The following is a 288,358-nucleotide window of genomic DNA, read 5'->3' on the forward strand; positions in this document are numbered from 1 at the left end:
GAAAGATTTGTGAACCAAATATAAGGTAATAAAAGAGTTTTCACTTACCGCAGTCCTGCATGGCACGTCTGTAATGCCAACTCTGCACGGCATGCAAAATCTGCAACACAAATACAACAACATCCATGAAACGCTTCAATACAGCGAGCCTCTTTTCACTTGACTTTGTCTAAGTCCGCATACGTCGTGAACAATGTAGCACGACACATTCCACAATAACGTGTATTGCTCTACCTGAGTCCAGAACGGCAGTTTGGGTAGATTTACCATTTCTATTGAATTGTGAATTTTTGAGCAGGTAACCATCAAAACCATACCTGAGTGATGTTGCTGCAGATTACACACACTGCAGTGAAGATGATGCAGGTCTCGACGGTGTTGATATTTACAACATTTCCATTGCTGCAACTTTGGCTGATAATTGGCCTCGTTATTGCTGTAAACAAAAGAACAGAGCACGGTGAAGGCCTGGATTTGAATTTGCTTCACCTTTTGGGAAAACACTGAATGTTCCTACAAGAGGTTTCCTGAAAATCTGATACAATTGGCTGACGTCACATAAACCAGAAATGTATGAAAGATAACACCTGTGATCGATAAATTATTTCATCTTTGTTCCCTCACCTGTGAGTACAGCACTCCAGAGATGATGTTTGCAATTGCTCGCATATTATAATAAGCAACAAAAGGTGTGTAGGTGTGTCGGTGTGTAGGTGTAATTTCATCGATTTCTTGCACGAGACAAAATCAAGAGTCTCTGTTCATCTTCACTCTTTCATTCCTCTTTTCTCCCGCCTCTGGAACAAACTCCCTCACTCTCTTCAATCCCTCTCATCCCTCAAGGTCGATAAAACAGCTGTTCGCCACCATCTCTTATCTTCCCCCATCCAAAACCTTGATCTTTTCTACTCCCGTTAATTCACCTCAGATCCACTTTTTTGAAATACCGAGTTCTTTCCTGGAAGTCCTCGCAGTGTCCTTGTGTTTTATACTTCTCCCAACCTCCCCCCCCCCCCCCCCCCCCTTTCCCACGCCTCCTCCCCCCAAGCCCTCTCCATCCCACAGATCTCCTGATGTCCCTGCTTTCAAATGTTGTGCTTGTGTGCTTCCCCGTCTCTCCCCATCTTGTCTACCGCTCCCCTTATTATATGTTTTACGTGTCCGTTTGTATTTTTGTGTGATTACTGTTGGCTCTTTCACGAGCCTCGATCTTGTATACAAAAAATAATAATAATAATTCACACCTCCCAATGCTTCTGCAATGTGTAAATATACCCTGAACAAAATTACATTGTACTGCCTTTCCAATCAGTTGTTTCCTTGTGCAAACTTCCCACACCGACATGCCCTGAGTACCTACTGACAGTAAGACGTCACTAGTTGGCCTCCGCCGGTTAGAAGGCGGTAAAAATGAGGACCACAAGGTTAAAATCTATCTGGAGTGGAAGTATTGCGTTCACTACGTGTCCCCTCCGATCGAAATGAACGCGTTCCAAAAAAGCAAACACCGTCCCAGTGCAACTCCACATCATCGGTGGTCACTCCAGTGGTTCCACCACCATTCGTTTGGGACCCCAAATATTTATGGACTTTCACCGAACTCTTCCCTTTCAAATTGCTATTCAATCGAACAGCATTGTTTTGGAATCAAATATCATGAAAACAATGGTGAAATTATTCAGAACATCACAGCACGTTTCACACATGGCAAAGACGATGATAAACATGTGTTCGGAAGGTTGGTTCAAGATAACCGATAAATTAATAAGGTATTTTATTCCTGATACGTGAAGTATCCTGCAGTCCAAGTCGACAGAAAATTTGGAACATGGATGCATTTTCCATCCAATCATCATGTAACTTTGTATGAACCGAGCTTTTACCATTGCATGCATTTCTTATTGGGATGGCTTATAGGGCCATAAAGTAGGAGTATAAGAGATTCCCCTTAGTGTTGGGAAAGGAGATGCACAGAGCACACTTGCACGAGTGCAAACACAAGTACACTTGCCACTAGAGATGGAAAAAGGCAAATTTTCCGAGCCCAAAGCCGAAAAAAATGGGGAAAATGCAGGAAGCCCGAAACAATTCCACAATTTTGTCGGAATTCCCAGGAAACTATTTACTGGGAAGAATCACTAGCTTGGGCTCTATTCATTTGAAAGCATGTAATCCTCATGCAACATAACACACGTGTCATTCAAAATCTCGTGTTTCACATGCAACACATAACAAGTGTTATTTAAAATCACGTGTTCCACATACAGCAAAATAGCAAGCGTCATTTAAAAGCACGTGTTCCACATGCAACATATAACTAGAAAGAGCAATCAAAGATTGCAGACCCTCGCCAGGACGAGTTTTCAGTGGTTTTTAAGGTTTTTGTGTTAAAAAAACAAATATGGCGCCTGAAGTGTCACCACACATATTAGTGGTGACCGATAACGTCATCATTATTTTTTCTACACCAATTTATCCCGAGATGATGCTCAATAAATTTCATCTTGATCGGATGAAGTTTTGTACCTGTCGAATTAAGAAGTCAGAATGGAGGCATCCATGACACATGTTATTCCACATGGACAGTTCTTTACAATGAGCCATGTCTCAATTTTTTCTATGCAACGCTTTCGGAGATATGGAGATGCAACGTTTTTCGGTTTTTCCAAGATGGCGCCTGTACCACGTGACCTAAAACGTCATAATTATCATTAAAAATATTCTACAGGTGGAGTAGCACATATGGTGAAAATTTGCTTTCAATCGGACCAATGGTTGCTGATAAAATCATATTTATTCTGTGCGGACCAACAAACAAACACAGACAAACAAACAGATAGACAGACAGACAGACAAACAGATGAAAAATTACTCATAGAGCGACACTTGGCAAAACAGAACAAAGTAGAATGGCACTCAGTAGAGCATCCTTTTGACCTCAAAAATAATTAGTGGTTGAATTCAGTTCGCTGATATGCAAATCGTCTTAAAAGTTTAAGTTAATTGAATGAAAATTGACAATTTTAGAAACTCGACCTTTTGGCTATTTTGGCTAATTTGGCCCATGTTGACCTCGAAAATAGTTGGTGGTTGAATCCAATTAGCTGATATGAAAATCCTATTCAAATTTCAAGTAAATCTGATGAAAATTGAGGATTTTAGACATTTGAAAAAAAGTAGTTGACCTATGGCCTATGTTGACCTTTTGGCCTTTGCTGATCTCAAAAATAGTTGGTGGTTGAATTCATTTCGGTTATATGAAAATCCCACTCAAATTTCAAGTCAATCGGATGAAAATTGAGGATTTTAGACATTTGAAAAAAAGTAGTTGACCTATGGCCTATGTTGACCTTTTGGCCTTTGCTGATCTCAAAAATAGTTGGTGGTTGAATTCATTTCGGTTATATGAAAATCCAATTCAAATTTCAAGTCAATCCGATGAAAATTGAGGATTTTAGAAATATGAAATGGTTGTTGACCTTTGGCCGATGTTGACCTTTTGGCCTATGCTGATCTTCCTTCCACATGCAACTTATAACAAGTGTCATTTAAAATCACGTGTTCCACATGCAACATATAACAAGTGTCATTAAAATCACGTGTTCCAAATGCAAAATATAAAAAGTGTCATTTAAAATCACGTGTTCCACATGCAACATATAAAAAGTGTCATTTAAAATCACGTGTTCCACATGCAACATATAAAAAGTGTCATTTAAAATCACGTGTTCCACATGCAACATATAAAAAGTGTCATTTAAAATCACGTGCTCCACATGCAACACATAAAAAGTGTCATTTAAAATCACGTGTTCCAAATGCAACATATAAAAAGTGTCATTTAAAATCACGTGTTCCACATGCAACATATAAAAAGTGTCATTTAAAATCACGTGCTCCACATGCAACACATAAAAAGTGTCATTTAAAATCACGTGTTCCACATGCAACATATAACAAGTGTCATTTAAAATCACGTGTTCCACATGCAACATATAAAAAGTGTCATTTAAAATCACGTGTTCCACATGCAACATATAAAAAGTGTCATTAAAATCACGTGTTCCAAATGCAAAATATAAAAAGTGTCATTTAAAATCACGTGTTCCACATGCAACATATAACAAGTGTCATTTAAAATCACGTGTTCCACATGCAACATATAACAAGTGTCATTTAAAATCACGTGTTCCACATGCAACATATAACAAGTGTCATTTAAAATCACGTGTTCCACATGCAACATATAAAAAGTGTCATTTAAAATCACGTGTTCCACATGCAACACATAAAAAGTGTCATTTAAAATCACGTGTTCCACATGCAACATATAACAAGTGTCATTTTAAATCTCATGTTCATTACGTGTTCTTGTTTCCGGACAGCGTCCTATCTCTAATCTGATTGGTTGCCTGGCATCGCAGCAGGTCCGAAGGATTTCCTTAACTTTAGGATTTCCGAAAAGATGTTTATGCAACAGAACTTAAGGAAATGCTTCGCTAAGGGAAACCTGAAGGTAAATGTTTCCTTAACCCATTTTCTTAACCTAAGGGAGTTTCCTCCTCCCAGGTGGACTGCCTACGAAGGCGAAAGAGCTCCACGTACCCTGGGATTGGATTGGTGAATGTCACAGCAAGACCTCACAATGGAGGGCCATACACACGGCACCTCTATGGTACCAACGACAACCCAAAGAAGGATCATGATGTCCTCTCCTACAATATTTAATACCCAGGTGACTTCTGAAAGCTTGCTTGTAATTGGTGGAGAAGAGCCGATGACAGGGACAGGGGGGGAGGAGGTGTTTTTTTTAAGGAAGAACACAAGGATATTCATATATGCAACCATCAACTTAAGGATTTCCTGAAGGGAAAAGTTAGGGTAAAAGTTAAGGAAACCCTCAAATTTGTCCTCAAGGTTGCTTTATGCAACCAGGCCATTATCCTCAACTTTGTGTTGTCCTGGACTTTCGGTGGAGTCCGTTTGCATCTCACTCGCACAAGGACCTCGACCGCTTTTCCACCACATGGTAGAGGATGGTTGTGGAGGCCCATTACGAGATGAATGACGAACGAACATGCGATGAGCAGGCTGATGTATCTCTGTTTCAATCTTTGAGAAAGATTGATTTACCCAAGGAATCCCAATGGAGAATGATTCCCATTTCTGGGATGTTGTCACTCGATAAAATAGCTGCATACTAATAATATGCAGAAAGAACAACATAGGTGAACAAGAACAATACAAGGTACTTACCTTCGTGGAAGCTGGAGAACCAGTAACCATGACGGACCTGAAACAAAACACAAAAAAACACGTCACGTGGTGGAAAGTTTTCAATCATGGATCCGAAGGTGGAAGTTTTAATGACAAGTTCGAGTTTAAAATAATTAATCCGATTTAAATAACCTGAGTTAGTTCTTCTTAACATCTGATTAATATTTAGGGAATCCACTCAAAGAACAGGATCAAGCCAAGTAAATGTAATCACGTTTCCATGGAGACAATTCCACGCAATTTCAAAACTAATCGATTTATCTTCAGATTCATCGCAACTCCGTTGATGGGGAATGTCATCATACCTGAGCAGGACGAAAGGTGTTTGGGAGGAGGTTAAATACGCTTTCCCAAAAGTAATCGGCATATCCTTGTTTCTGTGTGATAGACACCAAGACAGTAAATACACAGTGTTAGACAAAGTGGAGGATTCGCAGACATTTCTGGACATTTCAAACGTCTCAGTCTTTTCATATCCCGAGTTGCCCTGAGGGCATTAGCATGGAAATAGTGACGTCACTGCAATCACGGAGCGAATTGCAGACCCAAGGTACCGGCACACAATGACGAACCCTTCTCGAAAGATACAGAACAGGATGTTGAACACGAACAAGTTACACACGTGCTCTTCCAATAGCGGGATTGATCCGACATGGGAAGCACCAGGTCGGGAATTCTCATTTCCTCAAACACACGGAGTGGGCAGGTCCTTGTGTGCCGGTACCTGTCCAAATTACAAACGTATTCCCCGACTCGAAGTTTCCGACGACACAGTAATTATTAAACAATCAATTCCATGTTGTTGGAATTCAAAGTAAATCAGTTGGAAGTATCTTGGAAGTAAAATAAAGTGGGAAGTAAATCAAACAAAAACTCACGTGTTGAGGAGAGATCCAATTGATGTAAAAAATAATGACATTGATTATGAGTACGGAAGTCACGAAAAAACGTCCGTTCTCCATCGTGGATTCAAACAAATGACAGTTTGACGGGAGGAACCCTCGTACAATAAGGCGTTGTCCGTCTGTGACATCACAATGCCACTGTGTATGATTATTTTTTAATCGCGCCTTTTCCCTGTGGATACAAGAGTATAATCAAATTACACACAGGTAGGTATTCATCTCATCATATTACACGCAGGTTTAATAAAAAGAATAATCAAAATACCTTCCAATCTCCCGGATGACGTGAAAGGGTTTATCTCAATCCCAGGAGAAAGATTGGTCACCATGGAACCCGCGCCCATAAGGAAGCGCAGTTGAAACAAGATGGCGGGTTTCGGCGTTTCCTCAGAATATCGAACCTCTCCCGCGTATGGCTGATTGGCCCGAGGACATTTCGCCGATCGATGGGCGACTCGGATTACTTTTACAGATCGATTTCTCAGTTTGTAGATTTAAAAACGGGAACCATACACCATGATGTGTTCCGTTAGCAAGCATCTTGCTATTGCTCACGAAACCGCTTGCTTCATCCAAGCGCTAAAGCAAGCACTCCAACGGAACGGAGCGCCGGCACCGCTTAACAATAAGGCGGTCTCCATATAAACAACGCTGTCGTGGGACTCGAACAAATGCTGTCCAGGCCGTCGTTTTCAGTTTAACTCAATTCTCTAATTTAACAATTTCCCCAAGCTAATTTATTGTTACTTTGGGGAAATTCGTTCCTTATGGCCACGAATTACGAGGAAGAGGGAAAGGAAAGATTTTTCAACAGGGAATCAGAGGGAGGAATGCCCTGCCAAGCTTATTTATATACCTACCTACGTCTGTGCTTTTCGGGGAGGTGGTTTCCTTGTTTTGAGATCTTGAAGAATTTTGATGGAAAGTAGATTAAAGATAAAAGTATGAAATGCACGTTTCAATAATATTATGAGTCTTTTCCCGCTGTTCAACGGAAGACCTTTCCCTCTAATCCACGTGCGTGTTTTTCTAATCCACGTGGGGTTTTTTTCTCATCCACATGGGACTTTATTTTCTCATCCACATGGGATTTATTTTACTAATCCATGTAGGACTTTTTCTAATCCATGTGGGTTATTTTAAATCCACGTGGGATATTTTTTCTAATCCATGTGGGATTTTTTTCCTAATCCACGTGGAACTTTTTTTCTAATCCACGTGGGTTTTTTTCTAATCCACATAGGACTTTTTTTCTAATCCACATGGGATTTATTTTACTAATCCATGTCGGACTTTTTCTAATCCATGTGGGTTTTTTTTAATCCACGTGGGATATTTTTTCTAATCCATGTGGGATTTTTTCCCTAATCCACGTGGGATGTTTTTTGTAATCCACATGGGATTATTTTCTAATCCACGTGGAAAAAAATTCGAATCCACATAGAACATTTTTTGTAATCCACGTGGGTTTTTTTTCTAATTCACGTGGGTTTTTTATAATTAACGTGGGATATTTTTTGTAATCCACGTGGGATTTTTTTCTAATCCATGTGGGATTCTTTTCTAATTCACGTGGGATGTTTTTTTCTAATCTACAGGGGATTTCTTCTAATACACGTGGGATTAATTTTTCTAATCCATGTGGGGTTTTTTGAAATTCACGTGGGATGTTATTCTCATCCGTGTGGAATTTCTTTCTAATCTACGTGGGATTTATTTTTCTAATCCATGTGTTGCTTTTTTCCGAAACCACGGGATTAATTTTACTAATCCATGTGGGAATTTTTTCTAATCCACATGGGATTTTTTTTTCTGATTCCATGTGTTACTTTTTTCCTAAACCACATGGGATTTATTTTACTAATCCATGTGAGATTTTTTTTCTAATTCACGTGGGATTTATTTTTCGAATCCACATGGGATTTATTTTTCTAATCCACATGGGATTTCTTTCTAATCCATGTGCGACTTTTTTCTAATTCACGTGGAATTTATTTTTCTTATCCACGTGGGATTTCTTTTCCAAACCATGTGGGACCTTTTCCTAATCCACGTCGGGATTTATTTTTCTAATCCATGTGGGTTTTTTTGTAATTCACGTAGGATGTTTTTTTTCTCATCCATGTGGGATTTTTTTCTAATCCAGGTGGGATTTATTTTTCCATTCTATGTGTTACTTTTTTCCTAAACCACATGGGATTTATTTTACTAATCCATGTGGGATTTTTTTCTAATTCACGTGGGATTTATTTTTCTAATCCACATGGTATTTATTTTTCCAATCCATATGGGATTTCTTTTATTAATCCATGTAGGACTTTTTCTAATCCATGTGGGGTTTCCTTTTCTAATCCACGTGAAAAATAATTTCTAATCCACGTGAAAAAAAATTCTAATTCATGTGGGATTTTCTTTTTTCTAATCCACTGACCAAGATGAAGATATCTGAAAAAGGGAGGATTTAAACAATTTTAAAAAGGAAGATTTTGCACCCTCTTACTTTGGTACTGAGGTGGTTTACGAATGGGAAGCCTTTTGATTATGACTGGTAAATCTCGAGTGTTATTGCAGAAGGCCGTCAGACATGAGGTGTAACGAGTTCTGGGATATTATGGGGGGCAATAAGGTCTAAAGGGTCCTTAGGGGCTTTTGCGTTATTAAGGGTCTTATTGTTATTAAAATTCTAAAAGGTGTAAAGGGTCATCAGTGTCTATCTATAGCACAAATATTTAACCGCTGGTCCTGGGACTGCTGCCGGTCCATGGAAGGAAAGCTACCGGTCCATGGAGTAATCCCAACAACAACAACAACATGCATTTTAAAGGCCATTTTCCCTGCTCAGGCGGGGGTTAGCCTTGCGGTCCCCATGACAATCTTCTCCATTTTGCCCTATTTCCTGCATCTCTCCTTGTTAACCCCCTTGCCCGCATTTCTTCTTCCACCATCTTTAGCCAGGTCTTTCTCGGTCTTCCCCGTCTTCTACTTCCTTCTACATTCATTTCCATCACTCTTCTCAACCAGTCACTTTCATCCTTCCTCAACACATGACCAAACCATCTCAACCTGTTCCTCTTCACAGCATCAATCACAGGCTCTATTCCCATCATCTTTCGCAATTCATCATTTGTCTTCCTCTCTCTCAACGATACTCCGCACATCTGTCGAACCATTCGCATTTCCACCCTATCCAACCTTCGTTGCTGCTCTACATTCATTACCCATGTCTCGCTCCCATAAATCATAACACTTCTCACACATGCAGCATACACCTTTCCCTTCAGCTTCAACGACACTCCCCTCATCATCAGCATGCCACTCAATTCCCGAAACTTCTTCCATGCACATCTCACTCGAGCAACCGTTGCCGAGTCTGATCCACCTTCTCCATTCAGCATGTCCCCGAGGTAGCAAAATGTTTTCACACCTTCCAGCTTCACGCCGTCTCCAAGATACAACTCAACATATTCCTCAATCTGCAGCTCCCTCTGTGCACACCTTACATTTGAATGTAGCTGCCACACTGGTTAATGACCCTCTCAGACCACTACATTTTTGATGAACCCACTCAGCGCACATTGGACACTGAATGGAGTTCACTCCGACACCCTTCCTACACACAGCACAGGGCCACTTCCCAGTTCTTTCCACCTCACCACATGCTTTACCACTTGCCATCACTTTCGTCTTTCCGATATTCACCTTCAGACCTTTTGTCTCCATACATTCCTTCCACGTGTTCATCTTTTTCTTCAGTCCATCCATACTTTCCGCAATCAACACCAGATCATCTGCGTACAACAACTCCCATGGTAAACCCTCCTTTACGTTCTGAGCCAGCACCTCCATCACAGCTACAAATAGTAGTGGACTTAGTACCGACCCCTGATGCACTCCCACCTTCACCTCAAACTCACCACTGTTCCCGCCCTTCGTCCTTACAGCTGTGCGCGCTCTTTTGTACATTGCCATCACTACTCTGATCAACCATTCCTCCACTCCTAACTTCCTCAATGCCCATGTCAATACTTTGCGTGGAACCCGATCAAATGCTTTCTCCAGATCAACAAACCCAAGAAACAACTTCTTCCTCTTCTCCATGTACTTCTCCTGCAACTGCCTCACAATGAAAAGCGTGTCTGTCGTTCCTCTTCCTGGCATGAATCCAAACTGCATTTCGTCGATCTTCACTTTCTTCCTTATCCTCCTCTCCAACACCCTTTCCAATACCTTCATTCCATGCTCCAATAACTTTATCGCTCCAGAGGGTCACCTTTCCCCTTGTATAGAGGGACGAGGGTACTCAGTTCCCAATCCACTGGAATGCGGCCTTCTTTCACCACCAGATTACAGATCTCTGTCATTCTCTTCACACCCCAACTTCCTGCTGCCTTCAACATATCTCCCACAACTCCCGTCCGCCCTCCCGCTTTTCTACCCTTAATAATAATAATAATAATTCATTTATTTTGTATAGCGCTTTTCCAGAAGCCCAAAGGCACTTTGACAGAGTGGCAAACATAATGCATAACAATACATGAAAACAACAATTGCAAAAAAGACAAGAATCAATAGGGAAATATTTAAAGCAAAAGGAGGGAGAAGGAGAAGAGATAGTCAGGGGTTAAATGCTGTGGGTTGAATGTTGAATGCAGTGTTGAACAGGTGGGTCTTTAGTGATGTTTTGAATGTGGTGAGTGAGGAGGAGTCTCTGATGGTGTGAGGTAGTGAGTTCCAGAGGGTGGGCGCAGCGATGGAGAAGGCCCTGTCCCCCCAGGATCTGAATTTGGTCTGGATGGAGGGGGTCAGGAGGTTTGTACCAGCAGAGCGGAGGTTGCGGGTGGGAGTGTGTCTGGAGAGGAGGTCAGCCAGGTAGGATGGGGCCAGGTTATGGAGGGCTTTGTATGTCAAGAGGAGGATTTTGTACTGGATTCTCTGGGGGATGGGGAGCCAGTGAAGCTTGTAAAGGACGGGGGTGATGTGGTCACGGGTCCGGGAATGGGTGAGTAGACGGGCAGCGGAGTTCTGAATGTATTGGAGTTTATTGGTGATTTTTGAGGGTGAACCATAGAGGAGGCTATTGCAGTAGTCCAGACGGGAGGTGATGAAGGCGTGGATGAGGGTTTCTGCAGCCGTGGAGGAGAGGGATGAGCGGAGACGGGCAATGTTTTTCAGGTGAAAGAAGGCTGACTTTGTGATCTGTTTAGTGTATTTGTCGAAGGAAAGGGTTTGGTCAAAGATGACGCCAAGATTCCGGATGTGAGGGGAGGTGGATACTGGGATACCGTCGATGTTGAGGGCAAAGTTATGGGTGGATTTTGTGAGCGTTTTTGGGCCAATGATGATTATTTCAGATTTATCACAGTTAAGCTTGAGGAAGTTGATTTGAAGCCAGGATTTTATTTCAGTGATGCAGTTTGTCAGGATAGAGTGGGTGTCGGTGGAGACGAACTTGGTGGAGATGAAAAGCTGAATGTCATCGGCGAAGCAGTGGAATTGGAGACCATGACGGCGGATTAAGTGACCGAGCGGGGACAGGTAAAGGATGAAGAGGAGGGGGCCAAGAACTGAACCTTGGGGGACACCTTGGGGGAGGGGAGCAGTGGGGGATTTGCAGTTATTGATGGAGATGAACTGGCATCTGTCATAGAGGTATGATTTAATCCAAGAGAGGGCAGTGCCGGTAACGTTAAAGGTGGATTCAAGTCGGGTGAGGAGGATAGTGTGATCGATGGTGTCAAAGGCAGCGCTGAGGTCGAGGAGGACGAGAATGTTGAGGTTGCCAGCGTCAGAGGAGAGGAGAAGGTCGTTGGTGATTTTGAGGAGAGCAGTTTCAGTACTGTGGTTGGACCGGAATCCGGATTGGAATGTTTCATACAGGTTATTGGCAGAGAGATGATGTTTGAGTTGAGTGGCTACAGCGCGTTCCAAAACTTTTGACAGAAAGGGTAGGTTGGAGATGGGTCTGAAGTTGTTTAGGGTGTCAGGGTTTAGACCAGGTTTTTTTAGAATGGGGGTAACAGCAGCAATTTTGAGGGAAGGTGGGACGATGCCTGTAGACAGGGAGGAGTTTATTGTTGCAATGATAAGTGGAGAGAGAGCAGGGAGGGAGGCTTTGACAAAGCTGGAGGGGATGGGGTCAAGAGTGCAGGTGGCAGTTTTCATTCCTATGAGGAGTTCAGAGAGGTCAGTAGGGGAGATTGGGGAGAACCGAGACAGGGGATGGCAGGACAAGGGGGGGCAGGTGGTTGGAGGGGGAGCGGGTGCGGCGGTGGTCAAGCTGTTGTAGATGTTGTCAATTTTGCGTTGGAAGAAAGAGAGGAAGGAGATGCAGTTGTCTACTGTGAATGACTGGGTGGTGGTGTTCAGGGGGCGGAGGAGTTTGTTTATTGTCGAGAAGAGTGCTTTTGGGTTTCCGGAGCCAGAGTGGATAATTTGAGAGTAGTAGGCAGAGCGGGCGCGGGAGAGGGCATCTTTGTAGTGTTGTAGGTGGTCCTTGTAGGCTTGGGAGTGAACTGTGAGACCCGTTTTATTGCGGAGTCTTTCAAGTTGGCGAGCACGAGTTTTCATCAGGTGGAGTTCAGGGGTAAACCAGGGAGCAGAATGGGTGAAAGAAACTGTTTTGGTTTTTACAGGCGCAAGCTGGCCAAGGCAGGAGGAGAGAGTGTGGTTGTAGTAGTCAGTGAGGTCAGAAGGGGTGTGGAGGTCAATGAAGGGAGAAGTGGACATTTTTTCAGAGAGGGTGGATGAGAATGAGGTAGGTGAAAGAGCGTTTAGCTTACGGAAGTTGATTGTGCGATAATGCCTTGGTGTTGGGGCGGGGATGTTGATGGTCAGAGTGATGGCTAAGTGGTCAGAGAGGGTGAGGTCAGAGCCATAGAGATGGTGCAAATTTAATCCAGTGGAGCAGACAAGGTCCAAAATGTGACCACGGATATGGGTAGGAAAGTCGACATGTTGAGTGAGGTTAAAGCAGGTGAGTAAATCAGTGAAGTCAGTGGTTATTGTAGAGTCAGTGGAGTCCATGTGGATATTGAAATCACCAAGGAGGAGGATTGAGGGGGAGAGGGAACATAGCTGGGTCAGAAAGTAGGAGAAGTCAGACAGGAATGATGGGTGTGGTTTGGGAGGGCGGTAGACGACAGCCATGACTGACTGCGTGCGACCAGAGAGTTTTAAAGCCAGGTGTTCAAATGATGGAGCAGATGAGATGGAGATGAGGTTGGTCTTGATGTCTTGACGGTGGATAACGGCAATTCCACCACCTCGGCCCTCCGAGCGTGGTTTATTGACGTAGGAATATCCATTGGGTGTGGTGAGGTTAAGTGTGTAGTAGTCCAGAGGTTGTTTCCAGGTTTCGGTGAGACAGAGAAAGTCCAGTTTGTTATCCAGGATGTATTCGTTCAGGATGAGGCATTTGTTGTTGAGGGACCGGGTGTTGAACAGGGTGAGCTTGATGTTGTTTTGAACAGCAGGGATGAATTCAGGTGATTTAGCCAGGGTTCGTAGGCAGGAGGTGCGATCGTGTGCGTTGCTGTGACCAGGTGCGCTGGGACGAAGAGTGAGAGTGCGCTGAGCCGACCAGAGGACGGGGATGGAGTGACCTGATTGCAAATAAACAAACTTACGACCGGAGCCACGGTGAATGTACCTGGGTCGTCGGAGGAGTCCATTTGATTTGATGGCAGAGATGCATGATGGGGTGGAGCGGGTATTGAGCAGAAGAAGCCTTGCGGCGGAGTACCTCAGAGCCATGCCAGGCAGGAGCGAAGGGACGAGTACGAGGCCAAGGTCGAGGAGGCAAAGCGGCAAACGCAGCGGCAAACGACTGCAGCCGCTAATCAAGACCACAGCGGCAAACAGCCACCGCCGCAAACAACGGGAGCGGGCCTGAGGAAACAGTGGAGGAGCCGGGCAGGCGAAGCCAGGAGCAGAGCCGGGACCGAGCAGAGGGCAGACCCAACGGTCAAAAATCCGCCACGACCACCAGAAAAGCAAACTATGTACAATGGCCCAGTCGGAGAAGCGGCGAACAAGTAACGCCAGCGTCCTCTCCAGACTGGACCGGAAGCGGAAGTCCTTCATTACCCTTCATTGCTTTTATCGCTTCCTCAACTTCCTTCTCAGTTATCTTCTATGCCGGTCCTAAAACTGGGTTACTCTCTATGTTGCCATCCCATTCATTCTCTGTATTCAACAGCATTTTCATATATCTTTTCCATCTTCCTTTAATTCCATCTGGGTCCACAACGATTTGTCCCACTTCATCCTTCAAGCAACTCACCCCCATCACATCACACCTCTCTTTCGCTATGTGCTTTGCAATCCTGAATACTGCTTTCTGACCCTCTTCCGAATCCAAGCGTTCTCCGAACATTTTCCTACATGCCTCCTGCGCCTTTGCTACCTCTTTCTTTGCAGCCTTCATGGCTGCTTTATAACTTTCATGCTCTGCTGTTTCTGCTCCCGTACCCTTCGCCTTCTGCCACTCCTTGAACTTCTTCCTCTTCTCGTCAACCTCTTTCCAACTTCATCATCCCACCACCATGTTTCCGAGTGCCTCGGTGGTCCTTTTGTCTATCCACATACCTCACCAACGGCTCCCAACAGACTAGCTTTCATTGACATCCAACCACTTTCAAGCTCAACCACATCATCCTCGACCCGACTCAGCCTCTCTTTTAATGCCTCCCTTACTGTCACCTCTTTCAACCTCCACACCTTCATTCTCGGTTGGTACTTCACCCGCCGAGCTCTCCTCGCACCTTTCACCCATGGAGTAATCCCAGAAAAACAAGAATTACTGCCACTCACCCGCGAGCGATGCCCGACAAATTCATATTAACCAGGCTGAACAGTTTATGTCAATGGTGAAGAATCACTTAAAAAGTAAATAATACTCGTATCCGAATCCATATTCAGATCTTCACCAAAATCGAATTGATTCGTCCTTGTCACACACACAACCTGTCCACAAAGCTTCGTCCAAATCCATCCACAACTTTTTGAGATATCCTGCTATATATCGTTTTTGGCCCTATCTCCCAATTGTGAAGAATCACTTAAAAAACTAATACTATCCGGATCCAAATCCGGATCTTCACCAAAATCGAATCATTTCGTCCTTTTTAGAATACCTTTCTGTCAAATTTCGTCCAAATCCATCCACAACTTTTTTAGATAAAACTTGTTCACAGACAGACAGACAGACAAACAAACGGACAGACAAGAGCGAAAACATAACTTCCATCCACCTTTGGTGGCGTAGGTAATGAAGCAAGTGTGTATATATTGTTGTGGATATGAGAATGTTGTTTTTTTTATTGTTGTGTAGTGAATAGTTGTAAAATGTCACCCTCCTTCCTGCAATTGTTGTTGTATAAAGATCAAAGGGCGTTCCCGTAGTTAATTCCATAAAGCATACACGAAGGACACCATATATCCCTGTTCAGTTGTTATATCCTTATTATGTGTATTAGTGTAAGGCTGTGTCTTCCATTAATTGAAATACTCCATTGCACCAAGTGAAATAAGAGTAGATCCCCTTTCATTCACATTCCCCTTCCAACAATTGCCAACTGTTCCCTCCGCGACTCCATTCGCCACGAGGACGGCTTGGAGAAGAAGGGGGAGGAGCTGCCGACTCCTGGGCGTGCCCGCCCATCGTCATCAAGGGTGGAGCCAGAGGGCCGTGCCAACCAATCAGGGCCGAGGCAAGCTCACCGATGGGCGTGTCCTGGACACCAGCGGCTTGATCGCCTGAGGCGCTATATAGAGCGCGCGCGAAAGCAAGAGAGAAAGTTGTTGTTGGACTAAGCAAGAGTTGGACTGAGTTGGACTAAGCAAGAGAGGAAGTTGTTGGACTGGGTTGGACTAAGAAAGAGAGAGGAGAGAAGGGGCAAAGCGAAGCAAAGAGAGAAAGAGTCCTGGAGTTTGTGAGAGAGGGACAGAGAACCCGTCACACCAACCCCCCACCAGCAGCGTTGGCTCCACCAAACAGCTCCGACCCGTTACCCCGCGCACACGACAGGATCGGTGGCATCGGCGGCCGTCGAGGTCCAGCCCGACGTCCCGTGCGGGATCAAGCTCCAGCCAGCTCCGTGCCTTCCTCCCCCTCCAGCCACCCACCTCCTTCCAGCCAATCCACTCTGCAATTCCCCGTGTGAGTCCGTCTTTGTTTGTTCTGTCCAGGGAATAAGTTAAGCCTGTTTAGATAAGCTAGTATTTTCACTGTGTCTCTGATTTCTTCTGTAAATTGTTTTATTATCCTTCCTTCTCCTTGGTTTCTTTGATTGTGTAAATAGTAGGAATAAATTTAGTAGCATTTCAAACCTTTTTGTCTTCTTCTTCTTCTTCACATCCGTGTCGCCTTTGTCTTTTCCCTATTGAATATCTGTGGCGCGATTTTGGCCAACGTCCAGGAATCGGGTTAGTCGGGGTAACTGTTAGGGCCGCGGCGCCATCCGCTCTGCAAAACAACATCCTATCCGCGGTCCGTAACAATATATATATATATATATATATATATATACAGACTTGGCATTTAATATGGAATATTTTTTTGTGGGGGTGAACGTACTTTTCAAGATGTCTTAGAACCAAAAGTTCATTGGAATTATGTTGAAATTATTCTAGATTTTGTTAATGTGACCTTTAAAAGAAACAAAAACCACATTTAACATTTTGAAACAAATAAATTGATCCTTGAAAGTGATGTAAACTGATATCGAACTCAATTCATGGACAGTACTGTGTTAAACTTCTGTACGTTTTCCAGAAGTATCTCTTTATTTTGCACATTAGCCAAAAAAAATTTAAACAAAAACAAAAGTTAAATTACGACTGGGATTACGGACAGTAAAATTACAGTTCAGTACTTCGTGTAACCCCCACGAGCATTCAGGAGAGCATGTACACGTTGAGGCATGCTGTTCACGAGATTTGCCAAGGTTGGGACAGGAATCGCTTGCCATGCAGTGACAATAGCCTGCTGCAATTCATGCACAGAGTTCGGCTGCTGGTCCAAGTGGTCGATTTGACGCGTTAATTCTGCCCACAAGTTCTCTATCGGATTCATATCCGGGGACATGGCCGGCCACTCCATATGCTCTACACCACGGTCAGCAAGAAAGTTTTGGATCATGCGAGCACGATGAGGCCATGCATTGTCATCTTGGAAGACAAAGTTTCCTCGAAAGGCTGCACGAGCAAATGGAAGCAATGTTTCTTCCAGAATGGCCCTGTACTTGAACTAGTTCAGGTTTCCATTCAGAACAACCAGGTCAGTTTTTCCCCCTGCATGAAAAGCAGCCCAAACGGTCACCCCACCACCTCCAGCTTGGACTCTTGGCACTATACAATCTTTGTTGTAGGCTTCATGCACTTGTCTGCGCACTCAGACGCAGCCATCTTGACGATAGACCAGAAATCTAGACTTGTCACTGAAGATCAAGTGATTCCAGTGTCCTGGCTGCCATTGACGGTGTTCGGGAATAGTTATATGACTCAGGAGGATACAAAATAACTAAACAGGGCTTTTACAAAAGCTCTGTCTCTGTCCACATATGTTAAAAAGATTTTAAAAAACATTTCATGGGGTGTACTTACTATTTCCACATGCGAAATTTGCATTTATGTTTATTTAAATTATACAATTTTTATTTTTTATTTTTTTTGTATACTGAATCGAGGCTCGTGAAAGAGCTAACATTTACTTCACAAACAAATCAACCAGACAAACAAAATAGATAAAAAGAGGGAGCAGAAGACAAGATGGGGAGAGAAGGGGAAGCACAAAAACACAACATTTGAGAGCAGAGAGATGTGTGGAAAGGAGAGGGCTTGGGGGGAGCAGGCGTGGGAAGGGGGGGGGGGGGGGGAGGGAGAAGTATAAAACACAAGGACACCAAGGACTTCCAGGACAGAAGTTGGTATTTCAAAAAAGTGGAATTGGGGTGAAATTAGCGGGGGTAGGAAAGATCAAGGTTTTGGATGGGGGAAGATAAGAGATGGTGGTGAACAGCTGTTTTAAAGACCTGGAGGGTGGAGTGGGATTGAAGAGAGTGAGGGGTTTGTTCCAGATTTGGGATAAAAGAGGAATGAAGGAGTGAAGGTGAGCAGAGAGTCTTGATTTTGGCAGTTTAACCATAAGAGGGTTGCAGGCAGATCTTGTGCTACCTGTAGGAATATTTGCGGGACAGAGCCCAGAGAGAGCTGGGGGGGGGGGGGCAAGGCCAAAGAGGAGTCGGTAGAAGACGGAAAGACCACCAACCTGCCTGCGGTGAGTGAGTGAGAGGCCCTTGGATTTAGCTTCATCGCGGGAGATTCCAATGATTCTGAATGCTTTGATTTCAACAGCGTGAAGACGAGCTAGGTGTGACGCAGGAGCACCAGCCCAGAGGGGAGAGCAGTATTCCATTGAGCTGCGGATGAAAGCCTTGTATGTGGTGAGGAGCTCAGGTGTGCCAAGGAAGGACTTCGCACGACGGAGGATGCCCAGTCGGCGACTGGCTTTGGAGGCCAGATTTGAAATGTGGTTTTCCCAGGAAAGATCATGGCAGATAGTGAGACCCAAAAGCTTGAGTGACAGAACTTCTTGGAGAGGATTTTTCAGAAAGTGGATGGGAGGGTTGTCCAGTCGGTCTTTTCGGAGAGACATCGTAAGAGTGTGAGATTTGTCAGGATTGAAAGACATGTTCCACTTGTTTGCCCAGTCTGTGATTTTGTCCAGGTCTGCAGAGAGTGAGGAGGCTGCAGACTGCCGATCTGAGGGATGAAGAATGGAGCGACAGAGAGTAGAGTCATCAGCAAAGAGATAGAGCGGATTTTCCAGAGAGTCAGAGAGATCATTGATGAAGACCAGAAAAAGCACAGGGCCCAGAACTCTGCCTTGGGGAACTCCAGCCTGAACAGGAAGAGGAGATGAGAGAAACCCATTCAGGGCCACACGTTGACTACGACTAGAGAGGAAGTCCGCCAGCCATGCGTGGAGATTTCCATGGATACCAAAAGAGGAGAGTTTGGTGAGCAGAGCAGGGTGCCAGACCGTATCGAAGGCACGTCATATGTCAAGGGAGACTGCTCTAATTTCCTGTTTGGCATTGAGGACCTCCATTCATTGTTGAGAAAGCAGAAGCAGCATGTCCAGAGTAGAGTGACCAGGTCTGAAACCAAATTGATGATCAAAGATCAAGCCATTGGAGAAGAGGAAAGATTTCATATCTGAAGCAATGATGGATTCCATGACTTTGCTGATAATTGGGAGAAGGCTGATTGGTCTGTAGTTGCTGGGATCTATTTTTGCACCTTTTTGTGCAAAGCGGTGATGTTGGCAGATTTCCAAGCAGATGGAAGATGAACTTGAGCAAAAGAGAGGGTGAAGAGAACAGAGAGAGGGAGTGAAAGAGCGGAAGAACAGGATTTTAGGACCCGTGGGCTGATGCCATCAGGTCCAGTTGCAGAATCATAGTCGAGGGTTGACAGAAACTTTTCCACCTTGTCAGGAGGAAAGGACACAGAGTCCAGGAGCAGCTGGGTACGACTGGGTATGGTGGGTACAGAGAGGGATGGGTTTGGGACACAAGATTTAGAGGCAAACACAGAGTTGAGGCATTCAGCTTTTTCACGTGCGGAGTCAGCCATGTGGCCATTTGAGGTGAGGGAGGGGATGGAGGGGGAACAAACACCAGAAACAGATTTGACCAGACGCCACCAGGATTTGGAAGAGGGAGACAGATAAGAGAGTTCGGTCCTGAGAACGGAGAGATATTGTTTCCTGGCTCTCCTGAGGGTGGACACACTCTTGTTTTGGGCTTTGTGAAAGGAAATGAGATTTCCTTCCGTTGGATTTGCTTTCCAGGAGACGAAAGCAAGTTGTTTCTGGGCAATAGCCTCACCACAAGATTCCGTGTACCATGGACGGGAGGAAGGGTATGACAACTGAAGACGAGATGGGATAAATCTGTGCATGAGAGAGAGCAATTTACTTTGGAAGAATTCCCAGGATGATTTGATGTCAGAGGCGGTAGAGATGGGAGACCAGTCCAGATGATTGATGGCTGCTTGAAGACCGTGCCAGTTGGCCTGAGTGAAATGCCAGACTCGTCGACGCTGAGGAGGCTCTCTGAGAATGGTCAGAGAGATGTCCACTTTAACAAGCACATGATCAGATGAGCCGATTGGAGCAGAAGAAGAGCAGCAGACATTTTCAGGGAATTTAGTCATAACCAAGTCCAGAAGAGAAGATGCTCCGTTGACTGAGATCCGGGTCGGGAAATTGACAGATTGTGTCAGTCCCAGTGAGTCACAGAAGTCCTTTGCTGAAGAGCCATGGCTGGTGAGAGCGGTACCCACACCCAGCCAACTGGCATGGTGACAGTTTAAATCACCACATATGAGGAAGAGAGAGTTGGGATGGGTAGATAGAAGTTGGTCCATATTATCAGACAGCGAGATGTAGATGGAGTCATCACTGTTTGGTGGTTGGTACAACACACATATGAACAACAGGTGGGAGCGAAGCGGAAGCCATAGCCAAAGGTATTCCTGGGGGTGAAGTGGAGAGAGGGCAGTGCAGGGCGAGTGAGGAAGAGAGTTTTTTAATGAAGATAGCAACCCCACCTCTGGGACGAGGCTCAGGTCTATCATACCGGAAGAGGGAGTAACCTGGGAGAGATACCAAGGAATCAGAGACATCATGAAGGAGGAAAGTTTCTGTTAAGCAGATCACGTCTGGTTTGTCAGAAGCAACCTGTATGGAGAGATCAGTCAAGTTTGAACGAAGGCCCCGGATGTTTGAGGTCCATACTGTTAAGGAAGAGGAAGGGGGAGCATCGGATACAGAACAGGGGGGGGGAGCGGTAGGGTAAGATGTGGAAGAGGAGGAAGAGGTAGGGAGAGCTGTTGAAGGTGTGTCAGAGATTTCAGAATAGTTTGGAGAAAGGGAAGGATGGGGCGGACAAAAGGTTTGATGGTGATTGGGTGAGGTGCAGTGAGGTGTTATTTGAGGAGGGGGAAGAGTGAGGCAGAAGGTTGAGGGAGATGAAGGTGAAAGTTGGAAGGGGGAAGAAGCGGGGAGGACGCTTTGAGGAGGAGGGGTGAGAGGGGAGTCTAGGAGGGGAGGAGCGAGGAAGGGTCTCGGAGGGGAGGGGTGTGGGGGGAGTTTAGGAGGGAAGGGGGCAAGGGGGGAGATTTGAAAGGGATGGGTGATGGGGAAGATTTGGAGGGGAGGGGCAAGGGGGTAGATTTGGAGGGGAGGGGTGATGGGGAAGTTTTGAAGTTGATGGGAGATGGGGAAGATTTGGAGGGAAGGGGTGATGGGGAAGATTTGGAGGGGAGGGGTGATGGGGAAGATTTGGAGGGGAGGGGTGATGGGGAAGATTTGGAGGGGAGGGGTGAGATTGGATTTTGAAAAGTGTACGATATCTAATAGATAGTTTTATGGAATTGTCAACGTTCTCAGTAAAATCTTTCAAAAGAACGACAATTAAACTTATAGCTTATTAGTGTTTGATAAAGGTTAGTCTGAAGTATAAAATCCTATAAAAATCCATGTAGGCTAGCTCTCTCTGGCCCTCTGATCCAATATCTTCTCAGTAAAGATCTTTTTGTGGGATTGCTGTATATAGGTTCATACCTCTTATATATGATTTTGACTTATGAAGGAAAAGATGAGTTTGCAGATTGAAAAAGGATGTGGTTGTCATAGCTACTGAGTGACCTTTTGATTAAATAAGGACTTTCTTATTGCATGCCTGTTTTTATTGATTCTGAATATTAAACCATAAAGTTATGAAACAAAAAACGTCATGTAAATGTCCCTGCAATGGCGTTATAAAACGTTGCTGCAAAGTTATAAGAACGTTAACGCAACGTTGTGATTGATTGAACCTTGACGCCGAAGAGTCTCGAATAACACATCTATCTCATTAAAGAATATGAAAATCCAGACCTGCTCTCAGCGGGGAGTACTCTCATCTCAATATTTCACTCGACCAATCACATTGTATCCCCCGATCCTTGCTCCCTCCCACCAAAACTTTGCCCAACCAATCCGACTGCTCTCCTCCCCTCTCTTCGCTCCTCCCCCCCTCCACTTGCTCCTCCCACTTCAAATTGTATAAAAATCAGGACTGACGTCAAAATATTAGGATTATCACTGGATTTGTAAGATGTTGGTTTGTTGTACTTCAGGATTTTCACTAGGTTTGTAATGCTGTAAATGTTGTACTTAGGATGTTTCACTTGGCTGGTCGATTCTGTATGGTTACACTGTATGTTGACTGTATACTGTGCATGCTACTGTATCTCTATGATATTTCCTTTGATGTACATCTCTACTGTACCAGGATTTCACTTGGGACCTTCTGTGAACCTTGCAATGTAATTTGTGAATTGTAATATGCTCTTTTATGGTTTGATAAAGGTTATTGTTTCTTGCTGTATATTTCCTTATAGACAGAAAGTGTTGTCCTCCTCGGGAATTAAAATTTGTGATTCTCTTCTGACAAGTTTATGGACATTGAATTTTTTGGTTCATCTATTACATACTACTATCTAAAATATATCCCTATCAGCACAACAGTAACTCAGCCTGGTACAGCCGGCCAAAGTAACCGGTCTAGCGAGCCTTCATCTCAAACTCCTCTGTCAAGAGCCAACCACCATCTGCTCTAACTGCAGTACACATAGAGGCAGGCATGGAGGAACGGAATGCACAGATTCCTCTAAGCAGGTCGAGAATCACTTTACCACAGGTGATGCTCTGCCCTTACAGATTCCTCACACATAGGCCTCTTTGTCCGCCCTCAGCGAATGTACAGTTTTTAGCCTCAGCTCAGTTCTGCCATTAAGCTTGGCCCTGCAACTCTCGGCAATAGTATCCTATGCCCCTTTGGAGACAAAGTTCCTCTTCGCTTGACAGTGGGTTCCAAGACACCCACCAGCAACATCAAAGATGATAGTCTTGAAATCACTCTACATCTCTTCAGGATCACCTGAAACACCCAGATGCCCAAAACCCCCACTCAACCAGTCGCAAACTCCGAAGCTACCCTTTAATCCTTGAGCTTTCCAACATCCAGCCGAGGCTTGGATGGCACCATTCTCCTGGATTTGAGCCACAGCTTCAGAGTTGCTCCAACAAGCCTGTGGTCATTGTTGAGGAACTGAGCAATCTGGTCGGCCCTGCAGTTCGGGAGCAACCTCCAGCGACCATCGACAAGGACATGGACAATCTTTGCCACATCAACAGCGATGGAATACTAAAGTCCAGTGATGTGGCTGTGGTCACTGAAACCACGAAACAGCCACCAGAAGACCACGACATCTTGCAAAGTCATGGAACTTCGTGCTATTCTGGGTCACCAATCAACCACAGACTCGAGTGCGACATAGAATGTCTCCTTCTCAGGGAGATCACTCACCTCAGTCAGAGCATATACAGAGACCACGGAAATGACACCCAGAGACTAATGATTCCTCCGTCTCATAATACAATCGTTGACTAGTGTTACCTTGATTATCATAGGCGTCAGCTTGTTTGACACAGCTACAGCAACTCTCTAGGTATGGTAACCATCAGACTAGACCAGTAGTAGAAATGACCACCCAACATGACCTCACCAAGATGGGTGATCAATCTCTTTTGGAGTGAGGACATTCCAGACACCCATCTGAAGAGACCGCCTCAGGTTAACCTGAGGAAGCTGCCATCTGGTGGAGGACACTTCAGCAACATCACCAACCGACCCAGGGTTGCCCCGTGGTTTTTCCTCAAATCAAAGAATTGGGTTCCCCTGGAGAGATATGTATCCTTTAAAGGTAATAGGTTGACGCTTCACACTTTGTTATATATCGCTGTGAGCACTCAAAAGTGAAGCTCAGGACAATACATATACCTGGAGGTATATATTGAGGTACTGGTTATTATAACCCCATCCCTGACCTTTACACTCAAACCAAACCTAAACACTCACATTCAAGTTAATATCCCAAACACCATAAATCATTTTTACAGTTGCTTTTTTTTAAAACAGTTCAATATGTTTATTTTTAGCTCACCTGGAACGTAGTTCCGGGGTGGATATGCGGTGTCTTCCGTCAGTCCATAAACATTTGCAATTTCGTCTCTGAAACCGCTGACGGGATTGTGACCAAACTTGGTATGTTGCAACTCAAGTTGTTCACGACATTTAAAAAAAATCGGACCCTAGGTCTACTCTGGGTAAGGGAGGAGTGGGGGGTGGGGGGGTGGAGTAGGGGCTGCCCCTCCCCCAAAATTAGGTATTTGTTTTCTTCTCAGAAACGACACATACAATTCCAATGAAACCTGACCACAACATTCCATTCATCGCCCTTGATGTACCAACGTTTGTTCCCGGCATTAAAAAAATTGTGGTCTAAGGCGGGCTTTTTCCCACTCCCCCCCCCCCCCCCCCCCCCAAAATAGGTATTTTTGTTTGTTTGTTTAAAATCTTATGATTACGTTAGTATGGTTCAACATGCTGCCGTCTTCTAACAACCATTGAAATTGGTTTAAAATATCGTGATACTGTTTAAAATACTGATACTGCTGAGTATCTGATACTGATACTGAGATACGTGATACTGCTGGCTCAGAACGTAATGGAGGGTTTACCGTGGGAGTTGTTGTATGCAGATGATCTAGTGTTGATTGCGGAAAGTATGGATGGACTGAAGGAGAAGATGAACAAGTGGAAGGAATGTATGGAGACAAAAGGTCTGAAGGTGAATATCGGAAAGACGAAGGTGATGGCAAGTGGTAAAGCATGTGGTGAGGTGGAAAGAACTGGGAAGTGGCCCTGTGCTGTGTGCAGGAAGGGTGTCGGAGTGAACTCCATTCAATGTACAATGTGCGCTGCGTGGGTTCATCAAAAATGCAGTGGTCTGAGAGGGTCATTAACCAGTGTGGCAGCTACGTTCAAGTGTAAGGTGTGCACAGAGGGAGCTGCAGATGGAGGAAATGTTGTGTTGGATCTTGGAGACGGCGTGAAGCTGGAAGGTGTGAAAACATTTTGCTACCTCGGAGACGTGCTGAATGGAGAAGGTGGATCAGATTCGGCAATCGTTGCTAGAGTGAGATGTGCATGGAAGAAGTTTCGGGAACTGAGTGGCGTGCTGATGAGGAGGGGAGTGTCTTTGAAGCTGAAGGGAAAGGTGTATGCTGCATGTGTGAGAAGTGTTATGATTTATTGGAGCGAGACATGGGTAATGAACGTAGAGCAGCAACGAAGGCTGGAAAGGGTGGAAATGCGAATGGTTCGACGGATGTGCGGAGTATCGTTGAGAGAGAGGAAGACAAATGATGAATTGCGAAAGATGATGGGAATAGAGCCTGTGATTGATGCTGTGAAGAGGAACAGGTTGAGATGGTTTGGCAAATGGCAAAATGGAATAGGGCAAAATGGAGAAGATTGTCATGAGGACCGCAAGGCTAACCCCCGCTCTAGCAGGGAAAATGGCCTTAAAATGCATGTTGTTGTTGTTGATACTGTTTAAAACCTTTAGTCATGTAGTATACAATTTTTTTCTACCAGTTGAACTCCCAGGTGTATTGCCCCATATTTTTTATTTTGTGGGTCTCCAAGGTAGGTTTCCTATTTAGAACCATTAAGGCAGAACCCTTTTACCGAGTCTCCAGGGTCGGTCTCACATTGTGAGCCATCAAGGCAGAACTCTTTTCCTGAACATTGTGAGTCTCCAAGGTAAAACTCGTATGTTGGGTCATCAAGGTAGAACTCGTTTTGTGGGCATAGGTCGTTCAAAAGGTGTTCAAACAAATCGATGATTTCACCTCGTTTTGGTACAAAGGATGTTTCAGCTTGTATTTCTCATACAATTTCCCTTTTAAAGAAAATAATAAAGTTTTAATTAATTTCATACAATATTATTATATGTGTTACAGATCCGTCACTTCCGCCTTTGTTGTTATTATGTACTTGAAGGATTTTAGTTTCAGGTAATATTGTTGTTAAGATTTTTGTGTGAAATGGAGATGACTTTCGTAAAAGCTAAAAATAAATGTTTGTGAAGGAAAAAGGAAAACGCGGCAAAGAGACCGGAAGATGAGAGGTCGATATGGGCAGAGAGAGGAGAGAGCTGAGTCACGTCGAGGCTGCGAGCGGACTTGTTTTTATATATTGGTCGCGAATGAGTTGAGGCTTCCCGTGAAAGGTATTGTGCGACATCGTCATATATTGCGAGTGCAATTAAACCTGCGTCTCAGGTTTTATCACCAAGTGTGAGTCGTCGTTGGAGAAATCAAGCGCCGCCATTACGGGCCTATACGCCATTTTGTCCTCGAAAAAGAAGAGGCTGTCCGCTTGTTGCATCTTGTTTTGCCGTTGGGATTTCCATATCAACCTCATCGTGTTGATTGCCGTTGGATTACCTATCGGCTCAATTCCCATATAGACCTCTCACCTTATAACTCCTCATCCACAGCCGCGCCAATACCTGCCTGTTGTTTTGCCGTTCTGCACAACCTCGACCTTCACCCCATGTGGAGATTCGTGCATGGACTTTGGGAAATGTTACATTCTACTCACGTTTGGCGCATCATGAGTTTATTGCTTTGAGAGCATTGGGGAATGATGGTACCATCATAGGTATTGTTCATTTGATGCAAGTGATATTTTCATTGTACTTTCTTTAATAGCGTTATTATTGTGTATGTGAGAGTTCTGAATACAATTACTTGTATTGTTCTACAATTGCATTGGTGTGGGTTTACCATGGTTCATTAGAACACTCAAAATAACAAATCTTTCTGCCATGTTCTCGCTCCAGACTCTGAGGTGCAACATAACCGGGGTTTGGGGAGGTAATACATAACATATGCACAAATCAGGATCTGTAAATGTACATATTTTAATCTTACCTCCATAGATTTGATGTTCGATTCCAAAACATACATTTGAATGTGGAGATCAGCACAGGTAGTCGGGAGAAACACTTTATCCAAGGGAATTTAAAGTCATTCCAAGTCAGTTCAGCAAACTCCATTCTCAAAGACAGAGATAAAGAGGAGGATTTAAAATCAGTCTGTTTTCTGTTGCTTTTATTCAGAGAATAAGGGAAAGGGTGCAGTTTATTAGTACAGAGATTGCTCAAATAAAGTGAAATAGAAAGAGGAGATAGAAGAGAAATAAGGAAAAATAAATCAACAGCCAATTGCAAATTGTTACTATAAAGCTTTTGGACGTCACCAAATCGGGTCTTCAGTGATCTGGTGAGCAGGTGGTTTGAAGCTTTCCATCAAATCCGCTTCACACTTTGTGAAATATTGGTGTGAGAAATCGAGAGTGAAGTTCGGGATCTATATTATAATAGGCGTTGGTGATTCTGTCGGTCTGTCCGGGGGTGTGGCTTACTCTGTTTAGAGAGTATCCAAATATCCACCATTTTATTAACTCGCATAGCTTTGAGGCCTGTTTAGTTTGGCCCGTGCTGTCTTGCTCTCTCTGACAGTTTTATTGCAACTCTAATTCGATATATCATTTCATTTTTAACAGCCACTAACATAGTGTTGCGGTTTTGCCATGAAGGCAAACCCCCTATAGTTAATTGCACGACAACATGTAGCCTGCAGTAGTTCGTTATTTCTTATTGAATGTAAAGATTAGCCCTTTCCCATTGTGTAGTAATAAAGACCAAATATGAGTTGAGTAGTCAGGATGTCAAACCTTTGTGATGTTAAAGGAAGCCATTTAGAAGTGCAGGAAGGCGTGGCCAAAGACGGAGCCCTGAATGAAAGGGGGAAGGAGGAATAAAACCTTCCAAGGAGGAGGAAGGATTGAACGCCAGCACGTGACCAACCTCAGTGAATGGGAGGCTGTGGAACATTCAGGGAGTTTTTGGGGTCAGGTAAATACCCCCACCCATCGACCATGAGGGCCTCTTGGATGTTGCCTCATGGACGACACTTCTTGCTTTTTGGCTGCGCCCATGACACGACCTCTCTTGGATTTTGCCTCGTGGACAAAACCCCTCTTGATTTTCGCTACGTCAACAACCTGACTTGCCTTTCGCCTCACCGACAAGATTATTGTGCCTTTGTCCTGCGCCAACACTCCTCTCTTGCTTTATGCTTCGCCGATCTCTTGCGCCATCCGGCTGACCTGCAAGCATTGGCTTCTTCCACGACTCACCTGAGCCGAAGCTCGTCTGCCTGCGTTGAAGTTCGTCGGATATTACCTTATCCAGGCTTCACATCGAGGATCGAGCTGCGCATACCAGACACGTGGGCACCTTCGGAGGCAATCCCAGCATGTACATCGGTACGAGAATAACCCGTGTGTCCCTGTGTGTGTGTCAGAGTGTGAAGGCGCCAGTGGGGTTTATTATTAGGTAAGAGTTGATAAGCTGCATCTTTGTCTGTTTCTCTGTGCCTTCAAAATAAAAGGCTGTACATTTGGTTACTTTCCAACCTGTCCGGATACGTCTTTTCTCCATTGGCCGAGCATCATCCGAGACCGAATTTGGATTGATTCAGGTCCATAAATCACGTAAGGTAATGCCGCTTTCCACACCATGCAAATCTGCTCGGCACGCAATTGAATAAGGTGTGTGAAAGCGAGGGTTCGATCCCCGGTTTCTCCGGTCACGTGTCTTGAAGGTATTTGGGAATATTTGACCAGTAAACTCTTCGGCACGTGGCTGGGAGATTGGCGATCGGAATTGCTTAGCAATCCGTCAATCACGAGTTTAGTAGTCATGGAAGACGGCCTCAGTGGACCCGGAGTTTGAGGGGGAGTGGGGCATAAACCCCCATCAGTACATCGACGAACCCGGGATCCAAAACAATAGTTTTAGACTCAGTTGAAAAAACACGGGAATAAAATCCCATGAAAGTTTCCGTTTATAGAACGAAATGAATTCTCAAAGGCATGTAATTTCAAGGCCATTGAGTCTCTCTCACGCCTTTATCTTCAATTTAATTCACCATCTGATTTCATTTTTGTTGATGGTTTTAGACTCGGTGTCAGCAATAATTGAGAACATTCACGCACACGCGGGAAAATGCAGATATACATATATTTATATAAAATCACGCCACGATGTATCATACACCGACATGACAACATGTCTGTGTATGATATCATGCAACATGACACAGATGGCAACATGTCGACATATATGAAAAATTCGCTTTTTCTTTTCCGTTAAGATATATTACTTTTAGATTAGATATATTATATATTGTCATATGAATATGTGAGAGGGGCATGGCCTAGGCGAAGGAGCGCGGGGGCTGGCAGGCCGGATGTGAGATACGAGGCCGAGGGACGTGGCTTGCTGTGCTGTTCATTAAACTGGTCATCTCCTAAGTTGAGACTTGGATTCATCTTATTACATGGTGGCAGCGAAAGGCGAACCTACAAACCCGATTGCAACCCCATCTAGGGATTCATAGCCAAGCTCACAATGGCGGACGCACCCATGATGCCGTGCATGGATTGGATCAGCGCCAACCTCGGTGAAGCCTTTGAGCTGTTCAGAAAGCATACACAGCTGTACTTTTCTGTGAAGGATGTAGCAGGTGATAAACAAGTCGACCACATTCTCCTGCTATCAGGTGAGGAAGGCCTGCGACGCTATAGTTCATGGGGCCTTGAGAACGCCGACGGCACAAGGCCTAACACTGTGACGCCAGCGATTGTTTGGCAGCGTTTTGAAGCAGAACTGAAACCCCAGGCAAATTACCGTGTGGCTCGTTTCTGCTTACAGAGATTTAAGCAGGGCGACGATGAAACTATGGACAATTTCATCTCCAGATGTCACCAGAAAGCGAGCAAATGCAACTTCAAGACCCCCGAGGCAGACGAGCGCATAATAGAACAGCTCATTGCAGGGACACGGTATCAGGAGCTACAGAAAGAGCTCCTCGCGAAGGATGACTCTCCCACGCTGGACCAAGCCCTGGAAATAAGTCGGGCACATGAGGCCTCTGTCACTCACATGCAGCAGTTTACCCAGACCCAACAGGCAACCAATTTTGTCCACACCATTGGGTACCACCCAAAAGAGTGCCGTTTCTGTGGAAGACAGCATCCACCCCAGCCCCGACACCGATGCCAAGCATGGGGCTCAACCTGTGAGGCATGCGGAAAGCAAAACCACTGGAAGGCCGTCTGTCTCTCAAGAGCGAGGCAAGAACAAGGCCGGCAGACAACCCACCCAGACACCAGAGGGCACAAATCCTTCGCCCGAAAGCCCATCCACACCCTGGGGAGAGATGAAGACCCTGACCGGGAATGCGACACGTTGAGTTTCACCACCATCAAAACCCACAGCCAGACCATGGATTCCCGGCGAGAGATTTTCACGGACTTGGCCATTACACTACCTGACTGAGCTGGTGTTCACTCCCTGAGAGTCAAGGTCGATACTGGGGCAAAGGGCAATACCTTGCCCCTTCGGGTATACAGACAAATGTATCCCCAAAATGTCGACTCCTCTGGGCTGCCGCTACCTGGTCGTATTCAGGAGAAACCCCAGACAATACTAACGGCCTACAATGGCTCGCAAATTCGGCAATTTGGCACCATTGTCATCCCCTGCAAGAAAAGGAATACCCAGTGGGTCGTTGCAGAGTTATTCGTAGTCAAGGCCGCTGGCCCCGCAATCCTCGGCCTGCCCACCTGTAGGGACCTTGAACTCCTCACCCTGCACTGCTCGGTGAAGGAGAACTGCACGGGTGACAAGCCAGTTAACACGTTGGACGACCTGCTGAGCATGTATCCAGACCAATTTGACAACATTGGAAACTTCCCAGGCCAGTATCGCATCGTGGTAGACCCCAATGTGCCCCCTGTAATACACGCACCACGTCTATGCCCCATCCAGATGCTAGACGAAGTAAGGTCAGAACTGGACATAATGCTAAGTCAGGGCATCATACGGAAGGTCGACAAGCCTACAGACTGGGTCAGTAGCCTCACCTACGTGCGGAAAGCAAACGGCAAACTTAGGCTCTGCCTGGACCCAAAGGACTTGAACCGTGCCATCAAGAGGTGCCACCACCATACTCCCATGCTTGAAGAGCTGACGCACAAGTTTGCAGGCTCAATGGTTTTCTCCAAGCTGGATGCCAAAAATGGGTACTGGTCAATCAAGCTCGATCCTCCCTCCCAGTTGCTCACGACCTTGAACTCGCCATATGGCCGTTACTGCTTCTGGCGAATGCCGTTTGGACTGGTGATGTCCCAGGACATGTTCCAAGCCAAGATGGACCAACTTCTTGAGCAATGCCCAGGTGTCATCGGCATTGCTGATGATGTTGCCGTTTACGGAAAAACGGAGCAAGAACATGACCGAAACCTTCACCACCTCTTGAAAACAGCTGCCAGATTCGGCCTGCAGTTCAAAAGCGACAAGTGCAGCATCAAAAAGCCACAGATTCATTTTTTTGGTCTCATCTTTGACCAACAAGGTGCCCACCCAGACCCAGGAAAAGTGGACGCAATCCAGAGCTTACCGGACCCGAAAAACCTCTGTGAACTTCGCAAGGCACTTGGTATCATTACGTACATGGGCCCCTTTATACCAAGGCTGTCTGACCTAACAGCCCCCCTTCGGGAACTGGTAAAATCAGAGCAACTAGAATGGACAGCCAGCCACAGCCAGGCTTTCCAAAAGGTCAAGGACGCCATCTGCCAGGAGACCTGCCTAACCTACTTTGACCCACACAAGTCCACAATACTACAGGTCGATGCCTCCACAAAAGGCCTTGGGGCTTGCCTAATGCAAGATAACAAGCCCATCGCCTTCAGGTCAATGAGCCTTTCCGAGGTGGAGCAATGGTATGCCAACATTGAGCGTGAGATGCAAGCCGTCGTGTTCGGGTGCGAACGCTTCCACACTTACCTATACAGTCGGCCCTTCGTTGTCGAGAGTGACCACAAGCCCCTGGAAATGATCAGCTTGAAAAACCTCACCGCTGCCCCCACCCCGACTGCAACGAATGCTACTGCGGCTTCAGGGGTATGACACACGCAACAAGTACAAAGCTGGCAAAGACATGCTCCTAGCCGATGGACTGTCTCGTTTGCTGGCACCAACGCAAGCACCAACTATCCAACTTGACGTGAAAGTGGAGCACCTCCAATTCAGCCACCAGAAGATGCAACAAGTGCAGCAAGCCACAGATGCGGATGCCCTCCTAACCATGCTCAGGAGAGTCATCATGACTGGATGGCCGGAAAGGCGCCAGGATCTGCCCAGGGAACTGAGGCCATACTGGAATTATCGCGATGAGCTGAGTGTTGAAGATGGTGTCATGTGGAAGGGGGGCCGGCTCCTTATCCCTGCCAGTTTACAACATGAAACCCTCAGGAAGCTACATGAGGGCCACCTCGGTATCCTCAAAACCCAGCTCAGGGCACGCAATTGCGTGTTCTGGCCCAAGGTGAACGAGGACATTGAAAACTGGATTGTCTCCTGCCACATCTGCCAGACCCATCAGCGTCGGCAGTCCCAGGAACCAATGATCCCACATGAGATCCCGACCAGGCCATGGCAATCACTGGCTACAGACTTATTCCACCTGGATGGACAAGACTACCTCCTGCTCGCAGATGTGTACTCCAGGTTTCCCATTGTTCGAAAACTTCCAACAGGGGCAACGAGTAACAACGTAATTGGTATTCTGCGGCTGGTATTTTCAGAGCAGGGCATTCCGGAGATTCTCATGAGCGACAATGGAGGCCATTTTAGCAGCCGTGTTTTTAAAAAAATTGCTGAGGACTGGAGCTTCAACTTACGTACTTCAAGCCCACACTACTCGCAATCAAACGGCTTCATAGAACGCCAAGTGCAAACCATAAAGAACACACTACACAAAACAAAGCTCTCTGGTGCTGACCCACACATGGCCCTCCTCATTTTGAGGACCACGCCCATCGACAGCCACCTCGCATTACCTGCTGAGCTACTGAATGAGAGGAAAATGAAATCCAACCTGCCTACCAAGGTGCCAAACGTAGCACCGAATCGGGACGCATCCCTAGAGGCACTTGAACGTCGGCAAGCAACCCAAAAAGAATACTTTGACTGCCGGGCTGGCCCCGATCTTGGGCCACTTCAACCGGGCCAACGAGTTCGGGTTCTCGAGGAGGCTGGGCGGTCCCACACTTGGGAACCAGCAATTGTGTCCACCACCCGCTCGGAGCCAAGGTCATACGAAGTCGTCACGGAAACAGGAAACATCCTGAGGCAGAATCGCCGCCACATCCGACACGCTCAACAGACCCAGCCAAGGCGGCCAGAACCTGAGATATTCCAGAATTCCCTCGACGATACCGATGTTGACCATGCCATTACCAAGGGACACCTAGGTGCTGACGAGGAGCCACCATCATCTCCACATACCCAAGCGCCTACCACACCACCAGCATCCCAAATTCGATCTGGTCGTATGGTCAGACGGCCTGTCAGGCTGGATATTTAATTACAAGTGGTCTAGCTAATGTAAATATGTGGGTGGATAGCCATCCTGAACTGCATTGCAATTCACCCGGTAATACTGTGATTTTCTTTTTTGTTTTGTTTCTCTCTCTCCTTATGTTTCCAGCCCATTTGATGCTCTGTATGAACTTGTCTATTTTTTATTTTTTTTTGGAGAAAGGGAGATGTCATATGAATATGTGAACGGGGGGCGTGGCCTAGGCGAAGGAGCGCAGGGGCTGGCAGGCCGGATGTGAGATACAAGGCCGAGTGACGTGGCTTGCTGTGCTGTTCATTAAACTGGTCATCTCCTAAGTTGAGACTTGGATCCATCTTATTACACCGTTTGATGACAGTCGTCACAAAAACGTCAACAATGATGCCATTGTGGCGGACACGAAAGCACTGACGCGGTGACATCACCCCGCACACCAAGTGGGGATGGGCGACGCCAGGGAGAGAGGCGTGGCCTCACGATATACGCGGAGCGCGGAGCCCTGAGCGGTTGAGTGCTGCAGTTTGAGTACTTTTAATAAAGACTCTTTTATGAACCGCGTTGTCCGCTTGCTCTTTGCGTAAGCATTAGCGTGCGCAGCATCGCGCTTTACCATCATATATTTCATCGTTCTTGTTTCATTCAACATTATTATCCGGAAGTAAAGGTTCACGTGTGCAAAAACAAACTCCATTTCATGTGTGCATGGACGTGTCATTCACATATGTAAAATAAATAAATTAGCAGACGTGAAATTGCTGAGAGATATTTGGATCGGTGCGATTATACACCGCCCAAAGGAAAATATTCACCGAGAAAACGAATGAATTCACCGAGTGAATGTCATCGAATTTCACCGAGTTTCAGAAAATTAACAAGAGATATTTCTTTGTTTATATTTTATTAGTGACCAGGAGAAGTACCCAGCGTTGCCGGGCGGGTGGAGGGAGGGGCACGTACACTTTAAACGTGTGTGTGTGTGTGTGTGTGTGTGTGTGTGTGTGTGTGTGTGTGTGTGTGTGTGTGTGTGTGTGTGTGTGTGTGTGTGTGTGTGTGTGTGTGTGTGTGTGTGTGTGTGTGTGTGAATAAAAGAGAGAGATAGAATTGTGAGGAACAGAAATGAAAAAACGAGATGTGTATATGTGTATGCATGTGTGTCGGTGTACATGTGTGTGTCTGTGTGTGTGTGTCTGTGAAGAAGAGAGAGACAGAATTGTGAGGAACAGAAATGAAAAAACAAGATGTGTTTGTGTGTATGTGTATATGTGTGTGGGTGCACATGTGTACGTGCATGTGTGTATGTATGTGTGTGTATATGAGTGTGGGTGTACATGTGTATGTGCGTGTGTGTATGTATGTGTGTGTATATGAGTGTGGGTGCACATGTGTACATGCTTGTGTGTATGTATGTATGTGTGTGTATATGAGTGTGGGTGTACATGTGTGTGCATGTGTGTGTGTGTGTGTATATATGTGTGTATGTGTATATGTGTGTGTGGGTGTGGTTGTGGATGTGCACGCACATGCATTCACATGTTATCAGAAGTAAATACATTGTGTAGATTACATCATTTGTGCAGCTGATAAATTGGCAGGTGTCCATTTTGTGAAACTGAATGTGCAGGTGCAGCATCTCACTCAATATGTCGAAATGTCACACACGTCCTTGCCCGTGGGATTCCCCGGGTGACCCCACTAGTAATATAATAGGAGGCATCTGTTGAGGTTTTGGAAATTATAACCACATCCCTGAACCTCACATTTAAACCCAAGCGAAACACTCACATTGAAACCAAATCCATATCTCCATCCGAACCCTCAAATTAAAACCCCAACCCAACCCGAGCCCGAAACATTCAAACCAATAGTTTGTTAGATTTATCATGGATGTGCCCCTCCAAATATTCCCTGGTTTCGCCACGAATGAAAAGAAGTGGACTGGTCTTGGCGATCACATTTCTTGTAGGTTTCGTTTGGGAACAATTCTGGATAAGTGTTTGCGCAGGAAGCTGAATATCATTGAGAGGACTTTGGACGAGACCTGGGAGACCCCCCTGATGTTCAATTATATTCTCTCGAATATTATTCTCCAGCACCTGCACAGTCTTTCCATCCACAAAAGGGAGAGAGGATGGGCAATGTTTGAGGAACCCTTGTCCTGGTGGGATCAGCTCGAGTGAAGATTTCTCCCGTTTTGCACAGATTCTATTGTACGACTCATGTACTAGCGACAGTAAGCCAAATACAAGTCTGAGGGTCTTCTGGATGATCATTTTGAGGAATGCCACTGTTCCCTGTGACTGACTTGACCCAGAAGGTTGATCTTTCTGAGATTGTGTTGCTGGTCCTTGACGTGATCGTGGTTGGAACTCAGATGTTGGTTTTGTTTGGTTGCCCCGAAGAACCAGGGGGTGTGCATCGTGTTTCATAGTCCGGTAGTCAGGGTAGTTTGCCTGTAGAGAAAAGAAAGGAATTAATTTGATGGCACAAGCCTCTGGAAAACTTGCACAATGAATGAGGATTTGAGAATAAAAGAACAATATTGAGCTGATGAAATTTGCATCAAATAATAAAATAACAAATTGTAATGAATGATTCATTGGGAAAGTAAATTAACACATATTTCAACCTTTCACACGAAGTGGTATTCAATATCCTGGAAGGCGTTGTGAGGATGGAATTTTGAATGATCTTTAGACATTAAAATAAAATAATTAAAGTAAACATTGTTAAGCGAAAAAATACGATCATTTCCTTCTTCATTCTCAGCTTGATGTCATTTACCTGGATCATGTTTGCGGTACAATCCTGTCCCAGGTGATGCAGATCGATATCTGGATCAACCGTCTTTTCTCCCGTCGCTCCATGTTCGTTGTTGTAAACCCCCACATCTCTATCCATAGATCGACGATAGTTCAAATGGGATGTCGTTCTCACCAGGCCAAAGTGTGATGGGTTTGTTCCGGACACATTGCCGCCATCATTGGAGGTTGGCTTCACTCTTGGCTCTTTGATGTGATATTCACTGATGTTTTCCAATTCCCGCACAAAGTCACAGCAGTCTGAGTGATAAAAACAACGTGAGAACAAGCAATGTGATGATTATCTACCATATAAAACACAGTGTGTGTGTGTGTGTGTGTGTGTGTGTGTGTGTGTGTGTGTGTGTGTGTGTGTGTGTGTGTGTGGTGTGGTGTGGTGTGGTGTGGTGTGTGTGTGTGTGTGTGTGTGTGTGTGTGTGTGTGTGTGTGTGTGTGTGTGTGTGTGTGTGTGTGTCCCAACATAAGTCTAGGTTTTAAAGGCTTTCAGTAGTGCATTAGGAGGGATTTGAGTGCGGGGGTTTATGGGGCAATCTTTGAACACATACTGTGTGACAACCTGTTAAAAGAGTTAAAGACTCTGAGGACCCAAAAAACCCCGAGGACCTAGAAGATCCCAAAGACCCAATGCACCCCAAACACCCAAACTACCCTGTAGAGTGTAGACTGTTAAATACACAAACGACCATGAAGACGCAGAAGACCCCAAGGACCCACAAGACCCCAAGGATTCTGAAGACCCAAAATACCCCAAAGACCCCAAAAACTGAAAAGAGCCGATGGACCCCAAAGACCCCGAGGATCCAAAAGATCCAAACTCCCAACCTTGTCTAACGCTCCCCTTATTATATTGTTGCGGTTGTGAGAATAAAGGTACCCCCCCCCCCCCCCCCTCTTAGTTAGTTGCACCACAACATGTAGCCTCGCTTTAGTTTCGTTATTTATTATTAAATGTAAGCATAGTCTCCTTTCCTGTGTTAGTATGCGCTGAGGCAGGCCAGTAAGTGTAGGCTTCAGTGTTCATTGGGCTGGAATGCCATGTGTTCTTTGGGCTGGAATACCATGTGCTAGGGCCTGGAACAAGTTTGGAAGGCCCGAGGGAGGAGCTACAGGGGAGTGGCCGGTAAGCTGCAAGCAGCCAATGGAAGCTCAAGGGGAGTGGCTAACAACAGCAGCCAGGGGAGGGGCTTGGAACATTCTAATGAGACTCTGGGGAGGGCCTATAAAACCCTGCCCCTGGCCCCCCGAACGAGAGTCGAGAGGTGAGAGGTGAGAGTCGAGAGAGAAGAGGTGAGAGGTGTGGTTGGAACTCTCTCTGTGATCGAGGCTCTCTGTGCACGAACTCTCCCTGCCCTGCGCTCTGCTGCCTGTTAGTAGCGCTTGCGAGGACGATCTCTCCCGGGGCCACAGACGCCAATGATCTCCTTGCCTGAGCTCCCTGCACGTGCCGCGAACATCCCAGGGACACGCCGAACGAGCTGACCGGGGCAAACGGCGCCAACGACCGCGCTTGGAGCACGTCGTCCTTCTTCATCCTTTTCCCCACGTGAGTGAAAGGGCCCTTGTCCCGGGATTAATTAAGGACGATAAGTATCTGCTCTGTGTCTCTTAGCCCTGATCATTTGTATAAATTGTATGATAAACCTGCGTTCTTTCGCATCCATTTGGCTGTTCACGTCATTTCCCACCATTGGCTTCGCACTGTATGAATAATACCGCTCAATTGGGTTCAATAAGAATTAACGGCACGAGTCACATGACACGCAAACCGCTCAGGCATATCAGACCAGCGTGACTCGTGCGAGGTCCAGTCCCCGTTCTCGTGGCGGCGTGTGTATAGAAGGTACGTGGGGATTCGGCCCGATACCCTTCCGCACGCTCGCTATGGGGGTGGTGGCTGGAATTGCTCTGCACTCCGCCCCACAAGTGTAAAGGGGTTCGCGGCCTCGTGGACTCGAAGGCCCGAGGGGGAAGAGGGTTTAACCCCCCTCTGTACGTCGATGGGCTTGAGATCCGCAACAAATTCGTGTCCGGCAGTGGGATATTTGGACCTAGAGTGCGCTTCCCGCACTCAAAAATTACGAGCGCACGAAATTTAGCTTTAAAAAAACTAATTTAAATTCGTACAATGGCTGGCCAAGATGACCAAATGCCGGTGGGATTAATAAGTGAGGAAGAATTAATGGCCCAGGACCAGCAGGAAGAGTTGGTAGTGGAGGAAGTTGATGAGGGTGCGGCAGTTGGTGAAGAAAATGGTGGCAACTCGCACGTGGCGGCGAGAGCCGAGGCCGTGGCGCCAATGGATTTGGGCCTATTTATGGTGCAAATGACGGCATACATGAAAGAAGAGGGGGACAAATCAAGAAGGGAAATGAATAAAATGGGTGGTCAAATGGAAAAGATGGGTGGTCGGATGGACACGATGAGGGAGGAATCCAGGTGCGATATGCAAAAGATGAGGGCAGAGTCAAGAAAGGACATTTTAAAAATGGGGGAGGACATTGGGCGCAAGCTGAGCGAGGAAGTCGCGGTGGTATGCGATGAGGTGAAGCGGTACGAGGAGCGCATGGAGAGAGAGTTGAGGCAGAGTACAGTTAAACTACAGGGGGGTATAGAAGAACTGACTCGGGAGGTAGAAAAACTAACAGTAGGACAACAATAATTAAGGGAACAAGTGGGGAAGAATACCGACATAATAGGGGGGCTGAAAGCAGCACAAAAATAAATGAAGAGGGAACTGATAGCGACAAAGAAGGAATGTCAAATGGTGCACGAGGGACTGACGAAGAGGATGGATGACATGGTAGAGACTTTGGGAACGAAGGAACGAGAGATAAGGACCCATGTAGAGATGACCAGGGTAGCCTTAGAAGGGGAGATTTCAGGGGCGCACCGGGAAATAGAGGAGGTAAAACAGAAGCTGGAGGAAGTAGAAGAGGGGATGAGTGAAATTAAGAAGAGACGGAGGGAGACCAAGAATGAAATAAAGGAGGAGGTGATGGAATATGTGCAAGGTCTGTGTTCGCATCGTGATGACGTGCTTGCTGACCAAATAAAAAGTTTGCAGGTGCTGGAGGAGAAGCGTGGAGGAAGAAGCCCCGAGGTGAGTGGCGCTAATGGCGAGAATGTGTTTGGCATGAACGGGTGCTTGGCGCACTTGGGAGAGAGGCGAGACCCGGGCGTTCGTGAAGGGCCCATTGTGCGGTATGCGAGGGAGTGCATACTGGAGCACGTGGAGCGAGAGTGTGTTACGGAGTGTGTGGAGAAAGAGTGTGCACCAGAGTGCGAGGAGCAAGAGTGTGCACCGGAGTGCGTGGAGAGGGAGTGCGCACCGGAGTGTGAGCAGGAGAGCACACCGGAGTGTGTGTGGGAAGAGTGTGCACCGGCATGTGCGATGGCTGAGTGCATAAAAGAAAAGTGTGCACCGGAGTGTGCGATGGCCGAGTGTGTAAAAGAAGAGTGTGCACCGGAGTGTGCGATGGCCGAAGGTGTAAAGGAAGAGTGTGCACCAGCGTGTGTGATGACTGAGTGTGTGGAGAACGAGTGTGCACTGGAGTGTGCTATAATGAAGTGTGTGGGGGGCGCATGTGCGCCTGGGTGTGCGAGTGTGGAGTGGGTCACGCGTGGTGAGGACGCAGCCCAAGCATCGACACAGACCGGGGTAGTCCTTAGTGGGACGGGTAGCATACGCGAGCCCCTGGTGAGTTGTGTGCTGCAGGGACCGGAGGGGATCGGTGCTGCGTCGGTCTCACAAGGACCGGCGTGCACAATTCATTTCTCCGGCCCCCGCACTGTATGGTTGTATGGCGGCAAGGGCGGTCGACCGGGTTCGAGGGGTGGTTCGGAATTTCAGAGCCACGCACCTGGTCGGGTGAGGTGCCCGGATCGTGGCCGGTTGGGTCATCGTGCGTGGGACCGCAAGGCCCCGCACAGGGATGGAGCCCAGCACCTGGGCCCATCAATTCCTCCCCCCTCGGATCGTCAATGCCGGACGGACCACCAATACAGGCGACCAACCACCCACGTGGAACGCTCGGCCGTTCGAGGCCGAGCTGTGACAAAGCACCTCCATGAATGGGGGCTCATAGTGTAGAGGACTGGAGAGTGAGTAGTGTACCCCACGTGGGGGAATGGTAGTGCAACCATTCCTCACACGGGGGGGGGGGGGGGCATGAGCATTAGTTTAGGGGGATGGCAGTATTAGGCCCATGGAGGGGCCAGCAATGGTTGCCTCCATGGGGCACCGAAGCTAGCCGAGGGAGGGCTAGGATAATGATAGGGATTTAGAAGACAGTAGGGACAAGATTTAAGTAGGACACCTGAACTGTAGAGGGGACGTAGAGAGTTTAGCTGGTTGTTAAAGAAAAGGGAGTGCATAGTGTAAAGGGACGACGAGGAAAGCACGAGTTGTAGGGGAAATCAGTTAGGTAGATGATGCTGTGTGTGTAAGAATAAACGGAATTGTGTGTGGAAAAGAAATGGAATTGTGTAGAGGTGTGTGAGAAAAATGGTGTGCCAGATATTTGGTGTGTGAAAGTAGTGGTGTGAGAAATTTGGTGTGCAAAATAAAAGGTGTGGAATGCTTGGTGTGGAATGCATGGTGCAAACGATTGAATGGGGGGAAGTGGAACCCATTCACGAAAGCCCGGGGGGTGTAGTGTAAAGCCAGGTAGAGGGCATAGGTAAATTGCATGGATATTGACACCTGTGGTGCGGGTGGTGGAAAGAAGTGTTTTGTAGGGTGCATTAGACTGTGGAATGGCTGGGTGTGTGGCTTAATTAGTGCGTATGGTTATTGGGGCACTCCGTCACTGGTAGCTTGTCAGCCAGGTAAGGCCGCAGGTAGGCTCTGGGAGCCGGTAGGGTAGTGTGTGTGTGGGGCCCGAGGATCCCAGTGGAGGACCTGGGTTGCCCGATGCCAAGGTGGGCATAAAGGGGGTAAGTGCCAGGGAGGGCGTTCCACGGTTAGTGCAGTGTGAGGAGCAGGCAAGCTCGGGAGGCGGCTTCACTGGTGGAGCCACACGACCCAGCCCCGAAATTGTGCGAGGGCACAGTGCGAACATTCGTTGGGTGAGACCCAAATTCGGAGGGCACCACAGTGTGGGCAATGGGAATTCGGGTTCTTAGAACCACATAGTTCAAAGAGGCCGATTGGCAGGGTACGACCCCAGGTAGTTTAAGTGTGTAAATGTTAGTAGAGTAGTTAGGATGTGAGATATCCCTTCGCACCATCCACCGCCATTCAACGAGGAGGACAAGCTTCACACCAGGGCTCTGTAAGCTGTTTGGGTAGTAAGACGCATCATGACGTGAGTGAGACATTGTTTTTGTTCCATCCCTACCTTCCTAGGAGGGATTTGTGGACGAATTTGGTATAGAGGGGGATATGGGAGACAAGACATAGAGACGAATTGTAAACACAAGGGGGGCTAGGGTAGTGTAGCCAACGGTGGGGGGGGTATGGACCGCTAGGGACGAGCTTGCTCCGCTCGCTCTTCCACGTCCCTCGCACCGCACCAGGTATGGTGGTGCCTGGTCATCTTGTTTTTCGTGTGCTACCGTGTGCCTTTCCCTTTGCTTGTTGCGCCTTGACTTCCCTCCCCGCCCCAGGACCATTTTGGAGGCCGAACTGTGCAGCACCATCGCACCTGTGCAGCATCCATGCTGCCGTGTTACACCAGTGCAGCTGACCTGTGCAGCACTTTGCTTGCCAAACCCATTTTGCTGCACACTTGTTACACCTGTGCAGCCGACCTGTGCAGCACATTGCTGCCAGTCCTTTTGCTGCACCTTTGCTGCACTTATGGACCACAAGGCCTGTGGCTCGCACCTCTGCTGTGCAACATCTTGCTGCAACTTACCTTGCACCTTCGGACCACTTGTTGAGTGGCACTGACGCCATGCAGTTGGACCACGTGAGAGTGGCCCTGCTGGCCAATAAAAAGAAATTGTGTGCCATTGTGTGCTAGTTATGAAGACGGAAGACTGAGATGGCCCTGATGCTTCATATGGCCTGTATGCCGGTCAGGGCCAGCCGGTTTTGTTAGCCGCACACGGAAGATGCAAGATGCACGATGCAAGCAGCAAGTGCCATATTGAGTGCTTGATTTTCCTTCCTCCAATTCTTTTTCAAAGTCCAGGTCCTGGGTCGTAGCATTGTAAATAAAGGTTAAGTTCTGTGATTGTAAATATATGTGCTTGTAAATATAAGAATGTTGCCCACCGGCTATGTGTGTAGTTTACAAAATTCGGGAAATACTCGGATGGTTGTGGGTGTGAGTCTGTTAGAGTAGCTGCTCGACGCATAAGGGGCGACATAACTCGTGTTAAAAAATGGCGCACACATGGGTCAGAAAAAATGTTAGGGGGATTACACCTACAGTCACGTGAAAAAGTAAGTACACCCCATGTAAAGTTTTGACTTTTTCAACATATTTCAACATACGCGAGATCACGGCGAGGTAACGTCTTTTCGAAGCTGCTCCATGCGCTCACGCTTTCGAAGCTAAGTGATATTTCTCAATTGTGTTTTTGTCGAGACTGTATCTATCTTTCGGCGAGGCGTATGTACCGAAAGCGTATCTTTTGGAAAATTTTCGGTGCTAATTTTTCGTACATGTACACACAATCGTCGGTTAATGGTATCGAGTATTCTGCGGCCTCGTACTCGTAGGCTTAGACTACCGTACCGTCTCCGACCTTGTGGTTTGTTTTTCTCTCAGCGATTCGTCGAATGCGCTGAAATTATTTTCGTTCTCTGTTTCGTACCAGTCGTTCACCCCGTACCTCCTTGTTTAATATCTGTACTCACAAACAAAAAAAAAAAATAACCCAAAAAAAAGATTTCCTTCCCAGGTCTTATTCGTTTATTTGTTGTTCTTTTTGTTCGTTCGTTCTTCGTTCGCGATCACGCGGTTTGAAATGTATAATCTCTCCCCTGAACAACTATTTTCTCTCATATATTATAACACCCTTTTCTTCTTTTCCTACAAAAGGATGCTTTCGTCTTGCTCACCAAATCTATTAATTCCAAAAAATATATATAATACCATCTCTTACAGTTCCTCCTTTCTACATTCCCTAAACTATCCAGAACTCCATCCCTCCTCCAGTGTCCTCAAACGTATTTTTGACTCGATGGTCTCAAACTCATTTTGCAAAAAATGTTCGTTTCCCATGAATCGTACACTTTTCAAAATCCAACCTCACCCCTCCCCTCCAAATCCTCCCCATCACCCATCCCTTTCAAATCTCCCCCCTTGCCCCTTCCCTCCCCTCCCTCCTAAACTCCTCCCACACCCCTCCCCTCCGAAACTCTCCCTCGCTCCTCCCCTCCTAAACTCCCCTCTCACCCCTCCTCCTCAAAGCAGCCTCCCTGCTTCTTCCTCCTTCCAACTTTCACCTTCATCTCCCCAAACCTTCTGCCTTGCTCTTCTCCCTCCTCAAATAACACCTCACTGTGCCTCACCCAATCTCCATCAAACCTTTTGTCCGCCCCATTCTTCCCTTTCTCCAAGCTATTCTGAAATCTCTGACACACCTTCAACAGCTCTCCCTACCTCTTCCTCCTCTTCCACATCTTACCCTACCCCCCCCCCCCCCCCCCCCCTGTTCTGGACCCAATGCTCCCCCTTCCTCTTCATTAACAGTATGGACCTCAAACATCCGGGGCCTTCGCTCAAACTTGACTGACCTCTCCATACAGGTTGCTTCTGACAAACCAGATGTGATCTGCTTAACAGAAACTTTCCTCCTGCATGATGTCTCTGATGCCTTGGTATCTCTCCCAGGTTACTCCCTCCTCCGGTATGATAGACCTGAGCCTCGTCCTGGAGGTGGGGTTGCTATCTTTATAAAAAACTCTCTTCCTCACTCGCCCTCCACTGCCCTCTCTCCACCTCACCCCCAGGAATACCTTTGGCTACGGCTTCCCCTTCGCTCCCACCTTTTGTTCATATGTGTGTTGTACCGTCCACCAATCAGCGATGACTCCATCTACATCTCACTGTCTGATAATATGGACCAACTTCTATCTACCCATCCCAACTCTCTCTTCCTCATATGTGGTGATTTCAATTGTCACCATGCCAGTTGGCTGGGTGTGGGTACCTCTCTCACCAGCCATGGCTCTTCAGCAAAGGACTTCTGCGACTCACTGGGACTGACACAATCTGTCAATTTCCCGACCCGGATCTCAGTCAACGGAGCATCTTCTCTTCTGGATTTGGTTATGACAAACTTCCCTGAAAATGTCTGCTGCTCTTCTTCTGCTCCAATCGGCTCATCTGATCATGTGCTTGTCAAAGTGGACATCTCTCTGACCATTCTCAGAGAGCCTCCTCAGCGTCGACGAGTCTGGCATTTCACTCAGGCCAACTGGCACGGTCTTCAAGCAGCCATCAATCATCTGGATTGGTCTCCCATCTCTACCGCCTCTGACATCAACTCATCCTGGGAATTATTTCAAAGCAAATTGCTCTCTCTCATGCACAGATATATACCATCTCGTCTTCAGTTGTCATACCCTTCCTCCCGTCCATGGTACACGGAATCTTGTGGTGAGGCTGTTGCCCTGAAACAACTTGCTTTCGTCTCCTGGAAAGCAAATCCAACGGAAGGAAATCTCATTTACTTTCACAAAGCCCGAAACAAGTGTGTGTCCACCCTCAGGAGAGCCAGGAAACAATATCTCACCATTCTCAAGACCGAACTCTCTTATCTGTCTCCCTCTTCCAAATCCTGGTGGCATCTGGTCAAATCTATTTCTGGTGTTTGTTCCCCCTCCATCCCCTCCCTCACCTCAAACGGCTTAACGGCTGACTCCGCACGTGAAAAAGCTGAATGCCTCAACTCTGTGTTTGCCTCTAAATCTTGTGTCCCAAACCCATCCCTCTCTGTACCCACCGTACCCAGTCGTACCCAGCTGCTCCTGGACTCTGTGTCCTTTCCTCCTGACAAGGTGGAAAAGTTTCTGTCAACCCTCGACTCTGATTCTGCAACTGGTCCTGACGGCATCAGCCCACGGGTCCTAAAATCATGTTCTTCTGCTCTTTCACTCCCTCTTTCTGTTCTCTTCACCCTCTCTTTTGCTCAAGGTCATCTGCCATCTGCTTGGAAATCAGCCAACATCACCGCTTTGCACAAAAAAGGTGCAAAAACAGATCCCAGCAACTACAGACCAATCAGCCTTCTCCCAATTATCAGCAAAGTCATGGAATCCATCATTGCTTCAGATATTAAATCTTTCCTCTTCTCCAATGGCTTGATCTCTGATCATCAATTTGGTTTCAGACCTGGTCACTCTACTCTGGACATGCTGCTTCTGCTTTCTCAACAATGGATGGAGGTCCTCAACGCCAAACAGGAAATTAGAGCTGTCTCCCTTGACATTTCACGTGCCTTCGATACGGTCTGGCACCCTGCTCTGCTCTCCAAACTCTCCTCCTTTGGTATCCATGGAAATCTCCACGCATGGCTGGCGGACTTCCTCTCTGGTCGTAGTCAACGTGTGGCCCTGAATGGGTTTCTCTCATCTCCTCTTCCTGTTCAGGCTGGAGTTCCCCAAGGTAGTGTTCTGGGCCCTGTGCTTTTTCTGGTCTTCATCAATGATCTCTCTGACTCTCTTGAAAATCCTCTCTATCTCTTTGCTGACGACTCTACTCTCTGTCGCTCCATTCCTCATCCCTCAGATCGGCAGTCTGCAGCCTCCTCACTCTCTGCAGACCTGGACAAAATCACAGACTGGTCAAACAAGTGGAACATGTCTTTCAATCCTGACAAATCTCACACTCTTACAATGTCTCTCCGAAAGGACCGACTGGACAACCCTCCCATCTACTTTCTCAACAATCCTCTCCAAGAAGTTCTGTCGTTCAAGCTTTTGGGTCTCACTATCTGCCATGATCTTTCTTGGGAAAACCACATTTCCAAGCTGGCCTCCAAAGCCAGTCGCCGACTGGGCATCCTCCGTCGTGCGAAGTCCTTCCTTGGCACACCTGAGCTCCTCACCACATACAAGGCTTTCATCCGCAGCTCAATGGAATACTGTTCCCCCCTCTGGGCTGGTGCTCCTGCCTCACACCTTGCTCGGTTTCACGCTGTTGAGGCCAAAGCTTTCAGAATCATTGGAATCTCCTGCGATGTAGTCAACGCCGAGGGCCTTTCACTCACTCACCGCAGGCAGGTTGGTGGTCTTTCTGTCTTCTACCGACTCCTCTCCGGCCTTGCTCCCCCAGCTCTCTCTGTGCTCTGTCCCCCCAATATTCCTTCAGGTCGCACAAGATCTGCCTGGAACCCTCTTATGGTTAAACTGCCAAAGTCTAGGCTCTCTGCTCACCTTCACTCTTTCATTCCCCTTTTCTCCCGCCTCTGGAACAAACTCCCCCACTCCCTTCAATCCCACTCCTCCCTCCAGGTCTTTAAAACAGCTGTTCACCACCATCTCTTATCATCCCCTATCAAAAACCTTGATCTTTTCTACCCCCGGTAATTCACCCCAGAGTCCTTGCAGTGTTCATATGTTTTAATCCTCTCCCACCTCCCCCCAAGTCCTCCCGATGTCCCTGCTCTCAAATGTTGTGTTTGTGTCCTTCCCCCTCTTCCCCCTCTCTTTTGTGTCCTTCCCCCTCTCTCCCCATCTTGTCTGCCGCTCCCCTTGTTTTTTGTGTTTTGTGTGTCGGTTTGTCTTTTTGTGTGATTAATGTTAGCTCTTTCACGAGCCTCGATCTTGTTAGTCCATGGGCCAGACCAGATATCGGTACCACCCGAGGTGGCAAAAGTTCCATGGTGCCAATTTATTTGTTACACCCATATAAGTAAAATAATATGTGATAGCAATTCCAAATGGGTAGCTTTTTCATTTTTCTTGCAGGAAAGCTGTTTTTGCATTAATCGCGATACCGCAACTCCGCGCTGTTGTTACTCGTATCATCTTCCAAATCATTTTTTTAGCTGAATAGACAATGTAACATGCTTAAATATCTTAGCAAATGGATGTTTGTAATAAAGACATGTATGTTATACTATATAATACATATTCTTGTATTTATTCATGTGTGGAAACTAACTTTTTCTTCAGTTTTAGTGTCTTAGTTAAGAACAAAATATATGTTGGATGCTGGCAGTGTCCAGTTTTCTTCCGTATTCCGTATACTTGGCCACTGGTGGATACATCCTGGTAGGTGAGGCAAGAACAAGAGGCTCTGCAATAATTATGTCTATTTAGTTAAGCAGAAAATATATGACAGATATGTAAAGTGCTGATTTCCCCTCATCAGTGGTGATATACATTTGCAGCCTGGTTAGAATAAGTCCAGTCATGAATGCTTGATTTGCTTTCAGATATCAGTCCACTGGTTTCACCAGTCTAATTAAGTGTAATTAAATATAATTAAGGACTGGCAGACTACTAATTTGTGCAACATAGTAATGTGGATTGATAATTCTATGTTGCAGGTGAAAACTGACTGAACATGGCCTCTGACGGAGCAAGCAGCCTGCCACTAAAGCGGCCACGAGTGGAGTGCATCATCCACTGTTCCAATGACAATACAGACAAGCTGGTTTCACTACAAGACATTGACTCATGGAGAACATTGCTGAGGGCAGCCCAGATCAGAAAACATGCAGCAATTTTGAAACTAGCTACGAACCTTCCTGATGGACAGATTCCAACAATCCAGTACCACAGAAAATGTCGCAGTCTCTTCACCATGAAAAGACATCTTGATGGCATCCTCAAATGTGCCAGTGCCAGTGAACCTGCTCAAGACACAGGATCACAGAGAGCAGCTAGACAATGTGCAAGCACATCAAGGACTTATGAGGCAGAGTGCATTTTCTGCCAGAAAGACACCAAGTATGCTAAAGGACAGAAGACGAGAGAAATCCTCATACAATGTCGAGAACTGCGAGCTGACGCCACAATCAGGAATGTAGCCATGGAGAAAATGGACAGCAGAATCCTTGCCATAGTCAGCAGAGACCTGGTAGCTGCAGAAGGTCACTATCATAGGTCGGCCTATCGGTTCTATACCAAAAGAGAGGTTCGCAGTGGACAGGATGCAAGCCAAGATGATGATGCTGAAGCTCAGTATGGCGCTGCTGTGGATCAGGCCTACAATGAGCTGTTCCTGTTCATCAGAAGGGAGCTTTTTGGCAATCCTCAAGTGATGACAATGACTGATCTCTCTTCTAGACTGGTGGCTTCAATGAACTCTCTTGGTATTGCCCATGTAAGGGAATCAACCAAGAAACACATACGACGGAAACTGGAAAGCGAGTTTGCAGACTCCCTGCACATCTTCTCTGAGGGAAAAGGGAAACTCCTCCTGTTTCCAGACAACCTGTCCTTATACGAACTTGCCAAACAATACCAATCGCTACAAGCAGAGCTGCATACTCAGAAAGGCCTCCATGCTGAAGATGTGGTCTCCAAAGCAGCCCTGAAAATGAGAGCCGACATCAAGAACCAAGATGCCCCTCAAGCCTGGCCACCGGAAGTCAAACCAGAAGCAGAGGACACTACCATTCCAGAGTCGGTCATGGTCTTCCTGTGCTATCTACTTACAGGTTCCAATGACCCTGATCATGCATCTCAAAGAGTCCAGCGGCTTCTGTGTTCACTCGGCTATGACATGGTATATGCTGTAACACGTGGACTGATAAAGCCCCCGAAGCACATCGTTCTGCCATTCGCTATCAAGTCACTGACCGGGAATGTAGAGTTGATACACATCCTCAACCGACTCGGCCATAGTGTGTCCTATTCTCAGATGGAAGAGATCGACACTGCTCTGTGTCTCCAAAAGCTCTCGCTATCAGGGAGTGATGTTGCCCTCCCAGGTAACATCCATCCTGGCATATTCACAACCTTAGCCTGGGATAATATCAACCGTCTGGAAGAGACCACCAGTGGAGAAGGAACATCTCACAGAGTGAATGGGATTGCCGTACAAGCAAAGCCAATCACCCCAGTGTGAGAGCACTGAGGGACATGATAGGTCAGGGCAGTTCCAAACTGTCTCATCCAGATATACATGCTCCAAGGATCAGGAAAGACGAAACTGCTGTCAAGTCCCTCATAGATCTCATGGAAAACAACTGGCTGAATCCAATGTTCCCTGACAACACTGACCTGATTGGTCTGTCCACTGGCACCATGGCTCCACCCGACGTGGCCAGGGACCTTCTGAAGGCGCTTGAAATAGGAGAAGAAGCGTACCAGACATTCAAGAAGACAAGGTTAGATGAGGATCAACCATCTGTCAAATTCCACGACAAGATGTCCAAGCAAAGCCTGAAGACATTCGCCAATGTCACCACAAAGACATCCCGTGGAAAGAAAGCACAAGATGTTGTTCTGAAGGCAGATCGAAAACTGTTCAGCCATATGATCCTTGTCGCTGAGAGCAGAAAGGTGAACATGAAGGATGTCCTGGCCCACCCACTAGGTCCGTTACCGTGGGCACTGGCAAATGCTGATGGATCCCTACGAAAGACGAACAAGGCCGCAGTTGCCAGGGAGCTTGAGAAGAATGTATCTCCTGCAGACACTATCCCAACACCTTCGACGTGCATCATTGATGGGATGAGTCTGGTGCAAAAGATTAATGGAAACAACAAAACCTTTGCACAGCTAGCAGAGGTGGCCTTGTCTAGGGTCCTGCATGAGTGTGGACAGAGTCAGAGGGTTGACGTGGTATTTGATGTTTACCGCCAGCCTTCGATCAAAGATGCTGAAAGGCTCAACCGTGGTGCAAGCACAGCCCTTCAGTACAAGAGCCTTGCAGGGGGGCACAACATCCAGCAATGGAGAAAGTTCCTGTGTAGCGCCTGCAACAAGACCAGCCTCATCAAGTTCCTGGTGGAGCAGTGGAAACTCCCAAGGTTCCAAGAGATGCTGCATGACAAGGAACTGTATGTGACTTGTGAGGAAACATGCTACAAGATAACAGAAAATGAATGGGTGGAAGTGTCAGAGCTGCAGTCGACACAAGAAGAAGCGGATACCCGTCTGCTCCTGCATGCATTGCATGCTGCAAATGCTGGCTCAAAGGCAGTCGTAGTCACAGCTGAGGACACTGATGTCATGGTGCTCTGTGTAGCCTTCCAGAAGGAGATCCCCTGCCCCCTCTACCAGAAATGTGGCACACAGAACCGCACACGGTTTGTCGACATCAGCAAACTGGCAACCTCAATTGGAGACAGCATGTGTGACAGCCTGGTTGGGCTACACGCCTTTACAGGGTGTGACACTGTGAGCGCATTCGCTGGCCGTGGGAAGCTGATAGCACTGAAGCTGGTGAGGAACGACAGTAACTACCAGGAGACGTTTAGACAGCTTGGTCAGTCATGGGATGTCAACCCAGAACTATTTGAGAAGGTACAGCAGTTCATCTGTCGCATGTATAGTGCAGCTGCTAGGACTGGTGAGGTCAACGAACTGCGCTACCAGCTCTTCTGCGCAAAGAGGGGAGGAGTCGAGTCCAGCCAGTTGCCACCATGTAGAGACTGTCTCTTCATGCACGTCCTACGAGCCAACTACCAGGCAGCAATATGGAAGTGCTGTCTGCAGGCTCGCCCAGCGGTGCCAAACCCTACCGAGCATGGATGGACAGTGGATGAAGATGGCAAGCTCGCCATCCACTGGATGCGTTCACCACCAGCACCAGATGTGGTCTTGGAACTCTTAGCTTGCAAGTGTGTGCGTTCCTGCAAATTGCCAAAATGCACATGCCTGACCAATGGACTGTCATGCACAGACATGTGCAAGCTACAAACCTGCAGTAACCAGAAACAACAGGAAGATGAAGAATCCTTCGAACTCGGAGACTCCGATGAAGACGAGCAGTTCGATGACTGACTATGATATCGCTAGTTTGGTACATTGACATACTCAGTATTATTCTGAAGAGCACAGGACGTGCTTTCCCTGGAAACACCCTCAGAATACATGTAGACATGTAGACATTTTGATAATGTGTTGTGTCATTTCATCTTTATGTGAAGCACTACCTGACCATACCGGGTACATAGCCTACAGTCTGTTAGTTCTGTTAGTATGTGATTTCCAACCATTTTGTATAACATTTGAGTACTAGTACTGTTTATAGCTATTGTGGCATACATGTACTTGAGATGGGCTCAGCAGATGAGCTCAGTACAGCCTCTGGACTTTCTTTCCCTTGATTCAGAAAACCGTTTGATTAATATGTGTTGTGACCTTTTCATGTTGTGACATGTTTATGTGACAATTTCCATAACAATCACGTACGTGTATTATAGTAGCTGTTGTATTCCAAAATTACACTATGTGAAGATTGTATGTTTAAAATAAGACATAAAGCGATAATTTTGGGATCTACGTTGTCTCAGTACTTTCTGATTAATATGCCCAATTAGTCCATGGGCCCGTACCCAAAATTTCACACATGGACTAAATCAATCCGAACCGTCGAACGCCTTTTCACAGGGTGCGGGTATAAAATAGCTGATAACTACCACTAAGCTACCAGTCCAGAATTGCTATCACATCAGCATGTATCCCACATACATGCACCTTTCCAAAAATCATTACTAGAACTTGCCACCTCGGGTGGTACCAATTAGTGAAATTTCGGGTCCGGGCCCATGGACTATGTATACAAAAAAAAAAAAAAAAAAAAAAAAAAAAATACAGCTATTTGATCTTCATTTCAACAATATTGATAGATAAAGGTGATATAATATAACAAATATCATGAAACATTTACACTTTGTAGTCCATTGTATAATTTAAATAAACATAAATGCAAATTTCGCATGTGGAAAAAGTAAGTACACCCTTGGCTCGAATATGTGGTATTGTCCCCTTTGCCAGAAACAACCTCAAGTAGGCGTTTCTTATAACTGTCGACCAGTTTCTGACATCGACTGGGAGAAATTTTTGCCCACTCCTCCATGCAGAATTCTTTCAGCTGTGCGATGTTTGAGGGGTTTCTTGCATGCACAGCTCGTTTCAAATCCCCCCACAACATCTCGATGGGATTTAGATCCGGGCTTTGACTTGGCCATTCCAGAACCCTCCATTTATTTCTCTTCAGCCATTCCTTGGTGGATTTACTGGTATGTTTAGGGTCATTGTCATGTTGCAAGGTCCACCTCCGGTTGAGCTTCAACTTTCCAACAGATGGCCTAAACATTATCCTCAAGCACCCTCTGATACAATGAAGAATTAATAGTGGATTCTATGATGGTGATTTGCCCAGGCCCTGATGCAGCAAAGCTGCCCCAAACCACAATATTTCCACCACCATGCTTTACAGTTAGTATCAGGTTCTTGTGGTCAAATGCTGTCTTTGGTTTTCGCCAAACATGTCTTCTGGTACTGTGGCCAAATAGCTCTACCTTTGACTCATCTGTCCAGAGCACATTGTTCCAGAAATGCTGGTCTTGGCCGAGGTGTTCATTGGCAAACTTTAGTCTTGCCCTGATGTTCTTTCTGGACAGCAAAGGTTTCCTCCTGGCACACCTCCCATGTAGATCAAATTTGTGCAGCCTCTTTCTAATGGTAGACTCGTGCACTTTGACATCAACAGTGGCAAGAGCTACCTGTAGGTCCCATGATGACATTCTGGGGTTCTTCGAGACTTCTTTCAGCATCTTGCGGTCTGCTCTCGGGCTGAACTTGCTAGGGCGGCCTGGCCTGAACAGGTTGGCAGTTGTTTGGAATCTTCTCCACTTGTAGATGATCTTCCAGACAGTCGAATGATTGATTTCAAATTGTTTGGAGCTCTTTTTATATCCCTTCCCAGACTCGTAGGCATCTATAACCTTCTTTCTGAAGGCCTCAGAGAGCTCTTTTGATCTAGGCATGGTGACGCCGCACACTTCAACAACAAAGAGCAAACCAAACTAAATGTCTGAAGTTTAAATAAGATAGGTTCCTCCAAGATCCTCTCTAACGATGTTCTAATCATTTTCACCTGAGGTGGTGCACCTGATTCTAATTTTAGGTATTTGAAGTAGTGATAAATGTAGGGGTGTACTAACTTTTTCCACATGCGAAATTTGCATTTATGTTTATTTAAATTATACAATGGACTACAAAATGTAAATGTTTCATGATATTTGTTATATTATATCACCTTCATCTATCAATATTGTTGAAATGAAGATCAAATAGCTGTATGTTGAAATATGTTGAAAACGTCAAAACTTTACATGGGGTGTCCTTACTTTTTCACGTGACTGTATGTCCCACATTAAATGTAAACGTAAAATTGCATGCCAGACTCTACAAGTCGTTCCGAAGTTGGGGTCGACTCGGGACGAGTCTGGTGAGAGAGGGGGGTAGTGATGCGGTTGTGAGAATAAAGGTAACCCTCCCTCTTAGTTAGTTGCACCACAACATGTAGCCTCACTTTAGTTTAGTTATTTCTTGTTAAATGTAAGTGTAGTCTCCTTTCCTATGTTAGTATGCATTGAGACAGGCCAGTTAGTGTAGGCTTCAGTGCTCATTGGGCTGGAATGCCATGTGTTCTTTGGGCTGGAATACCATCTGCTTGGGCCTGGCACAATTCTGGAAGGCCCGAGGGAGGAGCTACAGTGGAGTGGCCGGTAAGCGGAAAGCAGCCAATGGAAGCTCAAGGGGAGTGGCTAACAACAGCAGCCAGGGGAGGGGCTTGGAATATTCTAATGAGACTCTGGGTAGGGGCTATAAAACCCTGCCCCGGGCTCCCCGAACGAGAGTCGAGAGGTGAGAGTCGAGAGGTGAGAGTCGAGAGAGAAGAGGTGAGAGTCGAGAGAGAATAGGTCAGAGGTTTGGTTGGAACTCTCTCTGTGATCGAGGCTCTCTGTGCACGAACTCTCCCTGCCCTGCGCTCTGCTGCCTGTTAATAGCGTTTGCGAGGACGGTCTCTCCCGGGGACACAGACGCCAACGATCTCCTTGCCTGAGCTCCCTGCACGTGCCGCGAACATCCCAGGGACACGCCGAACGAGCTGACCGGGGCGAACGGCACCAACGGTCGTGCTTGGAGCGCGTCGTCCTTCTTCATCCTTTTCCCCGCGTGAGTGAAAGGGCCCTTGTCCTGGATTTAAGTAAGGACGATAAGTATCTGCTCTGTGTCTCTTTGCCCTGATCATTTGTATAAATTGTACAGTAAACCTGTGTTCTTTCGCATCCATTTGGCCGTTCACGTCATTTCCCACCATTGGCTTTGCACTGTATGAATAAAACCGCTCAATCGGGTTCAATGAGAATTAACGGCACGAGTCACGTGACACGCAAACCGCTCGGGCGTATCAGACCAGCGTGACTCGTGCGAGGTCCAGTCCCCGTTCTCGTGGCGGCGTGTGTATAGAAGGTACATGGGGATTCGACCCGATACCCTTCCGCACACTCGCTACGGGGGTGGCGGCTGGAATTGCTCCGCAATCCGCCCCATGAGTGCAAAGTGGGTGGTGGCCTCGTGGACTCGAAGGCCCTAGGGGGAAAAGGGTTTAACCCCCCTCTGTACGTCGACGGGCTCGAGATCCGCAACAATATGTTTTATGTGTCGATTTGACTTTCTGTGTGATTAATGTCTTTCACGAGCATTAATCTTTCACGAGCCTCGATCTTGTATAAAAAAAATAAAAAATAAAAAATAAAAAAAGACGCAAGACTCTGAAGACCCAATGGGCCCCAAACACCCAAAATACCCTGAAGACCCCGAAGACACTGAAGACTGTTGTGTACCCAAATACCCAAAATACCCAAAATACCCAAAATACTCCAAAGAACCAAAATACCCCAAAAGGCCCCAAGATCCTTAAAGATCCAAAAGACCACAAAGACTCTAAAGACCCTGAAAACCCATAAACACCCCAAAGGCCCAAAATGCCCCAAAGACCCTTAAATACCCTGAAGATGCAAAAAAAACCTGAAGACTGTTAAACACCCAAAATACCTCAAAGACCCAAAATACCCCAACGACCCTTAAATACCCTGAAGAACCAAAATACCCCAAAGACCCTTAAAAACCCTGAAGACCCCAAGGACCCGAAATTACCCAGAGCACTTAAAAGACCGACAAGTCCCTGAAAACCCAAAATACCGCCAAGACACCAAGACCTTTAAAGATCCAAAAAACCGAAAAGACACAAAATTCCCCAAAGACCCATAAAGACCCCGAACACCCAAAAAAGCCCAAGACCCTTAAAGACCCAAAAGACCACAAATACCCTGAAGACCCAAAATTTTGGGTAGTGCAACAGACTGCTGCCTCTATGACTTCCAAAAATAATAATTATAATCCTGGTAATGTGCATGAATTAAAGACATGCCTACTGCTTATGTGCATAAATAATACTGTATATCGTGGTTATGTAGCTCAAATAATTACAATTGCAATGGACCATAGGTTTACACCAGAGGCCTAAAACCTGAGGCGTATACGTACTGTCACCTTCACAAGGCCCATGACGTTTCTCAGCTCCAAGCTTTAGAGTGGCCAGACGGAAGCCTCTCCTCAGTGAAAGACACATGAAAGCCCGCCTGGAGTTTGCAAAAAAGCACCTAAAGGACTCTGAGACTGTGAGAAACAAGATTCTATGGTCTGATGAAACCAAGATTGAACTGTTTGGCTTCCGTCTTGCCACTCTGCCACAAAGCCCAGATCGGTGGAGTGTTGCAGTGATGGTTGTCCTTCTGGAGGTTTCTCCCATCTCCACACAGGATCTCTGGAGCTCAGCCAGAGTGACCATCGGGTTCTTGGTCACCTCCATTACCAAGGCCCGTCTCCCCCGATTGCTCAGTTTGGCCGGGCGGCCAGCTCTAGGAAGAGTCCTGGTTGTTCCAAACTTCTTCCATTTAAGAATTATGGAGGCGGCTGTGCTCTTGGGAACCTTCAATGCTGCAGAGATTTTTTTTGTAGGCTTCCCCAGATCTGTGTCTCGACACAATCCTGTCTCTGAGCTTTGCAGGCAGTTCCTTCGACCTCATGGCTTGGTTTTTACTCTGATATGAATTGTCAGCTGTGAGACCTTATATAGACAGGTGTGTGCCTTTCCAAATCATGTCCAATCAATTGAATTTAGCACAGGTGGACTCCAATCCAGGTGTAGAAACATCTCAAAGATGATCAAGAGAAATGGGAGGCACCTGAGCTAAATTTCAAGTGTCATAGCAAAGGGTATGAATACTTATGTCAATGTGATATTTCAGTTTTTTATTCTTAATAAATTTGCAAAACTTTCTAAAATCCTGTTTTCTCTTTGTCATTATGGGGTATTGAGTGTAGATTGATGAGGGAAAAAATGAATTTAAACGATTTCAGCATAAGGCTGCAACATAACAAAATGTGAAAAAAGTGAAGGGGTCTGAATACTTTCTGAATGCACTGTATAGTGTACATACATATATACATACAAACAAACACTCGCTCCATTATATATAAGATTACTAGAAAGATTTGTGAACCAAATATAAAGTAATAAAAGAGTTTTCACTTACCGCAGTCCTGCATGGCACGTCTGTAATGTCAACTCTGCACGGCATGCAAAATCTGCAACACAAATACAACAACATCCATGAAACGCTTCAATACAGCGAGCCTCTTTTCACTTGACTTTGTCTAAGTCCGCATACGTCGTGAACAATGTAGCACGACACATTCCACAATAACGTGTATTGCTCTACCTGAGTCCAGAACGGCAGTTTGGGTAGATTTACCATTTATATTGAATTGTGAATTTTTGAACAGGTAACCATCAAAACCATACCTGAGTGATGTTGCTGCAGATTACACACACTGCAGTGAAGATGATGCAGGTCTCGAGGGTGTTGATATTTACAACATTTCCATTGCTGCAACTTTGGCTGATAAATTGGCCTCGTTATTGCTATGAACAAAAGAACAGAGCACGGTGAAGGCCTGGATTTGGATTTGCTTCACCTTTTGGGATAACACTGAATGTTCCTACAAGAGGTTTCCTGAAAATCTGATACAATTGGCTGACGTCACATAAACCAGAAATGTATGAAAGATAACACCTGTGATTGATAATTATTTCATCTTTGTTCCCTCACCTGTGAGTACAGCACTCCAGAGATGATGTTTTCAATTGCTCGCATATCATAATAAGCAACAAAAGGTGTGTAGGTGTGTAGGTGTGTGTAGGTTTATCTCTTGCACGAGCCGTGATTTAATTTCATCGATTTTTATGAATTCAAGTGTGTCGGTGTAATGTCATCGATTTCTTGCACAAGACAAAATCAAGACTCTCTATTCACCTTCACTCTTTCATTCCTCTTTTCTCCCGCCTCTGGAACAAACTCCCTCACTCTCTTCAATCCCACTCCTCCCTCAAGGTCGATAAAACAGCTGTCCACCACCATCTCTTATCTTCCCCCATCCAAAACCTTGATCTTTTCTACTCCCGTTAATTCACCCCAGATCCACTTTTTTGAAATACCGAGTTCTTTCCTGGAAGTCATTGGCTTGATCTCTGATCATCAATTTGGTTTCAGACCAGGTCACTCTACTCTGGACATGCTGCTTCTGCTGTCTCAACAATGGATGGAGGTCCTCAATGCCAAACAGGAAATTAGAGCTGTCTCCCTCGACATATCACGTGCCTTCGATACGGTCTGGCACCCAGCTCTGCTCACCAAACTCTCCTCCTTTGGTACCCATGGAAATCTCTACGCATGGCTGGCGGACTTCCTCTCTAGTCGTCGTCAACGTGTGGCCCTGAATGGGTTTCTCTCATCTCCTCTTCCTGTTCAGGCTGGATTTCCCCAAGGCAGTGTTCTGGGCCCTGTGCTTTTTCTGGTCTTCATCAATGATCTCTCTGACTCTCTTAAAAATCCTCTCTATCTCTTTGCTGATGACTCCACTCTCTGCCGCTCCATTCCTCATCCCTCAGATCGGCAGTCTGCAGCCTCCTCACTCTCTACAGACCTGGACAAAATCACAGACTGGGCAAACAAGTGGAACATGTCTTTCAATCCTGACAAATCTCACACTCTTACGATGTCTCTCCGAAAAGACCGACTGGACAACCCTCCCATCTACTTTCTGAATAATCCTCTCCTAGAAGTTCTGTCACTCAAGCTTTTGGGTCTCACTATCTGCCATGATCTTTCCTGGGAAAACCACATTTCCAAGCTGGCCTCCAAAGCCAGTCGCCGACTGGGCATCCTCCGTCGTGCGAAGTCCTTCCTTGGCACACCTGAGCTCCTCACCACATACAAGGCTTTCATCCGCAGCTCAATGGAGTACTGTTCCCCCCTCTGGGCTCGTGCTCCTGCCTCACACCTTGCTCGGCTTCACGTTGTTGAGGCCAAAGCTTTCAGAATCATTGGAATCTCCTGCGATGTAGTCAACTCCGAGGGCCTTTCACTCACTCACCGCAGGCAGGTTGGTGGTCTTTCTGTCTTCTACCGACTCCTCTCCGGCCTTGCTCCCCCAGCTCTCTCTGTGCTCTGTCCCCCCAATATTCCTTCAGGTCGCACAAGATCTGCCTGCAACCCTCTTATGGTTAAACCGCCAAAGTCTAGGCTCTCTGCTCACCTTCACTCTTTCATTCCTCTTTTCTCCCACCTCTGGAACAAACTCCCCCACTCCCTTCAATCCCACTCCTCACTCCAGGTCTTTAAAAAGCTGTTCACCACCATCTCTTATCTTCCCCAATCCAAAACCTTGATCTTTTCTACCCCCGTTAATTCACCCCAGAGTCCTTGCAGTGTTCATATGTTTTATTCCTCTCCCACCTCCCCCCAAGTCCTCCCGATGTCCCTGCTCTCAAATGTTGTGTTTGTGTCCTTCCCCCTCTCTCCCCATCTTGTCTGCCGCTCCCCTTGTTTTTTGTGTTTTGTGTGTCGGTTTGTCTTTTTGTGTGATTAATGTTAGCTCTTTCACGAGCCTCGATCTTGTATTAAAAAAAAAAAAAAAAAAAAAATCCTCAATCGGACACGGAACGTGCGTCCTTGACTAGACTCCTGGCAACGCGAGAGACTTTGGGGCCTCGCCAAACCCCAGCGGTACGTACACGCTACGTATCTCAAGAGCGTACAGCATCCTCTGGCGGCGACACGTGTTTGGTACAAACTACGGAGGCCCATACTCGTCAAACGGCGATTTTGAATGGCAAGACTACGGAGGCCCATACTCGTCAAACGGCGATTTTGAATGGCAAGACAACGGACCACATGGGGGAGCTCTCTGACAGCTCTAACAAATTCTCCGCCACAGACCGCGAAACTGCGGAATGCATGGGAACGCTCCCTGACAACTTATACGAAACTCCACGGGCACCCTCTGACGCCCGGAAAACTACGGCTGGCATAGGACCCACCCGCGAGGCACGACCGACTCACTCGGGAGGTTCGGTCCCACTCCCAGCAGGCTCGTCCGGCCTGGCTCAAGCCGTTATTCCCCTCATGGTCGAGGGCCATTGTGTGCGTGCCTTGGTGGATACAGGGTCTACGGATAGTTTTATCGATCAGCGACTAGTGCACAGGCATGGTTGGCAGGTCTTGGGGACTACGAGACGGATCTTCATGGCTTCCCAGGGACTTCGGCTCAGCACGAAGGGGGAATGTCGATTGAAACTCGTGATAAAGGGACGGGTTTTCCCAGATGTACACCTCATGGTCTTACCTGCTTTATGTGCTGACATTCTGTTAGGACACGATTTCCTTAAGCGACATGGACGACTGGAAATGGAGTTTGGTGGGCCAGACACGCTTGCTGTTGGTGGGACTGACACGCTTGCTGTGTGTGCCCTAGCGAAAATGGAAATCCAGCCACTTTCACTGTTCCCCAATTTAACCTCCGACTGTACACCTGTAGCGGTAAAATCACGGCGCTACTCTCGAGCAGACATGCAATTCATTGCGGGAGAGACGGCTCAGCTCTTGAAAGACGGCATCATAGAACCTAGCCGGTCGCCGTGGCGGGCCCAGGTCTTAGTGGTGCGAAGCGAAGCACACCGCAGACGCATGGTAATCGACTATTCCCAAACGATTAACCATTTTACACAGCTGGATGCCTACCCCCTTCCGGGGATGGACGCGCTGGTGCGACAGGTGACCCAATACTCAGTCTACAGCACTCTCGATCTCCGTAGTGCGTATCATCAGATCCCTATCTCTAGGGCAGATCGTATCTATACCGCTTTTGAGTCAGGGCAACGGTTGTACCAGTTTACTCGATTGCCTTTTGGGGTGACGAACGGGGTCGCCTGTTTCCAGAGAACCATGGATGACCTCATTGCGAGGGAGAACTTGACCGATGTTTTCGTCTATCTAGACAATCTTACGGTTTGTGGGTATGACCAAGGGCACCATGATGCTAACCTGAAGCGCTTCCTCGAGGTCGCGCAGAGGTATCGCTTAACCATGAACGAGGCTAAGTGTCAATACTCCCTACGCAAGATAGATCTTCTGGGGTACACCGTGACCCATGGCTCTGTCGCTCCGGATAAGGAGCGTCTGCGACCTCTGCTCGACATGGCCTCTCCCAGCGATCGGGCGTCCCTGAAGCGTGCTCTCGGGCTATTCACCCATTACTCTAAGTGGGTCCAAAATTTATCCGCAAAACTTCGCCCCCTTGTGGCCTGCGACACATTCCCTCTGCGTCCGGCCGCTTTGGCGGCCTTTGGAGGCCTTAAGGCCGACATTGCCAGTGCCGCTGTGGCGATGATCGACGAGAGCGGATCTTTCGTCCTAGAAAGTGATGCCTCGGATCATGCCATAGCGGCGACCCTCTCCCAAGGAGGGCGCCCGGTGGCTTTCTTTTCACGGACTCCTACCTCCGCTGAGCGGAGACATTCGTCTGTCGAAAAGGAAGTGTACGCGATCGTCGAGTCGATTCGGCGATGGCGCCCGTACTTACTCGGACGATGCTTTCAAATCATCACGGACCAACAAAGTGTTGCATTCATGTACGACACCTTACACGCCCAGCGCATTAAGAATGAGAAAATCACTCGCTGGCGTATAGAGCTTGCCGACTTCTGCTACACTATCAAATACCGCCCGGGGAAGGATAACCAGGTCGCCGACGCCTTATCGAGACCGGTTACGTGCGCGGGCATCGTCACTCTGGAGGGCCTACGCACTTTGCATGAAACTGCAGGGCATCCGGGCGTAACGCGTTTCGTTCATTTTGTGCGACGTGGCAATCTACCGTACTCGGTTGACGATATCTGCCGTATCCGTCGCGACTGCGCTATATGCGCAGAAATCAAACCACGTTTCTATAACCCTCCCATGGGGACGCTGGTTAGGGCTACGAGGCCGTGGGATAGATTGGCGATGGATTTCAAGGGCCCGTTGCCGGTGTCGAGTAACTCTCGCTATCTGCTCACTATCGTTGATGAGTACTCGCGATTTCCTTTTGCTTATACGTGCGTGGATATGACGGCTGCCATGGTAATGTGATGCCTGCAGAATTTGTTCTCTATGTTTGGGTACCCGGCCTACGTGCATACTGATCGGGGTGCGGTCTTTTTGTCTCAGGAAGTGCGAGGCTACTTGCTCCAAAATAACGTCGCTTCTAGTTATACCACACCGTACAGACCCCAAGTGAATGGGCAGATCGAACGCTTCAACGGGATTATATGGAGGGCCGTCATGCTCAACCTCTGGACCCTCGGCCGGGGCCTCGATAAATGGGCTTGGTCGCTACCTGCGGCGCTGAACTCGATTAGAGCTCTCCTATGTATGGCCACCAACCAGACTCCCCATGAGAGACTTTTCCACCACCCGAGGAGCTCGGGGTGTATCTGGTCTTTACCCAGTTGGCTCGCTGAGCCCGGGCCGGCCTATCTCAAACGGGCGGTCTGCACGAGCAAGTACGACCCCTTAGTGGACAAAGTGCAGGTACTCCAGGCTAATCCCGAGCATGCACGTGTGATGACGGCAGATGGGCGTGAGTCCACTGTCTCCATACGCCATCTTGCCCCATGCGGGGTCACCGACCCTTATAAGGAATCGGACGAGCCAATCTATGAGTCTATGGACTCTTCCGACACTTCCGTCACTGAACGTCTGCCGACCCTCCCTTCGCCACATCCACCCTTGCCTGAAGGCTTGGCGGTACCCCCTTCGTCACCAGACTCCGGCAGCTACTCCGACGCCGGGGTCTCTGGGTTACGTGATGCCGTACCCGGGGAATTTCGGACACGTGCTGGCAGGGAAATCCGCCGCCCGGACCGGTACAGTTGGGCCGACTGATACCATAATCCCGCACCCTGTTAATGCTGACGCCTCGCTCGATTCTAGCCGCACGGCAGTGTAATTCTAACGGTGGGAGAATGTAGTGAAATCGTATTAATGCTGAACCCAGGTGATGCTCGCTGCTTGCTGACACTGCTAGGGGGGTGCGGCTATAAGACCCGATGCGGCCGCTGCTCTAGGCGACTTCTCCTGTGACATGTTACATTGACTAGTAGACTCGTTAACGGTACGTACCGCATAGAGTATTCCGCTTGCTTTCATTGAACTATATTGTGGATTGACCAATGTGAAGCCAAACCTTATTTCTATTGCATTCCTGTATTTGCAGAATGATGTCAAAGGTCTTAATGGAATTAAACCAACAGATGGACTAAAGTTGTGGACTTGAATGATTTCCACAACACGCCAGTGTAACCACCATCTTCTGGCTTCAGACGTCGGTATTTGGGGTAGCTATCATTTCCTTGCTCAGTGCTCTGGAGGAATGGCTTTGGGAAATCTTTTGAACACTTCTGGTCCTTCATGCAAGGGCTGTTCTGGTTGAGGTTTCCGCATGGACCATGGATCATATGTGCCATAACCATCATGTGCAGCTCAGGATCTTGTTCCTTGTCGGGAATCTCAGCACTGATGAGTGATGACCATATCAAAAATTTTTCGGGCTTGACTTTGTCCTCTGGAGCGACCCATATGAGGATGTGGGCATGAGGAAGACCACGCTTCTGGTACTCAATGGTGTACAGGAAGGCTGTCATCGTCCCAAAAGCTCTCTTCTTTAGTAGCTCCATGAGCTTCTTGTGCTTTTGTCGAAAGACACGGGCAATGATGTCTGGCCGATCATGAGCTTCTTGTCCTGGCAAGAGGTTTTGCTGGACCTCGACCCATTTGGGATTTGTTGTCATTGTTATAAAGAAGTCCGGCCTCCCCATGCAACGCACATAGGCTGTGGCATCACTCTGCCTCTCGTGCATCCACCTCGGCCCACCTGTGTACGTCGCTGGAAGGACCACCCTTTGCCCAACATTGCGAGGGTCACCATCGCTGGCCATGAGACTGTCACGGAGGTTGCCGTAGTTATCAGCGAGTAAGGTCTTTTGCTCCCGGCGGATAAAGCCCAGTCGCTCTGCCTCGATTTTAGAATATACATCTACCAGAAACTGCTGAAAGAGTCGTCGCATCTGCGGTATGTGATTTCCCTCTCTCACCATTATGTGGTAGCTGTAGTACTGCAGCTGTGTGAGTTTTTGTCCATCTTTTCCAGTAGCAGTCCTGGCCACCAGGTGGATAGTGTAGCCATCCGTTCCATATGGGAACACTATGGGGTACTGTAGTGCATCATAAGATGCATGCAGCTCACTTATCCTTTTGAGTGCCCCATCGCGAAGTTTAAGGACAATATTTCTGGGTTCTGTTGGCTCATTGTCCATTAAGATGGCGACTTCTGGTGCAGACTGGGCATTGTAGCGGCGTGCATGCTCACCACATGGTCGCTTGTTTTCGCGGATGATTATCTGGTGCTCTTCTGAGTTATCTCCTTCTGCAAGCATATCTCTTGCAGTCTTCAGCTCACGGACCAGATGGTTATTCTCGTGGAACCACTTTGTGAGCATTTCAATGATGTGTGGTTTGATGCCACTGTTGTTCCTGGCAGTCAGCTCTTTGGCATGCGAGTCGAGGAAGTAGACCTGTAAGAACTTTGGCTGCCCTTCTTCAGGCGGGAGCAAGCTGCCAATGCGGTGGAACACTTGACCTTGGATACCGAAGCTTGGGTTACAGCCCTGTATTTCAGGTTCCTTATGTCCGAAGCTCGCCATCACAAAACTGCCATTATAAATTCGAATATTGTCAAAGAAGTGCTTGCTGAGGAGACCTCCGCCAGAGAGAAGTTCCTTCAGGAAGGGAGGAAGGGCAGGGAAAGGCTCAAGGACGACTTTCCCATTTTTGCAGCACACACCTTTGGTCTCTCCTTCGAACTTGTAAACAGAGCAGTGAGTGCAGACTTGGTCCATTCGGCCGATGTCTGCATGAGTTGTTGGGTCAGCCGGGTCATACGTGAATGCCTCCCTTTTGTTCTTTGGTGTCCAGGCCCGAGCTCGTGCTTCTGCAGTGCGGTGACGGTTTGCCTCGTGTCTTGCATCACACTCTTCCTCAGTCTCATTTACTCACAGTTGTTGTTGCCGATGTGCCTTTTCATTAAGCCTGGTCGATCGCTCATCTTGTGTCTCATTTACTCGCTGTTGTTGTTTCCGATGAGCCTGTTCATTAAGCCTGGTCGATCGCTCATCTTGTGTCTCATTTACTCACTGTTGTTGCCGATGAGCCTGTTCATTAAGCCTGGTCGATCGCCTATCTTGTGTCTCATTTACTCGCTGTTGTTGTTTCCGATGAGCCTGTTCATTAAGCCTGGTCGATCGCCTATCTTGTGTCTCATTTACTCGCTGTTGTTGTTGCCGATGAGCCTGTTCATTGAGCCTGGTTGATCGCTCCTCTTCGATCTCCTGTTGTCTCTCAGTCTGTTTTCGCTTAGCTGAAGGTGTCTTCGGACCAATGCAGCTCTTCCTTTTTCGGGGCATTTCGGAGATTTTGATCAGAAACTGCGTGGAATTAGGCCTGGGTCATCTAAAAGCAAAAAATCGAAAATCCTCATGAAAAAGAGGAAAATAGAAAATCATGAAGTGAAATTTCATTGAGAAACTGCAGCATGTAAAATCAGAGAATCGAGAATCAGAAAAATCGATCAGAAACTGCGTAGAAGTCGGAAGTCATTGTCGTCAATTGAATGTAGCATTTATTTTTTATTCCCTGTCAAATGGCATTGGTCCAATGTCAATCGGATGAAGTTGAATAACTAACGTTACGCCTTTATGACGTCATAATTCCGAACTCGGAGTCGGAAGTCATTGTCCTCGAATAAATGTAGCATGTATTTTTCACTCTCTGTCACATGCCGTTGATCCCATGTCAATCGGATGAAGTTGAAAAATTAACGTTACGAAATATGCTGATGACGTCATAATTTTAAAAGCTGAAGTTTTTTTTAACATTTAAAATGGTGTGCTGTAGTTTCTCTGAGACATACTGATTCCGAATATGCCTTTGGTTTTGCTCTGCGATGAGTAGTTCTCGAGTTATAAGAGGACAAACAAACATACTTTACTACTTTATATATATAAATATGTATTATGTACTCGAGGGCCAGATCCAGGATTTTTGAAAAGGGATGAGGGGTGTCCAGAAATGAAGGGAACAGATAGGGTGCATCCTCGCGCAGATGCTGCAATTGCGAAGCTATCAAGGAGTGGGGTCCACTCAAGGGGCCTGGAAGCTTTGGGATATTTGGTGTTCTCAGGTACACTGAGCATTAGTATTACGTGCTCCTCCCCAAACCCCAGCCACGGTGTACCTCCGAGCCCCGAAAGGAGTCACGGCAGAAAGATGTGCTATTATGTGTGCCAATGACCAATGGTGAAACCACACCAATCAATTGTTACAAAAACCAAGTATTGTATTAAAACCAAACAATAATAACAAGTAACGCACGTACAAGAAAACCTCAATTGCACAGCAAACCATATAATTTCTATGATGGAACCACCAATTTCCTGAATCAATAACTCATGGTATTCCCACGTGAGCAATCGGTAACATCCCCCAAAGTCACTGTGTCATGATACCAGGCCAAAGTCGATCCCCTTTGCTCTCGCGATCACAAGAAAAGGTCGTACTGAGACCTGAACCCAGAACGGCTAACAGTCGATGCTACAGACGAGCCGCTTGGTGAGGTGTCGGGCCGACGTCTGTCCGGTAAAAGTTCACCCAAAAGGCGACTGGGAATTCATACCTTCGGTTCAACATACAATGACGCTGACATGAACGATCAGCGGCTCCCAAGCGGAGAACCGCGAGTTCCCAAGCGAAATCCACGACACACACGAGAACCAGGCGAATGGCTGGTGCGAGGTGAAATGGCTGGTGCGAGGTGAAATGGCGGTCGGGCCAGTAATGGAGGCGTACCTGCTCTCCAGCGATGATTCACTTTCGGAACGAAAAGCAAAACCCGTCACGCAGGTTTATTTGCCACAGCAATAACGACACTGTCATAGGAATCCCTTTCCCGGGGAAACCAATATTCACTCATGACCAATGTCCACCAGTGTCCGCTCGACACCTCAAAGCAGATAGGCCTTCCTTTCCCGCTCTCACTCGATCCGCTCGTCCGCCTCTTCTTCTTCTTCCGGTTTCGCCCTCACCCATCTCATTTTCCTTCTGAGACATTATTTTAACCTTTGAAGACAGATATCTCCATTTCACACTCAAACTGTAACAATAATAGTACATGAAACTAAAAATGTTTCAAGTGGATGACAACCACAAAGACGGAAGTGACGAATCCGTAACACTCCCCACCCTCAAGAAAGAAAGTTTGAACATAGTGAAAACTTTCTTTTCATGCAAAAACCCTCTTTAACAAACAAAAGTAAACCTCACACCCAAACAATACCAACAACCTATGGCTGACCAATTCATGTGAGCAACAATAACTATTATTCCTCAGAACAAAGCAACAAAACTTCCAAACAACCTACAGGAATTTTTTTAAGTTAGTTCACTCTGGATAAAGCATCGGCAACGACATTGTCCCTGCCCTTTACATGCTCAATTTCCAAGTTGAACTCCTGCAAAGACAAACTCCATCTCATCAACCTCTGATTTTTATTTTTCATTTTTTGAATGAAGGTTAAGGGGTTGTGATCAGTGAAGACTTTTATAGGAAAGGTAGTAGTTCCTAGATACACCTCATAATGCTGAAGCGCAAGCAGGAGAGCAAGGGTCTCTTTTTCCACAGTGGCATAATTTGCCTGATGTTTGTTAAACTTTTTCGAATAGCAGCACACCGGGTGATCCACGCCATCATCATCTTCCTGTAATAGAACTGCCCCAGCCCCCACATCACTTGCATCAATGGCCAACTTGAAAGGTTCTTGAAAATCTGTGGCTGCTAGGACAGGAGAGCTCATTAATATCACTTTGACGTGGGAAAAGGCAGCCTGGCATTTGTCATCCCAAACAAACTTGGTCTCTTTCCTCAGCAAATTCGTTAAAGGGGCTACCACATCAGAAAAATTCCTGCAAAACCGCCGGTACCAACCAGCCATACCCAAGAATCTCAAAAGCGCCTTCTTCCCGTTTGGTAATTGGAAGCGATCAATGGCTTCTATCTTGGCTGTCACTGGTTGCACCTGACCCTGACCTACTACCTGGCCTTGGAACACCACCTGTGCTTTTACAAACTCACTCTTAGATAAGTTGATGGTCAACCCTGCCTCGGTCAGTTTCTTGAAAAATGCATGAATTTGTTTAATATGATCTTCCATGGTCATGGTGTGGTTGATGACATCATCCAGATAAGCCTCCACCCCCTCAAGGTCTGCAATGAGCTTATTAATCAGCCGTTGAAATGTAGCAGGCCCGTTTTTCAATCCAAAGGGAAGAACCTTGAACTGATACAACCCATTTGGTGTGACTAAAGCCGAGATTTCCTTGGCTCTATCAGTAAGAGGAATCTGCCAATACCCTTTCAGCAAGTCAAACTTAGTTACAAATTTAGCTGGGCCTATTCTATCAACACAGTCATCAATCCTCGGGATGGGATATGAGTCGGTCTTGGTCACTGCATTCACCTGTTTTAAATCCGTACAACAGCGAAAACTGCCATCGGGTTTTGGAACCAACACACATGGTGAGCTCCATTCACTGCTGCTTGGTTCGATGATGTCATTCTCCAACATATACTGAACTTCCTTCCGAAGATACTCCATCTTCACAGGGTTCATCCGATAGGGGTGTTGTTTCACAGGAGTGGCTTCCCCCACCTCAATATCATGATATACCAGGTCAGTACGACCAGGTACATCTGTGAACAAATGTGCAAACTCAAAAATTAGTCTGGATAGTTGTCCTTGTTGTTCCCTCGTCAAATGACCTAATTTCTCATCTAAATTACTCAACACTTCCGTGTTCGTCAATCTGGGACAAGCCTGGTCATCAATGTTATCAAACTTCACACCGGCCTCAACCTCTGGATTCTCTTGCAACCCGACTACAGGCACGACAGGTGAGACAGGAACCATTTTTTTCACAGGCTTCCTCTCATAATATTTCTTCAGCCGGTTGACATGACACAGCTGCCGCTTTTTCTGTCGGTCGGGAGTTGTCACCACGTAATCTGTTTCATTAACTCTCCTTTCGATTGCATCGGGACCAAAAGACCTAGCTTGTAGTGGCTGACCTGGAACAGGAAGCAACACTAACACTCGGTCCTCAGGACTGAAATTTCTTATCTGAGATTTCTTGTCATGTCTCTTTCAATTTATCCTGTGTCACTTTCAAGTTTCCTCTCGCAACTTCACAAGCCTTGTCCAATCTGTGCCTAACCGTTGACACATACTCCACCACTGTTGACTGTGACTCCTCCTGTAGCCACTGTTCTTTCACCAATTTCAATGGTCCTCGAACGGTGTGTCCAAACCCAAGTTCAAAAGGACTGAATCCCAATGACTCCTGAACGGATTCCCTCTGAGCAAACAGCAATAAGGGTATTCCCTCATCCCAATCCTTGTCACATTCAAAACAATACGTTCTGATCATATTCTTCAATGTCTGGTGAAACCTTTCCAAGGCCCCTTGTCTCTCGGGATGGTAAGTACTTGATCTTACTTGCTCCACTCCCAACAGGTGTACCACTTGCTGAAAAAGTGTTGACATGAAATTGGAACCCTGATCAGACTGGATGACCTTAGGTCGGCCAACCAAAGTGAAAAAATTAATCAAGGCCTTCGCAATAACTGCCGCAGTAATTTTCCTAAGAGGTGCCGCTTCTGGGAACCTCGTGGAAGCGCACATGATGGTCAGCAAATACTGATGTCCAGCCTAAGTTTTAGGTAAAGGGCCTGCACAGTCAATAATGACTCGGCTGAATGGCTCTTCAAAAGCTGGAATTGGTTTTAAAGGTGCAGAGGGGACTTTCTGATTAGGTTTTCCAACCAGCTGGCAAGAATGGCAAGATTTACAGAACTCCGCCACATCACGTCGCAATCCTGGCCAGAAAAAATGTACCAATGTTCTGTCACATGTCTTGTTCACTCCAAGGTGCCCGGCCAAAGGTGTCTCATGTGCCAATTTCAATATCTCCTTCCGGTACGGCGGTGGCACCACAATTTGGTAATGAACTTTCTACTCGTCATTTGCTGGCACCTCTGGTGGTCTCCATTTTCTCATGAGTATTTCCCCTTTCATGGAGAAACCAACAGGTACCTTCATAGCCTCTTCCTCTGTCATGGCTTTACCAATCAAACTCTGCAGCTCCGAATCTCTTTGTTGTTCTTCAACAAGTCTCTTTCGGACAAGCACCGTCTGTTCAGCCTTGTTCCCAGATGTCTACGACGGACACTCCATTTTCTCTTTTGGTCCAGATGCCACCTTTTCCTTAGGTTTCTTGATGTCACTCCCTTTCCTATTATCTCTTCCCGACTTTTCCTTCAATATCTCTATGGAACCCAAATCCACATCACCTTCCTTCTCCTTCTCTTCAGAGCACTTCCTACCCATAGCACGAGTCACTGCACAGGATGGAAAGATACCCGGAATTCTCCTGCTCTAACTGTGCTGTGTTATTTTCCATACTGGGCTTTTCAACCAACATCGGATTACCAGAAACTCGACCCCAGGCCAAATCATTCCCGATAATAAAAGAAATTCCCTCTACAGGAAGAGTGGCTTGTAACCCCACAGTGACCGGTCCTGACACCAACCCAGACTTTAAATGGATTACATGAAGAGGAGCTTTTACATAGCCACCAACCCCCTGTAAGAGAACACTAACCCCAGTTGCCGTCTTCTCCGACAATGGTAAAATGCCCTCAAGCATCAAAGATTGATGTGCTCCTGTGTCCCTCAATACCCTAACAGGTCTCTGGTTCGTTAAGTCCCCATCCAGTGACACAAACCCCTCGGAAATAAAAGGTTTGTAACCCTCTTGCACAAGGTCGTTCTGTGATGCCGTAACTTTGGCATGGGAACCTTCACAAGGCACTGTCCTCCAAGGACAATTTCTCGCATTGGCCAATGCATTCGGAGATGCACGAGCCTGACTCCGATCCTGATTTTTCCTTTTCAGGGCGTAACATTGGGACATCAAATGCGCAGGTTTCTTGCAAAAAGCGCAAGTAGGCCCGGAGGAAAACCCCGTGGTCTGCCTCGGGCCCCCTGGAAGATAGGTATGCCTTGGAACTGCAGTCTTCTGATCCCTAAAAGTCGCGGTATCAGATTTGTCCCCATAGTCCTCTCTAGGCCGCCTTCATGAAAATTTGTTCTCCGAACCTGATTTACTGTAACTCCCCTGGCTAACTATAGGTGGGAAGTTACGTTTGTGGAACCCCATCCGGTGTGTCAAGGCATAGTCATCTGCCACTGTTGCCGCCTCATACAACTCCAGTACCTTTTTTTCATCCAGATGCACTTTAATGTCCACGTGGACACACTGTTTGAATTCCTCCACCAAGATCAATTGTCGTAAACGGTTGAAGTCTTTCCCAATCTCCTTCGAGTCACACCACCTACCAAACAGAGGTTCCTTCATTCTGGCAAACTCCACATGGGTCTCACTCTCCCTCTTCCTGGCATTCCTAAATTTTTGTCGGTAAGCTTCAGGGACCAATTCATAGGCTTTGAGAATGGCTTTCTTCACTATCTCAGAATCTGCACATTGGTCAATCGGTAAAGCCGAATAGATATCTTGAGCTTTACCCACCAGAACACTTTGTATTAATATAGTCCATGACCCCACAGGCCATTTTAACATTTGAGCCACCTTCTCAAAGTGGAGAAAGAACTTGGCTACCTCCTTTTCATTGAAGGGTGGAACCAGCCTCACATGCCTACCAACATCCCAAGAGTTCTGACTGGTTGTCGAACTAGCTGGCATGGATACTACTTCTCTCCGTTCCCCCAGTAATTCAAGCTCCTTGAGTTTAAGTTCCCTCTGATACTCCATGTCCCGTTCCTTTAACTCCCTTTCGACTCTCCTTTCCTCTGCTCTTTCCTCTGCTCTTTCCTTTTCTGCTTTCCATTCCAACTCTTTTAACCTTTCCTGGCTCTGCAGTTGCATCTCCATTTTCCAGAGCTCCATATTTCCTTTTTCCTCTGGTAACCAATCCAAGGCTACCTCTTCCCATGTTCCTTGTCCCACTAGAGATTCTACCAACAATGTCTGAATCTCTGCTTTCTTCATACTAACTCGGACCTCCAAGTTATAATATTTGGCCAATATCATAAGTTCCGATCTTTTTAACGCCTGGAATTGTGCCTCGTTAGGAGATGTCACAAACTTTTCTACTTCAAACACCATTGTGACTATTAGTGAGCACCTGTTAACCTTCACACAAAAAATTATCAAATTTTTAGAAATACAAATTTGGGAATGTTAGAAAATTCCAAATTTGGGAATTTTGGGAATGTTAGGGAATTCTATCCCGGATGAGCCCCCAATTTCAGTTACGTGCTCCTCCCCAAACCCCGGCCATGGTGTACCACTGAGCCCCGAAAGGAGTCACGGCAGAAAGATGTGCTATTATGTGTGCCAATGACCAATGATGAAACCACACCAATCAATTGTTACAAAAACCAAGTATTGCATTAAAACCACACAATAATAACAAGTAATGCATGTACAAGAAAACCTCACATGCACAGCAAACCATATAATTTCTATGATGGTACCACCATTTCCTGAATCAATAACTCACGGTATTCCCACGTGAGCAATCGGTAACATCCCCCAAAGTCACTGTGTCACGATACCAGGCCAAAGTCGATCCCCTTGGCTCTCGCGATCACAAGAAAAGGTCGTACTGAGACCTGAACCCAGAACGGCTAACAGTCGACGCTGCAGACGAGCCGCTTGTTGAGGTGTCAGGCCGACGTCTGTCCAGTAAAAGTTCACCCAAAAGGCAACTGGGAATTCACACCTTTGGTTCACCATACAATGACGCTGACATGAACGATCAGCGGCTCCCAAGCAGAGAACCGCGAAGAACCGCGAGTTCCCAAGCGAAATCCACGACACACACAAGAACCAGGCAAATGGCTGGTGCGAGGTGAAATGGCTGGTGCGAGGTGAAATGGCTGGTGCGAGGTGAAATGGCGGTCGGGCCGGTAATGGAGGCGTACCTGCTCTCCAGCGATGATTCACTTTCGGAACCAAAAGCAAAACCCGTCACACAGGTTTATTTGCCACAGCAATAACGACACTGTCACAGGAATCCCTTTCCCAGGGAAACCAATATTTGCTCTTGACCAATGTCCACCAGCGTCCGCTCGACACCTCAAAGCAGATAGGCCTTCCTTTCCCGATCTAACTCGATCCGCTCACCCGCCTCTTCTTCTTCTTCCGGTTTCGCCCTCACCCATCTCGTTTTCCTTCTGAGACTTTTTTTTCCCTTTGAAGACAGTTATCTCCATTTCACACTCAAACTGTAACAATAATAGTACATGAAACTAAAAATGCTTCAAGTGGATGACAACCACAAAGATGGAAGTGACGAATCCGTAACAATTAGGGTGACACTTATTTTCGAAATTTTTTACATTTCTATCTCTCACCCCTCAATTCAGTTCGGTTTGGTGTAAAAACAATGTGCGTAAAATAAAAATTAATTTGCTCAATAAATAGATATCAAGTAAATCGATTTATGAGATCTTTACCTTTTTACCTATTGACCTAAAAATAGGCTTTTACCTGCGCCAGGTGGTGAAGCTCGTCTCTACCTCTGCCAGGTGGTGAAGTCACTGTGTCCTCAGGACACCTCATGGTGTGTGTGTCACCCAGCAAATCCTGGCCATACAGTGTCATTTAGGGGTGTGGTGGGTGGTGTGAGAGCCAGCCGGAGGTTTGGCAAGACAACGCAGAGTGAAAAGTAAGAAACGGTTGCACCCGCAGCACATCCTGGGGCGTTCTTGAGTTACCTGCAAGTCTCGTGCAGCTTCTACTTTTGAATAACTGGGCTAGTGAAACAGAAATTATGATGATTCACATCCTGGGGCGTTCTTGAGTTACCTGCAAATCTCGTGCAGCTTCTACTTTTGAATAACTGAGCTAGTGAAACAGAAATTATGATGATTTTAAAGTATTGAGCAATCAGGCCAAAGCTGTAAATACAACATTTGATGGTGTATTGTTAAAACCATAAATGCCAATTTTCTCGAAACTGATAAAACAACAACAACAACACCAACAATAACAGCTAGAGAGTTCATAGAACACAATACCCCCCTCAGTGTTTAGGTATATACAGGAGGGCCTTGTCATTCGCGGGGAATGGGGGGAGAGGGGGCTGGAGAAGAACACATTGATGAGTCACCCTCCCTGTGAGGCACCAGGATGATAGTTAATAGCTGGGCCGGGATTCGAACCCAGGCTGGACAACTTAGACGTGAGTGTGCGCGTATTATCGACTATCCTGCCAGCCTTGTGTATTTTTAGAAAATACAAATTTTGCTTTAACGTTATTATTTCATAAAAAGTATTAAAATTTTGGAGTGTTTTTACTTATTTTTAATTCCATTATTGGAACTCCAGAATTGCACAGACAGGCTGAGGTGGACTCAAACTTCAGGCCTTTTTGAATGCAGGGAAACCACACCCTTTCATTATATTCACCAAAGCCGTGGTCTTACATAACCCTATATGTCTCAAGTGGGTGACATTGTCCCCAAGTGACTCTTAGCAAAACGTGCCTGCCAGAGGTTTGTGGAGGTGGAACTCAGTTGGAGTGAGATGTGGTTACACCAGGTGAGGTGCACCGAGATGACCCGAGTTACCTGGCGTGTCTTCTCAAGTATATCCTCATAAGTGATTTAATCCATGCTGTGTCATCGCTACTCGAGATTAGAATTGACATTATGAAGCAGAACCTGTAATGATTATTCTGAAATACCAGTTGGTGTCAAAGTGTCAAACAAAGATGTAAATGTTATTTTATCCATTAAGTCATGAAGCTGTTAAGTTGACATGCGTCATTTAAATCTTTTATTTAATTCACTTCTTTACCCAGACAAAGCTTGAATTTACATGGTACTATGACAGACCTCAGCCACACATCAGTAAAACGTTACAGTTGTCAATGGAAGAGATCGGATACTGAAAGAGGTTCAGTCTCTTGACCTTCAAGGCCCCAACATCAGTCATGACCGAGCATACTGCATAGCCAAAGTGGCCTCCAAAGCCAGCAGAATGGCCAGTCGCCTTCCTCCCAAGTCAAACCTTAATAAATCTGAACAACTCAGAGCCTATACATGGCCATTGTCAGTAGATCAATGGACTACTGCTCTCCACTATTGGCTGGTGCCCCAGGACCTCAAATTACTTTCCAAGGATTCTGTGAAATCTAAAGCTCTCAACATCTAAAGGCAATGCCAGGTACCATTGCTTACGTTCTCCCACACTCCTTGCTCACACCCCTTTCTAGCTCCCACTCCTTCCTAGCTCCCACCTTTCTTTGCCTCCCCCTCCTCACTCCCCCACCACTACTCACTCCCTGCTCCCCTTTCTTTCCCCCCTCTCTGCCTCCTCACTCTCCCCTCCATTTTCTCTCACCACCTATGACGCCTATCTCTATCTCTGCCTATCTCTGCTCCTATCTCTGCTCCCCCTCCATCCCTTCCCTCCCCTAATTATTCCTGTTAGTGAAGCAACGGGTGGTATTTCCTGGAGAAAGTATGTGTGTCTCCTCCATAACTCCAAAACCATGAAGTGTAGCAGCCCAAAACTTGGCATGAATAATAAGGGAACTCAAAGGGAGTGCATGTATTATAACTGTGTGTTTGGGGAGATTTAAACACCACTTTCAAAGATAATTTAAGGGTGCTCATCACAAAAATAACAAAGTAAGCCTTCCCAAAATTGTGGCGCACCACCTTGCTCAGTCCTCTGTCATACAGTCAGGTTCTTAAGTTGCCATATTGTTCGGCCTGCTCAAAAGTTCCTTGCCTTGGAACCACAAAGACCTCTCATGGAAAATAAATAAAAATTGACTTTCACCCTTTAAAATTGTGTGAATAAATTAATGAAATATCAGCTGCTTTTTTGTTCATAGCCTTTTCTCAGCTGTGTTGCAAGTCGAGTGACCTGTTTTGTGATGCTTTAAAAGGCGGTGTATAATCAGAAATACTGTTTGATAGGGCGATATATTATTGTATATATAAAAAGTATTGAATATAGCAAGCGTTTTCTGAATGTAATCGAGATGAGAAACGGGATTGAATGAGAAGGAAGAGTTTTTGTTTTAATGTAAATGAGTGTGGCAGTGGTAACAGAAGCTCAGAAAGTTGTATTGGTAGGTTCAGGTTTAGATTTGTGGAGATTGGGAATCATCATAGGGAGAGGGATAAGTGGTTTTGTTTACTTCCTGAGAGTGGTTGCATTGAAATCTGTGAATCTGTTCTCAAGTTAACAAAAAAAAGGATTCATGGGAGAGTCTGCCCTCTGTGCAGGGATAACCAGTGTCGCAAGTTGGCGATTGCAGTTTCACCACATGTGCCCATGACTTTCTATAACCGATGATGCCATACATGTAACATGAAATATATGCCCTCTGGGTCCATCATATAGAGGGAATTTTAAAAACAGATGGTTCAAATCTTTGGGTTTCCTACAAGTATCGCAGGGCCCAGTAGAGTGACACCCTACCCTATGGAGGTATGAATTAAGATGACAGTGCAGAAGGAGAGATGACCATCTTGCTTAAATAAATACACTTTGTTAAAAAATCACTAATTTCCCAAAAAAATTCTGATTTCACTCCAGATTTTGACACTTATTTGGGTCCACGAGATCCGATCCTCAAATCCGAAGCCAGATTTTGTTTATATACTGTACTTGAATTATTCCGTGAGAGGTCATTGTGGTTCCAAGGCAAGTCATTTTTTAGGAGGCTGAACAAAATGGCGGCTTAAAAACCCAACGATGTGATTGAGGGATGAGCAAGATGGCACACCGCCATTTTGGTAAGGCTTATTTTGTTTGTTAATTGCAAAATCAAAGATTTTTCAAGTATATTGGTGAGTTGCGTTTGCTATTCTGTCTGTCTGTCTGTTTGTTTGTTTGTCACTGGCCTACAGGTCACAATTCTAAACCGATCATAATGATACTTCACGAAGTTGTGCAGGTCGTCACAATTGAGAAGCCTATTGATTGAGGTCAAAGGTCCAAGGACGTATCTCTAAAATCGCCATTTTTCATCCGATTGACTGAAGAATTGAACAACATTTGTATATTGAGTCATTAAATTGGGAAACCAACTATTTTTGAGGTCAAAGCTCAACTCAAGGTCAAACTTCCAAAATCATAAATTTACATCTGAAAAACCATCAATTTTCATCCGATTGACTTGGAAATTGAACAGCATTTGTACATTGAGTCACTAAATTGGTAAACCACCTATTTTTGAGGACAAAAGGTCAAAAATCAACACAAGGTCAAACTTCCAAAATCATCAATTTTCATCTGGAAAACCGTCAATTTTCATCCGATTGACTTGAAAAGTTAACAGCATTTGCATAGTGCCTCACTGAAGTGGGAAGCCAACTATTTTGAGGTCAAAAGGTCAAAGGTCAACTCAAGGTCAAACTTCCAAAATCATCAATTTTCATCTGAAAAATCATCAATTTTCATTAGATTGACTTGAAAATTTAACAGCATTTGCATATTGCCTCACTAAATTGGAAAACCAACTATTTTTGAAGTAAAAAGGTCAAAGGTCAACTGTAGGTCAAACTTCTAAAATCATAAATTTTCATCTAAAAATCGCCACTTTTCTTCCGATTGACTCGAGCTTTCATCAAGATCATCAATTTTTATCTTGATGAAATGGACAATTTGCTGGATCAATTGCAACCTTTTTCGGGAGGGGAGGGGGGTGTATCTTGCAATATCGTGCTCTGCGTGACGTCTTCTAGTTTTTTTTTGTGATGAGCACCCCCTAAATTATTTATTATAATTATATATACTATTAAATTATATAATTATAATTATATACTATGAAATTATATAATATATATATTTATTAGTCATATGAGCATTTTCAAAAGCCTGTTGTTGGCTTAGCGGTTAGGGTGCCGGCTTGGGATCCGAGGATCCTGGGTTCGAATCCCGGTTGATCGCTGAATTAACGCCAGGGGAGTTGACTCAGCCTGTCATCCTTCCGAGGTCAGCAAATTGAGTACCAGTTCACTGGTAATTCCCTGTGTGTCGCAAGAGGCGACTAACAGAGTTAGTGGCAGGAAGGGCATCTGGCCATAAAACATTGTTTCAAAAAAGGGGACCACGGTGCCCAAAAAAGGCCAACCCCTGCTCTGTGGGGAAAATGGCCTCTAAAGGTGGTTTCATATGAGCATTTTCAACACACTACATTGAGAAGTACAACTTCTCGTTCACTTATTATAAGGCCTCACAGCCTTTGCTGGTGCATAATATGAAAGATGCAATCGGATAACCATCTGCACTGATATGTGTGAGTCGTCCTTGAAGTTTTCAAGGCAGTATGGGCTCTTGGACAGAGGAGGATTGCGGCACCTAGTGCTGCTGTGCTTAGCTTCTCCTGAGTTTATTTATATCGGTTCTCGACAGACCATAGGGAATTTGATGCAAATTTTAACTACGCTGACAAGTGAAGATTTTTACACAATATATCCATTTTCCAGTATACCCATTTCAATATATCGAGTATATCCATTTCCAAACAAACTTTTGTTCAATTCATCGTTATTTCCCCCTTTAAAATGGCATGACGCAGCCTATTCTCGTTCACTATGAGGGTATGTCTCCATTTAGTACCAAATGTTACAATGTACATCAATCATCTGATTGATTGTATATTCTCCAATACTTGTGCTTGAAGTGGACAGACAGAATTCCATAGCTAGACATCCCACTCAATTCATCAACGAAAGCCTTAGACACGTGAGCCACCACTTTGGGGCCTTAACAAAGAGTAAAGTTGTAGAATCTTTAACACTATGTAGAGATGAGCAGTTGCTGAGATCTCACTTGGGCTTCTGACGTGTGGAAGAATGAACTGTTGGCACATTTTTTTCGAATAATAAAATGTGATTTAAAACTTTAATTCCATCCAAGGGGCAGGTGAGGACAGAGTGAGCCCAGCCCAGCTTTCGTTTTGCTAATCCTTCACTCTGTCCTCAATTCACCCCATTTTTCTGTACCTTTGACATTCTGACTTTTTCTGTCAACTTCTTCCGATGTAACACAACGTTTTCTACAAGAAAATAATGATATTTCGACTTCGTCAGGCCAACCTTCATGTGAACCACCGGTCGTTGAGACCCCGGTACACCGCGTGCAGGGTTATCACGCGGCAGACTGCGATGCGCACCAAATCCTTGTGCAAATCAAGAGGATGAGTCAGGAAGAAGGCTTGGCACAGCATTAGAGGTGGAAAGTAGGTACACCAGGCAACGTGTCCTGAGGTGACCTGGGTTACACGAGCGTCCTGAGCTGACCTGGGTTACACAGTACAGCAGCACTTATACAAACTGCCGGGCTCACTGCTGAACGGAAGGGTTTTGAAACTGTCAAAAAGGAGATTTGTGTTTTTCAGAGTTCAAGTATATATTTTAATTGAAAGGAAAAAAAATTTTTAAGGTTGTAGAAAAAAAATTCGTAAGTTTACCACTGTTGATGCAGCGTCTTTTACACCACCTTATTTCCCACTTTACATTAGTTATTCATGTCTGCTGTTTGTGTCCTTTATGACGTCCTTAAAAACAGTAATTTACCTGTTTGGAATGATTTTCAAATTTTTTTTTGACCGCGAGACAAGGTAGACAGCATAAAAACAAGAATGAGCACACTGTGGTCACAACCTGCGACAACATCCGGTAACGGGCCGATTAGGAAACACACATTTAATACTGTCTTGTCCGAGGATAGTTAAGACCAGCTTGGATGAATAGCCGAGACAGTTTTACTCCTGAGGTGGCAGCCAGAAAAATGGCGGTAATTTTGTCACGCACAGAATGAAGGAAGGCGAAGCGTTTACCTGCACAGTATACACGGGTTTATGCAGAAAACACAAACAAGTAAACATGACAATAAAAATTCAATGATAATGATTAAGTAAGAATTAAACAAGAAATAAAATGAATACTGAGAAAGAACTAAAATTCTTACTGAGGTACCTCCACAGACAGACTCCAAAACAGACAAGGGGACAGCTAATAAAAATAAAATCCCTTTTCAGTGCCGGCACTTAGCTCTGGCCTCACGAGTTCCTCTGCGAGAATGGCAGCTGGGGACAAGGTTCAGAGCTCAATGTCCCACCGGCGGCATCCTGTCATAAGATGGCGGCATATTTGCGCTTGACGGCGCCACGAACGTGAGGTGAGTTGTAAAGCCGGCCCGCTCGCTTCTCCACCTCTTTGTCACAATGGCCGAACAGTGCAGCCTTCAGATCCCCCCTGGTAGAGCCCACTGGCCAAAACCTCCTCTCTCTTAGCGAAAGTGCACACCAAAATAAACCAATGCACACAATGGCCAGTGTCTCTTTCAACCAGCACTCAAAGCTCTCGAAGCTTCTTGCTCTGACGTCACCCCCGGCCCTTTCGGCCAATCACGACCTTCAGAGGTGTGGCCTGTCGGCTCTTTCTTTCACGCCCATTGTACCACTCTGGGGGCATGGCCTTTTGCCGTAAGTATTCATGTGGGCAGGGCTTCGTCTGATTGGCTCTGCTCGGGTTCTGTCGGCGGTTGCTGTCATCAAATGGAGGTTTTAATGGCCGGCTGTGGTAAATTGTAAAACGTTAGGGAAAATTATAGAGGGAAAATCACATCCTGGGGAAAACTAACCTTAATCCCTAACTAATTATCACTGATTCACCCCTTGTGTGAAGGCAATAAACAATCTTAAGCAACAGTTTCCCTACTTAAGTACATCGATATTTCTCAGATGCGTCCATGGTCCATGCTATAATTATACAATCCTACCTTTCCTACGGGATATTTTTACCTACCACGACACAAAGGTAACAATACGCTATTCAAATATTACCTTGACACCTCTTATTCATGTCATCCTCCCCACAGTTATATCAGAATGAGCTGATTCGTCACAATCATGGATCGTTTAACCCCAATATAGGGCTGTTAAAAAATGGGTAATGCTATTTTTTTTTAGTAATATGCATAATGTAACACTTCATTACCATGAGTTTTGACATACCGTGTGTTCTAACAGGCTTGATTAAACCTTAATATTGTTGAACATTTGATTCGATTTTTTTGGGGTCCCTCATCTTGAATAACACTTGACACAAACAAAGTCAATAGAAATGATGCAACAAACCCAGGCATAGTGTATTATCAGCAGAGGCCTATAGGCCTAATATGTTAAGCCCATCAGAAAAACCAAGATTTTGGCCATATCATTTTGACTCGGTGCCATGGTGGATGGAGACCATCTGGAAAACCATCCCATCTACTTTCTCAACAATCATCTCGAAGAAGTTCAGTCTCTCAAGCTTTTGGGTCTCACTATCCGCCATAATCTTTCCTGGGAAAACCACATTTCCAAGCTGGCCACCAGAGCCAGTCACTGACTGGGCATCCTCCAATGTGCGAAGTCCTTTCTTGGCACACCTGAGCTCCTCACCACATACAAAGCTTTCATCTGCAGCTTGATATAAATACTGCTCTCCCCTCTGGGTTGGTGCTCCTGCCTCACACCCAGCTCGGCTTCATGCTGTAGAAACCAAGGCTTTTAGTTAGGATCTTTTGTATCACCCACGATGAAGCTGATTCTGAAAGTCTTTCACTCTCTCACTGCAGGCAGGATGGTGGTCTTTCTGTCTTCTACCGACTCCTCTCCGGCCTTTCACCCCCTGCTCTGTCTCTGTCTGTGGTCTGTCCCCCAAGTATTCCTGCGTGATGTACAAGGTCTGTCAGTAACCCTCTTCTGGTGAAACTGGCAAAATCAAGACACGCTGTTCACCTTCACTTTTTCATTCCTCTTTTTCCCCGCCTCTGGAGCAAACTCTCACACTCTTCATTCCCACTCCTTTCTCCAAGTCTTCAAAACAGCTGTTCTCCACCATCTCATATCTTCCTCCATCCAAAACCTTAATCTTTTGTACACCGATTAATCCACCCCAAACCCACCTCCTTCAAATTCCCTGTTTTCTTTCCTGAAATCCCCTGTAGTGTCCATCTTGTTTATACCATGTACCCCGCCCCAGCCCTCTCCCTTCCACAGATCTCCAGATGTCCCTGTTCTCTACTGTTGTGTTTCCCTCTCTCACCCTCTTGTCTCCCACTCCCTCTATTATATGGTCTATGTGTTTGCTCTTATACGAGCCCAGACAAAAAGGTTGTTCTTCAATCATAAACTGGCGTTAGTAGACAGAAGGACAGACAGACAGAAGGGAACCAATTGCTCAACCACAATTTCTGCTTCACGTCATGTGTGCACAGGGTATTAAAACTCTACAGGTATGAGATCCTTGTGGAATTGCCAAGGCAAGCCTCACTGAGGTTACTCCCAATTGAGGAAGGTATTGGTGTTTAACATCTTCTACCAACTCTACTGTTGGCCTGTTTCGCGAAATTGTTTTGTTGTACACCGCACCTTTCCTATGCCATCTCCAGGCATTGCAAATCGTCATTGCTGGGCACCGAAGGGGGCTCGGCAGTGACGCACGCTGAAAGGGAGTACTCAGTTTTCACTCTGGTTGTTTGTTTTCTTGTTTTCTTGTTTGTTTGTCCGGACGATATCTCAGCCATCCTTTCAGCTTTAAAAAAAAAAAAAAAAAAAAAAAACACATTTAGAGGCCATTTTTGACCTAGGAAGCCTGTATATATATATACAGTATATATATATATATATCTATATATATATATATATCTATATATATATATCTATATATATATATATATATATATATATACATACATACATACATACATACATACATACATACATATATACATACATTATATATATATATATCGATATATATAGATATATATATAGTTGCGGATCCCATGTCTGTCGACGTACTAACTAAGGGGAGGGGTTAAGACACCGTTTCCTCACAGACGGGGTCCACGGGCCATCGACTGCGACGAAGCTCGTGCCCGGCAGGTTGTGGAGCAACTCCAATCGCCAATCCCCCAACCACGGGCCGAAGGGTTATCGACTGTGATCCGAATACCTTTGAGACAACGTGACCGGTAAGACTGGGTATTCAACCCCTTGCAATCCCCACACCGAGTTCATTCAGGCGCGCCGAGCGAGGCTCGGAGGAAGATCAGCATGGAGGAAGAACCAGCCGGGGCTACGATCAGTACGGACTTTTATCGGGGGGGGGGGGGGGGAATGCCCTTCTGGAAGGTTCCACGGCCTACCACTGGTCGCTGTTGGTCACATGCAGTCGTTCAGCCCCGCCTCCTTCTGGAAGGTTCCACAGCCTACAATTGGCCGCTGTTGGTCACGTGCGGTCGTTCATTCAGCCCCACCTCCCTCTGGAAGGTTCCATGTGGACCGTTCTCGCCCACCCATGAACCATTCTCGCCCACCCATGAACCAACGTCTTCTTTCAACAACACGAGGGGTTGGAATCCTGCCTAACTCAATGCATATATGCTTTAATTACTACACAATGGAAAGGGAGCTCATCTTTACATTTAATAAGAAATAACTGACTAATGCAGGATACATGTTATCGTGTAATAAACAAGAGGGTGTTTCCTTTTATTGCTCAACCGTAACAATATATATATATATATATATATATATATATATATATATATATATATATATATATATCGGTCACGATGCGACCTTCATATCATCAGTGGGAACCGCCAGCAAGGTTGTCCCATACAGCTGTTGCTGCACCTTGCTGGGAGCGATAAGCACCGCCTGCCACATGGTAACGTTATATCTGGTATCCACTCATCATATGGAGTCGACCTGGATGCGGTTGGGAGTTACTAATAATTGGTATCTGTAATCTGGTTCTCCAACCTAATGAGCTTAGTGAGCATCGTGACCGATATAAAAACCGAAAGGTTCACAGAGTTACAAGTGTATGGAAGGCTCACTGCTTTGCCCTGATGAAGCCCCAACAAGCGCGAAACCAGGTCGGTAACTGTGAGTTTTGCATGCACTTGTGACAGTATCTGTATGTATAATCCGTAATGACGCACTGCTAGATGGTTCCTCTGGAGCGTTGCAGGCAATGCGGACAGGCATGGCGATGACGTCATGACGTTCGCTCATTAGGTTGGAGAACCAGATTACAGATACCAAATATATCTATCTATACACAAAGAATTAAGTTAAGCACCCCCCCCGTTTTTTTACAACCTTGCACATTACAAGTTTGTTGTCGTCAAAACAGTGTAATATACCCATGATATTGCTATATTTTCTGGAGAAGTGATATTATGGTCACATAAAAACATAACAATCATGCCGTTTTCAATATTTTATTCTGAATAATTTAAGGTGAAATTTTTTGGGAATTTTAGGCATATTTTCACCTCAATTTAAGTATGGAGCTATAGGTCCATCACGGACAGTGTGGATGACGTTTATGTTTTCTAACGTACAGTCATTGTTCTGAGAAGACCTCTAGCGATCTTTGCGTCAATAACGTGTGTAGGACCCACGTGATCGGATCACTGACTCAACCCTACGTCTCATAGACCCTGTAAGCCGTCGTATGCGTTGCTGTGGCAGGTTGAACCCCCTCGAGCACGTTTGGGACATGTTGGGACGACAAATTGCGAAGATGGTCCCTCCAATAGCCAATCTGGATGAATTGGAACGTGCATTACATCGGGAATGGAACAACCTGCCACAGCAACGCATACGACGGCTTACAGGGTCTATGAGACGTAGGGTTGAGTCAGTGATCCGATCACGTGGGTCCTACACACGTTATTGACGCAAAGATCGCTAGAGGTCTTCTCAGAACAATGACTGTACGTTAGAAAACATAAACGTCATCCACACTGTCCGTGATGGACCTATAGCTCCATACTTAAATTGAGGTGAAAATATGCCTAAAATTCCCAAAAAATTTCACCTTAAATTATTCAGAATAAAATATTGAAAACGGCATGATTGTTATGTTTTTATGTGACCATAATATCACTTCTCCAGAAAATATAGCAATATCATGGGTATATTACACTGTTTTGACGACAACAAACTTGTAATGTGCGAGGTTGTAAAAAAACGGGGGGGGGTGCTTAACTTAATTCTTTGTGTATATATAAAGCAGTAAAGTATGTTTGTTTGTTTGTCCTCTTATAACTCGAGAACTACTCATCGCAGAGCAAAACCAAAGGCATATTCGGAATCAGTACGTCTCAGAGCAACTACAGCACACCTTAAAATTTAAAAAAACTTCGCGTTTTAAAATTATGACGTCATCAGCGTATTTCGGAACGTTAATTTTTTAACTTCATATTCGGAATCAGTACGTCCCAGAGAAACTTCGTAACGTTAATTTTTCAACTTCACCCAATTGACATGGGACCAACGGCATGTGACAGAGTGAAACATTTATTTGACGACAATGACTTCCGACTTCCGGATTCGGAACGCGGGACCAATGCCATTTGACACGGAGTAAAAAATAAATGCGACATTCAATTGATGACAATGACTTCCGACTTGACTCCCCCCTCCCCTCCCCTCCCCCTCCACCCTACCCCCCCCCCCCCCCCTTCTCCCCTCCCCTCCCCACTCCCCCCCTCCCCCCTCCCTCCTCCCCTCTCCCCCTCCCCCTCCCCCCCTCCCCGCTCCTCCCCTCCCCCTCTTCTCCCCTCTCCCCCTCCCCCCCTCTTCTCCCCTCTCCCCCTCCCCCTTCCTCCTCCCTTCTCCCCCTCCCCCTTCCTCCTCCCTTTCTCCCCTCCCCCCTGCCCTCCCCCTCTTCTCCCCTCTCCCCCTCCCCCTCCCCCTCTTCTCCCCTCTCCCCCTCCTCTCCCCTTCCCCCCTCTTCTCCCCTCCCCTCCGTTCCCCTCCCCTCCCCTCCCCTCTCCTCCCCCGCCCGGCAATGCCGGGTACTTCTGCTAGTGTGTGTGTATATATATATAAGATATCCTGCTATTGGCCCTATCTCCAAATGGTGAAGAAACACCTGAAAATTCTACAAGCCGAATCTGGATATTCACCAAAATTGAATCTATTCTTCCTTGTCAAACACACAACCTGTCCAACAAGTTTCGTCCAAATCCGTCCATAACGTTTTGGGATATCGTGCTACATGTTGGTTTTAGCCCCATCACTCCATGGTGAAGAATCACTAAGAAATTAAATAAATCTCATATACGAATCCATATTCAGATCTTCACCAAAATCGAATCGAATCGTCCTTGTCAGACACCCAACCGGTCCACAAAGTTTCGTTAAAATCCGTTCGCAACTTTTTGAGCCTTCCTGATATTTATCGTTTTTGGCCCTATCTCCCGATGGCGAAGAATCAGTTAAAATTCTCGTAGCCGAATCCGGATCTTCACCAAAATCTAATCATTTCGTCCTTGTCACATATGCTACATCTGTCAAATTTCATCGGAATCCGTCCACAACTTTTCGAGATATCTTGTTCACAAACAAACGGACAGAGAGACAAGGGTGAAAACATAACCTCCATCCACCTTTGGTGGCGAAGGTAATCAGGAACTGGTCCAATGCTTGGAATGTGCGTCTCAACTCTGACAAATCTCACGTACTTACTCCGTCTCACAGAAAAGACTAACTGGAAAACCCTCCCATGTACCTTGTTAACAAACCATTTGTGGAGGTTCAGTCCCTCAAACTCACGGGCCTTAACATCAGCCACAATCTCTTTTCGTCAAAGCACATATCGGAGTCCGTCTGGAAAGCCAGCCTGGGCATTCTTCATCGTACCAAGTCTTTCCTTAGCAAATCCAAATGTCTAAAAGCCCACAAGACCTTCATCCACAGCTCAGTGGAGTACTGCTTTCCCCTCTTGACTAGCGCCCAATCCTCACAACTTCTTGATGTGGACTTCAAGTCATTGGACTCTCCTGTGATAAAACTCAATCTTTGGTCCTGTTACTCCCACGTTGGTGGCCTCTCTATCTTCCACCACCTCATTTTTGTCTTGTCCCCATTCTCTCTTCTCTTCTCTTCTCCGCTCTTCTCCTCTCTTCTCCTCTCTTCTCCTCTCTTCTCCTCTCTTCTCCTCTCCTCTCCTCTCCTCCCCTCTCCTCTCTCTCTCTCTCTCCAGTTTCTCCAGGGTTCACAAGGTCTGCCAGTAAGTAACCCAATTTTGCTGAATCTCCAAAATACAGGCTCACTGCTCACCTTCACTCATTTAATCCTCTTTTCTCTCACCTGTCGGCTGTAGAACAAACCTCCTTGGTGAGTTGAATCCATTCCACGCAGAGTTACAAGATGTCTGTCCACCTCCTTCTCAGGTCATCCTCCATTCATACTTATGACCTTCTCTACCTGCATTAACCCTTCGCAAGCATACCCCTTCCTTTTTACCCTCGCCAGAGGAGAGTTATTGCATTTGAGTCCATTTGTTCCTTGTCGGAAAAGATTCCGACAAGTATGTTGGTTGGTTGGTTTGTCTGTCTGTCTGTCTGTTTGTCTGTCTGTCTGTCTGTCTGTCTGTTTGTGCGCAGTACTACGTCCACACCGTTGCACATAGAATTGCCAAACTTCGCCAAATCGCCAAAATCGCCAAACAAGACATTTGTCTTGCCCTGGAATAAACTGTGCCCAATTTTTCACTCACTCGGCCCAAGGCCTCCATTATGACGTCATAATTCGATAATTCGACAAGTACAAAACTTCATCCAATCAAGATGCAATTTCTTGAGCGCCATGTCGGCATAAACTGGTGGAGAAAAAATAATAATGATGACGTCATCGGTCACGTGGTTCGGTCGTCATCTTGGAAAAACCGAAAAACTTTGCACCTCTATATCTCGGTAAGTGCTGAATAGAAAAAATTGAGAGATGGCTCATTGTAAAGAACTCTCCATGGGGAATAAAATATGTTAATGATGATGTCATAGGTGCCTCCATTATGACGTCATAATTCGACAAGTACAAAACTTCATCCGATCAAGATGAAATTTCTTGGGCATAATCTAGAAATAAATTAGTTTAGAAAACAAATAATGATGACGTCATTGGTCACTTGGTTCGGCCGCCATATTTGTCCAAAATGGCTGATAAAAAAGTACATTCCGGCAAGTCCTCAGTCTCTGACCGATTTTCATCTGTTTGTTACTTGCCAGAAAAGATTCTGGCTAGTATGTTGGTTGGTTGGTTTATCTGTCTGTCTGTCTGTTTGTCTGTCTGTCTATCTGTCTGTCTGTCTGTTTGTGCACAGTACTACATCGACATCGATGCACCTAGAATCGCCAAACTTTACACACATATTTGTCTTGCCCTGGAATAGACTGTGCCCAATTTTTAACTCTCTTGGCCCAAGGCCTCCATTATGACGTCATAATTCGATAATTCGACAAGGACAAAACTTCATCCAATCAAGATGAAATTTATTGAGCATCATCTCAGAATAAATTAGTTTAGAAAACAAATAATGATGACGTCATCAGTCACGTGGTTCTACCGCCATCTTGGAAAAACCGAAAAATCTTGCACCTCTATATCTCCAAAAGTGCTGAATAGAAAAAATTGAGACATTGCTCATTGTAAAGATCTCTTCATGGGGAATAAAATATGTTAATGATGATGTCATAGGTGCTTCTATTATGACGTCATAATACGACAAGTACAAAACTTCATCCGATCAAGATGAAATTTATTGAGCATAATCTTGGAATAAATTAGTTTAGAAAACAAATAATGATGACGTCATCGGTCACGTGGTTCGGCCGCCATATTTGTCCAAAATGGCCGATAAAAGTACATTCCAGCAAGTCCTCGGTCTCTGACCGATTTTTCATCTGTTGGTCTGTCTGTCTGTTTGTGCGCCGTACTACGTCTATACCGTTGCACATAGAATCGCCATACTTTATACACATATTTGTCTTGCCCTGGAATAGACTGTGCGCAATTCTTAACTCTCTTGGCCCAAGGCCTCCATTATGACGTCATAATTCGATAATTCGACGAGTACACAATGAGTACACAATCCAATCAAGATGCAATTTATTGAGCGCCGTGTCGGCATAAACTGGTGGAGAAAAAAACTAATGATGACGTCTTCGGTCACGTGGTTCGGCCGCCATCTTTGAAAAACCGAAAAACTTTGCACATCTATTTCTCCGAAAGTGCTGAATAGAAAAAATTTAGACATGGCTCATTGTAAAGAACTCTCCATGAGGAATAAAATATGTTAATGATGATGTCATAGGTGCCTTCATTATGACGTCATAATTCAACAAGTACAACACTTCATCCGATCAAGATGAAATTTATTGAGCATCATCTAGGAATAAATTATTCTATAATACAAATGATGATGACGTCATCAGTCATGTGGTTCAGCAGCCATCTTGGAAAAACCCAAAAACTTTGCAACTCTATATCTCTGAAAGTGCTGAATAGAAAAAAATTGAGACATTGCTCATTGTAAAGAACTCTCCATGGGGAATAAAATATGTTAATGATGATGTCATAGGTGCCTTCATTATGACGTCATAATTCGACAAGCACAAAACTTCATCCGATCAAGATGAAATTTCTGGAGCATAATCTCGGAATAAATTAGTGGTGAAAAAAATAATGCTGACGTCATCGATCACGTGGTTCGGTCGCCATATTTGTTTTCACACAAAAGCCTTAAAAACCACTGAAAATACATCCTGGCGAGGGTTTGCAATCTCTGATTGCTCTTTTTCTTGTTAGGTTATTGTGTTTTATCTCCTCTCACTCCACCAACCATTCCATTTTTACTCCATTGCTACTTCACCCCATATTTTTCCCTTCTTCCAGGTAATTTTTGCTATATTTGAGCTTATACACAGCTTATTGAACCCTGTCCCCTTTCCCCTCACCCCATTTTCCTCACCCTCTCATTCTCATCCTCGTTCATTCTTCCTTCAAATATCCTTCTTTTGGCTCCATCTAGTTTGCTGTTCTATTTTTCCATTTTCAACTGTTCTGCCTGTTTTGTTCTGTGTTATAGCTCTTCCATGAGCCTCAACTTTGTATACAAAAAGCCCTAAGTTATTAAAAACAGCAACAACAACAACAACATCTGTAGTGAGAAACAGCCCTTGGAAAACAGGTATTTTGAGAATCATCCTTTCTACAGATCAACAACTGAATATTCAGCCCAACTTAGAAGCTCGGTTGACTCCACACAAGCAGCAATTAGTCCACAAGTGGAGGTCGGCGTGTATTTGCATGCACATGTGCACGGGACAGCAATCGTCCTCCAATCACAAGAAGGCTTCAATCCAAATGTGGGACAAGTCTTATCTCACCCAAGCGTCATCACTACCGCAGTCACCTCACGAGCCCACAAGTGCCTGGCAACATGGCAATTTGCTATAATAAACAAGTGGAAAATACTTTTGACTCTTCAAAATTGGGATATGCTCAAATACGGGCAGTTGGCATGTCTGTCTCTGTTGCTCGACCCGGAGGCAGGTTCAGCGTTGCCATAGGAATCACTTGGGGAGGATTATGGCTGGGTGTTTGATTTGGCACGTAATTGGCATTTTGAATCCTTGTGTTCAACTTGCTGTGTGCAGGCATGACAGGTGAAAACTTCGGTTTCTAGTACAGAATCTACCAACTAATAAACACAAACAGTGCCATTTCATAGCTTACAGGCCTTTCGGAGAAGCTTACACATATTGTACAAAAGAAAGACTCATAAACATTTCTGGTGCAGAGATGGTGGATGGGATATCATGGAAGCTTTCACATTTGTTGTTGCAAAGAAATTAGTTGTTGACGTCATTTCTTTGGAACGTTTCAAAAAACTACAACAAGAGCCCAGTACATTTAAACAAACATGTCTTCTATTCCAATATTGCTTACAGATCGCTGTGCCTTTGATAAAGATGGATATGTTCATTCTCCAAGACAACATGTCTGTGCAGTCGGGTGGAGTTAGGGCTGGCAAGATACATATAGCCCGAGACTCTAAGAGTATAGAGGTATGGACCTGTGAGCTAGAGGTGTGGTCTAAGGCCTGTGAGCTAGAGGTGTGGTCTAAGGCCTGTGAGCTAGAGGTGTGGCCTAAGGCCTGTGAGCTAGAGGTGTGATCTAAGGCCTGTGAGCTAGAGGTGTGATTTAAGGCCTGTGGGTTAGAGGTGTGGTCTAAGACCTGTGAGCTAGAGGTGTGGTCTAAGGCCTGGGAGCTAGAGGTGTGGTCTAAGGCCTGGGAGCTAGAGGTGTGGTCTAAGGCCTGTGAGCTAGAGGTGTGATCTAAGGCCTGTGGGTTAGAGGTGTGGTCTAAGGCATGTGAGCTAGAGGTGTGGTTTAAGGCCTGTGATCTAGAGGTGTGGTCTAAGGCCTGTGAGCTAGAGGTGTGGTTTAAGGCCTGTGAGCTAGAGGTGTGGTAAGGCATGTGATCTAGACGTGTGGTCTAAGGCATGTGAGCTATAGAGGTAGGGACTGGTTCAAATCCCGACCCAACTGTAAACTGTCATCCCGGTGTTTCACAGGTAGGGTGAATTCATCAACGTTCCTCAGATGAAACTGGGCTTCCTGTCTACCGGCGGCATTAGTTGGTGGACGTTCAAGATTCCATGGTGTCCTTCTCGAAAAGGAGACGAGTTATCCCCGGCACCTTGGCACAAATTCCAAATTCCTGCGTTGGCTGCGGGTAGAAAGTGGTGTGATCTTCCTGGAGGTTCCTTAAGACCAGTTGCACCACTTGCTATCTGAACAGCAGCTTCTGCACTCTAAACAAATTCCAGCCCAGGTACAGTAGTTTGCAGGTTTCAGGTGGACGGCTCTCTTCGGATGAATTGGCAATGGAGAGGGTCATTCATACGACTACCTTTGTTGTAACTCCCTTTTTGTTTCAGTTACTCTTAACATTCCACAGATGCCTAAACTTGTTGAAGAGTTTCTAAGTAAAAGTTTCAGGACACCAGTATCTCACCACTTGTTGATACCCTTCCCCTCTGCCCCCCCCCCCCCCCCCAAACACACACATGCAAAGCGAAAAGCGGGGTTGAGCAATTGGTTCACTTTGTCTGTCTGTCTGGCATTCAAACAAAATTGAAAATCATTCTAAACAGGAAACATACTGTTTCTGATGACGTTATGAAGGACACAAACAGCATGCAGGAAGAACTAATGTAACGTTTTAAATAAGGTGGCATAAAAGCCACTGCGTCAATGGTGGTAAAGCTCCGAAGTAAATTTTCTAAAATCTTTATTTTTTTTTCAATTTAATTATATACTTCAACACTGTAAAACACAAATCGCCTTTTTGGCGCTTTCAAACCCCTTCTGTTTAGCAGTACTTGGACAAAATATTCTGGCATTTTACATCATAACGACCAATCAAAGTTGCTGTTCACAGACCCCGCCCACATCCTTGGTTCTCAAGACTGCGCGAGATAAGGTGTTCTATGAACTCTCTATTTTCTGACATACCAGAATATACGATCAGTCGCTTCGATGACGGGAATACCAATGTTATGGATAGATTCATGTTTGCACGTGAGAATAATTTTTGAGGTCACGTGCGTCCTGCCTTCGGTGAAGCAACTTGTCGCATCTGTCCGCCAATCCTCACGTATGGAGAAAACAGTGCTGAGGGGAAGAGGGGAATTCTACCACTTTTGTTTACATGATAAATACATCGTGTTATAACCGACAGGTTTTAAGAGAAAATATATAAAAATTAACTTTCACCCTTTAAAAATCGTGCGAATAAATTATTGAAATATCAGCTGCTTTTTGTTGGTATTCTTTTCTCACCTGTATTGCAAGTAGAGCGACCTGCTTTGCGATGCTTTAAAAGGTGGTGTATAATTAGAAATACTGTTTGATAGGGCATTATATTACTGTTATATGAATAAAATGGAAATGTTGAAAAGAAAATATTGAACACTAGAAAGAGTACCCATCTCAAATAATGGGAAAAGCGAGCAAATGTATCCCCCTCCTCTCTCTCTCTCCCTCCCCGTCTCCCCTTCCCCCACTCCCCCCCCCTCTCTCTCCCCCCTCCTCCCACTCCCCTCCCTTCCCCACTATCTCTCTCCCCTGTCTCTCACCCACACCCCTCTCCTTCCCCTCTTCACCGCTCCCCCACTCCCCTGTCTCCCCCACTCATTCCCCCAATCCTCTCCCTCTTCCACTCTCTCCCTCTCCTCACATCCCGCTCCTGCTCCCTTCCCTCTCTTACTCATATTTGATATGTGATGTACCATACTCGTTACAGACCGTCTGTGCCACCAAAACAGCTTTCTGTGCAATGTTATGCTGGGTGGTTTGCCATTGCCTTCCCAGCAGTAATTCGGGTATGAATTTGTAATTTGGACAGGGTGCCAGCAATATTGTTGATGGATGGATGGACGGATGCATGCTCGCAGGCACGCCGAGACCGAGCTCCTTTTATATTATAGAATATTGAGCATTGTAAATGAGATAATAAAATACACATGCAATATCCACTACATGACCAAAAGTATGCGGACACCCCCCTCTAATTAGTGGATACGGCTGTTTCAGCCACACCCATTGTTGACATGTATATATAATCAAGCACACAGCCATGCAATCTCCATAGACAAACATTGGCAGTATAATGGGCCATACTGAAGAGCTCAGTGACTTTCAACGTGGCTACCTCATGGGATGCCACCTTTCCAACAAGTCAGTTCGTCAAATTTCTGCCCTGCTAGAGCTGCCCCGCTCAACTGTAAGTGATGTTATTGTGAAGTGGAAACGTCGAGGAGCAACAACAGCTCAGTCGCGAAGTGGTAGGCCACACAAGTTCACAGAACGGGACCGCCGAGTGCTGAAGCACGTAGCGTGTTAAAATAGTTTGTCCTCGGATGCAACACTCACTATCGAGTTCCAAACTGCCTCTGGAAGCAACGTCAGCACAATAACTGTTCGTCGGGAGCTTCATGAAATGGGTTTCCATGGCCGAGCAGCCACACACAAGCCTGAGATCACCATGCGCAATGCTAAGTGTCAGCTGGAGTGGTGTAAAGCTCGCCGCCATTGGACTCTGGAGCAGTGGAAACGCGTTCTCTGGAGTGATGAATCACACTTCACCATCCGGCAGTCCGATGGGTGAATCTGGGTTTGGCGGATGCCAGGAGAACGCTACCTGCCCGAATGCATAGTGCCAACTGTAAAGTTTGGTGGAGGATGAATAATGGTCTGGGGCTGTTTGTCATGGTTCGGGCTATGCCCCTTAGTTCCAGTGAAGGGAAATCTTAAAGCTACAGCATACAATGACATTCTAGACGATTGTGTGCTTCCAACTTTGTGGCAACAGTTTGGGGAAGGCCCTTTCCTGTTTCAGCATGACAATCCCCAAAGCGAAGCCCATACAGAAATGGTTTGTCGAGATCGGTGTGGAAGAACTTGATTCTTGACTGGCCTGCACAGAGCCTTGACCTCAACCCCATCAAACACCTTTGGGATGAATTGGAACACCGACTGTGAGCCAGGCCTAATCGCCCAACATCAGTGCCCGACCTCACTAATGCTCTTGTGGCTGAATGGAAGCAAATCCCCGCAGCAATGTTCCAACATCTAGTGGAAAGCCTTCCCAGAAGAGTGGAGGCTGTTATAGCACCAAAGCGGAAATGGGGGGGGGGGGGGGGGAGGGTAGGTGGTCAACTCCATATTAATGCCCATGATTTTGGAATGAGATGTTCAACGAGCACATAAGGGTGTGATGTTCGGTGTCCATATACTTTTGGTCACGTAGTGTATGTACTTGTTCTCTTCGTAAAAACATGCAGATATGAAATAACAAGCCACATAAATAAGAATTTGTTGTATCACAATATTAATGACACAATATTCTAAATTGTCCTTTTCTCCAATGACTTTTCCAAAGCACTTTAACTGGATGAAATTGTTTATTGAAAACCTCCACAAATTACGCTTTGACAGCGACTCTTTTGCATTTACCTAGTTGCAAATTATTCATTGCGGGATGATGTACAATGTCAGTAAAAAAAAAAAAATTCGATATGAACCCAAACTCTGTGCAACGAGTAGCATTGTCCCACGTCCATTGTCTATTCTACTTTTACTAAGCAACCGAATGACCCTCATGTTCAGTCGAGATTTAATTTAAGTCTCCAAGGAAACAAAAGCAACAATTTGCCACCTGATTGAACTGAGCTCCATGTGTTTGTCCTGCTAGCATTTCATGTTAAAAATTATAACACGACATATTACAGTCATCAATGCCATTTTCTTTCTGCGCAGATGTCGAGGCTTACAGAACAGCTGAAACGGTATGCCCAGGTGTGCTCTAATTCAATTGCAGGATGATAGGTCGATTGCATCTGAGAGGTCAATGGGTTCGAATCCCGGGGCGAGTCACAACGAAGACTTTAGACGTGCTGCTTCCTTGCTTGACGCTCTGCGCTTAAAAATGGATAGAGCATGGGGAAAAAAACCAACAACCATATGTTGGCAATCATAGCGCATGCTTAATGAGCCTAAGCCTAATGGCAATTCCTCCTATGTTGATGTACCTTGTAAAATAACATATTATTATTAACACCAAAAACTGGGCCAGCATCATGCTTGACCAGACTAGGTGGGGCATGACACTCGGTAGAGCGTTTTTTGTTTGTTTGTTTTTTCAAATAGTGTTTTTGGTCCCATCTCTCAATGATGAAGAATCACTTGAAATAATTTTAAGAATTAGAGCGTTGTTTTTTTTAAATAGCGTTATTGGCTCCATCTTTCAATAATGAAAAACCACTGAGAATTTTTTTTAGAATTGGAGCAATGTTTTTTTTCAAATAGCATTTTTGACCCCATCTCTAAATGATGAAGAAGCACTTGAAGATTTTTCAAAAATTACAGCGGTTTTTATTTTCAAATAGTGTTTTTGGCTCCATCTCTAAATGAGGAAACATCACTTGAAGATTTAAAAAATTTAGAGCATTTTTTCAAATAGCGTTTTTGGCCCCATCTCTCAATGATGAAGAATCACTTGAAATAATTTTAAGAATTGGAGCGTTTTTTTTTTAATAGCGTTTTTCGCTCCAGCTTTCAATAATGAAAAACCACTTGAGAATTTTTTTGGGAATTAGAGCGATTTTTTTCAAATAGCGTTTTCGGCCCCATCTCTAAATGATGAAGAAGCACTTGAAGATTTCAAAAATTTAGAGCATTTTTTCAAATAACGTTTTTTGCGCCATCTCTCAATGATGAAGAATCACTTGAAATAATTTTAAGAATTAGAGCGTTTTTTTTTAATAGCGTTTTTCACTCCATCTTTCAATAATGAAAAACCACTTGAGAATTTTTTTAGAATTAGAGCGATTTTTTTTTCAAATAGCGTTTTTGGCCCCATCTCTAAATGATGAAGCACTTGAAGATTTTAAAAATTTAGAGCATTTTTTCAAATAGCGTTTTTTGCCCCATCTCTCAATGATGAAGAATCACGAAATAATTTTAAGAATTAGAGCGTTTTTTTTAATAGCCTTTTTGGCTCCATCTTTCAATAATGAAAAGCCACTTGAGAATTTTTTTTGGAATTAGAGCGATTTTTTTTTCAAATAGCGTTTTTGGCCCTATCTCTAAATGATGAAGAAGCACTTGAAGATTTTTCAAAAATTACAGCGTTTTTTTTTTCAGTGTTTTTGGCTCAATCTCTAAATTATTAAAAAGCACTTGAAGATTAAAAAAATTTAGAGCATTTTTTCAAATAGCGTTTTTGGCTCCATCTCTAAATGATGAAAAATCACGTGAAGATTAAAAAATTTTAGGGCATTTTTTCAAATAGCGCTTTTGGCCCCATCTCTAAATGATGAAGCACTTGAAGATTTTGTTTTTAATTACAGCGTTTTTTTTTTTCAAATAGAGTTTTTGGCTCCATCTCTAAATTATGAAAAATCACTTGAAGATTAAAAAAATTTAGAGCATTTTTTCAAATAGCGTTTTTCTAAATGCGCTCCATCTCTAAATGATGAAGCACTTGAGGATTTTTCAAAAATTACAGTGGTTTTTTTTTTTCAAATAGCGTTTTTGGCCCCATCTCTAAATGATGAAGCACGTCAAGATTTTTCAAAAATTAGTGTATATTTTTTTCAAATAGCGTTTTTGGCTCCATCTCTAAATGATGAAAAATCACGGGAAGATTTAACAAATTTAGAGCATTTTTTTCAAATAGCGTTTTTGACCCCATCTCTAAATAATGAAGAAGCACTTGAAGATTTTGTTTTTAACAACAGCGTTTTTTTTTTTTAAGTGTTTTTGGCTACAACTCTAAATTATGAAAAATCACTTGAAGATTTAAAAAAATTAGAGCATTTTTTCAAATAGCGTTTTTGGCCCCATCTCTAAATGATGAAGAAGCATTTGAAGATTTTTCAAAAATTACAGCGTTTTTTTTTTTCAAATAGCGTTTTTGGCTCCATCTCTAAATGATGAAGAAGCACTTGAAGGTTGTGCAAAAATTACAGCGTTTTTTTTTTCAAATAGCGTTTTTGGCCCCATCTTTCAATGATGAAGAATAACTTGGTAATTAAAAAAAATTTCTCCTTTCTGGATCCAGATCTTCACCAAAATAAAGTCAATTCTTCCTTATCGCACATCCAACCTGTCCATCAAGTCTCATCCGAATCCATCCACAACTTTTTAAGATATCCTGCTCACAGACAAACAGACAGACAAACAAACAGGGATGAAAACAGAACTTATCCAGCTGGGGTTGTATGACAATGCAATAGTGACGCAACAGTTAGGTTGGAGTTGGGGTTCTTCTTCTGTCGTATGCAGCACTAGGCTGTGGGGTAGTGGGGTGTGGGGTCATCATTCATTTGCTGAGGACTTGGCTGTGCCGCTGATGCAGTGCCCCTGAATAATAAAGGGTCTAAAGTAAGGATCAGCCTAGTTTGTATTCAAGCAGATATCGCACTTCCACATCACTGACTTAAAAGGAATAACAACGTCATACCAGGTCAAATATTCTGCAAACACACACAGCAATAACAAATTCATAAACTAGACAAAATCTGAAAATGCAAGGCCCGTCTGTGTCCGTTTGTATTCAGATGTCTTCTTCTTCTTCCTCTTCCATATACTCAAAATAACGAAAACAGTTTTAAAAAATACAAAATGAAAATTGATGATTTTTATGCAGCCTTGACCTTGGTGTTTTAAATCGAAAAAAAACAATCATATTCTAGGTTTTGATTGGTGAACCAATTCAGTGACCCAATATGCAAATTATTAAAGTTTCAGGTCAAAAGGACTATATTCTTAAAGTTTGAGGTCAATTGACGATTTTATGTGATGCTGACCTTTGACCTTTTGACCAAATTATTCATTTGTCTTCTCCATATTATCATAATAAAGCCTTGTTGAAAATTTGATGACAAAACTCAAATGGTAAATTGAAATTTCAGGTCAATTGGATGAAAATTGATGATTTTAGTGACGCTGATCTTTGACATTTTTACCAAATTGTTAATTTGCTTTCTCCGTATTATCGTAAATAGCAACGGTACAGGCCTATGGGCGGGGCTTCAATTGGGAAGCCCAAATGAAAAGGCAAAATATCAGAAATTGAAGGCTATTTTTTATTTTAAACGATTCATATAAACATCCGTTGAATCATATCACACGCAAATCATCAAAATCTAAACAGTACCCCTTTTGAAAAAAGATTGAATTCTGCAAAACGGAAGCGGCCGCTACACGTCTTTCTCAGTTGCACGTTTATGTGTGAAGAGTGCGCGTCGAATCTGTAACACGGAAGCGGCCGCTACACCTGTTTCTCAGTCGCTTTGCACACGTTGCCATGTTACTTCGGAGCCGCACATTTATATAGGAAGAGTTCATCAGGAGTCGATCTACTCTCTCCTGGTACGTAGAATTTCAACAAAAGCCACATCACTGTTCATATCGGTAAATATTATTCCCTCGTGTTTGGAAAAACTGGAAAATTGGAAAACTTGGAAAAATTGGAAAAACAATATCACCTATTTTACTCCCAGGGGTCTGAAGATTACCCACCCAAAATTTCGTTGCAATCGGTTCAGCCGTTTTTGCGGTACCTTCGAACAGACGGATGGATGGACATTCAGTGAATTGTCGTAAGATAAAGCCTGGGTGAAAATTTGATGACAATAGCTCAAATGGTAAAAAAAAAAAAAAAAAAAAAAAAAAAAGTACAGCCCGGGCGGACACATACACACAGACTGCCAGACAGACAGACAAACAGAAATGATTACAAACTCCCGACGGGCTAATAAATAAATAATGGACAGCACGTGCGTATGTCCAACACAAAATGGAACTCATCGCTTGATCCCATCCAGCATTCAATATATATCTCTCTCTTCTCTCTTCTCTCTTCTCTCTCTCTCCCACCTCTCTCTCTCCCACCTCTCTCTCTCCCACCTCTCTCTCTCCCACCTCTCTCTCTCTCCCACCTCTCTCTCTCTCCCACCTCTCTCTCTCTCTCTCCCACCTCTCTCTCTCCCACCTCTCTCTCTCCCACCTCTCTCTCTCTCTCCCTAATCAACATATCCAATTCAAAATGGACAATTCTGTTTGTCACACGCTATATCTCATTCCAGAGCGGGCTCCAGTTCGATTTCAGAAAAGGGTTCTATAAATTAGAGTTTGGAGCTAAATCATTTACATTCATGTGTCCAGGTCATAAATGAGTAATTCCAAGAAAAAGTCCACCATAACGAGGTAACTGATATATGTGTAAGTTGCTTTGTTTACTTAGTGCTTTCTTATTCATCCCACGAACAATCACAAGCCAGAGACTTCACAAGCCTTTGGTCATTTTGCCAAAAGCTCTAAGTTCGGCTCATTGATGTTCCATGGACATTTATCGTCCTTTTTCATGAAGAATTCTGGCTTGGACGTGGTCAGCCGTAACTCCACAGAAGGTAGCTTTACGCCCAAGCTTGTCAACCAAAGTGCACTTTCCCAGGTTCTGATTCAGGCATTCCTCTCATGCTAACCCGAATTACTGTCAGGACAACAAAGCATCAGTAGATTTAAAGGACACTTTATTGGTGTGGTCTAAACGGCGCTCACATTCCCAATTAGTGGGTGAACAATGCAACGGTCGGAAATTTCTGCTTTCTGCAATTGTATTCAGCTAATATTGAATAATCAACATATTTCTTTTTCATCTAATAAATTATATTTACTCCTGTGTGTTTCAGAAACAACTAGAGCAAAATAGGTAATGAGAAATTATTATTCTGAAACCGAGTGGTTGAGATGTGTCTATGTGTCTCCTCCATAACTCCAAAACCATGAAACCTAGCGGCCCGAAACTTTCCACACATACTAAGTCAACTCAAAAGGAGTGCATGAATGAAAACTGGGTGTTTGGTTAAGTTAAAACATGCCTTTTGAAGATAATTAACCTGATTATTTCATTAAAACAAAGCCAGGCTTTATCCTTGGTCAGTCCACTATCAATAGCAAGGAGCTTTCTTTCGGCCTTCTACAAACGACTTGCCTTGGAACAGGCCACAACGCTTTCTGCACGATTTAGTGCTCAATTTTTTTTCACTTTCTCACTTACTTCATCGAATGTCTGATCTTCATACTTACGAATTGCGGTATAGATCGCTATTGTATGTCTTGTCACATACATTATGTCTTTCAATCCTGACAAATATCACACTCTCACAATGTCTCTCCGAAAAGACCGTCTGGAAAACCCTTCCATGTACTTTCTCCACAATCCTCTCGAATAAGTTCTGTCCCTCAAGCTTTTGGGTCTCACTATCTGCCATGATCTTCCCTGGGAAAACCACATTTCCAATCTGGCCTCCAAAGCCAGTCACCGATTGGGCATCCTCAGTCGTGCGAAGTCCTTTCTGGGCACTTCTGAGCTCCTCACCACATACAAAGCTTTCATCTGCAGCTCAATGGAATACAGCTCTCCCCTCTCGGGCTGGTGCTCTTGTCTCACACCTAGCTCGGCTTCATGCTGTATAAACCAAGGCTTTCAGAATCGATGGAATCTCCCGCAATGAAGCTGATTATGAGGGCCTTTCACTCGCTCACCGCAGGCATGATGGTGGTTTTTCTGTCTTCTACCAACTCCTCTCCAGCCAAATAATCACATACACTACATGACCAAAAGTATGCGGACACCCCTTCTAATTAGTGGATTCGGCTGTTTCAGCCACACCTATTGCTGACAGGTATATATAATCAAGCGCACAGCCATGCAACCTCCATAGACATTGGCAGTAGAATGGGCCGGACTGAAGAGCTCAGTGACTTTCAACATGGCACCGTCATGGGATGCCACCTTTCCAACAAGTCAGTTCATCAAATTTCTGCCCTGCTGTAGCTGCCTCGGTCAACTGTAAGTGCTGTTATTGTGAAGTGGAAACGTCTAGGAGCATCAACAGCTCAGCCGCGAAGTGGAAGGCCACACAAGCTCACAGAGCGGGACCGTCGAGTGCTGAAGCGAGTCGCGCGTAAAAATCGTCTGTCCTCGGTTGCAACACTCACTACCGAATTGCAAACTGCATCTGGAAGCAATGTCAGCACAACAACTGTTTGGCGGTAGATTCATGAAATGGGTTTCCATGGCCGAGCAGCCGCACACAAGCCTAAGATCACCATGCGCAATGCTAACTGTCAGCTGGAGTGGTGTAAAACCCACCGGCATTGAACTTTGGAGCAGTGGAAACGCGTTCTCTGGAGTGATGAATCACGCTTCACCATGTGGCAGTCTGACAGACTAATCTGGGTTTGGCGGATGCCAGAAGAACACTACCTGACCGAATGCATAGTGCCAACTGTAAAGTTTGGTGGAGGAGGAATAATGGTCTGGGGCTGTTTTTCATTGGTCCGGGTTGTGCCCCTTAGTTCCAGTGAAGGGTAATGTTAACGCTGGAGCATACAATGACATTCTAGATGATTGTGTGCTTCCAACTTTGTGGAAACAGTTTGGGGGAGGCCCTTTCCTGTTTCAACATGACAATGCTCCCGTGCACAAAGCGAGGTCCATACAGAAATGGTTTTTCGAGATCGGTGTGGAAGAACTTGACTGGCCTGCACAGAGCCCTGACCTCAACCACATCGAATACCTTTGGGATCAATTGGAATGCTGACTGCGAGCCAGGCCTAATCGCCCAACATCAGTGCCCAATCTCACTAATGCTCTTGTGGCTGAACGGAAGCAAATTCCTGCAGCAATGTTCCAATATCTAGTGGAAAGCCTTCCCAGAAGAGTGGAGGCTGTTGTAGCATCAAAAGGGGGGGGGGGGGGATCTCCATGTTAATGCCCATGATTTTGGAATGAGATGTTTGATGTTCGGGTGTCCACATACTTTTGGTCATGTCGTATATCAACATGTGTGTATATATAGTATTTATAATATGTCACGTATAATAATTGTATGATCACATATCAACATGTGAGTATATAATCCTCATTATAATTCATGGACCGGTGTGTTTATGTGTGTTTGCATGTGTGTTTGTGTGTGTGTTTGTATGTATGTTTGTGTGTTTCTTTGTGTTTGTGTGTTTGCATGTGTGTTTCTATGTGTGCTGGCGTATGTGTTTGTATGTGTGTTGGCGTGTGTTTGTGTCGGTGTTTGTGTGTGTGCTTGCTTGTGTTTGTGTGTGTGTTTGCATATGTTTCTGTGTGTTTGTGTGCATGTAGTCAGGTTCACTATGTTTTTTCGTTCAAAATTTTTGGAGATTAGCAAAACTATACATTTTTGGAATATTCAGAGCATGAGGAATCCAAAAATTAATGTTGGCATTTGCGTGGACACCTTTGCGAAAATGACACTCAGGACAGAGTTGAAGATCTGTAAAAGCATATTTCTGAACGGTATAGACCTAGTAGATCCTGTGTATCGGCCTTATAGTTCAATCTGATACTAACAAGGCTGCTTTCTTGCTTTATAAACCCATACCTATAACTTCAAAGGACTTACAATATCATGTATTGAAGTGTGGTGCTGCGCACACAACTTGCTTGCCAAAGAGGTAGGCCACAACGCGTTTGTTAAAACCAAAAGAGTCTTTATTTCGAAAGCTCGAACTGCAGCACTGAGCGGGCTCGAGCTTAGAGCCCGCATATATGTGCCGAGGCCACGCCTAGTCCCCGGGCGTGGCCGATCGGTCGCAGGGCGGGGCATGTGCCATCGGTCCCCGCCTGGGCGCTCGCGCCACCCACTGGTGCGTGGAATTATTTGCCCCTTGTGCCGCCACACGCGCCCCCCCCAGAATTCCCGTGCACCTGAAGGGTGAGTTTGCGGGGAAGCCGGATGACCCGGCCGAAACGCCCCCTGGCGATGGGTGCAGGGCTGGGGGGTAGCAGGGCTGGGGGGTGCCGGGGGTCCGACCGCCGGGGGGCGGCCTCGACACGGAGGCAGAGCTGCTGGCGGGGGTTCCGAGGGTCCGACCGCCGGTGGGCGGCCTCGACGCGGAGGCAGAGCTGCTGGCGGGGGGTGGTCCGGATCGAGGTGGGCCGGCTTGAGGCGGTCCACGGAAATGCGATCCGGGGCACCGCCGATGTCGACCGTGAAAAATTGTCCCCGGTCTCCAACACGCGGAAGGGCCCGTCGTACGGGGGCCGTAGCAGTGCCGGGTGGGCATCGTGCCGGATGAACACGTACTTTGCCGTGCGTAGCTCCGGGGCGACGTGGGAAGGCGGGCAACCGTGGTGTGCCGTTGGCACCGGGGCGAACCTCCGGGCGGTCTCCTGAATGGCGGAGCGCTGTTGCGCCACGGACCAAGGAGCCGTGGAGTCGGGGATAAATTCACCCGGTACCCGCAGTGGTTGCCCGAAGACCAGCTCCGCCGAGGACGCACGCAGGTCGTCCTTGGGCGCCGTCCTGAGGCCCAGCAGGACCCAGGGGAGTCTGTCGACCCAGCCGCCGTCGCAGAGGCTGGCCCGGAGCGTGGCCTTCATGGAGCGATGAAAGCGCTCGCACAGGCCAATGGCCTGGGGGTGGTAGGCCGTGGTGCGGTGTAGTTTCACCCTGAGCCCTTGCGCCACTGCGGCCCAGAGCTCCGAGGTGAACTGGGGGCCGCGGTCGGACGAGATGTCCGAGGGGGCACCGAACCGGGCAACCCAAGTGGCGATAAAGGCTTGCGCCACCTCAGCCGCAGACGTCGCCGCCAATGGGACGGCCTCCGGCCACCGTGTGGTGCGGTCGACCATGGTGAGGAGGTGGGTGAACCCTCGCGAGGGGGGCAGAGGTCCCACCAAGTCGATGTGCATGTGGTTGAACCGCCACTCGGGCACCGAAAACGGGGCCAACGGTGCCTGGGTGTGGCGGTGGACCTTTGCGCACTGGCACGCGAGGCACATCCTGGCACAGTTGCGGACGTCCTTCCTGAGGCCATGCCAGACGATCTTCACCCCGACGAGTTTCTGGGATGCCCTCGCACCAGGGTGGGACAGGCCGTGGATGGCGTCGAACACTGGGCGCTGCCAGGCAGCGGGCACGATGGGGCGAGCCCGGCCGAGGGAGACGTCGCATAGGAGGGCCGTGCCCACGGCGTCGAACGGCACCTCGGTGACGCGGAGGCCCATGACAGCAGTCCGCAAGGCCTGGACGCCGGGGTCGGCGGTCTGGGCCTCCGCCATCCGGGCATAGTCGACCCCGAGGTGGACCGCATGCACGATGGACCGGGAAAGGCAATCCGCCACCGGGTTGTCCTTACCCGCCACGTGTCGGATGTCCGTCGTGTACTCGGACACGGCAGAGAGTTGGCGCTGCTGCCGTGCCGACCATGGCTCGGCGACCTTGGCCATCGCGAACACAAGGGGCTTGTGGTCAACGAAGGCCATGAACGGGCGGCCCTCCAGCAGATGGCGGAAGTGTCAGACCGCCAGGTGGAGCCCGAGCAACTCGCGGTCGAAGGTGCTGTACCGGCGTTCGTGCGGGCGAAGCTGCCGGCTGAAAAACGTCAGACGTGGAGGACATGGAGGCGGGGTTGCCAAGCACCACGCACCCATTGCTCGTGCACCGCGCCCACTGCGTTGTCCGACGCGTCGGTGGTGAGGGCGATCGGTGCATCGGGCGCCGGGTGCGCCAGCATGGTGGCGTCGGCCAGAGCCAGCTTTGCGCCCATGAACGCCGCGGCCATCGGCTCCGACCATGCAATGTCACCTTTGCCCGGCTTGCCCCAAAGGGCCTCGTGCAAGGGGCGGAGGAGCTGGGCGACGTGGGGCACGAAGCGGTGGTAAAAGTTTACCATGCCCAGGAACTCCTGGAGCCCCTTGATCGTGCGGGGCCGCGGGAAATCCCTGACCGCCTCCACCTTGGCCGGTAAAGGGACGGCCCCGTGCTCGGTGATGCGGTGCCCCAAGAAGTCGATGGTGGCGTCGCCGAAACGGCACTTGGCGGGGTTGATGATTAGGCCATGCTGGCCCAGGCGTTCGAAAAGCGTGCGGAGGTGGAGCAGGTGCTCCTCCCGGGACGCGCTCGCGACTAGGATGTCATCCAGGTAGACAAACAGGAAAGGTAAGTCGCGCAAGTTGCTATCCATAAGCCGCTGGAACGCCTGAGCCGCATTCTTCAACCCGAAGGGCATCCTTAGGAATTCGAAGAGGCCGAAAGGCGTGATGACGGCCGTCTTCGGGACGTCGTCCGGTTGGACGGGGACCTGATGGTAGCCCCGGATGAGGTCCACCTTAGAAAACACGGTCGTGTTGGCCAACCGGGCGGAAAAGTCCTGAATGTGTGGGACCGGGTAGCGGTCGGGGGTGGTGGCATCGTTGAGCCGGCGGTAGTCCCCGCACGGCCACCATCCCCTGCCGGGCTTCGGCACGATGTGCAGCGGAGGAGCCCAAGCGCTGTTGGAGCGCCGCACGATCCCCAGCCACTCCAGCGTGGCGAACTCCGCTTTCGCCACCGCGAGCTTCGTGGGATCGAGTTGGCGTGCCCGGACATAAACCGGCGGCCCGACCGTGTGGATGTGGTGCTCCACCCCGTGTTTAACGGCCACCGCTGAGAAGGTGGGCCGCGTGAGGGCCGGGAAACTGGCGAGGAGGCGGGTAAAGTCGTCCGCTGCCGGAAGCGTGCAAACTAAACTCGCCGGGACAGAACCTTCCAGCAAGCCGCTTGGCAAGCCGCTCAGTGAGCCGCTCAACGAACAAGCGAGCGAGCTAAAGGTTTCGGCCTGGACGAGCCGTCTGCGCTTCACGTCGACCAACAACCCATTCGCACATAGGAAGTCCGCACCAAGCAATGCCATTGGCAAGCTGGCGGTCACGAACGACCATTGAAAGCGCTGCCCTCCGAACCGCAGGGAGAGGCAGCGCTTCCCGAATATGCGGATGGGTGTACCGTTGGCGGCAAGCAACGCGGGGCCCCGGCCCACGGTTCGCTTGTCGGACGTGGAGGCGGGGATGACGCTTACCTGCGCTCCTGTATCGCAGAGGAAACGGCGCCCGGACAAGGTGTCCGTAATGAATAGGAGGCTGCCAGAATGGCCGACGCTCAGGGCCACTAATGAGCGCCGGCCTGGTCGTTTCCCGACTTGTGAAAAGAGCATGGCGGGCAACACGTCCAAGCCTTGTGGCCGAACCTGGCGTGGAAATAGCACCAGGCTTGCGGCGGCGGGGGCGGCGGCGGCCGCGGTTTTCTCGGCGGCGGTGGTGGTGGGCAGGGCGCGGCAGCGGCCACGAGGGACGCTGTAGCCTCTGCCCAGGGATCCACGACGGCAGCACCGTAACTCGACCGCGTGTCGCAAGCCGCGAAAAACTTGTCGGCCTCTACGGCCAGGGCACGGGGTTCCTTTATTTCGGAACCGGCCAGCGCAAGGCATACCTGTAGAGGTAGCTGGCGTAGGAAAAGCGCCCGGAATAAGAAATCCGGGGCTTGGTCACCCAGCAGCGACAGCATAAAATCCATCCGCACGGATGGTCGTGTGTCGCCGAGTTCGGGAAGGTCCAGGAGGCGGTCGGCCCGTTCGATCTCCGTGAGGCCGAACGTGGCGATGAGGAGACGTTTGAGCGCCTCGTACTTGTGGTCGACCGGCGGGTGCCGCAGGATGGACACGACTCGGGCGGCAGTGCCGGGCCCGAGGGAGACGACCACGTGGTAGTAACGGGTCTCGTCCGCCGTTATGCCTCGAAGCTGAAATTGAGCTTCGGCCTGCACGAACCACACATCGGCCTGTGCTTCCCAAAACTCTGGGAGTTTTACTGCGATGGCGTTGGTGGCCATGGCGCGTTCGGTGGTCAGCAACGGCTGAACCAATCGGGGTCACCAGTGAAGTGTGGTGCTGCGCACACAACTTGCTTGCCAAAGAGGTAGGCCACAACGCGTTTGTTAAAACCAAAAGAGTCTTTATTTCGAAAGCTCGAACTGCAGCACTGAGCGGGCTCGAGCTTAGAGCCCGCATATATGTGCCGAGGCCACGCCTAGTCCCCGGGCGTGGCCGATCGGTCGAAGGGCGGGGCATGTGCCATCGGTCCCCGCCTGGGCGCTCGCGCCACCCACTGGTGCGCGGAATTATTGCCCCTTGTGCCCACCACAGTATTATGTAATACAGTTATATCACAAATATAAAGACAATGGTTTTCAATTACCTTTGTTTGTTGCTTTTCTATAATCCTGAGCACTATTTTGAGGCCTTTATTGGATTCCTTGACCCAGAAAACATAGGATTAGCATATTTAATTAAGTTTCTAGGTTGACTAGAAGCCGAGATAGCGCAAAATATGTATTTTATGGTGGCCATTTTGAAAAATCCAAAATGGCGGCCATGCAGGTGTCTGTGCAAATGCTAACATTGATTTTCGGATTCTCCATGCTCTGATGATTCCAAAAATGTACAGGTTTGCTAATCTCCCAAAAATTTGAACGAAATTATATTTTGTAACAAAGTGAACCTGACCAATGTGTGTGTATGTGTGTTTGCTTGTGTGTGTGTGTGTGTGTGTGTGTGTGTGTTTGCGTGTATGTTTTTGTGATTGTGTGTGTGTTTGCATGTGTGGTGTGTTTGCGTGTGTGTGTGTGTGTTTGTGTCATTGTGTGTGTGTGTGTGTGCGTGTGTTTTTGTCCTTGTGTGTGTGTGTGTTTGTGTGTGTGTGTTTGCCTGTGTATTTGTGTCCTTGTGTGTGTGTGTGTTTGCATGTGCTTGTGTGTGTGTTTGTGTGTGTGTATGTGTGTTGGCGTGTGTGTTTTGTGTCTGTGTTTGTGTGTGTGCTTGCATGTGTTTGTGTGTGTGTTTGCATATGTTTGCATGTGTTTGTGTGCATGTGTGTGTATGTGTGATTACTTGTGTGTTTGTGTCCGTGTGTGTGTGTGTGTGTGTGTGTGTATTTGTGTGTGTGTTTCTGTGTGTGTTTTTGTGATTGTGTGTGTGTTTGCATGTGTGGTGTGTTTGCGTGTGTGTGTGTTTGTGTCCTTGTGTGTGTGTTTGTGTGTGTGTGTTTTTGACCTCGTGTGTGTGTGTGTGTGTATGTGTGTGTTTGTGTCCTCGTGTGTGTGTTTGTGTGTGTGTGTATGTGTATGTGTGTGTGTTTGCATGTGTATTTGTGTCCGTGTGTGTGTGTGTGTGTGTGTGTGTGTTTGCGTGTGTATGTGTGTGTGTGTGTGTGTGTGTTCGTGTGTGTGTGTGTGTTTACGTGTGTGTTTGTGTGTGTGTTTGCATGAGTGTTTGCTTGTGTATTTGTGTCCTTGTGTGTGTGTGTTTGCCCTTGTCTGTGTGTGTGTGTGTGTGTGTGTGTGTGTGTGTGTGTGTGTGTGTGTGTGTCTGTGCGTCTATTTGCATGTGTGTTTGTGTCCTTGTGTGTGTCTGCATGTGTTTGTGTGTGTGTTTGCTTTTGTATCTGTGTGTGTTTGAGTGTTTGTGTGTGTGGTTGTGTGCGTGGTTGTGTGTGTGTGTGTTTGTGGGCGTGGTTGTGTGTGTGTGTGTGTGTGTTTGTGTCTGTGTGTGTGGTTGTGTGTGTTTGTGTGTGGGTTTGTTTGTCGCACTGCTCCTACAGTTCTGGGCCGATGACATCCAGACTTGCTGCATAATAATATGGTCAGCATGACCCCAATTAGTGTATCGAGGTTTTAACCTTTACCATGTAGACATGTAAATGTGTATCGTGTGTGCATTTGGGAATAGCAGAATATGCCCTTTCAAATTGTATGTGATCTATTTTTACAGATGCATGTACACTATGATGTGTACCCTATAATATGAAATCCTTCATTATCACCTTAAAATGTTTAGATAAACCACCATCCAAATGTGGACAGATTGGGTGTGTGACAAGGACAGGTGATTAGATTTTGGTGAAAAAATATTTTCCTGTAAACAAGTACTTTATGACGTCACACCATGTCGAACACGCCACCGAGCACCATGGGTCGAACAGCCTCTTGTCCGTCTCGTATAATTGTTTTATTTGTATGTTTTCCCCACAAGTGTAAACGGTGCATTGGCGCTCCCGTGCCGTGCACCGTGCACGTTTACAAGGCGCGCTTTCACTCTTCTGGAGGTCGACGTAACGTGCACGACACGCCCCCTTGTCCCCTCCCGCACCGCGATGCACGTGCGCCTCCAAGTCCGCCACGGCGACAACCAATAGGGAGTCAAGTGGAATCGACCAAGGAGGCACGGACGACATCTGCGTGTTTTTCCACATTTCTTGATTCACATGGGATTATAAACGGGCATTAATGGCGCGAAATGTTATAACATAAAATCTCGTGGAATTTTATGTGAGCGGTTCTTCGGACATTTCGTGTAACACGCGCATGGCCGACACTGACTTGTAAAACACTCAAACACTCACAAACTTTAATAAGTTTCAGACTCACGTATAAATCCCAGTGACCGCTGGTAAATTAGTCTCAGCATCGTCACCGACCAATCAGAAACCTTGGTTCAAACACGTGAGAGGCGGAACTTTGCGGAGGAGATGCAGCGAAGAGTAGTGAGTGGGCGGGGCGTGAGAGCACGCCGCGCATCGCGTGCTGATCTCGGCGAGAGCAGCCAATGAGAGCAGCGGCGTTATGCAAGGCGTACCCGAGTAAAGTGGGTCACGGGGAGGCGGGGCCACGCGTGTCAGAGGTGGAGGCGGGGCCGCGCGAGTCAGAGTCAGACGTGGAGGCGGGGCCGCGCGAGTCAGAGTCATACGTGGAGGCGGGGCCACGCGTGGCAGAGTCAGAGGTGGAGGCGGGGCCACGCGTGTCAGAAGTGGAGGCGGGGCCACGCGTGTCAGAGGTGGAGGCGGGGCCACGCGTGTTATGTGAGCGTTTGTCTGGCGGTGGGTGTGCTCTTCGTGTGTGGTGTGTGTACCTTACAGGCGCGAACGATATTGCGGTCTCGCATTCGCACATTCTGATCGAGGCTGTGCGAGCCTCTCTCCGAGCCCTAACCATGGTGTGTAACTCGGTACACTGGTTCCGAAAGGGACTTCGACTCCACGACAACCCCGCTCTGCGGGAGGCGATCGAAGGGGCGGACACCGTTCGCTGTGTCTACATCCTGGATCCATGGTTCGCTGGAGCGTCCAACGTGGGCATCAACCGCTGGAGGTGCGTTTACCGTTCATAGTCGCGATTTCTGTCCCTGGACCTTGTTCTTCCGGGTCTTCGTCCATTCGTACACAAATCTCCCGACTCTAAAAGGATATAGGGTTAAGGGGGGATTCAAGGGGGGCAGCGTGCTCTGCCCTGCGTGCCCGGGGTCTTAGGGGTCCATGAGTGGTTGTGCACCCTTTTAAAAGGGACTTATCCTTCGGAACCCCAGAGTTGTCATGGTAACGGTTTATACACAACGTATAAGCAGAATATAACAAAACTCTTGGATTTGAGAGCCAAGTCCGGTTTGAAGAAAAGTGGCAAGATTGCTGGAAATCCGATCCGACTATAAACCACCGGGCTGGTGTTTCACAGGCCCGCCATTGCATCACAACGTGCACCGTCCTCTAGATGGGCATTAAGCCGGCTGTCCCGTCTGTTAGCACTAGCTGGTGCACGTTAAAGATCCCATCAGGTTCTCGGGTGAACAGGAGGTGACTTATCGCCGGTATCCTAAACGAGCTGCCCGCTCCAGTCGAATGTCAGGCCTGCATAGCCGGGTCGTGAAAGACTTGGAACAAAACTTTCCATGGCCAACCGCATAATAAAGGTCATAATAATTGGGCCAGTAGTAGTAGTAGTACTAGTGGTGGTTGTGTTTTTTTTATTTAATAATTGTATCAATTTGTATAATTTCGTGTAGTAGTTTTTTTTAATCAAAGTTTTTTGTTTTTTTATTAATGGCCTGCCATTGCGCTCTCGTACTGTCTGTCATGTGTTTCCTCATGTCAATCAACAAGATGTTATTCTAATATCTGACGGAAAATAATACTAAAAGTGTGAATTTTGCGAAAGCAGCCCAAGTTTTTGTTTTAACCTTTCCCCTAATGTTTAAGCGCAGCTTGGTGGTGGCGCTGTGGGTGAAGAAGCCTCATCGCATCGCCCGTCACCGCGAGAGTTTGATTCCAGCAGATGCTCGGTGGGAAATGTCCGCACTGCCACATAGAGTGGCTGAAGATGTCCGCGTAGAGTGGCTGCTCGTCCGGGATGAAACCGGAACCTTATTAACATTCACAACTAGTCACGACCATGCTCTGTCAAAGAGCTCCTGGGTTTATGTCATTTGCCAGAAGGGGGTTGCTGGTGGACCATGTGTGCCCGGCAGATTTGAGGCGGATCAGAATTGAATCCCCTATCGTACACCCACAGATTAATCATTTTGGCCAAATATATTCCTTTCGTATTTTATTTTATATTTTCGGGCAACTTTTCCTTGCGTGCACTCCAAATGTGATATTTTATGGAAACATTGAAACAAAACGCCTAAAACATCACCTTGAAACAAACGAACATCCTCAAGACCAATTGAAGGACCTATATGACATTATAAAATGCGTTTCTGGTGTGGAAACTGCGTTTCTGGTGTGGAAACTGCGTTTCTGGTGTGGAAACTGCGTTTCTGGTGCGTTTCTGGTGTGGAAACTGCGTTTCTGGTGCGTTTCTGGTGTGGAAACTGAAATGGAAGAGATGGAAAAAAAAAAAGGAGACCATTTTGATTTGAAACATTTTTGTCTGTTTTTAGGGCTGGTGACTGGAAACATACGTATCCAGATGAGCTCGACGATGTGGAGCGTTCATTCTCGAACTTTGTGTTCGTTAGTTGCGAGACCTAATGTTTGATCATCCCGCTAACCCGCGTAGCGCCCGGGTGTCCTGAGGTGACCTAGCGCAGCAATAAGATTAGTGGTTACGTCCTCGACTGCTATTCTCAGAGTAGTGATGGGAAAATGAGCAGGTTTGGGCGTCCATCCCCATGATGCGTCTGTCCTTCGATGACCTCGTCAAACCAGCAAGGTGTGAAAGCCAACAGAAGTACAAAAACGGCTTTTGTTCGCCCTCGTATTATTTGGAGTGCAGAGGTTTTCCATGATGATCATTTTTAGATATTTTTGGGATGTGTTGACAGTTGTGGGTATAAAAAAAAAAAAAAACACCTTTAGAGGCCATTTTTCCCCGCAAGCGGGGGTTGGCCTTTTTCGGGAACCGTGGTAGTTGTTGTTTTTCGGTCCCCTTTTTGAAGCAATGTTTTACGGCCGGATGCCCTTCCTGACGCCAGCCCTTTTTGCCGCCTTTAACGACAAGCAGGGAATTACCAGTGAACTGGTACTCAATTAGCCGACCTCGGAAGGATGACAGGCTGAGTCAACCCCACTGGCGTTAATTCAGCGATCGACCGGGATTCGAACCCAGGATCCTAGGTAATCCTAAGCTGACACCCTAGCCGCTAGCCCAACACCAGGGTTCAACACCAGGGTATGTATAAAGTTATTTTCGAAAACCGAAGATTTTTCATGTATATTGGTCAGTTGGCTTTTTTCTGTTTGTTTGTAAATTCGCTGCAGGTCACGATTCCAAACCGATCATCGAGGTTTACCAAACTGTCGAGGTCGTCACAACTGAGAAAACTATTGATTTTGAGGTCAAATCTCTAAAATCATCATTTTTCATCCAATTGACTTGAAAGTTGTACAGGTTTTGCACATTGGGTCACTGAATTGGGAAAGCAATTATTTTTGAGGTCAAAGGGTCAAGTCAACTCGAGGTCAAACTTCTAAAATCATCAAATTTCATTTGAAAAATCGTCAATTTTCATGCGATTGACCTGAGCTTTGATTAAGATTATCAATTTTTATCTTGATGGAATCGACAATTTGATGTATCCATGGCTACTTTTTTGGGAGGACGTGGATTTTGCAAGCATCATGTCTTTCTTGTTTGTCTGGATGTCAATCGCCTACAGGTCACAATTTTAAACCGATCTTCACGAAACCACGGTAGAGTTGATCATAAGTAGGAAACCTATTGATTTTGAGGTCAAAAGGTCAACAACTCTGCCGGATTTCTAAAATCATCAATTTTCATCCGATTGACTTGAAATTTGAAGAGAATTTGCACATCAGGTCTGCAAACTTAATCGCCAATTATTTTTGAGGTCAACATAGGCTAAAAGGTCAATGTATGCTAAATTTCTAAAATTGGCAATTTTCATCTGATTGACTTGAGATTTGAAGAGGATTTGCATAGATCATGCCACAGAATTCAACCACCAATTTATTAATTTTTTTAACCACTAATTTTGCCATTTTTGTATACCGAATCAAGGTTTGTGGAGGGCGAAGAACACAGAACGAACCATGATTTAATATAATCAAAGGAACATTGAAAATCACAAAGGGGTCCAGGGTCTCAGCCTCATCAGTGGGGATTTCACTGATATTGAAGGCCTTTGTTTTCATGGCATCAAGCTGAGAAAGGTGTTAGGTGGTGTACCTGTCCAAAGGGGCAAGCATTACCCCATCAAACTGCATATAAAGTCATTGTAGGTAGATGAGAGTTAAGGAAGACTTCACACAATGGAGGATACACATTTGGCAGCTGGTTTGAGGCCAACTTGGACATGTGCTTTGCCAAAGAAAGATCATGGCTGATTGTGAGGCCCAAAATATTGAGTGACTGAACTTCTTCAAGAGGTTTCTTCAGGAAGTTGATGGGAGGGTTCACCAGATGGTCCTTCAGGAGAGTGTGAGATTTGTCAGGATTGAAAGATACATTCCAAGTGTTTGGCCAGCTTGTGATTCTATCAAGGTCTGCAGAGAGGGAAGAAGCGGGATGCCAGGTTCTATTGAATGATCGAGTTATGCCTAGAGAGATGACCGTGATATCAAGTCTGACATTGAGGGCCTCCAATCATTGTTTGGAAAGCATTGTGAAGCAGCATGCCCAGGGTAGCGTCAACGAGTCTGCATCTGACCTGTTGGATTCCATGGATGCAATGATGGATTCCATGATAATGATTGGGTGTAAGCTGTTAGGTCCTTAGTTAAGGAGATCAGTTTTTGTACCTTTTTACCTTTGATCTAAAAGTACAAGCTCCCACATGGTCCTTAGACAATGTTAAAAAGTACATTTGTCCTATCGTTGGCACAACCCCTCTGCAGTTATCTCGGTTTTTGAGTGCAAGGAACCTCTTCCCAAAGCGCATGATCGCTACAGCAAAGTGCTGAAGTCATAGAACGTGAAATAAACGTGAAATTTCAACCCCAACTTTGCCGACGCAACGTTCTCGGTGAATATCACAGAAGTCATTTGTATAATGTGATTTGTTTGTTTAACCAGAGATAATACAGCATTCACGAACATGATTGAAAGCCACAAAGATTAGGCCTTTTCTTCATCACAGCAACTCAGGAGTCAAGATACAACAACTCAGGGGAATATTGATATCTTCTTCCAGTTCACCTGAGAGCAGACAAAAATCATGATGCCTTTCTTCAAAGGTGAAACATGAACTTTGTTGTGGAATCATTGGATTTTTTTATTTTTTTTTGTATACAAGATCGAGGCTCGTATACTCGGATGGATTATTATTCCACAGGCCTGGCATGTTTTGGCTCCTTGGTAATAGAGCAATGCTAAATTATATGGGGCTAAACATTTTCATTGACCTGATGTGATTGTAAAGTGTGGGAGGGGGATCCTGGTTGCACGAACCCCCCTGGTCAGTCCTTTGGTTAATCAGACAGGTTCTGGTGTGGACAAACATTCCAGCTCAATTCCTGCTTATACTTAGCCTTGTATTATCATTATACTTAACCTTGTAATTATCGAACATCGATTTGATGAGCAATCTCATGATGTTGATTACAGCCGTCCCACCATTTTGGGCCTGCCGGATCATGACACCAGCTATGGTTAATATGGCAAACACCATGAGAACTGTTCTTGAACAGAACCTGCTGTTATGGAAAATGGGCCTCAAGATAACCAAAACAGGTGTGATAGATCCAACGATCTCTTCCTGTCCTGTTTACCATTTTCCCCTCCTCCTTCACCCCCGCCATCAACTTCAAAATTGTCCTGACGAGTTAAGCGCGTGAATCTGTTCTTCTTGAATGATTTTCTTCCTGGTAGTTTAGAGCGTTGCTGTCAAAAACATCTCTGCTCGTCGAGCTCTGCTACTCACTGTGGTGAATTCTAGCTTGGGCCTGCTCTGAACTGGCAGTGGATCTTTGCTATTTGTATTCCCAGTTGCCAAAAGCTGTGGTTTGTTAGTCTGTCAATCGATGAGTAAAATTGTCTCCAGCTGCCATCATGGATGAGATGAAATTGCCATTGAGTTTTAAGCTTTTTCTATTATTACGTACGCCACTAAATGTGGACGGGGGTTGTGGTTTCTCCCCTGTCTGCCTTTGTTTGTTTGTCTGTCTGTTTGTCTGTGAATAAGATATCTCAAAAAGTTGTGGACGGATTCGGACGAAATTTGGCAGAGAGGTATTGTATGTGACAAGGACGAAATGTTTAGATTTTGGTGAAGATCCGGATTCGGATCTGGCAACTAGAATTTTTAAAGTGATTCTTCACCATTGAGTGATGGGGCTAAACCAACATATAGCAGGATATCTCAAAAAGTTATGGACGGATTTAGACGAAACGTGGTGGACAGGTTTGGTGTGTGTGTGACGAGGACGAATCGATTCAATTTTGGTGAAGATCCGGATCTGGATCCGGCCAGTAGAATTTTTTACGTGATTCTTGGGAGATTGGGCCAAAAACGATACATAGCAGGATATGTCAAAAAGTTATGGACGGATTTAGACGAAACGTGGTGGACAGGTTTGGTGTGTGTGTGACGAGGACGAATCGATTCAATTTTGGTGAAGATCCGGATCTGGATCCGGCCAGTAGAATTTTTTACGTGATTCTTGGGAGATTGGGCCAAAAACGATACATAGCAGGATATGTCAAAAAGTTATGGACGGATGATTTTGATTAAATATGATTCTGTATTGTGATTTTCTGGTCTACTCTGGGATACAAAAAGAAGCTGTTCACCTGGTCGAGGTATGCTCTCTATTAAATGCCGTTCTAGTTCCATATGATTCCAAGTTTGAAGATTCATCAAAACACTTTTATTTTGCTTCACCAGACGTTTGGTACATTTTGCTTGTTTATCTATCTAATATATATAAAGCTCTTTCGAATCACTCACTCACTCACTCACTCACTCACTCACTCACTCACTGACTGAGGCAAATGCTTATAACCTTCTGTCGTACTTCTGCAACTCAAAGCCAATATCCCAGAAAAAATCATAAAACTGTCGGAAAATTTCCATAAACAAAATTGTAAATTAACATTAAAATTTCAATTTAAAAAACGTATGCAAACAAACAGCGGCCCATGCAGCCTCACGCTGCTCACTGTGGGTCACATGACCCAAGACGATGGAGTTTTCACTCAACATCGTTGCTAAGCAACGCTATCAAGCCCTCTCCTGACTTATTAGTCCCCTACCGGTGTACACCGGAGGGGACTATAGGTTTGCACGCCGTCCCTCCGTCTGTCAGTCCGTCACGCAAAGTACAGTTTTCCGGACTTTTTTTCTAAACGCTTAATGCTAATGATTTCAAACTTGGCACATGGTTTCCTCATGATAAGTTACAGATCAAGTTCGAACTTCACGATGTTTCGATCATTTTTGACAAAGTTGTGGCACTTTGAACTTTGGGAATTCTGATGATCCTTAACTCAGTGCCATTTTAAGTTTTAATTTCCTTTAAAAAATATTTTCTCTGCAATAATAGGACCGATTGAGATCAAATTTTCAACTTAGGAGGGACTCGGTCTGTAGAATATTTTAATGGTAATTATGACGTCACAGGTCACGGTCCGGCCGCCATATTGTTTTTCGTGAAAACACGAAAACCCATTTTTCTCTGCAACGGCTGAACAGATCGAGGCCAAACTTTGCAGGCAGAATCGCATACCCATGACGAACAAAAAAGTCAGCGAGCATGACGTCATGCATCACATGGTTTCAGAGTTATGACGTTTTTAAGCATGAACCTTTAAAACCGAGCCACTCCCTCATTTTTGATCCAATCGAGGGGAAACTTCACAGATCTGTTCAACATGTCAATCTACTAAAATGTCCTCTTGGAATTTGCGATAGGGCGCGTGGTTTGGCAGATATCGTTAATTAAACGAAAATATTTTTAAAAATGGATATCTCTTGTTTATTCTAGAGTTCTCCTCAAGCCGCACCACGCGCCCTCAGCCTCGTCTCGTGAACGTCAACAGTGTGACACAGCGCGTGCTTTCGGGAGGGGCGGAGCCAAACCGAGCAACATATATATATATATATACACATCCATCATTGATCGTGAACCGGAAAATATAATAAATTAGTGATGTTTAGCGACTCGAAAGGTTCTTTATCAACAACTTATTTTCTCGTGCTTCTGCTGACCTGTCTGCAAGGTGTATAAATCGAAGTCCCGAGTGCGAATCACAGGTGAGCCCGTCCTGAGGTAATTAGCGATTGGGAACGATTCAGAACCTGTGGGTAAATAACCCTTGGTAATTTCCCCAAGTTTTCCGGGCGACAAACTGCCGGTAGGGGACATGTATTGCAGCACAATACTCAGAATGCTTGTTTTATATCGTTTGCTCTGTTTACATTAAAGATTCCGATAGCTGTAAACTTTTAAATAAAGAGCTCATTATAATTACTAATTCATGATTTACTTGAGTTGTAAAGCTGTTGGCAGAATGCAATCACAATCCACATCATCAAATATAGAAAGCTTATTCACTTCATCAAGTTTATAAAGCTTTTATTTGTTATATACGCATGTAGAACAAACATTCTGAGTATAGCGCTGAAATACATGTCCTCTACCGGCATTGGGTAGCACTGTCATAGAAGACAGTGTTATGATTTACCGCACTCCAAATTATAGTCCGGAAAACTGTTGGGGAAATTCCCAAAGTTCAAAGTGCCATAACTTTGTCAAAAATGATCGAAACGTCGTGAAGTTCGAACTTGAACTGTAACTTATCATGAGGAAACCATGTACCAAGTTTGAAATCATTAGCATTAAGAGTTCAGAAAAAAAGTCCGGAAAGCTGTTCTTTGCGTGATGGACAGATGGACTGACAGACGGAGGGACGGAGTGCAAACCTATAGTCCCCTACGGTGTATACCGGTAGGGGACTAATAACACTCGAGTAGTTGCTTGCAGTTTGCAAGCATGCCCCACTAGTATATACAGTCACATGAAAAAGTAAGTACACCCCATGTAAAGTTTTGACTTTTTCAACATATTTCAACATACAGCTATTTGATCTTCATTTCAACAATATTGATAGATAAAGGTGATATAATGTAACAAATATCATGAAACATTTACATTTTGTAGTCCATTGTATAATTAAAATAAACATAAATGCAAATTTCACATGTGGAAAAAGTAAATACACCCTTGGCTCTAATAGGTGGTATTGCCCCCTTTGGCAGAAACAACCTCAAGGAGGCGTTTCGCATAACTGTCTACCAGTCTCTGACATCGACTGGGAGAAATTTTTGCCCACTCCTCCAGGCAGAATTCTTTCAGCTCTGCGATGTTTGAGGGGTTTCTTGCATGCACAGCTCGTTTCCAATCCCCACGCAACATCTCGATGGGATTTAGATCCGGGCTTTGACTTGGCCATTCCAGAACCCTCCATTTCTTTCTTTTCAGCCATTCCTTGGTGGATTTACTGGTATGTTTAGGGTCATTGTCATGTTGCAAGGTCCACCTTCAGTTGAGCTTCAACTTTACGACAGATGGCCTCACATTATCCTCAAGCACCATCTGGTACAATGAAGAATTCATCGTGGATTCTATGATGGTGCGCTGCTCAGGCCCTGATGCAGCAAAGCTGCCCCAAACCATAATATTTCCACCACCATGCTTTACAGTTGGTATCAGGTTCTTGTGGTCAAATGCTGTCTTTTGTTTTCGCCAAACATGTCTTCTGGTACTGTGGCCAAATAGCTCTACCTTTGACTCATCTGTCCAGAGCACATTGTTCCAGAAGTGCTGGTCTTTGCCTCAGTGTTCATTGGGAAACTTTAGTCTTGCCCTGATGTTCTTTCTGGACAGCAAAGGTTTCCTCCTGGCACACCTCCCATGTAGATCAAATTTGTGCAGCCTCTTTCTAATGGTAGACTCATGCACTTTGACATCGACAGTGGCAAGAGCTACCTGTAGGTTCCGTGATAACATTCTGGGGTTCTTAGAGACTTCTTTCAGCATCTTGTGGTCTGATCTCGGGCTGAACTTGCTGGGGCGGCCTGGCCTGAACAAGTTGGCAGTTGTTTGGTTCTCCACTTGTAGATGATCTTCCGGACAGTCGAATGATTGATTTCAAATTGTTTGGAGATCTTTTTAAATCCCTTCTCAGACTCGTAGGCATGTATAACCTTCTTTCTGAAGGCCTCAGAGAGCTCTTTTGATGTCGGCAATGGTGACGCCACACACTTCAACAACAAAGAGCAAACCAAACTAAATGTCTGAGGTTTAAATAAGACAGGTTCCTCCAAGATCCTCTCTAACGATGTTCTAATCATTTGCACCTGAGCTGGTGCACCTGATCCTAATTTTAGGTATTTGAAGTAGTGATAAATGTAGGGGTGTACTTACTTTTTCCACATGCGAAATTTGCATTTATGCTTATTTAAATTATACAGTGGACTACAAAATGTAAATAAACCACCGTTTAGAGGCCATTTTTCCCCGCAAAGCGGGGGTTGGCCTTTTCGGGGACCGTGGTAGTTGTTGTTTTTTGGTCCCCTATTTTGAAGCAATGTTTTACGGCCGGATGCCCTTCCTGACGCTAACCCTTTTTGCCGCCTTCAACGACAAACAGGGAATTACCAGTGAACTGGTACTCAAATGTAAATTTACAAAATTTACATTTACAAAATGTAAATGTTTCATGATATTTGTTATATTATATCGCCTTTATCTATCAATATTGTTGAAATGAAGATCAAATAGCTGTATGTTGAAATATGTTGAAACAGTAAAAACTTTACATGGGGTGTACTTACTTTTTCACATGACTGTATACTCTTATTATTCCCCTACCGGTGTACACCGGAGGGGACTATAGGTTTGCACTCCGTCCCTCCGTCTGTCAGTCTGTCCGTCCGTCACGCAAAGAACAGTTTTCCGGATTTTTTTCTAAACTCTTAATGCTAATGATTTCAAACTTGGCACATGGTTTCCTCATGATAAGTTACAGATCACGTTCGAACTTCACGACGTTTCGATCATTTTTGACAAAGTTATGGCACTTTGAACTTTCGTAATTTCCCCAACAGTTTTCCGGACGACAGACTGCCGGTAGGCGACATGTATTGCAGCGCAATACTCCGAATGCTTGTTTGATTAGGTGAGAGCTGATGGGTGAGAGAACTGAGGGGTTGGTGCCTGGTGGAATGATGGACAAGTGGCTGTTATGACTTTTCTGAAATATGGTGTGCTCTTCTTCTTCCTTTTTAGCCAGTGACTTCACCTCGGCACTATTCCCCGACAGCTATTTATGTCTATCATTTGCCCTGGCATTGTCTGTGCTGAATGGTAACAACCGACCGACCACTCATCATTCCCAAATGCAATTATCAGTTCATTATTTGTTATTTTTAGTTTCAAGAGCAGAATTGTATTATTTTTGGTGCATCGACGTCATTGGTGGCTACAACTCTCTATTTATTTATTATTTTGACATCCTAAAAATGCGTTTTCCCCAGCTCACTCTTTGTCAGTTTCCTCTGGTTGTGACGTGAGTCTTTGAATGCACTCTCCTTTATTGCCTTTATTTATTTATTTTGCAAAATGTGGCCCGTTTGAAGTTTGGGTGTGCTGTGGGTTTGATGGGCTGAATGCCACAGACGTGCAGAGAAAAAGGCCATTTGGTCCGTAGCACCTGTACCTTATTTCCACGTGTAATTTGCTTATACCATCTTCCTTGCAATTTTTTTTTTTTTTTTTTTTTTTTGTATACAAGATCGAGGCTCGTGAAAGAGCGAACATTTATCACACAGAAAGACAAACCGACAAACCGACACATAACCGACAAACCGACACATAAAACAAACTAGAACGGGCACTCGGTAGAGCGCATACCTTCGCCGCAGCTACTGTTCTGTACTTGGCATGGGAGTGTAGGGAACAGAACAGTGAACAGTTTGGTGCTGATTTCATGCAAATCGGATAAGAATTGACCGAGTTATGACAAAAAACGCACATTTTGCAAGGTCGTGACCCCCCTGACCTTTGACCCCCAACCGCTAACAAGGGTAATGTCTTCACTGGGTCATGTCGTATATCACAAGATCGGGCATTGAATTCTGAACATTTTGGCATTAGTTGCATGCCAATTGGATAAAAATTGACCGCGCTATGTAAAAATACGATTTTGACCTTTTCGTGACCTTGACCTTGACCTTTGACCCGATTGCTCCCAAAATCTAATCAAATGTGTCCCGTATAATAACCAATCATCCCACCAAATTTCATGCAATTCGGTTGAATACTTTTTGAGTTATGCGAATAACATACACACACACACACACACAGACATACAAATAAATACACAGCGATCAAAACATAACCTTCCGCTTTTGCGAAGGTAATAACATCGGGAGCGGTAGACAAGATGGGGAGAGAGGGGGAAGGACACAAACACAACATTTGAGAGCAGGAACCGAGAGACATGGAGACATCGAGAGATCTGTGGGAGGGAGAGGGCTTTGGGGGGGAGGCATGGGAAAGGGGGTGGGAGAGGCATAAAACATATGGACACTGCCAGGACTACCAGGAAAGAAGTTGGAATTACAAACAAGGTGGATCTGGGGTGAATTAGTGGGGGTAGAAAAGATCAATGTTTTGGATGGAGGAAGATAAGAGATGGTGGTGAACAGCTGTTTTAAAGACCTGGAGGGAGGAGTGGGATTGAAGGGAGTGTGGGAGTTTGTTCCAGAGGCGGGAGAAAAGAGGAATGAAGGAGTGAAGGTGAGCAGAGAGCCGAGATTTCGGCAGTTTAACCATCAGAGGCTTGCTGGCAGATCTTGTGCGACCTGTAGGAATATTTGGGGGACAGAGCACAGAGAGAGCTGGGGGAGCAAGGCCGGAGAGGAGTCGGTAGAAGACAGAAAGACCACCTACCTGCCTGCGGTGAGTGAGTGAAAGGCCCTCAGAGATAGCTTCATCGTGGGAGATTCCAATGATTCTGAAAGCTTTGGTTTCAACAGCGTGAAGCCGAGCTAGGTGTGAGGCAGGAGCACCAGCCCATAGGGGAGAACAGTATTCCATTGAGCTGCGGATGAAAGCCTTGTATGTGGTGAGGAGCTCAGGTGTGCCTAGGAAGGACTTCGCACGACGGAGGATGCCCAGTCGGCGACTGGCTTTGCAGGCCAGCTTGGAAATGTGGTTTTCCCAAGAAAGATCATGGCAGATAGTGAGACCCAAAAGCTTGAGCGACAGAACTTCTTGGAGAGGATTGTTGAGAAAGTAGGTGGGAGGGTTGTCCAGTCGATCTTTTCGGAGAGACATAGTAAGAGTGTGAGATTTGTCAGGATTGAAAGACATGTTCCACTTGTTTGACCAGTCTGTGATTTTGTCCAGGTCTTCAGAGAGTGAGGAGGCTGCAGACTGCCGATCTGAGGGAAGAGGAATGGAGCGGCAGAGAGTGGAGTCATCAGCAAAGAGATAGAGAGGATTTTCCAGAGAGTCGGAGAGATCATTGATAAAGACCAGAAAAAGCACAGGGCCCAGCACACTGCCTTGGGGAACTCCAGCCTGAACAGGAAGGGGAGATGAGAGAAATCCATTCAGGGCCACATGTTGACTACGACCAGAGAGGAAGTCCGCAAGCCATGCATGGAGATTTCCATGGATACCATAGGAGTAGAGTTTGGTGAGCAGAGCTGGGTGCCAGACTGTATCGAAGGCACGTGATATGTCAAGGGAGACAGCTCTGATTTCCTGTTTGGCATTGAGGACCTCCATCCATTGTTGAGACAGGAGAAGCAGCATGTCCAGAGTAGAGTGACCTGGTCTGAATCCAAATTGATGATCAGAGATCAAGCCATTGGAGAAGAGGAAAGATTTCATATCCGAAGCAATGATGGATTCCATGACTTTGCTGATAATTGGGAGCAGACTGATTGGTCTGTAGTTAAAAGGATCTGTTTTTGCACCTTTTTTGTGTAAAGCGGTGATGTTTGCTGATTTCCAGGATGCTGGCAGATGACCTTGAGCAAAAGATAGGGTGAAAAGAACAGAGAGAGGGTGAGATAGAGAGGCAGAGCAGGATTTTAGGACCCGTGGGCTGATGCCGTCTGGTCCAGTTGCAGAATCAGAGTCGAGGTTAGACAAAAACTCCTCCACCTTGTCAGGAGAGAAGGACACAGAGTCCAGGAGCAGTTGGGTTCGACTGGGAAAGGTGGGAACAGAGAGAGATGGGTTTGGGACTAAAGATTTTGAGGCAAACACAGAGTTGAGGCATTCGGCTTTGTCACGTGCGATGTCAACTGTGTGGCCATTTGAGGTAAGGGAGGGGATGGAGGGGGAATTGGTACTACTATCACCATCTCTACCCCTCTTTGTATAACCTCTTTAGTACTGCCAATGTCACCCCGTCACCCCTTGTCTACAGCACACATTAACGGGTTTACTGCTTTGTACGATGACAAACTGGTCTTGCCGGTGAAGGATAATGTCTATGTGCATCGGCGACCAGGTAGAGCAATGGATTAAATCAACAGGACGTTGATGGAGTGCAAGGAGAAGCACCATGAGAAGCAAGGAGAAGCTGGCATTTCAGGGGTTAAACCTTTTTCGCTTCTTTGCTCTGACGAAGGGGTAAAGTCTGAAAGATCGGCTTCTCTTTGCTTCCCATGGCGATTATCATGTGCCCTCGATGACGGTTTTGTTGATGTCACCGACAGCTTTGTACTGTCTAGCAGAGGCATCTAGGTTGTTTTGATTGCCGTTCCCTCCAGTAAACATGATGCAATTTTTATAAAATGCATAATTGCTCTCCGAAAGGCAATTGCACCTTTTAGTAGAGTGGAAATTTAGCAGAGAATGTAATTAATAAATCCTGAATTGTTGCAAATGGCTGGATTAGGCTTTTTTTTGCAGCCATCTTGTTGTTGGCAATGGTAGCTGCCTCGGGACTAAAAATGGGCCTCAAAAGGCCGAAAATGTGCCTGAAAGTGTTATTTGTAACAGTTGTTAAACTTATTTTGCCTTATCGTTTTGGTTTTGCTTTGTGCTTAGTGGGGCAGCTTTGTGTGGCTTTCCACTTGTTGCGCTCAAACGAAAGTTTTGTGTAAATAACCATGGTAGTTATTGGTTCCTGCAGTATATTTGCAAGAGCGGGCCCTTTTTTGGTCGATATGCCAACAGACTAAGCAAACTAGACTTGGAAATAAAATGCGGGTGTGACGGACCATAATTATGGCCTTGTGTATTTCAAGTTTGATTGCAAGTCCATGTGGCCCGACATCGACTTTCTGTAATTGAATTGTCATCGATGGGATGGGATCCCTTTTATGGGACTTTTGTTCTGCTTCCTGGTCGATGTAATCAGACAGAGGTTTGTTGTTTCCGTAACTGGTACTGTCCTGGTTTAAATGGTTCCAATGAATGCCCCGGCGCATCACAGCAATCTCATGTATGTAAGTAAGACTGTCACACAAACAACGAGTGCTTTTAACCCGATAAACCTTCAGCTTGGGTTCACCTCCTCTATATCGCGCAACTAAAACCAAGTTGTCGCTGACTATGAACTTCACCTCGTCTCGTTGCAGGTTCTTGCTGCAAAGTTTGGAAGACCTGGACGCGAGTTTGCGAAAACTCAACTCGCGCCTGTTTGTCATTCGTGGACAGCCTGCTGATGTGTTTCCTCAACTGTTCAAGGTGTGCATTGCTCTATCGATACTTTATTTGTGGAACTACTTTATTAATAAACAATTAATATTCATAAAGAGATCCATAATAATAAAAAAAACAAGTACACATACATTCCAAGTACACTGCCCCCATGCCAAATAATTAAATATCCTACAGCGCGGCATTGCCGGGGCGCCTCCGGCCTTACCGCAGAGCAGCTCATTGAGGCTGCATTGGGAGGGAGACATGTACACTAATTGATTGATTAATTGTATAATGAAAATCAATAAAAGATTATCACAAAATATTTTCTTAATCAATTGGCTAATAGCATAACTAAACCACTAGTGCTTCATCCGAAAATGTATCTTTTAGAAATTTAATTAAATAACTCATTAATAAAAAATTAAATAATTAATTGATTACTCAATAAATAATTAATCGATTAATCAATAAATAATTAATCGATGAAATGATTAATCAATAAATCAAAAATATCCTTGATAGCCACATCACTTGGTCACTGTCATGTCCAAATATTAGCTTCCCAGCTCAAAAGGTGCCCGAGATATTGGCCAAATGAGAAAGAAAATAAATAAATGATTAATAATGAAAATAAATAAATAATAATCATGAAAAAATTAAATTATTAATCAATTCAGTCACAGAACACATAAACCACCACCATTTCATCAGAATCTGTAACTTAAAAAAAAAAATTTGGCATTAATTGAATAATTAAATAATTAATCGATTAATTGATTAATAAATCTAAAATAGCCTTTGCAGCCAAATCACCTGGTCATTGGCATGTCCAAATATCAGCTTCTAAACTCAAAAGGTGCCTGAGTTAATGATCAGAAGAGAAAGGAAATTTGATTAATTAAATAAGTACTTAATTAATCGCTAATAATTAAATAACTCCTCAATTAATTGATTATTCAAAAAACAAAAAATACCGTTTTTGACAAAGGACTTGCTCACTACTGTGCCGAAATTTCAGCTCCCTAGCTCAAAGGATGTCTGAGATGTCGTCCGGACAAACAAACAAGAAAACAAACAAGTACACATACATTCAAAGTACACCGCCCCATGCCAAATAATTAAATATGCTGCAGCGCGGCATTGCCGGGGCGCCTCCGGCGCCCGGCAATACCGCAGTGCAGCTCATTGAGGCTGCATTGGGAGGGAGAGGTGTACACTAATTGATTGATTAATTGTATAATTAAAATCAATAAAAGATTATCACAAAATATTTTCATAATCAATTGGCTAATCGCATAACTAAACCAGTAGTGCTTCATCCGAAGATGTATCTTTTAGAAATTTAATTAAATAAGTCATTTATAAAAAATTAAATAATTAATTGATTACTCAATAAATAATTAATCGATTAATCAATAAATACTTAATAGATGAAATGATTAATCAATAAATCAAAAATATCCTTGATAGCCACATCACTTGGTCACTCATGTCCAAATATTAGCTTCCCAGCTCAAAAGGTGCCTGAGATATTGGCCAAATGAGAAAGAAAATAAATAAATGATTAATAATGAAAATAAATAAATAATAATCATAAAAAAATTAAATTATTAATCAATTTGGTCAGAGAACACATAAACTACCACTATTTCATCAGAATCTGTAACTTAAAAAAAAAAAATTTTTTTGTCATTAATCGAATAATTAAATAATTAATCGATTAATTGATTAATTAATAAATCAAAAATATCCTTTGCAGCCAAATCACCTGGTCATTGGCATGTCCAAATATCAGCTTCCTAACTCAAAAGGTGCCTGAGTTAATAATGGTCAGAAGATAAATGAAATTTAATTAATTAAATAAGTACTTAATTAAACGCTAATAATTAAATAACTCCTCAATTAATTGATTATTCAAAAAACAAAAAATACCGTATTTGACAAAGGACTTGCTCACTACTGTGCCGAAATTTCAGCTTCCTAGCTCAAAGGATGGCTGAGATATCGTCCGGACAACCAAGAAAACAAGAAAACAAACAAGAAACCAGAGTGAAAACTGAGTACTCTCTTTCAGCGTGCGTCACTGCCGAGCCCCCTTCGGTGCCCGGCAATGACGATTTGCAATGCCTGGAGGTGGCATAGGAAAGGAGCGGTGTACAACAAGTACACATACATTCAAAGTACACCGCCCCATGCCAAATAATTAAATATGCTGCAGCGCGGCATTGCCGGGGCGCCTCCGGCGCCCGGCAATACCGCAGTGCAGCTCATTGAGGCTGCATTGGGAGGGAGAGGTGTACACTAATTGATTGATTAATTGTATAATTAAAATCAATAAAAGATTATCACAAAATATTTTCATAATCAATTGGCTAATCGCATAACTAAACCAGTAGTGCTTCATCCGAAGATGAATCTTTTAGAAATTTAATTAAATAAGTCATTTATAAAAAATTAAATAATTAATTGATTACTCAATAAATAATTAATCGATTAATCAATAAATACTTAATAGATGAAATGATTAATCAATAAATCAAAAATATCCTTGATAGCCACATCACTTGGTCACTCATGTCCAAATATTAGCTTCCCAGCTCAAAAGGTGCCTGAGATATTGGCCAAATGAGAAAGAAAATAAATAAATGATTAATAATGAAAATAAATAAATAATAATCATAAAAAAATTAAATTATTAATCAATTTGGTCAGAGAACACATAAACTACCACTATTTCATCAGAATCTGTAACTTAAAAAAAAAAAATTTTTTTGTCATTAATCGAATAATTAAATAATTAATCGATTAATTGATTAATTAATAAATCAAAAATATCCTTTGCAGCCAAATCACCTGGTCATTGGCATGTCCAAATATCAGCTTCCTAACTCAAAAGGTGCCTGAGTTAATAATGGTCAGAAGATAAATGAAATTTAATTAATTAAATAAGTACTTAATTAAACGCTAATAATTAAATAACTCCTCAATTAATTGATTATTCAAAAAACAAAAAATACCGTATTTGACAAAGGACTTGCTCACTACTGTGCCGAAATTTCAGCTTCCTAGCTCAAAGGATGGCTGAGATATCGTCCGGACAACCAAGAAAACAAGAAAAGAAACCAGAGTGAAAACTGAGTACTCTCTTTCAGCGTGCGTCACTGCCGAGCCCCCTTCGGTGCCCGGCAATGACGATTTGCAATGCCTGGAGGTGGCATAGGAAAGGAGCGGTGTACAACAAGTACACATACATTCAAAGTACACCGCCCCATGCCAAAGAATTAAATATGCTGCAGCGCGGCATTGCCGGGGCGCCTCTGGCGCCCGGCAATACCGCAGTGCAGCTACTTGAGGCTGCATTGGGAGGGAGAGGTGTACACTAATTGATTGATTAATTGTATAATGAAAATCAATAAAAGATTATCACAAAATATTTTCTTAATCAATTGGCTAATAGCATAACTAAACCACTAGTGCTTCATCCGAAAATGTATCTTTTAGAAATTTAATTAAATAACTCATTAATAAAAAATTAAATAATTAATTGATTACTCAATAAATAATTATTCGATTAATCAATAAATAATTAATCGATGAAATGATTAATCAATAAATCAAAAATATCCTTGATAGCCACATCACTTGGTCACTGTCATGTCCAAATATTAGCTTCCCAGCTCAAAAGGTGCCCGAGATATTGGCCAAATGAGAAAGAAAATAAATAATTGATTAATAATGAAAATAAATAAATAATAATCATGAAAAAATTAAATTAATAATCAATTCAGTCACAGAACACATAAACCACCACCATTTCATCAGAATCTGTAACTTTAAAAAAAAAAAAATTGTCATTAATTGAATAATTAAATAATTAATCGATTAATTGATTAATTAATAAATCTAAAATAGCCTTTGCAGCCAAATCACCTGGTCATTGGCATGTCCAAATATCAGCTTCTAAACTCAAAAGGTGCCTGAGTTAATGATCAGAAGAGAAAGGAAATTTGATTAATTAAATAAGTACTTAATTAATCGCTAATAATTAAATAACTCCTCAATTAATTGATTATTCAAAAAACAAAAAATACCGTTTTTGACAGAGGACTTGCTCACTACTGTGCCAAAATTTCAGCTTCCTAGATCAAAGGATGGCTGAGATATCGCCCGGACAAACAAACAAGAAAACAAGTACACATACATTCAAAGTACACCGCCCCACGCCAAATAATTAAATACGCTGCAGCGCGGCATTGCCGGGGCGCCTCCGGCGCCCGGCAATACCGCAGTGCAGCTCAATGAGGCTGCATTGGGAGGGAGAGGTGTACACTAATTGATTGATTAATTGTATAATTAAAATCAATAAAAGATTATCACAAAATATTTTCATAATCAATTGGCTAATCGCATAACTAAACCACTAGTGCTTCATCCGAAGATGTATCTTTTAGAAATTTTATTAAATAAGTCATTTATAAAAAATTAAATAATTAATTGATTACTCAATAAATAATTAATCGATTAATCAATAAATAATTAATAGATGAAATGATTCATCAATAAATCAAAAATATCCTTGATAGCCACATCACTTGGTCACTCATGTCCAAATATTAGCTTCCCAGCTCAAAAGGTGCCTGAGATATTGGCCAAATGAGAAAGAAAATAAATAAATGATTAATAATGAAAATAAATAAATAATAATCATTAAAAAATTTAATTATTAATCAATTTGGTCAGAGAACACATAAACTACCACTATTTCATCAGAATCTGTAACTTAAAAAAAAAATTTTTTTTGTCATTAATCGAATAATTAAATAATTAATCGATTAATTGATTAATTAATAAATCAAAAATATCTTTTGCAGCCAAATCACCTGGTCATTGGCATGTCCAAATATCAGCTTCCTAACTCAAAAGGTGCCTGAGTTAATGGTCAGAAGAGAAAGGAAATTTGATTAATTAAATAAGTACTTAATTAATCGCTAATAATTAAATAACTCCTCAATTTATTGATTAATCAAAAAAAAAAAATACCGTTTTTGACAAAGGACTTGCTCACTACTGTGCCGAAATTTCAGCTTCCTAGCTCAAAGGATGGCTGAGATATCGTCCGGACAAACAAACAAGAAAATAAACAAGAAAACAAGAAAACAAGAAAGAAACCAGAGTGAAAACTGAGTACTCTCTTTCAGCGTGCGTCACTGCCGAGCCCCCTTTGGTGCCCGGCAATGACGATTTGCAATGCCTGGAGATGGCATAGGAAAGGAGCGGTGTACAACAAGTACACATACATTCAAAGTACACCGCCCCATGCCAAATAATTAAATATGCTGCAGCGCGGCATTGCCGGGGCGCCTCCGGCGCCCGGCAATACCGCAGTGCAGCTCATTGAGACTGCATTGGGAGGGAGAGGTGTACACTAATTGATTGATTAATTGTATAATTAAAATCAATAAAAGATTATCACAAAATATTTTCATAATCAATTGGCTAATCACATAACTAAACCACTAGTGCTTTATCCGAAGATGTATCTTTTAGAAATTTAATTAAATAAATCATTTATAAAAAATTAAATAATTAATTGATTACTCAATAAATAATTAATCGATTAATCAATAAATAATTAATAGATGAAATGATTAATCAATAAATCAAAAATATCCTTGATAGCCACATCACTTGGTCACTCATGCCCAAATATTAGCTTCCCAGCTCAAAAGGTGCCTGAGATATTGGCCAAATGAGAAAGAAAATAAATAAATGATTAATAATGAAAATAAATAAATAATAATCATAAAAAAATTAAATTATTAATCAATTTGGTCAGAGAACACATAAACTACCACTATTTCATCAGAATCTGTAACTTTAAAAAAAAAAATTTGTTTGTCATTAATCGAATAATTAAATAATTAATCGATTAATTGATGAATTAATAAATCAAAAATATCCTTTGCAGCCAAACCACCTGGTCATTGGCATGTCCAAATATCAGCTTCCTAACTCAAAAGGTGCCTGAGTTAATGGTCAGAAGAGAAAGGAAATTTGATTAATTAAATAAGTACTTAATTAATCGCTAATAATTAAATAACTCCTCAATTTATTGATTAATCAAAAAACAAAAAATACCGTTTTTGAAAAAGGACTTGCTCACTATTGTGCCGAAATTTCAGCTTCCTAGCTCAAAGGATGGCTGAGATATCGCCCGGACAAACAAACAAGAAAACAAACAAGTACACATACATTCAAAGTACACCGCCCCCATGCCAAATAATTAAATATCCTACAGCGCGGCATTGCCGGGGCGCCTCTGGCGCCCGGCAATACCACAGTGCAGCTCATTGAGGCTGCATTGGGAGGGAGAGGTGTACACTAATTGATTGATTAATTGTATAATTAAAATCAATAAAAGATTATCACAAAATATTTTCATAATCAATTGGCTAATAGCATAACTAAACCACTAGTGCTTCATCCGAAGATGTATCTTTCAGAAATTTAATTAAATAAGTCATTAATAAAAAATTAAATAATTAATTGATTAATCAATCAATAATTCATCGATTAAATGATTAATCAATAAACCAAAAATATCCTTGACAAGTACACATACATTCAAAGTACACCGCCCCCTTGCCAAATAATTAAATATCCTACAGCGCGGCATTGCCGGGGCGCCTCTGGCGCCCGGCAATACCACAGTGCAGCTCATTGAGGCTGCATTGGGAGGGAGAGGTGTACACTAATTGATTGATTAATTGTATAATTAAAATCAATAAAAGATTATCACAAAATATTTTCATAATCAATTGGCTAATCACATAACTAAACCACTAGTGCTTTATCCGAAGATGTATCTTTTAGAAATTTAATTAAATAAATCATTTATAAAAAATTAAATAATTAATTGATTACTCAATAAATAATTAATCGATTAATCAATAAATAATTAATAGATGAAATGATTAATCAATAAATCAAAAATATCCTTGATAGCCACATCACTTGGTCACTCATGCCCAAATATTAGCTTCCCAGCTCAAAAGGTGCCTGAGATATTGGCCAAATGAGAAAGAAAATAAATAAATGATTAATAATGAAAATAAATAAATAATAATCATAAAAAATTAAATTATTAATCAATTTGGTCAGAGAACACATAAACTACCACTATTTCATCAGAATCTGTAACTTTAAAAAAAAAAATTTGTTTGTCATTAATCGAATAATTAAATAATTAATCGATTAATTGATGAATTAATAAATCAAAAATATCCTTTGCAGCCAAACCACCTGGTCATTGGCATGTCCAAATATCAGCTTCCTAACTCAAAAGGTGCCTGAGTTAATGGTCAGAAGAGAAAGGAAATTTGATTAATTAAATAAGTACTTAATTAATCGCTAATAATTAAATAACTCCTCAATTTATTGATTAATCAAAAAACAAAAAATACCGTTTTTGAAAAAGGACTTGCTCACTATTGTGCCGAAATTTCAGCTTCCTAGCTCAAAGGATGGCTGAGATATCGCCCGGACAAACAAACAAGAAAACAAACAAGTACACATACATTCAAAGTACACCGCCCCCATGCCAAATAATTAAATATCCTACAGCGCGGCATTGCCGGGGCGCCTCTGGCGCCCGGCAATACCACAGTGCAGCTCATTGAGGCTGCATTGGGAGGGAGAGGTGTACACTAATTGATTGATTAATTGTATAATTAAAATCAATAAAAGATTATCACAAAATATTTTCATAATCAATTGGCTAATAGCATAACTAAACCACTAGTGCTTCATCCGAAGATGTATCTTTCAGAAATTTAATTAAATAAGTCATTAATAAAAAATTAAATAATTAATTGATTAATCAATCAATAATTAATCGATTAAATGATTAATCAATAAACCAAAAATATCCTTGACAAGTACACATACATTCAAAGTACACCGCCCCCTTGCCAAATAATTAAATATCCTACAGCGCGGCATTGCCGGGGCGCCTCTGGCGCCCGGCAATACCGCAGTGCAGCTCATAGAGGCTGCATTGGGAGGGAGAGGTGTACACTAATTGATTGATTAATTGTATAATTAAAATCAATAAAAGATTATCACGAAATATTTTCATAATCAATTGGCTAATAGCATACCTAAAGCACTCGTGCTTCATCCGAAGATGTATCTTTTAGAAATTAATTAAATAAGTCATTTATAAAAAATTAAATAATTAATTGATTACTCAATAAATAATTAATCGATTAATCAATAAATAATTAATAGATGAAATGATTAATCAATAAATCAAAAATATCCTTGAGAGCCACATCACTTGGTCACTCATGTCCAAATATTAGCTTCCCAGCTCAAAAGGTGCCTGAGATATTGGCCAAATGAGAAAGAAAATAAATAAATGATTAATAATGAAAATAAATAAATAATCATCATAAAAAAATTAAATTATTAATCAATTTGGTCAGAGAACACATAAACTACCACTATTTCATCAGAATCTGTAACTTTAAAAAAAAAAAATTTTTTGTCATTAATCGAATAATTAAATAATTAATCGATTAATTGATTAATTAATAAATCAAAAATATCCTTTGCAGCCAAATCACCTGGTCATTGGCATGTCCAAATATCAGCTTCCTAACTCAAAAGGTGCCTGAGTTAATGGTCAGAAGAGAAAGGAAATTTGATTAATTAAATAAGTACTTAATTATAAATAAAAAAAATAACCACCTTTAGAGGCCATTTTTCCCCGCAAGCGGGGGTTGGCCTTTTTCGGGAACCGTGGTTGTTGTTGTTTTTCGGTCCCCTTTTTGAAGCAATGTTTTACGGCCGGATGCCCTTCCTGACGCCAGCCCTTTTTGCCGCCTTTAACGACAAACAGGGAATTACCAGTGAACTGGTACTCAATTAGCCGACCTCGGAAGGATGACAGGCTGAGTCAACCCCCCTGGCGTTAATTCAGCGATCGACCGGGATTCGAACCCAGGATCCTAGGATCCTAAGCTGGCACCCTAGCCGCTAGCCCAACACCAGGGTTCTAAATAAGTACTTAATTATATAATATAAAATAACCACCTTTAGAGGCCATTTTTCCCCGCAAAGCGGGGGTTGGCCTTTTTCGGGAACCGTGGTTGTTGTTGTTTTTCGGTCCCCTTTTTGAAGCAATGTTTTACAGCCGGATGCCCTTCCTGACGCCAACCCTTTTTGCCGCCTTTAACGACAAACAGGGAATTACCAGTGAACTGGTACTCAATTAGCCGACCTCGGAAGGATGACAGGCTGAGTCAACCCCCCTGGCGTTAATTCAGCAATCGACCGGGATTCGAACCCAGGATCCTAGGATCCTAAGCCGGCACCCTATCCACTAGCCCAACACCAGGGATGGCAGAGGGGGCAGAGGCAGTTTGGCAGATGGCAGAGGGGGGGGGGGGGGGGAGAGGGGTGTGTTTGTATTTGTGTTTGTGTCTGTGTGTGTGTGTGTGTGTGTCGGGGGTTGCAGTATTTGATGGCAGAGCTTCGATAGGCTTTAGAAGCATATTCTTGGAAAATCGCCAACCCACCCCATGGTGAAGGGAATCGATCCATGGATGCGTTTTTAGCTCCGTTACCGTCATCAGTGTGGAGTGGAAACTGGCAGATCATCCCATCACACGAGTAGTAGTAAATAAGTACTTAACTAATCGCTAATAATTAAATAACTCCTCAATTTATTGATTAATCAAAAAAAAAAATACCGTTTTTGACAAAGGACTTGCTCACTATTGTGCCGAAATTTCAGCTTCCTAGCTTAAAGGATGGCTGAGATATCGTCCGGACAAACAAACAAGAAAGAAAGCAAGAAAGCAAGAAAGCAAGAAAGAAAACAAGAAAGAAACCAGAGTGAAAACTGAGTACTCTCTTTCAGCGTGCGTCACTGCCGAGCCCCCTTTGGTGCCTGGCAATGACGATTTGCAATGCCTGGAGATGGCATAGGAAAGGAGCGGTGTACAACAAGAAAACAACCAGAGTGAAAACTGAGTACTTTCTTTCAGCGTGCGTCACTGCCGAGCCCCCTTCGGTGCCCAGCAATGACGATTTGCAATGCCTGGAGATGGCATAGGAAAGGAGCGGTGTACAACAAGAAAGCAAGAAAACAAACAAACAAACAAACAACCAGAGTGAAAACTGAGTACTCCCTTTCAGCATGCGTCACTGCCAAGCCCCCTTCGGTGCCCGGCAATGACGATTTGCAATGCCTGGAGATGGCATAGGAAAGGTGCGGTGTACAATACAATCAAAATACAGTGCATTCAGAAAGTATTCAGACCCCTTCACTTTTTTCACATTTTGTTATGTTGCAGTCTGATACTGGAATCGTTTAAATTAATTTTTTCCCTCATCAATCTACACTCAATACCCCATAATGACAAAGAGAAAACAGGATTTTAGAAAGTTTTGCAAATTTATTAAAAAGAAAAAACTGAAATATCACATTGACATAAGTATTCAGACCCTTTGCTATGACACTTGAAATTTATCTCAGGTGCCTCCCATTTCTCTTGATCATCTTTGAGATGTTTCTACACCTTGATTGGAATCCACCTGTGGTAAATTCAATTGATTGGACATGATTTGGAAAGCCACACACCTGTCTATGTAAGGTCTCACAGCTGACAATGAATATCAGAGCAAAAACCAAGCCATGAGGTGGAAGGAACTGCCTGCAGAGCTCAGAGACGGGATTGTGTCGAGGCTCACATTTGGGGAAGCCTACCAAAAAATTTCTGCTGCATTGAAGGTTCCCAAGAGCACAGTGGCCTCCATAATTCTTAAATGGAAGAAGTTTGGAAAAACCAGGACTCTTCCTAAAGCTGGCCGCCCGGCCAAACTGAGCAATCGGGGCAGAAGGGCCTTGGTAAGAGAGGTGACCAAGAACCCGATGGTCACTCTGGCTGAGCTCCAGGGATCCTGTGTCGAGATGGGAGAAACTTCCAGAAGGACAACCATCACTGCAACACTCCACCGATCTGGGCTTTATGGCAGAGTAGCCAGACGGAAACCTCTCCTCAGTGAAAGACACATGAAAGCCCGCTTGGAGCTTCCAAAAAAGCACCGAAAGGACTCTCAGACTGTGAGAAACAAGATTCTGTGGTCTGATGAAACCAAGAGTGAACTGTTTGGCCTCAATTCTAAGCGTCATGTCTGGAGGAAACCAGGCACCGCTCATCACCTGCCCAATACCATCCCAATGGTGAAGCATGGTGGTTGGTGGTAGCAGCATCATGCTGTGGGGGTGTTTTTCAGCAGCAGGGACTGGGGGACTGGTCAGGGTTGCGGGAACAATGAACGGAGCAAAGTACAGAGATATCCTTCATGAAAACCTGAAACAGAGCGCTCAGGACCTCAGACTGGGTCGAAGGTTCACCTTCCAACAGGACAATGACCCGAAGCACACAGCCAAGACAACGCAGGAGTGGTTTAGGGACAACTCTGTGAAGGTCCTTGAGTGGCCCAGCCAGAGCCCTGACTTGAACCCAATGGAACATCTCTGGAGAGACCTGAAAATGGTTGTCCACCGACGGTCCCCATCCAACCTGACAGAGCTTGAGAGGATCTGCAGAGAAGAATGGCAGAAAATCCCGAAATCCAGGTGTGCAAAGCTTGTCGCGTCATACCCAAGAAGACTCGAGGCTGTAATCGCTGCCAAAGGTGCTTCAACTAAGTACTGAGTTAAGGGTCTGAATACTTATGTCAATGTAATATTTCAGTTTTTTCTTTTTAAAAATTTGCAAAACTTTCTAAAATCCTGTTTTCTCTTTGTCATTATGGGGTATTGAGTGCAGATTGATGAGGGGAAAAATGAATTTAAACGATTTCAGCATAAGGCTGCAACATAACAAAATGTGAAAAAAGTGAAGGGGTCTGAATACTTTCTGAATGTACTGTAAGGTGTAAAATAAAAATAAAACGAGTCAGGAGACGACGATGGTTCACGAGCGAGTGGTATTCAATGACAAAGGACGGACTGTAACCGAAACAGGCCCGGACTGGGGGGTCGGGGGCCCACATGGCAGGTGTTGGCCCCCGACATGCGGTGTACATGCCTATTTACAAAGGGCCCCAATGCGCTGCGTGCGCAGGCTTTTAAGAGCCAGCTGTACGTAATTGTGTGTGGTGCTGGCCTGGAAATGTCAAAACGAAGGTTACTGACCTTGAAATGAGATATAAAATAATGTATAATCAGTTATGAGGTTAGTTAGCTACACAATACCGAAAATTCGGTTCGATTCCGACAACTTTGAAAATTTGACCTTTGTGACCTTCAAAGGTCAAAGGTTGAAGATTCTGAAATTTGTTGGTAAACTTGTATTTCATTATGTATGTGATAATATAAGATCATGTACGACATTTCACCCTATCGGGAAGCGAACAATGTAAAACCATCAAAAATTGACTTTTCTAAATTTCGTGACCTTGTGACCTTGACCTTGGGGCGGAAATGAAAAATCGACCTCCGTGGGGCTAGACACATGACATTGGCCGAACCAAATACCGAAACCCCTGTCAGATTCCACCAACTCACTCGGAGAAGATGTAGCTTGAACTTGATTACCCCCTAAAAAGACATCTTTTTCGGGTGTCGCTCCGCCGACAATGGGCGCAATACGCCCACTCTAGGCAGGACACAACTAGATCATGATATCATCCTCCCACCCAAGTTTCATCAAGATCGGATGATATCATCGGGTAGTTATGCTGCGGACAGACAGACAGACAGACATCACACAGACAGACACACACCCATGACGAATATAGTGGTCACCCTGTTTGATAACTCGTGAACCAATATATCATTTTTTAATAAGCATATACAATACAATCATGATGGGTGCGCAAAACTCAACAAAGCACAAAGGATTATGCACACAAAGCTATGGATTACGTTCGATTAATTATTTGCAATAAGGGAATGGGAAACAATAATAGGTCAAAATGGGATTCTAGAAATGAACAGGTCAAAACATTAGGTGGGATTTCTGCCTTCCTTCCTTCCTTCCTTCTGTGCAAGTGCTGCTTCATCAGGATGAAGATTACTGCGGGTGTTGCATAGGCATTAGGCAGTATAGATATATATATATATAGATCATATAGATAACATGTAATTGTTTCTATACGGGCAATCATTTGACTCGGGTCACTTACAGCTGTTTACATTGTGTCCAACTTTGGCACTGTTTTGTCTTTGAACCCAATAGACATGAAATTATATCACTGAGCTATCTTTGGAGGTCAGATGTACGCACGAGTTTACAGCTCATTCCTGTTGTGTGGCATTTCTTGTAAGAGGAAGAGTTTTGTTTTTATTTTTTTGGAACTACAGCACATTACAGGCGTATTATGACGTACTCATCCAGCCACAGTTCTCATATTCCAACACAAATGGCCCCAGCGTTTATACGGCACTTAAGTTTTACATTTGCAACAAAGCATCTACGAGTGAGTTTTGACGCCATGGCCGAGCTGTTATAGTGCTGCGTTTGGTATACACATGCATAATGGCTCCACAATGAGTTTGAGTTCCAGGTATATTCCTTGCCTGCTGTTACAGGAGTGGAGTATCAATCGGCTTACGTTTGAGTACGATTCCGAGCCTTTTGGGAGGGAACGGGACGCCGCTATCAATAAGCTGACCTCGAAAGCTGGCGTGGAAGTGCATGTGCAGATCTCACACACCCTCTATGATCTGGACAAGTGAGCTTGCATTTTTCTAGTTTGTCATCCGGAAAATATGTGTGGAAAATATACAGTCACGTGAAAAAGTAAGTCCACCCCATGTAAAGTTTTGACTTTTTCAACGTATTTCAACATACAGCTATTTGATCTTCATTTCAACAATATTGATAGATAAAGGTGATATAATATAACAAATATCATGAAACATTTACATTTTGTAGTCCATTGTATATTTAAATAAACATAAATGCAAATTTAACATGTGGAAAAATTAAGTGCACCCTTGGCTCTAATAGGTGGTATTGCCCCCTTTGGCAGAAACAACCAAGTAGGCGTTTCTTATAACTGTGTACCAGTCTCTGACATCGACTGGGAGAAATTTTTGCTCACTCCTCCATGCAGAATTCTTTCAGCTGTGCGATGTTTGAGGGGTTTCTTGCATGCACAGCTCGTTTCAAATCCCCCCACAACATCTCGATGGGATTTAGATCCGGGCTTTGACTTGGCCATTCCAGAACCCGCCATTTCTTTCTTTTCAGCCATTCCTTGGTGGATTTACTGGTATGTTTAGGGTCATTGTCATGTTGCAAAGTCCACCTTATGTTGAGCTTCAACTTTCCGACAGATGACCTCACATTATCCTCAAGCACCCTCTGGTACAATGAAAAATTCATAGTGGATTCTATGATTGTGAGCTGCCCAGGCCCTGATGCAGCAAAGCTGCCCCAAACCATAATATTTCCACCACCATGCTTTACAGTTGGTATCAGGTTCTTGTGCTCAAATGCTGTCTTTTGTTTTCGCCAAACATGTCTTCTGGTACTGTGGCCAAATAGCTCTACCTTTGACTCATCTGTCCAGAGCACATTGTTCCAGAAGTGCTGGTCTTTGCCTCAGTGTTCATTGGGAAACTTTAGTCTTGCCCTGATGTTCTTTCTGGACAGCAAACGTTTCCTCTTGGCACACCTCCCATGGAGATCAAATTTGTGCAGCCTCTTTCTCATGGTAGACTCGTGCACTTTGACATCAACAGTGGCAAGAGCTACCTGTAGGTCCCATGATGACATTCTGGGGTTCTTGGAGCCTTCTTTCAGCATCTTGCGGTCTGCTCTCAGGCTGAACTTGCTGGGGCGGCCTGGCCTGAAGAAGTTGGCAGTTGTTTGGAATCTTCTCCACTTGTAGATGATCTTCTGGACCGTCGAAGGATTGATTTCAAATTGTTTGGAGATCTTTCTAAATCCCTTCCCAGACTCGTAGGCATTTATAACCTTCTTTCTGAAGGCCCCAGAGAGCTCTTTTGATCTAGGCATGGTGACGCCGCACACTTCAACAACAAAGAGCAAACCAAACTAAATGTCTGAGGTTTAAATAAGACAGGTTCCTCCAAGATCCTCTCTAATGGTGTTCTAATCATTTGCATCTGAGCTGGTGCACCTGATTCTAATTTTAGGTATTTGAAGGAGTGATAAATGTAGGGGTGTACTTACTTTTTCTACATGCGAAATTTGCATTTATGTTTATTTAAATTATACAATGGACTACAAAATGTAAATGTTTCATGATATTTGTTGTATTATATCACCTTTATCTATCAATATTGTTGAAATGAAGATCAAATAGCTGTATGTTGAAATATGTTGAAAAAGTCAAAACTTTACATGCGGTGTACTTACTCTTTTTCGTGTGTGTGTGTGTGTGTGTGTGTGTGTATGTGTGTGTGTGTGTGTGTGTGTGTGTGTGTGTGTGTGTGTGTGTGTGTGTGTGTGTGTGTGTGTGTGTGTGTGTGTGTGTGTGTGTGTGTGTGTGTGTGTGTGTGTGTGTGTGTGTGTGTGTGTGTGTGTAAATATATTGTTTTTTTTTTGTTTGTTTGTTTGTTTTTCCCCCTTTATACATATATATACTGAAACGCAAAAGAAACTTACCACCTTTGAAGCCTTTAAATATCAACAATAACACTGCGTGTAGTAAATGTGTGAACTTATTTGCGAACAATAGTGTCCTCACTGTCAGACAAAACGGTCACGGATGGTCACTTGAACCTTCAATGGTCACTTCATAGCACAGCTGTTGAACAGCCGTTTTGACTGTCAGTGATTATCCAAGGGGTACGGGATGATTTTAATGAGCTGCACGTGATGTCTTGATATTGGCTTTAAAAAGGCCAGTGCAAAATGGGCATTTTGACCGAAAAATTTGACCATTTTGACCAACTTCAAAAAGAACGAAAACGCAAAAGAAACTTACCACTTGTTTGAAATGTAATAAAATTGTAACAGTTCAAAATAAAACAAACCAACAATTGCTAATTGAAACATTGGCATTTTATTGATGACATGTCAAGTTTTTGACCAAGATACACCATCTCATCAGTTTGTTCTACAGTACAGAACAGCACAGGGTGCAATGTCAGTCCCCTTTCAATAGCGTGTGGCCACCATTGTTTTGGATACAGGCAGTGCATCATTGGCGTATACTGCCTACCAGTCTTTGGATGGATTGCTGCTGGATTCTGTCCCACTCAGTCCTCAATGTCTGAAGCAGCTCTGCCCATGTCCTGGCCCTGCCAACTACGCGTCTCCCAAGCTCATCCCACAGGTGCTCGATGGGATTCAGGTCAGGGGAGAGCGCAGGCCACTGCATGGTGTTGATGTTCTCACCTTGGAGAAATGCAGTGGTAAAGCGAGCAGCATGGGGACGAGCGTTGTCATGCTGAAAGGTTCTCAGTTCTGGGTGGTCTAGCAGGAATGGCAGCAGATGAGGTCGCAGGATGTTATCCACATACCGCTGGGCGTTAAGATTCCCATCCACAACCACCAGTGGCGTCCTGTATCGGCCTGATATGGCGGCCCACACCATCACACTTGGGCCACCCCACCTGTTGGCTTGACGCACGCAACAATCGGCATATCGCTCGCCAGTTCTTCTCCAGACACGCTCACGCCCATCAGGACTGTCCACACAGAACCTTGACTCATCGCTGAAAGCGACCTCGTTCCACTGCGCCAAGGTCCACCGCTGATGCTGCTGGCACCATGTCTGTCGGTTGGGCCGATGGGCAGCCGTCATCACGGGGCCTCTGTATGGTCTTCTGGCAGTCAGGCCATAGTCATGCAGTCGTCTTCGTGCAGTATCATTGGAGATCCGTGGGTTTGCACGCCCCGGAGTTTCTGCCGCAGTGCGGGATGCTGGACGGAATCGATCCCGCAGGTGACTTCGGACCATCTGCCTGTCCTGCCTTGCAGTGGTGACTCTTGGCCTCCCTGATCGAGGTCTGTCATCTGCAGAGTTGTGGAGGGTGTCTCTGTCCACCAGGGCCGATATCGTCTGGTGTGAACAGCCAAGGCGACGTGCCACCTCACGGTAGCTCAGTCCACCTTGCAGCATGCCCAGGGCACGCTGCCGTTGATCCCTTGACAATCGTGGCATGTTGATTGAAATGCCCATTTTGCACTGGCCTTTTTAAAGCCAATATCAAGACATCACGTGCAGCTCATTAAAATCATCCCGTACCCCTTGGCTAATCACTGACAGTCAAAACGGCTGTTCAACAGCTGTGCTATGAAGTGACCATTGAAGGTTCAAGTGACCATCCGTGACCGTTTTGTCTGACAGTGAGGACACTATTGTCCACAAATAAGTTCACACATTTACTACACGCAGTGTTATTGTTGATATTTAAAGGTTTCAAAGGTGGTAAGTTTCTTTTGCGTTTCAGTATATATATATATATTGTATAACGTTTTTTTTTGTTTTCTTGTTTTAAAACCATACCTAAAGACAAATCAGATAACCTTAAACCAATATCTAAAAGCAACTGAATAGCATTTTATTAATCATTTACCAAGGGGGGGAGGGGAGGGGAACGGGGGGGAGGGGAGAAGAGGGGGAGGAGGGGAGGGGCAGAGGGGAGAAGAGGGTGGATGGGGAGGTCCTCTATGCTGAATGCATGTGAGTGAGTGGCTTGTGTGGAAAATGTCCTCACAAAACATGTCCCTCAAAAACAGGATTTGTCCATTGTAGTTTTTACATGTGAATACAGGAGGAACGTGTGTGACTGTAATATGACATAGACCCTTGCACTCGGAAGATAACAATGAACGCAAAAATTGTCTGGCTTCAAACCAAAATATTTCTATTGAATCCTGGACTGCTTGCTGTAGCTCTTGCCAACAAAAGTTGGTAAATGATTTCATCAGCAGTTATCCCTTTGACACAGGATTCTGTAATTAGTAGCATTATTTGTAAGTGAACGAGCTGCTAGATGTCTGTTTAGCAGTTGGTCAGTTTTACGACCCCCCACACACACACACCTTGTTTTTTCATTTCTGTTCCTCACAATTCTGTCTCTCTTTTGCACACACACACGTATATATATATACACACACACACATATATATATATATATACATATACATACACACACACATATACATATACATACACACACATATACATACACACCAAGTACACAATGGACACACATATACATACACACACATATATACATATACATACACACACATATACATACACACACATATATACATATACATACACACACATATACATACACACCAAGTACACAATGGACACACATATATATACACACACAAGGCGTTCAGAATCATTGGAATCTCCTGCAATGAAGCTAACACCAAGGGCCTTTCACTCACTCACCGCAGACAGGTTGGTGGTCTTTCCGTCTTCTACCGACTCCTCTCTGGCCTTGCCCCCCCAGCTCTCTCTGGGCTCTGTCCCCCAAATATTCCGACAGGTCGCACAAGATCTGCCTGCAACCCTCTTATGGTTAAACTGCCAAAATCAAGACTCTCTGCTCACCTTCACTCCTTCATTCCTCTTTTCTCCCGCCTCTGGAACAAACTCCCTCACTCTCTTCAATCCCACTCCACCCTCCAGGTCTTTAAAACAGCTGTTCACCACCATCTCTTATCTTCCCCCATCCAAAACCTTGATCTTTTCTACCCCCGCTAATTTCATCCCAAATCCACTTTTTTGAAATACCAACTTATGTCCTGGAAGTCCTTGGTGTCCTTATGTTTTATACTTCTCCTTCCCCCCCCCTCCCCCCCCCTTCCCACGCCTCCTCCCCCCCAAGCCCTCTCCCTCCCACACATCTCCCTGCTCTCAAATGTTGTGTTTGTGTGCTTCCCCTTCTCTCCCCATCTTGTCTTCCGCTCCCTCTTTTTATATATTTTGTTTGTCTGGTCGATTTGTTTGTGAAATAAATGTTAGCTCTTTCACGAGCCTCGATTCAGTATACAAAAAAAAAAAAAAAAACACACATATACATACACTACCGGTCAAAAGTTTTAGAACACCTCAATTTTTCCAGTTTTTTATTGAAATTTACACCGTTTAATGTCCAGTGAATAACCTGAAATGGTACAAAGGTAAGCAGTAAACTGCTCGAGATTTAAAAAAAAAGTTTAGGTTAGCAAAAACGGGAAAATAATGTAAATTACACAGTTATATTGTAAAAAAAGACTTTCTTCAGGGAACAAGTAATGGGTTAACAACGTACAGCTGTTCTGCAGCAATGTAAGTAAATTAAGCCTTGAAAGTTGATGCAAACAATTCCTACAGGTGTCCCAACCTCTGCTGATTACTTGATTACAAACCCCCTGTCTGTATAAAAGCAGTATTGGAACAGACTGTTATTACACCCTCCGAAGCATTATTTGGACAATATTGCACTGCAGGATGTAGTATATTGGAAACTGGAGGAAACTCTGACAGGAAGAGGTCTGGCAGACCCAAAGCCACAACAGAATCAGAAGACAAGTTTCTGAGAGTCAACAGCTTGCGTGATAGGCGGCTCACAGGACAACAGCTTCAAGCACAGCTTAACACTGGCCGAAGTAAGCAAGTCTCAGCTTCAACTGTGAAGAGAAGACTTCGAGCTGCAGGTTTGACAGGTCGAGTGGCAGTAAGAAAGCCATTGCTAAGATGGCAAAATAAGAAAACGAGGCTTTACTGGGCCATGAAGCACCCTCAGTGGACTACTGAAGACTGGAAGAAGGTCTTATGGACCGATGAATCAAAATTTTAAATATTTGGTTCATCACGCAAGGTTTTTGTACGCCGTCGAGTAGGTGAAAGGATGGTTCCTCGGTGTGTGACACCAACTGTCAAACATGGAGGAGGAAACGTGATGGTCTGAGACTCTTTTGCTGGATCCAGAGTCGGCGACTTGCACAAAGTGACTGGCACCCTGAACCAAAATGGCTACCAGAGCATTTTGCAGCGCCATGCAATACCCTCTGGTATACACGTAGTTGGTCAGGGCCCAGGGGGTTCATCCTACAGCAAGATGATGACCCTAAACACACCTCCAGGCTATGTCAAAACTACGTTCGAGGAAAAGAACAAGACGGTAGGCTTCAAATCATGGAATGGCCAGCACAGTCTCCAGACTTAAACCCCATCGAGCTGGTTTGGGATGAACTGGACAGAAGGGTGAAAGCAAAGCAACCTACAAGTGCAACACATTTGTGGGAACTTCTGCAACCCGAACAATATTTGATTTCCATTGTCGAAAGAATGCCGTTCGGCGGTTATATCTGCGAAAGGTGGCTACTTTGCTGAGTCAAAAATTTAAATTAAATTTTGTTAAACAAAATGATTCGATGATTTCTTTTTTTATCTCCAATTGTTTATTTGTTCTATGCTTAATTTCAGAGTACAATGAGACATTAAACTGCGTAAATTTCAATAAAAACTGGAAAAACTGAGGTGTTCTAAAACTTTTGAGCGGTAGTGTACACACACATATATACATACACACACGAACATGTACATAAACACACATGTATATAATTATATATATACATGCACATATATATACACACACACACACACACACACACACACAGATATATAAACACATACACACATATACATACACACACATACACACATATGATTCATGATCAGTAATACTTTTTTATTTAATTTCTTTTTTCATATGTTTTTTTGTTTGTTTTTTTAATGTATATATATATATATATACACATACACAATTATATGGCCATTTTGGTGCTCTCAACTAAACATGCATGTCACAGTGGATCCTAGGTTCAAATTCCATATACTGTGTTGCTTTGCTCCAATGCCAACTGTTGCAATTCTGGCACATATGTAATAATTTTAGGAATTATGTTACATCCTCCAATCATAATCGTTTATGGTATGCTTTAATAAAGGGTATATTATGAAGAGATTATGAGTAAGAATGAGTGAGATAAACGGGTGTTAACCGCACATGCTGAATACTGATGCAAGTCTTCAATCAAATTGATACTATTTCTTGCAATCCTGAATCCGTCTGTCTCATAATAAAAATGTAATACCTTCCACAGCCATACCATCTCTACACGTCCTCCACCCCAGCGATCTCAGGTCGTACTTATTCCCCCCAGAAACTCGCACCGAGTTTCCCTCCCTATGTATAAACCGAATGCTTGCCTCCATTTGTTAATCGCTCTCGTCTCTCGTCTGTGGAATCTGTTGTCTACTTCCTGTATCTGTTGTCTCGAGAAACTCCCTTCGGTCTTTCGAGAGTGCAGCCCATCATCACCTTAAAGCGCGGCGTTACGCGCGCTGCTTGCGAGCAAGGAGGAAGCGGACAAGCGGTAACTTATAAGCGTCTTTATTTCAGGAGCTCACTGTAACACTAGCGCGCTCCGGGCTGCGCGCCCGGTGTATATCATGAGGCCACGCCTACCCCTCGGGCGTGGCCACCGCCCACTTGGTGCGCGGAATGATGTCACCACGCCAGTGGGCTTTTGTGTCCGCCACACGCGCCCCCCCAGAATTCCCGCGCACCTGGAGGGCCAGTTTGCGGGGCGGACGGATGACCCGGCCGAAGCGATCGGCGGCGTCCGGGGTGCAGGGATGCCAGGTGGGATGCCCCTGGTGTCCGCCACAACCTCATGGTTTCTCCCATAGTTGGTTATCTAGTCCTGTAATGTTGTGTCCAACTTCTCGTGACATTCATGATCACATTTCTCCAAACATCCCTGGATTGAATTGCTTCCTGCAGCTCTGGCAGAGACAGCTTGGTTTCAGCTTTTATCCCATCCCCATTTCTCTAATACCCTCCTCTAATCTATTCTTCTTGTTGACCTTAACTCCCTTTCTCCTTTTCCCCCCAATTGTCATCCTGCCACTCGACTCCAGGGATACACGTACAAGCTCTTCCATGAGCCTCGCACTACTCGAGAAAAATAATTCTTGGTATTAACATTGCGGGAAAAAAAATGAATGGAATATTCTCGGTCGGGAAAATTTAACGATTATTCATAGAATTTAGACCTGAAGTTTTAGTTTCCATCAACAAAAGGTTAATCTATATATAAATAAAACACAGTTTGTGTGTGTGTTACCTATAGACTCCTAAACGGAGAGGCTCACATACTTGATATTTGGCATAGACATGGCCATTGAGCCTGGGAAGGACATGGCCTACCTAAAAATATTTGACGAGATCCATATTTTTTTATTCATATTTACCTCAGCGCATTTCAGCGAGGAACATTATACACTGAATCTCAGCATGTGCCAGAGCAGCTCGCTGATTCGCTCAGAGCGATCGATCACGTGATGTTCCATCCTCGCCGCCAGACCATTGAACTGAAAATATATAGAATTAGCAGAAGTACCCGGCATTGCCGGGCGGGGGAGGAGGAATGGGGGGGAGGGGAACGGGGGGGGAGGGGTGAAGGGAAGGGGAGGAGGGGGAGGGGGGAGGAAGAGGAAGAGGAAGTGTCCTGCGTCCCCCTCCCCCTCTCCTCCCCTCCCCCTCTCCTCCCCTCCCCTTCTCCTCTCCTCCCCCCCTCCCCCTCTCCTCCCCTCCCCCCCCCCTCTCCTCCCCTCCCTCCCGTTACCCTCCCCTTCCCCCTCCCCCCGTTCCCCTCCCCCCCCCACCCCCCGCCCGGCAACACCGGGTACTTCTGCAAGTGTTAAATAAATGGATTGCATGTGGATTAATGTCACCGATTGTAATTGGCTTTATTACTTGAAAAACCGAAGAATGGAAGATTTTTCAAGTGCGGTATATTGGTCGGTTTAGTTTGTTAGTCTGTCTGTTTGTCACTGGCCTACAGGTCACAATTCTAAACCGATCGTCATGAAACTTCACCAAGTTGTCGAGGTCGTCACAATTGAGAAGCCTATTGATTCTGAGGTCATAGATAATGAAGATGACTCATAGGTCATCTGGAGGTCAAGTGTCTTCAGATTTTTCATCCAATTGACTTCAAAATTTAACAGCATTTGCATTGTGCCTCACTGAATTGGGGGAACCAACTATTTTTGAGGTCAAAAGGTCAAAGGTCAACTGAAGGTCAAACTTCTAAAATCATGAATTTTCATCTGAAAAATCATCACGCTTCATCCTATTGACTCGAATTTTGATCAAAATCATCAATTTTAATATCTTGATGAAATGGATAATTTGATGGATCAATGGCAACCTTTTTGGGGGGGATGGGGATGGATTTTGCAATATCGTGCTCCGCATGACGTCTTCTTGTTTTAATGGTTAAAGGGACTGCTTGAGCAAAACTGAAGAGTGCCTGGTGAAGAACGTGGTTTGATTGTGCACTTTCCTTGCTCTGCAGGATCATTAAACTCAATGATGGACAACCTCCTCTTACCTACAAACGTTTCCAAGCACTCGTGAGTCGGATGGACCCACTGGAAAAGCCTGTGGACACGCTGAGCCCAAAAGTGATGGGTGCCTGCCGCACACCTCTTTGGGATGATCACGATGAACGTTATGGCGTTCCCTCCCTTGAAGAACTCGGTATGGAGGTTTTGCTTATAGTTATAGCAAAGACCACTGTTTAACGGTCTCATTAGTATCTAGACTCTAGACTCTAGAGTTTCCATTTACCGATGTTGAACACTTACCCTGGTGACCCAACAGGTTTTGATACAGAAGGCCTGAGCTCATCCGTTTGGCAAGGTGGAGAAATGGAAGCGCTGACTCGCCTGGACAGGCACCTGGAACGAAAGGTAAAAATTGCTCGCAGCGTGCGGCGAGCTTAACAATCACTCCCTTCTAGTTAAGCAACTTTGTTTCTGAGTACATCTTGAGGATAACCATGGATTTGTAAACCAACAACATCCTTGTTGTAGGTGAAGACTGTCTTTTCAAATAGATTTGCAAACGTTTTTCTTTCCCTGCCCCCACCCCCCGATAAGGGGCACGTACCACTGTCTCCACCGTTTTCATTTTATGACGAGATAAAGTCAGAGACTGGTATTCATGCCACAGGTTGCAAAACAAAAAATATCCAAATATCCATTGCCCAAAAATATCCAAACCATTTATATACAAAAACACACTCTGCCTCGGACGGCACATTTGAGAGCGTATTCATTTATTTCACGTTGGCAAACTATGTTGCCGCTATGTTGGCGTTAAACTATGTTTTAAAACTAATTAAAACCATTTCATGTAAATAGAGGGGGGGGTTGTCACTGTACTCGCAAGCCGTTCGCCGTTCGCTTTGGCGTTGCGAATGGACCAAAACATTTCATGGACCAAAACATTTCATGTAAAGCGTTCGCCGTTCGCTTTGGCGTTGCGAATGGACCAAAACATTTCATGGACCAAACCATTTCATGTAAATAGAGGGGGGGGGGATTGTCACCGTACTCGCACCCACGTACCCACGTACCCACGTACGGGCATTGCACCCACGTACGGGCATGCCCTAGTATACAAAATCCAGAGTAGGCTTACTCCACGAGGTCATGTGAGGGCATTGTATTTTTAGGACTATTCTGAGAGCGACCTAACGGGGCGAGTCGATCGAAACAAGCTGTGCCATGCAAACGTTGTGATTAGGCCGAGATGCCAATTTGGGGTTAGTGGGTTGGCTTGTGCAGTCATGTTCTTGAATCATGCAATTCATCTCCTTTCGTGATGATCTAAGCTCAAAGTCGGACACGAGCCATGGAAGCATTGCCCACTGAACATCTATCCGTGAATTCTTGAGATTGCTATTAAAATTTTATCAAACAAACTTCAGCCCCCCTCCGCCTTCATTGCCTTTGGCAAATTGTCATGGGAAGCTGGGGAATGGGGCAGGTGCATTCTGTCTGCCAGTTGCACTTCTTTCTAGACAGAAAGCCCACCTTCCTGACTGTTTCGACACTACTCTCGGAACCGTCCTCAACCCCACAATTGTTTAAAATCCATTAGAAGTAACTGGAATGGCACAAAAAGATGGCATGAAAGGCATGATGATGCCAGGCATGATGCCTGGCATGAAAGGAAAAATGTGGTGGAAGTGGGCTTTTGGTTTCGAACCCAGATGGTACAGTCGCCATTTTGTTGGACCAATGTCTATTTGATCATCATTTGAATGTTGGTCTGTTAATGGCGGACTAACACCAGGCGTTAGCCGACCGCCATCAATATCCGCAAGAGCAACTGTCTTTTTCCATACAAAAGCAAATGTTGAACCAATGTTGGCAATATGGGTATGACCAACTGTGATGATGCCAACCCAATCCCAAAGTTAGTCCAACGTAACTGTTCCAGCTGGGAAAGCCCTCCAACATGGCTGTAATGGTGTATACTTTGGTTGAATAAAAATCCAGCTTTTGCTTTGTTTAAAAAATAGAATTGGTTGTTTATTTGTGTTAGATTAATTCTTAAGCTGAATATTTGCCATATATCTATATAAAATGTTTTTTTGTTTGATTGTTTTTGTTTTTTTACAAGTACATTTTTTTCTGCTTTTTCGGCTACTGCAATTGGATGTGATGCAGAAACTTAGCCTTTCTCTTCATTGCACCAAACACAGGCTTGGGTGGCCAATTTTGAACGTCCCCGTATGAATGCCAACTCTCTGCTGGCCAGCCCAACCGGTTTGAGTCCATACTTGCGATTTGGATGCTTGTCATGCCGCCTGTTTTACTACAAGCTCACTGAGCTCTACAAGAAGGTACATGCAAGCACAACACACTGGGCTTTCATAAGGTCAGAGGGGAAGGCGATAGGTTTTAGAGGCAGATGAACTTTTCAAAGCACCCGATTTTCATCGGCATTTTCAGGGATTATGCCCATATTTCCTTTCATTCATCAACACACACAATATGTTCATTATATGTAGTTATAGTTGAGGTAGTAAACAGCTGCACAGTGGATAAAGCAAAACTTGCTTGTCTGGTTTGAACAAAGTTTTGTAAAAATTTCAATACTTTTCATTACTTTGTCGTGAAAATGATTCTCCTGAGTTAGTTTGCATTTCCTTGATAGCAACGGTACCCGCCCTACGGGCAGAGGTTCAGTTGGGAGGTCCCAAATGAAAAGGCAAAATATCAGAAATTGAAGGCTTTTATTTTATTTTAAACGATTTATATAAACATCCGTTAAATCATATCACACGCAAATCATCAAAATCTAAACAGCATTTGTAGAATTTCAATAAAAGCTACATCACTGTTCATATCGGTAAATATTATTCCATCATGTTTGGAAAAAAATTGTAAAAATTGTAAATTGGGAAAACAATATAGCCTATTTTATTCCAGGGGGTCCAAGGATTACCCACCCAAAATTTTGTTGCGATCGGCTCAGCCATTTTTGCGGTACCTGGGAACGGATGGACAGACACACATTTGGTGAATTATAGTAAGACTTTTGTAGAATTTAGATAAAAGCCACATCACTGTTCATATCGGTAAATATTATTCCATCGTGTTTGGAAAAACTGGAAAATTGGAAATTGGAAAATTGGGAAAACAATATAGCCTATTTTACTCCAGGGGGTCCCAGGATTACCCACCCAAAATTTCGTTGTGATCGGTTCAACCGTTTTTGCGGTACCAGGGAACGGACGGACAGACAGACAGACAGACAGACAGACATTTGGTGAATTATAGTAAGATGCTTGATAAAGTCACAATGATTTGCATTATCGTAGTAATTAAGCTGTACTGATTTAGTAATATTGGCATGTTATGTTGGATCTCTGCAGGTGAAAAAGAACAGCTCTCCGCCGCTATCCCTCTATGGACAGCTCTTGTGGCGCGAGTTCTTCTACACGGCAGCGACCAACAACCCCAAATTTGACCGTATGGTGGGAAACCCCATCTGCGTACAGATGCCCTGGGATCGAAACCCTGAGGCCCTGGCAAAGTGGGCAGAAGGCCGGACAGGTTACCCCTGGATAGACGCTATTATGACGCAGCTCAAGCAGGAAGGATGGATCCACCACCTGGCACGACATGCCGTGGCATGCTTCCTAACACGTGGTGACCTGTGGATCTCTTGGGAGGAAGGAATGAAGGTAAGCAGTGATGGAGGAAGATGGGCGAGTGCGAGTTTTTTTTTGTTATTGATTAATTCGGTTACAACTTTTAAAAGAAACAAAATAATTCCTTATCCCACAAGTCATTTCCAGTAGAGGCAAATTGGTGGTGTTCTTTTCTGCAGAGGTACTCGTACAGGTAGATGAATATTAACGAGGGTTAGGCTCACTTCAACACATAACCTTGATGTCTAATCCCTGAACAAAGTAGATCTGAGGGTCATATGTGCTCTTCGCCGCCAGTGCCAAAACAATCCACCTCTCGATCACACGCCTGACTTAATAATACAGGTGTGTGGAGGAGAGTGGATGGTGGATGTTGTGGGCGGTTAGGATTGAGGGAAGGAAGGATTACCACAGTGGCTGCGGTTTCAACTTGCAGCTAAATATAGTTTGCCAACGCAATGTAATTACACTTTATAAGCTCCTAATTATAGAGCAACCTGGTAGTGTTCGGGGGAAAACACCTGGTGTCCTCACGTACCCCCTTTTCTGTTTGTTTATTTTTGGTCACGTTTTAAAAGAAGAGGAAGGTTAAATAATTGTCATGACCATAATGCAGACCATTTAAATAAAACCCATACAAAAATTAACGTTTTCACGATTTGGAATATGAATTTGTGCATCCGCAAAATGTCTGCAAATGGTTGTGCATCACATGTTCAAAGCTAAAACCATGCATCTCAGTATGCATATTGGTGGAACTCTATTTCATTGGGCCTTCTGTTGTGCTTCAGGTGTTTGATGAGTTCCTCCTTGATGCCGACTGGAGCGTGAATGCAGGCAGCTGGATGTGGCTCTCCTGCTCGTCTTTCTTCCAGCAGTTTTTCCATTGTTACTGTCCTGTAGGATTTGGCCGACGCACAGACCCCAATGGAGACTATATACGGTAAGACCACGCAACCATTAGTTTTTATAGGGTGGACCAACATTGTTGAGAGAACCGAAGAATGGTGGAGGAATAACAATAAATGGCAGATGGTGTGCGGATAAGCGAACATGTGCTGTTGTTGGCAGATAGATTCTTAAAAGTGTTGTTCATCTTACTATAATTCACCAAATGTCTGTCCGTCCGTTCCCAGGTACCGCAAAAACGGCTGAACCGATCGCAACAAAATTTTGGGTGGGTAATCCTTGGGACCCCCTGGAGTAAAATAGGCTATATTGATTTTCCAATTTTTTACCCAATTTTTCCAATTTCCAATTTTTCCAGTTTTTCCAAACACAATGAAAAAACGAATGATCGTTTTAAGGCCATTTTCCCCGCTAGAGTGGGGGTTAGCCTTGCGGGCCCCATGACAATCATGGTTACCTGTTTGAGGCAATGTTTTTATGGCCGGATGCCCTTCCTGACGCCAACCCTTGGTCACGCTCTTACGATGTGCAGGGATACGGTGTACCTATTCTAAATCGGGGTACACACCGGGATCATTCATCCCAGCAAGCTGGTACTCAATTTGCCGACCTCGGAACGATGACAGGCTGAGTCAACCCCCCTGGCGTTAATTCAGCGATCGACCGGGATTCGAACCCAGGATCCTAGGATCCCAAGCCGGCACCCTAACTGCTAAGCCACAATGGAATAATATTTACCGATATGAACAGTGATGTGGCTTTTATTGAAATTCTACAAATACTGTTTAGATTTTGATGATTTGCATGTAATATGATTTAACAGATGTTTACATAAATCGTTTAAAATAATAAAAAGCCTTCAATTTCTGATATTTTGCCTTTTCATTTGGGCCTCCCAATTGAAGCCCCAGCCGTAGGGGCGGGTACTATTGCCAGTGTAGATGATGCAAAGTAACTAGCCTGTACCAATTCTCAAAACACTTGATCCATAGTAAGGTTTTGACATTCACATGAAAATAGTTTGTGCATCAGGTGGCATGGCATGAACTAGTTAGCATCACAAAAAGATTTGGCTGTCAATCACTTGATTACAATCACACATGATAATTGCCACAAACAGTGCCCTGGGATGATGGGTAGTATGGTGGATCATGCCCTCGGATGGCAGGTCGTGTCCTAAAGGTGGCAGGAAGCTGATATATGGCAGGTCGGCACCCTGGGATGCCGGGTCAGTGGCGTGGGATAGCGGAGCATGCCCTGGGATGGTGAGTTGGCGCCCTGGGATAGCGGAGCATGCCCTGGGGTGCCCGGTCAGTGCCCTGGGAGCCCGGAGCATGCCCTGGGATGGCTGGCGGGTTGGCGCCCTGGGATGGCGGGTTGGCACCCTGGGATAGTGGAGCATGCCCTGGGATGGCAGGTTGGTGCCCTGGGATAGCGGAGAATGCCCTGGGGTGCCCGGTCAGTGCCGTGGGAGACCGGAGCATGCCCTAGGATGGCTGGCGGGTTGGCGCCCTGGGATGGTGGGTTGGCGCCCTGGGATGGTGGGTAGGCGCCCTGGGATAGTGGAGCTGGGTTTGCCGGGTGGCGCCCTGGGATAGCGGAGCATGCCCTGGGATGCCGGGTCAGTGCTGTGGGAGCCCGGAGCATGCCCTGGGATGGCTGGCGGGTTGGCGTCCTGGGATGGCGGGTTGGCGCCCTGGGATAGTGGAGCATGCCCTGGGATGGCTGGTTGGCACCCTGGGATAGCGGAGCATGCCCTGGGATGCCGGGTCAGTGCCGTAGGATAGCAGAGCATGCCCTGGGATGGAAGGTTGGCGCCCTGGGATAGCAGAGCATGCCCTGGGATGGTGGGTTGTCGCCCAGGGGTAGCGGAGCACACCCTGGGATTGTGGGTCATGCCCTGAAGGTGGCAGGAAGCTGATGTATGCCAGGTCCATACCCTGAGATGGCTGGTCGCGCACTTGGATATCGAGTGACACCAGACCAAATGATTATGCTGTATTCATTAGTTTTAATCCATATTTCTAATCCATGGACTTGGACCAAAGCTTTGATTCCTATTCCGAAGCTTTGATTCCTATTCCGAAGCTTCAATGTAATAAGTTGTACCGAAAGATGAGACAAATGGGATTGGTTGATAGTAGTTAAGTGAACTCTATTGCTAAAGTGCTGCATCACATCACAGCAGATTACGATGTCTCTCAGAACAACGTTCCCTTGATAAACAGCACACAGTGTTTGCTCATCTGGTTATTTAAAATCTTTGGAATTTACCAATATGTCGCACCAATGGCTCTTTGATCTCTGTGATCTAAGCCGTTTACCCCTTTAGTAATGCCTCCTTTGTAAATGTTAAGGAGCAAAGACAAAAACAAGTCACCCATGCACATGTTAAACATGTGGCCACTTTATTTTGTTCAAATTCCACAATTTTAGGCAGTGTATACATTTTAGGGTTGGCTTTATACTTTTGGTCTCTTGTGACATGTTGATTTCATTCTGTGAATTTATTTTCCTTCTTCATGCATTCATTCTCTCCCCGCCCTTTCTATCCTCTCAACCATCACTCGTGCACCGACCTTCAGTCGCTACATCCCACTGCTGCGTGGCTACCCAGCCAAGTACATCTATGACCCGTGGAATGCACCCGAAGCCGTGCAAAAGGCCGCCCGCTGTGTCGTCGGAGTAGATTACCCAAAGCCCATGGTGAACCACGCGGAGGCCAGCCGACTCAACATCGAACGCATGAAGCAGATCTACCAGCACCTGTCGCGTTACCGTGGCCTATGTGAGTGTCTACTTCTGTCTCATCCTGTTCAATTTGTACCATTAACGCATCTGCTTTTGCATCTTGCGCATTAATTTGTCATTTCTTCATAGGCCTCTTGGCATCTGTCCCATCCACTGGAAATATTGGCATGTCAAACTACAGCATGGCGGCCTGTACCTTCCGAGGAAATGCCAATCATGGTAAGCACGAAACTTTGGCCAGTGCTTTGGGACTGTCCTATATTTCCTAGAATTGGTCTCAACATATCCTAGCAACACGGGTGCTCGATATGCTACAGCATGGTTTTGCAATGGGATAATTGGATGATTATTAAATTTGAAAAGTTCACAGTTTTCCTGGCGTCGGCACACAGGGATTGCAGCCAAGGACGGTGGTGGATGGACTTGCAGACAAGAAGCGAAATCGATCACCAACACGGGAGGGCAGCAACAGGAAGGTATCAATATGATTTCACTCTTGCATGTTACAAGTCATATGTAATCCTGTAGTGGCTATCTTTCCCTATAAAAAATAGTGAATTGAAATTTGTCTTTTATGTCAATCCTCAACAGCAGTGGTTCTCTTTGCACCTTCACCACCAGCCAGCAAGGCGCATGGTAAAGTCGTTACCATCATGGATGTCTCTACACTCAAGCGAGACTGGACAAGCTCCTTCGATGAAGACACAGTCTTTCCCCACAAGAAGATCACCAAACATGCGACTGACAGGAGTGCCGTGGTAAGTAGTGGTTCTTGTGCCACCCTAAAACAATATACTTTATCTTTCTTCCGCATTTTTTTACATTGTTTACCTTATTGGTATTAATTGGGCCTATCCCAGTTAACGCAACTGATTATTACACAAGTTGGCTTATGATAAGTCACATCGTCAATATCATGAGCAAGCGTGTACGCTCTCGCACATGTACGATTCATTTCCCACGCCTGCTTAGACTGGATCCAACGGAACATTTTCGGTACGGCATGCAATTCTAATTCCTTCCGTGTCTCAGAAGTATAAAAATTCTCGAGCATGCAGTCTCAGCCTGGCGTTGGCTTAGCGGTTAGGGTGCAGGCTTGGGATCCTAGGATCCTGAGTTCAAATCCCGGTCAATCGCTGAATTAACGCCAGGGGGGTTGACTCAGCCTGTCATCCTTCCGAGGTCGGCAAATTGAGTACCAGCTTGCTGTGATGAATGATCCCGGTGTGTACCCCGGTTAGAATAGGTACACCGTATCCCTGCGCATCGTAAGAGGCGATTCAGGGTTGGCGCCAGGAAGGGCATCCGGCCATAAAAACATTGCCTCAAACAGGGAACCATGATTGACATGGGGCCCGCAAGGCTAACCCCCACCTAGTGGGGGAAAATAGCCTTAAAAACGATCATTCATTCATTCATGCAGTCGGCCATACTCGTGTGGATCGGTGGTTAGAAACACATCCGAGGTCTAGATGTCTAACCATTCCATCCTCCTGATGTGCTGTACGTGATTGCAGGACAACTAAAGAACTGCATTCTTGGAGTTTTGGAGCATCATGTTTTCCAGAAGACGAGCGTCGTACTATTGTTCACATCGAAGGGATCTCGTACCGTCTGGTTTCTCGGCACGCTTTTTCAACCAGCAAGACGTGTTTTGATGGAGCTCCGACTGCGTCATAACCGTACGCAGACAGAACTGTGGACTCTTGTTCAACGCACTCCGTTGTACGTGCGTAACAAATAAAACGAAAATATTGCTGGTGCTGTTCATGAATTTTGCAAATTGTATTTTTCTTGGTTTGTATAGTTGAGTTTGGTGCCTGAACTTGACTGTGGGTAGCAGCGGTTCTACTTCCCATCGACACTATACACAGGACTTCCTTTGCAGATTGAGCGTTGTTTCCGGTTATTTGTGCCCTCATCTATCAAAAGGTCAATGCATCAGGGACACAGCCGCGCCTCAGTAATCCCATGTTCTGACAAACAACACACGGAAATATCAATCCCACGAAAATATGTTCTCAGCTTCGGGTCAATTTAGTGTGAATCGTGCTCTTATTTGTCGGTAGTATGGAGAATAAAAAGAGGACATTGATCGATTTGAGTTCCTCATTAAAATTGAAGAACCTCGAGGTTATTAAATGTGATTGACAAGTTTGAGGTCTTCAGTGAAGTTGAGAAACCTTAAGGCTGATACTAAGAGGGGATTGACCAGGTTGCGGCCTTCATTTATCCGATTATAGCGGCCCACGATGGTTTGTACGGCTTTCTGGGACATATGCGAATTTACAGATGCCGCGTTGTGGAGTAGAAGAGAATGTACAAAACATTCTGCCATCTTTTTCAAATTTTTCCAAGTTTGACTGGTGTTCAAACCTTCTGTACATAAATGTTGGTGGTTTTTGAGAAATGTAATCGTAGAGGTGATTGCACTGATCAACGATCGTATAAGTTAATTGGCTGAATCTTTGAAAAAGTTTACTTGGTTTAATTGGCAGAATTGTTTTGTTTTTTGTTTTTTTATTAAGGGAAAAAAATTTTTGAGCGTTAAATGATTCGCTCTATTTTTCGGATATTTGAGAAAAGTCAAATGACGACTGTCGTTGAATGTTTGAGTTTTTTTTACATTGTCATACTTTTAAAAGAACACATTCCCTTCCACGACCCATACCTGTTTTTTTTCAACATTTGCTCAAAAATAATGCAGTTTATTGCAGGTGTTGGTTGAAAGCACTTTTTCTACCTGCATTATGTAAAATGTACATACTGCAAGCTTTTCTCTGTTAATGTGTATTGAAAAGTTGCATTCTTATTTGTTTGTATAGTTTTTACCTGCTGCGCAATCATCTTTGTTCGATTTTTGCGGACACGGCAGATTTGTGGGTACATTTGTATTTAAACGAGATGTACATTTTTTTTTTTTTCCCCCTGTTCAGACTTTGAGAGGCTGCAAATAAACTTTTCAGTTGTGACTCGAATTTGTCTGAATCTTCAACACAGATGAGTGATCTTGAACACCGCTCTAAACATTGAGAGATGGGTTGAAAGGGAAGATTTCAATTAGAGGGCTGCAATCGGAGATCGCTGATGGTTTGCTGTATAGCCAACTCGTATTAGCCAATTGGTAGCACTTAAAACTCTTTCATAATGAAAAAAACGTTTTTTTTGTTGTTTTTTTTCTCTCTAAAAAGTGGGACACCATGGACACCAGCTAAACACTTAGGGCCTAATTTAGGAAAGGTGTTTAGCAAGCGACATGCTCATACATGCCTAACTCTTAAATGCTGACAAAAACATTGTTGTACGCAAACAGACAAACTCGCGTCGAAACAGCAATTTACAAAGGGAGATAAACAGCCGTTTAGTTGTGCGCGTCTAAACAGCCGATTAGCCTGTGAAACCCCGCCCATATCTCCAACATCCAATTGAAATGATGCACCTGCATAGCATCAGCACCACGGGCAATTGTTGGAGGGCTTCAGCGCATTGCTGCTCCTTGTACGTTGATCCAGGTCACCTTGCATTAGATTGAGCAGCCAATGAAATGATTCCTTCGAGATTCATCCATCCCTCCTTCGACTCATTCAATCGTCCTTCGACTCATCCAATCCTCCTTCGACTCATCCAATCCTCCTTCGACTCATCCAAATCCTCCGACTCATACACCCCTCCTTCGACTCATCCATTCCTCCTTCGACTCATACACCCCTCCTTCGACTCGTCCATCCCTCCTTCGACTCGTCCATCCCTCCTTCGACTCGTCCAATCCTCCTTCGATTCGTCCAATCATCCTTCGACTCGTCCAATCCTCCTTCGACTCAACCATCCCTCCTTCTACTCATCCAATCCTCCTTCGACTCATCCAATCCTCCTTCGACTCGTCCAATCCTCCTTCGACTCAACCATCCCTCCTTCTACTCATCCAATCCTCCTTCGACTCTTCCATCCATCCTTCTACTCAATCATCCATCCTTCTACTCAACCATCCCTCCTACTCAACCATCCCTCCTACTCATCCCATCCTCCTTCTATTCATCCAATCCTCCTTCTATTCATCCAATCCTCCTTCGACTCTTCCATCCATCCTTCTACTCAATCATCCATCCTTCTACTCAACCATCCCTCCTACTCAACCATCCCTCCTACTCATCCCATCCTCCTTCTATTCATCCAATCCTCCTTCGACTCATCCAACCCTCCTTCGACTCATCCAACCCTCCTTCGTCTCATCCATTCCTCCTTCGACTCATACACCCCTCCTTCGACTCATCCAACCCTCCTTCGACTCATCCAACCCTCCTTTGACTCGTCCAACCCTCCTTCGACTCGTCCATCCCTCCTTCGACTCGTCCATCCCTCCTTCGACTCGTTCAACCCTCCTTCGACTCATCCAACCCTCCTATTCATCCCATCCAACCCTCCTTCGACTCATCCAACCCTCCTATTCATCCAACCCTCCTTCGACTCATCCAATCCTCCTTCGACTCATCCAACCCTCCAACAACTCATCCAACCCTCCTTCGACTCATCCAACCCTCCTTCGACTCATCCAACCCTCCTTCGACTCATCCAACCCTCCTTCGACTCATCCACCCCTCCGACTCATCCAACCCTCTGACTCATCCAATGCTCCTTCGACTCATCCAACCCTCCAACGACTCATCCAACCCTCCAACGACTCATCCAACCCTCCTTCGACTCATCCAATCCTCCTTCGACTCATCCAACCCTCCTTCGACTCATCCAACCCTCCTTCGACTCATCCAACCCTCCTTCGACTCATCCAACCCTCCAACGACTCATCCAACCCTCCTTCGACTCATCCAACCCTCCTTCGACTCATCCAACCCTCCGACTCATCCAACCCTCCGACTCATCCAATGCTCCTTCGACTCATCCAACCCTCCTTTGACTCGTCCAACCCTCCTTCGACTCGTCCATCCCTCCTTCGACTCGTTCAACCCTCCTTCGACTCATCCAACCCTCCGACTTATCCAACCCTCCTTCGACTCGCCCATCCCTCCTGCGACTCATCCAACCCTCCTGCGACTCATCCAACCCTCCTTCGACTCGTCCATCCCTCCTGCGACTCATCCAACCTTCCTTCGACTCGTGCATCCTTCCTTCGACGTATCCAACCCTCCTTCTACTCATCCAACCCTCCTTCTACTCATCCAACCCTCCTTCTACTCAGCCATCCCTCCTTCTACTCATCCAACCCTCCGACTCATCCATCCCTCCTTCGACTCATACATCTCTCCTTCCTTCCCCTCATCGATCCATCCATCCATCCATCTATCCTTCCAACCCATTGATCACGGAAGAGAAAATCTGAATGTGTACGATCTATGTATCCGAGCTATGGTTCCCACATGCATGATGTATGCCGCACTGGATAATCTGGATTGAAGTGATCGATCATGGTTATTAGCTAACACCGATCATGTTTTATGTTTGGATGGTATATACTGTACAATACGAAATTAATTAGTGGCTATCTATTTATTATGTATGCAGATCCGGTGACGTTTTGCCACCCTTTCTATTACCTTTATAGTTCTTGTAAAGTTAACTTGAACTGCCAGGCAGTACATGAGAGTACAACTGCAGTTCCAACAAAACCATTTTTGCATTGAGGCCTTAAACTCACTCTTAGCCGATACGTGCCCTCATAGGGGGGGGGGGCTGGGGCATCAGTCACTTCAAGTTTTTGAAAAAGTTTGATTTTTGGTACCATTTTGAAGCTTAGGGTCTAAGTAAGAATTTTGGTCCGAGTGGACAAAGATCACATGGAGTCTTCATACATTCCCGCCATTTTCCAAGATGGCCGCCATCAAAATCTAATACTGACAATATCTCGGAAACTAATCAACCTAGAAACATGAATTTGGTGTCTATACCTAGGTTTTCATGGTCAAGGAATCCAATAAAACCATTTCTGACTACATCAGAGTATTTATTTGTCCCGAAATGGTAAATTACACAACAAACGTTATAGCAGAATTTAGCAGAATTATGCATGTTAACAATTAAGCACATACGAACGTAAATTCTATAAAATACCATGAATATAAACCGAACATTCTATTTTCATTGTTCTTAGTGATATTTGATTGATTAGGTAAGTGCAACTAAAAAATCATTACTCATTCTCACAACCATCATGGTCATTTAGTTGGGACATGTGCACTTGCATAAACGTGAGCACTTCAAGTCAGCTTTTTTGCACTTGCATGACGAGCAAGGTTTTGTGCACGCGCATTTTACGTCTAGATCAAACACATCCCTGGCAAGGGGCAACGTGGTCCAGATGGGAACCAGTTGGCCATCTTTTGCCATCCATCCATGATTGCTTGGGCTTGGGACTAGTGCCAGTGGCTCGTGCGCTGTAGTCCAGATGCTCGCCTGGAAGACACTCCTTTTGAGATGTTGGTCCAGCGCATCACTTGTAGGGGGTATTCTTTCCACATCCCTAGTCCTGTGACAGAAAACCCTCATTCGAACAAGGTCAACGTTGGTGTCATCAGTGATAGGTTCGTTGGAGTACATTTTGCAAACAAAGTGACTCACCACTTCCCTCAACTCTGGCGATGTAAGAAACGGGGTGCTAGCAATTGTCGCAAACTCACTCAAGAGGGGTGGAACCTCATCTTTCCGCTTGAAGCAGTATCGCTTGCCCTTGAATTTGAAAGCTGACGTGCTGTCTGATCCAGTGAATGCATGAAAGAGAGCCAAGGCTTTGCACGTTGTCACACCCAAACTTGAGGCAATGTTGTTGAGGGAGATCATTTTGACTGTCTTTCCTGCTTTGAAAGAAATCCAGATATCTGACTCCGGATTCACCGCCTTGATGTGGTGGAAGTTACACAGAAGTATTACGACAACGTCTGTGTCGCCAGTATAGACCATTCCCAGTGATGAATATTGGAGGGCATGAAGAAGATGTACCAGGACACGAGTGTCTGCCTCCTCATGATTACATCGTCCCATGGGCGGTCCATTCCCTGCATTGAGGACTTAGTCACCAGAAGTGATATAAACCTGTTTGCCATCTTGGAATGGTGTTTGCACAATGCTTGTTGACAGGAATGAGAAGAGCTCTTTTTTATTTTCGGCATTAGCCAAAAAGTTTTGCCAGTTTCCAGGCACTTTGGCAGAACCAGATACTCGCTGTCGTGTGCCTGTTCCTCGCTTTTCTCTTGTGGTCGCTTTGATTGACATTGTGCGATACTGATCCCATACAATATCCACTCTCGCTGCTCTTTTCAACTCATGCTGGATTCTTGGGCAGAATACTTTGGTGAAATATTCATCAAATGTTTTGCCTTGGACAGTTGTGCCAGGAAGAGAGTGGATCAGTGCACCACCATCAATAACGATGACCCCATAATCATCTGGTGCGACGAGCTCCTCATCCGCGGATAGTCCGGTACTTGCACTTGCTTCCATAATGCACACCAATAAATCTGACTTGGTGCAAGAGTTGATGGACCCATCAGAAGCCAGTGCATCTGGTGATGAGGAGGATTCGTGACGGAAAAATTCCTCCAAATTTCCACCCCGGCTATCAACCATAATGAATGCTTGTCCATACAGCTCTGTATGTTGTTTGAAGTGCTGCACCTTCTTCTGAAGTGCTGTCTTTTTTCGAGTTTTCTCCTCATGGAACAGCAGCAAGTTGTTTTTCTTGATCGGAGCTGCCAGAGGTACATCATTTGAGTCCAGCACATTCTTCCGAAAGTGGTCATACTGCTCTTGTCCTCTAGATTCTAAGACACGGACCGATGTGGCGGCAGACTTGTCAACACACACTTTATTGTCTAATGTAACTAGTTCTGCACTACTCTCTTCAAAGGGATTCCCTCTGCTTTGCAGCACATCCATGAGATTTGTGACATGACGCCTAAATCGGTGCTGGGATGTACTTCCTTCCTCGTGATGAGGGAGCTCTTGATCTTCGTCGTCATCTACATCAGTGAATTGCTCTAGAACACGGCTAATTTCTGGACCAGTTGCAATCCAGCGTTCTAGCATCTCAGGGTTCTCTGTGATCCCGATCACTCCCCCAACCCCTTTCACCCGTTTGTTGGCCTGCTCGTGTGCTTGATCAATCGGAATGGAAGAGTAACGATGATTGCTTCGACTTATTGCCCAGTGACCTGCTTCAAACTCCTCTTGGATGCTAGATGGAAGACTTTCAAGGTCTCTGATGAATACGGGAACCCACCTTGCATAATTCTGGTGATCAAGTGCAAAGAACAGAAGCACAAGGTTTTGCAGAGTAGCCACCATAAGTTTGAACTTTCGCTCTCTGTGTGATCTAATAAACATGAAGATGAGCTGTTCGTACTTGTGAATGAGTAACCAGAACTGCACTGTTGGTTTCTCTTTGCAAGCTACAGAGACCCAGTCGTCGAAGGTCATTTCACTTCCGCCGTCCTCATAGGCTCGTTTCAGTAGACTATCGAGCACCACAACAGTAATCTGGTGAGCATACCGTGTTCTCATTGGATCATTTGCTCTCAAGTAAGATGTCGCTGCAGCTACTGTCAAGGCAATGCCAGCCTCTGCAAAGGCTTCAGGCCATCCAGACCCTCGTAGGAAATCTCCCATAGTCGCCCACAAAGCCATTTCGATGTGGAGCCCTCCCAACATCACCAGAAACGTATCTTCTCCAAAGAGTTCAGGAAAGGTCCATTGCATTTTCTTGGCAATATCAAAGAGTGGCTGGTCCACTGCCATGATTGGGATTTGCTGTGGGTTGAGGAACTCGGTTGTTTTCTTGACCAGGTCCATTCCATGTCGAATCATTTTTGGTGTAGCTGCTTTATCACGGAATAGTGGTAGCATGGCTTCAATACATTTCTCTGTTGATCCCACAGCATCCGATCGAGAAGCATGATATGCCGACCACATAATTGGAGGAACAGTTTCACTTTCAAATTCCATTTGCATATTTTCCTGCACCATTTTCATCCAGGCCTTTTCATGGTGTTCCTCCTTGTCAAATGACGCCATGGACTGTGGCTGCACGTCTTTCACAGGAGGTTGGGTGACAAGATTCCGGCTCATAGGTGGAACAAACGTGTACAGAGGAGGCAGCATTGGTCCCTTGGTGCTTGATGCTCGTCGATGGAAGTCGATTTCTATAGGTTCTTGGTCCAGCCCTGGGTTTTCTACTGAAGGAAACTGAAACATGGAGATACCTGTTCCATGAAATGAGGATGTGGCTGTTCTGGACGTAGGATTGTGATCTAGATTGTCAAGGGCTGCAACCGTAAAAATCTGCTGACGAAGGTTGCTAGGACAGACTATATCAGCGTTGGCATGTGCTCTTTCAGCAGTAGCTTGTGCATATCCAACTTCAATGGTAAGCACTCTCTTATATGACACGCTAAGGCAATACTGATGTAGCAGTTGTACCAGTTTCTTGCTCCTTGTTTGGGAATGCAGTTTTAAGGCCAAAAACACTGCAAGAGGAGGCTCACATCTCCAGTTTGCAGGAAGAGAAGTGATGTTCAACATGGTTAGTTGACTCATGGAGAGAACTGTCCTGGAATTGTCTTGCATAGGAGATGATTTAGGACCAGTAAGCAGTTGACGAAAGAAATATTTCAGCTTTGTTGGAACGGCAGATTCCTCACAACCTTCAGGAAATGACCCCTTGAAATTGAAAGCAGTATCATGATCCAAAACTGCTTTACGTAGAATTGATGCTGCCAACAGTAAGGTACGTGATTCTTCCTCTGGTGTCTGGCTCGCGCTGGAGATGATTTTTCGAGTTGTCTCTGAGCAAACAAGGAATACTCGATTTCGGATCCCTTTTTCTTCTGTCAGATGTGGGAAGTGTTCAAGTACTCTCTCTTTCAGGCGTGTGCAGTTCACTGTCTTACGAATCTCATGCTGTCCCAACCTTTCCGTCATCATATCTGTCAAATCTTGGAGAGCAAAGATTCTACGTCCTCCAGCAATTTCTTCACTGACGAATTGTAGTAGCTCATTTTCTACTGTGATTTCAGTGTCTTGGGTGACTTGACCTTGTTTTGTACTGATTAGCATTTCATAATGCCGACGGTTGAATTTAGTGTAGCAATATCGATGATAGTTAGCTTCAATAGCTACCAGATCTCCTTCTGCAAGCCGTGCTACAATGCGATCCTCTCCCAATGAAACTGCTTTGTCATGGATGTTCTCGGTGAGGGAAACTTTTTGGAATGAATGGTCATCTTTACTCGTTTCTTCATTACAGAAGAGACATAAATTTCGATTAGTTTCTGTGCTAGATCTTCTTGGTCGTTTTCGTAGAGGTGGCAAGCCTTTGGAAGAACGTGTTTTTGCCCGGTCAAGTGCTGATGCCTTGTACAACTGACGACATGTTTTGTGCCAGGATGCTCGATTTGCTTGCATAGATCCTTCATCTGGAAGTTCCAAGTTTGGGTGAGGTGCAGCATCAACATCTCGGAATTGATTTACAAGGCTGATAATATCTTTGTATGCCTCCGCCCTACGTACACCAACTGGGTTGTCAAGAGGACAGACAAGTTCTTCGTTTGTTTTTTCTTGGCAGAGGACACACAACTCACAGTTCGTTGTCTCAGCCATCACACTAGCCTGGAACGAAAAGAAAATACATGTAAGTATATAATAACCAAGCATAATCAAGTATACATGGACATAACATAACACAAAAATCTGACAAGTAGGGATTCAGCAGAAGCAGTTGCACATACATATGAATTATCCAAACCGATTTCCAAATATACAAAATGTATTCATGTGTGCTGACTTATATAACACAATGGCTATTGTATTTAGATATTTGGATACATACTGATATAACAACAGATATATAATGCGACTAGAAAATGTGCTAATGAGTTCGTGTACTGCACAGATATTCCAGCAAACAACCTAAGCTGATTCCATGATCACAAAGGATAAATGTGAGATCCTAATTGCCATGGTTATTTTTCTACTTTTGGGGAACAGAGATACACCTACTGATTTAGAGACATTGTAGCGGTTACCGCTGGATGTACATAATCGCCTTGCACCGGCCAGAACACGGCCAGACGCGCCTCTCCCGGGCATGCCCGGACTCACTGTTCCCGGGCACGCCCGAACCTCCCGGGCACGCCCGGTCTCGTCTTTCCCGGGCATGCCCGCTCTCGCCTTTCCAGGGCTCGCCCAGAGCGTCCGGGCATGCCCGCTATCGCCTTTCCAGGGCTCGCCCAGAGCGTCCGGGCATGCCCGCTATCGCCTTTCCAGGGCTCGCCCAGAGCGTCCGGGCATGCCCGCTATCGCCTTTCCAGGGCTCGCCCAAAGCGTCCGGGCATGCCCGCTATCGCCTTTCCAGTGCTCGCCCAGAGCGCCCGGGCACGCCCAGCCTCGACTTGCCAGGCCGCAGCCAAACACGCCCGGGCAGGTCCAGACTCGCCTTTCCAAGGCTCGCCCTTGATACCCGGGCATGCCCGGTATAGCTTTTGCCGGGCAAACTTCCCGACATAAATGTGTATATATTGTTGCGAATATGGCATTTGGCCTCCATATCCGCTTGTAAATATTCCCCTATTTCCCCAATACTCCCCAACTATCCCCAATCCCCCATTCCCTAGTCCCATTGCCTGTAAATAACACTCTGTAGAACCGACCTTCCCCTTTTTCCCCCATTAAATGTCGTGCCCAGGTCCACCGCATCTCACGTAGACAACTATAGGACATCTTGCTAGTTATTCTTAGTCTATGTCAGTTAAGGACTCGTTTCCATTAATTCTGACTCTTCGTTGCACCAGAATGTGATCGTATGGCACCAGTAGTGAGTTTAGGACCTCCCCTTACCTCCTCCCATCTTCCCCATGAAACAACAACTACAACAACAACAACAACTACAACAACAACTACAACAACAACTACAACAACAACTACAACAACAGAGGGGCGCGGCGCGGCGTGCGGGGAGTGTGCGTCCTCACTCCGGCTCGGTTAGCCGCCATTACCCATGTGCGCCGACGGGGTTACCAAGAAGGGGCTGCCTGTCGGCCCCTCGTCAAGGGCGGAGCCGGTAACCCCCCCCCCGCACGCACCCAATGAGAAGCAACGGGCCGATTCCATCTGGGGCGGAGCTAACGAGCCGAGGGCGTGTCACTCCCCGCCGGATATACGCAGCGACTTACCGGACGTGACGTGAGATGCGCCCCCGACTGAAGAAGACAAGTCGCGACCTTCCAGCGCTGAGAGCGACCTCCCCGCATCATTGGACCGGACTGGGTCGATTCTGTCCTTGAGCCAAGAGTGCACCTTGAGCCATCGACTACCCGCTTTCCTTGCCATCAATCCCCGTGTGAGTCAGTTTTGTCCCGTTTATCTGTCGTCTGTCGGGGCTAATATAAGAGTGTGTCTAAGTGCCTGCCTTTCTATGCTGTCCCTCTTCTCGTTGTAATCTGACCTTCCGCCCTAATATAACCTCCTCCGGAGGTCTTGAGAACTGAACCCTTGGTGTCGTGTCATTTTAACCCAGCCGTTGTGTCCTTTTCCTCAATTGATTTAGCGTAGCGCGAATCGGCAACGTTCGAGTATAATCGGGTAACTTGTGCGGACACGGCGGCCATTCCGCTCGGCCCACCCTAACATCAAAGTCGTGTCTGTAACAATATATTGCTGCCCGAAAAACGGGCTTGTCAGAATACCTGAGCTGTTTTGTTTCAATAAAGCAACTCGGACGAATTCCGTCTTTGGTCGCGTCAATTCTTTCGACTCGCGTTGGAGCGCAGTTCCTTCATTGGTGACCCCGACGTGATCTGAACACGCAACCTTCATCCGCTGCCGAGCTCGTCTACGGCCAGCCACTCCGCGTCCCGGGCGAATTCGTGCCTGACGCTACCAGTCCCTGGTCCGCCGCTCGCCAGCGTTCGGACCTCCAGGAGGCCGCCCGACGATTTGCCCCCGTACCGACGTCCCGCCACGGTGGCCCCCAGTCCTACGTCCCCCCCGGCGCTTCGCACAGCGGAGTACGTCTTTGTGCGTCATGACGCGCACCGGGGGCCACTCCGGCCGCCGTACGACGGGCCCTTCCGGGTCCTGCGACGGGGCGACAAGTCTTTCATCGTCGACTTCGGCGGCCGGCCGGACCGGATTTCTGTGGACCGCCTCAAACCGGCGCACATGGACGTCGACCAACCACCACGGTTGGCCCTTCCTCCGCGGCGAGGCCGCCCCCCGTCCACAGTTCCCCCCGCCCGACCACCCACCACCACGTCAGACCCTTCCCCACGACCCTCCAGGGGTCGCTTCGGCCGGGTCATCCGGACCCCCCTTAAATTGACCCTGCCGGTGCAGGTCGATTCTGGAGGGGCGTGTGTAGCGGTTACCGCTGGATGTACATAATCGCCTTGCACCGGCCAGAACACGGCCAGACGCGCCTCTCCCGGGCATGCCCGGACTCACTGTTCCCGGGCACGCCCGAACCTCCCGGGCACGCCCGGTCTCGTCTTTCCCGGGCATGCCCGCTCTCGCCTTTCCAGGGCTCGCCCAGAGCGTCCGGGCATGCCCGCTATCGCCTTTCCAGGGCTCGCCCAGAGCGTCCGGGCATGCCCGCTATCGCCTTTCCAGGGCTCGCCCAGAGCATCCGGGCATGCCCGCTATCGCCTTTCCAGTGCTCGCCCAGAGCGCCCGGGCACGCCCAGCCTCGACTTGCCAGGCCGCAGCCAAACACGCCCGGGCAGGTCCAGACTCGCCTTTCCAAGGCTCGCCCTTGATACCCGGGCATGCCCGGTATAGCTTTTGCCGGGCAAACTTCCCGACATAAATGTGTATATATATTGCTGCCCGAAAAACGGGCTTGTCAGAATACCTGAGCTGTTTTGTTTCAATAAAGCAACTCGGACGAATTCCGTCTTTGGTCGCGTCAATTCTTTCGACTCGCGTTGGAGCGCAGTTCCTTCAACATAACTGTTTGCTTCCCTGGCCATAAAATTCTAGGCATGGACACCAACAGCATGACTGAAGGTTTAGTGGTTTTGGAAGTATAGCCGATATAGGATTTTGGTGGCGGCCATCTTGAATTTTACCATTTCTGGACAAATAAATACTCTGATGTAGTCAGAAATGGTTTGATTGGATTCCTTGACCATGAAAACCTAGGTATAGACACCAAATTCATGTTTCTAGGTTGATTAGTTTCCGAGATATTGTCAGTATTAGATTTTGATGGCGGCCATCTTGGAAAATGGCGGGAATGTATGAAGACTCCATGTGATCTTTGTCCACTCGGACCAAAATTGTTACTTAGACCCTAAGCTTCGACCTGGTACCAAAAACTAAACTTTTTCAAAAACTTGAAGTGAAAATGAAAATTTGTTCATGGTGGGAACCCCACTATCACCGACGTGTAAAAGTTTCTTTGTTATTTAAATCTTGATCCGCATTAGATAAACACTCTTTTCGGCGATTGGCGATTCACTTTTAACGGCTGATCATCGCACGATTAGCGATTTTACCCGCGTCTAACTCTTAAACACATTTCGTAAATCCGACCCTTAATATCTTCCTCCGGGAACCATAAGAATTGAAAATCACTAGATCTTAATAAATCTTTCATTTTACATCCTTATGCGAGATGATGCAGCTCAAGCAGGAAATGCAACTTTGTTGAATTTTCCAATAATTTCTGTGTAGCTATCACGACCAGGCACAGGTTGGGTGCTCCGTGCCGGTGCAACCATAAGGTAAACTAGGGGGTGACGAGAGCGGAAAAACTTGGGGGCAGCAAAAATGAATGAAAGAACAATTCATGAGATAACACAAGTAAACTAGAACGGCACACAGTAGAGAGCACCTCCACCTGGTTGGCCATATCACTCAATGGTGAAGAATCACTTTAAAAATTCTACGATCTGGATCCGGATCCGGATCTTCACCAAAATTGAATCGACTCTTCCTTGTCAGACACACAACCTGTCCACCAAGTTTCGTCCAAATCCATCCATAACTTTTTGAGATATCCTGCTATGTATCGTTTTTGTCCCAATCTCCCAATGGTGAAGAATCACTTTTAATATTCTAGTATCCGGATCCGGATCTTCACCAAAGTCTAATCATTTGGTCCTTGTCACATACGCTACATCTCTGCCAAATTTCGTCCGAATCCGTCCGCAACGTTTTGAGATATTTTGTTCACAAACAGACAGGGGTGAAAACATAACCTCCATCTACCTTTGGCGGTGGAGGTAAATAGTGAAGTGGGGCGGTGGAGGTAAATAGTGAAGGGGGGCGGTGGAGGTAAATAGTGAAGGGGGGCGGTGGAGGTAAATTGTGGAGGTAAATAGTGAAGGGGGGCGGTGGAGGTAAATAGTGAAGGGGGGCGGTGGAGGTAAATAGGGAAGGGGGGCGGTGGAGGTAAATAGTGAAGGGGGGCGGTGGAGGTAAATCTGTCGAAGGGAAGGCTCGGCACGAGACATGTTCGATGGAAGAATATATTGGGAACATCGAGTGAATTATGAGCCATTGCAAAACATCCAAAGTTGGTCCGACCACAAGATATTTTGAACTTTGCAAAAATAAGCTCACAGGTAATGTCCCAAAACACATTTGTTGCTCGCTACATCCTCTTCAACCTCCCTCCATGTTTCTGTAGCCAATGGTGAGCGAAGCGTTTCCAAGATAAAGTTGATCAAAACATGCATTAGTTCATTGTTGGGCTTTACACCTTGTCAGGAAAACATGAAATTGTACGAAATATTCGCCTGAAGGGGTGTTGTTGTTGTGGTTTTTGTTGTTGGTTTGTTGTTGTTTTGTCGTTGGTGTTTTGTTGGTATTGTTGTTTTTCTTGTTGTTTTGTTTTTGTTGCTTTGTTTTTGTTATTGTTGGTTTGCTGTTGTTTTGTTGTTATTTTGTTGGTATTGTTGTTTTGTTGTTGTTGCTTTGTTTTTGTTATTGTTGGTTTGCTGTTGTTTTGTCGTTGTTTTGTTGTTGTTTTGTTGGTATTGTTGTTTTGTTGGTATTGTTGTAGTTTTGTTGTTGTTGTTTTGTTGTCGGTGTTGTTGTTTTGTTGTTGTTGTTTTGTTGTCGGTGTTGTTGTTTTGTTGTTGTCGTGTTGTTGATGTTTTGTTGTTGTTTTGTTGTTGTTATTGTTGTTGTTTTGTTGTTGTATAATCCAAGACAGTTCTCTCGGACAAGTCTGCGTCACAATGACAGCCGATCGATCTCCCAGGAGCAACCCAGAGATCCCCCGCATCCAGGATGGTGTACCCCCACCTTCACAAATTCAGGGACACGACAGAGTTAGAGAGAGAGAGAGAGAGAGAGAGAGAGAGAGAGAGAGAGAGAGAGAGAGAGAGAGAGAGAGAGAGAGAGAGAGAGAGAGAGAGAGAACAAGAGGGAAAGGGCCGGTCCATGGGAACCGAGCGGCAATCTGACCATGACTGTGCTGCCCTGGCGGATCCGGGCAGCAGGGAATATTGGGGAAGATTTTGCTCCCGAGTTGCATTGGTGGGTACAACCACCACGTAGAGGCGTCCCTGATAGTTGCCCTGAAGGGCTCTGTTTATACATTTGGTGAACTCAAAGCACGGAAAGTGAAAATTCGCTTTTTTTATGTTAAAAAATAAATCTAAGTGTAAATAAAGAAGTTTTATTCATACTAATAAACAACATGCATTTTCGTAAATAAATAGTCGCCCCAGGTTAGGGGTTTTGGCGCAAAGCTGAAGGTTCACCTTGGGCCCCTAATGGCTTTAGCACCGGCTCTGGAAACACTCCGTCTCCGCGTGGCCAGTGCTTGATGTAATTGTCATCACCACAAGCCCCAACAGCTTGGGCCATCTTGACCACCATTTTGTTAGCACCACCAGGTGGTTACTGCCTTCAAACAACTTGTCTTCTCTTCCTGGAAAGGCATATCCGCCAAAGGTAACCCAACATCATTCCACAAAGCCTGGAACAAATGTGTGCCCACTCTCAAGAAAGGCAGTAAACAACATCTGGCAACCACAAGGCCGAACTCAAAAAACTGTCTCCTTCTTCGAGACCTGGTGGTACCTTGTCAAGTCTGTCTGGTCTATGCTCACTCCTCTCCATCCCTTCCCTCACTTCAAATGGCACCACAGCCGACTCTGCTCGTGAGAAGGCCCAATTCTGTTTGCTTCCAAATCTTATGTACCCATCCCCTCGCTCTCTGGACCGAGCTGCTCCTCGATACTATCTTTCCCATTTGATAATGTGGAGAGTTTCTGGTAAAACTCTACTCCAATTCTGCGATAGGCCCAGACTGCATCAATGCACAAGCCCAGACACTTGCCACTAGAGATGGAAAAACAGACACTTGCCAGGCCCAGACACTTGCCAGGCCCAGACACTTGCCACGAGAGATGGAAAAAGTCAAAATTTTCTTAGCCTGATCAAAAAAATGGGGAAATGCAACAATCACAAATCAATTCCACAATTTTCTAGGAATTCCTGGAAAACAATTTACCGGGACGAATCACTAGCTTAGGCTCTATTCGTTTGAAAGCTTTTCTCAACTCAAGCTCAAACAAATTAGTGTTGCACCATCTCTAATCTCTATCACATATGGAGTGTCAGTGGAGTGGGACAATTGCAGCCGGTGTGGAACAATCAAGAACAAAGAAGATATTGGCACAATTGCGGCCGGTGTGGAACAATCAAGAACGAAGAAGATAATGACACAATCGCAGCCGGTGTGGAACAATCAAGAACAAAGAAGATAATGGCACAATCGCAGCCGGTGTGGAACAATCAAGAACAAAGAAGATAATGGCACAATTGCAGCCGGTGTGGAACAATAAAGAACAAAGAAGATAATGGCACAATCGCAGCCGGTGTGGAACAATCAAGAACAAAGAAGATAATGGCACAATTGCAGCCGGTGTGGAACAATAAAGAACAAAGAAGATAATGGCACAATTGCGGCCGGTGTGGAACAATCAAGAACAAAGAAGATAATGGCACAATCGCAGCCGGTGTGGAACAATAAAGAACAAAGAAGATAATGGCACAATTGCGGCCGGTGTGGAACAATCAAGAACAAAGAAGATAATGGAACAATTGCAGCCGGTGTGGAACAATCAAGAACAAAGAAGATAATGGCACAATCGCAGCCGGTGTGGAACAATTGCAGCCGGTGTGGAACAATCAAGAACAAAGAAGATAATGGCACAATCGCAGCCGGTGTGGAACAATCAAGAACAAAGCAGATAATGGCACAATCGCAGCCGGTGTGGAACAATTGCAGCCGGTGTGGAATAATCAAGAACAAAGAAGATAATGGCACAATCGCGGCCGGTGTGGAACAATCAAGAACAAAGAAGATAATGGCACAATCGCAGCCGGTGTGGAACAATCAAGAACAAAGAAGATAATGGCACAATTGCGGCCGGTGTGGAACAATCAAGAACAAAGAAGATAATGGCACAATTGCAGCCGGTGTGGAACAATCAAGAACAAAGAAGATAATGGCACAATTGCGGCCGGTGTGGAACAATCAAGAACAAAGAAGATAATGGCACAATCGCAGCCGGTGTGGAACAATCAAGAACAAAGAAGATAATGGCACAATTGCGGCCGGTGTGGAACAATCAAGAACAAAGAAGATAATGGAACAATTGCAGCCGGTGTGGAACAATCAAGAACAAAGAAGATAATGGCACAATCGCAGCCGGTGTGGAACAATTGCAGCCGGTGTGGAACAATCAAGAACAAAGAAGATAATGGCACAATCGCAGCCGGTGTGGAAAAATCAAGAACAAAGCAGATAATGGCACAATCGCAGCCGGTGTGGAACAATTGCAGCCGGTGTGGAATAATCAAGAACAAAGAAGATAATGGCACAATCGCAGCCGGTGTGGAACAATCAAGAACATAGAAGATAATGGCACAATTGCGGCCGGTGTGGAACAATCAAGAACAAAGAAGATAATGGCACAATCGCAGCCGGTGTGGAACAATCAAGAACAAAGAAGATAATGGCACAATCGCAGCCGGTGTGGAACAATTGCAGCCGGTGTGGAATAATCAAGAACAAAGAAGATAATGGCACAATCGCAGCCGGTGTGGAACAATCAAGAACAAAGAAGATAATGGCACAATTGCGGCCGGTGTGGAACAATCAAGAACAAAGAAGATAATGGAACAATTGCAGCCGGTGTGGAACAATCAAGAACAAAGAAGATAATGGCACAATCGCAGCCGGTGTGGAACAATCAAGAACAAAGAAGATAATGGCACAATCGCAGCCAGTGTGGAACAATCAAGAACAAAGAAAATAATGGCACAAATGCGGCCGGTGTGGAACAATCAAGAACAAAGAAAATAATGGCACAATTGCGGCCGGTGTGGAACAGTCAAGTTCAAAGAAGATAATGCCACAATTGCAGCCGGTGTGGAAAAATCAAGAACAAAGACGTTATTGGCACAATCGCAGCCAGTGTGGAACAATCAAGAACAAAGAAAATAATGCCACATTGCAGCCGGTGTGGAACAATCAAAAACAAACAAAATAATGGCACAATCGCGGCCAGTGTGGAACAAACAAGAACAAAGAAGTTAATGGCACAATCGCAGTCGGTGTAGAACAATCAAAAACAAAGAAAATAATGGCACAATCGCAGCCGGTGTGGAACAATCAAGAACAAAGAAGTTAATGGCACAATCGCAGCCGGTGTGGGACAATCAAGAACAAAGAAGATAATGGCACAATTGCAGCCGGTGTGGAACAATCAAGTTCAAAGAAGATAATGCCACAATTGCAGCCGGTGTGGAACAATCAAAAACAAAGAAGATAATGGCAAAATTGCAGCTGGTGTGGAACAATCAAGAACAAAGAAGATAATGGCACAATTGCAGCTGGTGTGGAATAATCAAGAACAAAAAAGTTAATGGCACAATTGCAGCTGGTGTGGAACAATCAAGAACAAACAAGATAACGGCATAATTGTGGCCGGTGTGGAACAATCAAGAACAAAGAAGATAATGGCACAATTGCAGCCAGTGTGGAACAATTGCGGCCGGTGTGGAACAATGAAGAACAAAGAAGATAATGGCACAATTGCAGCCAGTGTGGAACAATAAAGAACAAAGAAGATAATGGCACAATAGCAGCCGGCGTGGAACAATTGTGGCCGGTGTGGAACAATCAAGAACAAAGAAGATAATGGCACAATTGCAGCCGATGTGGAACAATTGCGGCCGGTGTGGTACAACCAATAACAAAAAAGATAATGGCACAATTGCAGCCAGTGTGGAACAATTGTGGCTGGTGTGGAATAATTGTGGCTGGTGTGGAACAATTGCAGTCGGTGTTGAACAATTGTGGATGGTGTGGAATAATTGTGGCTGGTGTGGAACAATTGCAGCCAGTGTGGAACAATTGCAGCCAGTGTGGAACAATTGTGGCTGGTGTGGAATAATTGTGGCTGGTGTGGAACAATTGCAGCCGGTGTGGAACAATTGTGGCCGGTGTGGAACAATCAAGAACAAAGAAGTTAATGGCACAATTGCAGCTGGTGTGGAATAATCAAGAACAAAGAAGATAATGGCACAATTGCAGCTGGTGTGGAACAATCAAGAACAAACAAGATAACGGCATAATTGTGACTGGTGTGGAACAATCAAGAACAAAGACGATAATGGCACAATTGCAGCCGGTGTGGAACAATTGCGGCCGGTGTGGAACAATGAAGAACAAAGAAGATAATGGCACAATTGCAGCCAGTGTGGAACAATCAAGAACCAAGAAGATAATGGCACAATCGCAGCCGGTGTGGAACAATTGCACCCGGTGTGGAACAATTGTGGCCGGTGTGGAACAATCAAGAACAAAGAAGATAATGGCACAATTGCAGCCGGTGTGGAACAATTGTGGCCGGTGTGGTACAATCAATAACAAAAAAGATAATGGCACAATTGCAGCCAGTGTGGAACAATTGTGGCTGGTGTGGAATAATTGTGGCTGGTGTGGAACAATTGCAGTCGGTGTAGAACAATAGTGGATCGTGTGGAATAATTGTGGCTGGTGTGGAACAATTGCAGCTGGTGTGGAACAATTGCAGCCAGTGTGGAACAATTGTGGCTGGTGTGGAATAATTGTGGTTGGTGTGGAACAATTGCAGCCGGTGTGGAACAATTGTGGCCGGTGTGGAACAATCCAGAACAAAGAAGATAATGGCACAATTGCAGCCGGTGTGGAACAATTGCAGCCGGTGTGGAACAATTGTGGCTGGTGTGGAACAATCAAGAACAAAGAAGATAATGGCGCAATTGCAGCCGGTGTGGAACAATTGCGGCCGGTGTGGTACAATCAATAACAAAAAAGATAATGGCACAATTGCAGCCAGTGTGGAACAATATTGTGGCTGGTGTGGAATAATTGTGGCTGGTGTGGAACAATTGCAGTCGGTGTCGGACAATTGTGGCTGGTGTGGAATAATTGTGGCTGGTGTAGAACAATTGCAGCCAGTGTGGAACAATTGCAGCCAGTGTGGAACAATTGTGGCTGGTGTGGAATAATTGTGGCTGGAGTGGAGCAATTGCAGCCGGTGTGGAACAATTGTGGCCGGTGTGGAACAATCCAGAACAAAGAAGATAATGGCACAATTGCATCCGGTGTGGAACAATTGCAGCCGATGTGGAACAATTGTGGCCGGTGTGGAACAATCAAAAACAAAGAAGATAATGGCACAATTGGAGCCGGTGTGGAACAATTGCGGCCAGTGTGGTACAATCAATAACAAAAATAGATAATGGCACAATAGCAGCCAGTGTGGAACAATTGTGGCTGGTGTGGAATAATTGTGGCTGGTGTGGAACAATTGCAGTCGGTGTAGAACAACTGCAGCCGTTGTGCAACAATCATGAACAAAGAAGATAATGGCACAATTGCGGCCGGTGTGGAACAATTGCGGGTGGTACTTGAGAGGATTTTGGCAGTACTTCTGACTTGTGAAGAATTTGGTGGTGCTTGAGAGTAATTGGGAGGTGTTTGAGAAGATTTCGGCTGTCCTTATGACATGATGAATTGGGCGGTGCTTCAGAGTAATTTGGAGGTGTTTGAGAGGATTCGGGCGGTCTTTATGACTTATGATGAATTTGGCAGTGCTTCAGAGTAATTGGGTGGTGTTTGAGAGGATTTCGGCAGTCCTTGTGACCTGTGATGAATTGGGCGGTGCTTCAGAGTAATTGGGAAGTGTTTGAGAAGATTTGGGCAGTCCCGATGACTTATGAAAAATTTGGCAGTGCTTGAGAGTAATTGGGAGGTGTTTGAGCAGATTTCGGCAGTCATTATGACTTATGATGAATTGGGCGATGCTTCAGAGTAATTGGGTGGTGTTTGAGAGGGTTTCGACATTCCTTATGACTTATGATGAATTGGGCGGTGCTTCAGAGTAATTGGGAGGTGTTTGAGAGGATTCAGGTGGTCCTTATGACTTATGATGAATTTGGCGGTGCTTCAGAGTAATTGGGTGGTGTTTGAGAGGATTTCGGCCGTCTTTATGACTCATGATGAATTGGGTGGTGCTTCAGAGTAATTGGGTGGTGTTTGAGAGGGTTTCGACATTCCTTATGACTTATGATGAATTGGGCGGTGCTTCAGAGTAATTGGGAGGTGTTTGAGAGGGTTTCGGCGGTCCTTATGACTTGTGAAGAATTTGGCGGTGCTTCAGAGTAATTGGGTGGTGTTTGAGAGGGTTTCAGCGGTCCTTATGACATGATGAATTGGGCTGTGATTGAGAGTAATTGGGAGGTGTTTGAGAGGATTTGGCCGGTCCTTATGACTTATAAAGATTTTGGCGGTGCTTGAGACTTGAGAGTAATTGGGCGGTGTTTGAAAAGGACTTGGGCGGTGCTTGCAAGAGATTGGCGGCGCTTGAGAGAACTTGGGCGATGCTTGAGGATTTCGGCGGGACTTGGGCAGTGCTTACGAGAAATTGGCGGTGCTGTAGCGGTTGCCACTGAGCATACACAATCGCCTTACACCTGCCGAAGACGCAACCAGGGAGCGATCACTGCACCGGGCTCGCCCAGACCGCCCGGAGACGCCCAGTCTCGCCTTTCCCGGGCATGTCCGGACTCGCCTTTCCCGGGCTCGCCCAGACCGCCCGGAGACGCCCAGTCTCGCCTTTCCCGGGCATGTCCGGACTCACCTTTCCCGGGCTCGCCCAGACCGCCCGGAGACGCTCAGTCTCGCCTTTCCCGGGCATGTCCAGACTTGCCTTTCCCGGGCTGCCCAGGCCGCCCGGGCACGCCCACTCTCGCCGTGTTTGATTGCATATATATATATCGCTACCCGATAAACGGGTTTTACAGAGTGTGCTGGGTTCTGTACGAATAAACATGCTTTGAACTCAACCAAATGGCCTCGTTCTCTCGCCATCCACGACTCCTAAAGTGCTTGAAATAACTTGGACGGTGTATGAGTGAACATTGGCGGTCCTTGAGAATTTCGGCGGTGTATGAGTGGACTTGGGCGGTGCTTGAGGATTTTGACGGTGCATGAGCGGAATTGGGCGGTGCTTGAGAGGGCGTGGGCGCTGCTTGAGGATTTGGGCGGTGTATGAGCGAACTTGGGCAGTCCTTGAGGATTTGGGCGGTGTATGAGAGAACTTGGGCAGTCCTTGAGGATTTGGGTGGTGCTTTAATATTCGGGCGGTGCTTATGATGAATTCGGCGATGCTTGTAAGAACTAGGGTGGTGCTTGAGGATTTTGACGGTGCATGAGCGGAATTGGGCGGTGCTTGAGAGAACGTGGGCGCTGCTTGAGGATTTGAGCGGTGCTTGAGAGAACGTGGGCGCTGCTTGAGGATTTGGGCGGTGTATGAGCGAACTTGGGCAGTCCTTGAGGATTTGGGCGGTGTATGAGCGAACTTGGGCAGTCCTTGAGGATTTGGGTGGTGCTTTAATATTCGGGCGGTGCTTATGATGAATTCGGCGATGCTTGTAAGAACTAGGGTGGTGCTTGAGGATTTTGGCGGTGTGCTTATGAGGTGTCCGCCGTGTCGAAAATTTCACACGGGTTTACCCAAACATTCCTCGAATTTTTATTTTGAGGAAATTATTTACCTTTGACCCACGAGCGACGAGCAGTCACCACGGAACGATAGCCAATGGAGTAACGGCACGGCGAAAGGGTAACCAATGAGTGAGGCCATAACCAATCGTCGCGCTGTATAAAAGATGACGTAACGGGCATGCGCGAGTTATGAATGAAGTTTGATTTGGTGTGCACGAGGATCTCGCTGAGAGGTTGTTCTTGCCCGGCGGCTCGGTCATCTTACCTTGCGAAGCATGGCGCGTTCGGTGAAAGCGATGGCGGCGAAGTTGGACGAAGTGTTCTCTCCCCTCACCTCAACCTACGTTGGACACGCAAACGCACCTCAACCAGGTAAGTGAAGTTTGTTTTGAAGTTTTAACATTTCGCGCTTTTCCCCTTTCTGACTTGGGCGATTCGGAACGTGATGAATACGTTGTTCGTGCCCGTTTTGTACCTCAATGTTGAACTCTATCTGTTCATGTTATATCTTCGACTTTCTACCAATTCTCCTTTTCTACATCCTTGTAATATATCGATCTAAATTCTAAAAGATCTCGGGGTTTCGTGGTTAAAACGGTGACTGCAGCTTTTAAATTAAACTAGTGAACCCGTTGGTCCATTGGACTCTTGGTGGGGGTGGGGGAGGGGGGGGGGGGGTCTTTTGGGTCCTCGCTGGGGGGGGGGGGCATTTTGGGTCCTTGGTGTGGGGGGGGTCTTTTTGTTCCCTCGGTGGGGGGAGGGGTGGTCTTTTGGGTCCTCGGTGGGGGAGGGGTGGTCTTTTGGGTCCTCGGTGGGGGAGGGGTGGTCTTTTGGGTCCTCGGTGGTGGGTGGGAGGGGTCTTTTGGGTGCTCGGTGGGGGCGGGGTCTTTTGGGTCCGGTAGTGGAGGGGTGTCTTTTGGGTCCTCGGTTGGGGGGGGGTGGTCTTTTGGGTCCATGGGGACTTTTGCGGCTTTTGGGTCTTCGGGACTTTTGTGGCTTTTTCAAGTATTGGTTGGTTGTGTGCGTTATTCTGTGTCTGCCTGGCAATCGCCCAGGAGATCACAATTTTAAACCGATCTTCACGAAATGGTAGAGGTGGTGATAAGCAAGAAACCTGTTGATTTTGAGGTCAAAAGGTCAACATAGGCCAAAGGTCAACAATTTTGCCAAATTTCTAAAATCAATTTTCATCTGACTGACTTGGAATTTGAAGAGGATTTGCATATTTGGTCATTTAATTTACCCACCAATTATTTTTCCAAGTCAAAAGTATTTATGGATTTCGCAAGTATTTCGGAACGCACATCTGTCTTTTTTGATTTTATTTGACAAATGTTGTTGATCTAACGTCCCCCCTCGCACTTCTGTGTGCAAGTGATGAATTACCCTTTGAGGATTTTGGGTTTTTCATGGTTTATTTGCCTTTTTGGGTTGAAATTGAGGCTCACGCAGTCGAGGCGCAAGAAAGAAAGTAATTGAATGTGGCGTGATTGCTAGTGCATTTACTTCACTTCTCCTTCTCCCTCCTTTTGCTTTAAATATTTCCCTATTGATTCTTGTCTTTTTGCAATTGTTTTCATGTTTTGTTATGCATTATGTTTTGCACTCTGTCGAAGCGCCTTTGGGCTTCATGAAAAGCGCTATACAAAATAAATGAATTATTATTATTATTATTTATGGGATTTCTTGGTGATGTACACAGACCGATGGGCTGTTTATGGCTTAACCCCAATGTGCAGGACATTGTCCATTCAAGGCAACACGTGCATGGCGTGACCTGGTACAGGCACTGCGTACCGTTCACCTGCGGCGTCACCGTGTCCATTTCCGCAGCTACAAGCATTGCTTCACTGGCATGGACGCCGTGGACACGATCCTCGCGCAGCTAATGCATGCGGCCTACTTCAGCAACTGTGAACTCTCAAGGCTGAAGGTCGTAAGGAAAAGGAAAGGGGTTGGTTGTGTTGTGGTGGTCTTGACGTTTATTGTCATTCTATTTGTGTTTTTATTCCAACACAGGCAGTAATGTTGTGCCAAGCGCTCTTGGAACGGGGAGAAATGGAGATATTATCGACTAGTCGTTTTGGCCTCTTTGGAGACAAGCGACCAGCAGTGTTTGAAGATTCGGAACGCAGCTTGTATCGTTTTCCACAAACTGTTACCAGTCAGGATCATACTGGGAGTCAAAAAACCTTCCCTGTGTTTGCTGAAGACCACAGTCAGGATGCGGTCTCTGATGTAAGGCATTTGAGAGGTAGTCTTCCAGGAAAGCGGAAGAAAGCTAAGAGGTGAGGGACTAAGTTTTGTGCTTTTACCTTTTTAACCATCTTGGTTGAATCACCTTTACATCAATTATTTTGCCGTTCATCCTGGGCTCCAAAGCATCAAGTCGGTCATTGTGTGGACTGGTGTCGTATGAGGACCTGATTGGTGGATTCGATCTGCTGCAGATTACACTTTCCCTCAATGGAGGCTCATTGGAGTAATTTGTAGTTCCAGAAGAAAAGAAAAAAACCTTGGATATTTTTGTTGTGATCGGAGATTTATTACTTGCAAAATCTAAGATGTTTCAAGTGTATTGGCCAGTTGCGTTTGTTATTCTGGCTGTTTGTTCGCCCAAAAGCCGCAAAAGTTCCCGAGGACCCAGGTCACAATTCTAAACCGATCATGAAACTTCAAGTTGTAGAGGTCGTCACAATTGAGAAGCCTATTGATTTTGAGGTCATAGGTCATCTGGAGGTCGTTTCAAAAATCACAATTTTTCATCCGATTGACTTAAAAATTGTACAGCATTTGTATATCGAGTCACTAAATAGGGAAACTATTTTTGAGGTAAAAAGGTCAAAGGTCAACTCGGTCAAACATAAATCATCCATTTTCATCTGAAAATTCAATTTTCATCTGATTGACTTAAATTTATCAGCATTTGCATACTGCCTCAGTGAATTGGGAAACAAACTATTTTTGAGGTCATACGGTCAACTGAAGGTCAAACTTGAAAAATCATCAATTTTTATCTGAAAAACCAATTCTCATCCAATTGACTTGAAAATAGAACATCATTTGCATGTCGAGTCACTAAATAGGGAAACCAACAGTTTTTAAGGTCAGTCTACTCGATGTCAAACTTCCAAAATCATCACTTTTCATCTTGCTATAATTCACCAAATGTCCGTCCGCATGTCTGTCCGTTCGAAGGTACCGCAAAAACGGCTGAACCGATATTTTGGGTGGGTATTCCTCGGACCCCTGGAGTAAAATGGGCTATATTGTTTTTCCAAATTTTCCAGTTTTTCCAAACGATGGAATAATATTTACCGATATGAACAGTGATGTGGCTTTTGTTGAAATTTTATGTACCAGGAGAAAGTAGGACGACTCCTGACGAACTCTTCCTATATAAACGTGCGGCTTCGAAGTAACATGGCAGCGTGTGCAAAGCGACTGAGAAAGACGTGTCGCGACCGCTTCCGTTTTGGGTGGTTTTGGGCATGGGCGTCATGTACTGTTTAGATTTTGATGACTTGCGTGTGATATGATTCAACGGATGTTTTTATGAATCGTTTAAAATAAAAAAAAAGCCTTCAATTTCTGATATTTTGCCTTTTCATTTGGGCTTCCCAAATGAAGCCCCGCCCGTAGGGTGGGTGCCGTTGCTAGTTCTATTAATCCGAGCTTTGATCAAGATCATCAATTTTAATCTTTATGAAATGGATCAATGGCAACCATTATTGCTTTGAGGGTGCTGTCCAGTCATGTTTTATTACCTTTATGCGAGGGTTGATCAAGACCGACCTGTGATTGGATCTATGGACTAATTTGTTATCTACATTTGAGCTTTTCATTCTGTAGATCTGAGACTACCGTTTTAATCTCCACGGTGATCGGTGCTGCGGAGAAGACGGTTGAAGAAATTTTTCAGCATTTAAACCTCAAACCCCTTCTGTACACCAGTTATTCTTCTGCTCCGTTGCGCCACATTTCTGATGCAGGTAAAGAAAGTGGGAAGTGAACAGCCCAAGATGAAACGATGTACCACTTGGCTGCGTGATTATAAGTCATTTTTTTCTCTCTCTCGAGATGTGGAACAGGTGTGGATACAGCAGACTCTACTGTGCCTTTTGCAGCTCGTTGACCTACAAGTGATCGACCCTGTGCTCATTTCATCCCCACGTGCCCGCAGTACTTGCCATGGCAGTCTTCGGGGCAGCCTCGCTATTTCCAATGAGGCCCAAGAAAGGCTCTTGGATCACAACCTCAGCCTTGAGTGGTTTGTATTTTCTGCAAGCGCATTCAAATTATGAAAGGGTTGTAGCAATATCACGTTGATGGGCAAGTGATCCATCTTTAATGTTTGGTGACGTAACTTTCCACAGCTCAGACAATTGGCTCGCAGCTGCCTTGGACTGCCTCGAGTGGCTGCCCAACTCGCAACTTGTGGAGCTTGCACAGCAATTGCCCATCAAACGCCTTCAGTTGAACACTGAAGAAGTCAAACCATTGCTGTTTGATGCACTTGCACGACATTATGAGCAAGTAAAGGAGCCATTGTTGTCGAGTCGACTGTATGACATCCACGCAGCTGTGCTGCAGCTTTTAGGTTTGTGATATTTGAAGTTTCTTTTAATGCACCTACTTCCCCTGAAGGAGACCTCAAAAGATTCAAATTTGTTCAGTGTTCAACTTTATCTGCTGTTTGTCTTTATCTTTATCAACTTTTGTCTATTTTATCTGTATTTTAAAAGATATTTATCTTTATTTTATCTTTATCAACTGTTTGGTTCCACAGGTACCCTCTGGTTAAGCAAAGGTTGGCCTCTGAGCACCAATCCTTTTATAGACGTTAAACTGGACATCCCGTCAAGGGTGTGGATCATATTTAAAGTGGAGGGAGAGGGGGGAGGGTGACATTCTCATGCACAGCATCAATCCAATATGGCGGCATGGGTTGTGGGTTCCAGAAAATTTAAAATTCTGAGCACTTTATTGAAACAAAGTAGCTACAGCCTCCACCTTATGCCCTGGCAAGTTGGTTGAGATTGGATGACTAGTGACCAAATGCATTAACCAAAAACAGACACCAAATTGTATTTTAGTATGGTGTTGGTGTTGTAACTGGACAAACCCTCAAGTGCCGGTCTACGCATCCTATGGAGTGCGACACAATAGAGTGGTTGCGGCTATATAGAATTATGTTCGGACCATATGGCATTCAGGTAAACGATGTTCCCAAAAACCATAATCTATTCATATTGCACTTGCAAAGTAATGTCTGCAGCTTGTCAACACCAGCCTTGGACGGATGAGCCGAACCCACCTTAACTCCTGAGGCGATCTCCCAATATGGCGATTATTGCATGCGTGAGATGGAAGACACGAGGCATTTAACTACACGAAACACGGGTTTAATCTGAAACCCAAACAAATAAGACAAATAAAATTCAACAATCAGGATTTATAGTCAAATAAAGGCACAGAATGAAAAATAAGGCTGAGGTAAAAATGGTAACTTGGGATCCTCCATTCAGATACAAATACGAACACAGGGACAGGTGAGAAAATAAAAGTTCATGGCACACTCAACTGACCCAAAGATTGATACTGCAGTATCGGGAGTTGGCAAAGCCCCAGTCGCCAAGCAGCAGCGGCAAAAAAATGGTGACAACACCATGTGTCGAAGGCGCTGTGGGCGCCTGGGGATGAGGCGAGTCGTGAAGACGGCCCTCTGTTTCTCCTCCACTTCGGAAAAGCCAGTGTGGCCTCCAACCCACCAAAGAGCCTAACGATCCAAGCTCCCTCACGATCCCATCGCACCAGGCACGTTTTTTCAGGAACACCAAAATCTCGATCTTTGTCAGCGAGGGCACGGTTTTTCAAAGCTGCACACGCTCTCCATGCTTTCAAAGTTAAGTAATTGTTCACAATTGTATTTTTGTCGAAACTGTATTTATCTTTTGGTGTGTGTCCCTACAGTGTGTCCCTAGGAAGATTCTTGGTGTTAATCTTTCATACCTGTACAAAAAAATCGAGGGTTATTTCGTGCCACGTATTTTGCAGACTAGTACTTTGTTTCCTACCTTGAGGCTTTTTTTTTTTTTCTCAGCGGTCGATTCTCGTCCATTTACTTTCGTTCTCAGTTTTTCAGTCTTCACCCCATACTTGTTTAAAATCTTAACAAAAAAAACATTTCCTTCTATGTTCTTATTCATTGTTCTTATTCGTTGTTCTTATTCATTCGTTCGTTCTTCGACCATGTTTCACCCCCATTTCCTCAGATAGTTTTCACTGTTCAATTTTAAAATGTTTAAACTTTCCCCTGAAGTACTGTATTCTGTTGTATATGATAACACCTTTTTCTTCTTCTTCTTTAAAAGGGTGCCTTTGACTTGCTCACCGAATCTATTCATTCCAAAAAAAAATTCCATCTTACAGTTCCTCTTTCATACATTCGCTAAACTCACTGGCACTCCCCTCCCCCCGCCCCCCCAACCCACCCTCCAGCGTCCTTAAACGTATCTTTGACTCGGTCACAAACTCATTTTGCAATAAATGTTTGTTTCCCATTAATCGTACACTTTCTAAAATCCAAACTCACCCCTCCCCTCCAAATCTTCCCCATCTCGCATCCTTTTCAAATCCCCCCTCCCCCCCCCCCCCTCTCCCTTGCCCCTTCCCTCCCAAACTCCCCCCTAACCCCGACGCTCATAAACTGTCCTCCTCGCTCCTCCCCTTCAAATCTCCCCACCCTCTTTTTTTTCTCCATTTCCCCCCTCACCCCTCCTCAAAGCATCCTCCCCACTTCTTCCCCCTTCCAACTCTCACCTCCATCTCCCCCAACCTTCTGCCTCGCTCTGCCCCCTCAGAAAACACCTCAATGTGCCTCACCCAATCACCATCAAACTTTTTGTCTCCCCCATCCTTCCCTTTCTCCTAGCTATTCTGAAGTCTCTGACACACTTTCAACAGCTCTCCCAAACTCTTCCTCCTCTTCCACATCTTACCCTACCCCTCCCTGCCCCCCTGTTCTGTATCCGATGCTCCCCCTTCCTCTTCATTAACTGTATGGACCTCAAACATCTGGGGCCTTTGCTCAAATTTGACTGATCTCTCCATACAGGTTGCTTCTGACAAACCAGACTTGATCTGCTCAACAAACTTTCCTCCTTCATGATGTCTGATTCCTTAATATCTCTCCTGGGTTACTCCCTCCGGTATGATAGACCGGAGCCTCGTCCTGGAGGTGGGGTTGCTATCTTTATCAAAAACTCTCTCCACCTCAACCCCAGGAGTACCTCTGGCTACGGCTTCCCCTTCACTCCCACCTTTTCTTCATATGTGTGTTGTACCGTCCACCAAACAGTGATGACTCGATCTACATCTCGCTGTGATATGGACCAACTTCTCTCTACTCATCCCAACTCTGTCATATGTGGTGATTTCAATTGTCACCATGCCAGTTGGCTGGGTGTGGGTACCTCTCACCAGCCATGGCTCCTCAGCAAAGGACATCTGAGACTCGATGAGGCTGACACAATCTGTCAATTTCCCAACCCGGATCTCAGTCAATGGAGTATCTTCTCTTCTCGACTTGGTTATGACAAGCTTCCCTGCAAATGTCTGCTGCTCTTCTTCTGCTCCAATCGGTTCTTCTGATCATGTGCTTGTTAAAGTGGACATCTCTCTGGCCGTTCTCAGAGAGCCTCCTCAGCGTCTGAGTCTGGCATTTCACTCAGGCCGACTGGCAGGGTCTGCAAGCAGCCATCAATCATCTGGACTGGTCTCCTATCTCTACTGCCTCTGACATCAACCTCTCTGTTCTCTTCACCCGCTTTTGCTCAAGGTCATCTGCCATCTGCTTGGAAATCGGCCAACATTACCACTTTACACAAAAATGGTGCAAAGACAGATCATTGCAACTACAGACCAATCAGCCTGCTCCCAATTATCAGCAGTCATGGAATCCATCATTGCTTCAGATATCAAATCTTTCCTCTTCTCCAATGGCTTGATCTCTGATCATCAATTTGAATTCAGACCAGGTCATTCTACTCTGGACATGCTGCTTCTGCTGTCAACAATGGATGGAGGTCCTCAATGCCAAACAGGAAATCAGAGCCATCTCCCTTGACATATCGCATGCCTTCGATACGGTCTGGCACCCCGCCTTGTTCACCACACTCTCCTCCTATGGTATCCATGGAAACCTTCATGCATGGCTTGCAGACTTCCTCTCTGGTTGCAGTCAACGTGTGCCCTGAATAGATTTCTCTCATCTCCCCTTCCTGTTCAGGCTGGAGTTCCTCAAGGCAGTGTTCTGGGCCCTGTACTTTTTTCTGGTCTTCATCAATGATCTCTCTAACCCCTGGTGTTGGGCTAGCGGCTAGGGTGCCGGCTTAGGATCCTAGGATCCTGGGTTCGAATCCCGGTCGATCGCTGAATTAACGCCAGGGGGTTGACTCAGCCTGTCATCCTTCCGAGGTCGGCTAATTGAGTACCAGTTCACTGGTAATTCCCTGTTTGTCGTTAAAGGCGGCAAAAAGGGTTGGCATCAGGAAGGGCATCCGGCCGTAAAACATTGCTTCAAAAAGGGGACCAAAAAACAACAACCACGGTTCCCGAAAAAGGCCAACCCCCGCTTTGCAGGGAAAAATGGCCTCCAAAGGTGGTATCAATGATCTCTCTATCTCTGGAAAATCCTCTCTATCTCTTTGCTGATGACTCCACTCTCTGCTGCTGCATACCTCCTCCCTTCGATCGGCAGTCTGCAGCCTCCTCACTCTTTGGGGACCTGTACAAAATCAGACTGGTCCAACAAGTGGAACATGTCTTTCAATCCTGACAAATGTCACTCACAATGTCTCCCTGAAAAGACCATCTGGACAACCCTCCCATCTACTTTCTGAACAATCCTCTTGAAGTTGTCACTCAAGCTTTTGGGTCTCACCATCTGCCATGATCTTTCTTGGGAAAACCACATTTCCAAGCTGGCCTGCAAAGCCAGTCGCCGACTGAGCATCCTCCGTCGTGCGAAGTCCTTCCTTGGCACACCTGAGCTCCTCACCACATACAAGGCTTTCATCCACAGCTCAATGGAATACTGCTGTCCCCTCTGGGCTGGTGCTCCTGCCTCACACCTAGCTTGACATCATGCTGTTGAAACCAAAGCTTTCAGAATCATTGGAATATCCCGCAATGAAGCTGACTGCGGGGCCTTTCACTCGCTCACCACAAGCAGGTTGGTGGTCTTTCTGTCTTCTACCGACTCCTCTCGCGCCTAGTTCCCCCAGCTCTGTGTGCTCTGTCCCCCAAATTTTCCTGCAGGTCGCACAAGATCTGCCTGCAACCCTCTTATGGTTAAACTGCCAAAATCGACTCTTCTCACCTTCACTCCTTCATTCCTCTTTTCTCCTGCCTCTGGAACAAACTCCCTCACTCTCTTCAATCCCACTCCTCCCTCCAGGTCTTTAAAACAGCTGTTCACCACCATCTCTTATCTTCCCCCATCCAAAACCTTGATCTTTTCTACCCCCACTAATTTCACCCCAAATTCACTTTTTTGAAATACCAACTTCCTTCCTGGAAGTCCTTGCAGTGTCCTTCTTTTATACTACTCCCACACCTCTCCCCCCCCCCCCCCCCCTTTCCCACGCCTCCTCTCCCCAAGCCCTCCCACAGATCTCCCGATGTCCCTGCTCTCAAATGTTTTGTGTGCTTCCCCTTCTATCCCTATCTTGTCTACCGCTACCCTTATTATATGTTTTGTGTCTGTTTGATTTTTTTTTTTTTTTTGTGTGTGATATAAATGTTAGTTCTTTCACGAGCCTCAATCCTGTATACAAAAAAAAAAAAAAAAAAAATGGCCAAGCTCCTCGTTCGACAAGCAAACGCTTTCTTCTACCTTCTCCAGCAAGATCCAACCGCGAAGCTTCTTCGAGCTTGCTCCGACCACGTCATCCGGATGCATCCCTTGGGGGTCGTGGCCTGTCGGTCTTGTTCCCTTGCCCACCAAATCAGTTGCTCAGCCTTTCCTGGGAGGGTCTTTGCTGTATCATGTCCAGGGAGCGTGCATAACTTGGCCGGCGGTCATACTTGGCCGGCCGTGTCGGCAAAAATGTTAGGAATGGCCATGGAGTGCTTCATGCACAAGTCTCTTTCTAATTAACACATCATCCCCCGTATGATGAACATTGAAACACAACCTTAAGCTACATTTTCCCTATTTATGTACATCGAAATGCTCCTACGCGTCACACGGTCCATACTATTTCTATAGAATTCTACCTTTCCGACTATTCTCTTACCAAGCCACATAAATGTAACGGTAATTAATTGCTCGCTCACACTTTGTAAAATTTATTGAACGATTGCAAAGAAAACTGCTTTATAATCTTGAGTAAAATGCCTTTTATTTTTGGGTTTTTCAACCAAATAATTGGGGGTGGTGGCAATCTATATGCTGTTTCCCCTCCAGAAAGTTTGCGGACATGCCCCCCACCAATGAACGCCCGTCCCATCTGCTCGCATTAGTTGGTGCCTTTTGTGAAGAGTAGGCGAGCTATTCCAGGATAGGTTCCTGCTTCAACATAGGACATCTCAGAATTGCTGCGCCATTCAATAACTTGTGCAAACCTGTAGCCACGGTCCTCGTATGAACAAACGAAATCCCACACCCTCTGCAATCCGTCAGTGTTGACATGGTAATGGTGCTGATAGTGATGGTGAAGCAGCTGTGCTGATGGTGATGAAAGAATGGTTTATGTTTAAGCAAATATATGAATGATGCAGGTAAGGGGCAGAGTGATCAAGCGCTGGAGGCAAGCCAGCTGTGGCTGCGTCTGCTGGAGTCTCACGTGCGAGAAGAACTGCGGGCGATCCTTCGCTTCATGGCTGAGGCCAGTTCCCCTGATGCTTGCCGACTGCAGAAAAAGGTGCAATCTGCTCTGCCCTTTTCATGGTGGCATTCCATGTTGAATCATTTGAGTTGGGTGTGAATCTTTATTTGGACACAAAAATGTACTAAGGCCCTGCCCTGCCAATTTTGTAACACTGGCAAGAGGCGACCTTGTCTCAGGTGATGTTAAATCGGCTTTCCCAACAGACCTCAGGATAAAGACTCGGTTGTGGTTCTTCATCTTTTTTTAATCCTTTGTGCCCTTTTCACAATTATTGGTGGTTACAATTGATCTAAAGGTGTGCATGCCACAATGGAAAACCTCGACTGTTGGGGGTCCCATTGTGTGCCATACAAGCTCAATGCCATCTCCAGGAGAGAGGGAGAAGCACAGCAATGGTATGGAAAATGGTCTAACGTATGTCCTGTTTCCTCGTCTTTGTCATTTCCAGATGGATAATAGATTGGCTGTGCGCCGTGTTTTTGGCAAAGCTATTATCCAGAACAAAGTTTACTCCGCGACAGAGGTGGACACCTTTCTCAACTTCCTCATTGACAACCATGCTTATCTTTTCAAGGTGGGCTCCAATTAACCTGCACTTTAATGAGCGTTTGCACTGCTGTGATCTTTTGGGTGGTAATCCTTAAATTCCCAGAGTTTTTCGTTTTTGTTAAAATTTTACTTGCGCAGTAAAAACAAATAAAAATAGTCCCCCTTTCGCTCCGCGGTGCGACGGGGGACAATAACTTGGTTATGTATGTCATTTCAACACCTGATTTGAACATTTTGTGTGATGTGGCAAAAAGATGGGACATGTCTGAAATATAAATTTCTTTCATGTTTAGAAGTTATTACCTCTGCCACTGAAGGTGGATGGAAGTTTGTTTTCCCATCTGTCTTTTTTCTTGTCTGAGCAGCATATATTGAGATGGATGGATTGAGACAATTTGGTGGACAGGTTGGGAGTGTGACGAGGACGAACTGATTAGATTTTGATGAAGACCTGGCTCTGGATACAAATGTTATAAGTGATTCTTCATCGTTGATTGGCCAAAAACTTTATAGTGTCGCATAATATTTCAAAAGGTTGGGCATGGATTGGGCCAAAACTTGGATGAGTTGGGTAGGTGACAATAACAAGCTTAGATTTGGGTTCAGGTCTGGATACCAGCATATCGGTCGGCTACAAACCATAAACTGGTCAGCCCGTAAACTGTGCTCTCCTGAGTACCATTCTAGTTTATTGTTTCAACATTTTTAAACTAGAAAGGCACTCGAGCGCATACCTCTGCCAGGCTGAACACTGATATGTTGACATCCTGACCTGAACCCAAATCTAATTGGCTTGTTCTTGTCAACTACCCAAATCGTCCACCAAGTTTTGTCATAATCCAACATTTTGAAATATGCTATATCGATTTTGGCCTGGATCTCTCAATGGCTTAAAATCGTTGCTCTGGATCTGGATCTTCACCAAATTCTGATAATTGCATCCTGGTTGCACACCCAAGCTGTGCAGTTTCATCTGAATTCATCCATAACTTTGAGATGTCCTATTCACAGACAGACATGAGTGAAAACATAACCTCCATCCACATTTGGTGGTGGAGGTAACTACAGACCTTGGAATTTCTTCAGCATACACGGTGTTTTGAAAATGTCAGTTAAATGACCCCTTTGTGGGTAACTCGTTGCGATGTTCTGGTACCGATGCCCCTCATAACCAAGTCCATAGGAATGGCCTGATCATTTCACTTGTAACTCGAATATGAGACCTTCACTTCGCTGGCGGAAATACCAATCTTTGGCTAATCTATGGGGGAAGAAAAAAAGGATTCCTGGGAGATCCTGCTGTCTGTGCAGGCATAAACTGTCTTCTGATTTTTCTTTGTGCCGAAATCATGGAGCATGTATGGAAGTAATGCTGCTCAACCACAAATTCTAGTAGTTTACGTTTGATTTGCCGTCCCTGAGAATTAATTTTGTTTTCTCTAATCTCCAGTTTGTCTGATCCAACTAATTTATAAATGAAAAGACAAAACAATAAATACTTTCCATAATCTGCTTATTCTCCCCACCTTTTTGCCACACCCTGTGCATCGTCTTGGGCCAACCCACATTAGATGAAACTGAGCTGCTTTGCCTGATAGTTAAGTAAACTTGAGCTGCTTCCCAAAATGTGCAAATCCAATGTACAGAATTTGCTGATTGCTTGAAATATCCTGTTTAGATTCCTGCAATGCTCCAAAACATGGTGAGCAGTCAGCTGTCGAGTCTGCAGCATGGTGGCGATCAGGACAGCCGAACAGGTGAGCAAAGATATTTGTGTTCCCACAAGTGATATCAATCCCTCGTGTCCATTCTCTGAAAATGATGGAAAATGTTTTCATATTCTGCCTGTGGCTGCTCGTTGAATCATTTGTGGAAGTGCGGCTATGCTGTAAGCTGGTACACATTTTTCAGAAGGACAACATGCTGAGTCAACCCACCTGGTGTTGCTTCAATGGCATACGGGCTTTGAATATAAGATCTTGAGATATTAAGCTAGCCACCTTGACCATTACGCCAACACCAAGCTTAACGATTGTACTAGATTAAAAAAAAAAAAAAAATTTGTATGCAAGATCGAGGCTCGTGAAAGAGCTAACATTAGACACACAAACAAACGGACACATAAAACATATAATAAGGGAAGTGGTAGACAAGATTGGGAGAGAAGGGGAAGCACACAAAGAACATTTGAGAGCAGGGACATCGGGAGATCTGTGGGAGAGGGCTTGGGGGGGAGGAGGCTTGGGAAGGGGGGTGGGGGGAGATGGGAGTGGTATAAAACACAAGGACACTAAGGACTTCCAGGAAAGAAGTTGGTATTTCAAAAAAGTGGATCTGGGGTGAATTAGCGGGGGTAGAAAAGATCAAGGTTTTGGATGGGGGAAGATAAGAGATGGTGGTGAACAGCTGTTTTAAAGAATTTAAACTTTGTTGTAATTTTTCTGCAATTAACTTTATCTTTGAGTTTTTTTATTTTTATTTTTTACTTTATCTTCATTAATTTGAGAACTCCCTTTTGAACTCCCTGGTTGGCAACTTGGTTTGTTAACTTTAATTGTAACGTTTATTGGAAGAAAAAAAGAACCACGTTGGGAGTCAATTTTTCCCCTCAGAGCAGGGGTTGGCCTTATTTGGGCACCGTTGTCCCCTTTTAGCAGCAATGTTTTATGGCCGGATGCCCTTCCTGCCGCCAACCCTGTAAGTCGCCTCTTGCGACAAACACGGAACTACCAGTGAACTGGTACTCAATTTGCCGACCTCGGAAGGATGAACAGGCTGTCAACCCACCTGGCGTTAATTCAGTGATCGACCGGGATTTGAGCCTAGGATCCCAAGCCGGCACCCTAACCACTAAGTCAACACCAGGCTTTTGGAAGCAGGTAAAATAATTAAATGTGAGGCTTTGAAGGTGATTAGCTCACTGGAGCAATGATGCGAGTAAACATGGGATGGATGCAGACAGCCAATTTGATCTCGGACTAGAACGGCACTTAGTGGAGAGCAAACCACCAGGCTGAACAGTTGTTTTATATCCCACTGATGGGCCGGATCTGAATTTGGACCTGAACCAAAATCTAATCGGCTTGTTCTTGCCATCTAACCAGCTCATCCCCGAAGTTGTCTAACTCGTCCATAACTTTTTAAAATATGATGTTATATATCGCTTTTCTTGCCCGATCTATCAATGGTGAAGAATCACTAAAATTAAATAATTGTTGTCTGAATCCACATTCACATCCTCACCAAAATCGAATCTATTTGGTCTTGTCACACACCCAACCTGTCTACCAAGTTTCGTCTAAATGGATTCGATTTTGTCGAATCAAAATCTGTCCACAACCTTTTGAGATATCATGCGACATATAATTGTTGGCCTGATCTCCCAATGGTGAAGAATCACTTAAATTCTACTAGCCAGATCTGGATCTTCACCAAAATCTAATTGTTTCATCCTTGTCACATACGCTACCTCCGCCTAATTTCGTCCGAATCCGTTGTTCACAACTCTGAGATATCTTGTTCACAGACGGGTGAAAACATAACTTCCATCCACCTTCAGTGGCAGAGGTAACAACTTTGAAGAATGGCTTTTTGTTGCGTATATGCTTGAGGCTTTTAGAATAGCTAGAGCAAAATGGAAAGCAAGAACCAGAGTAGATGTGAGACTGAGATCAAGGGGAGGTGGTGAAGGACACATGGGGGTGAACAAGCTGAATGAAACAGCAAGAGATGACTGGATGAGGTACGGTGGAGAAGAGCAATAACTTTACAGACCAATCCAGGCTGGTGGAGGAGACGAGTGTTCACCATTCACAGTAGGTTCACAGCACGGCAGAATATTGGTGGAGAACTGGCAATGATCATGACTGGTGGGAGTGGGAGCAGCGAGTCGAGTGGTAGTTTGAAGAAAGCAGTAGCTGACCATGGGCTCTTGATGGGTAGGGAATCGATACAATGGTCTATTCCAGATGAGGTGGATGAAGGAATGGTGTTCACCTTGGAATTAAGAAGTGTAACCAGGTGTTATTTTTGAACAACGTGCAAGCTTTTGTTCTCAAGACCTTTACCCAAATTGTAGTTCCTTTGCATAAAACATTTAGTAATTAATTGGCCTTCAAGCAGACATAGAGGGGTCAATATATGGTTGAATCCCAAAAAAATTGATACAAAAGGTTTTTCAATGGATTCTGGTACCATTGGGCATGCTAAATAACATACTAAAAATATAGTAACATCTGACTTCCGGAAAGGGGTCATTTTCAAGATGGCGTCCAAGATGGCTGCTGGGAGCTTAAAATGGCCATATCTCTTATTATTCAACCTAGAAAGGTGGTTTTGGTGTCTAAGCCTAAGGTTTTAGGGCCCAAGGAATCCAATTGAATCAATAAAATTACCGTCAGTTAATTATTTATTGACAAGTCCAAGATGGCATCCCAAGGTGACATCCTGATCCACTAAAATGGCTCTGTCGAATAGTCGTCAACCTAGAGATATTTTCAGTGTGTATACCTAGGTTTAAGGCACCCAGGAAATCATCAAAATTACTTAAATAAGCACAAAGTAATCAGGTAAGCCAGGTTTACCAGCCTATTAGGCATTTGTTGTCATACAGTCACTATTCATCGTCATCCTCCGACTCACCAGCTAATGAACCAAGTGTGTGTTTCAGATTGGAGATAAGAGTGTAATGTGTCTACACCACTGCCACCTGTGACTCCAGGCCACAGTATTCAGTGATCATTACAGACAAAGGTTTGAACAAAGCTTGAGAGGTTATGGCAAGGGACAGACTATTTTATATTGGGGAGGGGGGGACTGAAAAATCTGACAATTTATTTTCATCTCAAAAGGAATATGTATATTATTTGGTACATGTATGCATAAACAAAATCCATATCAGCCTTCAAAATGACATTCAGTTGAAACTTAAGGCAATCTGTCACAAATTTCTGGAGTCTCGTGGATACCGAAAAGTATCGAGGGGTCAATATATGGTTGAACCCCAAAAAAATTGATAAAGGTTTTTCAATGGATTCTGGTACCATTGGGCATGCTAAAGAAAAATGTGACGATCCACAAGTTTCTTCCAGAGGAGTCGGAGGATGACGATGAATAGCGACTAACTGTATAAGACAACAAATGCCTAATGGGCTGGTAAACCTGGCTTACTGGATTACCTGATTACTTTGTGCTTATTTAAGTAATTTTGATGATTTCCTGGGTGCCTTAAACCTAGGTATACACACTGAAAAAATCTCTCAAGGTTGACTACTGTTCGACAGCCATTTTAGTGGATCAGGATGTCACCTTGGGATGCCATCTTGGACTTGTCAATAAATAATTAACTGATGGTAATTTTATTGATGCAATTGGATTCCTTGGGCCCTAAAACCTAGGGTTAGACACAAAAACCACCTTTCTCGGTTGAATAATAAGAGATATGGCCATTTTAAGCTCCTGGCGGCCATCTTGGACACAATCTTGAAAATGACCCCTTTCCGGAAGTCAGATGTTACTAGATTTTTAGTATGTTATTTAGCATGCCCAATGGTACCAGAATCCATTGAAAAACCTTTTGTATCAATTTTTTGGGGGTTAGGTGAGTTTTTTTCGTATATTGACCCTACTAAGAGTGCACCACATTTCATGTCATCCCCATTCCTACCCATGATTGTTATCCCCACCCCTTCCAAACCTCAACCCTCTTGCTTTGTTTCCTTCCCTCTTGTTTCATGCATTTATCTGTATTTCAATCCTGACAAATCTCACACTCACTTTGTCTTTCTGAAAAGACCGACTGGACAACCCTCCCATCTACTTTCTGAATAATCCTCTCCAAGAAGTTCTGTCACTCAAGCTTTTGGGTCTCACTATCTGCCATGATCTTTCCTGGGAAAACCACATTTCCAAGCTGGCCTCCAAAGCCAGTCGCTGACTGGGCATCCACCGTCATGTGAAGTCCTTTCTGGCCTCTTCTGAGCTCCTCACCACATGCAAGGCTTTCATCCGCAGCTCAATGGAATACTGCTCTCACCTCTGGGCTGGTGCTCCTGTCTGACACCTTGGTCAGCTTCACGCAGTTGAAGCCAAAGCATTCAGAATCATTTCAATGTCCCGCGATGAAGCCGATTCTGAGGGCCTTTCACTCACTCACCGCTGCAGGTTAGTGGTCTTTGTCTTCCACCGACTCCTCCGTGGCCTTGCTCCCCATTCTGTCTGCTCTGTCACCCAAATATTCCTGCAGGATGCACAAGATCTGCCAGCAACCCTCTTCTGGTGAAATTGCCAAAATCAAGAATCTGCTCACCTTCACTCCTTCATTCCTCTTTTCTCCTGCCTCTGGAACAAACTCCCACTCTCTTCAATCCCTCTCCTCCCTCCAGGTCTGAAATCACCATCTCTTATCTTCCTGGCAGTAGGTTCACCACCATCTCTTATCTTACCCCATCCAAAACTTTGATCTTTTCTACCCCCATTAATCCACCCCAGATCCACTTTTTTAAAATACCGACCTTTCCTGGAAGTCCAAGCAGTGTCCATGTTTTGTACTTGTGCTTCCCTCTCCCCATCTTGTCTCCCGCTCCCTTTAATCAAATGTTTTATGTCAGTTTGTATTTTTTGTGATCAATGTTCGCTCTTGCATGAGCCTCGGTCTTGTGTGTATATATATATATTTTTTAAAATCCCCTCCCACCACCTTGCTCTTCCATGAGCCTAGATCATGTAGAAAAACGAAATAAACAAATGTACTCGTACAATGGAAAAGGGAACAGGATTCATAGGTAAAAGCAAACATGAGACCAACTCGTGACAGTTGGGAGTACAGGGCGAGGTGGTTAACAAGTCACAAGATCTTGATCCGGCCTTGCATACCCTGACTCGAGCTCGAGGGGGAAGATGAAATTTACCCGAGATGCACGACTCCTTTCAAAAGATGTGCAATGACTTTTTCCTGCCAATCCTCACCTAATCCCTTCCAACAGACCTCACCTACTGCCAGCAAGTGAACCAACGAGCGTTCGAACAGCAGCAGAAGGAAGCCACCGTGGCGGAGCTGTCCGGGCTTCTCAAGACCATTACCAACGATCCAGACTTGCCACTCGAGAAAAAGCGGCACCTCGCGAAAGAATATGAAAAGCACCATCCCAGCGTTGTTGTGCAGCACATGTCTTCAGTTATCTGAGTACAAAATATTTTTTAAATACTCGTTTCTACCCTTGACTTTCCAAATATTGCATGTGCTACATGTTTTTAAAATTGTCTCTGTACACTTATATAACTGAATAAATATTGTTTTCAACAAATAAAATTTGATTTCTTGATATCTGTTTGGATGTTTTTTTTCAAAATTTTCAAGTACATTTGCTGGTCTTGTGCGTTATTCCGTCTTTTTCTTTTGATTGCCTGCAGGTCACAATTCTAAACCGATCTTCACGAGATGGTAGTTTGTCATAAGGAAGAAGCCGATAGATTTTGAGGTCGTTTCTAAAAATTTTCATCCGATTGACTAGAAAATTGAACCATTTGCATGTTGAGTCACGAAGGAAACCACCTTTGTGAGGTCAAAGGTCAAACTTCCAAAATCAATTTTTATCCAATTGACTTGAAAATTAAATAGCAATTGCACAATGCATCATGGAATTGGGAATACAACTATCTTTAAGGTCAACTCAAGGTCAAACTTCGAAAATCTATTTTCATCTGAAAAATCAATTTTCATTCTATTAACTTGGAAATAAACAGCAATTGCATGGTTCATCACTGAATTGGGAAACCAACTTTTTGAGGTCAAAAGGTCAAACTTCTAAAATCAATTTTCTGCCAGTTAAAACAAATTTTCTGCCACCAAATTTAATCTGATTGCCTCTATCTTTGATTGATTGTCAAATTTAATCTTGATGAAATGGACAATTTGAGGTAACCATGGTAAATTTTATTTTGGGAAGGGGTGGATTTTCCAAGTGATTGTGCTCTGCACGGTCTTTATTTATTTTTGACGAGCCTTGCATCTTTTTCTCTTGCCATGACATTCATTTTAATCAATCCGAGTGCCTCTACCATTTTGGGACATTCAATCTTTGTCAGATTTTCTCGCCGAAGTTGAACTTCCATGTGTAATGTTTTCCCCTCATGGAATGTGCTCCACCATAGAGTACATTTTGAAAGCATCACCTTTCTTTACTGTGGAAGTGGAGAATCTAACCGGCCATCAATTTATCTGGCCATATTCGTTGGACGTTAGACATCCCATGTCATTTATGAAGAGGTGAGCTATCATCGCCAGCACTATGAGCAAATTACAAACTCCTGCCCGAACCAGCAAAGGGAATTGCGTTAACAGCACAGCCAATCCCATCAGCCGATGATGCCACCCACAGCCTTGTGCTTGAACGAAGTGTACCTTCGGACCCAAAATCTCCCCATTTTAGCTCTGTGATGGAAGAGGGCCAATCTCTTCTAAATGGGTATTAGGCTATGAGCCAGACCCCCCCCAAATTGACCGGTCGGTACCATACAGATGGAGTAAGGCTCATTGTGATTTTTAGCAAGATCTATGTCCCTAGATATGAAAAAAAAGTGATAGTGTATAACTCTCGGCCATCTCTGTTATCACCCGAAATATTATTATACGCCTGCTTCGCTTCGCCAAAAAATGTGATATTTGCTAAAATTGGAATAAATATGTTTTTAAGGACCACAGAGTGCCGAGATCGAGATCGTATTTGTTCGAGAGATCATGATAAACCTAGAGTGTGGAGCAAGTTTGCATGCATTGTGAAATATAATGTAGCTGATGTTACAAACCTACTTTAGGATACTAGCTAATACCAAAAATTACACAGATACCAAAAGTAGTAGACGAATAAACCTAAAATGTTCAAAAGCTATGTCTCGTTCCAAAACATCAAAATTAGGGGGTATGGTTGAACATATTTTGAACTTTGCCAAAATATGTGCCCCAAACAACCACCATATTACAAAGTAATGATATATTCCAATGCAGTGGTTCCTTGCGAAGATTTTGAGGGGTCAAATGTTACTCTGGGAGTTTTCATTTTTGAAATATTGACAAAAATGTACAATGTGAATTCTGAACTCGAAGCGATTTAGACCACTTTTTCACTAAATTTAACATATTTTTTTGTCATATCAATATTTTGATAAATAACCCCCACAAATGTTCTATATTTCTATTACTATATTAGTTGGCATCCAGTATGCAAATTATTGGCACTCTGTGGTCCTTAAAAACATATTTATTCCAATTTTAGCAAATATCACTTTTTGGCGAAGCGAAGCGGGCGTATAATAATATTTCGGGTGATAACACAGACATGGCCGAGAGTTATACACTGCTATCACTTTTTTTTCATATCTAGGGACATATATCTTGCTAAAAATCACAATGAGCCTTACTCCATCTGTATGGTACCGACCAACCCCCTTGGCTCATAGCCTATAATAATATTTCGGGTGATAACACAGAGATGGCCGAGAGTTATACACTGCTATCACTTTTTTTTCATATCTAGGGACATATATCTTGCTAAAAATCACTGAGCCTTACTCCATCTGTATGGTACCGACCAACCCCCTTGGCTCATAGCCTATCTTACTCTTCTGTGACATGTCAAACGACAAAAGCAACTGGGTGAAGACATTTGAGATTTTGTATCAGAGACCATTTCCTTAATGAGATTTCACAGAAAACCAGAATTGGAGGTTCTTTTATTTCTAAAAGGCAATATTTCTTTGCCCGAGATTTCTATTCAGCACACTCGGGTTATATAAATATTCTCATCTGATCATAAATTTGTTTTTAGACAACACCAGTATTCATGTTTCATTGGTTATGGGAATCTCCCATGGTGAAGCCAAAGCTGTGGGTCAATCACTTCTCCATTGCAGGCAGGTCAGTGGCATTCCACTGCCTCCTTTCTGGTCTTGCACCCTCAGCATTTTGTTCCTCCAGCTTTCTGCAGGTCTTACGCAGTGGTCCACCATCAACCCCCTTCAGGTGAAACTACCTAAATCCAGGATTACTCCTCACCTTCACTCATCCGTTCCTCTTTTTTGCCACCTGTGCAACCAACTTCCACATCCTCTTCAATCTCGTTCTTCCCTTCAGGTGTTTAACACAGCTGTTCACCACCATCTCAGATCACCCCCAACCCAAAATCATGATTTTTTTTGTACCCTTGTTAGCCCCCACCCCCTCTCCCCCTACACCTACCTCATCCTCCACCTCTAAAATTTCCAGTTTACCCTTCTGAGAGTTTCCTTCTGTACCCTCTCCTGCCCCCATTCCTTCCCACACCCATTGTTTGTCCAGGTCTCCCTCGATCTTGCCATTCGACTCTTGGTGGTTTCTCTCCCCCCCTCCCCACTGTTAGGTCATGATCAGTTCAGTATACTCGATCTTCCACAAACCTCGACTGTGTACAAAAATAAATAAAAAATTCTGACAAGCCTCAAATGATACCTTCTCCTTCCAGAAGAACCATCTCGTGAACCCTCCCATCTTCAAGTGTGAGAGAGGGGGGAAAGGGGGTTGAGGGGTAGGATTTGTGAAAGGGGGTTAAGGGGTTGTGATGGAGCTGATGCCTGTGAGGAGCTCAATCCACAATCGATTTTTGAAGAAAAATTCCAACAATGATCATTCCTTGCAGAACTTTCCAGAGATCGTCCATCATTTTTTTTATTGCTCGCTGACCTCAATGGCAATGCCCTTACATGACGAGTCAATAGTCATGGTCCTGCTCGGGAAAGAGCCCGCATGGCCTCACTACCTTTATGGTTAGCCAAGACTCATGGAATATCGAGGATTTCGAGAGGAAATGATAAAGGACGGTGTCTTGCTTCATCCATCCACTGACAATTTGCAGGTTATCGACGACCACTAATCTGCAAACGATGGTGGACTGGTTTGCAAGCACGGAGAAATGTCTTCGCTCACACCCGCCCGGGAGTCCACCATTTTTCTTCTCCGAATCAACTTGCATGATTACATCTTCATATCGTTGGAACACTTGTGTACAACCCATCATGGGGACGCTTGTGTACGACCTAAAAATTCACGCACTCAACAGAAGCCCGGAGCGAAAGCTGCACAGCCGGCATCGGGGCTCAGGAAGGACACGATGCAGGTATTAAAAACGGTTCAGTCTGTGGTATTCGGGAGAGGGAGCAAAAACAGAATCAGTTTCTTGTGGAGCAACCTCCCTTCCCCCCCCACTCCCATCTTTTTTAAATTTCGGTTCCATTTTTGTTTGTTCCCAAGTTTCCCCATCCATGATTAAGAATTTGCATCTATGTCCTCTTCCTCCATATCATTTATTCCTCCTCCTGTCTTTTCTGTCTACACTGCTGTTGGTGTGTTCACCCTCCCCCTTTCTTTCATTTAAAACGTGCAAGCCTCAAATGGTACACACCTGCAGTGTAAAACAAAATTAAGAAATAAACAATTACAAGGAAACTACACGAAGCTGAGCAAAATGCTATACAATGGAAACCGTCATTAGCAGATGTTGAGATGACCACGACTCAGCACAAGGTGGCCATCACACGTCAAACTTGCTGTCACAGGCATCTTGTCCCTGCTCTTCGTACTGTCTGCGAGTCACGAGGTGCTTGCTGCTGAAGCTGGGGCTTCGTGATAGCATAGAGCCACCCGTCCATGCGTGGGTAATTGGCCTACAAGAGGAACAAGGAACAATTCAGTAATATTCCTCAACCTGCAAAACATAGCTGAGTTTGAAACGTTTGGAATGCTCTCAACCAACCGGCTGCCATCTTGAAAATAAATTGAGGAAGGAGCACAGGGAGGCAATCGATGAACGCGACTTGTGAAATTAAGCGGTGCAGGTGAGCAGAAAGCTTGTACATCGGTAAGGTAAGAAGGATGTGCCATTACATAATGATTTCCAGAGAGGCTGGAAAGGGCAGAGGGCAGGATGAACACCCAAAGTGCTTAAATGGAGAAGGCCCTGTGATTTAGCCTCTTGTTGAGAGATACCAACGATTACGAAGGCATTCGACTCCACTGAAGGCTCGGGAAGGAAGGATAATGGATTGTTATGTTAATGGGAAAGGAGGCAGTAGTTTATATTGAGGACTTAAACCCCATGCATGTTCGCGTAGCTTTCAGAAATTATACCCTGTATTAAGTGCACGTGTCTCAGGTAAGGTGCCTTTAGTAATGCCTGTGAGGAGACGGTCAATGCCTAAATTGGACAATGGCCAAGTTAAGGTGGCCCGTCCAGTTGTTTTTGTTTTTGTACCAGGAGGTACTAAATGGAAACAGGACTTATTGGGCCAGGCCTTTCTGGTGTCATTTTCTGGTGGTCATTGGATTGTTCCACTTCGGCCTGGATGGCAGTCAGTCGTGTTCACGCTGCTTCGGTACGGAAGGTGGAATTTGGTCTGCCCTGCTTAGTTGCAGAAGGCAGCCTGTTGTCCGTGCTGATTTGGCACGGGAAGCAGCAATGATCTATTCTGCTTCGACCAAAGAGGCGACAATCAGCTCGCCACTTTGGAGCAGACGGTGGCCATTGGCTCTGCGCACAGAAGATGGCAATTGGGTTGTGCCCGTGACGTGTGTGAGATGGCCATTCTCTGTTGACTGCACACATGAGATTTGTGAAACCCCCTCCGGGTGAGAACGTGCTGCGGCCTGGTACTGTGTAAAACAGTGATGGTATGGCTATCCGTGAATATAAGGCTTCAGCATGGTCGATACTCGCTTCAAGTGCGAGAGGTTATCCACCACATGACAGTAATGATCGAGAATGGAGGATTGGAGACCTGTGGCGTTCATGCTTCTGTGGAATGTTATTGCTTGGCAACCCTTTCACTGCTCCGTGACCCTGACATAGATGCCTTACTCCATACTCAGACACTGATGCACTTGTTCAAAACCAAGCACAATTCATACAATTCCAATATTGTGTGGCTTTACCTGCAGTGTGGTTTACGATTCATAACAATCCCCTACACCCATTCATTGTAATTAACAATCTATATATTAATACATGCTTATGCAGATTTGCACAAGGAGGTTGTTGTACAACCCCGGACAGTTCTCTCAAACAAGCCCGCGGCACGGAGACAGCCGATCGACCCCCCAGGAGCAACCTAGAGATACCACCCCCCCCCCCCCCCCCCCCCCCCAGATCCAGGATGGTGTACCTCCGCCTTAAAATCAGGGCCACAACAGAGTTAGAGAGAAAGAAAAAAGATGGAAAGGGCCGGCTTAGTCTTGGTTTACGCGGTGTCCCGCTTTTTTGAAGAACAAGGCCAAAATTTTTCATGAGGCTCGTCGGGGATTCGAACCCGGGACCTCTCGCACCTGAAATGAGAATCGTACCTGAACAACGCCAAGCCATATCCGCATTCTACGTTCAATCGTTTATGCAACTTTGTTCAAAAATAAAATCCTCCATGGGTCGGTGTGCTCCTACGTTTAAAGTTTTGTGTCAATCTCTCGAGCGGTTTTGCGGAAAAAGACGAATTTTAAAGCGAATAAAAAGTGAAAAAGTGAGGGCATCGCGGGTAAAATATTCACATGCAGGTCGGGCCCGTGCATTTCAATTTTGTGTGGACGTGCTGTCCAATCAAAGATGGCATTATGTTTAGTTTAATTGGATCCTAAAAAGAACCCCTCCTCAACCCCACTCCCTAAAACTTATTCAGTCGGTCTGTTAAAGGTTTTCCCTTCACAGCTTCTTCTTCTTCTTCTTCTTCTTCTTCACAGCTACACAGCTTCTTCACAGCGAAACTCTTATGCTATTCATTCACATTTAACTCCAAGTATGCACAAAGTGAAATCGAAAAACAAAACAATACTTCAATGCAGTACGTTAGACTGGATCACTCACTTGTCAGGTAGCGTGACAGACACCCTGAACTCGTCCGGGGAAAGGCTGCGCACGTCTGCGAATACGCGGTCCCGGTATCCGGCGAACAGAGAACCCCCGCCTGTAAGTACCATGTTCTGATACATGTGTGGCTGCATCTCTGTCACACACAGGTCACACAAGCCAGGAGGTGAACTCCACCTTTTAGAGAAACAACAGCAGGTAAGCAGCAATCCGGGGAACCTCAGAAGGTCACGAGGCTCTGAGGTGCGAGCTTTGCTTTGCAGACAGGTGCGATAACAAAAAAGTTGGCCAGTCTGTTGTTATGCACCAAACAGTTGAGATATATAGCTCGAAGAAGGGGAGGCACTCAGGTTATAATTTATTTATTTTCTGCAGGGTACTAATCGACAGAGTTTGTCCGTATTGTATCTAGACGGATAAAGCACAAAAACAAGAGTTAATACGACTCTTGTATTGCAGGTAACATGGTGGAATGTCTATACCGAGGAGACAGATCGCATGACCTGTGATCTGCTGGTGTATCACGTAACTATGGTAACGCAACACTCCGTGCTGCCAATCCATGGGGTTTGGCCGGTGCGGACTCGGCCATGGTCGGCATCAAACAGCCGAACTCCCACTGGAAATTCCACGAGAATTATTATTTTTATTTAACAAGTCTTCAGTATACAATTAATGGTCGTACATTAGCAAAGTTTTGCGTGCAAAATGTCCAGTTTACAGAGAGGCAGACAGGTGCCGTGTCGTAATGTGTACAAAAGGTTGGCTGACTCGATGTGAGCCTGACAGTGAAGATTCCAATCTGTCTATACGATAAAAAGTGTCGTGTGTGTGTAATGTTCCCTTACACCCATTGGTTGGACAGTTTGCCCGACTCGACCACAATTTCAACTTGATGAAAAAAAACAAGTACAAAAAGTTTTAATTAAAACAAAAGCCGCGTCGATGTTACACAATGCCTAGATGCAACTGTGCCTATAACGTCGATGTTATAGGCACAGGACATTCCTATTGATTCGATTACTTGATGTTATTTTTGTACAAAGTGAAAATATATCTCGGCAATTTCCCGTGTGTGGCGACGAATTTTTAATATATCTCGGCATTTTCCTGTCTGTTATTTCAGGCGGTGTATGACTGACCATGCCGCGATTTAAAAAAAAAAAAATCTCGGCAATTTCCCGTGTGTGGCGACACGTGAACGAAGCTATGCTCCTCTCTCCACATTATTGTGACGACGTATAAATTAAATATTTCATCGTGACGATTGTCATCAAATGGACGAATTTTTAATATATCTCGGCATTTTCCCGTCTGTTATTTCGGGCGGTGTATGACTGAGCATGCCGCGATTTAAAAAAAAAATATCTCAATGGACTTGAAGTTACAGGCCTTTGAGAATTCATTTCGTTCTATAAAGGGCAACTTTCATCGGATTTTCTTCCCGTTTTTTTTCCAACCGAGTCGAAAACTATGTTAGCGACTGTGAAAAATGAAATGATATATCGAATTTGATTTGAAATAAAACTGTGTGAGAGAGGAAGACACCACGGGCCTACAAAACAGGCCTCAAAGCTATGCGAGTTAATAAAATGGTGGATATTTGTTTATATGAAGCCTCTCCCAGAATGGGTGGAGCTATGGTTCCCAGAATGGGTGGAGCTTTGAGGTTTTGTCTTCTCTGCAAGAACAAGAAGAAGAAGAAGAACAAGAAGAACAACAACAGCAGAGCGCACTCTATGACCAGCGTCTGCGACGAGGCTAAAAAAAATCATACGGGGCCATGTTGATGTTACTCGAAGCCAAAAACATCTTCAGAGCTGGCATATTCCCAGCCACCATGTCCTCCCGACAAGTTTTCCCTTCGATGTAAAACAACCAAAGCAATAGTTAAAAGGATGTTGAGATGATGGGTGCAATGAGCCTCAACGATCGAGGCCTCAACGACCCTCATGATGATCAACGATCCTCATGAATGATGAGAGACCTCAACGATCGAGGCAGCGGTCTGTCTATACACCACCCTAATAACTAAGTGGCATTGTCTCAAGCAGGGCTTTTACTGGAGGTTCTGCTGGTCCTTTCTGTTGTTTCGGACTATTTCCCCCCAAATGACTTTCGGTAATCTTGTGACATTGTGTAAGAAAACATCCATCATCACGATATATTCTTATGTTTGTGGTGGTAGTGATATGTCGAGTCAGGTACATTCGTATAGGTAGGTGCTCCAGATGTCGGGTAAGAACCATCACCTGTAATAAGTTCTGTTTAGCCGAATGTCGGAGTAAGGTGTATCTTCGTCCCCGTCATGAGGGGGCGGGGCATGTTAACTAGCTTAGGGCATAAGAAGACATTATCCCTTGTAAGTCTTACCCTATGTGATCTATCCTTTGTCCTTTATGGCACCGCAATAGACACCAGTGAGGAAATGCCATTAATTGCACTGAATAATAGCCATAAAACCAACCAGAAGCCAGTTCTGAGCACAGCCATTTGGGACGCACCAGCTACATCGCCACGGAAGACAGGCAGGCCGAAGACACGCCCCGAGGAGCCGTGATTGGTCAGGGCGGAGCAAAAGCGATTCGCTATTGGGCGGGAGTTGACCAACAGAAAGGCCGGGGTAAGAAGGGACTCGTGATTGGCCAGGGCGAAGGAAGAAGCTACCCGCTGATTGGAGGAAGGAAGGCCGAGGAGGAAGCCGAGCGCCGATTGGCAAAGACCACCGATGACGTCAGAGGCGAGCAAGAAGCGGCGCGCTTATCGGTGGAGAAGCGCTGATGACGTCACGACCCGATGTTAAAAGAACTCTAGGACCGACATTTTCCCCCTTGCTTTCTTGCTCTTGCTTTCCTCGAGCTCTTTTGCTCTCTGACCCTGGACTCTTGCTTTTTGCCCTTCACGCCTACATTTTGCCCTTCCTCGCCTCGCGCATCTTCCTCTTGTCTCTCAACGTTCCTGCCTCTCGCTCACCCCTGGCCTTCGACACTCGAACTGAAAACCTTCCTTTGGCGTGCGAGAAGAACGGAGGCCTGACTTTGTGCGCGCGCGCCAAACGACGAGCGGTTTTCCACCAACGCCGGAGCCGCGTCAAGACTGCGTGCTGGGGCCTGGGTGAGGCAGCGAGTTGAGCTAAGTGCCACGATAACCCACACGTATTTTATCCAGTTTATATTCCCCTGTGTCTGTGTTTCTAAGTCTGGTGAGGGAGCGCTCTATTTAGGAATTTAGTTTTGCCGTCACGTTTTTCTTGTTACTGGTATTTTATTTAATAAATCCTTTCGTTATTTTCTGTACATTTTAAATCCGTTTTCGTGCGAGTTATTTTCCGCAGGTTGAAGACTGCCCAGAGGGATCGCTCAGGTAAAAGCTTCAGCTTCCTCTTCCCCTTTCTTTCCCCGCGTATATAAAATCCACATTTGGGCATCGCCTTCGGAGTTAAAAGCTCGCTATTGGCTATCCGTGACTTTCCCGGTATTAACCAATGGGGAGTCATACGACAATATATATATATATATATTTTGTTTGTTCACACACACACACACACACACACACACACACACACACACACACACACACACACACACACACACACACACACACACACACACACACACACACACACACACACACACACACACACACACACACACACACACACACACACACACACACACACACACACACACACACACACACACACGGTTCGTGGAAGAGCTGGGACACAGATCAGATGAGGACGCCAGAGAAAAAGAAGGGGAAATGCCAACAGCATGGCAGAGCGAGAAAGTCGATGGAGACGGACAACAAGGGGATGCAGATAATGATGAGGGGTTGGGGAGAATGCAAGGGAGGGGTGGTGGTGGTTTAACTTGTGCAGAAAATGTCATGGTTTTGGAGGAGGGATGACTTGAGATGGTGCTTGAAGACCTAGAAGGAAGAATGAGATTGAAGAGAGTGTGGGAGGTGGTTTTACAGGCAGGAAAAAGAGCAATGAAATGAGTGGAGGTCACTTGGGGGAGGGGGGGGGGGGTATTAAAGTTGGGGAGTTGTGGTCGGGGGTGTGGGCAGGAGGGGTTTGAAGGCTTGGAGCGGGGACGGGATTGCCACCTTAGGGTTGGGAGGGGGAGGGTGAGGCCGTGGATTTGGGGAGGGGAAAGTTGAGGGGTTGGGAGTTTGTGAGGGGGGGGGGGGGGCGGGGGTCAATAACTTGGGCTTTGTTTGTGAAGGTGGGGGCGGGGAGGGAGAGCTGAGGACTAGAAATCACATTTTACATTGCACAGATGTTCCGCAGGTCTGCTAGTGCTCATCAAGCAAGGGTGATGAATGGGTAACCATTTTATTGTCCGGAATGAAGATAAAGGACGCTTCACTAGAAGTACCGCAATAAGAAGGATGCATGAGAGTTAGCTTGGGCTAAACCGGTTCCAACCTGGCGTGAGCGACTCCACGGCACATCGAATGGCTTCAGGAATCCCCATTTCCTGAATCCCAATGTCTGACGGATGGAACATGATCTCAGGAACTGCAAATCGCTCGTTTGAAAGACGTAGTACTTGTTCTCCACTCGGATATTTTCCACTCCATATCATGTCTTTGCGTTCCTGAAATGTATTATATATGCAGAGGATCACAAAACAAGAACAACAACAGTCAACGGAACAAGATGTTTAAATTATTTCTCCTTTTCCTTACCTTGCAATAGCCCTTTCTTATTGCACTGAAATCTGGCAACACGTAATCCGTTAAAATAGTGTTCTCCTCTCCTTTAAGCCTACGGGTGGGTGAAGGTGCCAAAGATCCCTGTGTCAGCTCAAAAGAATGCTCGTGCTGGTTATCATAAATCCCAACATAAATTTCGTCTTATCAGGATATTCTTAGATTATTCTATAGAATAAAATGAACATTCTCAATTATCAATGAAGCCTCGTTAACAATTAACCGGAAATTGGAGCAATTCGTCACCGTCAGGTGTCAGACGTCTCTCACTATGCTCCCTAGATTTGATACCACAGCAATTTATACATCGATATCACAGCAAACAAGGCTAAATCACCCCCTCCTCCCTTCCCCAACCCCCAGTGTTTCAGCAGCAACCATTAAAATTATGTTGACTTCCTGTGCAGTTGAGACAAATTCCAATAGCCATAGAATGGAAAACTACAATCTATATCTAAATACCCAAACTGTGGTTTTTGATTGGAGGGATGGACTGCGTATGTATGTGTGGCTTAGTAAATTGGTGGGCGGACCATCTTACGACTGCCTTACACCAATTGGCTGGACAGGTGGCCTGACTCCACTTCACCTCTGAAAAAAATGCATCATACCTCCAGTATTTTGCTGCTCTATTAGGCCCAAGATATATTCAGAAGTGTTATATCCACAATCACTATGTCTTCCCCATAGATTTTGTTTTCAGCGTGAAAAAGGCCAAAAGCGACAATGAATGAATAAATGAATGAATGAATGAATGATCGTTTTAAGGCCATTTTCCCCGCTAGAGCAGGGGTTAGCCTTGCGGGCCCCATGACAATCATGGTTCCCTGTTTGAGGCAATGTTTGTATGGCCGGATGCCCTTCCTGGCGCCAACCCTTAGTGGCCTCTTACGATGCGCAGGGATACGGTGTACCTATTCTAAACCGGGGTACACACCGGGGAAAAAAATGTCAAAAAAGCGACAATGAAAAGTATCATAATTAATTGGCGTCACAGGCATTTTGAGGCAAAAGGTTTGTGTAGGCCAAAGGTAAGAATTGTCAACGAATTGCAATTGAATGAGGGGTTTTCTCAATGTCTGGATAATCAGTTGGGCTTTGCCAATCTTCAGTGGGAATTTATACTTTTCAGGACAGAACCTCAATAAACAGTGGGTCCACATCAATAGGCCCACACACTAAGTTTTAATTTTTACAAGGTCTAGACTCGTGGAGGACGCAGAACAGATCAGGACAGGATATAGCACAGGGAACAGCTGGAGAAAGGGGAAAACGCCAACAGCAGGGTGGAGGGAGAAGGTTTGGGGAGGGGTGGGGTGTGATTTAATGGGTGTAGAAAAGATCATGATTTTGGATGGGGTATGACTTGAGATGGAGGTGAAAAGCTGTCTTGAAGACCTGGAGAGAAGAATGAGATGGAAGAGAGTGTGAAACTTTGTTCCACAGGCAAGAAAAAAAGAGGAATAAATGAATGGAGGTGAGCAGTGGTTCTGGATTTAGACCGTTTCATGAGGAGGGGGTTGCTGGTGGATCACGTGCGTCCTGCAGATACATGAGGGGAGAGAGGAAGGAGACAGAACATGGAGAGGGCAGAGGGTGCAAGACCGGAAATGAGGGGGGAAGAAGACACAGAGACCACCAACATGACGGCGATACCGAAGTGATAGGCCCATAGACACAGCTTCATTGTGCGAGATTTTGAAAGCCTTTGTTTCCATGGCAACAAGCTGTGCACGATGATGTAAGGCAGCGAGCCAGCCCAGAGCCGAAAGCAGTACTTCATCGAGCTGCAGATGAAAGCCTTGTAGGTGGATATAAGCTGAGGTGTGCCAAGGAAGGACTTTGCTCGACGGAAGGTGCCCAGTCAACGTCTGGCTTTGGAGGCCAACTTTGCAATGTGACTTGCCCAAGAGAGATCATGGCTGAGAGCGAGACCCAAGAGTTTGAATGACCGAACCTCTGAGAGGGTTGTTGAGAAAGTAGATGGACGATTTGCAGTACGGTCCTTTTGGAGAGAGAGAGAGAGTGAGTGAGTTGTGGGATCTCTCAGGATTGAAAGACGTATTCCAAATGTTTGACCAGATTTTCATTTTGTCAAAGTCTGAGGATGACATCCAGAGGGAATCAGAGGAAATCCTCTGAGGAGAGGGAAGAGGCTGCTACTTGTCTGTCAGAAGGATGAGAGATTTCATGGCAGAGAGTAGAGTCATCAAATAGATTGAGGATTTTCCAGAGTCAGAGAGATCATTGATGAAGATTAGGAACAAGATGGGCCTGAGAACACTGCCTTGGGGTGCTCCAGCCTTGACAGAGAGAGGAGAAGAAAGGGTTCCGTTGAGTGCTACACGTTGGTCATGAGAGTGGAGGAAGGCAGTAATTCAAAAGTGGAGTTGGCTTTCGATTCCATAGGCAGGCAGTTTGGAGAATAAGGCAGGATGCCAGACTATATCGTAGGCTCGAGATAAGTTGTGTTCAAAACTATGTCTTCTCTTTTTTGTAAAAAGGTAACGAGGTTCATGGAAAAGCTGAAATGACAGGTGTAAACTTGACAACCAGATGATAGGGCTGAAGGAAACAGACAGACGATGAATATACAGAGACAGGTTATGGAGAGAAGAGAAGTGGGTATGGAGAGAATGTGCGTGTGTGCGCACATGGATGCGACAAAGGTGGACATGGGCCGCACTTTTGAAGGATTGAAGGGTGGGTCCAGAAAGGACCGGCTCAGGGAAGTGATTCAACACACAAGAGAAAAGGGTAAAATGTTAGAAAATACTCACTGAGCATCTTTCATGTCTTTGTAGAACTGCTGTGACACGTAACACACATCTTCCTTCACCTGATTGATGACGTACGTCTCATCCATGACGTGAAGTTGCCTGGATTAAAATGGAACAATGGATCAGTTTCAAGGCAATGAATACAATAACTGTGGGAAGGCAAAAAGCCTTTCCTTCCTTTTATATTTTTTCAGTTTGACAATAACAGCGGCGTCGTGCAAAAGCTATGAATCCGAGAGGTCGGCGGTTTGATTACAACCACGGCTGAATCATAGCAAAGACTTAAAACTGGAATGAACTCGGTAGCGGTAGAACAGTATGTTTTTATCCCACTGTTAGGCCGGATCTACATCATGATCTTCAGCAAAATCTAATTGGCTTGTTATTGTCATATACCCAACTCATCCACCAAGTTCTCATAACTCGTTCATAACTTTGAGATATTGTACTATATACAAATAGGTACACCGTATCCCTGCGCATCGTGAGAGGCCACTAAGGGTTGGTGTCAGGAAGGTCATCCGGCCATAAAAACATTGCCTGAAACAGGGAACCATGATTGTCATGGGACCCGCAAGGCTAACCCCCGCTCTAGCGGGGAAAATGGCCTTAAAACGATCATTCATACTGTTTTTAGCCTTATTTTTCAATGGTGAAGAATCACTTAAAAATTTTTGCATCTGGATCTTCATCAAAATCGAATCGCTTAGTTCTTGTCACACACCCAATATGTCCACTAAGTTATGTCGGAATCTGTCCATAACTTTTTGAGTTATCCTGCTCACAGACAAGCAAACAGACAGACAGATAAACAGGAGGGAATATTCGGAATTTGCACGTGTATACTGTACACTGCATGCACAAATTGCCATGCATGTATACCGAGTCATGTGACAGTGCTACATGTGGAACTGAGTAAATTGCAACACAGCACGATTAGGTGAACCATCCCAGCTGTGAAAACATTTTTATTGACATCTATGTGTCCTAAACATGATGCCATGAATAAATTGAAAAACGAATCGACAAATTAAATTAAACAATTGGAAAAAAAATTTTTTTATTAAATTGTAAAAATATTTAAAATTTGAAAAACAAATAGTTGAAAATTTGAAATATTCTAATAATTAAACAATTTTTTAAATCAATTAATTACTTTTTTTTAAAGGAAGATTATTCTTCACAAAGCAGGACAACGGAAAAACTAAACATTTAATGCCTCCCTATGGGAACCATAATAACAACCAACCTGAGATCCTCAGACAAAGTTAACATCCCAGCAAGATTTACTCAATCAAAATTACATTTAACAACAAACATTACCAGGGTTATAAAATCACAGCTCATCTTGCATGACAACCTTGCATTGTACGAACTCTTCTTCGCAAAATACATGATCCGCAAAAACACTAAATACACAGATGCAACTTGCCATTCTTGAAATCGATAATTAAATAAATATACTTCTGCCTAATTGATGACGTTTTCAATACCTGTAGGAAATGATCTCTTTCAAGTGGTTGCTCAGAAGCTTTCCGCCGACATTTAATCTGCAAGTGAGAAAGACACGGCAAGGACACTTCGTTATTTGAACTTCCAAAAAATAATATATAAAGGTTTGAAGGGACAAAGAGGTTAAATGGATTGAAAGAGTCTGTATAGTCATTCGACATCAAACTTGGAGAGTTACTACAGTCTGCGATTGGGCCAGTTATTAATGCAATGAAAAGCCAAATACAATCATGTACCTGAGGAAAAAGTGGAGGGGAAAAAAAAGGAAAAAAAGATTGTGAGATGAATGCAGGAAAATAAAAATAAAAGGCATTTTGGGAAAACTAAGGAGTCAAAAAGGTTTCCCGCTGACCATAAAGGTATGATTGCACGACAGTGAAACTTGGTCAGAGAAAGTGCATCCAGTCCTTACAGGAAGTTGCAGTAATTATTTAATGTGCATCAAGGTTCGCTCCATAACATGTTTGATTTCACATTGTCATGTTGGAGAGGACAGCAGCTCTTTTGCTCCAATGAATGGATAACACCCAAAACATCGGTGTTAGTTTGCTTCCAACGGCAGTTAGCCCACCTTTGACTACCTTGAGTTGATAAAAGATATCCTTTGATTTGTCCACTGACACCATATCTTTCTCATTTTCACCATATCTTTCTCATTTTCACCATATCTTTCTCATTTTCACCATATCTTTCTCATTTTCAATCGGAAGGATCCCTCAATAGACCCCGACAGAAACGCACAACTGACTGAAGGGGAAATGCCCGCCGTCATAACACCATCAGACAGATGGCAATGCCGGCTGGCAAGCCTGACACTGGACCAGAATGGCAACACAATGGAACAACTTCCAAGGCCACAACTGCACAGCAAGAAAACAGCGATGGTGCAACACTGCAACAAAGGAAAACAACGGACATGGGCGGGGTATGCGAGTGACAAATTTGTTTGGTGGTTAGTGTGCCGGCTTGGGATCCTAGGATCCTGGGTTCGAATCCCGGTCGATCGCTGAATTAACACCAGGGGGGTTGACTCAGCCTGTCATCCTTCCGAGGTCGGCAAATTGAGTACCAGCTTGCTGGGATGAATGATCCCGGTGTGTACCCCGGTTTAGAATAGGTACACCGTATCCCTGCGCATCGTAAGAGGCGACCAAGGGTTGGCGTCAGGAAGGGCATCCGGCCATAAAAACATTGCCTCAAACAGGGAACCATGATTGTCATGGGGCCCGCAAGGCTAACCCCCGCTCCAGCGGGGAAAATGGCCTTAAAACGATCATTCATTCATTCATTCATTCAAGATGACGTAAAGTGCCGCAATATTTTGTCTAAGTACTGCTAAACAGAAGGTTTTAAAAGTGTCAAGCAGGCAATTTGAGTTCTACAGTGTTCAAGTGCATCATTGAATTGAAATAAGGATTGATTTTTTAATGTCTTGGAAAAAAAATGGACGTTTATCGGCGTCGATTCAGCGTCTTTTATACCACCTTGTTTAAGACATTACATTACATTAGTTATTCGTGCCTGTTGTTTGTGTCCTTTATGACGTCCTTAAAAACAGTACATTTCCTGTTTGGAATGATTTTCAATTTCATCTTAACGCCTGACAGGCAGACAGAGTAAGACTGCAGCGAAGTCGATGGCGCGCCATTGCAAATCCCCACGCTTCTCAACGAAAGGTGTGCCATTGCAAATCCCCACGCTTCCCACCTAAAAGTGTGCCATTGCAAATCCCCATGCTTCCCACCTAAAGGTGCACCAATGCAAATCCCCATATTTCCCACCTAAAGGTGCGCCATTGCAATGCCCATAATTCCCACCTACTGAAAAGGTGCAACATTGCAAGTCCCCACACTTCCCACCTAAAGATGTGCCATTCCAAATACCCATGCTTCCCACCTAAAGTTGTGCCATTGCAAATCCCCATGCTTCCTAACTAAAGGTGCGCCATTGCAAATCCCCATATTTCCCACCTAAAGGTGCGCCATTGCAAATCCCCATACTTCCCACCTAAAGGTGCGCCATTGCAAATCCCCACGTTTCCCACCTAAAGGTGCGCCATTGCAAATCCCCATACTTCCCACCTAAAGGTGCGCCATTGCAAAACCCCACGCTTCCCCCCTAAAGGTGCGCCATTGCAAATCCCCACGCTTCCACCTAAAGGTGAGCCATTGCCAATCCCCACGCTTCCCCCCTAAAGGTGCGCCATTGCAAATCCCCACGCTTCCCCCCTAAAGGTGCACCATTGCAAATCCCCATATTTCCCACCTAAAGGTGCGCCATTGCAAATCCCCATACTTCCCACCTAAAGGTGCGCCATTGCAAATCCCCACGCTTCCCACCTAAAGGTGCGCCATTGCAAATCCCCACGCTTCCCACCTTAAGGTGCACCATTGCAAATCCCCATAATTCCAATCATCACTGAAAGATGGAAAAAGTTCCACCAGGAATGACCCAACATCAAATTTAAGTTAAATATATTTTCCCCATGTTGACCCCTGTGGCCATAAGTCTCTACCACTGGAGCATAAACCAGGGCTCAAATCCCCAAAAAATCCTTCCATATTTCATGTCTCCCAATGTTGATTGTATATGCAGTTTCCTTTTAAAATGTTTAAAAACGCGCCTGTAATTGGATTTTTCAGTACGACATTTTGACCCCGCCGCAAGGTGCGGGGCCCAACAACGACACTGCTCTTGCACCATATTGTCATGTGATATTCATAACTACCAAGTTTGGTGAATTTCTGCACAACTGTTTAGGTAGAGACAGTGAAATGGACAGATGGACAGACAGGAGCCGAATAATGCCCCTGTTCTTTTTTCCTTATTTTTTTTTTTTAAAGTGTGGGGATAAAAAATGATCTCGCTCCTCTCTGTGCATGTGCGCTCGGGACGAATTCAGAGGCAAAATACTGCTAAACTACAGGTTCATTTCCCGATTAATCTGCAAAATAAAAAGTTCAATTGAAATCAAATTGTTCCTCAATCATAAACTGATGTTTGTTGACAGAGAGACAGACAAAGCAAGCCAATGGCTTAATCACACTTTTCTCTTAGCGCACGTCGGGTAATAACCAAGCCAGTGGCAGCGGGTGGCAATGGGGGAATTGGGGATGGAGAAAATGAAAGATGAAGTGATTTGCTCCTGTCCGATAGAGATTGAACCGATGATGATGATGTCAATGCTAGTAAAATATAAATGTTCAGATTGCTCCTTCAGCAATGAGATCTCAGTTGCTTCAATCAGTTCCTTGTCATCGGCGAATTGGCAGCTACGCAGGTGGCACTTCAAACGTCAAGATTAATGATTGTCAATGGAATCTAGGTTTGAATTTGGGGGAGAGATGGGAGGCACGAGGGTGAGAGGGGTGTTGATCCAGATGCTCGAAGCCACAAGCATGAATGGCATTCAGCTATGCAACAAGGGCCTTGCGTAAATTGGGAGTGTGCTTTTGTTCAACATCCTTCAGCAGACCAACAACAACAACAACAACATGCATTTTAAGGCCATTTTCCCTGCTAGAGCGGAGGTTAGAGCGGGGGAGCGGGGGTCCTTCAGCAGACACAATGCCCATAACCTCTCTCACATGCAAAGGCAGCTGTAGCCAATTACTCCCACTACCTAATCTACCCACCACTGTTTTGCATAACATAATCTACCCACAACTGTTTTGCCTGCACTTTTGGACAGGAGAAACAGCCGATAGGCCGTACCACCAGGGGTTGTTTTAAAGGATAAAAACAAATTTGTCAATAGCTGCAAATAGAAGCTGTTAGATCGGAGATGCAATGAGAAGAAACGTTTTAAAAATATATATTCCGCTGCTCAAGCTTGAAAACATCACCAATTGGTACTGTTACGGATTCGGCACTTATTATTATTATTATTGCTGTTATTATTATTATTGTGGGTTCTAAGTATTACGGGTATTGTTGTTTAAGGGAAATGGTTATTGTGGTTAAAAGGTTAAAAGCGCTCACGGTAAAAATGAGACAGGAAATCGGATCGTGACCCGGAAGAAGAAGAGCGAGGAGGAAGAAGTCGTGAGGAAAAGGTGGAAGACGAAACGTGTCTTGAAGCTCCGTTGCGAGCGTGGTCGAGCGAACGGCATCGAGGGAACTTTGAGTCCGGGAAAAGAATCTCAGGCGATTGGTGATATCGCCGGAGTATTGTGGAGCCTGCGTAGTCGGGTATCGGCATTGAGATTCCGGATAATCCTTGCCAAGAAGCTCCGGCTCGAGTGAGAGCCGTCCGCCATTTCGCCCCGCGCGCTGCCTTCATCGGAAAAGGTTTTTGTCACGTAAGCTGGGCTTATCCTCCAGTGGTTTGCCGGGGACGGCTGTGCAATAAAGCGGCGTTTGAGGAGTACACGGCGATTCGCTGATTGAACGGCAAACGTGTACGTCGGTGCGCGTCTTTGGAGATTTTCCATTCTACCGTGAGGTTGCTGGGTGTTGGACCACGTGACTTCGGTGTCGCTTTGACCGCCTACGCCTCAATTGATCTGGATCGGACATGGTTCCAACGATCGCTGGAGCGAATCAACTTCGCCTTGGAGGGTTATAGAGACATTGAGGAGGGCTCGATTCCATTTCCTGGGAGTGCCGTGAGTTTGGGGTCAAGTTACTAGATAAGGTGGTACCATCTTAAGATATTGATTGTAGGGTTGATTACCATTATTGTTGTATCGTGATTCCTGTGTGCTCTTTAATATATTCTTTGGTTGCGGATAACTCATGGTGTGGTTTCCCCATTGATTTCGACACGGAATAACATATATATATATATATATATATATATATCTTTCTGCCGGGGTTCCTCTCGGGGTTCGGAGGTTACCGAGACCAGGAGATTGTAGAGGACTCCGTAACAGTACAGAAACTAGAACGGCACTCGGTAGAGCGCATACCTCCACCAGGCTGAACAGTTTGTTTTGTATCCCACTGGTAGGCCGGATCTGGATTCGGACCTGAACCAAAATCGAATCGGCTTGTTCTCGTCACCGAAACCAACTCGTCATCCAAATTTAGTCATAACTTGTCCATAACTTTTTTAAATATTATGTTATATATCCCTTTTCGCCCAATCTCTCAATGGTGAAGAATCACTTAAAAATTAAATAAAATTCGTATCCGAATCCATATTCAGATCTTCACCAAAATCGAATTGATTCGGTCTTCTCACACACCCAACCTGTCCACCAAGTTTCGTCCAAATCCGTCCACAACTTTTTGAGATATCTTGTTCACAAACAAACAAACAGACAGACAAAAACAAAACAAAACACCTTTAGAGGCCATTTTGCCCCGCAAGCGGGGGTTGGCCTTTTTCGGGGACCGTGGTTGTTGTTGTTTTTTGGTCCCCTTTTTGAAGCAATGTTTTACGGCCGGATGCCCTTCCTGCCGCCAACCCTTTTTGTCGCCTTTTTACGACAAACAGGGAATTACCAGTGAACTGGTACTCAATTTGCCGACCTCGGAAGGATGACAGGCTGAGTCAACCCCCCTGGCGTTAATTCAGCGATCGACCGGGATTCGAACCCAGGATCCTAGGATCCTAAGCTGGCACCCTAGTCGCTAGCCCAACACAAACAGACAGACAGACAGGGTTGAAAACATAATAGTCAGGTTCACTATGTTAACAAATATAATTTCGTTCAAATTTTTTGGAGATTAGCAAAACGATACATTTTTGGAATATTCAGAGCATGAGGAATCCAAAAATTAATGTTGGCATTTGCGTAGACACCTTTGCGAAAATGACACTCAGGACAGTGATGAAGATAGTCAGGTTCACTGTGTTAACAAATATAATTTCTTTCAAAATTTTGGGAGATTAGCAAACCTGTACATTTTTGGAATCATCAGAGCATGGAGAATCCGAAAATCAATGTTGGTATTTGCACAGACACCTGCATGGCCGCCATTTTGGATTTTCAAAATGTCCGCCATTAAGTACATATTTTGCGCTATCTCGGCTTCTAGTCAACCTAGAAACTTAATTAAATATGCTAATACTATGTTTTCTGGGTCAGGGAATCCAATAAAGGCCTCAAAATAGTGCTCAGGATTATAGAAAAGCAACAAACAAAGGTGATTGAAAACCATTGTCTTTATATTTGTGATATAACTGTATTACATAATACATGATATTGCAAGTCATTTGAAGTTATAGGTATGGGTTTATAAAGCAAGAAAGCAGCCTTGTTAGTATCAGATTGAACTATAAGTCCTATACACAGGATCTACTAGGTCTATACCGTTCAGGAATATGCTTTTACCGATTTTCATCACTGTCCTGAGTGTCATTTTCACAAAGGTGTCCACGCAAATACCAACATTAATTTTTGGATTCCTCATGCTCTGAATATTCCAAAAATGTATAGTTTTGCTCATCTCCAAAAATTTTGAACGAAAAAACATCGTGAACCTGACTATAACCTCCATCCACCTTTGGTGGCGGAGGTAATAAACGTTAAAAAAAAAATACTAACACAGATAAATTGTGCCATGGTAGGACTTTGTTGGACCTTCGGACACCAACTCACAGAGATCAAAACCCACACGATAATGGTATCAAAGCAATAAGCAACACGAGTCCTTTCCCACACAGATGAGACTTTTCCTTCTCTCAAGTTATCTACAAGATATGTCAAAAACATTGCTCCAAATGTCATCTTCCAGAATTGCACAAACACCTCACAATGCTTGTGAGAAAACGATAAGGTTCGATGATAATTCCAAAGTTTACCTCCTGATGCCACTCTTGACTGCTCGACCCTTGTAGAAGGGCACGATGTGTGTGAAGGAGTAACCAGAATCTACGACCAGGCAGCACAGCTCGGATGGGTGTTCATGTAGGTACTTGTGCGCGCTTAATGTCCCAGCTGTAAACGGCAAACAGCACCGATAACATTGCCGCCTCGACGAAACACCACCACCAAAAAAAGCGCCAAAAGCTCACTGTGGACAACAAAGGCCTCTCGCCTCGCAAAAAAAATATATCCGAAGGAATGACGTAAACACACCGCATGCGAAACAAACTCGCTGTGGATCCCGAAAAGCTATCACCCATCGCCGTCAACCATTGATAACATACGAACAAGGTTGCAAAGGCCTCCGCCTCTGGTCCCTCCAGCGAAGAGGCTTGCTTCAACCTCTCCACGGCATCGAAGTTTGAGTATTTTTCCCATTCGTGTCTTCATCAAATTTCCACTGGTTATTTTATTGTGTATGTGTTATTGTGTGTTTCTAGTTAGTTTTGGTTTTGTAATTATTGCAAGCTTGTGTGCAATTAGTTGTTTTTTGTTCACACCGCGTGCGCGGCCTGTTCTCTCTAGGCTCCCTCCCCCCGTCGGTATATTGTGAATACAAGTTTTTTCCTTCGCTGTATTTGCTTGTTTCTTTGATTTTTCTTTTCTCCCCTACCTCCCACGGACATCTTACGTCGAACGTTTTAAATAAATAAAATAAAAAACTTTATTAATTATTTCACTCCTCGCGGACACGTGCTTGTTCTCTCGCCCCCTCGTCTCGCCTTGTGCCTTGTGCCCTGCCCCCTTTATCTCCTTTTTCTCCAGCCTTTCCAACTCTAGTTTCCTCCATACTCACTCAACCCTTTCTCCTTCTTTCTCAAATCCACGTCCTCACTTTGGGACTTTTCCCAGATTGTTTTTCACGGTTTTGCTTAAATATAATTTAAATATGTTTAAACTTTCCCCTGCAGTGTTTTATTACAACATGCTGTTTTTCTTCCCATCAAAAAGGCTTTTTTGAATTTCCTCTTCAATTCATTCCACTTCAAAAAATATTCAATCTAGTACAGTTCCTCTCCCGACCCGGATTTCCCGACCCGGATCTCAGTCAACAGAGCATCTTCGCTTCTATACTTGGTTATGACAAACTTCCCTACAAATGTCTGCTGCTCTTCTTCTGCTCCAATCGGTTCTTCTGATCATGTGCTTGTTAAAGTAGACATCTCTCTGGCCATTCTCAAAAAGCCTCCTCAGTGTCGACGAGTCTGGCAATTCACTCAGGATGACTGGCATGGTCTTCAAGCAGCCATCAATCATCTGGACTGGTCTCCCATCTCTACTGCCTCTGACATCAACTCTTCCTGGGAATTATTCCAAAGTAAACTGCTCTGTCTCATGCACAGATTTATCCCATCTTGTCTTTAGTTGTCATACCCTTCCTCCTGTCCATGGTACACTGAATCTTGTGGTGAGGCAGTTGCCCTAAAACAACTTAACTTGCCTTTGCCTCTTCGAAGGCTAATCCAACTGAAGGTAATCTCATTTCCTTCCACCAAGCTCGGAACAAGTGTGTGTCTACCCTCAGGAGAGCCAGGAAACAATATCTCTCCACTCTCAAGACCCCACCACCAGGACGAGGCTCATCTCCTTCCTCCAAATCCTGGTGGTATCTGGTCAAATCTGTTACTGGTGTTTGTTCCCCCTCCATCCCTTCCCTTTCCTCAAATGGCTACACAGCTGACTCCGCACGTGCCAAAGCTGAATGCCTCAACTCTGTGTTTGCCTCAAAATCTTGTGTCCCAAACCGATCTCTCTCTGAACCCACCTTACCCAGTTGAACCCAGCTGCTCCTGGACTCTGTGTCCTTCTCTCCTGACAAGGTGGGGAAGTTTCTGTCAAACCTCGACTCTGATTCTGCAACTGGACCAGACGGCATCAGCCCACGGGTCCTAAAATCCTGCTCTGCTGCTCTTTCAAACCCTCTCTCTCTATTCTCTTTTGCTCAAGGTAATCTGCCATCAGTTTGGAAATCAGCAAACATCACCGCGTTACACAAAAAGGTGCAAAAACAGATACTTGCAACAACAGACCAATCAGCTTACTCCCAATTATCAGCAAAGTCATGGAATCCATCATTGCTTCGGATATCAAATCCTTCCTCTTCTCCAATGGCTTGATCTCTGATCATCAATTTCGTTTCAGACCAGGTCATTCTACTCTGGAAATGCTGCTTCTGCTGTCTCAACAATGGATGGAGGTCATCAATGCCAAACAGGAAATCAGAGCTGTCTCCCTTGAAATATCACGTGCCTTCGATACGGTCTGGCACCCCGCTCTGCTCACCAAACTCTCCTCCTATGGTATCCATGGAAATCTCCACGCATGGCTTGCGGACTTCCTCTCTGGTCGTAGTCAACGTGTGGCCCTGAATGGGTTTCTCTCATCCTCCTCACTCTCTGCAGACCTGGACAAGATCACAGACTGGTCAAACAAGTGGAACATGCCTTTCCATCCTGATAAATCTCACACTCTTACTATGTCTGTCCGAAAAGACTGACTGGTCAACCCTCCCATCTACTTTCTCAACAATCCTCTCCAATAAGTTCAGTCTTTCAAGCTTTTGGGTCTCTCACTCTGCCATGATCTTTCCTGGGAAAACCACATTTCTAAACTGGCCTCCAAATCCAGTGTGAAGTCCTTCCTTGGCACACCTGAGCTCCTCACCACATACAAGGCTTTCATCCACAGCTAAATGGAATACTGCTCTCCCCTCTGGGCTGGTGCTCCTGCCTCACACCTAGCTCGGCGTCACGCTGTTGAAACCAAAGCTTTCAGAATCACTGGAATCTCCCGCGATGAAGCTAACCCTGAGGGCCTTTCACTCACCCACCGCAGGCAGGTTGGTGGTCTTTCTGTCTTCTACCGACTCCTATCCGGCCTAGCTCCCCCTGTTATATCTGTGCTCTGTCCCCCAAATATTCCTCCAGGTCGGACAATATCTGCCAGCAACCCTCTTATGGTGAAATTGCCAAAATCAAGACTCTCTGCTCACCTTCACTCTTTCATTCGTCTTTACTCCCACCTCTGGAACAAACTCCCTCGCTCTCTTCAATCCCACTCCTCCCTCCAGGTCTTTGAAACAGCTGTTCACCACCATTTCTTATCGTCCCCCATCCACAACCTTCATCTTTTCTACCCTTTTTGGTGATTAATGTTAGCTCTTACACGAGCCTCGATATTGTTTACCAAAAAAAAAAAAAAAAAAAAGGCCCAAAATACACTTCATTCCAAGTTTGGTGAACACTTGCCGACATAAACTAACATTAATGAAGAATAACAGGCCTACAGAAGCTGACACAATGCTCTACAGTTGTGCCCCCAGAAAATAATGCCACATCAGCAACATGCACCACAGCAATGTGCTGCTTATGAAAAAAAGAAGAAGGATAAGAACAAGGATACAGAGATTTCTCCCCACCATTGATTCGACAAATGGCACGAAATTGATATTCCTCGAATAAGATCTCGTTCATCGACTCTTGGATGGAGCGGAAATTGAAGTATGGTTCGGTCATTATGATGTCGGTCTCCGCAAAGTCCACCTGCACACACGCATCAATCGCAGCTTGCATGAGACTTATCCAAGACCAACAGAACCAGCAAAAGGATCTATAATCCATGGATGTCACCGAATACGGTCAGGCACGTGGTGTTCGCACAGCAACTTCCAAGATTTTAAAAATAGGGGCAATACCCTGGGCGCTCACCTGGTTGAATAAAGCAATATACTGCACTGACTAAATAAAGGTATTTTAAAACAATTTCAATGGTTGCTAGGAGACAGGGCAGCATGTAGAATTATACTAAACATAATCATAAGACTTTAAACAAACAAACAAGAAAATACCTATTTTGTGGGCAACCTCCAACCTTTCACCCCTACGCACCCCCCATTCCCTTCCATTGACCCCGATTTTTATAATGCCGTGAACAAACATTGGTACATCACGGGTGATGAAGGTTGTGGTCAAGTTTCATCGGAATTATTTGTGTAATTACTGAGAAGGAGGCAAATACTATTTTTGGGAGGGCGGGGAGGGAGGAGGGGCAACCCCACCGTAGACCCCCTGAGGGCCCAATTTTTTTTAATGCAATGAACAAAGTTTGGTGTGATGACGGTTGTGGTCAAGTTTCATCGAAATTGTGTGCGTAGTTTCAGAGAAGAAAGCAAATACCTATTTTGAGGTGGAGGCAGGGGTCAAACCTGGATCCACTTTGACCCTCCCCCATAGATCCTTTTAGACCACGATTTTTTTTTAGTGTCGTGAACAAACTTGAGTTACAACACACCAAATATAATTTGTGCCAATTTTGGTCACAATCCCACCAGCAGTTTTGGAGAAGAAATTGCAAGTTAGTGTTTACGGACTGACGGACGCGGCGCTCAAATAAGACCCACACTCTGGTTTATAAAAGGCGGAGCGATACACTCGACTCCTGATAACGCAAATCGAGGTGTTCTGGAGATCATCGAAATTGGGGAAAGCAAGAAATTGTTCATTTTTATTTTTTGCTGGACCTATTTAATCGGCTTGTCAGATAGCCTATAGGTACACACGCTTACCTGTAAGCTGCCCAGCCTGGGTGTGAATCCCTTACCCAGCTATAAACTGTCATCCCAGTGTTTCACAGGCAGGGTGATTCGTCAATTTATGTGCCGTTCCTCGGATTCATGTCAAACATCCAGTACATTGACCCAGATTTGTAAAATGGCTTCCTCAACTTTTAGTATAGCCAAAAGTCTGGTGTTGGCATAATGTTCAAGGTGGCGGCGTTAAGATGTTAGTGTCTTGAATTTGAGCCCCTATCGTGTCGTACAGTAATACCAGGTGGGTTGTCTCAGCCTGTCATCCTTCCGAGGTCGGCAAAATGGGCACTGCATCACTGGCACAGCCAAAGCTGTGATTGGTTAGCGGAGTGCCCAGGGGGCGGGGAGGTGGGGCAGAGCCTTGGCGGATTTCAAGCAGAGCCTCATTTGATCAGATTCTCGAACGGCTAAGAACTACGACCATTACAGCAACGGAGTGGCGATTAGTTTTGTGGTTTGGCGTTTGAGAATGAAGCAGGAAAACGGGTGTTCGAGTCAGGTGTCAAAAACGAAGGATTTGAGAATAGCTGTTTGAGAATGGCGGTTCAAATATGGCGGTTTGAGTGTGGGTATCGTAATATAAGGGTTTGGAGGTAGGTTTGAATACTGAGTTGCCAATTGAAGGTTTGGGAATGAGGAAGAAAACAATGGGGAAGGTTCTACCGATGATCACAACGCATCTCACTTTCCCCTGAAACGAGAATGGGTAACCTAACGAAACAATCACGATGGAAATATCTAAACTCCAGGGTTCTTCTATTGCGTTGGATGCAACTCTCCGGGGCTTTTCCATAACGGCAACAATACAAACGATACTGTCGGAAAGGTAATAATCCATTTACTTGGAACAAAAATTGTCCCTTTAAATCACAAACATGACCATTTTAAAAGCCCGTGTTTCCACAATTGAGGAAGAAGAATCAGAACCTTGAGCTTTAATGTAGCCATTCCAATGGTAACGTTTATTATTACACCACAGCAGGAACCTTTTACAAGGCCACAAGTGGAGAACACTAAACTAGATGGAGTAAAACTTCTCGAAGCAATGGAAATTTTTATGAAAGTACGCGGAAGGGGCACATAAATGACATCAACCACAACCACAACAATTACGTGTTACAAACGATGCTTTTTCGCACGTTTCACTTCATTGTACATCCTCATTGAGGTTCACAGATTAGGCGTGTAATATGTTTGTCAAGTACAACATCTTTTGACGAGTCCCCTTTGATCATCTGTAAACATGAGCTGCCATTGTGTCCTCAGATGATTTGCAAACATGGAAAATTCCAATTTCACCGTCACGACACGACAAGGGACGCAAGCGCTCCATGTTAAAAAATTAATAAATAAATCAACTCAACGCAAGTCAAAGCAACAACAGACACATAAACATGTACGGATTGAAGAGAAAAAGTGCTCAAAAGTGATTTCTAGCCCCGCTAATTTCACCACAAATCCACTTTTTTGAAATACCAACTTCTTTCCTGGAAGTCCTTGGTGTCCTTGTGTTTATACTTCTCCCACCCCCCACCCCCTTCCCACGCCTCCTCCCCCCATGCCCTCTCCCTCCCACACATTCCCGATGTCCCTGCTCTCAAATGTTGTGTTTATGTGCTTCCCCTTCTCTCCCCATTTTGTCTACCGCTCCCCTTTTTATATACTTTGTTTGTTTGTCTGTTTGATTTGTTTGTGTGATAAATGTTATACAAAAAAAAAAGAAAAAAAAAAGTAGACGTACCTTAAACATTTCCTTGCCAAATAAATGATCCCAAACTTGCCGCTGCACATCCCAATTCACCAAATAGCCCTGAAAGGCAAGAGAAACAACCGCCGCCATCCACAGTGAATGCAAGAAACGTCTGCAGAAGTCACACGGGTCAGTTACCTCGGGAGCATCTCAACAACGATATGATCGAACCTACAACCTGGCCTTTTAAACTTTTTATAAAAACTTACCAGTGCAAGGTTCACATTCATACCTTTTGAAATGGAAGGATGTAGTATAGACCCGATGGGTCTTTAACCTCGTCCACCTGGTTTGCCGTGAACGTTTTCAGTCTGGCCGTTTTGGAACGGAACTGGCAGTTGGGAATGATACTGTGAAGACAAGAAAAGAAAAAAGAACAATCGTCTTTGTTTGATGGAATTCCAAACACCTTCAAACAATGATCTTCGAGCTGGAGAGTACTTTGGGGATTACAAAAACCAGAATTTGCCAAATAAAAATAAACTGTTAAACTGGAACCTCCTGCCTTTGCAGTACCAATCCGACACTTTATAGTCAGCGGGGCCGGGAATCAAACCCAGACCAGACACCTGTGCACCATCCTGTCGGAACTTCTCTCCCGCCTTGCAGCATGAATATAAAGAAAGAAAGCGAAATACGATCGTGGTTTTGGCACTTTGAAGTTAAACCCGAACAAAGTATTGGTCATTGGGGTGTTAGCGTCCAATTGGTACAAATAAAGAAAACGAAAGGCTGCATTAGGGCCTATCTACTTATTACCTCCGCCACCGAAGGTGGATGGAGGTTCTGTTTTCACCCCTGTCTGTCTGTGAACAAGATATCTCAAAATGTTGTGGACGGATTTAGACGAAACCTGGTGGACAGGTTGGGTGTGTGACAAAGAATAATCGATTCAACTTTGGTGAATATTCGAATCTGGATCCAGATCGGAGAAATTTTTAAGTGATTCTTCACCATTCAGTCATACATAGGGCCAAAAACAATATGTAGCACGATATTTCATAAGGTTGTGGACTTTAAGGTTTCATAAGGTTTCATAAGCCTGGTGTTGGCTTCGCGGTTAGGGTGCCGGCTTGGGATCGTAGGATCCTGGGTTCGAATCCCGATCGATCGCTGAATTAACGCCAGGGGGGTTGACTTTGTTCCGAGGTCGGCAAATTGAGTACCAGCTTGCTGGGATGAATGATCCCGGTGTGTACCCCGGTTTAGAATAGGTGCACCGTATCCCTGCGCATCGTAAGAGGCGACCAAGGGTTGGCGCCAGGAAGGGCATCCGGCCATAAAAACATTGCCTCAAAACAGGGAACCATGATTGTCATGGGGCCCGCAAGGCTAACCCCCGCCCTAGCGGGGAAAATGGCCTTAAAAAAAAAAATCATTCATTCATTCATTCATTTGTGGACAACTTATGACAAAACGACGTGGATTTGTTAGGTAAGTGACAAGAACAAGCCAACTGGATTTTGGTTCATGTCAGATCCAGATCGGGCCTATCAGTGGATACAAAACCTAAATTGTTCAGCCTGGTGAAGGTATGCTCTCTATTGAGTGACGTTCTAGTTATATACTGTATGCACCATGGAATGGAGCACCTACAGAGAGGTGTGGGGAAGTAGGGGGGAGGGGGGGAGTTGGAGGGTTAAATTCCCCCATGCTTAAATTTCAAATAGAGATCATTATAACTATTCTCACGAACAGTGACACAATGGCAGACAAATCTACAAGATGGTGCAATATCTCACACGAGGAAATCAGAGGCCTCTCCAAGGATTGGTTAGACTGCACGACCCCCACCCTCCAATCTCGACCTTCTTCGAGCCAAGTCTCAAACTTCATTCGCTTTGCCCTTTTTGAAGGATGCTCTTCGTGGACATCTTGTTGACCGTTACTGATCACACATTCGGTGCATGATGTTAATACATTTTGCATTGTCACAACCCTGGCAGTGGATTGACCTTGTAACACGCTGGTGTCATTTGACGGAGGAAAATAAAAACAACACGTTTGTGTATCAATGACTGTGGTTTCCTGAAAATCAAGTGGCATGTTTAATTGTTGAAGTATAGTTTTTGGAAACATTCAAAAATGTTCAGAGACAAAATGAAGACCATTTGCTTTTGAAGTAACAAGCAAGTAGGATGCGGGCACACAGACTTACTGGTGGCAAATGCAACACAACCGGCTTAAAATAATTCCGCCCACAATAATTTGCCCCGCCCACAATAATTTGCCCCGCCCACAATAATTTGCCCCGCCCACAATAATTTGCCCCGCCCCTCGATTAAACTGATTCCTCCTACTCCATTATACAAACCAACAATAGAACTATTGGTGTCGCAAGCTTTAAAATTCATGGTGTCGCATTCAGAAAGGAAAACACTTGCACTTCTTACTCGTTCCACAGAATGAGGAAAAAAGTCTCCTTAAAATGAGACAATTATCACACATACACCGCCCAGAAGACAATCAATATCAAGGAATCAAGTGAAACAAAAATCGGACAAACCCTTCACATGTCCTGCGACTCGTTAACGCCGACAGAATCTGCCTACGATACGTGAAGACAAGCCCTGTCGGAATCCACAGACAATAATTAAAGAAACAACTACAAACCTGACATCGTTGCCAACGAATCCAATCTTGGCGGTGTATGCACCGTTGTCCAACACCAAAACAACCATGACTGAGTCTCACGAACACAAAGCTACATGGCACACGGTCATGTAAATGATTTACACGCACGACAACGTAAGTGCAAGATATCGCGATATTTCGAAATTTCGAAATCTTTCGTCGTCGTTCGACATTGAGTTGTGCTTGAGAACATTCCTCCACTTTCACAAATAAAATGCATAATCAGTCACGAAAACACGTAAACAATGTTAAATATTCACATATCGTAATTACAGCGGATAAAGCTCCTTTGTACCTATACATCGCTTTAAATGTCGGACAGGTTTTTTTTTTGTAGCCGGAATATTCATGTCATTTTATTCAATAAAAACTGTCCTGATCTACCCCCGTGCCCCGACCCACTCCGTCCTGATCTTCCCCCCACCCCCACCCCACTCCGTCCTGATCTGCCCCCCACACCCACCCCACTCCGTCCTGATCTGCCCCCCACACCCACCCCACTCCGTCCTGATCTGCCCCCCACACCCACCCCACTCCGTCCTGATCTGCCCCCCACACCCACCCCACTCCGTCCTGATCTGCCCCCCACACCCACCCCACTCCGTCCTGATCTGCCCCCCACACCCACCCCACTCCGTCCTGATCTGCCCCCCACACCCACCCCACTCCGTCCTGATCTGCCCCCCCACACCCACCCCACTCCGTCCTGATCTGCCCCCCACACCCACCCCACTCCGTCCTGATCTGCCCCCCACACCCACCCCACTCCGTCCTGATCTGCCCCCCCACACCCACCCCACTCCGTCCTGATCTGCCCCCCACACCCACCCCACTCCGTCCTGATCTGCCCCCCACACCCACCCCACTCCGTCCTGATCTGCCCCCCACACCCACCCCACTCCGTCCTGATCTGCCCCCCACACCCACCCCACTCCGTCCTGATCTGCCCCCCACACCCACCCCACTCCGTCCTGATCTGCCCCCCACACCCACCCCACTCCGTCCTGATCTGCCCCCCACACCCACCCCACTCCGTCCTGATCTGCCCCCCACACCCACCCCACTCCGTCCTGATCTGCCCCCCACACCCACCCCACTCCGTCCTGATCTGCCCCCCACACCCACCCCACTCCGTCCTGATCTGCCCCCCACACCCACCCCACTCCGTCCTGATCTGCCCCCCCACACCCACCCCACTCCGTCCTGATCTGCCCCCCACACCCACCCCACTCCGTCCTGATCTGCCCCCCACACCCACCCCACTCCGTCCTGATCTGCCCCCCACACCCACCCCACTCCGTCCTGATCTGCCCCCCACACCCACCCCACTCCGTCCTGATCTGCCCCCCACACCCACCCCACTCCGTCCTGATCTGCCCCCCACACCCACCCCACTCCGTCCTGATCTGCCCCCCACACCCACCCCACTCCGTCCTGATCTGCCCCCCACACCCACCCCACTCCGTCCTGATCTGCCCCCCACACCCACCCCACTCCGTCCTGATCTGCCCCCCACACCCACCCCACTCCGTCCTGATCTGCCCCCCACACCCACCCCACTCCGTCCTGATCTGCCCCCCACACCCACCCCACTCCGTCCTGATCTGCCCCCCACACCCACCCCACTCCGTCCTGATCTGCCCCCCACACCCACCCCACTCCGTCCTGATCTGCCCCCCACACCCACCCCACTCCGTCCTGATCTGCCCCCCACACCCACCCCACTCCGTCCTGATCTGCCCCCCACACCCACCCTACTCTGTCCTGATCTGCCCCCCACACCCACCCTACTCTGTCCTGATCTGCCCCCCACACCCACCCTACTCTGTCCTGATCTGCCCCCCAACACCCACCCTACTCCGTCCTGATCTGCCCCCCACACCCACCCCACTCCGTCCTGATCTGCCCCCCCACACCCACCCCACTCCGTCCTGATCTGCCCCCCACACCCACCCCACTCCGTCCTGATCTGCCCCCCACACCCACCCCACTCCGTCCTGATCTGCCCCTCACACCCACCCCACTCCGTCCTGATCTGCCCCCACCCCCACCCACACCCCCACTCCGTCCTGATCTGCCCCCCACCCCACCCCACTCCGTCCTGATCTGCCCCCACCCCCACCCCACTCCGTCATGATCTGACCCCCACCCCCCACTCCATCCTGAACTGCCCCCCACCCCTACCCCACTCCGTCCTGATCTGCCCCCCACACCCACCCCACTCCGTCCTGATCTGCCCCCCACACCCACCCCACTCCGTCCTGATCTGCCCCCACACCCACCCCACTCCGTCCTGATCTGCCCCCCACACCCACCCCACTCCGTCCTGATCTGCTTCCCACCCCACTCCGTCCTGATCTGCCCCCCCACCCCCACCCCACTCCGTCCTGATCTGCCCCCCACCCCCACCCCACTCCGTCCTGATCTGCCCCCACCCCCACCCCACTCCGTCCTGATCTGCTCCCCACCCCCACCCCACTCCGTCCTGATCTGCCCCCCACACCCACCCCACTCCGTCCTGATCTGGCCCCGACCCCCACCCCACTCCATCCTGATCTGCCCCCACCCCCACCCACACCCCCAATCCGTCCTGATCTGCCCCCCACCCCACCCCACTCCGTCCTAATCTGCCCCCACCCCCACCCCACTCCGTCATGATCTGCCCCCACCCCCACCCCCACTCCGTCCTGATCTGCCCCCCACCCCTACCCCCACTCCGTCCTGATCTGCCCCCCACCCTACTCCGTCCTGATCTGCCCCCCACCCCACCCTACTCCGTCCTGATCTGCCTCCCACCCCACTCCATCCTGATCTGCCCCCACCCCACTCTGTCCTGATCTGCCCCCCACCCCACTCCATCCTGATCTGCCCCCCACCCCACCGCACTCAATCCTGATCTGCCCCCCACCCCACCCCACTCCGTCCTGATCTGCCCCCCACCCAACCCCTCCGTCCTGATCTGCCCCCCACCCAACCCCTCCGTCCTGATCTGCCCCCCACCAAACCCCACTCCCTCCTGATCTGCCCCCCACCCAACCCCACTCTGTGCTGATCTGACCCCCCCATCCCAACCACACTACATCCTGATCTGCCCCCCCTGACCCCACTCCATCCTGATCTGCACCCCTGACCCCACTCCGTCCTGATCTGCCCCCCACCAAACCCCACTCCCTCCTGATCTGCCCCCCACCCAACCCCACTCCGTGCTGATCTGCCCCCCCCATCCCAACCACACTCCATCCTGATCTGCCCCCCTGACCCCACTCCGTCCTGATCTGCACCCCTGACCCCACTCCGTGCCCCCCCACCAAATCCCACTCCCTCCTGATCTGCCCCCCCACCCAACCCCACTCCGTGCTGATCTGCCCCCCCATCCCAACCACACTCCATCCTGATCTGCCCCCCTGACCCCACTCCGTCCTGATCTGCACCCTGACCCCACTCCGTCCTGATCTGCACCCCTGACCCCACTCCGTCCTGCTCTGCCCCCCCCCCACTCCATGTTGATCTGCCCCCACCTGACCCCACTCCGTTCTGATCTGCCCCCCACCAAACCCCACTCCATCCTAATCGGCCCCCCACCTGACCCCACTCCGTTCTGATCTGCCCCCCACCCAACCCCACTCCGTCCTGATCTGCCCCCACCCACCCACTCATCCTGTTCCCACCACTCCATCCTGTTCCCCCACCCCCACCGCACCCATCCTGTTTCCCCCCCACCCCGACCCCACTCCGTTCTGATCTGCCCCCCACCCAACCCCACTCCATCCTGTTTTCCCCCTCACCCCCACCGCACTCCATCCTGATCTGCCCCCCACCCACACCGCACTCTGTCCTGATCTGCCCCCCACACCCACCCCACTCCGTCCTGATCTGCCCCCACACCCACCCCACTCCGTCCTGATCTGCCCCCCACACCCACCCCACTCCGTCCTGATCTGCCCCCCACACCCACCCCACTCCGTCCTGATCTGCCCCCCACACCCACCCCACTCCGTCCTGATCTGCCCCGCACACCCACCCCACTCCGTCCTGATCTGCCCCCCACACCCACCCCACTCCGTCCTGATCTGCCCCCCACACCCACCCCACTCCGTCCTGATCTGCCCCCCACACCCACCCCACTCCGTCCTGATCTGCCCCCCACACCCACCCCACTCCGTCCTGATCTGCCCCCCACACCCACCCCACTCCGTCCTGATCTGCCCCCCACACCCACCCCACTCCGTCCTGATCTGCCCCCCACACCCACCCCACTCCGTCCTGATCTGCCCCCCACACCCACCCCACTCCGTCCTGATCTGCCCCCCACACCCACCCCACTCCGTCCTGATCTGCCCCCCACACCCACCCCACTCCGTCCTGATCTGCCCCCCACACCCACCCCACTCCGTCCTGATCTGCCCCCCACACCCACCCCACTCCGTCCTGATCTGCCCCCCACACCCACCCCACTCCGTCCTGATCTGCCCCCCACACCCACCCCACTCCGTCCTGATCTGCCCCCCACACCCACCCCACTCCGTCCTGATCTGCCCCCCACACCCACCCCACTCCGTCCTGATCTGCCCCCCACACCCACCCCACTCCGTCCTGATCTGCCCCCCACACCCACCCCACTCCGTCCTGATCTGCCCCCCACACCCACCCCACTCCGTCCTGATCTGCCCCCCACACCCACCCCACTCCGTCCTGATCTGCCCCCCACACCCACCCCACTCCGTCCTGATCTGCCCCCCACACCCACCCCACTCCGTCCTGATCTGCCCCCCACACCCACCCCACTCCGTCCTGATCTGCCCCCCACACCCACCCCACTCCGTCCTGATCTGCCCCCCACACCCACCCTACTCCGTCCTGATCTGCCCCCCACACCCACCCTACTCTGTCCTGATCTGCCCCCCACACCCACCCTACTCTGTCCTGATCTGCCCCCCACACCCACCCTACTCTGTCCTGATCTGCCCCCCAACACCCACCCTACTCCGTCCTGATCTGCCCCCCACACCCACCCCACTCCGTCCTGATCTGCCCCCCACACCCACCCCACTCCGTCCTGATCTGCCCCCCACACCCACCCCACTCCGTCCTGATCTGCCCCCCACACCCACCCCACTCCGTCCTGATCTGCCCCCCACACCCACCCCACTCCGTCCTGATCTGCCCCCCACACCCACCCCACTCCGTCCTGATCTGCCCCCCACACCCACCCCACTCCGTCCTGATCTGCCCCCCACACCCACCCCACTCCGTCCTGATCTGCCCCCCACACCCACCCCACTCCGTCCTGATCTGCCCCCCACACCCACCCCACTCCGTCCTGATCTGCCCCCACCCCCACCCACACCCCCACTCCGTCCTGATCTGCCCCCCACCCCACCCCACTCCGTCCTGATCTGCCCCCACCCCCACCCCACTCCGTCATGATCTGACCCCCACCCCCCACTCCATCCTGAACTGCCCCCCACCCCTACCCCACTCCGTCCTGATCTGCCCCCCACACCCACCCCACTCCGTCCTGATCTGCCCCCCACACCCACCCCACTCCGTCCTGATCTGCCCCCACACCCACCCCACTCCGTCCTGATCTGCCCCCACCCCCACCCACACCCCCACTCCGTCCTGATCTGCCCCCCACCCCACCCCACTCCGTCCTGATCTGCCCCCACCCCCACCCCACTCCGTCATGATCTGACCCCCACCCCCCACTCCATCCTGAACTGCCCCCCACCCCTACCCCACTCCGTCCTGATCTGCCCCCCACACCCACCCCACTCCGTCCTGATCTGCCCCCCACACCCACCCCACTCCGTCCTGATCTGCCCCCACACCCACCCCACTCCGTCCTGATCTGCCCCCCACACCCACCCCACTCCGTCCTGATCTGCTTCCCACCCCACTCCGTCCTGATCTGCCCCCCCACCCCCACCCCACTCCGTCCTGATCTGCCCCCCACCCCCACCCCACTCCGTCCTGATCTGCCCCCACCCCCACCCCACTCCGTCCTGATCTGCTCCCCACCCCCACCCCACTCCGTCCTGATCTGCCCCCCACACCCACCCCACTCCGTCCTGATCTGGCCCCGACCCCCACCCCACTCCATCCTGATCTGCCCCCACCCCCACCCACACCCCCAATCCGTCCTGATCTGCCCCCCACCCCACCCCACTCCGTCCTAATCTGCCCCCACCCCCACCCCACTCCGTCATGATCTGCCCCCACCCCCACCCCCACTCCGTCCTGATCTGCCCCCCACCCCTACCCCCACTCCGTCCTGATCTGCCCCCCACCCTACTCCGTCCTGATCTGCCCCCCACCCCACCCTACTCCGTCCTGATCTGCCTCCCACCCCACTCCATCCTGATCTGCCCCCACCCCACTCTGTCCTGATCTGCCCCCCACCCCACTCCATCCTGATCTGCCCCCCACCCCACCGCACTCAATCCTGATCTGCCCCCCACCCCACCCCACTCCGTCCTGATCTGCCCCCCACCCAACCCCTCCGTCCTGATCTGCCCCCCACCCAACCCCTCCGTCCTGATCTGCCCCCCACCAAACCCCACTCCCTCCTGATCTGCCCCCCACCCAACCCCACTCTGTGCTGATCTGACCCCCCCATCCCAACCACACTACATCCTGATCTGCCCCCCCTGACCCCACTCCATCCTGATCTGCACCCCTGACCCCACTCCGTCCTGATCTGCCCCCCACCAAACCCCACTCCCTCCTGATCTGCCCCCCACCCAACCCCACTCCGTGCTGATCTGCCCCCCCCATCCCAACCACACTCCATCCTGATCTGCCCCCCTGACCCCACTCCGTCCTGATCTGCACCCCTGACCCCACTCCGTCCTGATCTGCCCCCCACCAAATCCCACTCCCTCCTGATCTGCCCCCCACCCAACCCCACTCCGTGCTGATCTGCCCCCCCATCCCAACCACACTCCATCCTGATCTGCCCCCCTGACCCCACTCCGTCCTGATCTGCACCCCTGACCCCACTCCGTCCTGATCTGCACCCCTGACCCCACTCCGTCCTGCTCTGCCCCCCCCCCACTCCATGTTGATCTGCCCCCACCTGACCCCACTCCGTTCTGATCTGCCCCCCACCAAACCCCACTCCATCCTAATCGGCCCCCCACCTGACCCCACTCCGTTCTGATCTGCCCCCCACCCAACCCCACTCCGTCCTGATCTGCCCCCCACCCAACCCCACTCCATCCTGTTTTCTCCCCCACCCCCACCGCACTCCATCCTGTTTTCCCCCCCACCCCGACCCCACTCCGTTCTGATCTGCCCCCCACCCAACCCCACTCCATCCTGTTTTCCCCCTCACCCCCACCGCACTCCATCCTGATCTGCCCCCCACCCACACCGCACTCTGTCCTGATCTGCCCCCCACACCCACCCCACTCCGTCCTGATCTGCCCCCCACACCCACCCCACTCCGTCCTGATCTGCCCCCCACACCCACCCCACTCCGTCCTGATCTGCCCCCCCACACCCACCCCACTCCGTCCTGATCTGCCCCCCACACCCACCCCACTCCGTCCTGATCTGCCCCGCACACCCACCCCACTCCGTCCTGATCTGCCCCCCACACCCACCCCACTCCGTCCTGATCTGCCCCCCACACCCACCCCACTCCGTCCTGATCTGCCCCCCACACCCACCCCACTCCGTCCTGATCTGCCCCCCACACCCACCCCACTCCGTCCTGATCTGCCCCCCACACCCACCCCACTCCGTCCTGATCTGCCCCCCACACCCACCCCACTCCGTCCTGATCTGCCCCCCACACCCACCCCACTCCGTCCTGATCTGCCCCCCCACACCCACCCCACTCCGTCCTGATCTGCCCCCCACACCCACCCCACTCCGTCCTGATCTGCCCCCCACACCCACCCCACTCCGTCCTGATCTGCCCCCCACACCCACCCCACTCCGTCCTGATCTGCCCCCCACACCCACCCCACTCCGTCCTGATCTGCCCCCCACACCCACCCCACTCCGTCCTGATCTGCCCCCCACACCCACCCCACTCCGTCCTGATCTGCCCCCCACACCCACCCCACTCCGTCCTGATCTGCCCCCCACACCCACCCCACTCCGTCCTGATCTGCCCCCACACCCACCCCACTCCGTCCTGATCTGCCCCCCACACCCACCCCACTCCGTCCTGATCTGCCCCCACACCCACCCCACTCCGTCCTGATCTGCCCCCCACACCCACCCCACTCCGTCCTGATCTGCCCCCCACACCCACCCCACTCCGTCCTGATCTGCCCCCCACACCCACCCCACTCCGTCCTGATCTGCCCCCCACACCCACCCCACTCCGTCCTGATCTGCCCCCCACACCCACCCCACTCCGTCCTGATCTGCCCCCCACACCCACCCTACTCCGTCCTGATCTGCCCCCCACACCCACCCTACTCTGTCCTGATCTGCCCCCCACACCCACCCTACTCTGTCCTGATCTGCCCCCCACACCCACCCTACTCTGTCCTGATCTGCCCCCCAACACCCACCCTACTCCGTCCTGATCTGCCCCCCACACCCACCCCACTCCGTCCTGATCTGCCCCCCACACCCACCCCACTCCGTCCTGATCTGCCCCCCACACCCACCCCACTCCGTCCTGATCTGCCCCCCACACCCACCCCACTCCGTCCTGATCTGCCCCCCACACCCACCCCACTCCGTCCTGATCTGCCCCCCACACCCACCCCACTCCGTCCTGATCTGCCCCCCACACCCACCCCACTCCGTCCTGATCTGCCCCCCACACCCACCCCACTCCGTCCTGATCTGCCCCCCACACCCACCCCACTCCGTCCTGATCTGCCCCCACCCCCACCCACACCCCCACTCCGTCCTGATCTGCCCCCCACCCCACCCCACTCCGTCCTGATCTGCCCCCACCCCCACCCCACTCCGTCATGATCTGACCCCCACCCCCCACTCCATCCTGAACTGCCCCCCACCCCTACCCCACTCCGTCCTGATCTGCCCCCCACACCCACCCCACTCCGTCCTGATCTGCCCCCCACACCCACCCCACTCCGTCCTGATCTGCCCCCACACCCACCCCACTCCGTCCTGATCTGCCCCCCACACCCACCCCACTCCGTCCTGATCTGCTTCCCACCCCACTCCGTCCTGATCTGCCCCCCACCCCCACCCCACTCCGTCCTGATCTGCCCCCCACCCCCACCCCACTCCGTCCTGATCTGCCCCCACCCCCACCCCACTCCGCCCTGATCTGCTCCCCACCCCCACCCCACTCCGTCCTGATCTGCCCCCCACACCCACCCCACTCCGTCCTGATATGGCCCCGACCCCCACCCCACTCCATCCTGATCTGCCCCCACCCCCACCCACACCCCCAATCCGTCCTGATCTGCCCCCCACCCCACCCCACTCCGTCCTGATCTGCCCCCACCCCCACCCCACTCCGTCATGATCTGCCCCCACCCCCACCCCCACTCCGTCCTGATCTGCCCCCCACCCCTACCCCCACTCCGTCCTGATCTGCCCCCCACCCTACTCCGTCCTGATCTGCCCCCCACCCCACCCTACTCCGTCCTGATCTGCCTCCCACCCCACTCCATCCTGATCTGCCCCCACCCCACTCTGTCCTGATCTGCCCCCCACCCCACTCCATCCTGATCTGCCCCCCACCCCACCGCACTCAATCCTGATCTGCCCCCCACCCCACCCCACTCCGTCCTGATCTGCCCCCCACCAACCCCTCCGTCCTGATCTGCCCCCCACCCAACCCCTCCGTCCTGATCTGCCCCCCACCAAACCCCACTCCCTCCTGATCTGCCCCCCCACCCAACCCCACTCCGTGCTGATCTGACCCCCCCATCCCAACCACACTACATCCTGATCTGCCCCCCTGACCCCACTCCATCCTGATCTGCACCCCTGACCCCACTCCGTCCTGATCTGCCCCCCACCAAACCCCACTCCCTCCTGATCTGCCCCCCACCCAACCCCACTCCGTGCTGATCTGCCCCCCGCCATCCCAACCACACTCCATCCTGATCTGCCCCCCTGACCCCACTCCGTCCTGATCTGCACCCCTGACCCCACTCCGTCCTGATCTGCCCCCCACCAAATCCCACTCCCTCCTGATCTGCCCCCCACCCAACCCCACTCCGTGCTGATCTGCCCCCCCATCCCAACCACACTCCATCCTGATCTGCCCCCCTGACCCCACTCCGTCCTGATCTGCACCCCTGACCCCACTCCGTCCTGATCTGCACCCCTGACCCCACTCCGTCCTGCTCTGCCCCCCCCACTCCATGTTGATCTGCCCCCACCTGACCCCACTCCGTTCTGATCTGCCCCCCACCAAACCCCACTCCATCCTAATCTGCCCCCCACCTGACCCCACTCCGTTCTGATCTGCCCCCCACCCAACCCCACTCCGTCCTGATCTGCCCCCCACCCAACCCCACTCCATCCTGTTTTCTCCCCCACCCCCACCGCACTCCATCCTGTTTTCCCCCCCACCCCGACCCCACTCCGTTCTGATCTGCCCCCCACCCAACCCCACTCCATCCTGTTTTCCCCCTCACCCCCACCGCACTCCATCCTGATCTGCCCCCCACCCACACCGCACTCTGTCCTGATCTGCCCCCCACACCCACCCCACTCCGTCCTGATCTGCCCCCCACACCCACCCCACTCCGTCCTGATCTGCCCCCCACACCCACCCCACTCCGTCCTGATCTGCCCCCCACACCCACCCCACTCCATCCTGATCTGCCCCCCACACCCACCCCACTCCGTCCTGATCTGCCCCCCACACCCACCCCACTCCGTCCTGATCTGCCCCCCACACCCACCCCACTCCGTCCTGATCTGCCCCCCACACCCACCCCACTCCGTCCTGATCTGCCCCCCACACCCACCCCACTCCGTCCTGATCTGCCCCCCACACCCACCCCACTCCGTCCTGATCTGCCCCCCACACCCACCCCACTCCGTCCTGATCTGCCCCCCACACCCACCCCACTCCGTCCTGATCTGCCCCCCACACCCACCCCACTCCGTCCTGATCTGCCCCCCACACCCACCCCACTCCGTCCTGATCTGCCCCCCACACCCACCCCACTCCGTCCTGATCTGCCCCCCACACCCACCCCACTCCGTCCTGATCTGCCCCCCACACCCACCCCACTCCGTCCTGATCTGCCCCCCACACCCACCCCACTCCGTCCTGATCTGCCCCCCACACCCACCCCACTCCGTCCTGATCTGCCCCCCACACCCACCCCACTCCGTCCTGATCTGCCCCCCACACCCACCCCACTCCGTCCTGATCTGCCCCCCCACCCACCCCACTCCGTCCTGATCTGCCCCCCACACCCACCCCACTCCGTCCTGATCTGCCCCCCACACCCACCCCACTCCGTCCTGATCTGCCCCCCACACCCACCCCACTCCGTCCTGATCTGCCCCCCACACCCACCCCACTCCGTCCTGATCTGCCCCCCACACCCACCCTACTCCGTCCTGATCTGCCCCCCACACCCACCCTACTCTGTCCTGATCTGCCCCCCACACCCACCCTACTCTGTCCTGATCTGCCCCCCACACCCACCCTACTCTGTCCTGATCTGCCCCCCAACACCCACCCTACTCCGTCCTGATCTGCCCCCCACACCCACCCCACTCCGTCCTGATCTGCCCCCCACACCCACCCCACTCCGTCCTGATCTGCCCCCCACACCCACCCCACTCCGTCCTGATCTGCCCCCCACACCCACCCCACTCCGTCCTGATCTGCCCCCCACACCCACCCCACTCCGTCCTGATCTGCCCCCCACACCCACCCCACTCCGTCCTGATCTGCCCCCCACACCCACCCCACTCCGTCCTGATCTGCCCCCCACACCCACCCCACTCCGTCCTGATCTGCCCCCCACACCCACCCCACTCCGTCCTGATCTGCCCCCACCCCCACCCACACCCCCACTCCGTCCTGATCTGCCCCCCACCCCACCCCACTCCGTCCTGATCTGCCCCCACCCCCACCCCACTCCGTCATGATCTGACCCCCACCCCCCACTCCATCCTGAACTGCCCCCCACCCCTACCCCACTCCGTCCTGATCTGCCCCCCACACCCACCCCACTCCGTCCTGATCTGCCCCCCACACCCACCCCACTCCGTCCTGATCTGCCCCCACACCCACCCCACTCCGTCCTGATCTGCCCCCCACACCCACCCCACTCCGTCCTGATCTGCTTCCCACCCCACTCCGTCCTGATCTGCCCCCCACCCCCACCCCACTCCGTCCTGATCTGCCCCCCACCCCCACCCCACTCCGTCCTGATCTGCCCCCACCCCCACCCCACTCCGTCCTGATCTGCTCCCCACCCCCACCCCACTCCGTCCTGATCTGCCCCCCACACCCACCCCACTCCGTCCTGATCTGGCCCCGACCCCCACCCCACTCCATCCTGATCTGCCCCCACCCCCACCCACACCCCCAATCCGTCCTGATCTGCCCCCCACCCCACCCCACTCCGTCCTGATCTGCCCCCACCCCCACCCCACTCCGTCATGATCTGCCCCCACCCCCACCCCCACTCCGTCCTGATCTGCCCCCCACCCCTACCCCCACTCCGTCCTGATCTGCCCCCCACCCTACTCCGTCCTGATCTGCCCCCCACCCCACCCTACTCCGTCCTGATCTGCCTCCCACCCCACTCCATCCTGATCTGCCCCCACCCCACTCTGTCCTGATCTGCCCCCCACCCCACTCCATCCTGATCTGCCCCCCACCCCACCGCACTCAATCCTGATCTGCCCCCCACCCCACCCCACTCCGTCCTGATCTTCCCCCCCACCCAACCCCTCCGTCCTGATCTGCCCCCCACCCAACCCCTCCGTCCTGATCTGCCCCCCACCAAACCCCACTCCCTCCTGATCTGCCCCCCACCCAACCCCACTCCGTGCTGATCTGACCCCCCCCATCCCAACCACACTACATCCTGATCTGCCCCCCTGACCCCACTCCATCCTGATCTGCACCCCTGACCCCACTCCGTCCTGATCTGCCCCCCACCAAACCCCACTCCCTCCTGATCTGCCCCCCACCCAACCCCACTCCGTGCTGATCTGCCCCCCCCATCCCAACCACACTCCATCCTGATCTGCCCCCCTGACCCCACTCCGTCCTGATCTACACCCCTGACCCCACTCCGTCCTGATCTGCCCCCCACCAAATCCCACTCCCTCCTGATCTGCCCCCCACCCAACCCCACTCCGTGCTGATCTGCCCCCCCATCCCAACCACACTCCATCCTGATCTGCCCCCCTGACCCCACTCCGTCCTGATCTGCACCCCTGACCCCACTCCGTCCTGATCTGCACCCCTGACCCCACTCCGTCCTGCTCTGCCCCCCCCCACTCCATGTTGATCTGCCCCCACCTGACCCCACTCCGTTCTGATCTGCCCCCCACCAAACCCCACTCCATCCTAATCTGCCCCCCACCTGACCCCACTCCGTTCTGATCTGCCCCCCACCCAACCCCACTCCGTCCTGATCTGCCCCCCACCCAACCCCACTCCATCCTGTTTTCTCCCCCACCCCCACCGCACTCCATCCTGTTTTCCCCCCCACCCCGACCCCACTCCGTTCTGATCTGCCCCCCACCCAACCCCACTCCATCCTGTTTTCCCCCTCACCCCCACCGCACTCCATCCTGATCTGCCCCCCACCCACACCGCACTCTGTCCTGATCTCCCCCCCCCCCCCCAACCCCCCACGTCACTCCATCCTGATCTGCAACGATTGGCCCGGCCATATTTTTTTTCCGACCACCATATGTCCTTGACCTTCAACATTTAGGGATTGTGTAATTTGACACAATGTGTCACCACCTACAATCTATCCATAAAACTCAAAATCGGGGGGAAATTATTCAAGTTATGAACAAAAATGTGCTTTTGTTAATGAGGGCACAATCAGAAAAATGCAGGTCAAGGACTCCAATCAAATATCAGATGCACAACTTCAGTATAGTTCGACTATTATGATGCAAGAACATTCTGGAAGGCCAAGCGATCTTTGAGATCCCGCAATGGCAAAATTGAGCAATTCAAAAAACGAGTTATTTGATCAGAGCGCCATTTGACTTTGACCTTTGACTCGGAGGAGTATTATGTAAATTACGGGTAAATGTCACTTGTTCTCGGCTATTTAAAGAGAGAAATTTCGTTCCGATTGGAGAAAGTCGAGTTGTGGTGAAAAATGTTAAAATGTCTATAAATGGGTCATGACCTTAAAATTAGGTCAAGGTCAAAAAACAAATCATGTCAACACCGCATACATTTTATTCCCGTTGTTGATGCAACATTACAATCTGAAAGTCTTAGCCAGCTATGAGATACAGCTCGGAAATTGAAACAGTTTGGAAATTTGGAGTGTTGAGAGTGCAGGAAGAAACAAGAAAAAGAGCAATCAGAGATTGCAAACCTTTACCATGATGTATTTACAGTGTTTTTTAAGGCTTTTGTGTTAAAACAAATATGGCGGCCAAACCACGTGATCGATGACGTCAGCATTCTTTTTTTTTTCCACTAATTTATTCTGAGATTATGCTCAAGAAATTTCATCTTGATCGATGACGTTTTGTACTTGTCAAATTATGACGTCATAATGGAGGCACCGATGACATCATCATTAACATATTACATTCCCCATGGAGAGTTCTTTACAATGAGCCATGTCTCAATTTTTTCTATTCAGCACTTTCTGAGATACAGAGGTGCAAATTTTTCTGGTTTTCCAAGATGGCGACCGAACCACGTGACCTATGACGTCATCATTATTATTTTTTCTCCACCAATTTATGTCTACATGACGCTGAAGAAATTTCATCTTGATAGGATGAAGTTTTGTACTTGTCGAATTATGACATCATAATGGAGGCACCTATAACATCATCATTAACATATTTTATTCCCCATGGAGAGTTCTTTACAATGAGCCATGTCTCAATTTTTTCTATTCAGCATTTTCGAAGATATGGAGGTGCAAAGTTTTTCGGGTTTTCAAAGATGGCGGGCGAACCACGTGACCTATGACGTCATAATTATCATTACAAATTATACAGGTGGGGTTGCACCTATGGTGAAATTTTCCTGTCAATCGGACCAACGGTTGCAGAGAAAATCATATTTATTCTGTGCGGACAAACAGACAGACAAACAGATGAAAAATCGGTCAGAGACCGAGGACTTGCCGGAATATACTTTTTAATCGGCCATTTTGGATAAATATAGTGGCCGAACCATGTGACCGATGACGTCATCATTATTTGTTTACTATCATCTATTTTGTCATCATTATTTGTTTACTATCATCTATTTTTTCATCATTATCTCAACTAATTTATTCCAAATAAATTAGTTGCTCAATGCTCAAGAAATTTCATCTTGATCAATGAAGTTTTGTACTTGTCGAATTATGACGTCATAATGGACGCATCTATGACATCATTAAAATATTTTATTCCCCTTGGACAGTTCTTTACAATGAGCCATGTCTCAATTTTTTCTATTCAGCACTTTCAGAGATATAGAGGTGCAAAGTTTTTCGGTTTTTCCAAGATGGCGGCCTAACCACGTGACCGATGACGTCATCAATTGGGCACAATCTATTTCAAGGCAAGACAAATATGTGTGTAAAGTTTGGCGATTCTACGTGCAACGGTGTAGACGTAGTGCTGCGCACAGACAGACAAACCAACCGATCAACATACTTGCCGGAATCTTTTCCGGCAAGTAACAAACGGACTCAAATGCAATACCCTCTCCCCTGGCGAGGGAAACTAGAACGGCACTCGGTAGAGAGCAAACCCCCGCCAGGTTGAACAGTGTATTTTTTGTATCCCACTGATAGGCCGGATCTGGAATCAGACCTGAACCAAAATTGAAACGGCTTGTTCTTGTGGCCTACCCAAATCATTACCTTGCGCTCGTGAAGCGAAAGGCAGGGTTAAGCAATCGGGTCCGTCCGTACGTCGCATGTACATACGTGCGTGTCTGCATTTAAAAAATTCATTTTCTCGCCAAACGTTGGTCCGATTGACATGAAATTTTCACCATAGGAGGGACTCCTCCTGCAGAATATTTTAGTGAATATTATGACGTCACAGGTCACATGGTACGGGCGCCATCTTGGAAAAACCAAAAATAATTCACCTCTATATCTCAAAAACCGCTGCACAGAAATAATTGAGACAGGTCTCATTGCAAAGAACTCTCCATGCGGAACAACATATGTGAATGATGACGTCATAGGTGCCGCTGTTATGACGTCATAATTCGAAGATATAGAGGAAGATAATTTAAATAAACATAAATGCAAATTTCGCATGTGGAAAAAGTAAGTACACCCCTTAATCACATTTATCACTACTTCAAATACCTAAAATTAGAATCAGGTGCACCAGCTCAGGTGCAAATGATTAGAACATCGTCAGAGAGGATCTTGGAGGTACCTGTCTTATTTAAACCTCAGACATTTAGTTTGGTTTGCTCTTTGTTGTTGACGTGTGCGGCGTCACCATGCCTAGATCAAAACAGCACTCTGGGACCGTTAGGAGGACGGCTATAGATGCCTACGAGTCTGGGAAGGGATTTAAAAAGATCTCCAAACAATTTGAAATCAATCATTCGACTGTCCGATTCCAAACAACTGCCAACTTGTTCAGGCCAGGCCGCCCCAGCAAGTTCAGCCCGACAGCAGACCGGAAGATGCTGAAAGAAGTCTCTAAGAACCCCAGAATGTCATCACGGGACCTACAGGTAGCTCTTGCCACTGTTGATGTCAAAGTGCACGAGTCTACCATTAGAAAGAGGCTGCACAAATTTGATCTACATGGGAGGTGTACCAGGAGGAAACCTTTGCTGTCCAGAAAGAACATCAGGGCAAGACGAAAGTTTGCCAATGAACACCTTGGCAAAGACCAGCACTTCTGGAACAATGTGCTCTGGACAGATGAGTCAAAGGTAGAGATATTTGGCCACAGTACCAGAAGACATGTTTGGCGAAAACCATAGACAGCATTTGACCACAAGAACCTGATACCAACTGTAAAGCATGGTGGTGGAAATGGTTTGGGGCAGCTTTGCTGCATCAGGGCCTGGGCAGCTCACCATCATAGAATCCACTATGAATTCTTCATTGTACCAGAGGGTGCTTGAGGATAATGTGAGGCCATCTGTCGGAAAGTTGAAGCTCAACCAAAGGTGGACCTTGCAACATGACAATGACCCTAAACATACCAGTAAATCCACCAAGGAATGGCTGAAAAGAAAGAAATGGAGGGTTCTGGAATGGCCAAGTCAAAGACCGGATCTAAATCCCATCGAAATGTTGTGGGGGGATTTGAAACGAGCTGTGCATGCAAGAAACCCCTCAAACATCGCACAGCTGAAAGAATTCTGCATGGAGGAGTGGGCAAAAATTTCTCCCAGTCGATGTCAGAGACTGGTAGACAGTTATAAGAAACGCCGACTTGAGGTTGTTTCTGCCAAAGGGGGCAATACCACCTATTAGAGCCAAGGGTGTACTTACTTTTTCCACATGCGAAATTTGCATTTATGTTTATTTAAATTATACAATGGACTACAAAATGTAAATGTTTCATGATATTTGTTATATTATATCACCTTTATCTATCAATATTGTTGAAATGAAGATCAAAGAGCTGCATGTTGAAATATGTTGAAAAAGTCAAAACTTCACATGGGGTGTACTTACTTTTTCACGTGACTGTATATATACATATATATACACAAGACCAGAATCGAATCATTCCATCCTTGTCACATACCTAACATCTCCACCAAATTTTGTCCAAATCCATCCACAATTTGAGATCTCCTGTTTACAGACAGGCAAACAAACAGACAGGAGTGAAAACATAACCTCTGCCCACCTTCGGTGATGGACGTAAATAAAGAAATAAATAAATACAATTCTAAAAGGTGGTTTCGTACTCCTGGGGTCCAGAAAATTCTGTGGTGCCATTAAAAATTGGGGGCGCCAATTGTAGAAACAAACCCTGCAACAGCAATAAAGCTTTCCTCTATGATACCTAAATATTGAATAAATTCACCATGACAACAAGAAGAACAAACAGCCAGAGCACGTTACAAGTGAACAATAGTTTTATACCTTCGACCACAAGGTTCAGTGTTAATCCCCATGAACTCCGCACAAAATCTGTCAACCACTGAACATGGTGCAGAATAATATCACAAATCATTTACAAATTCATAACCTCCTGCATGTTTTACTGGTTTCGTAATTACTTTATAATTACCAGCAGCAAAACAAAACACAAATACAGAGTTTGGAACGTGTCGGCGAAACGGTATCAACACAAAAATGGCACCTAAAATCAGAAGGAACACATTGACAAAAAAGCATCATGGAAAAGATTCATTCACCTTTTAAGGAATTCACTAAAACCCAAGTTACACGTGTGGCACATGTTCCCGGCATCAAACCCTTGAGTCGGTGTTCGATGCGTGTATTCAATTGTCCAAGTAAGCCAGGTGCGTGGCCCTGACTTGACGACACACATGTAAATAACGTGACAAACAACTTTGTTGCCGAATTGCTAACATCTGCGGGATGCTGACTTGTGGACGGACACGGTAACAGTGCAGTTCAAAAAGCCACATTTCCAAGCCAAAGCGAAACCGTGAAGACAGCACATTACGCGGCAGCATGTCTGTCGCTATGTGAGTTTACCTAGCTTGAACCACACAAACAGCAACTTTATGGGCGATCAAAATCACAATAAACAGCCGGATCGTACCACGAGCGAAAGACTCAACCAAAAGCCACGACGCCTCGAACCTACCGAGACCGGGGTGGTGAAAGGATCTCGCAAAGAAAACTCTGACTCCACCATTTTAGTATCGACTGAAATGCCGAGATGCAACCAAACAATCAAAACTAACAAAGAAACATTTTCTGGTTGAGTGAGCTCCTACATGTGTTCATATAATGGTGGCATTGCTTGTGATGGAGTATGAGTGTGCTGGAGACGATCTGTGTACAAGGCGGATTGCAGCTCAAGCGAGCGCTGACCAAGGGGTCTTTCCAAGACCCCCAGAGATTGGCCTGGATGGTCGTCGCCACAGGGTTTTGTTCGGTTAACCAACTCAGGCCTGAAAGTCAAAATTGATATCGCACTTTCCCATTTTCTGTTTGTAGACGCTGTCAAAACGCTCGTTCATCGACACGGTGAAAATGTCCTTCCAGAGGCCAATGCGTCCTGTGGGTGAGATCCAGTGTGAGCGTGCATGAGAAACTTTGCACAATGATGGACTGCACACAATGTTGGGCGACGCACTGTGCACACATTGTACACTGTACATTGGCAAATGCGCATCATTTCCAAAAATGCAAATTATTTCATAATAACTCCATTGTATGTAAATATTAATCATTGCCTTTAAATACGCAAGCTTGTACTGTGTGCTCTGTACACAGGCGATGTACTGTAACACTGTACAATGTACACATTGTAATGCACCACAGTTGAACGTGTGTGATCAAACAACGCAATTAATCAGTCATAGGAAACATACCTTGCTTACCTTACTGGGTAAGTTACTGTTACTCCTTGCTTGCTTACCATAGGAAGCATACCTTGTTATGTTTGTAGGGGGTAGACAATGATTACCTTAGAGCCAGGTAGAGTGTATAGATTAGTGTGCTCTGACTGTCGTGGAGAAGAAGAAACCTGGATGTATCATAAGTAGGAAATTCGTGTAGACCGCATGTCAGGTAAGCTTGTATCTTCATCCCCATGAGATGGGTGGGGTTTGTTAATTAGCGAGGGATTATGGGTAAATTAATCCCCTGTATGTAATTGCCTCTAATATTTTCCTGTGTTCCTTATGACACCGCACTACACCCACCTAATAAGAAATCGGCCATTAACCACACTAATTAAAAAACAACCAGAAACCAGGCATCAAGCACTACCACTGATAACACCGACTTGGTGAGCACACAGGTGCAGGCAGGGCCATGAGCCACACCCCAAAGAGCAGTGATTGTTCCGGGATTTGATTGGCACAAGGACTGGTAAGATGGGACTCGCTGATAGGAGCGGACACGGAGACGTCGTGGGATGACGTCAGAACCTCAAGTACAAAATAGTTAGAACGGTGGACATTTTCTCTTTTCGGTTCTTCTCGTTCTGGATCCCATAGCGAACGGTCGCTATTGCTCCTGCGCAAGGAAAATTCATCAGGAACGGTCTTGTTCCGACATCTTCATAGTGATCGTGAGGAGGAGGAACTGCGGACTGAGAACTGCGGTTTCTAAAGCAAGAACGATGAGTGGACGGGCGCTGCCTGATCGAGGTAGATGGGCACAGCGAGGCCTTGTTCGCGCCAACGAGCGCATTTTGCCGCCAAGGATGCGAGGGGGTTTTGACGATTCCTGAGGAGATTCAAGAGCCAATTCGAGCTAAGTGCCACAAACTACTCATATTTATTTTTCAGTTATTTTATCCCTTGTCTGTATTCGGGTCTGTGCGGGAGCACTCCAATTAGGAATTTAGTTTATCGTGAATTTTCTTTGTTACTGGCATTTTGGTTAATAAAGCCAGCATTTTCTTGTACATTGTAAATCCTGTGTCGATTGAATTAATTATTGCAGGTTTGAAGACTGCCGGTGAGATCTGTGAAGGTAAACACTTATGGCTTCTCCCCCACTGGCTTCCCTCGCGTGTAACGAAGGTCCGCCATTGAATTAACAGCCTCGGAGTTAAAGCTCGTTTGGTCCTCCGTGTCACCCTGTGGTGTTTACCAGAGGGTAGTCACACGAAAATATCAATCATTGCCTTTAAATACGCAAGCTTATACTGTGTGCACTGTACACAGGCGATGTACTGTAACACTGTACAATGTACACATTGTAATGCACCACAGTTGACCGTGTGTGATCAAACAATGCAAATGATCAGTCACAGGAAGCATACCTTGCTGCAGACTCCCAGCTACACGGGAAGCAAGGCATGAAAAACGAAAACATTTATCAAAATAAATAACAACAGGAACAACAACAACAACAGGAATGACAACAACAGAAACGAGAGAGCTCATAGAACACCTCACTCACGCAGTGTTAAGTACATCATTCAATTGAAATAAAATAATAATTTTTAAGGTTGTAGAAAAAATTAGGGAAGTTTCCCGCTGTTGATGTTGGGTCTTTAGGAACGACATAACATATCACCTTAAGGAATTAGCACTAAACACCACATATCACCTGAAGGAATTAATGCTACACACCATGTATCACCTCATGGAATTAGTACTACACACTACCTATCACCTTATGGAACAGGTACTACATATCACCCATAATTGGGACTACACACCAGCAATACCTCAAGTAGTTAGTACGCACAATACCCATCATATTATGTATTTAGAATTATACAATCCCCATCATGTTATGAAATTAGTACGACACTCTACCCATCATGTTATGGAATTAGTATTACACTCCACCCATCGTGTTATGGAATTAGCATTATACACTACCCATTATGTTATGGAATTAGTATTGTTACGGAACCCAACGTCGGCCTCCGTTCCCCTTAGAGGGGGGATTAATCCCCTCTTCTATAACTGACCGACGTGGTCCCTGACGCTGCCCAGCGACCTCCGGAAAGGCCGGTGGCACAGCCCCGTTCGTACCGCGGACAGATGTTAATTGCCGAGCGGTTTTAGCAACCGCGGCACGAACTATTAACCGAAACTAGACCCGATCCTTGAACGTTGGCCAAATCGTGCCACAGGTTTTCAATGGGGAACAGACAAAGACGACGGATGTGAAGAAGAGGAAGACAGATGTAGGAAATACGAATATAATTTATTACTACTTATTATGTACATGATGAAAAGTAACCAAGGAGGACGGAAAGATAAGAAAATAAAGACAGAAAGAGGGACGGACCAGAAGGACACAGTGCAAATTAACTTAACTAAACAGGCTTAACTTATACCCCAGGACAAGACACACAGAACAAACTCACGAACACAGAAGGATGGAATGGCAGGAATGAAGGACTGGAAGGAGAGAGGAAGGTTCAGCTGGGGCAGATGGTTCGGGCTTGATCCCGCACGGGATGTCGGGCTGGACCTCGACGGCCACCGATGCCACCGATCCTGGTTCCCGCGGGGTAATGGGTCGAAGCTGCCTGGTGGAGCCACGCTACTTGGTGGAGTCAAAGCTGCTGGTGGGGGGGGGTCTGGCGTGACGGGTTCTCTCTCTCTACTCTGCCGTTTCTCTCACGCAACTCTCAGGACTCTCTTAGGTATTCACTTGTCCTTTTCTGAAAGCTTTCGCGTGCGCTTATATAACGCCTCGGGCGATCAAGCCGCCGGCCTCCAGGACACGCCCATCGGTGAGCTCGCCTCGGCCCTGATTGGTCACGAGGGCTCACCGATCCCGCCCTTAGAGGAGGCGTTGGCAAGGCCACGCCTTGTTCCCGGTGCTGGGCCGACTCCTCCCACCTTCGGCTCCGAGATGACCTCTTGGCTAATGGAGTCTTGCTGCGAAAAACCACAACCCCACAGCAGCGGCAGAATGCAGCAAACCGCTCAATGCAGTTGGCAATTGACGAAAGGGGAATGTGAAGGGAATCTACCTCATTTGAATTCGGTGCAATGGAGTGTTAATTAATGGAAGACACAGCCTTAATCTAATACACATAATAAGGAGATAACTACTGAACAAGGAGGAAATCTATGATTGGCTACGTGTGGTATATGGAATAACTAACGGGAACGACCTTTGACCTTTATACACAACAAATGGAGGAAGGAGGGTGATATTTTACAACAACACAAAAAAAACACAATTCTCAAATCCATAACAGTATTATACACTACCCACGATGTTATGGAATGAGCATTATACACTACCCATTATGTTATGGAATTAATATTATACACTACCCACCATGTTATGGAATTAGCATTATACACTACCCACCATGTTATGGAATTAGTATTACACTCCACCCATCATGTTATGGAATTAGTATTGTCGCGAATGTCGCACGATCCCTTCCAGGTTAACACCAGGGACCGTGGATGGACCAAACGGATTTACTGGAGGCGACGATCAAACACGGACTTTGCTATAAACCCACGGGAGGAAGAAGGGAAGAGGAAGATGCGGCAAAATCGCTTACCTTCAGTGAACCGACGGCAGCTCCCATCCTGCAGGGAATTAACGAACTCGAACAACACAAGATTTAATGTACAAAAATAATGATTTATTTGACGGAACCCGAAACAATGAAACGCGACGATGAATAACTAAAGAGCCTAAATTGGGATCCCACACACCTCACTTCAAATACGCCATTTAGGAATGAATTGCAAAAATTACTGTCTGTCGTGTACGTGTGAAATGTGGTGCATCTTAGCTGTCCGTCGTTCAATGCGACCTCGTCCGGCTCCAAGCTCCGGGTCGATCGCACACAAGGTCCCAGCACCACTCCAAGCTCCAGATGCACCGAGCACTGCTCCAAGCACCGAGCACCGAGCGCCTCTCCAAGCACCACGAAGATGGCGAACCAACGACCACCAAGACCTCTCAAGACCAAGAAGGGAAGCGCAGAGACAAGAGACCAGTGAGGAAGCCCAAAGCGAAGAGAGAAAAAATGTCGTGCCGCCATTCTTTTATAACCTTCGGCGGTGACATCAGCCTTGGCGCGCCACCAACCAGTCCCTTCCAGCTTCCCGCCGTCCACCGAACCATCTCCCGCCTTCCCTCCAATGAACCACCTCCTCCTCCGTTGCGTCTTCGCGCCTCCCTCCCTGATTGGCTGGAGGTTCGCGCCTTTCGTGCTAACCAATCACCCGTTCCCTGTGGCGTGGTTATAGCTCGTGTCACATGATTTTGCTAGGCCAGCCGGAGGTGTGGCCGGTGGCGGCCATTCGGCAGTGCCCCGGTCTGGCTTCCTGCCCATTTTCCAAAGTCGTTGTGGTAAGGGAGGGGAATTAATTAATGTGTGCACTGAAGGACCTATCTAAGTGTTTATAGGTGTGCATTGCCATAAGGGACAAAGGAATGATTACCAGGTCTGACACACAAGGTGTGTTATCTTATTCCCAACACTATTTAACACCCGAACATCCTGGTATGTTCACAGGTATACTCTTATCCCGACAAACCGCCTAAAAACACAGAAATTACAGGGTAGATTCCCTATCGCGACAGTCGAATACCTACCAATACAGATCTACCTGACTCTAGATATTCCTCCACCCAGATTCATAACACAGCCCCCCCCCCCCCCCCCCCCCGGAACCATAGCTCCTGCTAGGTTCACTGCAGGCGCTACCATTCCAGTCTAAACACTTACTGTCACACACTTAATTAACCGACGAAATAAATCAGGAGTGCTGTGGGAAGTGAGCCGGACTTCCTACCTATTCTCCTTAACATGCTAATCCCCTTGACAGTCATGCAAATATGTACAATCATTTCCTTCGTTGTTCCTGCGGAGGGAGGAAACAAACAACATGCAAAATCTACCTTAACCACAAAACTTACCCTTAACTAAAAATTCAAAACTCCAATAAACATTTGTACATACACCGGTTTACAGACCGCGTCCCCCGGTGGATGCCACAAGATGCAACCTTACCTGGGGGGCCATCCCAATGCACCCCTAAATTTCCACGGGCCCTGGCCAGATGTTACAGGTGAGTGACATGGCTCGGTGGATTTCGCCCTCATTCATTCGACACAAACCCCTTATCCACGCATACTCATTCCAAAAATCCTTACACACAAAATCATTTCAAGCACTTACTGATTACACCCCCTGCAGGACCATGGCATTGATGTCATATTCATGGTGTGCATTTCTTTCAACTAGGCAGCGGGGAGGTACCGCACAACAAGATGGTGGGGCGCTTCAGGCTGTGGTGCCCGCAGTCCCAAACACAAGTCAACCGACTCACAAGTTCATTGCCCCCCCCCCCCCCCCTTTACCTCTTGGCCCCATGACAACCCAATAGCCCTTTCCGCCGTTACCATGCCGGTGAGGATCTCCAAACCCCAGGCTCCTCTGTGGCCTCCTGCTTCTGCGCAGCTCCCTGGGTCGCCGGGGGTCTCCTTTACCCCACGGCGCCCAACCAGACCCTCCACCGACGAGCTCCAATTTCCAGATACCACTGGCTGCCAGGAGTAATTGCCACAGAGGGGGGGGGGCGCAGGAATCGCTCCTCCGAGCTTGATCTGTGCCTGCGGGCACACACACCTTCCCCACCCACAAGATCCCAAAACACATTTCCTCCCCCGCTGCCATTCAATCCTCCATTACAATTCCGAGCAGATGGTACAAAAGATGTTACAAAACGTTGCCATGGCCTGCTATTGTGAAATCCCCATTCACAGTTGAATCACATGTTTCCAGAAGCACATTTCAAAACTCAATAATCATCACTCATCCTCCATTATCTCCACTCTCGCGACCACATGAAAACACATCACCACAACACAAAAACAAACGCCACCCACAAGACTCTGTTGTGGCACCCATTCCATTCCCCCTCACCGGCCATGTCATCACTCTCTCCCGCCCCCAACTCCAAATTACATGTCCCCAAATTTACATAGCAAGTCCTGAAGCCTGGGACAGTAAAAATCAAGGCCTTACCTCTACCTTGCTGTGCAGGTAATTTCCAGTTTGTCAGGTCCAAAGTGCCATCCACCATCAAAATCCCAAAATTTATCCTTGGACAATCAAATTCTTCCAAATTTCTCTTTTGTCCCCACTGTACTGGCAGGTATGTGGACCCGCATCCAACGGTGAACTGTTCTAAACAACTACCTGTGGCTACGACAGCTCCGCACCTCTGTCGTGCAAGGGTCATCGGAACAAGGTGAGCAGTCAAAACGCCAACATGGCCCATGAGTGTCCATAAGGGTGCGACCCACCATCCATCCTTCGGCCCCACCTGTGAGGAACACAGCTGCACTAGCCCCAGCTGGCCAATGTGGTGAGCACCTGCTGCCAACAACACTACTGCACGCACAACCTCGGCCCTGGGGGAGACGGTCGCAGGGCGTGGCATTCCCCTCACGTCACCGACACCGCCCTCTCGTCCCCCAGTCCACAGAACGGCAGCCCCCAGTGCTCACCCACACTTGACCACACCAAGGTCCAGTCGACAGCCATGCTCCACCAGGAGACCCACCCAGACGACATGGTCCACACACCTCGGACACGCACAGCACCACGTTGACCCTCAGACTACACAACTACATCCCCATAACCCCGCGTCCCAAATATTGGCGCAATCGCCCCCGCAACCAGTTGAAGGCTGTGTCCTGCTAACCTATCAATTTTATCACAGCTTCCAACACTCTGGTCCAGCACACCTGGATCAATAATGGTGTCATGGTGCAGTGCCCACCATGACATTTCAAAAAAAATCCACCCTTAAATTTGCATATAACCCCGAGCTTATCCATGCCAAACATTTTTCACATTTTACTAAACTCACCAAAGAAAGATGCTTTGCCATACACATGCCAGCCGAGCATGGCCCATATGCTCGGCACGTTACACATTCCCGATCACATTCCCATGGCTCTCTTCCCAAACCCAGAGTCCACAAATCATAACGGAACATCTATAGAAGGTCACTCTCACACCATCACGTTCCACAGATGCCCCAAAGGTTGTCCGGTGGGCTATCTCATTCCTGTCCATTCGGTTTGACCCGCATCCATGGCCCAGCACAGCATGGCAGGTCACCACATGCTGGCTGTCCCAGAGTCTCGGGGAGAGGGTGCCAGGCCGCATGCCCGGGTGGTCACTACATCAGGCCCAAGTTGGCCGTCCGTGGTGCCACCACCAAAGCGCAACCCACAACACCTCCCCCTAGTGGTCCTCAATATTTGCAATCCCAGGCTTGAGAAACCACCCCGGACCCCCGGGAGGTCTTAACCCCCACCAGGGTCCGGTGACCCTGCCGGCCCGAGCCACATGCTCGGGCGGTGTCCCGACAGACAAGGCACGCCACACTCCAGCAGACCCCCCGTGGGGCCCTGGTCGTACCACAACACCCATGGCTGGACCCCATGTCCAAATCTCGCCAGCCCAGCCCCCCCCCCCCCCAGCTGGCTGGCATTACCAAATTTTGAAAGGGGCAAGTTTTGCCCGAGGCCATCACCAATGACCTCTCCTGGTCCAAATTCCACAGCCTGGGGACCAACTCCCTCCATGGCTGCTCCACATCAACCTCCCATTTTAATTTTATTTTAAATTTCCTTTTTACAATTTGCATTTCCCGTCCCAAACCGCAACTGCAGGTAACAACCCCTCCCTCAGGTTGTTCTGCCCCTCCCTGCAGCTGGTCCAAATTCCCTACGGGGACCAAATCGTCGGAGGCTCGATCTCCCAATCCTCCAATATCCAAATCCAGCCCGGAGCCAAAACACTCCCCCAACTGGTTCTGCAATTTTGGAGCCTCCTGTACCCAATTGGTGTTCGTGGTGGGGGCCTCTCGGTCACCTCAACCTCCTCCTTGGACCGACTCACCTCATCCCCCAAACTCCTTTGGGCCTGGTCAAACCCTATCTCCATGGGACTGTCCCAGGTCCACAGCCGCTGGGTCACATCATGCTCATCACCATTACTAGTCATTTGCGGCCCCCACAGGCTTTCCCCAATAAATACCCGGTCCGGCTCCACCACACGGACCCCCAATAATGTTACCCCCTCTTGCTCTGCACCACCGCCCTGGCACAGCAAGGATCCAAATCCATCCACAGGTTGGGGTGTTGTGACATCCACCCGGCCCCGATAAACCTACAGGCCAGCAGGTGGGAAACATCCTCCATTACAATTTTCACATTCCCCATTCACCTCTTGGCACTCCACGTTCACCTGTGGGCACTCCACGTTCACCTGTGGACACTCCTCTACCTGCAGGCATTCCCCATCTAAATTTCGACACTCGCCATTCCCTTCCAATTTTAATTTAATTGCCATCCTGAGCCCCGTGCACATCTGCATGGGCCGTACTCTCCTCCATTCCCAATTTGAATTCCCCCCCCCCCCCCCCCCGTTTAGATTGAATTTCTGCCACCCTTGGCTCCTCCTAGGCCCCGTGTGAATCATTCTTTTGTTCTTTCTTTATCTCATTCGTTTGCTCACATGGGGTTTTCGTTTCTTTCGTTTTGGCTCCCCTTTGTTCAGCATATTTTTTCCTGTCTCTCCTCCATTCTTCCCGCCATTCCCTCATGTTGTTATCCATTCTCTCCTCCATTCCCTTCATAAATTGCATTAAAGCCTGGGTATCTATCGGCGCCGTCCTTGCGGCGGGGGAAGCTCCATCCCTTCGCTGAATTCCCCCAGTCTACATGCAACTCACTTCCAAGGCTCAACACACCTTCCATTCTCCTTTCTTCCATATTGCTTACCTCTTCCATCCGTAAAGAAGAGGTCGCTTCCCCGCGCGGCTTTTACCAGGAATAAAATTTAAATTTTAACTGACGCGCTGTTCGTGTCCCACACACCGATCGACTATTCCAATTTATCGCCTCCGACAAAAAAAAGTTTCCAGATTCTCCATACTCTTGACACCAAATTTATCACAGGGTTCTATCCCACTCCTTGACAACAGTTGTCGCGCGATCCCTTCCAGGTTAACACCAGGGACCGCGGATGGACCAAACGGATTTACTGGAGGCGACGATCAAAACGGACTTTGATATAAACCCGCGGGAGGAAGAAGGGAAGAGGAAGATGCGGCAAAAGCGCTTACTTTGAGTGAACCGACGGCAGCTCCGATCCTGCAGGGAATTAACGAACTCGCACAACACAAGATTTAATGTACAAAAATAATGATTTATTTGACGGAACCCGAAACAATAAAACGCGACGATGAATAAATAAAGACTCTAAATTGGGATCCCACATACCTCACTTCAAATACGCCACACAGGAATGAATTGCAAAAATAACTGTCTGTTGTGTACGTGTGAAATGTGGTGCGTCTTTAATGTCCGTCGTTCAATGCGGCCTCGTCCGGCTCCAAGCTCCGGGTCGATCGCACACGAGGCCCCAGCACCACTCCAAGCTCCAGATGCACCGAGCACCGCTCCAAGCACCGAGCACCACTCCAAGCACCACGAAGATGGCGAACCAACGACCACCAGGACCTCTCAAGACCAAGAAGGGAAACGCAGAGACAACAGACCAGCGAGGAAGCGCAAAGCGAAGAGAGACAAAATGTCGTGCCGCCGTTCTTTTATAACCTTCGGCAGTGACGTCAGCCTTGGCACGCCACCAACCAGTCCCTTCCAGCTTCTCGCCGTCCACCGAACCATCTCCCGCCTTCCCTCCAATGAACCACCTCCTCCTCCGTTGCGTCTTCGCGCCTCCCGCCCTGATTGGCTGGAGGTTCGCGCCTTTCGTGCCAACCAATCACCCGTTCCCTGTGGCGTCGTTATAGCTCGTGTCACGCGATGTTGCTAGGCCAGCCGGAGGTGTGGCCGGCGGCGGCCATCCGGCAGTGCCCCGATCTGGCTTCATGCCCATTTTCCAAAGTCGTTGTGGTAAGGTAGGGGAATTAATTAATGTGTGCACTAAAGGACCTATCTAAGTGTTTATAGGTGTGCGTTGCCATAAGGGACAAAGGAATGATTACCAGGTCTGACACACAAGGGGTGTTATCTTATTCCCTACACTATTTAACACCCGAACATCCTGGTATGTTCACAGGTATACTCTTATCCTGACAAACTGCCTAAAAACACAGAACTTATTACAGGGTAGATTCCCTATCGCGACAGTCGAATACCTACCTATACAGATCTACCTGACTCTAGATATTCCTCTACCCAAATTCATAACATCATTCAATTGAAATAAAATAATAATTTTTAAGGTTGTAGAAAAAAATTAGGGAAGTTTCCAGCTGTTGATGTAGGGTCTTTAGGAACGACATAAATGTATAATTCCTTAAGGAATTAGTACTGAACACCACATATCACCTTAAGGAATTAACACGAAACACCACATATCACCTTAAGGAATTAGTAGTACACACCATGTATCACCTTATGGAATTAGTACTACACACCACCTATCACCTTATGGAACAGGTACTACATATCACCCATAATTAGGACTACACACCAGCAATACCTCAAGCAATTAGTACGCACAATACCCATCATGTTATGTAATTAGAATTATACAATACCCATCATGTTATGTAATTAGAATTATACAATACCCATCATGTTATGTAATTAGAATTATACAATACACATCATGTTATGAAATTAGTACGACACTCTACCCATCATGTTATGGAATTAGTATTACACTCCACCCATCGTGTTATGGAATTAGCATTATACACTACCCATTATGTTATGGAATTAATATTATACACTACCCATTATGTTATGGAATTAGCATTATACACTACCCATTTGTTATGGAATTAATATTATACACTACCCACCAAGTTATGGAATTAGCATTATACACTACCCATCATGTTATGGAATTAGTATTATACACTACCCACCAAGTTATGGAATTAGCATTATACACTACCCATCATGTTATGGAATTAATATTATACACTACCCACCATGTTATGGAATTGGCATTATACACTACCCACCATGTTATGGAATTAGTATTACACGCTACATATCATGTTATGGAATTAGTGCTACACACTACTCATCATGTTATGGAATTAGTATTCACACACGACCCACAATGTTATGGAATTAGTATTACACTCCACCTATCATGTTATGGAATTATTACTACACACCACTAATCATGTTATGGAATTAGTATGATAAACTACCCATCATGTTATGGAATTAATATTATACACTACCCATCATTTTATAGAAATAGTGCGACACTCTAACCATCATGTTATGGAATTAGTACTACACACCACTAATCATGTTATGGAATTAGTATTCACACACTACCCACCATGTTATGGAATTAGTATTACATGCTACCTATCATGTTATGGAATTAATACTATACACTACCCACCATGTTATGGAATTAGTATTCATACACTACCCACCATGTTATGGAATTAGTATTACATGCTACCTATCATGTTATGGAATTAATACTATACACTACCCACCATGTTATGGAATTAGTATTCATACACTACCCACCATGTTATGGAATTAGTATTCACACACTACCCACCATGTTATGGAATTAGTATTACACTTTACCTATCATGTTATGGAATTAATACTATACACTACCCACCATGTTATGGATTTAGTATTCACAAACTACCCATCATCTTTCTGTAGACTGTACCACTGAAGCTCAAGAAAGAAAGAAGCAAAAATAAATGAAAATGTTTTTTGTATTTATATAAATTTAAATTGCAACTAGAACGCCACTCAGTAGGGCGCAAACTCCCGCCGTGGGTTTAGTTGGAATAATACGTTTTGTTTAACATCCCCTCTCCCCAAAACAATAAATGAAAATTAAAGTAGGCCCTAACTGTCAGAGCATTTATTTTGATATATCTCGGAATTAGAGGAGAAAAACATCATTTAAGAATAAGAACAAAAGCTTTAATGCAGTAAAACAGAAAGAAAAAAAATTCCCCAAAAAAATTCCCCCCAAAAAATTCCTGGATCCGGAATAATATCCTGAGCTTCACAAAAAACTAATCAATTCTTCCTTATCCCAAGGGCAATCATCCCACCAACTTTCATCCAAATCCGTTCAGAATTTTTCCAGATATCTTGTTCACAAACACACGAACACACGAACATACGAACACACGTACATACGAACAAACGAACATACGAACACACACACACACGGACGGACACGATCGAATGCATTACTCCCTGGCGGGAGTAATTAAGAAAGGTAGAAACAAAAATAAACGTGCAGTTTCATATTGGTCTTGCCACTGGCAAAGACGTCACAAATGTGTCTGCTAATGGTTGTAAAATTGAGCTTCTCGACGTGCTCTAATCTCTCTGCATCGTGCAACAACTCGTAATTATTTATATATTTATTGTGGATAAAACACCATCAGGGAATTGCTCGAACGTGCCTCGACCGATAGGCAAGGCATCGGTGTTGCAGCGTTGATCGATGAGCTGTTGGCAGAATCCATGAAGACCATCCATTTGCTCCTTGTTGTATTTGACCCCCAAGAAGGCCACTAGGTTTCTCAGAGCACCAGAAAGGTCCTGATGAGACAACAGGGGGGTATTAGGAAGAACAATATTTTGCTATCGTTTTTTTTTTTGTTGCTTTTCCTCAAAAGGGTATTTTCATCCTTCTGGGAATGAACAGTGTCAATGTTTCAAAAGTTACTAATGGTGTGCCAGCACATGATGGCAAATTGTTGGCAAATTGTTGTGGGAGGTATCATGGGATGTTTTGCACATGTAACTACAACGGCACTCAGTAGAGAGCATACCTCCACCTGGTTGGCCATATCACTCAATGGTGAAGAATCACTTTAAAAATTCTACTAGCTGGATCCGGATCCAGATCTTCACCAAAATTGAATCGATTCTTCCTTGTCACACACACAACCTGCCCAACAAGTTTCGTCAAAATCCATCGATAACTTTTTGAGATATCCTGCTATGTATCGTTTTTGGCCCTGTAACCCAATGGTGAAGAACCACTTAAAGAATTAAATAATTCTCATATCCAAATCCACATTCAGATCTTCACCAAAATCGAATCAGTTAGTCATTGCCAGACACTCAACCGGTCCACCAAGTTTCGTCCAAATCCGTAATCAACATTTTGAGATATCTTGCTATGTATCGTTTTTGGCCCTGTAACCCAATGGTGAAGAACCACTTAAAGAATTAAATAATTCTCATATCCAAATCCACATTCAGATCTTCACCAAAATCGAATCAATTAGTCATTGTCAGACACTCAACCGGTCCACCAAGTTTCGTCCAAATCCGTCCTCAACATTTTGAGATATCTTGCTATGTATCGTTTTTGGCCCTGTAACCCAATGGTGAAGAACCACTTAAAGAATTAAATAATTCTCATATCCAAATCCACATTCAGATATTCACCAAAATCGAATCAATTAGTCATTGCCAGACACTCAACCGGTCCACCAAGTTTCGTCCAAATCCGTCCTCAACATTTTGAGATATCTTGCTATGTATCGTTTTTGGCCCTGTAACCCAATGGTGAAGAACCACTTAAATAATTAAATAATTCTCATATCCAAATCCACATTCAGATCTTCACCAAAATCGAATCAATTAGTCATTGTCAGACACTCAACCGGTCCACCAAGTTTCGTCCAAATCCGTCCTCAACTTTTTGAGATATCCTGCTATGTATCGTTTTTGACCCCATCTCCCAAGGGCGAAGAATCACTTAAAATTTTATACTAGCCGGATCCGAATCCGGATCTTCCCCAAAATCTAATCATTTCGTCCTTGTCACATACGCTACCTCTCTGCCAAATTACGTCCAAATCCATCCACAAATTTTTGAGATATCTTGTTCACAAACAAACGGACAAACGGACAGACATAACCTCCATCCACCTTTGGTGGCGGAGGTACTAAATAGACAGTGTAAGCATACCTTATGGAGGTCTTCATATTTGAGGAAGAGGATATTGTCACCCTTTCGGTGTGACCAGAACGCCTGAACATGTCCAAACCAAGATCCGTATCCCACTGTCAAGTTAAAAGAGAAATAGATTGTCATCTCAGTGCCACATGGACTCAGTTAGTGCGAATACAGTTATGGGTTGCAATGAAGTACTCGGACCTTGGATTTCATAGTACTGACCCACAACTCAATGGTGCTCAGGGAATGACAGGGGCTGCCAGGATAGCCTCGACTAGAGGTATGTGAAGTTGTCCACCAGCTGTCTAGCCTGGGTTCAAATCCTGACCGAGCCGGAAACTGTCATCTTGGTGCTTCACAGGTAGGGTCATTCATCGTCCTTTGGATGGAAGTTAAGCCGGGCGTCTGGTCTGCCAGCATTAGTTTGTGCCCATGTTAAAGATGCACGGTGTCCTTCGTGAAGGGTAGGCGAGCTATTGCTGGCATCCTGAACTAATTACAAATTCCTGCTCTAAACTACAAGGGGACACTGCATCCCCAGCAAATGATGCTCCCAACAGCCTTATGCTACATACTAAAGAGGAAGAAGAAATGTCTGTATGTCTGTATGTCTGTATGTCCTTTCCGTTGACATTTTGCAGGTTTATTCATTTTAAAATTGGTTTTCTCTGCAACCGTTGGTCTGATTGACACAAAATTTTCATGAAAGGAGCGCCTCCTCCTGTAGAAATTTATAATGATCATTATGACGTCATAGGTCATGTGGTATGGGCATCATCTTGGAAAAACCGAAAAACGTTGCACCTCTATATCTCTGAAAAAGCTCCATGGGGAAAAAAATGAAAGGTGGCTCAAAGTAAAGTACTCCCCATGGGGAATAACATGTTAATGATGATGTCATATTATGGTGCTTTTATTATGATGTCATAAATATACAAGTAGAATGCTTGATCAGATCAGTATGAAATTTCTTGAGCGTGATCTTGGGATAAATTGGTCGAGAAAAAAAAAATTGATGATGTCATCGGTCACGTGGTTCGGCAGCCATCTTTTTACAGTGTAGCCCATAGGGCAATGCCATCTGGAACAGCGTTTGTCTGTCCATTCGGTACGGTTTCACGAAGAGTACGCAAGCTATCACCAGCAGCCTGAACAAATTACAATTTGCTGCCCAAGTCATCTTCAGTCGAACCGCAGGCCTGGACATCCGGTTCGTGAAAGACTTGGGCCAAAAACTTTGCTTGGCCGACCCCACAAGGTAGTGAAAATAATTGGGGCCACTCACAAAGTAGTTGTAGTCATAGTAGTAGTAGTGGCCTTTGTGGACAACGAAATTAGTAGTAGTATTAGTAATGCTAGGTTAATTGCCTTGCCTCACAAGGTGGTTACATTGAAGGGGAGAAGGGTAATTATGAAATGTATTTTTGAATCACTCGTGGTAATGCATCCCCTAAATGCAGCAACACGATTTTACACATTCATAGACCACACTCTTTCCCAATGATTGCAGCAACTTGAGCCTGTTTCCAGCTCTGCCATTAGCTGATACTTTGCACATGGGGAAAAAAGGTGTTGAGTGTAGACCATCTTAACGAATGAAGCACGTTCATCATAACGAATGAATCACAGGTTTGCAGCAACAAATGATACTTACGTTTGTCGTATATGAAACGGCGGCAAAACTCTTGGAAGGTCCCACGGTAGCTCATGGAGCGCAACGAGCGATGAAACTGGTAATATGACACGACCAGATCTTTGGGGTTCCGTGCCATATAAATGACCTGTTGTTCGGGACATCATGCGCATGTGCAAAGTTTACACTCGGAAATAAAAGAACTGCTGTATTCGCATTCAAAATACCAGGAGAGCTCGAAGATCTTATGAACGAGGCACACATGGTGGCCCAAGGCACGCCGGTTAAAAACACTTTCTCATTGATCACTTATATTTGTCTAATGGGATTTAAAAAAAAAAAAAAAAAGGGGGGGAATGTTGGCGTGTCGAACGATTGAGAGTAAATCGTTCGCCAAAGACTGAACAGAGTCCTTCCTCACCCGTGCTTTGCCAGCATGGAGGTCTTGTGGGAGGAACTGGTAAGGCAAATGGCTTTTGATGATACGAGGCGATGGCATTTCCTGCATGAAAGAAACAGGACAAACATCAGCGGAAGATTCCAGGTTTAAATAATTCAGGAACATCATGGAATGTAAGGATAGTGCTCGCTGCTTCTGCGAGCAATTGCGATTGGCTCAGCTGATATGTGACACATTTTTGGGGGGGGGGGGGGGGGGTTGTGACTTGAATGATACAAGCATGAAATTTGATGGCCTTCATGTAGAGCATGCCTAAAGGAAATCTGATGCCATTGCTGATTTACCCTAAAACAGCATTAGCGGCCATTTTCCAAGATGGCCACCAACTACTTGTATGGGGATTAACCTCTTGTTTTCATGGAGTTTATGGAGATCAATTCTGCATAGTATGCACATAACGCATATTATACATAGTTTCATCATTCATTGGTCTATTAGGGCCCAATATGGCTTGAAATGCTTGTGCAGATGTGAGGAATATGATTAAGTAATTAGAAATATAATTTCAAGTAAGTTCATCGATCGGTGTGGGAAAGAGTTCCAAAAATGAGCAAACATTGCCGCACGATACTCTGTTTTCACAAACATTTTGGTTGAGCTAGTTTTCCAGGTTATTCTTCAAGATCCTTACGAACCCCTCCGAAGGTGCTCTGATGTATCTGGAGTGAGATGATATACAACTTTACCATATAAAATGTTTCCATATTGCCATTTTTGTCAGTTCGCTAATCCTACCCGCTCCGATCATGAAAAAGTCACAAAATTCTGTATAATGTTATGAATGTGAAACAATTAAGTCTTACAATGTCTCTCATGTTACATGATATCTTGTAAATATTTTCAAGTGTTTGGATGTTTGTGTGTTTGTTTGTGCACTTGTGCGTTTGTAGGTTATTCTTTCACGGCCAAACCGTGGCACCGAGAGGCCCAAAAATTTGGGTGTAGATACCTCATAATCTGGGCATGGTTTTAAGCGTTGGCCAACAGTTCGGACCACCAATGGCCACTATAAAGTGCATAATGGAATGTGGGGTCAGGCGTGTAGGATGTTCTTTAAGATCACTTCAAGCAAAAGCCTCTCTAAAATATAATCTATTCTATATTTCTACTGACAGTAAAGCAGATGTGATGTTGAAGCTAATGCAGTATTGATTTACAACCCATTTACATTCACATGAGGCCCAGGATAAATCCATGTATAACACATGCAAATCCCATGTCCAGCCTATGTGGGCTAGCCCACAAAGCCCAATGCCCAGCCCACATGGGGCAGCCCACAAAGCCCCATGCCCTGCCCACGTGGCCCAGTCCAGTTGGGCCACGGTGGAGCCTATGGACAAATCCAGCTGGGGCCAACGTGCGGTGCACACTTGGGACCCCCACAGGTTAGCCCACATAGGACCTATATGGGCTCCAGCTAGACATGCTGGCTGGGCAGTGCTGCCTTCCAGAAACCACCACCGGGAAAAGCTCAACCAGCCGGGCAGCACCGGATAGTACACTATAATACTGTAATATTTGTATTCCTACGTGTCAGCCATCGAGACGACGTACAATCTGAAGTGCTTGGTATGATTGAATAATTGTGCCAACTAACGACATGAGATTCAGAACAAAACTACATAATCACTTTAAAGTTATCCTATTACCGGTTACTAACATCGTTTGGCCTAGCTCCATGATTGGTGATAACACAGTGCCATTATAAACATGTTTTTGTTATCTGCATGCAGTATTCCATATTCTTCGCCCATATACAGCATCGACCTCGAGCTGCTCGTCTGATGATGGATAAGGTGCACAACAGACAGACCTGACAAATCTACACAGCAACAGACTGATAGAACTTTGAACTGACCAGGTGGGCTCACTCAACCAAGTTGAATAATCGAATCCTCGCCGACTTTCCTGACACGGAATCCCACAAGCAAGGCCGTGATGTGGTACTCATCAGTCATCAGCAACCGAGATGTTGCCTCTGCTCTCCACTGATCTTAGAAACAAAATCTGTCGATGCTATGAGATTGAGTATATCGTCTACCCTCTTCACTACCGCTGCAGTGGACAATAACCGGGGGATCTTTAACGTCCACCAACTAATGCCGGCAGACAGGGTTCCAGGTTTGACATCCGTCAGGGATGGCCCACACATTGATGAATCACCCTGTCTGTGAAGAATACTAGGATAACAATTTATAGCTGGGTCGGGATCGGATTCAAGCCCAGGCTAGACGGCTCAGAGGCAAGTGTGCATGACTCTAGGCCATCTTGTCAGCCCCATAAAACAACAACAACAACAGGCATTTTAAGGCCATTTTCCCTGCTAGAGCGGGGGTTAGCCTTGCGGTCCCCATGACGATCTTCGCCATTTTGCCGTATTTTCTGCATCTCTCCTTGATAACCCCCTTGCCCGCATTTCTTCTTCCACCATCTTTAGCCAAGTCTTTCTCGGTCTTCCCCGTCCTCTACTTCCTTCTACATTCATTTCCATCACTCTTCTCAACCAGTCACTTTCATCCTTCCTCAACACATGACCAAACCATCTCAACCTGTTCCTCTTCACAGCATCAATCACAGGCTCTATTCCCATCATCTTTCGCAATTCATCATTTGTCTTCCTCTCTCTCAACGATACTCCGCACATCCACCGAACCATTCGCATTTCCACCCTTTCCAGGCTTCGTTGCTGCTCTACGTTCATTACCCATGTCTCGCTCCCATAAATCATAACACTTCTCACACATGCAGCATACACCTTTCCCTTCAGCTTCAACGACACTCCCCTCCTCGTCAGCACGCCACTCAGTTCCCGAAACTTCTTCCATGCACATCTCACTCTAGCAACCGTTGCCGAGTCTGATCCACCTTCTCCATTCAGCATGTCTCCTAGGTAGCAAAATGTTTTCACTCCTTCCAGCTTCACGCCGTCTCCAAGATCCAACACAACATTTCCTCCATCTGCAGCTCCCTCTGTGCACACCTTACATTTGAATGTAGCTGCCACACTGGTAAATGACCCTCTCAGACCCACTGCATTTTTGATGAACCCACTCAGCGCACATTGTACATTGAATGGAGTTCTCTCCGACACCCTTCCTGCACACAGTAGCCCTATAATATACAAAAATATGGTAACATTAAGAATGGAATTGTGGCCATTTTGAAAAATTGTGGCCATTTTCTTCACATGAAAAATCTGCGACAGCCCTGTAGCTGAAAATCCTCCATCGGACATGTGTGCCCTAGCTTTGTGACATATTTGACGCTTGTATAGCCAAAGTCACAATGCTTCCACATGTCCGCTTGACGAAGGTGAAACTTACCGAAACTGCCCTTTCAGTTGGAAATAGGAAGGGCATCTCAGGGTCGTGTCTTCATGATTCGTCTGCTTGTTGATTTAAATATCCCTTCGTACTCAGCTGGGCGAGCAGGATGGCCTTGAGGCGTGCACACTCGCCTCTGAGTTGTCTAGCCTGGGTTTGAATTGCGACCCAACTATAAACTGCCATGCTGGTGTTTCACATTGAACAAGACATCGAGAAGGAAAGAGTTTCTGTAAATGGGGCATGGGGGTAGATGTGAATAATCTTTAGATATTTTCAACGATCTGCTGGTGATCACTTTTATGGGTTCATAATAGGGTTTATGGGTTTTATGGGTTTATGGGTTTTATGGGTTCATAATACCCATTGAACATTTGCTCTGGTTCCTTTCCATAACAGCTGAATTTCCCACCTCCATTACCAATAAAGTAGAAAATGACAACATGTGCGGTCGAATTCCAGTCAATGGGGCCTGGTAGAGGCCTATCTACGACTAGTAAGTCTTATTACCCTCGCCAGAGGAGAGGGTGTTGCGTTTGTGGTTCTGTCTGTCTGTCTGTCTGTTTGTTTGTTTGTCACCGGCCTACAGGTCACAATTTTCAACCGATCTTCACGAAACTTCACCAAAAGGTAGAGTTGGTTAAAAGCAAGAAGCCTATTGTTTTTGGGGTCAATAGGTCGAAAGGTCAACATAGGCCAAAGGTCACCAACTTTGCTAAATTTATAAAATCCTCAATTTTCATCCGATTGACTTGAAATTTGAAGAGGACTTGCATATCTGGTCACTGAATTCAACCACCAAGTATTGTTGAGGTAAACATTGGCCAAAAGGTCAACATAGGTCAAATTTCTAAAATCCTCAATTTTCATCCCATTGACTTGAAATTTGAAGAGGACTGGCATATCTGGTCACTGGATTCAACCACCAAGTATATTTGAGGTCAACATAGGCCAAAAGGTCAACATAGGCCAAATTTCTAAAATCCTCAATTTTCATCCAATTGACTTGAAATTAGAAGAGGACTTGCATATCTGGTCACTGAATTCAACCACGTATTATATTTTAGGTAAACATCGGCCAAAAGGTCAAGATAGGCCGAATTTCTAAAATCACCAATTTTCATTTGATTGACTTGAACTTCTAAGAGGATTTACATATATGGTCACTGAATTCATCCACCAACTATCTTTGAGGTCAACATAGGCCAAAAGGTCAACATAGGCCAAATTTCTAAAATCCTCAATTTTCATCCAATTGACTTGAAATTTGAAGAGGACTTGCATATCTGGTCACTGAATTCAACCACCAAGTATTTTTGGGGTCAACATCGGCCAAAAGGTCAACATAGGCCAAGTTTTTAAAATCCACAATTTTCATCTGATTGATTTGAAAATTGAACAGCATTTGCACATTGAGTCACAAATAGGGAAACTAACTATTTTTGAGGTCAAAAGGTCAAAGGTCAACTCAAGGTCAACCTTCCAAAATCATCATTTTTCATCTGAAAAATCATCACTTTTCTTCCTGTTGACCCGAGCTTTGATCAAGATTGTCAATTTTAATCTCGATGAAATGGACAATTTGCTGTATCAATGGAATTTTTTTTCTTGGGGGTTGGCGGTGGATTTTGCAAGTATCGTGCTCCGCATGACGTCTTCTTGTTTGTTTGTCTGTTTGTTTGTTTGTTTGTCTGTTTGTTTGACTGTCTCTTTGTTTGTTCGCACAGAATAAATATGATTTTCTCTGCAACCGTTGGTCCGACATCCGATTGACAGGAAATTTTCACCATAGGTGCAACTCCACCTGTTTAATTTGTTAATGATAATTATGACGTCATGGGTCACGTGGTTCGGCCGCCATCTTGGAAAAACCGAAAAAAATTGCACCTCAATATCTCCAAAAGCGCTGAATAGAAAAAATTGAGACATGGCTCATTGTGAAGCACTCTCCATGGGGAATAAAATATGCTAATGGTGATGTCATAGGTGCCTCCATTATGACGTCATAATTCGACAAGTACAAAAGTTCATCCAATCAAGATGAAATTTCTTGAGCGCCATGTCGGCACAACCTGGTGCAGAAAAAAAATGATGACGTCATCGGTCACGTGGTTCGGCCGCCATATTTGTTTTAACACAAAAAGCCTTAAAAACCACTGAAAATACATCCTGGCGAGGGTTTGCAATCTCTGATTGCTCTTTTTCTTGTTGCATGTTGTGAATACTCGCGCAAAACGTCAACGAGTGTCATTTGAGTCCTACATGCAAAACGTCCAGATTGGAAAGACCAGCACCTCATCAAAGTGAGGAGATTCAATATTTCTATCAGATATAATGATGACGAGGATATATTTTGTGTATCAAGATGTAAGATATGGCGGATGATGAAGGATTGCTGGCACATGCAGAGTGCCGGAATGGAAGTATAATGACCGTGTAATTTGAATCTTCATGGGAAAACCACATGCGGACATTCATAACTATGTTAGCTTCATAATGTTCTGTTGTATACTGCCGTGTGCACGTCTTATCAATACCTTGATAGCATCAATGCCTGGTTGAGGGTATTCAAGCACAGGGACGAAGTCATCAATGTTGATCAGTGCCGATTCGTCTGCTTCAGCACCACGACTCACCACGTAAACAACCTCCTGCAGCAGACTCGTTCCTGTGCCATCACACACCACAACAAACGACTCCAACTGCTCAGTGCAATGGCTCACGACAGAGACCAGTCTGTGCCGCTACATAAACAAGTCCCTCCTCACTCCCGAACACCAGAGTAGGGGAATCGGGGTCGGATGGTCATCTGTGGATCATGGAGGAGCTGGTGAGGTAAGCACGTGCACAAGGACCTTATGAGACATCAGTTTTCCTTTGCATTAATTAGGATTAGCATTCCCATCTGAGCACTTCGCTCATGATGTTTGGATACAGTACAAAGTTCGATTCACTTTCACTGTGTTACTCATAATGTCTTTGTGACTCTTGCAAATGCACAAATTACGTATCCCACTAAATCTTTGTCCCACGTGTGATTTACGTACAAGTTCCTCCATGAGTCTTAGATATCATACTGGCCATGCCCAGCTGTTGCTTCGCTGAAGGGTTAAAAAACTCGCCATGCCCAGGTGTTGCTTCGCTGAAGGGTTAAAAAAAAACAACAGCGTATTGCACTTCACAAACATATTGTATGTCTATCTGTGAGTCTCAATGAGGATGTAACACACTAAAATAAGACAATGGCTGTGTCTGTGGATCTGTACGTCCACGAGTGTGGGGAGACAATTTGTGATTTTCACCTGTTCACGTGGAATAGCGCAAGTCTTGTCAAACATAGCCCCCTTCTCCCTCCGGCGGGATGCAGCAACACAATCTCAGAAATAATCTGAATAAGCAATAACCTGAATCTTCCTAGCCGCAGAGACCTGAAAGATCTCTCAACTCACTGCATGATCTTCCGAAACCCTCTCTGGTCAGGAGCTCAGCACCGCCTACTCCACAACTCCAAATAATCCTTTTTTGTATTCTAAGTCGAGGCTCATATAGGAGCCAACACATATAACAAAGGAAGCAGGAGACAAGAGAGGGAGAGGGAAGCACAACAACAGTAGAGAACAGGGACATCAAGAGATCTGTGGAACAGAGAGGGCTGGAGTAGGGTACACGGGATAACAAGATGGACACTACAGGGACTTTCAGGAAAGAAAACAGGGAATTTGAAGGTGGTGGATTTGGATTTCCGCTCCAGTTGACTATCATGGAGCGGCTTCCGTGCTCCAATGACCCAATGAACTATACTGGATAGGTCTAACCAAACCAGGCAGGTCAAAGGGTAGGGGACAGACGAAGTATATATCAAAAATGTCCGATCTAGATCGATCGAATGATGATGATGGATTTGGGGTGTATTAACAGGGGTATAAACGATGAAGGTTTTGGATGGGGGGAAAGTATGAGATGGTGGTGAACAGCTGTTTTGAAGACCTGGAGGGAGGAGTGGGATTTAAGAGAATGTGCGAATTTGTTCCAGGGGGAGGAGAAAAGAGGAGTGAAGGTGAGCAGAGAGTCTTGATTTTGGCAATTTCGCCATTAGAGGGTTGCAGGCAGATCTTGTGCGTCCTGCAGGAATATTTGGGGGACAGAGCACAGGGAGAGCTGGGGGAGCAAGGCCGGAGAGAAGTCTGTATAAGACAAAAAGACCACCAACCTGCCTGCGGTGAGTGAGTGAAAGGCCCTCAGAGTTAGCTTCATCACGGGAGATTCCAATAATCATAAGCCTTGGTCTCTACTGCGTGAATCTGAGCTAGGTGTGAGGCAGGAGCACCAGCCCAGAGCGGAGAGCATTTCTTTGTAAAGGGAAGATACCATCCCACTAGAGGTCATGAATGGAAGTATTTTAACCAGAGAAGTATCTACTAAATATCAGAAAAGGATTGTTTAGTCAAGAGATCATCACTGATTGGAACAGTCTTCCACAACATGTAGTCGAGGCCCAAACAGTGAAGACCTTTACGGTCTTCCACAACATGTAGTCGAGGTCCCAACAGTGAAGACCTTTATAAGACTCTTTTCGATCATCAGTGGAAATGCAAGCAGATTTGCTTCCACTGACTCATCCTATCAAAAGTATAAATTTCGCAAATAACTGAAGAATCTACATGGTCAACCATTGTTTGCTTCTGCATATATTTCTGTACTAAAATGCTTGTTTTGAAAGCCAGTCTTTCTGTGATGGAAGAAGAAGATGCTGGACCTGGAACTTTAATGTTGCGGTTCCAACAGTACGACATCAGGAACCCTGTAGAATAAAGTGTAATGGACACACGGAAGGAGCACACAAAATTATATACAGTAGTAATACTTTTTGAAGCAATATGAAACACATACAATAGTACACGGAAGGAGCACACAAAATTATATACAGTAGTAATACTTTTTGAAGCAATAGAAAAAATATATAAAACTACACGGAAGAATGAATGAATGAATGATCGTTTTAAGGGCATTTTCCCGGCTAGAGCGGGGGTTAGCCTTGCGGGCCCATGACAATCATGGTTCCCTGTTTGAGGCAATGTATTTATGGCCAGATTCCCTTCCTGACGCCAACCCTTGGTCGCCTCTTACGATGCGCAGGGATACAGTGTACCTATTCTAAATCGGGTTACACACCGTGATCATTCATCCCAGCAAGCTGGTACTCATTTTGCCGACCTCGGAAGGATGACAGGCTGAGTCAACCCCCCTGGCGTTAATTCAGTGATCGACCGGGATGCAGAACCCAGGATCCTAGGATCCCAAGCCGGCACCCTAACCGCTAAGCCAACACGGAAGGAGCACACAAAATTATATACAGTAGTAATACTTTTTGAAGCAATAGAAAAAATATATAAAAGTACACGGAAGGAGCACAGCAATGATAAAGTGTTTTAAAATAATCTTTTTTCGCATGTATCACTTCACCAGCCAATACCTGGTTTCTCTGGGAGCAAAATAATTTGTTTTCAAAATTAGCATCGCTTCCCCCACCCGCAATACCTCACCCTCTGGCAGGTTTCAGTTGGGGTTAGTAAATACAGCAGTTAGTTCAACGACTTGTGCAACAACTATCAGCAATACCTCTTCAAGATGGTTGTACACCCCAAATTCAAGTCGGGGGGCCAAATCTTACGTATTCTTCCCTGCTGCCTGGATTCTTCAGGACAGCACTGTCACGGTCAGACTGCCGATGGGTCCCCATGGAACGGCCCTTTCCCTCTTGTCTCTGTCTCTGTCTCTCTCTCTCTCTCTCTCTCTAACTCTGTCATGGCTGTGACTTCATGAAGGTGGGGGTACACCATCCTGGATGTGGGGGATCTCTGGGTCGCTCCTGCGATATCAGTCGACTGCCTCTGTGCCACGGGCTTGTTCAAGAGAACTGTCCGGGACTATTATACAACAACAACAACAACAACAACCACTAGTGCACTTCTTCTTTCATATGCCTGAGCAGAAACTATCGTCACAATTTTAGTTCACCAACCAGTTCAGTTTACCAACCAGTTCAATGCCCTGCTGGAGAGAGACAGAGAGACAGAGGGAGGAGTTTAACTCCAAGATGTCACCCTGAACTTGCGTCGGGGACAGGATGTTATGGTGTGCTCCATGGTTTTGTCAGGGTTTCTGCAGTCACCGCCATGCTAGGTTTTGAGGTTCCGCTTGTGCATCAGGTGGCCGCGTTGGTCATGCCTCGTCCTTATCTTGTTGAGGGTTGTCCACACACTCCAGATTGTTGGATTGTTGGGTCAGCAACTATGTATTCGTTGGAAATGGTGTTTACAGCCCACACTATCCTCCAATAAGTCCTTCCTTGGCACAACTGAGCTCCTGCCCACAAGGAAAGATTTTATCCGCAGCTTGATGGAATACTGCTCTCCCCTGTGGGCTGGTGCTCCCGGCCTCACCTAGCTTCGATTCACGATGTATAAACCAAGACTTTTAGAATCATTGGACATCCCGCGATGAAGCTGATTCTGAGGGCCTTTCTCTCTCACTGCAGGCAGGTTGGTGGTCTTTCTGTCTTCTACCGACTCCTCTCCGGCCTTGCAACCCCTGCTCTGTCTGTGTTCGGTCCTCAGTAGTCACTGCCTCCACGAAGCATCGGATGTCTGAGAATAATTGCATTTACAGGTGATGTTCAGGCAAAAGGTAAAATGAAATCCCACGTCTACATTAGTGGAAATAATAATAAAAAGGTGTCAAAACATAAGTAATTATTATTTAAATAACGAGCGAAGCGTTATTTCTGTTTTTACACACCTGTACCTGTAAAACATAAGTAATATTATTTAAATAACTAGGGCATGCCCGTACGTGGGTGCCCGTTCCTTGCCAAAAAAAAAAAAAAACGCTACCCGTACGCTCTACCCCGCCCGTACGCCCGTAAACAAAAAAAACAACGCTCTTCGCTTCCGCCCTTCGCTCTGACTGAATTGGGAGAAATAATGCGCATAAGAAATCGAGAAATTATTATTTTCTCCGGAAGAAATCGAATTACGAACTGTAATGGCGCAGGCTCTCGGGCTCGCAACAACGCGTTCTGTGATTGGCTGCCGGAAGTGAAGTCTTCACTGCCGCAAATGTGAAGCGATGAATACGATGAATCGCAAATTAGTTTTTATTAGTTTTAAAACATAGTTTAACGGCAACATAGTTTGCCGACGGGAAATAAATGAATACGCTCTCAAATGTGCCATCCGAGGCAGAGTCTGTTCGCCACGTTCGGCACACGTGATAGCTCGCTGCTCTCTGATTGGTTGAATCGTTTTTTGGACATAGCTCGGTAACTACTTCTGCGATTAATTTAAAACCTTGAAAAGGCACATCCTCGGGTCCCCAGCAATATACCTGGCAAGTTTAAAGTATATCGGACCGGTAGTTGTCGAGAAACAGCGGTCACAGACAAACATACAAACATACAAACAAACATACACACAGAGATTAGTGGAATTATAGATAGACTAGGGCATGCCCGTACGTGGGTGCCCGTTCCTTGCCAAAAAAAAAAAAAAACGCTACCCGTACGCCCGTAAACAAAAAAAACAACGCTCTTCGCTTCCGCCCTTCGCTCTGACTGAATTGGGAGAAATAATGCGCATAAGAAATCGAGAAATTATTATTTTCTCCGGAAGAAATCGAATTACGAACCGTAATGGTGCAGGCTCTCGGGCTCGCAACAACGCGTTCTGTGATTGGCTGCCGGAAGTGAAGTCTTCACTGTCGCAAATGTGAAGCGATGAATACGATGAATCGCAAATTAGTTTTAATTAGTTTTAAAACATAGTTTAACGGCAACATAGTTTGCCGACGGGAAATAAATGAATACGCTCTCAAATGTGCCATCCGAGGCAGAGTCTGTTCGCCACATTCGGCACACGTGATAGCTCGCTGCTCTCTGATTGGTTGAATCGTTTTTTGGACATAGCTCGGTAACTACTTCTGCGATTAATTTAAAACCTTGAAAAGGCACATCCTCGGGTCCCCAGCAATATACCTGGCAAGTTTCAAGTATATCGGACCGGTAGTTGTCGAGAAACAGCGGTCACAGACAAACATACAAACATACAAACAAACATACACACAGAGATTAGTGGAATTATAGATAGATGAGCGAAGCGTTATTTCTATTTTTACACACCTGTACCTGTAAAACATAAGTAATTATTATTTAAATAACGAGTGAAGCGTTATTTCTGTTTTTACACACCTGTACCTGTAAAACATTAGTAATTAGTATTTAAATAACGAGCGAAGCGTTATTTCTGTTTTTACACACCTGTACCTGTAAAACATAAGTAATATTATTTAAATAATGAGCGAAGCATTATTTCTATTTTTACACACCTGTACCTGTAAAACATTAGTAATTAGTATTTAAATAACGGGTAAAGCGTTATTTCTGTTTTTACACACCTGTACCTGTACCTGCAGTGTTATTGGTTGTTGGACAGAGAGAGAGGAAGGTGAGGATGAGATGGAGGAAGCTCGTGGTAAACGAATCACGATTTATCACGATGCATGTACCTGGTTTAATGTACACACCTCCGCCTATTCACCTTGCTGGGAGACGAGATGACGTCATGCGAACCCGACTGCTGCACTGACGTCACCTCGAGAGATTGCGCGCGCGGAGCCAGATGAAAAGGCGGGACTGATTCGATGAATAATAAATAAAATAGATTGAGATGAACGAATGAATCGATCATAACTAATTATTGGGAATGAATAAATATATCGAATCTGATCACGAATGAATTGATTTAATGACAGGTCGCCGTGGGATGTAAAATTAATGTGAAGGATTAAAAATATGCACACCCTGATTATATAATAATATATATATGTACACACGCACAGTATACATTATATAGACATCGTAAACGGATCGGTTCGGACACCACGGCACACCCCGAGTGTACGTATCCGGTGTGTACGTATCGTTGGAGACGGCGCCGAGTACCAGATTTGGGGTACGTGACGAGCCACACGTCGTCGCGACGCACGGGGAACTCGCAGATCTCGTCCATGGCTCCGCGGCAGAACGGAGGTAAGCGCACATTTTGGAACTCAAAGTAACGGTTTTCTAGCAGCTCGCTCGGGGTGTTCGGGGTGTCCGCTTCGCTCTCGGCCATGGTTGCGAGCGGTGGGAGGGGGAAAGGGAGGAGGAGGATGATGGTTATGATGATGGGGTGGAGAGAGGATGTACCAAGAGGCAGGAGGAGGGATAAGGGACGCTTGACAGGAGGATGGAATGGGAGGAGGCAATGGGAGGATGCACCAGGAGTCCAGGAGGAGGTGTTGGGCAGTCGGATGGAATGGGAGGGGGCAAAGGGAGGATGTACCAGGAGGGGGAGTGATGAGGGGTGCTGGGCAGGAGGATGGAGTAGAAGGGGGCAAAGGGAGGATGTACCAGGAGGAGGACGGATAAGGGACGCTTGACAGGAGGATGGAATGGGAGGGGGAAAAGGGAGGATGTACCAGGAGGGGGAGGGATAAGAGGTGCTGGGCAGTAGGATGGAATGGGAGGGGGAAAAGGGAGTATGTACCAGGAGGGGGAGGGATAAGGGGTGCTGGGCAGGAGCATGTACCAGGAGGATGGACAAGGGGTGCTGGGCAGGAGGATGGAGTAGGAGGGGGCAAAGGGAGGATGTACCAGGAGGGGGAGGGATAAGAGGTTCTGGGCAGTAAGATGGAATGGGAGGGGGAAAAGGGAGTATGTACCAGGAGGGGGAGGGATAAGGGGTGCTGGGCAGGAGCATGTACCAGGAGGAGGGATAAGGGGTGCTGGGCAGGAGGATGGAGTAGGAGGGGGCAAAGGGAGGATGTACCAGGAGGGGGAAGGATAAGAGGTTCTGGGCAGTAGGATGGAATGGGAAAAGGAAAAGGGAGGATGTACCAGGAGGAGGAGGAATAAGGGGTGCTGGGTAGTCGGATGGAATGGGAGAGGGAAAAGGGAGTATGTACCAGGAGGGGGAGGGATAAGGGGTGCTGGGCAGGAGAATGTACCAGGAGGAAGGATAAGGGCCACTGGGCAGTAGCATGGAGTGGGAGGAGCAGGATCTGGATGACGTGTGAGTTCTGCACGTGACCTCCGATTTTGATAGGTGAGATAGTCGGGTCAGGAATCTGAACATAGAAAGGTACGTGGGTACTGGGTAGAAAGGGAGCATCGTTCTTTTAGAGCTCGCTTAGGTCTCGGCTTCGTGCGTATACAATGATGACTCGGTGGTGACTGGTGAGGATTGAGGATATGATGGACTGGGATCCTCACAGGTTGTGGTTTAAAATGTTAAGCTTTAGGAAGTCTGGTTGGTTTCGAGAGATTCGGCGAATCCATATCACTATTGCATTGTTGGTTAAAAAAAAAACCCCCAGTTGGCTCATTAACGACCTTTAGCATGGAGGCAATCTACATGCCTCACCTCCTCTGTGGGGTCGGTCGGTCACATTCGGTCATTCGGTCACAGAACACATAAACCACCACCATTTCATCAGAATCTATAACTGGGGAAAAAATAAAAAAAATAGTAATTAATTTAATAATTAAATAATTAACCGATTAATTGATTAATTGATTAATCAATAAATCAAAAATATCCTTGATAGCCACATCACTTGGTCACTCATGTCCAAATATTAGCTTCCGAGCTCAAAAGGTGCCTGAGATATTGGCCAAATGAGAAAGAAAATAAATAAATGATTAATAATGAAAATAAATAAATAATAATCATTAAAAAATTAAATTATTAATCAATTTGGTCATTGAACACATAAACCACCACCATTTCATCAGAATCTCTAACTTTAAAAAAAAAAAAAAAGTACAGATACATTCAAAGTGCACCGCCCCCATGCCAAATAATTAAATATCCTACAGCGCGGCATTGCCGGGGCTTGTTCTTGTGATGCTTGTTCACTCTTTGTGGTTGACTTTGATTATCTTGCCTTATTACAGGAGGTTGTTCTGCACGATTATGGGTCCTTCCTTACGTACAACTTGAAATAAAATGTCGAGGTAGCATGTGTGCAGGGTCAATTAAGATAGGAGGGTAAGCATCTGCACAGGGCTTTACCATGGACCACCACCAAAAAGGGGCAGTGAGCAACCCTGAGTGGAATCGACCAGACTCAGTGGTGTCATGGTTGGAGTCTGGGAGGGCGGTGGTGTTGGTCCAGGTCATTTTGTCTACCTGTACCATTGTTTTTGTCTATTGTCCGAAATTATATAACAAAGTCAACCACAAAGTTTGTTTTGTCAAATAACTACAATATAATAACTAAATAATGAAAAATCACTCACAGAGTGACACTTGGCAAAACAGAACAAAGTAGAATGGCACTCAGAAGAGCATCCTTTTGACCTCAAAAATAATTAGTGGTTGAATTTAGTGACCTGACGTGCAAATCGTCTTCAAAGTTTAAGTTAATCGGATGAAAATTGACAATTTAGAAATTTGGCCTATGTTGACCTTTTGGCCTATGTTGACCTCAAAAATAGTGGGTGGTTGAATTCAGTTCGCTGATATATTAATCCTATTCAAATTTCAAGTCAATTGGATGAAAATTGAGGATTTTAGAAATTTGAAAAAAGTGGTTGACCTTTGGCCTATGTTGACCTTATGACCTATGTTATCTCAAAAATAGTTGGTGGTTGAATTCAGTTGGCTGATATGAAAATCCTATTCAAATTTCGAGTCAATCGGATGAAAATTGAGGATTTTAGAAATTCGAAATTGTTGTTGACCTTTGGCCTATGTTGACCTCAAAAATAGTTGGTGGTTGGTTTCAGTAAGCTGATATGAAAATCATTTTCAAATTTCAAGTCAATCGGATGAAAATTGAGGATTTTAGAAATGTGAAATTGCTGTTGACCTTTGGCCTATGTTGACCTTTTGGCCTATGTTGATCTCAAAAATAGTCGGTGGTTGAATTCAGTTAGCTGATATGAAAATTCCTTTCAAATTCCAAGTCAATCGGATGAAACTTGAGGATTTTAGAAATTTGAAAAAAGTTGTTGACCTTTGGCCTATGTTGAACTTTTGACCTTTTGACCCCAAAAATATATAGGATTTGTCGCACCACAAACTCTACCATTTGGTGAAGTTTCGTGAAGATCGGTTTAAAATTGTGACCTGTAGGCAAGTATAAGTGAGTGGACAGACAAACACACCACACAAACAAACACACAAACCGGAGTGATCAACACACTTGTCCAAAAAAAATTTTTTTGCCAAGTAATAATAACTTTTGTGCAAAGATTATAACGATAAAAGATTTTGTTTCGATGGGTTTCTGTGGCCGTAATTTGTGGACAAAAGAATTGGTTTGATGGATGTTTGGATGGTCAGTCGATGATGGAGAAAGAGGAGAAGGACAGCAATAACTTTCGGATTGTATAATCATGATTGTATCATCATAACACGGGTTGTATCATCATGACATTTCACAGCTGAGACCGGTTATCATCACTGATGCAGGGTTGGTAGGTTTGCTTAGAGGTACGCACACTCCTCTCGAGATTGTCTAGCCTGGGTTCAAATCCCGACCCAGCTATAAACTGTCATCCTGGTGTTTTTGCAGGCAGGGTGATTCATCAATTTGTGTGCCATCCCCCGGATGTACCATTGGCCGGCATGAGTTGGTGGACGTAGAAGATCGTTAAGGTCCACCAATTAATGCCCTAACCAGCAGAAAAAGCATTGCATTAGTGTTACAACCACGTCCTCAGCCAATGATGCTACCCCGCAGCCTTGTGATGCATACAAACGAAGAATAATCACTGTTGCTGTGGATGGTCCTTGCACATTTGAGTTGTGATGAGAGCAGCACTCGTGGACGTTAAAGAACCATCAACCGCCGACCTGGATACTTCGGAAGCTTCAAAGTTGCCTGTGGGTTTTCTCATGTTATACAACAACAAGAACGGCCGCCATTTAGATGATGTCATTTTTCAAACATGAATTACATTTTTAAAATGTCTTTGTTACAGTGTATTACATGGCATTATATATGTAGTCTTTAAAAAAAACAAGTACAAAAAGTTTTAATTAAAACAAAAGCCGCGACGATGTTACACAATGCCTAGATGCAGCTGTGCCTATAACGTCGATGTTATAGGCACAGGACATTCCTATTGATTCGATTACTTGATGTTATTTTTGTGCAAAGTGAAAATATATCTCGGCAATTTCCCGTGTGTGGCGACGAATTTTAAATATATCTCGGCATTTTCCCGTCTGTTATTTCGGGCGGTGTATGACTGACCATGCCGCGATTTAAAAAAAAAAAATATATCTCGGCATTTTCCCGTCTCTTATTTCGGGCGGTGTATGACTGACCATGCCGCGATTTAAACAAAATATATATATCTCGGCATTTTCCCGTCTCTTATTTCGGGCGGTGTATGACTGAGCATGCCGCGATTTAAACAAAATATATATATCTCGGCATTTTCCCATCTGTTATTTCGGGCGGTGTATGACTGACCATGCCGCGATTTAAAAAAAAAAAATCTCAATGGACTTGAAGTTACAGGCCTTTGAGAATTCATTTCGTTCTATAAAGGGCAACTTTCATCGGATTTTCTTCCCGTTTTTTTTCAACCGAGTCTAAAACTATGTTAGCGACTGTGAAAAATGAAATGATATATCGAATTTGATTTGAAATAAAACTGTGTGAGAGAGGAAGACACCACGGGCCTACAAAACAGGCCTCAAAGCTATGCGAGTTAATAAAATGGTGGATATTTGTTTATATGAAGGCTCTCCCAGAATGGGTGGAGCTATGGTTCCCAGAATGGGTGGAGCTTTGAGGTTTTGTCTTCTCTGCAAGAACAAGAACAAGAAGAACAACAACAACAACAACAGCAGAGGGCACTCTATGAGCAGCGTTTGCGACACGGCTAAAAAAACACTGGAATGGCACTTGGTAAAGCGCAATTAGACTCTATCTCACACTGTACATTGTTGGGCTTAAACGCCGCATCATACTGTACAGTATTTTTTTTATCTTTGTGTATTTAACCGTGGTAATCGTTGAACAACGAGTGGTAAACAAAGTGGTAACGAAACGGTGAACCCGCATGAAGCGGCAATGCAGTTGTGGAACTCTGTATGACAAATTAGATATAGTGAAACGAAATAAGAATGCTGAAAATTATATAATTCACTGGTTCCAAAAGTATGCTACCCCTTAGGCCTTAGGTGAGTACTTCATGGAAGAATCTTTTGCAGCAATGACTACTATGATTATTTTTGAGTAGCAGGTCTCTACCAGCTTTGCAGAGTGAGATGGTGAAATCTTTTTCCCATTCTTCACGTGAAAATTGCTCTAGTTCTGCCAAGTTTGATGGGGATCGTCAATGGACTACAATCTTCAAGTCTCGCCATAAATGTTCAATTGGGTTCAGGTCAGGACTTTGACTGGGCCACTCAAGAACATTTATTTTCTTCTTATTCAGCCACTCCAGTGTGACTTTAGCTTTGTGCTTCGGGTCATTGTCCTGCTGAAATGTCCATCTCCTACCGAGTTTCAGATTCATGCACCGTCCATTGGCTCTTCTACCCTGACAATCTTTCAAGTCCCTGCTGATGAAAAGCAGCCCCATAACATGATGGTGCCACCACCATGCTTGGCAGTCGGGGTGGTGTTGACTGGGTAGTGTGCAGTGTTAGGTTTGTGCCAGATGTAATGCTTTGAATTTAAACCAAAATGTTAAATTTTTGTATTGGCTAACCACAAAACATTTCTCCACATGCCTGCATTATCCTTAAGATGCTTTGTCACAAACTCCATACAAGCTTTTAGATGCGCCTTTTCCAGTAATGTCTTCTTTCCTGCAATCTGTCCGTAGAGGCCAGCTTTGTGAAGGGAACGGGATATTGTTGCTTGCTGAACACTGACCCCCATTTTGGATATATAGCCTTGCAGATCTCGCAGTCATTCTTGAATTTACAGTGACTTCCCAAACCAGTTTCCTGCTTCCTCGACTGCTGAGTTTGGACGGGTTACCTGATCTGTGTAGAGTCTGGGTGGTATGATCTGGCTTCCACTTCTTAATGATGGATTTCATCGCACTCAAAGGGATAATGAGTGACTGAAATCTTCTTATAACCCTCTCCTGAATGGTGCTTCTCCACCACTTTATGTCTGACTTATTTGGAAAGCTCCTTGGTCTTCATATTTGCCTTGTTGATGACCAAGTGAGTTGCATTTATGCCTTAAAACTCCTTAGATAAGTGGAGGAACTTGATGTTTAAGTTAAACCACTGATTACATCCAAGTAAAAGCTATTACACTTGTCTTTTAACCTTTCAAAAATTTTTTTATCCTGAAGTGATTTAGTATTAATTAGGAAAACTGATTGAATATTTATGCAAGTTAGAATATTCTGATTTTCTCTGTTAATCTCACTTATTCACATTCTATCTGCATTTTTTTCTTCACTTTGTGACTTCACTTTTTTCACTTCACTTACATCTTCATCACTTTGGAGTAGTTTGTGAATACTCTAGCTATTAAGTTTGATTTGAAAGCAGCATGAAACAAGCCGAAAAAGACATCAAATGTCATAGACCCCATGGTTTTAGTAATTTTGCTGTACGGAGTTAAAGGCTGTCATTCGACCATCTTTGGTCGGATTACAAAACAAAGTCTTCTGCATATGTATATTCTCATGTATTGTCTTTGTGCCAAGTTTTAACAAAATTGGTGCATGCATGTCCGAGAAATGGTTGGGGACACGTCACAAAATGGCGGCCAGTCAGCTATCTTGAATCTGATTTTTTTTTAAATTACTTGCATATGAAAGCCATCATTCATTATCTGTCTGCAAAGTTTGAACAACATTGGTAAATGCATGTCCGGGAAATAGTTGGGGAAGTGTTCAATACCGGGTTTTTTTTTTTACATCTAACAAGGCCGTCTCTCTACCAGTCGGCCATCTTTAATCACATCGCAAAATAAAGTGAGATGCACATGTATGCCATCATCTACTCTGCTTGTTCCAAGTTTTAACAAAATGGACCATGCATGTTCAAGAAATGGTTGGAGACATGTTTAAGTAACAAAATGGCTGCCAGTCGGCCATCTTGGGTCTGATCTCAAAAATAAATGATGTGCATATGTAATCCATCATTCATTATATAAACTAGCAACGGTACCCGCCCTACTATACGGCCGGGGCTTCAATTGGGAGGCCCAAATGAAAAGGCAAAATATCAGGAATTGAAGGCTTGTTTTTATTTTAAACGATTTATATCAACATCCGTTAAATCATATCACATGCAAATCAACAGTATTTGTAGAATTTCAATAAAAGCCACATCACTGTTCATGTCAGTAAATATTATTCCATGGTGTTTGGAAAAATTGGAAAATTGGAAAAAAAAATAGGAAAAAAAAATAGTCTATTTTACTCCAGGGGCTCCCAGGATTACCCACCCAAAATTTTGTTACGATCGGTTCAGCCGTTTTTGCGGTACCTGGGAACAGACAGACAGACATTTGGTGAATTATAGTAAGATTACATTATAATAGGTGCAAGGTTTGAACAAGATCAGTAAATGCATGTCCGGGAAAAGGTTGAGGACGTGTTCAACATCGGTTTTTTATGCCTACGCCGACAAAGTCGCCGGAGACATTATGTTTTTGGGTTGTCCATCTGTCCGTCGGGCTAAACCTCGTTTTTCTCAGCAACCATATGTCCGATGGAGATAAAACATTCAGGGTAGGAGTGACACCCATTGAGAATGCTTTTATGATAATTATGACGTCATAGGTCACGTGGTATGGCAGCCATCTTGGATTAAAAGCAAATAATTTAAAATAATTATTTCTCGGAAACCGCTGAATGGAAAATTTTTAAACTTGGCACATTGTCAAGTACTCCCAATGTGGAACAAAGGCATGATAATGATGACATCATAGGTGAAGTGGTATACCAACCAAATATGTTTTAATCGAATTCCTTATCCTAAAAATCTCAAATTGCATGCACATGATCTATGAGCCATTTCTATTTAAATATTAAATTGATGACATTATAGGTCACATGGTTTGGCAGCCATTTTGGATTGAAGGAAAATATTCAACAATTATATCTCTGAAACCGCTCACCCTATTGATGCGAAATTTTACAAATATCATCTAACAGCAATGTTGCATATCGTTTGAAAATGATGATGTCATAGGTTATGTGGTTTGCAGCCAACTTGGATAGAAAAACGAACCTTATCCGATCAACATGAAACTTCACAAACGTGATCCACCACCCATACATATGCAGAGTGATGGCATCTACCCATTGTGGGACTATGCGGAGGCATATTGGCGACACAGTCGCATTGTTCTAGTTTACAACTAAAATGGCTACCAGTCAGCCAGCCATCTTTGATTGCATCACGAAACAAAATGATGTGCGTATGTATACCATCATGTATTGTCTTTGCACCAGGTATGAACAAAATTGGTCCGTACATCGAGATATGGTTGTGGACAGATGGACAGACGAGACCAAATTCATAAGTCCCCGTTTTGGACCAAGTCCAACGTGGGCTAATAAGCTCAAAATGTGAAAAATGAGGGGGTGAATACTTTTGCAGACCTTGCTACACACTCAACTGGTACACCAAATTTCATCCAAATCCGTCCATAACCTTTTGAGATATCTTGCTCACAGACAAACACACAGGAGTGAAAGCATAACCTCCAACATGGCGATCTCCATGGAAACAATGCTATCATGGTACTCGAGCAAATGCTATCCGGGCCGACGTTGTCTGCTTTACTCGATCCTGTAATAACAATTTCCCCACACTAATTTATTGTGTTGGCAGTGGCTAGAAATTACGAGGAAGAGGGAAAAGAACGAGAAATAAATAGGGAATCAAAAGGAGGAATCCCCTACCAAGCTTATCTATAGACCTACCTTGTACCTACTACTGCACATTTTGTGAAGGAGGTTTTGCATATTTGGTGATCTTGAAGAATTGGGATGGAAAGTAGAGTAGAAATAAAAGTATGAAATGCACATTTCAATAATCTATATTAAAATAGGCGTAGGTGATTCTGTCTGTCTGTCTGTCCATCTGTCCGTCCGGGGGTGTGGCTTACTCCGTTTAGTGAGTAGCTCCACCCATTCTGGGAGAGGCTTCATGATCAAATATCCACCATTTTATAAACTCGCATAGCTTTGAGGCCCTTTTGTTAGGCCTGTGGTGTCTTGCTCTCTCTCAGTTTTATTTCAACTCTAATTCGATATATCATTTCATTTTTCACAGTCGCCAACATAGTTTTTGACTCGGTTGAAAAAAACAGGAATAAAATCCGATGAAAGTTTCCGTTTGTAGAACGAAATGCATTTTCGAAGGCCTGTAAAATAAAGCCCATTCATTGAGTCACCCTCACGATTTTATCTCGAATTCACCATCCGATTTCATTTTTATCGATGGTTTTAGACTCTGTTTCAGCAATAATTGAGAACATTCACGCATACATAGGAAAATGCAGAGATATATTAAAAATAAATCACGTCACGATGTATCATACACCGCCCAACATGATACAGACGGCAACATGTCGACATATATTAAAAATTCGCTTTTTCTTTTCCGTTAAGATATATTACTTTTCCGTTTGATGACAGTCGTCACAAAAACGTCAACAATGATGCCGACATATATTTCTTCGTTCTTATTTCATTCAACATTATTTTCCGGAAGTAAAGGTTCACGTGTTCATTTCACGTGTGCAAAAACAAACTCCATTTCATGTGTGCATGGACGTGTAATTCACATATGTAAAATAAATAAATTAACAGACGGGAAATTGCTGAGAGATATTTCGTTTGGAGCGATTATACACCGCCCAAAGGAAAATTTTCACCGAGAAACCGATTGAATTCATGGAGCGAATGTCATCGAATTTCACCGAGTTTCAGGAAATTACCAAGAGATATTTCTTCGTTTTTATTTTATTAGTTACCAGGAGAAGTACCCGGCGTTGCCGGGCGGGTGGAGGGAGGGGGGAAGGCGAAGGGCACGTACACTTTATGCATGTGGGACATGTGGTGTGTGTGGCTGTGTCTGAAGAAGAGAGAGACAGAATTGTGAGGAACTGAAATGAAAAAACGAGGTGTGTGTGTGTGTGTGTGTGTGTGTGTGTGTGTGTGTGTGTGTGTGTGTGTGTACATGTGTGTGTGTGGGTGTGCACGCACATGCATTCACATGTTATCAGAAGTAAATACAT

General features: G+C 45.9%; 6 protein-coding genes across 10 annotated transcripts in view; 2 read left to right on the plus strand and 4 right to left on the minus strand.

The window, feature by feature from the left end:
• The window catches only part of LOC144890165 (uncharacterized), a 14,632-nt gene extending 8,324 nt beyond the window's left edge, over positions 1-6,308 (minus strand). Inside the window, exons 1-5 of the mRNA XM_078771144.1 lie at positions 6,156-6,308; positions 5,583-5,654; positions 5,257-5,293; positions 318-436; positions 49-100 (exon numbers count right to left, since the gene is read on the minus strand). Coding sequence (XP_078627270.1) covers positions 49-100; positions 318-436; positions 5,257-5,293; positions 5,583-5,654; positions 6,156-6,239 — 364 coding nt within the window. The 5' untranslated portion in view covers positions 6,240-6,308. The remainder of the gene's footprint in view (positions 1-48; positions 101-317; positions 437-5,256; positions 5,294-5,582; positions 5,655-6,155) is intronic.
• Positions 6,309-34,523: 28,215 nt separating this feature from the next.
• LOC137423287 (uncharacterized) lies at positions 34,524-109,737 on the minus strand. 2 transcript variants are annotated; one of them, XM_078771145.1, is made up of 4 exons: positions 109,654-109,737; positions 56,934-56,985; positions 36,424-36,701; positions 34,524-36,092 (listed from the first exon to the last, which is right to left on the minus strand). In XM_078771145.1, exons 2-4 carry the CDS (start codon positions 56,944-56,946, stop codon positions 35,496-35,498), a joined length of 888 nt encoding a protein of 295 aa, XP_078627271.1. In that variant the 5' UTR covers positions 56,947-56,985; positions 109,654-109,737; the 3' UTR covers positions 34,524-35,495. The 2 variants fall into 2 exon arrangements, with proteins under 2 accessions (XP_078627271.1, XP_067966365.2); XM_068110264.2 differs by lacking the exon at positions 109,654-109,737 and adding an exon at positions 57,203-57,322.
• A 313-nt stretch (positions 109,738-110,050) lies between these two features.
• On the plus strand, positions 110,051-158,793 carry LOC137423255 (cryptochrome-1). 4 transcript variants are annotated; one of them, XM_068110196.2, is made up of 14 exons: positions 110,051-110,373; positions 111,260-111,337; positions 125,066-125,174; positions 138,742-138,884; positions 148,508-148,692; positions 148,816-148,904; positions 150,707-150,847; positions 151,883-152,194; positions 152,953-153,104; positions 155,656-155,858; positions 155,951-156,040; positions 156,214-156,297; positions 156,413-156,579; positions 157,339-158,793. In XM_068110196.2, the coding sequence occupies exons 1-14, from the start codon at positions 110,216-110,218 to the stop codon at positions 157,345-157,347; spliced, it is 1,920 nt and encodes a 639-aa protein (XP_067966297.2). In that variant the 5' UTR covers positions 110,051-110,215; the 3' UTR covers positions 157,348-158,793. The 4 variants fall into 4 exon arrangements, with proteins under 4 accessions (XP_067966297.2, XP_067966307.2, XP_078627269.1 ...); XM_068110186.2 differs by having other exon boundaries at positions 110,068-110,373; positions 156,443-156,579; XM_068110206.2 differs by lacking the exon at positions 111,260-111,337 and having other exon boundaries at positions 110,053-110,373.
• A 21,249-nt stretch (positions 158,794-180,042) lies between these two features.
• LOC137419160 (DEP domain-containing protein 7-like) lies at positions 180,043-198,606 on the plus strand. Its single transcript, XM_068105328.2, has 10 exons — positions 180,043-180,212; positions 181,580-181,773; positions 181,860-182,128; positions 183,693-183,832; positions 183,921-184,110; positions 184,217-184,440; positions 190,626-190,768; positions 191,184-191,309; positions 192,963-193,041; positions 198,268-198,606. The coding sequence occupies exons 1-10, from the start codon at positions 180,116-180,118 to the stop codon at positions 198,465-198,467; spliced, it is 1,662 nt and encodes a 553-aa protein (XP_067961429.2). The 5' UTR covers positions 180,043-180,115; the 3' UTR covers positions 198,468-198,606.
• Positions 198,607-200,996: 2,390 nt separating this feature from the next.
• On the minus strand, positions 200,997-230,099 carry ACTR6 (actin related protein 6). Its single transcript, XM_068110220.2, has 11 exons — positions 229,942-230,099; positions 227,561-227,678; positions 227,320-227,388; positions 224,409-224,532; positions 220,927-221,062; positions 214,157-214,213; positions 212,664-212,762; positions 209,860-209,938; positions 209,597-209,768; positions 205,162-205,300; positions 200,997-202,978 (listed from the first exon to the last, which is right to left on the minus strand). The coding sequence occupies exons 1-11, from the start codon at positions 230,007-230,009 to the stop codon at positions 202,846-202,848; spliced, it is 1,194 nt and encodes a 397-aa protein (XP_067966321.2). The 5' UTR covers positions 230,010-230,099; the 3' UTR covers positions 200,997-202,845.
• Positions 230,100-248,147: 18,048 nt separating this feature from the next.
• Positions 248,148-278,250, minus strand: SULT4A1 (sulfotransferase family 4A member 1). The gene is made up of 7 exons (XM_068110278.2): positions 278,073-278,250; positions 271,612-271,742; positions 265,713-265,793; positions 265,313-265,439; positions 263,671-263,765; positions 262,148-262,286; positions 248,148-249,285 (listed from the first exon to the last, which is right to left on the minus strand). The coding sequence occupies exons 1-7, from the start codon at positions 278,242-278,244 to the stop codon at positions 249,173-249,175; spliced, it is 858 nt and encodes a 285-aa protein (XP_067966379.1). The 5' UTR covers positions 278,245-278,250; the 3' UTR covers positions 248,148-249,172.
• Between the last annotated feature and the right edge of the window lie 10,108 nt (positions 278,251-288,358).

The sequence above is a fragment of the Myxine glutinosa genome, chromosome 1, assembly GCF_964187855.1.
Source record: "Myxine glutinosa chromosome 1, kmMyxGlut1.1, whole genome shotgun sequence".
NCBI classification, from domain to species: domain Eukaryota; kingdom Metazoa; phylum Chordata; class Myxini; order Myxiniformes; family Myxinidae; genus Myxine; species Myxine glutinosa.

What these genes read in the sequence shown, in the direction of transcription:
- LOC137423287 (XM_078771145.1), bottom strand. An exon ending in GTACCGCAAACATGATCCAG is followed by an intron (nt 36,093 to 36,423) that starts GTAAATGACATC and finishes TTTTCTCTACAG; the next exon opens with GCAAACTACCCTGACTACCG.
- LOC137423255 (XM_068110196.2), top strand. Translation starts at nt 110,216, where the DNA reads ATGGTGTGTAACTCGGTACACTGGTTCCGAAAGGGACTTCGACTCCAC. An exon ending in GTGGGCATCAACCGCTGGAG is followed by an intron (nt 110,374 to 111,259) that starts GTGCGTTTACCG and finishes GTTTAAGCGCAG; the next exon opens with CTTGGTGGTGGCGCTGTGGG. An exon ending in TGTTTCCTCAACTGTTCAAG is followed by an intron (nt 125,175 to 138,741) that starts GTGTGCATTGCT and finishes CTGCTGTTACAG; the next exon opens with GAGTGGAGTATCAATCGGCT.
- LOC137419160 (XM_068105328.2), top strand. Translation starts at nt 180,116, where the DNA reads ATGGCGCGTTCGGTGAAAGCGATGGCGGCGAAGTTGGACGAAGTGTTC. An exon ending in AAGCGGAAGAAAGCTAAGAG is followed by an intron (nt 182,129 to 183,692) that starts GTGAGGGACTAA and finishes TTCATTCTGTAG; the next exon opens with ATCTGAGACTACCGTTTTAA. An exon ending in ACCATGCTTATCTTTTCAAG is followed by an intron (nt 191,310 to 192,962) that starts GTGGGCTCCAAT and finishes TATCCTGTTTAG; the next exon opens with ATTCCTGCAATGCTCCAAAA.
- ACTR6 (XM_068110220.2), bottom strand. Translation starts at nt 230,009, where the DNA reads ATGGTTGTTTTGGTGTTGGACAACGGTGCATACACCGCCAAGATTGGA. An exon ending in TTGGCAAGGAAATGTTTAAG is followed by an intron (nt 224,533 to 227,319) that starts GTACGTCTACTT and finishes GCGTGTGTGCAG; the next exon opens with GTGGACTTTGCGGAGACCGA. An exon ending in CGTGGAGTCGCTCACGCCAG is followed by an intron (nt 205,301 to 209,596) that starts GTTGGAACCGGT and finishes TGTGTGTGACAG; the next exon opens with AGATGCAGCCACACATGTAT.
- SULT4A1 (XM_068110278.2), bottom strand. Translation starts at nt 278,244, where the DNA reads ATGGCCGAGAGCGAAGCGGACACCCCGAACACCCCGAGCGAGCTGCTA. An exon ending in TCCATGCTGGCAAAGCACGG is followed by an intron (nt 265,440 to 265,712) that starts GTGAGGAAGGAC and finishes CCCGAACAACAG; the next exon opens with GTCATTTATATGGCACGGAA. An exon ending in CCGTTTCATATACGACAAAC is followed by an intron (nt 263,766 to 265,312) that starts GTAAGTATCATT and finishes TTAACTTGACAG; the next exon opens with TGGGATACGGATCTTGGTTT.